We start from the raw sequence: 288,358 nt of genomic DNA, 5'->3' as shown, positions 1-288,358 counted from the left end.
ATTGCTTTTACTAATAGTCTCCACCCCTTAGGTCTCAAAACTCTTAGAGTGAAGTCCTGGTCAGTGCCTGTCTCCTTCCACTAGTGATTTATTATCTGCTCCAGAATCTTCATCATTGTGCACTGGCTCCATTTCAAGATGTCAGATTACTCCATTTTGTATCTTTGTTGCCAGGTCTTGTTTGAAGCAGATTCTATTCTCTGTGTTCTGGTTGCTATGCCATTCTGTCAGCCACAGCTGGAGCTGACACCAGTGCCTGATGTGTCTTATTGTTGGGGCCTGGTTCACCCTCAGCCTCAGTCTGCCACTCTCACAGTTTTATCTAGGCCACACCAGAAACAGAAGACCTGGCAAGGCTGGTCTAGGTACACAATAGGTACCTGGTGAGTATTTGATTGATTGATTGATTTGAATAAAATGTCAATTAAGTTGGGTCTAATCTATAGTGTGTCTTGGGAGAAGATTCTTTGATCTTACTGATGGTGACCTCCCTTAAACTTAGGTTATGCTCTTTTCTGCTTAGAGACATTCCAGCACAAGTCTAAAGTCATTTTTGGTTTCTACTATCAGCTTTATCAATGCTGTAGGTAATTTGGGGGCAATATCAATCAATGGTGAAATACTTTGGGATTTTTAGGGCTTTGAGTCCCTGTGACATGGATGCTGAGGCTGTCACTGTTGAGGGGAATAGAGGAAGGATCAGACTTCTACTGAACTACTTGGAGCCTCTGCTGCCAACTTTGAATAGGTTGTTGTTGCCTACAACCTCCCTCCTTCTTGCACTTCTGCCATTGTTGCTAGAGATCTTGCCAATATTTGACATCCCTGTAATTTGCTTCTTTGTCAGGTGGTTGCTCCAACCCATCCCATCCACTCCGTGAATTCTTTTCTTCTCTATCATCTGATCCACACTGACCTCTAAGTTCCTAATATGAATCAGCAAGTTACAGTGGTCAATATTTTCACCTTCTCCACTAAAAACAGAACACTCTAAGTTTTTTAGTTCATGCTACTAATATTTATTAATCCTTTCTTTGTGTAAGACCACAGTGTTTGGTGTTTGGGGTACAGTGTTTAGGAAGAGAATACTGGTACTCTCATGTCATTTGTAATCTAGAGAAATACACAAAGAACAAGAAAACTCATTAACAAACCTAAAAAGATATGGAATGATAAATACATTATAGAGAGTTATAATCAGCTATCATAACAGTGAGTGACTTGGGATATATGATCAGAAATAGCCTCTGAAGAATTACATGCTAAGATCTAAACAATTTAGTGAACAATGTACATTAACAGATGTGGGATTTTCTCAACTTCCCATTATTGAAATTTTGGAGCAGATAATTCTTTGTTTTAGGGGGACTGTCCTGTGAATGATAGATTTTAGTAACATCCCTAGTCTATGCTAGAAACCAGTAGAGCCTTCCTAGTCATGATAAAAATGTCTGGGGAGATATTAACAAATATCCCCTTGAGGGGCAACATTCCTACAGTTGAGAAACATTAGATTAAGGGGAAGAACATTCTCAGCAAAGGAAATGGTTAACATAAAGGTATAACATTAAGGATGAGTGATATTTTCAAGTAACAGAAGGGAGAGCAGCATATCTGTAGTGCAGTGTTCTGTAGAGAGGAAGGCAAGTTCCATGTAAGGAAGAGACTAAGTTAGAGTAAGGATTTGAGCTTTATTCTAAATCTATTGGGAAATCATTGAAAATTTCAAACCATGGTGTGATAAATCAGATTTTTCATTTTTAAAGATAATTCTTAATGTTGTACAGAATGATTATAGGAAGTGCAGAAATGATTGTTAGATATGACGGAGACTTGAGGTAAAGTAGTGATAGTGGAGATAGGAAGGATGGATTCAAGGTGTACTTTGGAGGTAGATAGACCAAAATTACTCAGAGTATGGATGTGGAGATGAGAGGAAAAATAAGAAATCTCAGTAACTTAATTTTTGGTCTCATCAACTAGGTATCAGTGATATCATTGACAGAGATGTGGAAGATGATGAGGAGCAAATAGAGGGAACTGCAAGTCTGTTCTGTCCTTCTTCAGGTGCTGATTAGGCCTTGCAGTGGAGCTGAGAAAGGTTATACAAGTCTGACAAAAGGTCAGAATTGCCAATAGGGTATAGAAATCATTGACTTTATATAATCTTTAAAATGATGAGACTGAGGAAAATCACCTATAACCCTGTGTAAACAGAAAAGAGAGAAAAGCCCAGGACTAATGGGCTTTGAGTTCTGTGCCATTTAGGAATTAACCTGAGGAGGAGCCTCAGGTGCAAAGGCGTTATGAAAAATAACTGCCTTGAGATGGGAGGAATGCCAAGAAAGTGTGGTGCGGCAGGAAGCCCAAGGGAAAGTTGTAAATGCTCTCACACCAGGGCCTCTGCCACTCCCTCTGCTGGGCCAGACTCTTTCTCCTGAGGTGTTAAAAGATCAGTCCTGAGTCAGACTGCTTGAGATCAAATCCTGATTTTACCTCTACTCTTTGTTGAGATGATTATATGTTTCTCTGAAGTGTTAGTTTTTCATCTGTAAAATGGGAATAATCAAAGTTCCTACATGATATAATTATTTTAAACTTAAATGAGATCATACATGTATGATGCTAATAAATAGATGCTGGCACATGGCAAGCATTTCAGAATAGTTTTTTTTATCATTTTTATTGTTATTGTGTGTACTCGAGATTTCAGGCATTTGTCTCAGGGGTAAAGAATGTGCTGCCATCATAGTGGGAGTAGATATTGGTATAATCTATCTAGAAGATTCCTTGTTAATATTCACGGAAAGCCTTAATCTTCAACTCAACACTTTTGCTTCTACAAAGGAAGGTAATGGGCAAGAGATTGATCAAACCATGCTATATGCTTGTACAAAAATGGTATAATGAATTCTACTATTAAGTATAATCCTGATGCACCAATAAAAATAAATTAAAAATAAATAAATAATCATGAAATTTTAAAAATGCAATTTAAAAATATGCCCATCAAAAAGTATGCCCATCATACAAAAGTATGCCCATCAAACAAAATGCTGTCACCAAAACTAGTGAAATAGATTTACATTCAAGTAAAGAGGTAAATGTTACTGCTGTTAGTGTGTTTAGGTTTATACAGCAAAATGTTTATAACTATGTCAGGGTGGTGAGATCAAAGGAGACTTAAAAAAATTTCTCTCTTTATACTTTCATGTGTTTTCTGAAATTTTTATAGTGTGTAAGATTTTTACTGATAGCAAGAAAAGAAAAACAATAGAAATATTTAATAAAATACAGAAAAATGCATATACACAATTGCCTCTGCACATTTCCCCTCTGCAGACAGAGGTTGATAACTTCTCACTATTATATGGAACAGGAGCTGCTTTTTTCTTTTTCTGTTTTTACTAACCCTTTCCTTTTATTGCAATAAGATTAAGTACTATCCAAGACTAGATTTATTAGTGGTCCATCTGAACAACACGAAGCCACGTGCAGCTTGTAGTTCCAGAGAAATGGAACTTCAGACAAGTTAATGAGTAAAGAGAAAAAACAGACCGTTGAAGACGTCTCCTTGTCACTGAGCTATAATTTCTTTCCCCAATTACTTCTCTTCTGCCAGCTGTGCTATGTGACCCAGTGCTTTGCCCAGGAGACCTTCCATGTTCAATAGATTGTGCAGGAGCAACAATTCACCCATGCAGAAGCATCCGTGTTTCCAAAGAGGAGTATAGTGCAAATTCAAGAGCAATGTGAGTTCTATATTGTGGTGATCTCTTTATTGTGTGTGTACATACACATATTCTAAACATACTCTGTTGATTAAAAGAAAGCCATTTACTATGAAGATAGAATATTCCATGCTTATTCTGAATATAATCAGATGAGTTATTATATGGCTACATTTATTCAATTTTTCCATTTACTATATTCCAGTACAATTAATATTCTTTCTAGAACTGCAGTTATTATGTACTGAAGTACAGTACACATTGTGCTAAAATGAAAATTTATAACTCTTTTGTAAATATGCAAATTCATTTTTATGTGTGTTACAGTCTACCTCCTGCTTAAAATTGGATCCAAATCCCTTTGAATATGAATGTTCCTTAGAAATCCCCTAGTCTGGTTCTGGTTCCATTAGTGGAAGAGTAGCTTGTCTCAGGACTTTGCATGCAACAAAAAGCAGGGTAGAAACTGCAAAAGATATGACTTCTAAAGAAAGAAAACCTCACTGGATGAGGTACACTGGAATATGGCTTTTTCTTTATGAGAACTAACTGCATAGCTGGAAAGGTGCAAAACAGTTTGAAATAAGCTGAAAGTCACTGTGCTATTGGCTTCAGGTATCAGAAGATAGAGTCAGAGGCTGCCCAAAGGGTTGGAAATGAAATGGGGAATTTCTGACAAGGAGGAAGTCACAGAAGGAAGAGCCCTCAAAGTCTCTGTGTAAACTCCCTTCAAATCCTTGCTAAGCCCTGATATCATGCTATAGGGGTAAAGACTATATACCCTAGAATCCAAATCTAAATGATTCAAGTCTAAACATAAACCACAAAACCCACTCCAAACAGTGTCAAACCAAACCTCTGTAAGTTCAATGTGATGGTCCAATAATTTAACTGCTTGTAACAAAAATCAACACCATCTAGAAATGATAACAGAATTGGAGTCTCTGCAATTTATTACCCACAACATTTGTCCTTTGCTAGTGGGCACAGTGTTATGGTTTGTTAGTAGAAGATCCTGAAGGGACACTGAAGGAGGATGGTGCTTCTCTTCCTGGGTCTGATGTGCTTTTCATTTTATTTTATTTTATTTTTTAAAATCTGATTCTAAAGTATGAGGTGGCTACTTAGTAGTCTTACCAGCAGGTGACTTCCTATTTGCTGTTCCTATTTGAAACATATTGTGAACTTTCCTGCTATTCAATTGGCCATACTCACAGCCTCAATGTCCAAAGCTCAGCCTTGGGGGTGGATGTAATTTATTTCATGTTTGTTCATTCTTTGTTATTCTTCTATAGTCTCCAAGACAGTGGCTACTCTCTACATCTACTATTTATATATTCCTTATAGTTCTCTCTCTTAGTTAATATTTCTTTATATGATATTTACCACAAATTGATGAGTTTTTTTGTTTTCTGACTGGTCCTTGAATTACAGTCATAAAATATGTTCAAAATGAATAAGAAATTTCAGTAGAGATTCTGAAGCCAAAATAAACTGAAATGTAAAATAAATATAATATGATAAAAATAATGTGCAAAATGTCTAAAATAAAAATTCATGTTATGGGGCTAACAGCAAACATAACACAAGAACAAAAAGAACTTAAAGATTGGATAATATCTATGTAGTTCTCGGAAAAATAGAAAGAACAAATAATGAAAGAAAAAGTGAACAGAGCTTTAGAGACCTGTGGAATACTGTAGCAAAAATATAGTAGATAAATAATAGTAGTCTCAAAGAGAGGGGAGAAAGAAGAAGAAAATGGAACAGATAAAACAAGGACTGAAAACATAAATTGATAGATTCAAGAAGTTTAGTATTATTTACTGGAAAAAAAAAGAAGTTCAGTAAACTTCCAAAAAAAAAAAAAAAAAAAAAAAAAATATAGAGAATAACATTCTTAGGAATACAAATCATAGTCAAACTGCTGGAAGCTAATGATAGGAAATCTTGAAAGCAGACAAACAAAAATGATTTGTTATATAGAGAATAATATGAATGAATGCTGACTTCTTACCAGACCTAATGGAGACCAGAATATAGGGAACAAAAGCTTTAAAGTACTGAAAGAAAAACAGGTCAACTCAGAATTCTGTAGCCAGTGAAAATATCCTTCAAAAATAAAGGTAAAATGAAAACATTTTCAGGTAAGCAAAAACTGAAAAAAAGTTTTCACCAGCAGACCTGCAATATAAGAAATACTGAAGGGAAGGGAGAGGGGATGGGAAAAGGAAAGGCAGTGGAATGAATCTGACGTAACTTTTCTTTGTACATATATGAATATATCATAGAATCTCACTGTGGTATACATCCACAAGACAGAAAGAACAATAGAGGGAAGGGAGAAGGGAGAAGGGAGAGGGAGAGGGAGAGGGAGAGGGAGAGGGAGGGGAGGGAAGGGAAGGAGAGGTGCTGGGAACTGAATTAGAACAAGATATATTCCATACTTTTATAATTATGTTCAAATGGATTCTACTGTTATGTACAACTAAAAAGTACTAATAAAAACAAATAAGCAAAAATTGGACTACTTATTGAACGAACATGAAAATTCCCTGAATAAACAACTGTTTTTCACATAGGATCTGGGGTAATCCTATGACTCCTATGTATAAAACCTCCAGAGTATTGCTAAGCCCTGATATCATGCTATAGGGGTAAAGACTATACCTTAGAATCCAAATCTAAATGATTCAAGTCCAAACATATAAGCCAAATTAAAAATATAATCTAAACTCCTCAACTTGAGGCTTAACATCTGCCCAATACAGCTCTTGTTCTTTTTTAATCTTGTCTCATTCTACATGCTCTGTCACTCACCAGACTTCATCTATACAGGTCTTTTGTTCCTCAAATGTGCCAAGTCTTTTGTGACTTAAGGAATCTAGGAACAGGTACTAATTGAAAGTTAGACCAAACTTTTATCTATTCTCAGTGAAGATGGGAATGACTGCTACAAAAACCTTGGAAAGATATTGATTCTATGTAACATACCAGTGTGTGGCTTCACTTTATGTGATTTGACTTACTTCAAGATTCACTTATTTTTCATATTGAAGCCTAAGATTCTTACATGAATGAGACCTTGTTTTCAGAAAGAGCAAGGAAGTGAAGAATAGAATCCTATTACAGAGTTATCAGAAAAAGAGAAATCCATGAGGGTAGAGTGGATGTAGAGGCTGAATCCTTCAAGAGAGGAAGGAAAGAAAGAAAGTGGAATGGGTCAATGGGAAGTTTGTATAAAGGGACCTAGACTGGAAGAGAGAAGTTTGAATTTAATCACAGGTGAATTCCTCTAAATTCTTTACTTTCTTGAGAACATGGCCAGTTTGTTGAATAGGGAATTGATAGAATGCAATCAGTCAGTGATTGAAGAGAGCTTACTTGATACGGTTAGATAACAGGCAACACGATGGAGTTGGCTGTTTTGGGGATACAGATGAGGTTGAAGTGATGAGAGGAAGTCCATTCAGGCCAGCTAACATGATTTTCATGGTGACACATAACCAACTGTAGTCAACCTAGTTCATGATGTCTAGGTTAACACTATGGTTTAACTCATGGAATGTTTAGATAGAGCCAAATACATATCAGTTCAGGCTACTGGAAGGAGATATCAAATTCAAATGAAAAAAAATTTAGCATATTCCAGTGCGTTTGGAGCCAAGATCCAAATCCAGTGGAACTAATGAACAGCAAGTATGGCAGAACCTGAGGTATCAGGCAGTTGGTGACACAAATACTTGGGCTAAGAATAATATTTAGTGGATTTTTTAAAGTAAATACCTGAACAGGGGTATTTCTCCAGGTTGAAGGCCAGGATAGAACCTTTAAAAAGCTCTTCAGGAGGCATTAACCAGTTAACTGATAATATAGAGTTCATGTCTATGAAAATAAAGTGAGTGCAGGCATGCTGGATGATAAAACTAAAACTCAGGTTCTAGTGGTTCACAGAGGCCTAGTGCATCATGATCTATTCTGAATCAGTCATGTAAAGTCAACAAGATAAGCACCAAGATGAGACCAGAAACTAACTGCCAGACCTGAGATCTTCTGCATAGAAGAGGTGATGTGATTTCAGGTAGTAAATACTAACATTTTAAGCATGTGTATCAGAGATATTTTGTTGAAGTCATTAGATGTTTAAAACAGTTATTTGTCAATAGACAGTTTGTGTCACCTTCCCAGTCTTAGAGGAATGCTCCAAAGCAAATATGGTGCAATTGCAGGTGTTCTGGGAGGAGACTTGTGTCCAAGCAATGCTGACTAATGTTAAATACTACCTTCAGAGACTTTTACTTAGGGTAACTTTTTGTATCTTCATAAATTGTTAAGAAATTATTTTAAAAGACTTCAGATAGGAATCCAATAGTACTTTATTGTTAATGTGTTTACTCACTTTATGAGGTATCTGTAGTTGTGCACCAAATGCCTCCAAACTTAAGAGGCTTAAAATAATGAACATTTATTATCTCATAGTTTCTGTTGGTCAGGAATATGAGTGTAAATTAACTGGGTATCTCTGGCTCAAGTTGTTTCATGAATTTCTAGTTAAGCTGTTGGTCAAGGTTATTGGCATCTCAAGGTTTGACTGAAGCTGAAGAATTCACTTCCAGATTCCTTATGTGGTTGTGGAAGACTTCAGTTTTTCCCTGGCTGTTGGCCAATTCTTTGCCACCTGAATCTCTCCTTAAGCTGCTTAAGTGTTCCCACAGATGGCAAGTAACTTCTCCCAGAGTGAGTCATCTAGCAGAGAACAGGGAGAGGATGTGAAAGTGCTCCCAAGATGGAAGTTATAGACCTCTGTAACCAAACCACGGAACTGACATACTGTCACTTATGTCATAGTCTACTCATTAGAAGACAGTCACTAAATTCTACCTAAACTCGAGGGGAAGGAATTTCGCAAGGTGAGAATATCAGAATTGGGGATCATCAGAGTCATTTTAAAGGTTTCCCACCACATTTCAGGCATTATTGTGTAGCTAGAAGGGACCCTGAGTACTGGGTGGTGTGGTAAATAATGAACACACATTTGTGTTACAGTTAGAGGTGTCAGGAATGCTGATTAAGTGCCGCCTTGGAAATGAATTCTATCAAATAAGCCACTATAGAGTCATTACAATTCCAAAGTTTTAAAAATCTGGAAACACATTGAAATCATGGGTGTAATCAAATTAGAGCCCAAGGTTAGCTTGTACAACCTTAATTCTCATACCAAAATAGATCTTCAAAGGTTTCAGAATGTATACAAAGATTATTTTAAAAAATTGCCATGACAATATGTTTTATAAACAGGAGCTATAAAAATATTTCTCAGAATATAAACAAATGAAAGAAGAATATTTTGAATACATACATAGCATACCTACCTTATCTTGATATTAAATGTTAGTAAAGAGAATCCTAATTCTAATTTTTAAAAATTCAACCTTTTAAGGTGGTAACAGGCTTAGCAGGTATTATCTCAGCACCAGCAGTTGAGGCCCCAAATAAAACAAATAAAGTAAATATTTGTGCCCTGATAATTTCTTATTCAGTGTCTGGGAATACTTTTAGCAAGGGGTTGGGATATACAAGTCATGAGAGAAACTGATAGTTTACTGTAAGCTGATAAGATTTGGACTAAATAAGGGGAAGTAGTAAGGAACACTGTGAGAGAAACAGTCAGAAATCCAACCCAAACAAATCATCACAAATCAGTTTCATTCTGTGTTTGTCCTGGAAATCCAAGGATGGGTGATGAAAGAAGCAAGACATAGCTTTGGAAATATGTATGGAGTGTTGGACATGTCAGTGTCAGATATCAAGCTGGGTGTTTTAATGGGAGAAGCCAGTCAATGAGAAAAAACAAGTTTGAGCCCTTCTTTTCCTGCAATCTCAGTGATGAATCTTTCTCAAAATAATATTCTGGCCCCTTCTCTTTGATTTGAATACTACATAATTTGAGGATTCTGTCTGGATCCTGAGCCTTCTATGTAAGGTATAAAGCCGCCCACCTCTCCCGTCATAGGAATTTCCCGCCTCCCAAGCACTTGTCAATCTGCCTTCTGCCCTCCTCTTAGATTAGAGGAATTTCCGGCTGCCGCCGCCATTTTCCTGCTTCCCACATTACATCCTAACATGCTATTGGTTCATCAGTCAGCTTGCAAGAATTCTCCTCCGCTATTGGTTCCTTCCAGCCCGTCAGATTCCAATATCTGGGAGAAGCCACGCCCTTTTTCTCTTTTGCCTCTTCTTTTCTCCCTGAGCGGATGCGCTAATCATCTGCATAAATAAAGTCTCTTGCGTGAGATCTCGTGTCTGCAGAGCGTTTCTTCTGGGAGGATCGGGGAGCCACAACTGAGCCAAGCAAGCAAGCTGGCGGCTGTCTTACTCTTGAGAGCGCCCAGTGGTGGCTACCACCGTGGCTGCCCAAGTTGAGCTGCATTTTTTCCCCTAACATTCTGGTTCTCTTCACCTATAGTTTTTCCAGAATCTTCTCACTTTCTTAATATTTGTCTTTTGATGAACTGAAGTTATTAAATCTAACATTGACTTTTTCATGCAAATTTTAGAATTGACTTGTAAATTTCTTCAAAATAACAGGGCTGAATTTTTAAAAAAAATTTTTTTGAAATTACATCCAATATATATATCAGGTTGGGGAGAATTAGCATCTTAACAGTATTAGACCTTGGAAATCATGACTCTTCTATCTGTTGGGTCATTGAAATATTTGTTTTTCTAAAAAATGTCTTTTAGTTCTTGGTGTAGCAGTCTTGCAAGTCTTTTGTTACTTTTTTCATAGATAATTCATGTTTTAATGTTCTCTTCAACAGCCTTATTTTATCTTTTAACCATGCATTGATATAATACAAAGTATAGTATATTGTCTTTGATGATATTGCATCTAGCAACCTTTCTAGCAACGTTGCTTGCTAGATATAATAGGATTGTATTTTGGATTTTTTAGTGATAAAATCTTATTATCTGAAAATAATCGGTTTATTTCTTCCTTTCCAATTCTCTAGTTTATATCATGTGCACATACATATGTATTATTATATTAATACAATATTATTATTATAATTATTATTGGGCTGGGGATATAGCTCAGTTGGTTGAGTGCTTGCCTCTCAAGCACAAGGCCCTGGGTTCAAATCCCCAGTACTGCAAAAAAAAAAAAAACTATAGTTATTATTAATGCAATATATTATATTATTATATAATATATTACTATATTAATATAATATATTTTATATATACTATGTTATATTATATATTATATTACATATATATGTTATATCATATATATGTATGTGGGTGTGTATATATATATATATTTATATATATACACATATCATGTTGCACTGGTCAGGACTTCTAATACAATGAGAACTACAAGTGAAATAACAAGCAGTAATGTCTCATTCTTGCTCTCAATAAGAAGATCTCAGTATAGCATATTAAAGATGATTTTGCTATTGGTTTGTTTGGATTTAGTACATTCCCTTATGTTCCTAGTTTCCTAAGAGTTTTAAATTAGGAGATTCAAAATCAGCTTAAAATCAGTTTTGAATTTCATCAAATGCTTTTCCTCATCATTTGGTTTATTATATGAATTTTGTCCTTTTTCAAAAATGTGATCAAATGCATAGATTGTCTTCTGAGTGTTAAGTCATCCTTTCATAATCATAATACATCTAATTTGTGTATGATAAATTTGATTTGTTTTGACAGAAGTTTTGCAACTATTATTTTTGATTATTGAAAATTATTCTTTAATTTTCTTTACCTTTTCTGTTATGTTGGTGATATTTATTCTTTTAATGTTTTGGAGATTAGCTGTTAAGTCATTAGGTCCAGAATTTTCTATGTAGTAAAATTTTTACTTACTTCAACATTTATAATAGTAACAAAAATTTTCCAATTTTTCTATTTATTACTAAGTCAAGTATAGTTAATTTTATTTTTCAGAAACTTTTAATGTTGTGTCTAACTTTTTATTTTTATGTTTAAAAGTATTCCCTGCTATCTTTTTAAAGTCTTCAGGATCTGTTGAGATGACAATGACACTTTTTTCTTTTTCTTTCTTTTTTTTTTTTTTGCAGTGCCTAGGTTGGTAATTTGTGTTTTTATCATTTTTCCCAGGGGCCTATCCATTTTGTTCTTTTAAAAACAACAACTTTTGGCTTCATTAATGTTTATTTATTTTTTATGTCATTAAGTTCTTATTTTATCATTTCTTCTTTCAAATGTTTTTGGAGTTTATTTTATGGTTTTTCTTCTATCTTTATTAAATGAATAATCAGACCACAGGTGTTCAACTTTCTTTCTTGTTTAATATATTACATTTAAGACTATAAAATTTCCTCCAAGCACAGCTTTAGCTGAAGCTCATGAACTTTTCTATTGTCAGTTTTTTCCTTCATCACAGTCCAGTCTTAACTTTTTTAGTTCCTGAAACTTTTAAAATGGAATAACAGCTTTTGTGTTCAAAATAAAGCAATACAGTTTTAGGCTCTGGGCAACCACACATAAAGGACTTAATTTTTCTTTTAATAGGCTATTAGACCTTTGTGGAAGACCACTTTCATTCAAGTAGCAATTAAGCTGATTTGAAACTGGAATTTAGTTTTAGAATTCAGATTATTTTCATTTTTACTTTTATTCCTGGGGTAGGTCGCTCTTTCTGTGTCCCTATGTAAGCCAAAGATATTTGCCACCAGGCTTCTTCCTTGACAAGACCTGAATACCCATGCCAGTTTCTCCAGTATGATGATTCTGTTGAAAGTGCTGTGGGGCTTCTTGGTCTGTAGAATGCTGTTCTGTGAACTGGCAAAATGTCTAGAGGTTACCATCCTCACAGAATGTTTCCTTACTCTCCTTGCTACCTTAGTCTTGGCATCTTGGCCACTCATCGTTCTTTGCTTTGTTAGTGTCATTATGCCTTCACACATATTTCTTTTTTTTATTGTAAACAAATGGGATACATGTTGTTTCTCTATTTGTACATCACACATATTTCTTAAAGAATTGTATCCACTTCCTAATTAGATCTCCTTAAAGTTTTTCGGAGTACTTAGAGTAAAACCTGAAATTCTTATGAAAACCAGTAAGGCCTCCCATATCTGGCTTCTGTTTATCAGCCAATCTTATTTAATACTGTATTTTTAAACCATGTTCCATCTGGCAAAGCCTTCTTTCTGATCTCAAACCCATCAAATTCCTACCTGCCTTGGAGGTTTTTGTTCATTTTCCCTTGAAAACACTCCTACCCCAGAAAGTCATATAGATGATAACCTTTCTGTTTTCCAGGACAGTACTTAAATGCCATCTCTTCAGAAAGGCTCTTCTTTGACCTTTCAGGGGCTGCTATGTAGCACAATTTGAGGAGAAATCATTAATTTATGGTCTATACACATGGCACTGGATTGGGCAGAGCACAGCCAGGCACAGCTTTAAGTATCCATCCTGGAGCACCCTAAGATTGCTTCCTTATTACTCTAAAACTCAGAACCTTATCATCATCTGAAATTAACACTGTTCATTCATTTACTTTACATAATGTGTACTTTCATCCCAAGAGATTTCTACTATTTGGTGCTATAGTCATTGAGTTTAGAGAACTGGAACATAGTTGGGCCCTTCATTCATATCTGTAGGATAAATTGGGGTGGAAGGTGTCATAGGTCATGTCCCTAGTTTTGATTACTCTGCACCTGTAGGCCCTAGTGGCTCATATAGGCTTCTAGGCTCAGATACTGGGTACTTAATAAGTATATGTTGAATAATAATAATAAAAAGATACAGTAATTAAGATGGCATAATAGCCATATAAGGATAGATAAATAGATCAGTGGAACAGAGGAGACACCAGAAAGAGAACACACAAATGCAACTGTATGCTTTTTGAAAAGTCATGTAATCGAAAACAATATGGATGTTTTATCAATTAGTGAAATTGGAGAAACTAGACATTCATATGGGAAAAAGTGACCCTCTATCCCTAACTTACACCTTATATAAAAGTTAATTTGAGATGGATAAGAACCCTACATGTGAAAGCTAAAACTGCCAAGCTTCTGGAAGAAAACAGCAGAATGGCTTTAATTGGGGATATGAAAAAGACTTCTCAAATAGGAAGCCAAAAGTAGTAGCCATGGGAGAAGAAATGACAAATTAGACATTATCAAAATGGAAATCTTTTATTCATCAAAGAACCATTAAGAAAGTGTACAGGCGAGCCACAGCTGAAAGAAAATATGGACAGTATCTGATTAGGATGTCATATCTAGAATACATAAAGAAAAATAAAAACAATTTCAATTTAAAAATATAAATAAAAGTGCTTTAAAGTTAGCTCACAAAATAAAGTATCTAAAAAACCTGACAAACAAAAGTGTGCTCAACGACACTAGTCATCAGGGAAATGAAAATTAAAAACATAATAATATCAAGCCCACATTCACTGGAATGACTAAAACTTAAATGGTTGACAACACCAAGTGACTTTCCAAGAATTTGGAACAAATAGAACAATTTGAAAAAGACATTCCCAAAATGAAAATAACCCTACACATTTGTTAACAGGATAATGGATTATGGTGTGAATGTGTTACAAACAACTGATACCTGCAACAACAAAGAAGAAATCTCAAAACATTGTGTTGAATGAAAGAAGCCAGAAGAGTAGTAATATGTGATTCCCTCTATGTGAAGGTCTAGAACAGACAAAACTGCTCTTTAGATTTGTTAGTTGGGAAAATGCATAAGTGCAGGGGGAAAATGTTCTCTTTTTTTCTTTGTTATTAAGGTGGTGGTTCCATGGATGTATATTTAAGAACAACTCATTGAGTTATGCAGTTAAAATTTGTGTATTTTAATGCATGTAAGTTATAATTCATTAACCATTAGACTAAAGAAAAAGAAAATATGTATTAAATGAAAGAATACAGAAATTATTTAATAAACAAAAACTATTTAACAATGGCTATAATACTATACATTTTGCCTTTAGAATCACATTTATCTTAGTTAATTTCAAACATGTTTTAATGCTACATATTTTTAAAAATCATAATTATATATGTTAATTAACCAACATCAGTATCTATTTAGAATTTCAAGCCCAAAGTCTAAACTCTTTTTAACTGAATAAAGAAGAAAGGCATGATTTCTACTCTACAGACAACAGAAATTGCCCCAGTGTCAGATGCAAACAGACTATATCATACTGTGGACAGCAATTTTGAACCCAAAATAACAGCAAAATGACCTTCCCTTCTGGTTTCATGAGATAAACAGCTTCACATCCTGAATAAGTTATACAAATGCTTATCTTGGATAGCCACAAAATGGAACATATTTATAAACCATGCTTTGTATGTTTCATATTCTTCTTTATGGATTTCAAATTCTGTCATTTCCTTCTTACTGTATCTCTCAAGTTTACCTCCTACTTCTCAATTCCCAGCGTCAAGTCATAATTCAAGACCCTGAACCTCATTTCTCATGGAGAATGAAGGATGTTATAACAAAGTGTATTCATGGCCCTTTCCCCCAGTTTTTGCCTGATTCTGCTTTCAATAACAGCATCCAGACTGAGGGACCTTTGGACTGCCCCAACTAAAGCTTCTTTTATGATCCATGGCATTAAACCCTGGCCCATTTTGTCCCCCATCTTATTCACGATATTGTTTCCCAGCCCTTTTCTCTGTCGTTTTTCTCATGATCCCTTCTACTGTGCTCTACAGTTGAAGGCAGAGACTGGTGCCTCTCACTCAACCTTCCTGGATTTATGTAGTATTCCATCCTTAGGAGGAACCTACTCTCCTGACAGATGCTACAAGTAAAGGATCACCTGCTGTCATGTGTGCCTCTCCAAGTCCACGCTCAGCCTTTGCAGCTGGGCTCCGCGGGCTTTGGAGGCTGACCTCTTTAATTGTGTTATTCACAGTTTCTCATTCTCTAGCTTTTGGTCTTACTTTGCAAGTGAATTGTATTGACCAGATATTGGTGAAGGGATGTAGGGAGAGGTGGGGGCATTTATTTATGGGGTCTGATGGCTGCATTCCTCTAAGGGCATCGTTGTTGTGAGGTATCTCTTTTCCCACAACTATGTTTCTTTTTTTGCTGAATTCTGTTAATAGCTACCTCTCCTGCCCCTTTGGGCCAAAGGATAGTAGAAATTTCCAGTCATTTCTAGTTCCAGGATTCCTCATCTTTCCTTGTGGGTTCCTACAACTTGTCCACAGCCTTTCAAGTGATCTCTTCACACAATTTTCTTTGTTCTCCTCTTTGGTATGACATCTCCCACGACCATGACTAATACCCTGTTTAGTGTCAAGAAAGTGAAGTGAATATGTACCCATGTCAGAGTACGTGCTTTCCTTGGTTTTAAAGTAACCTGTCTCTTCTGTAGTTTTGGAGGGCATGTGTAGAGTGTAGAATTCAGGCAGTGTGGAATCTGTCTTGCATTTTGTTAGACAGCTTCACAAAACCCAAGAGTTTAGGTTCCAGATTCAATGGTGATTTGGGTCACAAAACCAGAAGGGAATTTAGTGACAAAGAGAACACTGATTCTCAGTGATATCCACTGGAACTGGGTAGAGGCCTGCACTGGGACTGATGGAGAAGCTGAGCAGACCTGGTTCTAGCACCCCATTGACCCTCCTTGCATGAGCAGCTCCACTTTGATTTGTTTTATAAATTGAGATTTTACAAATATTTGGGTTTGAAGGAAAAATTATGGGGAGGGAGGGGGAAGTGTTGGGGAGTGATAGTCACCAAATCATATTGTTATATTGTGTGCCTATATGACAATGAATCCCAGAATCCCATCATAATGTGCAACTATAATGTACCAATAAAAAACGTGGAAGAAAAAAATAGTTGAAAACTAGTGATATAAAGTACTTTCATTCTATAGGTGAGGAAACCAAAGATAAAATTTAGGGATGGCCATTCTGGGAAACAAAACACAGATGAGTTTTAAAAGCTTCACTTTTAAGCTTCAATTTTAATAGTCTGCATGATCTCATTAGTGCTTGACAATCTCTGTGAAGTTGGGATTACTTGTTTTATAGGCTCAATTATGTTCCCTCTAAATTTTATATGTTGAAATCCTTAGCTCCAGTACCTCAGAATGAGGATTTTTTTTTTTTTTTCTCATAAGAATGAAGGGGAGCTGAGGAGGGAAGCCAGTAGGCCCATCTGACTCTGATTCCGACTCAGGTCTGGGGAGTAAGATTGGCTAATTCCTTGGTAACCCAGCTAAGTAGGATTTTCAAGAAGAAAATTAATCAGTAAGATAAATGGGAGAAGGAGGGTGATTCCAAGTGGAAGAAACAGACTGATCATAAGTGCAACATGCACAAGATCAGATGAGATACTCTCCAATGTCTAACAGAACTGGAGTGTAGAAACTGGACCCTTGACTCTTTGGGGGCTTTACGCAAATCACCAAATTGTTCTAGGCCACAGTCTTTCTCCACCTTGGTTAAATGAAGGCACTAACTGAAAACAATAAGCCTTTTCTTTACTCACAGTGACCTAGATTGTACCCTAAAAAACTTTACAAGTTGGGTGTGGTGGTACATGCCTGTAATCCCAACAACTTGGGAGGCGGAGGTAGGAGGATTGCAAGTTCGAGGCCAGCCTCAAGATTTAACAAGACTCTTAATATGAAAAATAAAAATGACCAGGGATGTAGCTCAGAGGTGAATTGCACCTGCATTCAATTACTAGTACCAAACAAACAAAAGCTTTTCAACTAGGCATTTTAAAAGAGGTATTACCTTGTTTATTGTTCTTTTAAAAAATTTTTTTTACATGTTGATAGAAGTTTATTTTATTCATTTATTTATATGTGGTGCTGAGAATTGAACCCAGTGCCTCACACATGCTAGGCAAGCACTCCACCAGTAAGACACAACTCCAGCCTCTCATTTATTGTTTTTTATCTTCTTCTTTTTATTAATTTTTAAAAAAAATTTTACAGACAGCATTTTGATTCATTGTACACAAATGGGGTACAACTTTTCATTTCTATGGTTGTACACAATGTAGATTCACACCATTCATGTAATCATACATATACATAGGGTAATACTGTTTCATTCTACTATCTTTCTATCCCCCACCCCCTCCAACCACATTTTACTCTACACCATCCAAAGTTCCTTTATTCTTCTCTTACCCCCACTTCCATCACTCCCCTTCGTTATATATCTTCATCCACTTTTCAGAGAAAACATTCGGCCTTTGGTTTTTTGGGCTTGGCCTATTTCACTTAGCATGATATTTTCCAACTTCACCATTTACCAGCAAATGCCATAATTTTATTCTTCTTCATGGTTGAGTAATATTCCATTGTGTATATATACCACTGTTTCTTTATCCATTCATCAACTGAAGGGAATCTTGGTTAGTTCCACAATCTAGCTATTGTGAATTGAGCTGCAGGAATCTGAGGAATCTCCATACTGCTTTCCAGAGTGGCTGCACCAATTTGCAACTCCACCAGCAAGGTGTGAGTGTGCCTTTTCCCCCACATCCACGCCAATGCTTATTATTGCTTTTGTTCTTGATAATAGCCATTCTAATTGGAGTTAGATGAAATCTTAGGGTGGTTTTAAATTGCATTTCTCTAGTTACCAGGGAAAATGAGCACTTTTTCATATATTTGTTGATCACCTGTGTATCTTCTTCTGTGAAGTGTCTGTCCAGTTCCTTAGCCCATTTATTGATTGGGTTCCTTGTATTTTTGGTGTAAAGTTTTTGAAGTTCTTTATAAACTTTGGAGATTAGTGCTCTGTCTGAGGGGTGTGTGGAAAAGATTTTCCCCCATTCTGTAGGCTCTTTTCACATTATTGATTGTTTCCTTTGCTGAGAGAAAGCTTTTTAGTTTGAATCTATCCCATTTGTTGATTCTTGCTTTTATTTTCTTGCACTGTGGGGGGTCTTGTTAAGGAAGTCTGGTCCTAAGCCAAAGTGATGGAGATTCAGGCCTACTTTTTCTTCTATTTGGTGAAGGGTCTTGGGTCTAATTCCTAGATCTTTGATCCATTTTGAGTTGAGTTTTGTACAGGGTGAGAGATAGGGGTTTAATTTCATTTTATTGCATACAAATTTCCAGTTTTGCCAGCACTATTTGTTGAAGAGGCTATCTTTTCTCCAATGTAAATTTTTAGTACCTTTGTCTACTATGAGATAACTGTACTTAAGTGGGTATGTCTCTGTGTCTTCTATCCTGTACCATTGTACCATGCTATTTTTGTTACTAATGCTTTATAGTAAAGTTTAAACTTTATAGTAAAGTTCTTTATAGGAGAGTTTAAGGTCTGGTATTGTGATACCTCCTGCATCACTCTTCCTGCCCAGGATTGCTTTGGCTATTCTGGGTCTTTTGTTCTTCCAGATGAATTTCATGATTGCTTTCTCTATTTCTATGAGAAATGTCATTGGGCTTTTAATTGAAATTGCATTAGGCCATTTTGATAATATTATTTCTGCCTATCCAAAAACATGGGAGATCTTTCCATCTTCTAAGGTCTTCAGTTTCTTTCTTTAATGTTCTGTAGTTTTAATTATAGAGATCTTTCACCTCTTTGGTTAGATTGATTCCCAAGTATTTTATTTTTTTGAGGTTATTGTGAATGAAGTTGTTTTCCTCATTTCCCTTTCAGATGTTTCATCACTTATGAATAAAAATGTTTTAGATTTACACATGTTGATTTTGTATTCTGCTATTTTGCTGAATTCATTTATGAGGTCTAGAAGTTTTCTGGTGGAGTTTTTTGGATCCTCTAAATATAGAATCATGTCATCAGCAAATAGTGACAGCTTGTGTTCTTCTTTTCCTATTCATATCCCTTTAATTTCTTTGGTCTGTCTAATTGCTCTGGCTAGTATTTCAAGGGCAATGTTTAATAGAAGTGGTGAAAGAGGGCATCCTTGTCTTATTATAGTTTTTAAAAGAATTCTTTCAGTTTTTCTCCATTAAGAGCAATATTGGCCGTGGGCTTAGCATAGATAGTCTTTACAATGTTGAGGAATGTTCCCTATTTTTTCTAGTGTTTTGAGCATGAAGGGGTGTTGTATTTTGTCAAATTCTTTCTCTGCATCAATTGATTCTTAACCTTAAGTCTATTAATGTGATGAATTACATTTATTGATTTCTAGATGTTGAACCAAACTTGCATTCCTGGGATGAACCCCACTTGATCGTGGTGTACTATCTTCTTAATATGTTTTTGTATACGATTTGCCAGGATTTTGTTAAGGATTTTTGCATCTATATTCATCAGTGATATCGGTCTAAAAGTTTCTTTCCTTTATATGTCTTTGTCTGGTTTGAGTATGAGGGTGATACTAACTTTATTGAATGAGTTTGGAAGGATCCCCTCCTTTTCTATTTCCTGGAATACTTTGAAAAGTATTGGAATGAATTCTTCTTTGAAGGTCTTGTAGAACTCTTCTGAGAATCCATCTGGTCCCAGGCTTTTCTTGGTTGATAGGCTTTTGATGGTTTCTTCTATTACATTGCTTGAAATTGATCTATTTAAATTGTGTATGTCCTCCTAGTTCAGTTTGGGAGGATAATATGTCTCTAGAAATTTGTTGATGTCTTCGACATTTTCTATTTTGTTGGAGTATAGATTTTCAAAGTAGCTTTTCATTATGTTATGTATTTCAGTGCTGTCTGTCATGATATTTCCTTTTTCTTCATGAATTTTAGTAATCTGAGTTTTCTCTCTCCTCTTTGTTAGTGTGGGTAAGGGTTTGTCTATTTTGTTTACGTTTTCAAATAACCAACTTTTTTGTTCTGTCAATTTTTTGAATTGTTTCTTTTGTTTCAATTTCATTGATTTCAGCTCTGATTTTAGTTATTTCCTGCCTTCTACTACTTTTGGTGTTGTTCTGTTCTTCTTTTTCTACAGCTTTGAAATGTAATGTTAGGACATTTGGTTGTTGACTTTTTATTCTTTTCTTGAATACACTACATACAATGAATTTTCCTCGTAGTACTGCTTCCATATTGTCCCTGAGATTCTGATATATTGTATCATCATTCTTATTTACCTCTAACAATTTTGTTACCACCTACCTAATGTTTTCTGTTATCCATGCTTCATTCAATAGCATATTATTTAGTCTCCAGGTCTTGGAGTACTTTCTGTTTTTTATTTTGTCATTGATTTCTAATTTCATTCCATTATGATCTGATAGACCACAAGGTAGTATCTCTATTTTTTTGCATTTACTAAGGGCTGCTATATGGCATTACATATGGTCTATTTTAAAGACAGATCCATGTACTGCTGAGAAGAAAGTGCATTCTCTCGTTGATGGATGGAATATTCTATATATGTCTTTTAAGTCTAAGTTATTGATTGTGTTATTGAGTTCTATGTTCTTTTTTGTTTAGTTTTTGTTTGGAAGATCTATCCGGTGGTGACAGCAGTGTGTTAAAGTCACCTAGAATTATTGTGTTGTGGTGTATTTGATTCCTGGAATTTAGAAGGATTTGTTTGATGTACATGGATGCACCATCGTTTGGGGCATAAATATGTATGATTGTTATATCTTCCTGATTTATGGTTCCCTTAAGCAGTATGAAATGTGTTTCTTTATTCCTTATGACTAACTTTGGCTTGAAGTCCACTTTATCTGATATAAGGATGGAAACCCCCACATTTTTACTAAGTCCGTGTACATGGTAGGTTTTTTCCCATCCTTTCACCTTTAGTCTGTGAATGTCCTTTTCTATGAGATGAGTCTCTTGAAGGCAGCATATTTTTGGGTCTTTCTTTTTAATCCAATCTGTCAGCCTATGTTTTTTGATTGATGAATTTAGGCCATTAATGGTCAGGGTTATTATTGAGATATGATTTGTATTCCCAGTCATTTGGGCTTATTTTTGTTTTTTAACTTTACTTGGTTTCTCCTTTGATTGGTTTTTCCTTTAAGGTAGTTCCTCCTTTTGCTGACCTAAATTGTTTTTCATTTCCTCCTCATGGGATATTTTGCTAAGAATGCAGGCGCTCTATTTGTAAGTTCTTTTAACTTTTGTTTATCATGGAAGGATTTTATTTTGTCCTCAGATCTGAAGGTTAGTTTTACTGGGTATAGGATTTTTGGTTGGCAACCATGTTCTTTCAGAGCTTGAAGTATGTTGTTCTAGGCCCTTCTTGCTTTTAGGGTTGGGTCTGAGAAATGTGCTGATATCTGTATTGGTTTTCCCCTAAATGTAATCTGATGATTTTCTCTTTTTTAAAATTTATTTTTATTGTAAACAAATGGGATACATGTTGTTTCTGTTTGTGCATGGAGTAATAGCATACCATTTGCGTAATCACACATTTACATAGGGTAATGATGTTTGATTCATTCTGTTATTTTTTCCTTCCCCCCACCCCTCCCACCCCTCTTTTCCCTCTATACAGTCTCTCCTTCCTCCATTCTTTCCCTCTTCCCACCCTTCATTATGTGTCATCATCCGCTTATCAGCGAGATCATTCGTCCTTTGGTTTTTTGAGATTGGCTTAACTCAGTTAGCATGATATTTTCCAATTTCATCCATTTGCCTCCAAATGCCATAATTTTATTATTCTTTATAGCTGAGTAATATTCCATTGTATATACATACCACAGTTCCTTTATCCATTCATCAATTGAGGGACATCTAGGTTGATTCCACAATCTAGTGATTGTGAATTAAGCAGCTATGATTGATGTGGCTGTTATCTCTGTAGTGTGCTGATTTTAAGTCCTTTGGGTATAGGCCAAGGAGTGGGATAGCTGGGTCAAATGGTGGTTCCATTCCAAGCTTTCTGAGGAATCTGCATACTGCTTTCCAGAGTGGCTACACTAATTTGCATCCCCATCAGCAATGTATGAGTGTACCTTTTTCCCCATATCCTCTCCAACACCTATTGTTGCCTGTATTCTTGATAATCGCCATTCTAATTGGGGTGAGATGGAATCTTAGGGTAGTTTTGATTTGCATTTCTCTTATTACTAAAGATAGTGAACATTTTTTCATATGTTTGTTGATTGCTTGTAGATCTTCTTCTGTGAAGTGTCTTCGTATCCTTAGCCCATTTGTTGATTGGGTTATTTGTATCCTTCGTGTAGAGTTTTTTTGAGTTCTTTATACATTCTGGAAATGAGTGCTCTATCTGAAATATGAGTGGCAAAGATTTTCTCCCACTCTGTAGGTTCTCTCTTTGCATTGCTGATGGTTTCCTTTGCTGTGAGAAAGCTATTTAGTTTGAATCTATCCCAGTTATTGATTCTTGCTTTTATTTGGGCTATGGGAGTCCTGTTAAGGAAGTCTGATCCTAAGTCAACAAGTTGAAGATTTGGGCCTACTTTTTCTTCTATAAGATGCAGGGTCTCTGGTCTGATTTCAAGGTCCTTGATCCATTGTGCGTTGATTTTTGTGCAGGATGAGAGATAGGGGTTTAGTTTCATTCTGTTGCATATGGATTTCCAGTTTTCCCAGCACCATTTGTTGAAGAGGCTATCTTTTCTCCATTGCATATTTTTGGCACCTTTGTCTAGTATGAGAAAATTGTATTTATTTGGGTTTGTGACTATGTCCTCTGTTCTGTACCATTGATCTACCTGTCTATTTTGGTGCCAATATCATGCCATTTTTGTTACTATTGCTTTATAGTATAGTTGAAGTTCTGGTATTATGATACCCCTTGTTTCATTGATGCTTTTCTCTTGCAGTCTTCAAAATCCTCTCTTTATTTTGTATGTTAGGCATTTTCACTATAATGTGCCTTGGTGTCAATCTGTTATGATGTTGTGCATTTGGTGTTCTTTAAGCCTCTTGTATTTGATTTTCCATTTTATTCTTCAGGTTTGGGAAATTTTCTGATATTATTTCACTGAATAGGTTGTTTATTCCTTTGGTTTGTATTTCTGTGCCTTCCTCAATCCCAGTAATTCTTATATTTGGTCTTTTCATGATTTCCCATAGTTCTTGGAGTTTTTGTTCATGATCTCTTACCATCTTCTCTGTTTGGTCAACTTTATTTTCAAGACTAAATATTTTGTCTTCATTGTATGAGGTTCTATCTTCTAAGTGATCTAGTCTGTTGGTGATGCTTTCCATTGAGTTTTTTTATTTGGTTTACTGTTTCCTTCATTTCAAGGATTTCTGGTTTTTTTTTTTTTTTTTTTTTTGAATCTCTATCTCTTTGTTAAAACGATCTTTTGCTTCCTGCAGTTGTTCCTTCAACTGCTTATTTGGGTGATCATTCATTGCCTGCATTTGCTCTCTTATCTCAACCTTTGCTTCACAAATCATTTTAATTATATATGTTCTGAACTCCTTTTCTGACATCTCTTCTACCATGCTGTCACTGGATTCTATTAATATAGAATCTAGGTTTGTTTGTGTCATTTTTTTCCCTCATTTTTTTCATGTTGTTCACGTATTTTCCCCATTGGCAGTGCAGATCTGGGGTATTGCAGTTTCCCCCCTATAGGCTTATGGTGACCCTATAGGTTTCTAATACCTCTTCTTTAAGGGGGAGATCAATATTAGCAGTGCCTAGTACAGACAATATGCAGCCCTAAACCAAATAGCCCCTATGAAGACATTAACAATATTGTCATAACAAACAGAGAGAATGAGTTCAATTATCTTCAGTATAACAAAAAGATTTGCAATAAGGTCTGCAGTTTCTAATGGAGGACAAAGAGGATGGGGAGGGGTGTAGAAAGTAATTGTTAATGGGATAAAAGGAGAGTATATAGAAGTTCTAGATCATAGAAAGTGTGTAAGTGTAATCAAAAGAATTTGACTTAGCATGAGAAAAGGGAGAAAGAGACTCTGAGGAAACAGGTAAACAAAAGGAAAACAGAGGAAGATAAGTAAAGAAAACTTAAGAATTTTCAAAAAAGGAGGAAAAAAAGAAAAAAAATCTACACATTAATAGTCATATACTATTCAAACCTCCTACTCTTCAGTAGCCTGATGCATGAGAGGTACCTGATAATGAGCTTCTAATCTCCAGCAGACATCTCAGGATGGGATTTGCCCCACCTAAAGATGGGAGCTACCACTTACAGGATAATCCAAGATGGCCGCTCTGGCTTCCAAATGTGTTGGCAAATGGGGAACTGCAGCTCGGGGTGTGGCCATGGTCTGCCAGGGGTCCTAGAGACAGGGTGCCATTGGTTGGGCAGAGGTCCTGGGGTCAGGGTGTGGTCAGTCTGGTTGAGGGGTTCCTGGAGGCAGGGTGTAGTCAGTCGGCCAGGGTTCCTACAGGTTCTGGCTGTTGTCTCAAAATGGCAACAGCCACGTGTAACCAAACCTGCAGGTATTGTGACAGTGGACTTCCAGGCAACGGCAGGGAGCTGGCAGTTCACTGGCAGTCTGTGGTCAGTCTGAAGGCTACCAGCAGATGATCAGCAGGTGGATCTTGGGTGGTGGGTAGGTGAAAAGCAGGCAATGGACAGGCAAGAGGCAGGCAAATGGCAGATGATAGGTGCCAGTCAGTGAGCAATCTGCACTCAAAAGGTAGCCGATATGCTGTCAGACTGCAGGTGATCACAGTGGACAAATGGGATAAACAGCAAGGGATCGATAAGCTGCAAAGACTGCCAGAGCAGGAAATAGATATCTTCTGCTTGAATCTGGAGTTATGGAGCCACAGGGAATGCAGTCTCCCTCTAGTTTGCCATCTTGGGTGAGGTACCAGAATGAGGTATTTTGAGACAGGGCCTTTCAATAGGTAATTAAGGTTAACTGAAGTTACTAGGGGGTCCTAATCAATGTGACTGGTATCTTTATAAGAGGATGAAATGAGGACATAAATGGAGGGAAGCCCATGTGAGGACATGGCAAGAAGGAAGCTCTTAACAAACAAAGAAAGCTCCAAAGAAACTGACCTGCCAAACTGACCTTGATCTTAGGTTTCCAATTTCCAGAATTGTGAAGAAATAAATTTCTGTTGCTTAAGCCATCTAGTCTGTGGTGCTTTGCTATGGCAGCCCAAGGTGACCAATTGAGGCCTAGTCCAGTCACTTAAGTGTGCCACTTCTCTGAGCAACAGTTTTTTTTTTTTTTTGAACAAGGAAAAGAAAAAGATAAAACAAATATTTGTACAGTTTTACCATGTGCCAGACTTCTGCACTTTGCCTATATGATTTCATGTAATCCTTGCAAATAGCTTCTCTGTTTTACAGATGAGCAAACCACTTAGCCAGTCTGCCTCAGCTTCCTGAGGCTACACAGCTAGTAAATGTTAGAGCCTAGATTGAAACCCAGGAAATTTGCCTCTAGAGTTCACATTACAGACTTGCATGTGCCTTGTAACAGTATTGTGTGGTGATGTTTGATCTCACTTTCAGGCAGTGACAGAAAGGACCTGAACTACCTCCATTCTCTTGGAGACAACAAATCAATAAGTCTCAGCACTTCCACACTCTGAGGTTTGACTCTCTCAAATCACCCAAGACCAGAGATATTTCAACCCATTCCAATTGTAGTGAATAAACTTTTTTTTTCTTTTTTGTAGGAAGTCACATTATATATTTTAAAAAATTAATATAAAATTATATATTATGATATTTCAATGCCTGTATACAATGTGTGATGATAAACTCTGAGTAATTAGTATATCCATTACCTTTAACATTCATTATTTCTTGGTGATGGGAACATTCAAAGTTCTTTCTTCTAGCTATTTTGAAATATACAGTAAGTTGTTAACTATAGTCTCCATATTGTACTATAGAATGCTAGAACTTATTCCTATCTAACTGCAATTTTGTATCCATCAACCAACCTTTCTACATCTCTTTCCAATCCTTAGTAACCACGATTCTACTCTTCATTTATGTGAGATCAAATTTTCTAGCTTTTACATATGAGTGAGCTCATGTGGTACTTGTCTTTCTGTGTCTGATTTATTTCACATACGTTAATGACCGCCAGTTCCTACCAGGTTGCTACAGATGACAAGATTTCATTCTTTTTTGAGGGGGAGGTGGGTATCAGGGATTGAACCCAGGGACACAACCTCTGAGACACATCCTCCAGCCATTTTTATATTGAGACAGGGTCTCACTAAGTTGCTTAGGGCCTTGCTAAAGCTGACTTTAAACTTGCTATTATCCTGCCTCAGCCTCCTGAGCAGCTGGGATTACAAGCTGTGCCTGAAACAATTTCATTGTTTTTTTGTGTGTCTGGGTAATATTCCACTGTGTATATGTACTACATTTTCTTTAATTCAGTCACTGAGAAAAACTTAGGTTGATTCTGTATCTTGGGTATTGTGGATAGTTCTGCAATGAACATGGGAATGCAAATATCTCTTTTACTTAATGATTTCTTTTCCTTTGAGTGTATACACAATGATGAATAAACTCTGAGGCAGAATGAAAGAAAAGAGACAGTGACAATTCCATTGATCAAAAAATGAATGGTTGAAGACTGGGAATGTAGCTCTGTGGTAGAGCACTTGCCCAGCATATGTGAAGCCCTGGGTTCAATTCCTGTAACCACAACACAAATACACATACACACACACACCAGAGTGAATGGTTGAATAGATAAGAGGAAGGAGTTGAGAAGTTGAGAGGGAGGAAGAAGGGGAGAGCATAGTGAAGTATAGAGAATGAAATCTACCAAATTATGGTATGTCTGTGTATGAATATATCACAATGAAACAAATCCTATTACTATATGCATATGTAATATATAATATGTATAATTAAAATACACTAATTAAAATAATAACAGTAACAGAAGGAAGATCAGTGGGGTAGAGCAAGCAGATCAGGGGAGGGAAAAGAAAGGTACCGGGGAATGAGATTGATCAAATTATATTATGTGCATATATGAATATAGCATAATGAATTCCACTATTATGTATAATTATAATGCACCAATAAAAATTAAATTAAATAAAAAATAATGAATAGATTTTTAGAGTATTGGTTTAAATTAGGCACAAAAATATGGAACACAGGCAAAAAATGTTTACACTGTTATCACCCCCACAAGTGACCCACATACTTGCCTGAAATTTGGCCTACACGTACTGAGAAAGCAAACATTTTTACCTGAAGGAAACACAAAGCACTTATCAGAAGGCTCTTATAGATGCTTGGGGTGGTCAAGTAGAAGACTACAATTTTCAGTTCTGAGTTCCTCTCACACTTGTACTTTCTTGAACAAATAGCCATATACTCCAAAATAACTACCAATATATAAAGAATATGTAGCCATGGAAGAACATGTGCATATCTCCAGCTAGCCTTCAAGATTAAATTCATGAGGTTTTCTTGTTTCAAGTGACAAAATTCTTTTGGGGTGAGTCATTAATTCTGCTATTACCTAGAGATCCCTGGGTTTACTGTTAGTATGGAGATTCACTAAGCCTCTTCTTAAAAGAAATGATCCATGCAATAAGCTCTGTTATTTCAGGTGAAACCTCTGGATACAGATATTATAGAAATAGTAAACAATAGCTGACTGCTGTCAAATGCTTAGAGTATTTGGAAATAACTACTTTACATTCATTATATCATTTAATTATACCTGTTTCCACCTACCCTCCCTGAGGTGGTGGGGAGTGGGGAAGAGGGAAGAGAGAGAGAGAGAGAGGGGGCCGGGGCGGGGGGGGGGAGAGAGAGAGAGAGAGAGAGAGAGAGAGACAGAGACAGAGAGAGACAGAGACAGAGACAGAGACAGAGATATCACTCTAGGCTCTGGGAATTTTATTGCATTTGAGATTTGAGAATATAATTCTACACTGTAATGTTTGGCCCCTTTAGTTGGCAGCTGTCAAGAGTTTGAGAGAATGAAAAAGGCACATGCCAAGATGTATTTAAAGCTTATTCAATAGAAATATTTCATTTCTTTAATCAAATCTGTTCATGGAAGTGTATACATGGAGGAAGTTTCTTCATGGTGGACTGATCTGTGAGGAGAGATTCTTTCCAACACATACTGAACATTCACTGAATATCTGTTATGTGTAAGACACTGTCAGCCATAGAAAAATGAGCAAGACAGCCTGTGCCCTCAAAGAATTCACAGACATGAGCATCAAGAAAGTGATCACGCAGATACAAAGTGTCACCTACAACCCCAGTTTGTGGTCCATCAAGGACTCTTTGGAGTCGTCTAATCCATCCTGCTCACTTTATACATGAAACTCACCTTTCAATGGCTTTGTAGTCCCTAGGTCTTCTGATGTGTCACTTTTTAATTTTTAAAACTTACATGTATAGATGTCCTGGCCCCATGTATTGGGGAAATAGATGTCCAGGCAGAGATTTAAATTTTTATGATCCTGTTTCCAGTCCAATTTTATGTTTCTAAGACTACTTGGTCTTAGTCAGTCAACCCTCCTGCAGTGAGTCTGCCCTCTTGTCTGAGATGCTCATGACGTGGAGCCCAGTGTCACTGTGTGATTTGTCACTCATACATGACAGGTTGAAGGGCCCCTGCAGGTTGAAGAGAGAGGGGGAGAGGAGAGACATTGCAGCACAACGAACACATACTTTAATATTAATATTTAATATTAAGCATCCTGGTTTATAAACATCAGTTAGACATACCCTGCATGAGGTATAACATGGAATCAATAGCACAACGGACCTTGAAGAAAAATAGAATTTCCACAATTAGAAGTTAGGGGCAGAGCATTTGGAAAGGAAGCATGTAGAAGTGAAGGTACAAATAACGGATAGGGTGTGAACAGAGGTTTTTTTTGTGAAAGTACCTTTCTGATCTATCCACCACTTCTCTTGCATACCTGTTCTTCTTTGGGCTGAAACAGGGCTCCGCACTGGCTTAGGGAATAGTGGTTTGTCTAAATTGAGGATGCATAGGTGAGTACTATGAATAGGACTTAGACAAGTGGTTTTTGGGGGGGAAATGGAGAGCTAGTCAAATTTAATTTGTATAGAATTTGGTAGTGGGCAGGAAGCATGGAAGGTTTTTGAGCACTGGAGACTTGTGACCAACTCAGATTGTCAGAAGGTTAATGTGGTGTATTGTGTGTGCTGCAGTTCAGTGGGGGAGGTAAAAGGAGGGAGGCCAGCTGTGTTTAGTAAATGGGACACACTCCCCCAGTGGGGCAGTGTTCTGGGTGTGTTGTTCACAGATAGTCTTCAATTGTAAGACTGGTCTTGGTTAGCCTAGCCTGCAGGGAGTTATGTTGGTCAAGTCAAATACCTGGCAGAAGCAGCTCACCTTCAATGACTAATATATGTGTGGGCATAAAGGCCTGAAAATATTGACCCAACTCAGTTAACTATGAAGGGTCATTCTAACTTCTGAGCTTCCCCCAAGATGGGTGGTGAGCTTAGTCTGTCCATGTACCTGATCATAGCCTGACCTCTCTCTGTCCACTATAGTTCCATTTTTCTCCCTTCCACTGGGCTTGATCCCCAGAACACTCCTTAATGAACATGTTGCACCCTAAAATCCATGTCAGAGTCAGGTTTTCCAGTGAACCCAATCTGTGACATCAGTCAGGACACGATTACCCCAGTCTAGGCAAGGAACAATAAGGTTCTAAATTAGAGAAGTGTCATCTGCAATAGAAGGATCAGAAATAAAGAAGGAATCATTTCTCTGTGGAACATATTTTCTGTCATTTAGATGTTGTTGGGAATTCTGTAATTAGGATTCACTAGGATCGGCTCCGTGAGATTGCAAAAATGACTCAGCCTCTTCCATTCAAAACATATGTGAAAACATGAATGAGTGAATAAACCCAGGAGTGCATCAGTGAGTGAATCAATAAGTGAAACAGATGTGGCATGTCCATTTATAGTCCCATGAATAGAGAGTGTCCAGAAATACGATTTTACTCTCCGCAGGGCTATAGTCACAAGCCCCAGAAGACCCGGCTGGCTGTCCTTGTTCTCACATCTGATTCTGCCGCACTTGTGTACACAAAGACCATGATGAGAAAAGCAGAGCATTTCCAATGAGATATTTATTGTGCTACAAATGCAAGTCCTATGAATGCTAATCAGGATATGAGCTACACTGAATAGGCACATTTTACCACAGTCCACTGCCAGCTGGGAAGCATTAAATGACCTGTCATTTCCCATTTAAAACATCAGGTTTATAAAAGATTACATGGAAGTCTCACCTGATGAGAGTCAAATATTCATAACAAGTGAATCAGGAAATTTTTTTCAACAAAAATTTGGTGAAGGATTTGGGAGTGGGCTTCTGACTGGAAGTCACCTTGACTTAGTTGGGCAATTTTCTTCAGCAATGCTTGGCTCCTAGGAGCAGAAGAGATGAATACCTGGCTTTGAAACCACTCACAGTCTTTCTCTGGACCTCCAAGATTATCCAGCATCCTAAAGGACATCAGTGTTTACATAATGTCCTATAGAATATTCCATCATCAAAGTTCTTTGTAGCTTTCACCATTTTATGAACCAAATTGTGACCCTTATTCACATAATATATATTCTGGGACTTCATTAAATCCTCCACCTTTCTGTGATCTATGAGATTCTTCCTATCTAGTCCAAGTTTAATCATTTTAATTGTTTATGAATATTGTCTAAACTACTGCCTCCTTATGTTCTTTTCTTACACAAATTTCTCTGTCTAGTATATATATTTCTGCTAATTTTTGCCTAGCAAAAGATTTCAAATGAAACTCCGTGTCACCTCCTGTAGGAAATCCTCCCTGACTATCCTTGTTTCTAAGAATTTTTAAATTGTGCATTTCCATATGCTCCCTTCCCTAGTACTCTGTATGATTTCTCATGTCTTGCAAAGTGATTTTTAGTTTATCTTCTGGTCTCTCACACAATTAAATCACAAGGCTCTTGAAGCCTGTGATTGTGATTTTGCTTAATATTTGTATAAATATAACAGCATAGTGACTTGAATAGAGCAATTGCTTAATAAACTCTTAAAAGGTCTGATCAATTTCTTTTTTTGAATTAAACTTCGTTTTTAATTTTCAGAAGTAAAAAAAGTTAGAATTCTTTCTTTTTAACATTCACCCAAGACTGCACAAATGTTCCTCTACTCAATATTCCTTAAGAACTTGAAAATAAAATTCTGGGGCTGGGGCTATAGCTCAGTTGGTAGAGTGTTTGCCTCGCAAGCACAAGGCCCTGGGTTCAATCCCCTGTATCGCAAAAGAGAAAGAAAAGAAAATTCTGGATAAAGATGTGCATTAATTGTGCAAGGACTTAATGAAACTAGACCAACTGTGTTAATTGTTAATTTTCAATAATCTACACAAGCATCCAGCAGTCTTGGTCTGGTACTTATCCTCTTATCCTCTTTGGTAGTGCTGTATCACATGCCATTATGAGAGAGTATCTCCATATTAACATGAGTGATGTTAGCACTGGACTGACAGTGCAACTCTACTTCAAGGAGAATGTTTTTTTAAGAGCATCATTTTTAGAATCCAAAGCTTTGTGTTAAGCTTTACAACCCAGAGAAATTAAATGAGATCTGACAGGAACCTGCTTTATTCTCTGTATTATTTATATCTTGGTGTTGCTCAAATCTATTCTCTGTGGAGCTAGAACATTGTTTTTGTTATTTTGATGTTTAAAAACAGTGATAAGCAGCTGTCTTTAAAAGTAAAACTTTCACTGATTTGAGTAGTTTTACAGCATTTCTAAGACAAAAGTGATCAAATGGGAGTAAAAATTCAATGCAAAACAGAGTTGAGAAGATTACGGAGGGTTATGATGGAGCTGCCCACCATTCCTGTCTCTCCCTCCACAACAGCTGACAAAATGGAGCACCATTTGCAGTTTCAGGCCAATGACCTTAGCTAACACTGTTCTCCAACATCTATCTCACAGCTTTCCCACTTCAGAAAGTCTTATTTGACTCTTTGGTTGATTTAAATTCCTCTTTTCTGAGGTCTCGATGCACCCTATGCATTATCCTACCCATCAAAGCACTTAAAACTCTGTATTTAGCCTTTTTTTTTTTTTTTGTTTTTTGTACTGGTGTTTGCATCTAGGGGTTCTATACCACTGAGCTACATCTCTAAACCTTTTGATTTCTTTAAACCTTTTGGAATTGCTAAGTTGCCCAGACTGGCCTTAAACTTGCAATCCTCCTGCATCAGCTTCCCAAGTTACTGGGATTACAGATGTGCACCATGGAACATGGTTTGGACCTCTGTATTTGGTTTCTGGGGGAGTTATTGGTCTTCCTCTGAGACTGTCAGCTTCTTTAGGTCATGGGTCATGTCTTATTTGAATTTTCATTTTCTGTTCTTAACAGAAAGCTTAGTACATAGTACATGCAGAATGAATATGAATGGGTTGATACATGGATGTGGGGATGGATACATGGATGTGGGGAAGGCAAGAAGATATATCCATCAACTTATGTTCAGAACTCATAGAGAGATGGCCCCGAAAGGCCATCGAAAACACAAGAAAATTCCAGTTCTAATGTCACTGAGCTGCCTGCAGATGTCACTCAGAGATAAGGTCACTGACTCTGCACCTGTTTTTCTTCTCTCTTGGTCATTCTTTCCACAAATAAATATAAAGCAAAAGAATAAGCATTCTGTTGTCTATTATTCTGTTGTCTTATTCTATGTTCTGTATTTTGTGTTACCTTATCTCACCCTCATGTAGTACTGAGATGAAGCTATTCTGTAACATATACAGACAAGGAAACTGAGGGCTAGCTACATTATTTAGAAGCAGTGGAATTCACTGAAAGGTGCACCAGTTTTAGCTTCAAGCATTGGCCCAATCATTTGGCAAGTAATTACCTTAGGCAAGTCATTTACCCTCTCTAATACTCAGTTGTTGTTTTTTTTTATCTGAACCTGATAATGATAAATTCCTCCATTATAAAGGGGTTGCGAGGGCTAAAGTTAATATAAAACACGACTAAACCACTGCTAGGACAAAGCTAATATTGAACAGATCTGAATTAATATGCAAACTTATTGATAGTTTAACATATTTAATCAAAAGCCAACCTAACTGAAGTTCCTGTAGTCCATGTCCTCAGCCCTCTATGATTTCCGTTGACCTCACTAAACACACCAGGATGTGGGGATTTAGTGCAGAATAAATTCTCATTAATGACTGTGACTTGTGGGGCTGCTTCTTGTAGTGCAAGGCAGATGGAACTTAAAACGTGAATAAATGCAAGTCTCCTCTCAGATACTTATCAAGCTTGTCTTGATCTGGTGATTTAAGTTCTATAAGTTTCTGTTTCCTCATATATAAAACAGTGATAATACAATGAGACAAAGATATGTGATAAGATTACTTATGTAAGAATATTTTTAATAATATTTTAGTGTCTTTCACATTACTGCTATCACTTCTATATTCAGTGCTTATAAAAAATCATGCCAAGAGTTTTCTATATATTGTGTTATTTAAATCTCATAAAACCCTTGATATAATGACCTTTATTATTCAATATTTACAGGTAAAGAAATTAAAGCTTAGGAAGTTTAAATAACTTTCTCAAGGTAAAACAGCTATAAGTGGTAGAGTTTGTATGTGAATAAAATCTTCATATTCCATAATCTGAACATGCTACTCTGTTGCCTATAAATTGGAAAGAAAGGCACTCACCATATAAAGAAGTTTGCTAGAAGAAAAACATTACATAATGGCAGCAGTCAATTGCATCATGTAACTGAATGTGCAATACGTGTTTGAAGGCCTTTGGAAATTTTTTCAAGATTTCATACTGAAGCATTTCCTCCTGCATTATTAGGAACTGTGGGTAGTTATGAACATCCTGCCCTCACTCACCTCAGAAGGTCCAATTCTAAGACACACGTGCCAAGATCTGTGAGAGTGTGGGCATTGATGGAGACAGTATTAAGCTCTGGGGAGGGCCTCTACTCTGATTCACACACAAGTGAACCAGAAACCAGCTTTGCCATCTTTGGCTATGACAAATGCTCTATGCCTCATTTCTTTTGTCTATAAATTGGGAATGACTAAACACCAATTGTTGCAGTAACCTGACTGTACAATCAGTGACTTGCAAGCCAAAAAGTTTCTAAGAAGGTATCTGTAAGACCAGATCTGCATTAATATGCAAACTTAATATCTTTCACTAATCAGTGAGGCCCACCTTATGACTGAAATATCCACATTGATCTTGGACTTGTTTAATGAAAGGCAGAATAGATAACAATTCCATACATGATATAACCTGTGGAATATACAGGTTCCTTAATAGCCCCATAAGATGAGAAATATCCATAAATCAGACCACTGTCAGGATGTGATCTTATATGACAATTTTCCTCCTTTGTGTGTGCTTGCCTATATGCACATCATTTTTTGCTTCAACAGGACATCAGTACTTATTAACCTGAATCAGTACATTGAGTGACCTTGCTCCCATCTCACCAGGTGCAGGAGGGAAAGAACCTCTGCCAGAGTCTTCAGACAGACATAGAGTTGGGCTCACTCCCTTTGTTCAGAGTCAAGGCTCACAAAGGAACATCTGGAATTCACTCACAGGTCTGCGTGCAGAGAAAATGTGTTAACAATAAGGTGTTCCTATACTACTGGTCTCAGAAGTGGAGAGTTGTCAGGGCTTTTCAACAGCTTCCTTGCCACAGGAAGAGAATGTGCTTGTCCTACATCTTTTATTATTGTGACAGTTGTTTTCGACTGGCTAATGCCAGTCTTCTGTGTATTTTAGCAAGCATGAGTCAGTTTCCCAGGGTCTGATCACCTCGAGGCTCTGACCCTGTCATGTCTCTGAGTCTTCAAAGCAGAGGGTCTGTCCAGTGGCATTTCCTCAGAATGCACTTCTTCCCCACACACTTAGGCATGGTCTCCCCACTGCCCCACAGTATGTGCATTTTGGATAAGAGAAATAAGGGTAGTTGGGGAACTGCTTGAGTTTAAAATCTATCATCAACTTGCAAGTACCCAGAAAATTAAAAGAGAATGTGCTCTTAAAAACAGAAAAGTATTTTTTTTTTCTTCTTATCCTAGTCAGGTCATGGAAAAAGTGATTTATACTAATACTTCTCAGCATCTCTTTCTTCAGTCTGGCTCCGGCTTCCTGGTTCCTCAGATCTGTGTGAACCAGATTGAATCCTAGTGTTGCAAGAAAACTTCATTCCATAAAATTCATCTGAATATTTTAGTCTGACTCAATCATTTTCCAATTTTGGAAGTCAGTGAACAGTGAATATGTTCAGTGCACACATGTCCACACCACATCCCAGGACAGATGGCCACGTGGATGAATGAGTTTTTAGGCAACGGTTCATATCTTCAAATTCAGAAGAGTACAGGAGGCAGTATACTCATGGAAGTTCAGCTAGATACATTTTTTCCTCTTAAAATTTGTCCCCTCATTTGCCAGCTTTCTTCTATCAGTCTCTTTTAATTTACTTACATAAAAACACAAGTACATATAAATTTCCAAAGATTTCATATGGGAGACAGAGAAAATTTACTTCACACATCTCGCAGTCAATGATTTGGAAGAAAAGACATGAGAGTGGACTTTCAAAAAATTTTTTTATTCAATTTCTTAGCCAGGGACCCTGGGGCCATAGGGCAAGGAGTGTTACTCTCTGCCCTTCAGGTAGCATCATTGTTGCCTTATCCATGCTCCTTCCCTTCCTCCCAGAATTTTCTAAATAATTTAAAATCCTCCAGTCCTTTTGGGAGGACTTATATCCCATCTTAAAAAACTTAGAATAACTAATTTGCCAACAGGGCTGAGTTTGCTGTGTGAGGAATTCTTAACAGCTTCTACGAGACAAAGGGCACTGATAATGGTCATGTAAAAATACAGGGATACAATCCTCCCTTAGTATCCAAGGGGATTGGTTCTAGGACTCCTACAGATACTAAAGTCCTCAAACGCTCACGTCCTTTACACAAAAGGCATGATATTTGCATATAACCTGTAGATAATCTCCCATATACTTTAAATCATCTCTAGATTGCTTGTAGTAGCTAACACAATGCAAATGCTATATAAACAGCTGCTATATTGTTATATGACAAGAAAAAATAGTCTGTATATGTTCACTACAGGTGCATGTCCCCAATTATTGTAAATCTATGGTTGATTGGATTCATTGTGTCAGTCAGCTTTTCATCACTGTGATGAAACTTTGAGAAAAAAAATTTATTTTGGTTCATGGTTTTAGAGATTTAGTCCATAATTGACTGATTCCATTGTTCTGGACCCATGGTGAGGCAGAACATTATGGTGGAAGACATAACAGCAAAAACCTGCTCACTTCACGGTAGCCAGGAAGCAGAGAAAGCAAGGAGGAACTGGCTATGGGGAAGGTGACCCACCTCCTCCAGCCCTGCCCTACCTGACTACTGTTTCCACCCAGTTAGCCCATGCAAGCTAGGATGGACTGACCGGGTTATAACTCTCGTAATGTAATCATTTCACTTCTGAATATTCATTCCTTCATTAACACAGGAGCTTTTGGGGAATGCCTCATATCTAAACCATAACATTCATAAATGCAGAACTTGTGGGTACAGAAGGCTAAGTGTACTCTTATTCTTGTGTTTATGAAATAATATAAAGCTATGGAATGAGAAAGTTTCTTTTTGAAACATTTAGAAAATCCTCAACAAAAATAAAATTCAGATTTTCATTTTTTTACAGATAGAGGTCTAGTTATACTCTTCTGTTCTATACTCTTCTGTGGAATGACTGATTAATTATATTCAAAAATGGAAAAGTAATTTAAAAAGCTAGTGTGCTGTGTCATAACCATTTATCACCAATAATCATTCTGAAAAAAGAAAAATCATCATAGTTGGTGGTCTACATTTTAGAAAACTCTGGCTGTAGTTGAGTATGTTTCTCAGGAGGAAGATGTTATTATGGTTAATTTGCTCAGACACTGGAATCACACCTTCCATTTGGTCATATAAATGATTTAGAGAGATGGATGCTTTATCAGTCAGGGTCCAGCTGGGAAGGGAAATCACTGTAGCTCTTTCAAGTAGAGTTAATTTAATAGTAAAAATAGGTTATATAGGGTTATATAGTGTCAGAAAAGTGTAAAGGAGGTTGTGAAACAACCTAGAGGTTAGCAGCAGCAGGAAGACAACAGAAGGGGTCATGCCAGACCCTGCATGCTAGGGCAGTCAGGAAGGTGCTAGAAGGGTGCGGATTGCTAGATGAGAGACAGGAGCACAATTTGGTAACTGATGCCAGACACCAAAAGAAGCAGAGAAAAGAAGAAGGCAAAGAAATGCCCTGGTTTCTCCCTTCCCTTCTCTGCAATCTTTCACTCTTACCCACAAATGCCCAAACTTACCAAGAGACCAGAAGGAAGAGGTTCTAGGGAATGTGGCTCCTTACAACATGAGGAACAGGAAGGGAAAGATAAGAGACAGACCTGAGAGAAAACAGATTGCTGATCTGCATAAAGATCATCTTAATTATCTGTATTTGAACCAACAAGAGGCTAAGAAGATACATTCAGTGAAGGGCGTTTAGGAGGAACCTAGTCACAAACCTTCCTAACGTCCTTCACCACTCTACTGCACTCTTCACCACACCCATTCTTACTCCTTTTTTCTTGTTTCTCAAAGAAAGAATTGTCCCTTCTTAATATGAGTCTCACAAGTCTACCTGTGCTTGAATGTCATCCTGCTATAGCTTGTTCCATCAGTTAACCCAAGTGTTCTCCTCTAGCATGCCACCTCCTTCTTTATTTTTTCAGCTAAGATTCATTAAAGAGGAGCATACAATTTTTTCCCCATTTTCATCTAATTTTTGCCATGAAAGATTTTAAATCTGACAAAGGTTAATAATAACACATCTTACCAAATTCAATGGCACTCCTCCTTACAAAACTTGACTGTTGAATTTGATTCTATTTGATCTTCTTACGATTTTTTTTTTTTTTTCGTATTGGGGATTGAATCCAATGGTGCTTTACCACTGAGCTGCATTCCAAGCCCTCCAAAAATTTTGTTTGAGGCAAGTTACCACTTGCTTAGGGTCTTTGTAAATTGCTGAGGTTGGCCTTGAGCTTATGATCCTCCTGTCTTAGCCTTCCTAGTCTTTGGGATCACAGGTGTGCACCATGCCAGACTCAAATTCTCTCCTTACATGTCTTTATGAGACTATTTCTTCCAAGTTTTCTCCTTTCTTAAATTGAAAGGACTAAAGTTCTTGATGGGAATGGGACAATAAGAGGAAAGCAATCCTAGGAAGAGAATAGACAACTCTTTCTTAGGAAGGAGTGGGAAGGTAGGTTCCAATGTCCCCAACAATTTCCTGGGTCAAAAATTGTCCTGAACAATTCCATGGTTCTTTAGTTCCAGCTAAAAGAACATGAATGACTGTGCGATTTCTGCTAACACTGCCACATTTCTTTTGAAAAGGAGAGGAAATCAAGACATTCATATAGTTCCAAGATGAGTGGATGCTACTACAAGCCACCTCCTATATGTAGGTCATCTTCATAATGTGATAGAGCTGGGCTGGGTATGATAACACCTCCACCAGTGACTAAAAAGGGTCTTCTATAGCTTTATAACAAAGAGCTGAAATTGGAAGGAATAGAGGTCTTCAGTGGGAGTTTTAGTGATACTAACGAATGATCACTCCTATCACTGGTACAGAGGCTAGTCTACCCAGTCTTTTGGGTTCCACAATTTCTCTCTACAAGGTCCTTGGCCTCCATCAGTCATCTCATACTATATCCAAGCCAGCTGGCTGGGACTTGCATTCCTCTCTCATTCCTGCTCAGATCTGTTCCTTTGGACTCAGCCCTATTTTGAGTATTTCATGGTTCATCTCATAAAGAGATTATCCAGAGCATGTCTCTGACATCCAGTCACCATTCTGTCTCTGCCCTGCCTTCTGAATCAAACTGCTGTCTTTGAACCTTGAGGCTTTGCTACCAGCCTCAGTAGCCATACTTTCTTAGGATCAAACATTCCAACCCCTGGCAGTACTTCCTGTGCTGAATCTGCTCCTTTGACATCTTCCTGTGTACATGGGGTGAGAGAACATGGATGGGAGCAGAATGAGCAAGGCTTGCTCTTAAAAGCACAGATTTCCTGTGGCTGAATACTTCTTATAGAGTTAATCAGTTAATTAATCAATATTATGGAGCCTCTATCCATACTGCACCTAACCATGCCAAATGCCACGGAAAAGTCAAGAGAATAATCACAGACTCAAACTCTAAAAAGTCAATGATCTAATTGGTAGGTAATAAACAAGGGACGATGAGTGAAAAGTATCTGGACCTTATTTAAGTTTGGACTTTGTCACTGTGTGACTTCCAGGCTTACACAGGTGAAGGACCTGACTTTTCTACAGAATATGAAAGCAAAACCTATCCGTTTGGATTACTGTGAAGATTTTATAAGAAGACGAATATGAAAAGCATGGTGCACATGGTGAAAAACTTTCATTTTTTAGCATTGCCTCCACATGGTCCGTTCACATACCAGAAACCCCTGTGAATATTTGAAACAGGAAATTCTATCCTCCTAATTAGTTACACAGTTGATAGAAAATCTACAAGATCACAAGAGGAGGGAGAGAGTTCAGAGATTAGCAGCAACAGGAAGTCACCACCATCCCTTTGCTGTGGGGAATAGTCACTGAGTTAAAGATGGAACCAGGGTGGGCATATGGTGCAGGAGACAGAGCCGCAGAGAAGCGGCCCCTATTACTGGAGAAGGAGCCCTTGGCACAGAGGGAGGGAGAGAAATACTCTGCTTTTCCCTCTCTTCCTCCTCCCCACTCATAATCTCCTGGGAAATTTTCCCATTAGCTGAATCCACCTTCCTTGGAAAGGGGAATGTAGCTAGTGTGGTTCATCCTCTGGTCTGTAGCTCCTGCCTGCATTGCCGGTGCACAAAGGCAAGGGCTTGGAGAAGACTTAAGGGCAAGCATACCCAGAATGGGTGCAGACACTTGTCTTAGAGGTGTGCAGTGCTAAGGATGTGTAGTGTGTGTTCTGGAGAGAGGCACAACACTGCTGGGGGACAGAAGGCCATACTAGGGCCTCAGGGATAGTAAGTCTAGGCCAGTAGCAAGTGATCATTTTGATAGGTAATAGGACATCATTGTAGATTACTCAATAAGAACGACAGGATAGCATAACATCTAAACCAAGGCCTTGCAAACATTGATTGCATTTAGACCCAAATAGATTAAATACTTTTTAAACATTAATCTGACAAAAGTGTACATGTTTATCTTGTAAAACAGGTTAAATATTTTGAAATATACATTGTGGAATGACTAAATAATGAGCTAATCAACATGTGGATTATCTCACATAATTTTTCTGTGGTGAGAACACCCAAAATTTGCTCTCCTAGCAATTGTCAAGACTGCATTACATTGATATCAACTATACTCATCATCTTATACAATAGATGTTTTGAAATTATTCCTCTTAACTGAAACTTCATATCCTTTGACAAACTTCTCTCCTTTTAAATACTTTTAGATGAAGTATTTGAAATTTAAGTGTTAACTATTCCCAGTAATCTACCTGTTGGTCCACTTGGGTAGTAAAAAACTAAAATGCAGACTTTTTCATGGGAATAATAGATGAATATGAAGGAAACTCAGGCATTTCTAAAATTTAGTAATAATTAAAGGATATCTAACAGCATACATAGAACAGGATTATCATTCATTCTTAATTAAAAGATTATTCACAATTTTTATACAGTTGCTTTGAAAATTTATAGTTTCATGAAGCTCAATTCTCTTTCTTAATGAGTTTTCTTTGAAGACTCTGTGCAATATAATATAAATCTGGTGATCTCACATTGCAGAGTATGAAGCAGAAAATCTGTTTCTTCCCACACAGCAGTTTGGCAGTTGTGAAGTCTTACTCAAGTATTTTGCTACTACCCTAAATATTGCTGTCTGCCTTGCCTGCTACTGGGCCTTGAGTTCCTTCAGGGCAGGATTTGTCTTGTTCATCTGACAGTGGGGCTTTAGTTACACTGTCCAGCACACAGTAGGGGCCAAGTGCATGTTGCCAATTTGCTGTCATTAAGCTAACTGCAGAGAATTTAAAAAAAAAATTTTATTTAATTGACTCATAACTACATGTATTTATGTGGTACAGATTAGGATAATTGGGGTATCTGTTACCTCAAACATTTATTATTTCTTCACTTTGGAACTTTAAAAATCCTAGATAAAATATCTACTAGATACTTTGAAATACATAATTAATCATCATTAACCATAATTATCCTACTATACTATAGAACATTACAGTTTACTCCTCCTATCCAACTAACTACGGAATATTCTTGTGGATGAGGCCACCAGAGAATCCAGTTTCTGCCTGTTCTGTTACTCTGATGAATTATGCAAATTGGGCTTGAAGTAGTGCTTCTGACAACCAGGAGGCTTTTTGTGCGCCGCCCCCCCCCCCCCCCCCCCCCCCCCCCCCCGCGATGTTCTCTCATACCTCTGTAGCAGTCAGGTAAAATTATCTCCTATGAATATCAGTTTTTGCAGTAACAGAGTGAGCTATAAGGCCTACATTCAAACTTTATGGAGGTGAAAGTCTACCTTACAACTATAAGCAGTAATAGTTATTAAGCACATACTTTTACACAGCCATTGACCTACTTAGTCCTATCATCCCAGATGAGGAATGCCTATAAAAATTGAGCAACAAATATGCCAGTTGTGGTAATTTTGAAATAATTATTATGTTTTCAGAATTGGAAACTTGGCATTTAATGGGATAACGTGTTAGAAAACTACTTATTCTCTACATGCCTTCATTTACACTGCTTTTCTTATGGTGATGTGAAAGTATCACTGAACATGAAGCTACAGAGTTCATTTTAGGCAGTTATATGTGTGTATACAGAGGTTAGCTAATCATATCACCACTGAATGCCTTTTACAATTTTTTTCTTCCATCTGTTTCCTGTGACACAAAGCCATCCTGATTCTCTCTCTGAAATACACTTTACATCCTAGCTTTTCTTTCTATTCCTATAGCCACCATGTAACTATAGGCTCTTGAGCCCAATCTGAATTACCATAATAATTTATTAACCGTGTCTTCAACTCCCATTTTTCTTCCATTTCTATACATGCCTTCTAAAATTATCTTCCTGAATCATCTGCTCTCAAACTTGCTTTGTTTGGAATTTCGATGATCAAATTTTAGAATTTCCAAGAATATTTCTGTCTGGCCTCTAGAAATTAAAAATGATTTTCTTTAACATGGTTTTAATGCTGTCGTTTTAAAAATAGCAGAACGGACATCTTTCAGAATATAGGCTATTACATCAATTTAATACTTTAGGTTTTATGTAAAAGTTATTGGATCATATTATTTCCCCCTTTTCACTAGGATTATTAAAAACTTCACCACAGATAAGTATTCAGAAACACTGAACTATACATCTCCTATAGGTATTTGGGCAACCTATAGACCAATTCCCAATGGGTAGTCATGGACATGGGGGAGGGGCAGAATAAGGAATGGAAGCAATTCCTTCATCAACTCTACTGACCTGGCATTGTCTTTGCAATCTATTACCCATACCTCCCAGGTTAACGGAGCACCTCATTGCACCATTCATCCATTGCTGCAGGTTGGCAGTCTCTTCCCTGGCAATCCTGGATCATGCCACCCTTCCTATCTCTTCACTGGGATGAGAGTTAAAAATATGGAGCACCATGCATCCCAGATTACCGGCTTTGGACTCAAGCAGTTCTGCTTTAGAAATCTTAGGTGCATTGCTTAACTGTCTGACAAACTCAGGCAAGTTTTTTTGTGGTAAAAATGTCTAGAACATGTAGCTCCTGATAAATCGCAATTGCTCAAAAATTGGTAGTTATCATATTATAACTTTATGTGGGGACATGAGAAGAGGAATGGAAAAGGTGAAAGTGTTGTTCCAGAGCTGTTTGTATGTGCTTAGTCACAGAATTGAACCCCAGATTCTGAGTCACCTTCTTTACTTTCTCTAAAACCATCTCAACACTACTCATTTTGTCTCCTACAATACAGAACATGAACTATGTTCACTTGTTGATACATACAGTGAGTTCCTGATTTTTAACATCCTGGTGAGTTGTCATTGGAGTGCTACTTGTTAGGGAATAATTCACATCATTTCAGAGAAACAAAAATTAATCCAATTCTTCCCTTAAGTATGAATTCTATGTATATGAAAACAGAGTCTGGAGTCGGGGGTAAGTCCAGGAATCAGGGATCCTAGGACTAGTGGTAGAGAGTCTAATAAATCCTCAGTTGAAGGCAGAGAGGCAACAGTCAGGTTCTTCTTAAGAGGAATAGTAAAGGTCAGTCTTGCTTATTTTTGCTGCTTCAGGGAGAGAAGAGGCAGACCTAAATATATTTAAGGGCTTAAAACAGAATGAAGTTGAGACTGTCTGGGTTTTCTGACTGCTGGACTTTTTCAGTATCACTGGATTCTAAACATATTCCATCTGTGTGAAATGTTCAAAACCAACACTGAGAAAACAGTCAGAAGACAGAGAACTGCAAAGCCTCATGGGAAAACAAACCTAATCTAAGAAAGCTGATGTGCAGGGTGTATGACCTTGCATATGTAAATATCACCTGCAAATAATCATTAAACATGGCACTTCCTGAGCCCATCTCCTTGTGAAAGTTCATTTGCCTGTCTTCCTGAAAATCTGTAAATGTGTGAACTTTGAAGCAAAATCTATGAAAGTGAATTTTGATACACTGAAACATAGCAATGTATTTATATTTTTGAATCCATTTGTGAGGAAACTTTAATATAAAGTACTGATGCATCCAACATCTACTTCAAGATACTTATTTGCATAATAATATCTTTCTTTGTGCATGTACCCCATGCATTATCAAAGTGCCTGGTGGTGAAGAATGTGAAGGGCAAGAGAGATGGGGGTGATTAATTCCCTTACCAGCAAGATACAGCCAAGTGTAATAAAGAAGTCTTAGGAGGAGGTGGAGGGAGGGCCAAGTCTGACAATCTCTTAGAAAAGATCATGAGCTGAGGTAGCTCACACCCCTGCCTTTCACTCTTCTGGAACTGTAGGTCCTTGGGAAAAGTAAGATTCTAGGTCAAACCCAGGAAAAAATGAAAATGAGGAATCACAGCAAGAAGAGGAACTTGGGGACGTAAGCAGTTTTAACACTGCACTGGAGGTAGGTGATTTTTGAATTCCCAAAGAAATTGCAAGTGGTGCAGAAAGATAGAGTGGGGTTAGAAAACATCCATGGCATGCTTTCAGTTGTCCCCAGTAGTTCTCCATAGTGACTTGAAAGCTACATTTCTGCTGTTTCTCCATTAGGTTTGGTCTGTCACTGATAGAGGAGTGAGCCTCACCAGACATTCATGAGAGGAAGCCAGTCAAGGACAGTCTTAAATATTTCCCATCTTGCACCAGCTTATATCATCATGCCAAAATACAGTTATAAAGTGAATAAAGAAGAAAAACCTAAAATAGGGTATTACAAAATGGTAATTTAATAGAAAGTTTCTGAGAGCATTCTGTATTAGCAAAACAGGAAGTTGGGACAGTTATCAGGTTCTCCTCTTGCAGTAGTCACATCATGGAAAAAAATTTGTAAAACATTTTTATTTGACAGTTTGTTAATTTTCAATGTTTTTCTTTTTGTTGTTTAAGAGGGCTTAGTGTAAGGAGAGGAATGAGCTTTGGAAAGCACTCTTGGCTTAGATAATATAATTTTCAAGTTACAGGGGTCTTAGGAATCAAATAATCCAATATTTTCATTTTGCAGTAGTGAGAAAGAAGACTCAGAAAATTGAGAGAGACTTAGGCAAGGTCAGAAAACACATTAATTTATTCTTATGTATTTTAATGGTCTATAATGTGCCAAGCATTTATTGCTGAACCATAGGTGCTGGATAGATCATGGAGGGCCAGATTCTTCTTGTTATGCCACCTCCTCCACAGGAAAATGGTGCCAAGTAGTTATTTTATGCATAATCAAGTAATCGAAATCTTCCTCCTTGGTTGTTGGACAAGTCAAAGGAAATATAAACCAGGTTGCTGCAATCTGATATGCAGTTCCCCTGATATTATCAAATTTGCTATTTATGAAGAATGAATACTGGGGGAAAGGAGGTGGTTTGCTTAAGTTTCCTTATCCAGTCTGGAGAGACAGGGCCCAACCTGACTATCTGACAGATGAGCCAGTTCCCCAAGTGACCTGCATTCCTATTATCCTCGCAATAAATTCAGGGAGAAACAAACTTGATGAGACAATATATTACATCAGAGACTAAGGACTATGAAGAACGTGTACAAATATGTTCAGTGGGAAAGGCCAGAAATTGAGGAAAGAGTAGAACATGAAGTTGAAAAAAATAAAAAGAAGCCAGAAGAGAAGACATGAGGTTTTTGAGCCACAGTGAGGATGTGGATTTTGTTTTGCCAAAGAATAACAAGATCATTTTGTGGTTTTCAAAATCTCTCAGCATAACCTAATACAATACACAACTTAAAACTTAGCACTGAATTTTATAATTTATTAAGTAGTTATTATTGACTGCATATGGAAAAGATGGGATCCCATTAAATGTAAGATCAAGGTGAAAAAGCAAAAATGTATTTATAATGACTAAATGTTAAAATGTGAAGAAAAAGATTTGTTTAGGTCTCATGACCTTCTCCAACCCAAAATGATTCTTTGGGATCCAGTTCTGAATTTTCATAATAATGTAAGCAAAATTTTATCAGTAGAACTATGGAAATGAAATCAAGGAGAAAACAAAGCTCTTGCTTAAGTTTATCAAGTAAGCTTAATTTATGGCAAGTGATTTATCTTCTGCTTACAGTAAATAATGCAGTTTCACTTAGGCAGTGGGGAGGTGAAATACAGAGGGCAATAAAGAAGTTCACACCACCTTTTGTACAAAAAGCTTCTTGATTATCCTCTGAGCATTCACTAAAATTTCCCTCTGATTGAAAATTTACAAAGGGAATAGCATTTTTTTCTGCCTTATTAGGATAGTGAGGAAACAGGTAGGCATTCAGAGACCTCTCTTCTGAGAGTTAGGTACCACTCAAGTTCTACTTGAGACCTTAGGCAGACCTCCATGGAGAGTTTCCTGGTAATAGTAAGTAACACGGGAGGGGAAATCAAGAGAAAGGCAATTTAAGCTTCCTTAATAGATTTTGTTTAATTTTCTTTTCGGTAGATTTACCTGCAGATCAGGAATCCTTTTAGATTTCAGTAGGTATTCATGAAAGCTCTGTGAATTAAGGGTGAAATGTAAGAAGAAATTTAATGCAATTGATGATTTCAAAACCAAATAAACAATCAGATCCAAAGAGTGCCCATGATGAACTGGTGCCAGCTTGGAAGGTGGTATTTGGTGACATATCAAATATCAACATTAATTTCAACCAACTTAAATGAGAACATTGGAGTCAGCATTTCTATTCCCATTCAGTATGTTTTAAAATTGTATCCCATTCAAATCTATCCCCATCCCACATTCTTACCATAGAAATCGTTTTTTCATTAGTAAACAAATAATACAAAGTTAACGGAACTATAAAACATCATTTTTAATGAAGTATGATGTAGCCATACAATGGAATACTATGTAGTCATAAAAATTTTATCAGAAAATAATATTTAAATTACTTATTGATATATTTATGATCTGTGATTAGTTTAAAAAGGAGGACACAAAATAGTATTTTTAGAATATGCCATTTTTATAAACAAGAAGATAAGTATAAATAGAAATGTAAAATAATACCAGATGTTAACAATGGTTATTTGAAGTGGTAGGATTATGTTTTTTTTTATTATTTTACACGTTTATATTTTCTAACTTAAATATGTGGTCTGTAATATAAACAGAAAAATAATGTGGTACTCATTCTAGATTAGAAAAATAATACATGAAACTATTAGCCAAATAGTTCAGGACTCCAGAATGGTTTTTATCAAACCCGATGGCCTTAGTGATCTCCTACACATTGGAATGTACTCATACACATTGGAATGTTCCCTCCTTTTCTTCCAGGCCAGGGAAATCTTGAGAATACATTTGCACGATGTCATCTTCTGTATACCAGAAGGGAAGGCAATATGAGGATCTATTCTTGGGTCCTGCTGAGCATTAGGAGATGAGAGAGTGGGACTTCTCTATATTTTGTAGAAAAATGATTTTCCTAGTTTCTGAAAGACTATGATTTTGGGATAAAAAGACTGAATAAAATCAAACTTCATTTAGGAGAAAGAACATGAGGAAGGAAGTTAGCAAGAGAGGTTTTGAGTCTAGACAATATTCAAAATGAAACAAGAATTTTCAGGAAAGAAGGGAGAGACTTCAAAAAGGGAAGTTAGAATTCCTTTGGGAATGAGTCAGCCTCTTCCATCTCCACTTCTTTCTTGAAATCTGTATTCCAATTGTATTGGTCTCTCTGGGGGTCACTGACCCTCCCATGCTGTCTTCCTATTCCCTCTTACATGCCCACCTCCTCCCCTAACTCCTAGCAACTGTCAGTCTCCTGGTGTATTGCCTTTGATGCTAAAAATGCAGTAGGTCCCCAACCCAGACATTTCCACACCATCTTGTGTTTATCCTGATCATAGGTGCCCCACAGTGTATCCATCCCCTCACAAGACAAAAAGTGGACAGAGGTTCTTAGAATAGTTGCCTTATGAATGTTTATTTTATTTTATTTTTTTAAGACAGGTTCTCACTAAGTTGCTTAGGATCTCACTAAAATGCTGAAGCTGGCTTTGAACTCATGATCCTCCTGCCTCAGTCTCCTGAGTCACTGGGATTACAGGTGTGTGCTACCGTGCCTGTCCACTATTGGATTCTTGGTTCCTCCAATGGTGTCAAACATCAAGTGGAATGCAATACAGTTTTTAAATGAAGGTATTGAACAAGTAATATTGGACTGGGAACAATGTAGACTGGGATTTGATAAGGGGATCAAAGGTATCCAGACAAATGAAATTTAAAAACATTTTTCTCCAAATGCAGATGTACTTAATTTACTCTGAGTTGATACCCCTCTCTATTTCTACTGCTTGTAGGAAGGTACAGTAGTTACCCTAGAGAGAGTCACTGGAGGAAATGTGTCATAAAAAAAAACAAAAAAAAAAAAAAAAACAAAAAAAAAAACTTTCCACCTTTCTATTTTCTCTGTGATTGACAGAAACTGAGTTATCTTTGGACCATAAGACCATTTTCAATGTATTTCAGGACTCTCTCAGTACTATTAAGCTGGGAAAAAAGCAAATTTTTTTCTATCCATATTTCCCTCCAATTCCCAAGGGCCTACTAGGAAAGAATCACAGACTAAAAATAGCTTAGACTAATTTAGGCTCTGTTAGGCAAGCAATTTCTCCTGTTGTACATAGTTTTTTTTTTTCCTTTTAAAAAATCTTTTTATTGCATTAATGCCATGAAAGAGTCTATGTGGTACAAGAAAGACTGATGAGATGCTGTGTATACTAAGCCATTTCTGTGAAAGTAATTCTCAGAATTCAGGTTTTGTCAAGTATTGATTTTTTCTTTCTCTAATAACACTATTACACATTGAATCACCACATTATAGCCATAAAGCCTGTATCGTCTGCCTGATTACTGACAATACCTCAAACAACCAGATTCTCAATACCTAAATATTCTGGTTATAAATGACAAAAATTAGATAGTATTAAATATTTTGCTTTCTTTAGTTTTAGGATTTTGCAGTTTGCTTTATATTGAGTATTTCATAGGTTACTTTACATTGAACATTTGAGTTCCTGTGGTTTTATTTCACCTGCATTATATTTTATTCAAGTCAAGACACCTTCATTTTCATGCTTGCACACTTTAATCATCCTTCATTAATTCCTTATTCATAGGTTTCTTACTCATTATATCTTTCAAGTTCTTCCTTCAAAGTGCCTTCAAGTTCTCCAAAATAAACTTATCTTTTCTATTCTTTTTATGAAGTTACAGTTTGTGAATCATCCAGAATATGGGGCAACTGGAAAGAACAGCAATGCATTTCTATCTCCTTAAGTACTATCTTAACAAACTGTTAAGTAACTATTCTATCTTTCAGCAATTTCTAATTCCCATCTCACTTCATCAGCCCCACCCCAAAATATGTGTCAGGTTTGGTGCATTACATTTCACTAAATTAATTAAGAGTGAAGTGGTGGAAACAGCAAGACCCAAGGCATAGTTCTGATATGACAGACAATCTCCAGATGCTGACTATATTCTTATATAGGTACTAAGAATTCAGTAGTGAGTTCAATAAAGAAAAGTTCCTACACTCATGAATCTCATAATGAAATCAGGAGAAACAGTTACTGAATGTATTATCTGTCAAGTGGTGATAATGCTATAAAGAAAACTGGGAAAACAGATAGAGGGATGTCCTGAACTTTTTTCAAGGATACACTTTTTTATCTTGGATGTTCCGGGAAGGTTCCTCTGGTGAGGTCACCATAACAGAGGCATCAATGAAGTCAGAGTTAGCTGTGCTAATGTCCCACTGGGAGGATCATTCCAGATGGAGGGAGCAGAAAGTACATAGCTCCTAAGGCAGGGACACTTGTGGTGTGTTAGAAATAGAAGACAGGAAGTGGAAATGCAGAACCACATTTGTTTGCAAGTTTCTGCAGGGACCACATCTGCTAGTACCTCCCTGCCAAGCTAATCACACAGCCAACCTGAGAAAATAGGGTGAGGAAATGGACTCCTCTCTTTAATGGTTGGAACTACAAAGTCACATGGCAAGGGACATAGAAAATGGGTGAAAAATTTGGGTCTTTTGGAAAGTCTTTAAAATATTAAATCCCTCTTCTATTCCTAGGATAAAGTCAGTATGTTCATGAGACACATGATTTTTAGGTATTTATATACCTGGTTCTCGAAGGCTTCTGTATATCAAGAGCAGATGCTCATGAATGAACTTGGCCTATGATTTTCTTACCTTACATTGTTCAGTTTGATTTGATATGAAGGCAGTGTTGGTCTTATGAAAGTAACTATAACATATAACCTCTTTCTATTCTGTGGATTAATTGCTTCTTGAAATATTTAGTGAGGTTTGAAAATAAAGTCATTTGATACTACTTTCTTTATGGGGCAGTTTTAAATGTGGATTCAATCTTTTAATCAGAACCTAGCACAAGTTCCTATTTCTTCTTGTGTTAGTTTTGATAAGATGTGTATTTCTAAGAATTTTTCAGTTTTAATTTGCATTTAGTTTGTTTATATATTTTTCATATTAATGTCTAAAAGATGTGCAGTGATATTCCATGTTGCAATTCTGTAATTGCTTTCTTCTGTATTTTTTGATAAGTTGGCATTGCATTTCTCAATTTCTTCATTACAAAAATTATATAAAATATACATAATCTATACCATGCTACTAATTTACATTACACTGGTCATTAAGACAAGTGGACAACAGGAAACCACTAGAGTCATAGAGTTTGGGGGAAAAAAGCAGAAAAACTGTCACTAGTTGCAAATTATATGATACTACTCCAAGAAAACCCTGGTAAATCAATGATAAAATTAATTAAAACAAAAGAGTTCAGTCATTAACAGGAATTAAGATTAGCATAAAGAAATTAATGGCTTTAATATAAACAAAATGATTTCTGTTTTAGTCAGCTTTTTCATCTTTGTGACCAAAGGACCTGACAAAAACAACATAGAGGAGAGGGCGTTTATTTGAGGCTCATAGTTTCAGAGGTCTCAGTTCATAGAGGTTGACTTCATAGCCATTGCTTGAAGTGAAGCAGTACATCAAGGCAGAAGGGAAAGGTAGAGGAAAGCAGCTTAGGACTGGCAACAAGGAAGCTGAGAAAGAGGGTTCTACTTACCAACGTCAGAATATAAACCCCAAAGGCATGCCCCAAGGGACTTAATCCTCCAACCACACCCTACCTGCCTACAGTTACAGCCCAGCTAATTCATATCAGTGGATTAATCACCAATTAGGTTAATGCTCTCACAACCCACTCCTCTGAAAATTCTTGCATTGTCTTGCACATGAACTTTTGGAGGACACAACATATTCCAACCATAACAACTAGTTAGGCAACATAATAAAAGATAAAACTATATTTAAATAGTGTGATGAAATTTAAAATCTTAGGAATGTTCCTAACAAGAAATGTGAAAAACCTGTATGAAGAAAATGTGAAAACAATTCTGAAAGATGCAAAAGCAAATCTGAGCAAATACAAAAGGCATTCCTTGTATTTGGATATGATGACTCAACATTATAAAGATGTCAGTTTTTCTTAAATTTATTTTTAAATTTAATGCAATCTAAATAAAAACACCAACAAACACTTTTATTTTTGGTGAGGTTAGAACAATTGAAGCACAACTTCATATGGAAAAGTTAAGCACCAAAAAAATAACTAGGATAACACAGAAAAGAAATGCTAGGTGATTAGTCTTATACATAAAATGTATTGTAATTCCACAATAATTAAATGAGAGTGGGACTCACAAATGAATAAATGAACATATCATCTGAGTAGACTATGTCTAGAAATAGACCCTAGTACACATGGAAATTTAATATATGATAAAGATGGTGTCTAAAAACAGAGGGATGGAAGTGAAGTTTTAAATAAATGGTATTGGAATCAGTGAAGATATTTGGAAAAAAGATAAAATTGTTTCCATGCACACCACACACAAGAAAAACTTTCTAAACAAACTAGATATATAATATAAAAATGAAGCCATGCAAGTACTAAGAAGTATAACTTCCCCTGCACCCTAGCTGTAGTGGGAAGACAATTTGTGACTTAAATCCTGTGTTTGATGAGATTTAAAGAACTTGTACAACTGTTTTCTGACTCTCTAAGTGAAATCATTGGTTAATTGAACAGTTGTTCCCGTACATAATGTGTCATTTTCCATGTCTTTTTTCAAAATTATCTCCTGTCTTGTTTTCAGCAATTAATTATGATGTGCTTACTTCTATATGGCAAGTTAGGGTTCTATGAGACTCCAACCTGCCATATGCATCCAGTACTAACTCTGGAAAACATTAAAAAAATACACAAAGTCACTTGATGGTGAATAGAAGTGGGACAATAGTTGAGAGGAGCCAAAACTTGGAAGAAGTCTACATGGCGTAAATTTACCCCTTTTCTGACTTACTGGAGGTGAGATCAAAACAGCCACCCAGTGGAGTGGGTAAATTCACAGTAGAAAATCCATAATATTTATGGCCTCTTGACAAGTGGACAGAATTCAGGGCAGCCCCAGATTCTGGGAAGTCAGGGAAGCTTCCTGATCCTGTAGTTACACTAGGGTCATATGACTAGTTCTGTGAAATGGATTGTGAATGAAAGTGATTTATGTCATTTTCTATCTGAAAACTAATTATTGATTGGAGACCTCCTGTTATATTTTCCCCTTGGTCCCATGATGGCAGTGTTGCAAATAGAGGCTGCTCCATTAGCCTCTGTGCCAGAGTAAGCCAAGAACATGTAGCATAAGAAATCAACACTTATTAAGCCAGTGAAATTTGGGGGCTTTGTATTATCACAGCATAATCCTCATTTTGAAATAAGTGGGGTTCCAAATGGGTGATCTATCTTTGTTTTGTCTGCTCTTAGGAATTTATTTATTCCTGTCTTCCTTCCTTTCATTTCTTTTGTTCTTTCAGGTCTTGCTATGTTGTTCAGGTTGGCCTTAAACTCCTGGGCTCCGGCCAACCTCCTCCTTAGCCTCCTGCATAAGTGAAACTAAAGGCTTGCACTACCATGGCCGGCTGTGAGGATTTTTAAAAATTATTTGATTTTATGCTTTTTGTTATGATGGTTCTAGGAGTGGATTTATTTGCATTTTTCTTTCTTTTTTTCTTTTGGTTCACTGGGCTGTCTTAACTCAAGCATTGTTATCATAGGTCTGTTCTGTGATGGCCTCAGCCAATTACCTCTCTAAATATTGACTCTTCATTCTGCATTCTCACTTTTGGATTTCATCTGAATACTTGTTAAATTATTTTATTTTATCTTTGCAAATCTTATCTTCTCATGTATTTTTCGCACCTTTTTGTCTTCCAGGGCTTCACTCTGGATGAAATTATTTTTATCTGTTTACTAATTCTTTTTTCAACTATATCTAATATACTTTAAAGCCCATTCATTCTTAATTTTAATTACTACATTACTGAATGTTATTTTAGTTCTTTTTCACCTCTCCAAGTCTACTGTTGATAACTTTTCTATGCTTTAAAATTTTTATGTATGATGTTATCCCCCTGAATATAGAGAGGACATTTATTGTCAGGTTGCATCAGTTAATTCTAGTACTGTAAATCCAATCCTTACATTTTCATTCCTCTCACCTGTTTTTCTCTCTTAGTTCTTATTTATATTATCTTTTTTAAAATGGATTTTTTTTGTCTTTCATTACAGAATATTTTATTTTAAAAGTAATTTGTAGAGGTAATCTGCAGCCTCCGATGATATTTTCTCCTTCAGAAAGGATTTGCTTCTCCTATGTGACTGTGGGTCCATACAAAATAGGATTTTTTTTTTTTTGTGCTACCTTTTTGGTTGTAGACATTAATGCCATTATATTTGTAGGGACAAAGGTCAAGGAGTGAAGAGATTATCAGTCCCACCCTGGAAGGATGTGGTACTCTGGCTCTTTGCCAAGTTGGAATAAAGCTCTTTCAGTTATCTACTTTTTGAATCCTCCAGGGATAGAATATCTTGTGTGGGTAGCATCTGTTCATCTCTCTTAGCTACATATATTGACAAATAAAAGTTTTAATTTTTGTTAATCAATTCTTTAAATCTTTTTCTTTATTTTTTCATCTTTTAGTGAATGCTTAGACTAGCTTTACTCATATGAAGATTAAATATTTTATTTATATAAAAATTTTAAATTTATTAAGTAAAAAATTAAAATTGAATCTATAAAGTGTACAATATGATGTTCTGATAAATGCATACATTGTGGGATGTTAAATCAAGCTAATTAACATATGTATTACTTCATATGGTAACATTTTTTGTTGTGAGAACATTTGAAATCAACACTTTCAACAATTCTGAAGTAAGTAATATGTTTTTATTAACTATATCCACCATGTTGTACAACAGATCTCTTGAACTTGTTCTGCCTATATAAGTGAAATTTTTGTCCTTTGACCAACAACACACTAAGTTTCCCTGCAGGGTCCCCCTAGTGCCCTTGTTCTTTACTTGCCTTGACCAAAACAGAATGATTTGGTTGTTCTGGGCCTAACCAGTTGTATATTTTACCCTGCAGGCTTGAACTCAAGCTGAAACCTTAAATATTCTCAAGTATTGGTGAAGGCGTTTAGGTTGTTCATGTTTCTGTTATTTCAGTTGTAAAATCTCTTCTTTCATTTCTGCTTTTATTTAAGTCTTCTTTTAGTTTTTCTCAGTCTAGCTAAGATTTTTCAATTTTATTTATCTTTTTAAAAATGAGAACTCATATTTCTGTTGAATTTTCAATTGTCTTTTCTAGTCTCTACTTAATTTAGTATTTTCTCTGATCTTCATTATTTCCTTCTTTCTGTAATTTTGAGCATACTTTTTCTATTTCTTTTTTACCAGACAGTCTGCATACTTTATTGAAAGTCACATGAAGGAATCTCATTCTTTTTTTTTTTCTGATTTCACATATACATAGGCAATCTTTTGAGTCCTCTATTAATGTCCTTGGTGTCAAGTGCTTCATTTCCTCATGAAAATGAAAGCTTTTCTTCACTGAAAATGTCTCTTCAAGTTATCTTGCATCTCTGCATTTTTAAAATTGTTTCTGAAGTTTTTTCTGGCCTCTAATGTGTCAAGGCCACTTGTCTGCTGCTACATTAATAGTAGCATCATTGGTCTACATTCTCTCACAAGCAATTTTGTTCTTTTTCTAGCCCCTAAGGTTTAGCATTAGGTTGTTTTGATACTTTTCTTCTCTTTTAATGTGTTTATTGCTAAAATCTTCTCTCTTACCTCTGCTTTTGCTGCATCCAATAAGTTGCAGTATGTCATATTTCCATTTCATTTTTGCTGCGGATTGAACCCAGGGCCTTGTGCTTGTGAGGCAGGCACTCTACCAACTGAGCTATATCCCCAGCCCTTGATTTCTTCTTGATTCATAGGTTATTCAGGAATAATGTTGCTTAATTTTCACACATTTGTAAATTTCTCAAGTTTCTTTCTGTTATATATTTTTAGTTTCATGCCATTGTGATCATAAATGAATCTGATATGATTTTGATCTTAGATTGATTTTTATATATAATTTAATATATAACATATATATTAAAGTCTACTTGTATTTTACTCTACTATTAAATTTTTTTTTCTTTAATTACACTTAACTTCTTAATGCATTCCACTTGTGACAAAGATATGAGCTAGAAACATCCAATGAATTCATTTAATATTCCTTATTTTTCTCCTTTTAATTAATGTATGTTCTTTATCATACCAAATAAAAAATAGTTTGTATCTCAAGTTTTTAAGACTACATTCTATTATATTCTATTAATACTTCTGTGTGTTGAGTATAAATTTATTTTATTCAGTGGTTTTACTAAATTATTTGATTTACTAAATTATTTTATAGGTCAAGTTTCTTTCATTGCTTCCCTTTTGTGGATTTTTCTTGATTTTGACAAATTTAATTTTAGAAATGTGAAAAAGTAAATAGTAGAGAAAAACTGACCTTAGATGGGAAGACAATATTAAAAATATTATATTCTATTTAAAGTTATTTATAAATGTAATGCAAGTATAATAACGTTATCAGTAAATTATATTATATAATTTGAGGTCTTTGATTCATTTTCCAATTAGATCTTAGTGAAGTTTTATATTGTCTTACAATTCTTCATTAAATTTATTTTTATGTATTTTATATTTTATAGCTTTTGGTATAATTTGATTAAATATGGCTAGTCATGGTAAATTACATTTTCAAAATTTTCTTTTAATATTATTCAATATTGTACTAAGCACACTTCTCCTTTTTCAATCCTAATACATTTCAGTAATAAATTTTGCATTTAAAAAATGTTTTTAGTTGTAAATAGACACAATACCTTTTTTCTATTTATTTACTTACTTTTTATGTGGTGCCAAGGATTGAACCCAATGTCTCACAAGTGCTAGGCAACTGCTCTACCACTGAGTCACAACCTCAGGCCTAAATCTTGCATTTTTGCAGAAGAAAATTATATAACCTATAAGCAAATAAACTCATATTCTCATCTGAACTTTTCTTCATTTTATTTATCATGTTTTCTTTTCTTATAGAACTTTTTAGATAATGACTAATAGTACCTATAGTAACATATTTCTCTTATTTCTTACATTAATGGAAAATATCTGATATTTCTCCATATTAGTTTCATCTAAAGTTAGTCTTATGCTTATAATTTATTGTTGGTTTTCTATTATTTAAAAATAATCATAAATAGATATTGAATATTATCAACTATGCTCCTGGATCTTTGGAGATGATGATTAATTTCTAAATTGAGACTTTTCTTAAGGATCTTAGGGTTTATTTAATTTGCAACAGATATATTAATTATTTTAGAGGCCCAGGCTGCATTTAATGTGTCCAGATAAAGAACCTAACGGAGTAGCTCAATTCATTCTATTTATTTATTTATATTTATTTGGTGGGGTGTCCTGGGGATTGAATTGAATTGAAATTCAAGAGAGGTTCCAAATGTAATATTATAATCACTTTACTATGGAAATTAAGAAATTGAGATTCAAAGATTCACCCACTTCCATTTCACTGACCAGGACTTACACAGGACTTTCATTCATAAAGGAAACCTTTAGGATACTTTCATTTTTTCCCCCCTGTGAATTCTATATGCATTAGGAGCCAGGGCTTGAGGTTCTCATGCTTTAAAATATCCAGATACATTTACAACTAAATTTTATCTGTAGCTCTGGCCAACTAACCCCAAGCTTCATTTCCCAGAAAGTCTCCTGTGCCTTGGTTTCTCTTCAGTCAACAGCATTTCACAAACTATAGCTGCTCTGAGTCCTCTGTGTAACTGCAACTCAGTTTCTTGAGTCATTAAACATCTGATAACATTTTCTCAACTTCTTGCCCCTAGTGGCATTTTTTTTTTTTTTTTTTTTTCTTTTCCCTTGAGCTCCTAGCCTGCTTTTCGGGGAACCATGCCGTTTTATTTTTGTCCCTATTGACTTTTTGAAATACTGTGCTATAATAGAAATATCAAGGTTCAGGAGGGAGGCAAGAATGGAGGAAGGAGGGACTGCATAGAGGGAAAAGAGGGGTAGGAGGGGTGGGGGGAAGAAAAAATAACAGAATGAATCAAACGCCATTACCCTATATAAATGTATTATTACACAAATGGTATGCCTCTCCTTCATGTACAGAGAAACAAGATGTACTCCGTTTGCTTACAATAAAAAAATATAAAGAATAGTAATATCAAGTTTTAAAAAATTAATCTATCAATTAAGCAGCACAGATATGTACAATGAGGTAAATGTTCTTCTCAAAGACATCCCGCCTCAGGAAAAGGAAGAAACTGCAGAATGAACTTGAGCAAATTATGCTTTGTACATACATGAATAGCCACAGTGAATTACACCTTTATGTGTATCTATAAAGCATCAATTAAAAAACAATAAACAAATAGGAGGAAGACAGAAGAGTAGAGGAATAAAAAGGAGGGAGATGGGGAGGGAAAGAAGAAGTACTGGGGACTGAGTGGAGCAAATTATGTTCCATGCATGTATAAAAATGTAATAATATAATAATAAAATCATTAAAAAAGGATATCCCTCTATCCACCCACAGAGACATGTAGCCCACATTATCCTCAAGTTTCAGCTAACAACTCAACTGTTCTTTTTATTCCAAAGCTATAAACATATTATATAAGCATACATAACCCACAATTGTATCAAGCATCCAACTTTGTGAAAACTAAAAGTTGTTCACTCATCTCACAATATTTAACCTTGAGATCTATTGTTCATTTTTTTTCTCCCAACTTTCATGATTCTAGATCTACTCAACACGTTTGCACTTAATTTAGAAATATATAAAGTCATTTTTTTTACTGGTTTCACTCTGTTTTTAATGTAATTAAAGAGTTAAAATTACATAGATGACTACAAAATGTGCAAAGTTAGAGGGAGGTGTCTTCAGTAATTATAGATCTGTTTACAAATGAATCAACTGAGGCAGCGAGACACTAAATGTCCTCTCTGAAATCACACAGCTTTGGTGGGGAAAGGTTGGAATGAAAACGTAGGCTTCCAGAATTTCAGTCATCTGGTCTTTCCACTTCATCAGATCATAATTCTCTCAGAATCCTCTAATTCTTTGTATACCACCATCCTTCTCGGGGGAGCTCCATAGATGCCCTGGTTTTATTGGTCTAGAACCCACTGTACTTCAAATAACAGCAAAAAGGATGTCTTATTTTGCCAAATAATAAATTGATGTCACATTATAAGTTTACTGTAATAATTTTTTCAGCGTGAAGGTTGTTATGTGTAAATGAAAAACAGTGTTATGAGAAAAAGCACAAACAGCTCAACCAACTATAACAACAAAATAAATTGTCTCATTTTTTTAAAGACTAACACTTAACTAACACCATACATGTTTTCTAACTTTGCTTTAACTTACAGAATTTGAGCCAAGTAGAAAATATTTGAATGCTACATTCCCTACTAAATTGTTTCCTAATCTCAGATTACCTTGGCACTATTTAAATGAAACATTCATTAACCAATTCATTCAAACCTCAGAGCTGTTGAGCACTTACAGATAAGTTTCCATAAACAAACAAATTTCAAGTGGAGTATTTTATTGCTGGGTAAAGTATCTGAATACTTTTAAATCATGGCTCCACATGTTGCGAGATCAAAAGAGAAAGTTCTTAAATCAAGAATGAACAACTTCAGAAAGATCCAGGTTAGTTTTTCAGGGAAAAATCTCTTTTCAGTGGCCAAGAATGTTTTCTTTTTCTTTTTTATACTTCATCCCTCTGTCCATCCAGCCACCCATTCCACATATCTGTCAATTACAGAGCTAGGACCTCAGGTTTTTCCTCTCTGAGCTTTGGTTCTTGGTGTAAAACTTTCTAAATTTATGCCCCCCCCCCCACCTTTGCTCACACTTACATCCATTTCATTGTGCACCTGTTCACTGGAAGCAAAGGTACCTTAGGTTTTCAGACATTCACTTTCTTCAGTCCAGTTATAATGTGTTTCTGACCTTTTTGTGGCTGGCCACATGTGTGTCTCAAATAGCACCTTCTCTGGGAGGCCTTTTACAATCACATAATTTGAAGTAGTCAGCCACCAATTAACAACACATCAACCTGTCTTATTTTCATTGTAGACTTTGTTCTGATACTTTCTTATGTGATTGTTTAATACTGCTGTCTGTGTTTCTGTCTCTCCCATGAAATGTCTTATGAGCACAGACAGGTACCTTCTTTGCTTCTGAATCCTAGAACAGTGCTGGGCACACAGTTGGCTTTCATTAAATATGGGTGAATAAATGAATGGATTCCTAATTGGCCCTGTTTGCACTACTACAGACACTAATTCATTCTTATTGAGACCTTCTCACATATACGCAGATTATGGGAATTTTAAATGATGGCTTAAAAATGTTTCTGAAACGTGAGAAACAGCTGTCCGAGAAATAATTCTGTTATTCACAGCGATAGAAGGATTTTTCTCCTAAGGACACAGGTTGCTGGTTTCTTTACGGGTATCATTGGAAAATGCTTTGCCTATTTCTGTTGGTTTACTCAGGAAGTGGGAATATCTGGTGTTGGGAATATAGAGCATTGTTCATTTTAAAGTCTTAATAACTTTGGGGGTTGGAAGTAGGAGCAAAAATGCCCTAAGAAAATTAAGGCAGTCTGGAGGAAGGAGAGACTTCATGCCATTTTTGTAAAACTGTCCTTGTGTCTAAATCGAGTATTACTTAAGGGAAGCTTCCTAGAAAGTCCTCAGTTGGTGTTGTTACTAAATAAGCAGACTCTGGCAGCAGGGCCCCTTCCCCCAAAGTGCGTGTATGGCTCCGCCTAGTTTAGGTTTATTCAGACTCTGGAAGTTGTGGTTGCAAGACCGGCTTTGACTGCTTTCTAGAACGTCCTTCCGATCCCTTTAAAGGTGGGGATCATGACGGAGGATGCGGGGGAAGAAGGCGGGAGCTGAGGACTGGAGACTCTCGGTTGACATAGTAACTTCAGCTTGGTCTCTCGTGCTCTCGGTTCTCAGGCTGCGCTGCCACCCTCAGCCCCTCCTGTGCACTCTGTCCCGGAGCCCTGGCCACCTCCCAGTGAGGTCCACTTGGCCAGACGCGCTCAGTTCAAGGTCCCCTTTGCGCCCCCCCTCAACAGTGACTTCTCCACAGGGGAAGCCACGCGCAGAGCCCAGACTGCTAGGCGTTTGCTTCATCCTTGTCCCCTGGGCATCGCTTTGCCCCGGACCAGTTCGACAGGTAACGGGGCCTCTAGGCATCGGGTTCCTGTTGGAACTGTCGACCCCTCCCCCAGGAACAGGGCCCAGGCCAGTCGAGCGTTCTTGCCATGAACCAGAACCCTGCGTTCGTGCCCCGGCGGGGCGGCTCTCCTTCGGCGGCTGCCGGAGCCGGCGCGCGGCGCAACGAAAGCCAGGACTATCTGCTCATGGACTCGGAACTGGGAGACGATGACTGCCCGCAGCTCCCGCTGCCTCCCTACGGCTACTACCCCGGCTTGTAAGTGCGGGTAGCCAGGCGGGGCGGGCGCGGGGTGCACCGCCGGAGACTGTAAGCTCTCAGGGGTGTAAGAGCAAGGTCCGCGCGCGCATTTGAACTCGCGTTGTGCCTCTAAGGATTGGTGACGGTAACTCCGTGCGAGCCACCACTGGGACCTCAGCAAGCGGAGGGAAAAAGGTGGCTCTGGGTTTGGTCTTGGTGAGCACGCAGAGGGTCTCTTTGCCCAGAAGAGTGAAACAGCAGAGTATCATCCTCATTACGGGTGATCAGACAGCTGGTCAGTTTCTTCATCGTGGGTAACTCTGTGCCCCCCACAGACTCAGTATCACTGCGCAACAGGCATGATTGAAGAGGGGACTGATTCAGCGATGCTGGGGGCCCCGGTGACAGTCTATGTGGGAGAAATGACTAGACTTTAGGGGTCCTTGGAGCTGCCTTGGTGCGTGCAGAGAAACTCCAGAACCCCAGCGCGGGCACTCTCCAAGTTCTGCCTCTCAGCCCTTCTGGAGGTGCACACAGACCTTTGGGGCAGCCAACCAGGCAGAAAGTTCGGAGATGTGAGTGTAAAGGGATAGACCTGCCTTGTAGCCCTCTGCCTTTTAGCTTCTGCACTGGCTGCGCGAAGCTTTTAGAGAGGACGTCGGAGATGAGCCTGTTCAGAGTGCAGACCCGGAGACTCAAGAACAGTAGATGTGAGGACATTCGGGGTCGTTTATAGTGGCCTCTGAGTAACTACAAGCTTTTAAGTATCTAGATTGTCCAGGGGGAGGGTTTGTGGGCGGGCAGAGGGTGGAATCCAGGATAAAAAAAAGTCCCCACGTTCCCACAGGCTGTGCGACAACACGTGCAGCTGGCAGACATAGTATTTCTGCCTCTTTGCCTCTGACCTGTCACATCCATCCGCACTCTGTTTCCCGAGAAAAGTGGTTCTCAGCTCTGTAAACAGGTCTAGGTTGGTGGGACCTTTCAGCCTGATGGTCTTCTGGCAGATCCTCGCGGTGGGAGAACTCTGGTCAGTGCTGCCCAGAGTCAAAGCCAGTTTTGATTTTCTTGTGCAGTAAGTACAGAACCCGAGGAAACGGAGCCTCTATTTTTTTCTCCAAGATGAAAGAAAATAGTTGGAACTGGTTCCATTCATCTATGTGCTGTATACAGTTATAAGCGTTTTCTATATTTATCCTTTTTTTTTCCTTTATAAAAAGTTGACATAATTAACACAGTGAAAAAAATACACCCATTTTAAATTGTACAGTGCAGTTTTGTTTAATTCATCCCATTAAGTTTGGGAACCATCACCAATATCTAATTCCAAGACATTTTCATCACCCCCAAAAGAAAATTAAATGTTAAATTAGAAAATATTTCTATATCTCATAGTACAGACTTCTTGAACCTTAATGGACATATTAAGTACCCGGAGAGTTTGTTTAAATGCAAGTTCTGAATCTCTGCATCAGAGATTGTGCCTTTCTAACAATTGCTCAGGTGATATCAGGTTGATAGTCCATGGACTACATTCTGAATGTCAAGAAGATATACGCCAAGAAAAAATAATAATAGAAAAACAAAAAAAAAACATATTAGGAATGCAGCTGTTTTCAAATTTGCCTTAAAATACATATATCTAAAACATATCTAAAACAGACGGACTTTTAAAATGGGGATTAAATTGAGTTCTACTAAGCCTGAGTGTTGTATGTTTGGTAACCTTACTTACTGGGTTAAGTCAGAGACTTAATTCCTTCCTTCCTTCCTTCCTTCCTTCCTTCCTTCCTTCCTTCCTTCCTTCCTTCCTTCCTTCCTTCCTTCCTTCCTTCCTTCCTTTCTTTCTTTCTCTCTCTTTCTTTCTTTCAGAAAAAAGTAGATTATCCTATAAGCAGAATCTTTTCTTTTTTCTTTCATAATCTCTATAGTCACTTGTTCCTGTGTCTGTGGAGAAAATTATTTGGTTTTAAAAACCTGTGGTTATAGGTCAGTGGTGAGACTAAATAAAGTAATAATTCCAAGTTGTCCTGAAAACTTTCCTCAGTTTTCTTCAAATGTGGCTTACTGCTTAACTGATTTATATGTATATATTTTTACATTATCTACTATTTCTCTCTTTTGGTTCAGGAATCCCGGACTATCCTTAAAGGTATAGAACTGATAGAGGGATGAACAACAATATTTTAAAGTGCTTCAACTCATAATATGCATTCTCTGTGTTGTGTTGAACATACTATAAGGCATTTAAGTGTGACCCATATTCCAGAATTAGAACTTGGTGTTATCTGAATCTATTATTGCCCAATGGTTCTATAGATACCTTTCACCAACTGTTTTCTTTGACTAGTAGTTTATTTTATTTTTTCAGGTGAAAAATCAAGTAATTGAAAATTTTAACCAATAAACTACTTCAACATCTATGATGTATGAGAAAAAGTTAGAGAAAATTACTTCCCTCTGGTAAAAAGTACAAATAAACACTCCTATATGTTTTTAGCTCATGATCTAAGCAATTTTGCATATTATTTGTAATAGTGGCAATCACTAGTGTACTTTAGAAACAGTATGACCATCTTCCTAAATCATTGAGATTTTCTCTTATAAGACAAATCTTTGTAATTGCTATTTCTGTGGTATAAGTACTATGACTCTTGGTAAAATATTGTTTCACAGTTCACTTCTGTAGGAAGATTTTAACATATTTTTGGAGTTTTTCTACTGAAAATGTTAGTAAATTGTCTTGTTTGAAGCAATTACATATTCTCAGGTCTGAATAGGATAAAATAACTTTAAAATGGTGCTTAGAAGAAAAATTTCTAATGTTATTTTATTCCACCTTTCGGTTGGAATGTACTCTAATCAATTTTTAAATAATGATTAGCAGGAAAGGTCCAAGTCCTGCTGAAGTCCCAGGAGGTATATCAAAGCTCCTTTATTTAAAATTAAAAAATTATATCTCTAGACTATTACTTTTGAACATAATGAAGAATCTCAGAAATATATACTAAGGACTTCTAAAGTCTGAAGAAATGAAACAGTCTGACTGAACTTTTGCTTGGGAAGAGCTAATTGATTAATTATGAAAAACTAACCAGTAAATTAAAGCTCTGGCAATACAGTAAACAAAGATAATATTTAAAAAAATATGGTTATAAACACAAAGAAATACTGGATAAAATATTTTAAATGATTTAAAAACTTTGCTTAATTTTCAGAAATTAAAAGGGAGTACCAATTGCAGGAACAAAACAGTTACAATCCATAGTGTAGATTGTGAAGTGATGCTGTGGCCACTCTGGGAAGTAATAGGTCTCAGTGACCAAGGCACTTGGAGTCTTATGTCTATATGAGACAGAAAGAAGGTAAGGCTTTGTTTTCAAGTGGAGCAGAGAGCTGGAACTAAGACATTGCTTGCATAAAATTAGGACCTTATTTTACTAAAGGGTTAGGCTAGAAAACTTTGCCCACCAGCACAAAGTGAGATCAAGAAACTACTAGTAAGAAGAAAAGAAATCTCCCCCCAGAATTTCATTTTAGGGCTTACATGCCATGTGAGTTTTTGTTTTATTAATTAATTAATCTAACAAGACTTAGAAAACCTCAAACTAAAAACTACCCTTGGGACTCCTAGAAAAGTAAAACACAAAAGCATGATGAAAGAATAGCCCCAACCATGTAGACTGCTTAGAGTTTTAATGAACAAAACAAGTCCTGCTAGAGATATACTCACTGTAATCAATGACAAAACACAAGGAAATAATCAACAGATAGTCAGTGGACAATACAATCCTATGTGTGTCAACGTAAGGCGTAACATCACGGTTGGATCCATAGAGACTTGAGATGATGTAACAACATGAAAGGAAATATAAAATAAATATGTATAAAAATGTTGACAATATAAAAAATATAAAACCCTAAGACAAGAACAAGACTTGTCTTAAAAAATAGATAACAGACATTTATAAATGAAAAAATATAATTCTTAAAGTAGGAAAAAAAAACTCAAAGGAAGGATTAAAATACAGATTAGACTTAGCATAACTGATGATAATATCCAAAATGCAAAGACATAAAGATTTGGAAGATATAAATATTATTAAGAGTCATGAAACTATAAGATAAGGGTCCCAAAAGAAGAAAATAAAAGAATGGGAGAAAGGTGTCATTTGAATATATAATGAGTGATTTTCTAGAAATGATAAATTCTTCTGTTTGTGAAATACGGTAATATTAGTGTGATACAAAAAAGAAACCATTTAAACATATCATTTAAATTTCAGAACATCCAACAAAGATGAAAGGAGATATTAAAAATTAACTAATCCCATTTGTTTACAATAAAAAAAAAATTAACTAAAATACAAGGACTTGGAGGAGTGAGTTTTAAAATTTAAAATATTTAAAATGGAAATGCACTCACAATGTATTTTGATACATAGTTTGTATCATGCATAGATTTTAAGAACTATGGGTTTTCTTTTACATAGAAGGCATTGTTTATTAATGTAGAGTTTTATGGGGAATCAGTGTTCTAGGCTGATAGGGTTGCTTTAAACGTGGATATGGACAAACATCTTTTACAGGGTCACATCACTGAATCACAGTTTTAGGAGAAATCCAGACAGAGTGTTAATTCCATCCCCTATTTCACTTGATGAAAACAAAGAATGTTTTTTAAGAAAATGTGTCATAGATCTTTTAAAATTTTTATTGACTTCAGGGGGGTTTTGGATAAGCTGAAACCCATTTATAAACCTTTGGACCCAGATTTCAAAGTTCTGATTTAAGAGAGATACAGTAACCTAATATCAGAGACCACCAATAAATAAAATTCACAAAAGATAGCCTTCTTTTTTCCAGGCAAAATAAACTCACTTTTGAATACATTTATGTATTAAATAAGGGAATGAAAAATTCAAACTGCAAACTAGAAAATTTTTTCTGACATTAATTGCTGATAGAGTACACTGCTTTCTTAAGAAAGTTTAAGATTGAAGTTTGAGTATGGCCTCAGACCTATTAAATTATTTTATACTTGTTTTCTTTCCCTTATTTTTGGTACTTAGAATTTTTTAAACATCTGTTTCACATTTTTCACAATTGGTTTTTTGCATATCTCTCCCCCATTCCCCTAGACTATAAGCCTCTAGAGTTGGAGGAGTCCTTCATCCCCTATACTTACCAAACATAGTAATGAGAAGGTTTCAATTGATTTATTCCTCAGCAAAGACATGCTACTCCTTCTCAATATTTATTCTAATAAGGAATAAAGTGGTGCTAGCTCCTTTAAAAAAGAAACACTTGGTTCCTCTTAGGTAAAAGAGATGTTGTGTACACAGAAAGATGTACTCTTATATTCCAGCTGCCGGTCACTACAATTCACTTCTGGGGAATCTTTCACTGCTTACCACTGCCACCAACATGCCACCTTTTAGCTCTGTAGTCCTGGGCCCATCCCTTGAAGCCTCCCCTACACTCACTCCTGAGGCAAACCTGTATCTTCACCAGGATCTGCTACATGCTCAGGGATACCCAAAAGGAGTGAATGGGGAAAACTCATGGCTGACTATATCTGCTCTTCTAGCTCATTCTGAAGTCTTGGAGCCTCTTAAGAACTAATCCTGGCCTATTCCCAAACTTCTTTTAACTGACAGTGAGTGTTCTTGCCTCACCTCCTCAGACCGTCCTCAGTGGATTTGTTCCTTAATAGCACTAGTGCAGATAGAAGTACCTTTTCCCATTTTGTCTAAATGTAAGATCTGTCTTTCAAAATCTATTTATTTCTTTAGGGTCTCCTTATTTTCTGTGTGTTCATTAATTGAAACAAAGACCTCACTTAATGGCAGAGGTGTGACTTTGCTCACTGACCCTGCAGGTGCAGTTACATCAGAGCAATGACAGCCCAGCAACAGTATAGAGGATTTCCAAGTAAAAGCAAAGTGCTCATTTTCTTACAAGACATAGTCATCAAATGATAAATGAAATCAATCAAAATCATGATGCCATGATTTTTAATACACATGTAGTTGATTAGAATTCAGTGAATGTCTCAATATTTATTATGTCCTTTGAAATAATATATATATATATAACCCTAGAGCCAGGACCTAGACTTTGGTTAAAGCAGATAAATGTAGCATATCAATGAAAAAATACAATTCTTAAAATTAAACAAAAACTCAATGGAAGAATTAAAATTCAGATTACATATAGAAAAATTGATAATACCTAAAATTAAGAGACTTAAAATTTGAAAATAAAAACATTTTTTAAAGGTTAAAGATTTGTATTTTGACAGCTTCTTCCCAGGAGAGAAAGAAATGTAAAAATTGCCTTTGGCTCTGATTTCCATTCTTCATTTAGGAATCAACATCTCCCCCAACCACTTGGATGGGTGAGTCTCTTACAATTGACTATTTTGGAGGTCCATGTTCTACGTGTTAGAAAACCACCCATTTTGTTTCTAAAACTCCCCTGACCTAAAGCAATTGTGCCCCCTGGGAATAAATTATTGCATGACACATATTTTTAGGGTGCCATCATTGTAGGTTGTTGAGTGATTACCAGATGTACTTAAATGATCGCATTTATTCTGTAGCAGAATGTTTGTTTACCTCTAAGAGACATCACATAATTTTTTTTCTGTAGACAACTATGTTCCTTGAGTTATAAGAAGTAGCTTCATAAGGCAATTCATCTTTTAGAGAGCAAAAATCATAAAAGGAAAACATTTTCTTGAGTCCATTCTTTTTTTCCTCCCTTTCATAAAAAATGTTAATGTAATTGGATCCAGTTGGTTAAAATTACCACTTCTGATTGCTCTTTGTTTTAGAATCTTCTGCTAGCTTTCAATATATGAAGAAGTGCTCATCTATATGCCAAATTTCAATTAAACTTTGGTATCTAAAATTTGGTGTGCTGCTTAAGATTCTTTAAACCACTGGGATTGACTGAATCACAGTTCTTATAGAATGCCCTGTGGAGCAGCATATCAAAACCAGTGTTACAGATACCCAAACAACTTTCATGGTTATAGCATCACTGTTCTGTACCAATCCAGCTAACTCAGCTCCAACAAGGCAGAGAAATAATGTTAGCTAGAATTGTATACAGTTCAATGGAAGTTGCTGTTTCTGCAGATAAATAGTCTAAAATATTTACATATATTTGGAGCAACTAACATTTTTTGAATATCTACTCTGTAGCAGGTCTTTTTCTAGTTGTCATACAAACATAATTTGCTCTTGAGAACAGCCGCTTTTCTATTTTTTAATGTCCACTTTATAAATAACAGTGTTAAAATTTACAGACGTTAGGCAATATGAGGTTACATAGCTGGCACATTGTCAAATTGGAAAAACCTAATATATCTCAATGCAGACAGGAAGGCATACACAGAAGGGCTGGAAGTTTGCACAGGGTCCCCTGCCCTCTCGGCATCCCATGTAATCATGCTTTTACCAGGCACTGCTAGATACAGGTGGGTTGTGCTCTTGGAAAGTGCACTATTATTCCTTCCTCTCTCTTCCCACAGATATTTGGGGAGCCATCAGTTGACTCTGATATACTGTTCTGAGGTCCCTGTGCTATGTTCATTATGTCTGCATAATAATCTGGGTGAAGGGAGAAGACAGAAAGAAAAGGTACTAAGAATGTTTAACCCTCATTTCGTCTTTTATTGAAAACCTAAGTATCTTTGAAGGTCATTCTACTTCTTTCATTAGTTCACTAATCTATTTATTCATATAACTCTGTTGGCCTAATACCATTATGTCCAGTAATAATAAAAATAGATTTCTTGGGGGTCTATGTGCTAGGCCTTCTCTAAGTACTTTATAGGTATTTATTTAATCCTTACAAAAACCTATGAGATATGTACTTTTATACCCTAATTTTACTGACAAGAAACAAAATAGCCACAGAAAAAGGAGGGTAAGTTATCTCCTCAATGTTACATAGCTAGTGGTTGGTAAGAATAGAAAGGAACAAAAAATTCTGTTTCATCATTTATCTCAATAAACAATGAAACAAGATTTTGAAAAATTGCCAGGCTTTGTTACCAAAAAACAATAATGAGTATCTTAAAAATTTTTGCCAAAGATCCACAAACTGATTATGATTCTTTAAAGATTATCAAAGTCAAAGCTTTCTTTTACCCTTCCTTTCTGTCATGTGGATGGATGAAATTGCTTCTATGCTATAATGCAGGTTGTATTAGAGAAACTGGTATTTGAATAGTTTTAAAAAGAACTGTGGTATTTTTTTGGAGGTGTATATTGCTAGACATCAACTACAGCATGAATAGCCTTGTTGTGATTGATGCCTGTTCATGGCAGGCTTCATGTTTCAGTGTAGCAGCTCTGGTTTGCAGCACAGGGAGAGTTTTCCAGACATGTGGGTCAGCTCAAATCCCTCACACAAAACCAAGGATCATCTTCTTCATGGGAATAGCTAACAAAATTATCTTGAGAGAATTATAATAAAAATTGAAAATGGCATGATTTCTAAAGGAGGTTTAAAAATTCTTTTAGGGAGTTGAACTTATTGATAAAACTCATTTTTGTTATTACTATGTTAATCTTCTTGGAGCAGAATTTTGCACTGAGTAAACTGAAGGGTAGCAGGGATCGCTTAAGAAAAACTGATACCTGGGCAGTGTGACAATTCCCACATTTACCTGGGGGGATGATTTGTGTAGTATCCCTTTCCTTGGAGAGGCATTCAGGGCCAGACACTATTTCACTATTCCATCCTGAAGGATTCATTAATTTATTTCAACAAACATTTGCTTAATTTCCTTTAAAGTGCTAAGCACTATGTTTGAAAACAATGAATACCTTATTTCATTAATTCTAAGCTTCGATAAATTGTAACCAGCCATGATATTTTACTGACCTTCAAGAAACAAGCACACACAAACACAAGGAGAAAATGGAAAATGTGGGGGGTTATTATCCATTAAACTATATTTAAAGTTATTATTTTCTGTCTACTGAAATGGCTTTTTTATACTAAATTAGATATAAATTTGGGTTATATATGTGTATATACACATATATACATACATATAATATTCATGAACATATAAAAAGAAAATATAAACAAAATAAATTTGCTACAGTATTACTCAACTCCTTCACATTCAGAGATGTGCTCTCTTGAGTCATTTTTCATCTTGAAATCTTCACTGCCTATATTTTCCCACACACCATTTTTCTCTGTGGCAAACAGATCACTGGTGATGTATTTCTTTCTTTCTTTCTTTTTTTTTTTTTGTACCAGGGATTGAACGCAGAGCATTTAACCATTGAGCCAATTCCCAGCCCTTTTTTGTATTTATTTAGAAACAGGGTCTCACTGAGTTTCTTAGGGACTCACTAAGTTGCTGAGGTTGGCTTTGAACTTTAGATCCTCCTGCCTCAGCCTCCTGAGTTGCTGAGATTACAGGTGTGCACCACCACACCCAGCTGGTGATGATGTATTTCTTTAAAGAATTCAAAGAACCCAAAACAGACCAAAAATTTTTTTTGGTGCTAGGCAATTAAACTGACTTTACAAGTATATGGAGCTAGGCTATTCTGACTAACAGTTCCAGAATGCTGCCAAACAAATCCAATTCCCCACTGTTTCTTATGTACTCCCTGCAGTCCCCAATACACACATACACCTTCATACACATACTTGTTTCTTATGCTTGAAAGGAATGCTTCACTACTGTATCCAGTTTTTATTTTCAAGTCACTGTCATCTATTCTGAAACGTTGTATGCCATTGCCTTTAATCTTTGTATATGCATCTATGATAAAAACTACATTATGGCAATGATTGACAGCTGACTAACAATGATTGCAAGAAGGCTTAGACGATAAAACATGTTCTCTTCTAAAGAAGTTAAAATAGAAAAATATGTGGCTTAGAATCAATGAAATATGATAATCAGTGAGCTAGAGCTAGGAGAAGTGACAGAGAAGAGGAGACATGAAAGATGGTAAGGCAAATCCTTTATGGTCTATCCAGAAGTTAAGAGGCTTGGGCTTTATTCTCTAGCTGACATGAAAGCATAAATAACACCATGTCAGTCCTTAGTTTTATTTACTCTAGTTTGTTTGATTTTTTAAAAAATATTTTTAGTTGTAGATGGACAAAATACCTTTATTTTACTTATTTATGTGGTGCTGAGGATAAATCCCAATACCTCACATGGAGGAAGCAAGTGCTATACCACTGAACTGCAACCCCAGTACCAACTTGTTTGATTCTTACAGGAAACCTGAGTGGTAGGTATGTTGCTTCTGCTTGTAAATGTGGAAACAGAAATTCAGAAAGTTAAAATAACTTGCCCAAGAATTCATGGCTCTCAAGTTTTTGGAGTCAGTAATCGACTGTTTTGATGATTGTTCTTGACCTTCAAGGTTCTGTACTTCTTTCCTGCTGTTCTTGTATCTCTTGCAAAGACTTCGTATACCTCACAGGTATGGGTACTCTAGATTAAGGACTGTCAAGCTAGACCAGGGATTCTCAAAGTCTGATCCAATATCACCTGGGAATTCATTAGAAATTCAAATTATTGAGTCCTACCCCAGATCTACTGAATCAGAAACTCTAAGGAGTTCATGTAGCATATGGTTCAGAGTAAACCCTTTCTCAGTACTTTAATAGTTGCCTGACTCAAGGATTCCATTCCTCAGGTCTTTGTTGTTTGTTCTTATTGCTGAAATGGCGGAAGTATTCTCTACCTCCTTGGGCCAATGTGATGGCCATATTTAGTGTGGAGCCCTTAAAATGTGGCTAGTGCAACATAGAAACTGAAGCCACAGTGCTATTTAATTTTATAAATTAAAGTTCTTACGTGTGGTTAGCGGTTATCAAATGGAACTGCACAGTTCTAACCCCTTTACATAGATGAGTTTTTCAGATCTCTGGCAGAGAAAACACTAAAAGGACATATTATGTACCAGGTACTATCCTAAGTATTTTACACATATGAGATTCATTTACACTTCATGGAAACCCTATGAGATAGATCTAGTATTATCTACATTTTACAGATTAGATCCTGAAAGCTCAGATTTATCTAGTAACTTTTTCAAAATCACACAGTTAATTGGCAGAACTGAGATTCAAAACCAAATTCAAGACCAAATTTGTAATAGCAACTCTGTACTTTCTTAGGTCATTAAAATTCCCTACTTTATTAGGTCATTTTAATACTTCCAATATCGTATTTCAAAGGCCAGAAACAAGAACAAAGGCCTTTGGTCTTTTAGGCTTCAACTCACAACAGAAGTAGCTACCTGGATCAAAGTATGATTTTTGGTATGAAGATTTATGGGGCAAAATTTATGTCATGGGTTCTAAAATTTGCACAGAAGTAGGTATTTTCATATAATGTAATAAGTAAAAATGAGAACAGAGGAAGGATTTTAAAACATGTGATTTGCAAAGGGATTTACCCTGGAAATATTCTGGGATGAAGGATGAAGTCATATGCTTTTTGAAATTAGGGACTGCCCCAAATTCATGTAGTAAATATATAACTACTCATTCAAATTCTTACAAGACTTCTTGAAATTGATTTCCCTTATCATCCTTTTTGTATTTTTCTTTCCTCAGTTGTAATCTTTATTTTAAATCCTTTATGTCTTTTTTAAAAAAAATTCAATGCCGGGATTTGAATCCAGCTAGATAAGCACTCTGCTACCAAACTACATTCCTAGTGCTTTCCATTTTATTTTTGAGACAGTGTCTTGCTAAATTGTCCAGACTGGCCTCAAACTAGTGATTTTCCTGCCTCAGCCTCCTGAGTAGCTGGAATTATAAATGTGTGTCCCCATGCCTGAATCCTTACATCTCTTTCTCTTTCCTTCTATAACCTGTTTTATCTATTTTAAGGAAGATTAAAGGAAAAAGAGAAGTCAGAATTAAGAACAACCATAAATCAAAGCAGGTCTGAAATTTTAGAATCTTAGGATATTATTTACCAAAGGTTCTTCATTCATCCAGGCTGCTGACCCCATCTTTTTGTAATAGGCATTTGTGAGGTGTGCCCCAGACAATTGATAGGAATTAAAGATCCAAACTGTTTGAAATTTACTTTTAAAAAACATTTTATGTATATTCTTTAATATTTTTATATTTATATACAAATATGAATTAATGTGTATATAAATACATGTATAAGTAAAGTAATGTGTATATATTTTCTGTATACTCTTTCATATATTTCTATTAATACATCATATATACATATGTGTGTTTTAAAATGGGAGCATATAGTACCTACTCATGTCGCGATTGTTTTTCTTTCTTATTTAACATTATAAAGTTTAGGGAATTTATGTTTGTCCTTAGAACCCTTTTGAGTTAGTCATCTTTCTGTCTCTGTGACAAAATACCTGAAAAAATCAACTTAGAGGAGGAAAGATTTATTTTGCCTCAGGTTTCAGGCATGGTTACTCAGTTCCATAGATTATGGGCAAAGCATCAACGCAGGGAGCACATTGTGGAACAAAACTGCTCACCTCATGGTCACCAGGAAGCAGAGGAAAAGAGAGGAAGACTGGGGACAAGAGATCCCCCTCTCCTGGAGCAGCCTCCACTGACCTATTTCCTCCAACTGGGTCCCACGTCATCTAGTTTGCACTACTTTCCACAGTGCCACCAGCTAGGGACCCAAGTCTCCAACACATAAGACTTTGGGATACATTTCAGATCCGAACTATAAAACCTCTGATATTGACATGACTTCTCATATGTTTTGTTAGTAGAAGAGAGAAGAGTGGGACTTGTTTATAACCCAAATGATACCATCTATATTCATGCCAAGGGAGATGCTCTCCCTTTAGATATCTGCCAGATCACATGTAGAGTAGGAGGATTAAACAAACAAACAAACAAAAAACACATGAATACTACTCTCAAAAGCATTCAAGAGCCTGCATAAAATTTTTAAATAAAAAAGATTTGATATGGAGCTCATGTATGCAAAATAAGTGCATAAAATACTATTTATTTCTTATGAACTTTATCCTTTACTTTTACCCTGTAGTATATCAGGAAAAAAATGAGGAGATCAGTACTTAAGACTTAATTTTTGTTGCTGTCAATTTATCTATTAACTTTGTATAAAAAAGATGATTAGTCAACTAGTATATTATTAGTTTAGATGGAAAAATCCCATGACACTTAAACACACTTATAGCATTGATATTTTATTGGCAGCATGGTATAATTGTTAATTATAACAGTACCCTTGAGTCATCAAAAGAAAATTTGACATTGCAAAAATAATTTAAGACAGGAGAGATGTGTGTAATTCATTTAGTAGGATTTTCTATCCAGTACAGCTAATAAAAATGTTCATACTAAAAACATGATACTAAACTAGAATGTTCCTTTCTGTATATTAACTTACTGGCAACAACAAAGTATAATCTGAGCCCCTGCTGTGGGATAGTTCAGTGTACTGGCTTTTAAAATTTGACTTCTGCTTTCCTTCTCCAATATCATTGTCCTAACCTTCTTTCTGATATTTGTGCTCTGCCAATAAATGGTCAGTTCTTCTGACTGCTTTGACTTTTGCCCACTATTCCTCTTCCTAGATTACCCTTGACTTGTTTTTTATCAGGTTACTCCTTTAGGGAATCCTTCCCTGAACTGTCTTCTACACTCTGGGTTATTTCTCCTCCCAGTTCTCATAATGTGTGGGGCAGATCTACCTCGTAATGTTTACCACACTGTAGTGCAGTGATTCATGTCTGCTCTATGGGGCTTTTGGGTATTTGAGGGCACGGACCAGGGTTTAGTACTATGCTTGTTAGTTGTGGAACAGCATGCCACATATACTATCTAAAAACGTCTTGTGCATGGAAGGATGGATGAGTGGATCAGTCTTGCCAGCTCAAATGCGTGGGCAAGTGCTAAAAAAAGTAAAGAAAGTCTGGTGTAAAGACAGGAGGGCTGGGGACATAGACCACTTGAGAAGATACCCTTCATAAAATTGACAGCCTTGTAAAACAAGTTTTGGCACCGATGTGGAGAAATTATAAGCCTCATACAATGCTGGTGGAATATAAGATGTTGCAGTCACTTTGGAAAATAGATTGACATGAGCAGCTCCTCCAAAATTTAAACACTAAGTTATCATATGACCCAGCAATTCCACTCATGAACATACAACCTAGAGAAATGAGAACATATGGAAGCATAAAAGTTTCATAGCAGCATGTTCATAGCAGCATTGTTAGAAAAATAAACAACTCAAAAGTCCACCAACTGATAAATGGATAAATAAAATGTATGGTATATCTATACAATAGGATATTATTCAACAATAAGAAAAAATTAAGTTCTGATACCTGCTACGACATGGATCAAACTTGAAAATGTTATGCTGAGTAAAAGAAAACAATTACAGAAAAGCCAGACTACCTATTGATATGAAATATCTAGAATAGGGAAATCTATAGAAAAATATGTAGATTGGTGGTTTCCTAGAAGTGGGCAGGGAAGGCAATGATTGATGGCAGTGAGAATGGGTTTTCTTTTTAGAGTGATAACAAAGTTCTAATACTGTGGTGACAATGAATAACTATATAAATATGCTAAAAACCACTGAGTTGTGTACTTTAAGTGACTGAATTTCATGCTCTATTAATTATGTCAGTAAAACTTACCCCCCAATTTTTTTTTTTTAAATGACAGTCTCTATTTAGCTCTGGTCAATTGTTTTCATGAGGTACTCTAGATGCTTGTGTTCCTAAATGCACTGATTCTTTTTAAAGAGAAGAAGTATGATTTTATATGGGATGTGTTCTTATTTTTCAAATAATAAAGGATCTAAGATGGCAATAGACCAAATGTAACTCCCAGACTGATAACTTATACAGAGTTAGAATGAATAACAGGTCAGTTTCCATGAAACTCTAATTAGAGGTTAAACACATTTTGCTCACTGAAATGTTAACAAAATGAAGCCAACCACTCCATTGATCAAACCCAAAGCAAAAGTAAAGTTATCATCTTAGTGTGATGTAGATTTTATTTTTGTTTCTGAAGTTGAGCTGACAGATGTTATGTTTTCACAAGATGACCAGCTGTTGCTTTAAAAATGAACTGTAAAAAAGATTGACTTGATAGTAGATGCTTTCAAGCTTATGGAGAAATAAATCTTAAAACATCACTGTGATAAATCCTTTCAATTTACCAAGAAACTGTTCTAATTCCCTGTAAAAGAAAGTTAGAGGACCATTGATATTAGGTCATGATTGTTAAGGCTTAAATTATCTATTTTGTTAAAATCTACAGTGATCTTAATAGAAAACCTTTCCTTGGGAAATAGGTGGTAAAATGCTTCTCAAGGTTTTGTAAGTAAAAATTTATTTGCATAAAATTCTTAACATTTTATATCCTTGACTGCAGGAAAAAATGACTTGTCCTCATAGAAATCTGGTATAGCTCACTGTAAATTCAAATATTCTTCAACACTTTTTTACATTAAAAGTTTACATCCTAGTCCATAAGATTCCCATGTTCATCTGAAAATAAAATTATTTTTCTACCACCCCTTCTTTCAAAAAGATGTAATGTGTTTGTCCATAACTTTGAGTGTCTTTAGGTCATGCCAGAAGGTCAGGGGTATTCTTCCTAGGACAAGGATAAGCCGATGACTCACTGATGGCCATCAGCAGAAAATTTCAACCCAACTACTTGCCAAGCTTAAGCCATGAGCAAATACATTGAGTACACAGGACCCTTCCTAGACAGGAAAGGGAAGTTAGGGGAGCCAAGAGGAAACCTTTTAAAAAAGCAGGATAGAAGGAGGTCCATTTCAGAATAGTGAAAGAGTAGGATGCCTCATGATAAAGTTGAAAAGAAAGTTACTTGGAACGGAAGAAATAATATGGAGCCTCCATATGTTCCATGACCAGTTGACCCCATGGCTAAAGCATCCTGCCTTTGAAGAATAGGTAAAAAAGGCTGATTTCACCAAAAAGAGAGTTAGCTGTATAATCATCTACTGAGTGTACATTTCAAAAAATTAGAGAATGAGCTCCAAAATCTGTAGCTCCCCTGTTTGGTGGCAGTGTCCCTAGTGTCTAGCACAGAGTATAGACTCAGAGACTGTCTTTGTACTGAAAATTATCTAAGTAACAGGAAAAACACTAATACAACCTGGAACAACCTGAACCTATGTTTGGAGTAGAATTATTGTGACTTATTTTAAGACTCTGAGGCATAGAGAATAAGATGAGCTCAGGAAAGACAGGAACAGAGGGAGTCAAGAGGCCACATGCCCACCTCTATGGGAAGGACAGGGTAGGGTGGGGAAAGAGCTGTGGTTGATTGAGAAAGTCTCCACCTCTGAGAGATCAGCTGCTATCTGTCTCTGCCTGGAGTTTAGAGTATAACTCTCACTAACTTTTAAATTTTGGTTAAATAATTTTGTTAATTGGTTGTTTTCATTTTTTTTTTTTTTTCCATTATTTTTCCTTAGTCTCTGGGTGAAGCAAGGAAAGCTACCACCTGCAACTACCAGGGCACTGAGCAGAACTGTAGAGTTTAGTGTTTCTCATTATAGCAGGAAAACCCACCATACTCCCAGTCTACATAGAGTTTACACATAGATTCATGCAGGCATGGGAAACATTATAGATTCCAGCATAATCAGACTATTGTTATTTTCTTAATGGGTTAGTTTAAAATTGTTGCTGAACTTCGGAAAAACCATAGATGCTCAGTTAATATACCAAGTATAACATAAATGCAAACAAAAATTTAAAAAAAAATGAATATATGCAAATCTAAAACCTTTCAACCTTTTGGTCTAATTTCTCTGCAATTGGTCCCTTAAGAAAAAGGGCAGAAATAAAAAGGAACAATTTCCATTTCTTCCTGTTGAAATGACACACTATACAATATATTGTCTTCTATATCATTCCCATTGCATATACTATTCTGTCTGGAATGTGATTTCTCCCTCCTCTTTATTTATAAAACTCCTTGGCTTCTAATCACGTGTAGTTTAAAAGTAACCTCTGTGAATTCAGCTAAGAATCAGGCAGAGTTGGTGTGTCTGCATTTCCACGTGGATTATCCATACATACACTTTGAACATTTTCCCCACCAAAAGCATCTAGTACAGAGCATAAAAAATGATTCTTTACAGCAATTCTCTCATATTTCTTTGTAGGTACCTATTGCTGGCTTGATATCTGGAGCATGATAAATCTTAAGTAACTTTTTGCCGAGAGAATGATGCATGAGTGCACTTACTCTTCTAAACTAATGATAGAACCAAAAGAAATGTGAGTAAAACAGAGGAGCTTTGTCATACATATGTGGTAGAATATTGTATAATTCTTAGTTATGTGGTGCAGTATACAATGAAATCTCAGCAGATGAAATGATTGTGTGGGATGGAAACTGGAAACTATTAAGAAGAGGATCTAGGCAAATTCTAAAGTGTCTGTTAGTAGTCTAACATTCAGAGGCACAGGATTAATATTACTTGGTTTAGGCTAAATCAGTACCAAGGAGGGTCTGATTTGATGGAAGGACAAGGCAATAGGAATTTACAGGCAGTGAGAAGTTTGGAATCAGCCTATGATGTCACCTTTATTTCTTTTTTCATCTAGTTTGAAATATGATACCAGCTATGATAAAGGTTCAGAGAAAGGATCATGAAACCTACTTAGGAAGAAACAAAAGCAAAAAATTTATCTTTTTAAAAGGTTGTTATTAGGGTAGGCAGATAAGGGATAGGTTACAAGAAAGAGTATAGCCCAGAAAGGCATTAGGTTTCTACAGTAGGCCTGTTCCAACGGTAACCTTCACTGGCCAGAGCAACGGCTCTGCTCAGAACTAGGTCGTGATCTTGAGTCACATAGGAAAGAAGGAACTGACGCTGTCTCTTTTTGCTTCACCCTGAAGCCCTTATCTCACTTCCCATTAGTATCCTACTTCCTGAATTTCCGCAAACTCAGACTTAAAAGAAACTTCTTCTTTTCACATGAGCTGAATATAACATATTTCTTTCCCATTATCTGAGAAAAAAATGATTTCACGGTTCATTTTAGTTCTGCTAGTTGAAACAGAAAACCCACTCTGGATGCAGTCTGACAGTTTGTCACTATCATTCATTTTCATGCCGTATCATTTATACAACTGTTGTAGACCTACCCAGTACCCAGAATTAGACCCCTACTCATTCATGGAAGTAAGGTGTATACTCAATACCAATGGAAAAGTAATAATAATAATGTAGGAATTTCAGAGAAAATATGTAGAGTTTGAAACATTTATTGTCTTAATTAGACACAAATTAGGCAATCTTGTATCTGGGAACTAAATTTCTTTTAGAATTTGTTGTTGGAGCATACACCAATGTTCTCTATTTGATTTGGGCAACAAATGAACAAACCAAAATGATGAGAAAAAAAGGAATCTCAAAGTTCTACTTGGTTTCTGACTTACCACCTTGGTTTCTCTTTTGTGCCAGCATGGATTGACTAAAGCTTTATTGTTTGGTACAAGTTTTTCCTGGACCATTTTGTTTCTTGACATGTAAACTACTGAGACAGAAGGTGACAAAAATATTTGAAGCCAAGTAATTTTGGATAATTAGAAAAAACTACCTCATGTGGCTCAGTTAGTATTTTTTAAAATATAGGTCATTGTGTGTTGCAAATATGGGTTATGTTGATTTCTTTATCCTTATTTCTTACAGCTAAAGATGACCTGATGCACAATAGAAAATGTGTATTGAATGACTTTGATGTCATTTAGTTAAAGAAGCTCATGACCTTCTGTATTCTGAAAAAATTTATGAGTTCTAAGTAAAATATATGATCTTATTGGTGTCAAGAGCAATAAAGGTCTGAGATTTTCACTTGTAAATGTACAAGATAACCTGTCACACCTGAATGCTGTTAGAAGATGCACACTTCCTGGGTCAAAGACAGACAATATTTTATGATAGTAGTAACAGTAGCCAGCATATTCTCATTTTTGGATTGGTTTCTCATGCCCCAATTTCCACAAGGAGATACAAAAGGATGAAATGGCAGCTGCGCTCACAATGTGTTATAGGAAAAAATTATGAGCATAGTGAACCTAAATCTTTTGTAATGGCCACAACCATTGCTGGTCCTGTGCTCTGAAGAGGAACATTCTAGCTTCCAAGTCTGTTACAAGCACCCTTGAAAATATTGTTTGACTCAAAGAGTGAACTTTGCTTTGTACACAAGATATGTAGAAACTCTAGACCCATCTGGAAATTTTAGGAGTATTTTTGAGTCATTAATTGGTAGAGGTGATTTATTGGGGGCAGGGGAGAGGGATTTTAAAATGATTTAGAACTACAGGTAAAATTGCAGACTTAGGCCTGAATGAAGAAGTAATGAAAACAAATTTGTCTTAGTTTTGGAATGGTAAGTTAAAGATTTTTTTTTCTAAATGCTAGTTCCTCAGAGACTATGTAAAATTACTTATTGTTACTCTAGATTGACCATAAATACAGTTTATTCTTTAATGCTTTACAGTAAGTTGTGCTTCAGGAAAATGCAAATCAAAACTCCATTGAGATTCCTCTCACCCCAGTCAGAATGTCTATATGAAAAAAAAAATACTGGTAAGAATGTGGAGAAAAAGGAACTTTATACACTGTTGAAAGGAATGTAAATTAGTACAGCTACTATGGAAAACAGTATGGAAGTGCCTCAAAAAAACTAAAAATAGAACTATCAAATGATCCAGCTATACCACTCCTAGATGTTTATCTGAAGGAAATGACATCAGAGTTCAAGAGATGCTTGCATACCTATTTGTTGTAGCACTATTCACAGTAGCCAAGATATGCAGTCAGGCTAGGTGCCTGTCAACAGATGAATGGATGAAAAATATCTGGTCTTTTTTTTAGTTATAAAGAACAATGAAATTATGTTATTTGCCCCAAAATGACTAGAAACAGAGGTTATCATGTCAAGTGAAATTAGCCAGTCACAGAAAAATAAATACATTTTCTTTCACTTGTAAAAACAAGCAAGCACACAAACAAACAAACAAACAAACAAAGAAAAAGACCTGAAAATAGAAGACAGACCATTAGGGGTGCGGACTGTCGCCAGGAGAGAGGAAAGAGAAGGGAGGACAAGAGAGGTTTGTAGAGGAGTGAATACCATTCATCAGAGCAGGAAATGTCACAGCAAGGCCCATTAGTTTATACAATGATATGATTGAATAATTATTATAATAAAGAAATATTAAGGGAATAAATGACCAAAATTGAAAATTTATTTAAGGTTAAAAAAATTAGAACTTAGTTAAGATAAAGCAACAGACTCTTAAAACTTATTTAATTCAGGGCCTTACAAGACCTCATTAAAATATCTATATATAAAAAAATAAAACCCAGTTTATATATTTCTTAGTCATATCCATACTCTGTTTTGAAAACTAAGTAAATGATATTTTATTAAAAGTAAATAAATGTGCTTATTGAATGCCAATTTATAATTTCATTTAGTCCTTTTAATTCACTTAGTAGTTTCACTGGCTGCATTTACTGATTAAATATTAGATACTCATTTCCAGGAAGTTTGCAATTGAACTATTTATTTATAGAAGTATGTTGACTTTAGAGTATACTCTTATGTGGAGAAACTATTTTATGATTACTAACATACAGAAGCATTTTCTCCAAGCAAACTAGACTATAGATATGGACTACTTTGTCCTGATATATAGATATATAGATATATGATATATAGATAGATAGATGTCCTGATTTATAAATATGGACTACTTTGTGGTTTTAAGTTCTTAATGGTAATAATTACTTTAACTTTTGCTACTGCAATACTAATTTTTTTCATTTTTAAATCAAATGATTCAATTTTTGTAATACTATAATAATATATAGGACTCATATCTCACAACAATATTAAAGGAATCCAATGAGTGCATAATAAAGGACACTTATTATTTTAAAATAAAAATGAAATACATCCATGTGGAATATTCAAAAGCATTGCATTTGATAAGAACACATTTTTTCCCCATGTTAAGACCTGTATACCTCCTCTTCCGTATGTTCCACATACTTTTGAACCTCTACTTGAATTATATGATGTATCACCTTCTAAGAAACATTCACATATAAATAAGAATATTGTTTTTAGCTGCCTTTTTGTCCTTATTACTGCTAATGAGAAATATAGATTTTGCTGTTGAAATCAATTTTTATTTATTCTTTTTATTGATTGAGAACACTACACTGTTTTGAGGTTATGAAAATTATTAGTTGTCAAAAATTTTGTAACAGCATAAAGAGAAATCAAAAATTAAGAAAAAAGTATCAGTAACATCTGAACTCTAAGAAATTAAATTTTTTTCTCAATTACCTTCTTGTAATAGTCCATACATGTTCTTTGTTTATATTATAGCACATATCTATCTTTTAAAATTTGACATCATACCTCCTTTTTCATATGTACAAAGTATATTCCTTATAATAATAATGTTAGGCACATAAAATTCTATTAAGAAACTTGAGGACTTGATTATTATATGATCAATGATTTTCTTATTGTTGCATATATGTAAGGTGACTTTAAATTTTTGTTCTTACACATGGTCTAGCAAAACATTCTTACATTAAAAAAATTTATTTCTTTAGATTAAAATTGATCAAGAAGAGTTTCTTTCTTTTTTTCTTTGTGGTACTGTTGATTGACCCAGGGTCTTCTAAACGGAGTTATATCTCCAGCCCTTTCTATTTTGAGACAAGGTCTTGCTAAGTTGCTCAGACTGGCCTTGAACTTGTGATCCTCCTGCCTCAGCCTTCCAAGTAACTGGGATTACAGGTGTGTGCCACATCCAGTAATCAAGAATTCTGAAGGACAAAAACAATATATTCATAGGTCTTAGATTGTATTATGAAATTTATTTTGAAAAATGTTCCACTTTCTTTGTAATCAGCAAAAAAAGAGAGAATTTTTTTTTTTTTTTTGCTTTAGATTTATGGACTTTCTTTATGGTGCTAATTTAGTATGAAAAATAAAGCTCATTCTGATTTTTCTGATTTTTACTTGCTGTTATAAAAAAACGTTTTGGCAATGCTAGGGATTGGACCCAGGGCCTATGCACTCTACCACTGGGCTATACTTCCAACCCAGACTTGCATTTATTTGAATATTAGTTGACTGAATATTTTTTCCACAAGTTGCTTTTACTATTTATATTTCATATTGTATAAATTATATTTTCATGAAATTTGCCTATTTATCCATTAGGGCTATAATATTTTTATCTTTGCTATTTTTACTGAAATTATTTTATCATAAACATTTAAATCTTTTCTTTCATTATGGCCTCTTCTAGCTTGTCAAATCTTGTAAGTACCAATACAAGAAAAGATAAATAGTTAATTGGTTTTTTTTTTTTGCTATTTTTCTGCATTTGTTTTTTTTTTTTTATTCACACACAAATCTGTTTTGTTTTATGGTATAGCATGTAGTGTGGATATAAATAGTTGTTGTTCCATATAACTGACTAATTATCCTCACATATTTTCAATAAACAGTTCATTTTATGATATAGCCTTTTAAAAAATCAAACTGTTCAATAAGTGAAGTGTATTTCCAAGTTTTGCAGTCTGTTCATCTAATATAGGTTTTAATGCTGAATCTTATTGCTCTTTAATCACTCAAGTGATTGAAGCAAGTATGTTCTGTTCAGTTCTATCTGGTAGTAGGCCTTTGCTCTGATGTGAATATCAAACCATCTTTTTTTTTTTTTTTCCACAGACATGGAAACATTTTATTTATATTAGGAATTTTCTTTCAACTCTGGTTTACTAAGATGAACAGCCATACCTGGTTATTGCTATAATATAGATCATTTTAATTTTTTTTTATTTATCTCCCTAGCAGATAAGGGCCTCATTGACCAAAACATCTGCCTTTTGTAGATAATAACATTTTCACATGCATACCCTGATAATGCCTCAAATACATGCTTAACACCAAGTGATTCTGAACATTAAACAAAAGTAATTCCTCTCTATATTTACTTTTTATTTTTCTAGTTAGTAACAGTTAAGTTTTCACATGCACAACCCTTAGGTCATTTTGGACTTCTCCCTTTTCCTATGTCTCTCTCAAGTACATTCAGTCATCCACAAATCTTCTATGATTAAGTCACAGTATCTCAATAACCTGCTTCCTTTTCTGTCTCATCTTTACAAAGTTAGACTGTATTTTATTAAAAAGAGTAATAATAGAGCAAGAAAGAAATCAGAATATACAGAAAGATATAAGGGGAAATCTTAATCTCTCTGCGTGAGTCCTACCTTCAGTAATGTTCTCCAGAGACACACACTGATATTTCCTTGCAAATCTTTTTATAAAGTGTCTATGCATATGTAACTATATATATATATATTATTTTTACAAAACAAAATCAGACTATATCTTTATATCCTCTATACCATATTTTCAAAAACAATATAGTATATGTATTTTTTAGATTCTTGCATGTAGCAACTGTAGACATATTCCATTCTTTCTAATAGCTGCATTATGTTTCATTGTGCAGAAATACTTTTTAAAAAGTTTTTAATAGTCATTTCATCTTGGTATTCTTTTTGTAAATATGCACAATTGTTTATGGATGCAACATTTCTTGCATTGGAATGCATGTGAACTTTGCAATCATACAGAATTGGATTCTCAGTTTGGTTAAAGGGCTTGTCTAATCCTTGGACAAACTCCTCCTTTAAACCTATTTTCCTGGGAGGTAAATATAATACCTATTTTCTTAGGCTGTTGGCAAGACTAAATGAGATGGTAAATTTCAAATATTTGGCCTATTGTACAAGTAAAAGAAGGAGAGAATATTTCAGAAATCCTAGTTTGTTGATATTCTCTTGAATTCCTGTTGGTTTAATAGAAACCCTATCATAGCTCCACTACTGAAGCTTTATTGTATATTGCAAGACATTCGTACTCTGAACATCCTTATGGAATCTTAAAGTCATAATTGGTATCTTCTAAAGACAGTCTATATGTGAGAGGAAATCAATGTGGATATATTTGAATGTAGCATTTTTATTGACATGACAGTTACATTTTGGCATCAGAATTATCTAGTAGTCTTATTTTAATGTTCCTTAGTTTGCTAATATTGAAAATTAATTAGTAGAAGAGGCAGCAGTCTAGGAGCATATAGTTCCTCTTGGGACCAAAGGAGATATGTCTGAAAACATCTGTTCTGTTATCTGTGTCCTTTTGTTAGTGTATCTCTGGCATTTGCCTTAGAACATGAGTCAGAAACACTTCACACACACACACACACACACACACACACACACACACACACACCTTGATGCTTGTTAACATAATCTGTCTTTTACATAAAGTTCCTAATAACTTCTAATAACTGCTTTCTAAATTAAGGACTGAAAAAACATTCAGAAGACTGAGATATAACAGAAATTGATGGTGCCAGTTGATATGCTTGAGGTATGCTTGACAAAATTGGTAGGGTTTGTACTAACTAAACCCAGGGAGAGTTCAAGATCTCCTTACTTGATACCAAGAAGATTTGGGGGATTTTTAAATCAGCTACTATAATCCTGAAAAATGTTCTTGACTGCACAGTCTTTGCTCCATGCTGTTATGTTACGCAGGCTTTGGAGTACTTGAGTTTTTGTTATTTCTTATATCAAAAAGGAAAAGCAATTTACTATGTTAAGATTTGGGGATCTTAGGGTTCATCTTACTCATAGACGTGAAGACACTGTGGAAATTTCAAGAATATTGGATGTAAAGGGTCTTTTGTGTGCCTCCTTCTTGGTGTCTTTGCAGCTGGAACCATAGCCTTGGGAATCTGTCTTATCTGTTTAGAAGCAGACTTCTCCCATTCATTCATTCATTCATTCATTCATTCATTCTGTTTTCATTACATGTTTAGATACAAGTTCTTTGCCTGAGAACCTAGGTTTTAATGAGGCAAGCCTGACAAATAAATAAACAAAACAAATAAGATAATTTTAGACAGTGGTATTTGTTTCAGGAAAATGAAATTGTGCAGTTGGGTGATAGGCAGGGTGGGAGGCTGGAGACAGGAAAATCCCATTCCAGGAGTGAAGAACTGCAAGATGGGACTGACACAACTGTGTGAAGAAGGAAGCGCTTTCCAGGCAGGATAGGAATACCCTGAAACAGAGATGGGGCTGGCATATTCCAGGAACGATAATGACATCTAACAAAGCCAGGGCCTCTGGAGTGTACCAGAAGAGAAGTGTGAGCCATGTAATCAAGCTGCTAATATCTATTTGATTTTTCTCCTGATTAACCTCAGCAGAGAATTTTGTATTATTTTATTGCAGTGAAAAATTATTAGAGATTGTCTTTTAACAAGGAAAGATACAATCTGATTTTATATTTTGAGAAAACATTTAGACTTTGGTCTAAGAGGCAAGAATGGAGGCCAAAGAGACCAATAAGGGGCTGTTACTGGAAAAAGAGATCAGGGGATGTTAACATGGACTGGGATTTTACTAGCAGACATATTGATAAGTAATTGTAAAAATAGGAACTCTGTAAAACTTGTTATATAGATATTAATTGTATGGAAAAGAGAGAGATTAAGGGCTACTCCAAGGATTTTGGCCTAAAGTAGATGAAGTGACAACTTGCTGAGTTAAAGATAACTGGAGAACAGGAAAAAGTGGAATGTGAGAGTATTGCTTCAATTTCATTAAATTTTAGATGCTTATTAGGCATCAGGAGCAGGATGTATAAGTCTGGAGCTGAGGAATCAGGCCAGAACTGGTGATATGGATTAGATATTTAAAGCCAGATATCAGAAGAGCTCTTGTAAGGAGTGAGTGAAAGTAACAAGACAAGGGAACCAGGCCAAGAGTGAGGGGGCATTGTAGCAGGAGAGACCAGACAGAGGAGGAGGATGTATTAGAAGAAACAGAAAAAGGGCAGCTATTCAGGAGAACAGGGGAATTTGGTATCTCAAAAACTATGAAAAATGTCTTTAAAGATGGAGGAAATATTCATTTGTGTCATTAGTGCTGGAACAACAAGCAAGACGGGAACAGAAAATTGAACACTGAATTTTCAAGATAGAAGTCAATAATAACCTTGATAAAAAGTGTTTAGTGGCGTAAGTACAAAACTCTGACAGAATAAATTGAAGAGAGTAGGGCAGAGAAAATGGAGACGGAAGTCTATACAAAAAATTTGAAAACTTTTGCTCTCTGGAGAAACCTCACCTCTTTTCTCATACATTAACCTGTTGAAAATACACTGTATAACCTCGTATCTTTTGGGACCAGTAGCTAACAGTTTAATTGCAAGCGTCGATTGAAGCAGAGAATCACGAGAAATGATTAATTCAAAGCTTGATACAGTAAGTTAGAACACAATAAGTTGAAATATAAATTAATATCCATTCACTGATGTTTTAATTCAGTGCTGCTTTTCCTGGAGCATCTGAAGGCTCAGGGTCAGCAGATTGGTGCCTCCTGTCATTCTCCCATTAACCACACTAAAATGCATCATCTTTGATTTAAAGTGTCAATTTTTTTTTTTTTTTTTTGGTGCCAGGTATTGAACCCAGAGGTGCTCTTCCACTGACTCACATCCCCTGCTCTTTTTTATTTTTAATTTTTGTAATCCCAGCAGCTTGGAAGACTGAGGTAGGAGGATTCTAAGTTCAAAGCCAGCCTCAGCAACTTAGCAAGGCTCGAAGCAACTTAGGGAAATCCTGTTTTAAAATTTAAAAAAAAAGAAAAACAGGCTACAGATGTGGCCCAGTGATAAAGTGCCCCTGGATTCAATCCCTGGTATAAAAAGAAAAAATTTTTCCAAAGCAGGCTGAGTACATGATTCCTCTAGATTTGTATAATTTTCCATTTTTTATAGTTGCACTACTCGACCTAATTATACAAAATTGTTTTCTTAATGGAATTTTCCTTAGTAAGTCTTCAAAAAGTATCCAAATTCATCCTCATAGAATTGGCAGCTCTCATTTTCATTTCTTTTTTTTTTTCCCCCCACCCCTCCCACCCCTCTTTACCCTCTATACAGTACTTGCTTCCTCCATACTTGCCCCCCTCCCTAACCCTAACTCTAACCCTAACACTAACCCTTCCCTCCCCCTCATTATGTGTCATCCTCCACTTATTAGCGATATCATTCGTCCTTTGGCTTTTTGAGACTGGCTTATCTCACTTAGCATGATATTCTCCAATTTCATCCATTTGCCTGCAAATGCCATAATTTTATCATTCTTTATGGCTGAGTAATATTCCATTGTATATATATACCACAGTTTCTTTATCCACTCATCAATTGAAGGGCATCTAGGTTGGTTCCACAGTCTGGCTATTGTGAATTGAGCAGCTATGAACATTGATGTGGCTGTATCTCTGTAGTATGCTGATTTTAAGTCCTTTGGGTATAGGCCAAGGAGTGGGATAGCTGGGTCAAATGGAGGGTCCATTCCAAGTTTTCTAAGGAATCTCCACACTGCTTTTCAGAGTGGCTGCACTAATTTGCAGCCCCACCAGCAATGTATGAGTGTACCTTTCTCCCCACATCCTCGCCAACACCTGTTGTTGCTCATATTCTTGATAATCGCCATTCATTTTCATTTCTATTCCATTAATAAATATACATAACTGATTTTTGTTGGAACTGTTGAAGCAGAAGTAAATATAGCAGCCACAAGTATTCAGCATGTGAAGGGCATCTGTGAGCTTGTCTTACAAGTGGAGAACATTGGTTAACCTGGGAATTAGGTAAGAAGTCATTAAAGAGAGTATCTTGTAAGGATCATCATGTTATGCCTTAAAATCGAATTCAGATATATTAAAGTAGATATGGATTTGAATTTCTATTAAAAATCTCTGTGATTTCATGTGCTTAGATGCCATGTATTTTTGAAAGACAAACTTCAATTATTTAAAAGACTGCCTATGAGTCATGATAATAATTACATTTTTGTTGTCATTCTTTATCGCGACATGCAACAGACATACAGAAGAATAAATAAAATATACTTATACAGTTTAAGTAATAATATAAAATGAATTTCATGTAATCAGCATCAAGACTCAGAAGATTCTCAGGGGCCTTTTTCCAATGTGACTCTTGTTATTAAGATCATTTCTTTGTTTTTCCTTATCATTTGCCCTGTAAATATTTACCCTTAAAAAGAATACTATGAATGAGCTTCCTGTAAATGGATCATTCTTATTTGTATTCTTTTATTTCTTCCTTAATTCGCTCATGCAGTTTTGAGACTCACCAATTTTGTATCTCTAGTTCATTCATTTTCATCACTATATATATAGTATTCTATTATTTAAATGTATCATAATTTATTTATCCATTCTGTTATTGATAGATACTTAAATTATTTCCAGATTTAGACTATTATATTTAATGTTGCTATAAGCATGCCTTTATGTTTATTTTTGGTGCATTTTTTTAAGTATTGTAGAACTGCATGTTAACTCTGTGAGTAATAGGTAGTGATTATCTAAATTTAAATTAGCCAAAGCTAAATAAAATTAGAAATTTAGTTCCTTACTTTTGGTATTAGTTATAGTATTGGACAGTACCAATTATAAAACTTCACTTCAGAAAGTTATATTGGAAAGCTCTACTCTAGGGTATGTACCCTGGATCATTTTTAGGACCTGGAATATACATATCTTCAATTTTACTAGATAATGCTAAAGTGGTTTTCAGTGAATGCACAGTTTATATTTCACTTGACAGTATCTTAGGCTCTCCACTCTTAATTCTTGTATCACTTCAATCCTTGGCTCAGCCTTTATGTTAGTTTTCTGGGGCTGCTGTAACAAGGTTCCCCAACTTTTGCCTCACAGTTCTAGAAAATAGATGCCTGATATCAGGTTTTAGTGGCTTGATTCCTTCTCAGGGTTGAGAGGGAAGGGTTTCCTCCAGGCTTCTCTTGGCTTGCATATGACCTGTCTTTACATTGTCTCCCATGTGTATGTGTCTGTGGTTCCAAATTTCTTTCTCTCCTCCTTTAAGAAGACCCGTCTTATTGGATTAAAGCCCACCCAAATGGTCTTTTTAACTTATTACTTCTTTTGTAAAGACTATTTCCAAACAAGGTCATACTCCATGGTTTTGGGAGTTAGGACTTCACTATGTGAATTTTGGGGTGGGGAGAGCAACTCAACCCATGAGAGATATTTTAGATGTCTTAATATTTGCAAATCTGGTGGAATGTAATGATATTTTATATAATTTCAATTGTATTTTCCCTGATTACTAAAGAAACAACACATTTTTCCTATATGTATTGTCCATTTGCTATGGTAATCTATTTTTTTAGGTGCCTGGAGAAAGTTTTGCACCCCCCCTTTTTGTTAGGTTGCCTGTTCTTTCCATATTGCTTTATAGAAGTTCTTTCCTACATTCTGAGTACTATATGTGTCACATTATGTTCTCCTACTCTGTGGTTTGTCCACTGCTTGTTTTTTAAGTAAAAATACATTCTTAAAGTTAACATAACACACTTAATAAATGTCGCATTTGTAATTGGTGTTCTTGTGTTTTGTTAAGAACTCTGTCCTTTACCCTGAGGTTATGAACTTTATTTTTCTATACAGCTTTCCAAAAGCCTTGTTGCTTTATTTTTCTTATTTAGGTCAATTTAGTACCTGGAATTGTTTTTTGTTTATTTTAGGTAGGTGCAAAATTTTATATTTTTCAATAAAGAAAACCAATTTTCTCAGCCACATTTATTGGAAATTCTGTTCTTTCTCTGGAAGCATGTAATATTATCCCTGCTGTACATAAAATGTCCAAGAGTTGGTTTATTATAGGTTGTTTGCTTCTGTTGTTATGTTTTCCTACCCTACATCAGTGTTAATATCAAGGTTCTACAATAAGTCTTATCTGATAGGGTAAGTCATCCTAACTTGTTTTTCTTCTTTTCGAGTTTTAAAGTTCCACAGCTACTATTGTCCTCTGCATTTCCTAGTTTTTTTTCTTTTTCTTCTCCTCCTCCTCCTCTTCCTCCTCCTCCTCCTCCTTCTTCTTCTTCTTTTCTTTTTTTCTTTTTAGCTTGCTTTGTAGTCTAAATTACCTTCTATTTCTGGTTGGGAAAAGACTTCATTTAAAAAAATAACTGAATAGAAGTTGAATTTTTCAAGTATTTTCCTCTAGCTGCATTTTACTTTTTTGAAAATCCACTGGTTCCCTAATAATGTGATAGATGCTTTACCTACATCCTCAGATCTGTTTTACAAATAAACATGATTATTCCCATCTTGCAAATGAAGTTAAGGCTCAAAAAGACTAATTATTTTGCCCAAATTTCTGGGTACTAAGTTAAAGAGCTGGAATTCAAACTCAGGTTTCTCTGGCCACTTCATTCATTCATTAATTCATGCAGTATTTATTCCATAAATTGACAACTGAGGAACTTCCACGTTCCCATGAAATTTTTGCATTTTCTTCCATTACCTCCTTATCACTTGAGTCTAAGTATAAAGAATTCCAAACTGTGATGTTAGATCCATCACTTTCTATTTCCTGAATTCAAATGATTTATCTTTGCTTTCTCCTCTTTGTTATTGCCCTATTCTCAGAATGGAACAAATTTATCATCATAGGCAAACAAATAAATGGAGGGCACATCCTGTGAAAACTTGGTGGCACCAGGAATGCTACAAGGGCAAGTGGGTTAGGTAAAATTGATTTCTATGTTTAGTAGCTGATAGAAAAAATAGAATTCATCTCAGTAGGTGAAGCAAATGGACAGAGGCTACATCTAAAGGAAGAAAAAATAATAAAGGCCTCTATCATCTGTTTAAAAATTACTTTCAGTAGTGGAAAAAGACATCTAATGTGTTATCTAAACTACAAGAAATGCATTAAGGCTAAAGCTAAATGAGTACTTCATCTAACTATTTGGTTTTCATCAGGACACTCTGATACAGTTAACAGAGTATGGGAATGGAATTCAAAAGACCCAGGCAATTAATAACTTAAAGAAAATGATTTTTTATGGATTATAAAACAGAGGCCAATGTGCCTTGTAATCATATCAGTTTCATTTATGTCAAATGCAGTGATAATATTTTGGATACATGTATGTGATATGCATATATGTAAAAACTAATACAGAACTATTTCTCATCCAGGAACAAAACCCTTATAGGAATATCCTACTTAGAGGGCCAGGTGACTTCATGAATCAAATTTTCAAGATGCCATTTCACAGGGCAGGGTTTCTGTGCTTTCCTGGAAATATTCAAAAAGTATCGTCAAATTTGAAGACCAGTAAGCAAACATATGTTTTTATTTACTTTGAAATTGGATTACTGGGTCATAGAGTAGATTTAATTTTGTAAGACACTGTCAAAGTGCTATTCAAAGTGGCTAAATACTATTTTGCATTCCTATCAGCAATGTGTGAGTTCCAGGTTCTCCAGACCATTGTCAGACAAGTTATAGTGAGTATTCTGAAGTAGCCATTTGATGGTTAATTATGTTGAGCAACTTTTCACATGCTTATGGGACATTTGCATTTTTATTTTTAAATCTTTTGTCCATATTTCAGGTTATTTGTATTATTGAGTTGTGAGAGTTCTTTATGTGTTCTGGATAAAAGTTCTTATTACATAGGGGTTTTGTAAATATTTTCTCCCTGTCTATAGTTTGTTTTCGCATTTTCTAAACTGTCTATAAAAAAGCAGAAATTTCTAATTTTAATGAAGTATGGCTTATCAATGTTTTTTAATGGTTCATGCTTATTGTATCCCAAGAAATCTTTGTGTTAATCTAAGGTTACAAAATTTTTCTCATGTTTTCGTCTGAAGTTTTATCTCTGAGGTTAAAGTCGCAAGTCTTCATAGAATTTTAAACTTTTAAAGTTCAACTTTCATTTTCATTTTTATCATTTATAATTATATGCATTTCACATCTATTACGTATATAAATAGTTTATATAAATCTAGTTATAAAGACATTCAAAGTTTCTTTTTAGTGGGCTTCATCATGGCAAAATATGCTTATTTTTTAGTAGGCACTATTCTTTCTTCAGTTTTCTTTTATGTGTTTTTGAAATACTGTAAATTTTTAGGATTCATAATAAAGGCCTTAAATTTTAGATAATGAATCATTTATTCTTGGAAGAAGCACGATACAATCCTCATTTGGTTTCTAATATTAACTGCTGATTTATTATTTCTACTAGCTAATAGAAATCAGCATTTTCACAAGACAAACTTGCAAAACTACCCAAGAGAGCTAGATCTATATGAGCAAGATGTTTTTAGATTTTAATTTAAGGGCACTATCTTTATCAATAGGTTTGAATAGAGTGACCAATTTACATTTGTTTTAGTCACAAGGGGCTAGCAGCCTATTTATGATTTATTCTAGTATTAATTTGTTATCTATTTAGCTAGATACCCCAAACTCATGGCCAACAGATCCTGCACTTGTACTTGACTCTCTGTCATAGCTGAATGTATCCTTGAAATTACAGCAGTCAAGAGACAATCAGTAAACTAAATGCAGTTGTAGATCAAGGCACTATCAGTAAACTAAACACCATTTTGGTTCTAACTTCAAATCTTTTAAGAGTTTATCTGGGGAATCCTTCTTCTCTTCCAATATAGAATGAACCATCCAGACTAATAACATTTTAGACCTGATGTTTGCTGATATCAATCTGAATTGTCCAAGAGTTGCCTGTTGTTGCTAGATATCTCCCTCTTTCAGACACGTTATATTTATCAAGATAATAGAAACTACATGGGAGGTTTCTGGTTGGCAGAGCTCTGCTTGAGAATAGTCCAGTAAGTCACATAACATGATAACACAAGTTAAATCTGGATGTACATAAGCACCTTTAAGTTATAGTTCTTGAATTATTAAGATTAATAACAGGGTAGTACTTTTTCATTCCTGCACAGCATGATAATCAGAAAAGGCATCCTCCAGTACATCCTTCAAGATGTTCTTCATTCCTTGGTAAAAGTAGGTACAAAAGGAGCCTTTAAAAAGAAATTGCCCATGGAGAATTCCTTTAGCACATCCCATCCACTCAACTGTCCTCGTCCTAAGACGTCTGTCTCATATAGACTATGAGAAATAGTCATTTTTAAGAAGAAATTTATGTAAAGCTTCTGTCCAGTTCTGCCAAAATCTCACATAGTTAGATGATAGATTATCCACAAGCCAAATAGTTTCCATCCTAGAAAAACTGACAGGCTTTTGTCTATTAAAAGTACTTATTTCTGAAATTAGAACAACTAAAAACCACTTTGGTGTCAAAAAGAATTCCAAACAAATTTCATTACTTATGAACAAAAATATATATTTTCCTATTATCTTGTCAAATACATGTTTATATTATTTTTGATGTCCCAGATCCGTTAGACTATGGTGATTTGTGAAGGTGTATTTATTTCATCTGTCCAGTAAGTAAATTTTAAAATATTGTTCAAAGGGTGAAATTTTTTCATATGTAAACAGTTTTATAGTTTCTTATGGGTTTTGTGTACATCATTTGATCTGAGTCTCACAATTCCTGTGTGCCTTTATCTCTGCTCCACAGAGGTGAAAATACTCAGAAAATTGAGTCAACAAGATTACAGGTATTGATGAGATTAGGAATATAACTAAATAGTTTCACTTTTAGCTGAGTTTTCTTTAGACTGCATATTCAAAGTAATTGGGTATTTCTGAACAGAATATTATTATATATAGATTATTTGTACTCCTCACATCAAAATTATTTAATATTGTTAGGTACATACATTTCTTCTACTATTTCATAATGATAAGATGGCTGTGACATCTGAATTATATATTCATTCGCTTCAGATGTCTGCTTTATATTGCATTTAACAAAAGAGTTAAACAAGAATGAATTTCATTATATTGTCTGGTGTGGTCATTTGACATTATATAAAGCCGGGAAAATGCTTATGATAAAAACTTTTAAAAATACACAGTGAAGAATACTTCATTTTTCTTTTCCAACATGTCTTTGAGAATAACAAAAATAAAAAAAAGATAGTTTAGTGTAGTTTAATATACTGCTCTGAGTACCTAAGTCTAACTTAATTTCTAAACATGATCCTCAGCCTGCATTACTTTCTGTTTCTCACCTGTTTTTGCTCTATTTGTGTTCTGCTCATCATAGCTAGAGAGCAAAGGCCTTGGGCAGTCTTCTGTGTGTTCACCCCATGGGCGTGGCCTCAGTTTCACCACTGATAATTGTTTCAGTGTCTCTTAGAGAATAAAAAGTTTTATCCATTTATATTGCCCAGGGCTTAGAGAAGCAAGTTTGAAATTACTTTTTCATCTTATAGAACTTATTTAATTTTAGCCTTATTTTGATGTAATGGGAAACTTAAGAATGATTTAGTATTTCAAATCTAAAAGTAATTACAGAGCAAAAACAGATGATTCCTTTGAAGCTCCATGATCAACCCTTCTATCATCACTTGACAATTCTTCAGCATTGATGTACCTAGACAGGTGGGCTTTACTTCATAAACACCCCAAATCTGAAAAACAGATGGTCTAGGGCATTATTGAATATATTTTAAAGTAATTCTTTATTTATACAAGAACTTACAACTATATTTCTTCACAAGATAAGCTGCCATTGGGAGATTGAAATATGGCCTATTTTAAGAATATTTACAAGCAATTTTTCAAAACTATGTCAAAATTAGGCCCAAGATTCTGGGAAGATGGTGATAGCAGGAAAAGCATAGTTTTAAAAACATCTTTAAATTCTCACACATGACTAACCAAGGCAAGTGTTCAACAAAACTGAAAATGGATGGACATTTATGACAAAATTGTTGACCCGGTATCTTCACAGACCCCAAAAGACTGACAAGACAAGCCAGCAACAGTCACAATAATTACTTGGTACTAGTGTCAGTGCTGCAGAAAGCAGAGAGAAGCTCAATGTGCCATCTGAGAAACCAAGAACAGGTTAGCTGCACACAGTCAGTAGGTATTTACTGGAAAGTCCAGGCAATTTGAGAACAGAAGTAGAAACTGGGACGGTTTTGCTCACTCTAATAGCAAAACACAAGGATTTTTGGTATATTTTAAATTTAAATCTATTCCCTGGGTTGGAAAAATATGGAATTTCAAAACTGAGGTGTTAGGGCTCTTTTCTAGAACAAGACCCCACAATGAGGAGTAGAGTTGAACTTGAGCCTGATAATGATGATGAAGAGAAAAGAAAAAAGAAGTTTCAAATAAAAGTGGGTGTATTTGTTTTCAATTCTGGTGACTTGAAACAATAAAAATGTATTTTCTCACAATTCTGCAGATCAGAAGTCTAGGTGAGTTCAGCTGATTTTTCTGTTCTGAGTCTCATAAAACAGAAACCAAGATGTTAGCTGTCTGGGCTCTTGTTGGGAGACTCTGGGAAAGTCCACATCAACCATTCAGGCTGATGGCAGAACTGCATTTTCCTGCTTTCTTGATTCTCTCTGACCTCCCATTCTGGCTCATCTCTCCGGCCTCCAGTTGAATAAAATTCACTGCTTTTAAGGGATAATATGTTTAGGTTGGATTTACATGAATAATCTAGTTTAATCTCCCTTGATTTTATTTTATGGTTCATAACCTTTGTTATATCTGCAGAGTCCTTTTTGCTATGTAAAGTAATATATGCACAGGTTCCGGGGATTAGGACACAGAATCTTTGGAATCCATTTGACTTTCCACACTGAAGGCGGAGCACAAACCAGGAAGTTTTAGGAAGCAAAGCTGCTGTATAAAAATGAATGAAGAGGGAGCTCTGTGACATTAGAATGTTACCCTGAACTGCATGTCTCAAAAAAAATTGAAAAAGAATTGCACATAGTTCTGAGCAATCTAGCAAGACCCTGTCTCTAAATAAAATATAAAAAGGACTGGGGATGTTGCTCAGTGGTTACACGCCCTGGGTTCTTTTGGTTGGTACCAGAAGAAACCGAGCACCAGACTACTGAGGTGGGTCTGAGTCCCCCTCTACTCTTACCACCTGTGGGTGCCAGTCTATCATCTGTAAAATGTCAATAAAAATAGAATTTATCTCCAGAGGTGGCTGAAAGGCTTACCATGAGTCAATCAGTACAAAACAGCTTAATGCTTAGCACTTAAAAAATACACTGCAATGGCAAATACGTTAAAGGTTATAATTACTCAATGGTGTGATTATATATATTTAATTTTTTATTTCAGTATTCAAATTAAAATTTTTCAAATTGTTCACAAAAAAAAAAAAAGAAAAAGAATTGCACAAAAACAGGCAACAGGAAAGTATAGACTTAGCCTTTTATTTCAAAAACAATTTGAAAGACTTAAAAAAGATGATACATAGGAAAGTTTTACATATATACATAGGAAAGTTTAACATATATACCACAGTGAATCTCACCATCATGTATATACATAAGACATTGATTTAAAAAAAAGCAACTATAAGTAAATAGATCAGTAGAGCAGCAGGAAAGGACCCAGGAGTGAGAGGGAGGTGGGGAGGGAAAGAGGAAGTAATGGGTACTGAGTTAGAGCAAATTATATTCCATGCTTTTGTGTCAAAATGAATCCTAATGTTATATATAACTAAAAAGAACAAATAAAAATGAAAAAGAAGTAGGACATTGTGTTGCATGCAGGCTACCTACTGTCTTGCTGCTTGAATGTATTCTGTGAAAGCATTTCACTTAAATATCTCCCTTCCCCTATCTTTCAATAATTTTCTGGTACTCATCAACTAATAGAGTGTTCTCCTGTGTTAATACTACCAGGTGACATGTTAACAGCTTTGAATCAATTATAATTTTGAATTAATGCTGAATATATTTAATTATAACAATGTTTTAAGTCAAAAGAAAAATGTCAATACAAGATGATACAAAAAAATACTCATCAGACCAAGAGAAATTTAGAAAGGAGGTCATGGAACCGAGGAATTAGAAATAAAAGAAAAAAAAATCAACACAAGAGAAAATAGACATGACAGAGAGTGCTTTAAAAGAAAAAATGAAAAGGGACAACATATTACTTTTTTAAAATGAAGAAAGATGTTTCAAAATTAGAGAAGTTAAAAATATTGAAAATAGGCAAAAAAGATTCAGCATACAAGCAGTTAAGTTCTCTGGGAAAAAATTAAAACAAGGGAATGGAACTGAAAAAAATACTTTAGTGGAAGAAAACTGTGCTAAGAGTGTACTTATATTTGAAATTTCATGTTGAGTGCATACTGAGTATCTAAGAATATCAACCCAGAAAGTCCAACATCAAAACATTCTAATAAAAAATTATTGAATTTTTAAAAATGTAGTTACTTGCAGAACTTACACTAAATGATGTTGAAAGAGAGTGTATGATGCCTCTATCTTCTAACAAAATATAGTATTGTGGTGTGTAACTATACAAAAGAACTAAATGGAGAAAAAAATTAACCCGTTATCAGTAATTATGTAGGTAATCATAGTGTCAGTAATGCTATTCTAAGAATGTTATGTGCCTAATGTGAGAGAGTCAATGAATACATATGGGATATTCTACCATCCATTGTGTCCTTGGGAATCAGGATTCTTGGTATAGATGAAAAGAGATATAAGAATAATGTAAAAGCAGTTAAGTGAAAAACTCTGCAGTCCTAAATTTGTATTGAATTGCAGCATCAGTGTGAATTTTATCGTGTAAAACATTTTCTAGAGAAAGTCTGACAATCCTAACACTTTAGTATAGAGGCACATTTTCTTTCTTTCTTTTTATTAGAGCATTATAGTTGTACGTAGTAGCTGGTTTGTTTTTTTGACAAAATTGTACGTGCATGGAAGTTGATTTACTCCATTTCAATCCCATCCCCCTTTTCATTACCCCTCTTCCTCCATTCTTCCTCCTCTACTTTATCTTCCTTTTGCTCACTTATTTATTAATTTTCGATTGGTGCTTTCTATATATACACAAAGATAGAATTTCCTGTGGTATATTTATATATGCACATAGAGTGAATTTGTTAAATTCATTCTTCATTTCCCCCTTTTTCCTGTCCCTCCTCTCTCTCTCTCAATCATCTTTTTCTACTCCACTGATCTTCCCTATATCTTTATGATATCCTATCCCTTCCCTTTTCCCTTCTATTTTTCTCTAGATTTAGTGTGAGAGAAAACATTTGACCCTTGATTTCCTGAGTCTGACTTATTTTATTTAGCATGATATTCTTCATTTCCATCCATTTACTAGCAAATGCCATAAGAATGAGATACTCTTTTTTTTCTAATGGCTGAGTAAAATTCCTTTGTATATATATATATATATGCCACATTTTCTAAATCCATTCATCTATTGATGGGCATCTGGGCTGGTTCCATAATTTGTCTATTGTGACTTTGCTGTTATAAATAATGATGTGGTTATATCACTATAGTATGCTGATCTTAGTTCTTTTGGATAAATACCAAAGAATGGGTTAGCTGGGTCATATGGGTCATTCCATTTCTAGTTTTTTGAGGAATCTCCACACTGCTTTCCAAAATGTTTGTACAAGTTTTCAGTCCCACCAACAATGTGTCAGTGTACCTTTTCTCCCACATTCTCATCAGCATTTATTATTATTGCAATTACATTTTCAATGTCAATTTTTCACATAAACATGGGGGTTCCATGAAGAGAGAAATCCATTGGCTTATTTCCCACTCTTTCCTCATTTCCTAATATGTAGCAGATGTTGATGAAGTAAATATTTATTGAAATAATTAAGGAGTGGTTGTCTAAATAAGCAGGATTGGAGCATAAAAAAGTCTACTACCTTGTTCTAATTTTTACATTAATTAAACCAAGTGTGATGTCATCTATTTTACTTAAAGGAATATTACTTATAGGATATTCTTACATTCCATGACCATTTATTTGCCTACCAAATTTTTGTTATTAAATTTTTCCAGGCAGATCATTTCATTTATCTGTACAACATTCTAATATTTCCATTATAACTTCCAAATGTAATAAAAACTGACTAGTAATACCCCAATCAATAATACTTTTGTACTCTGCTTTTATTAGGCTAGACAAACCACAGAGGAAAGTACTCTGTTATCAGGGATTTTTCTGACATGTAAACAAAACAACTGACATTTCCTAGAGTCAGTCCAATTTTCTGTATTTTCTATATTTGAAGTGAACACAAATGTTCACCTGTAGTCCAAGTCATAAAATAAATAGATACCTTATCTTGGCACAAACACTGACAAGTATTTGTTATGAAGAATTTTAGTAACAAAGGTTAAAGCAAAAAATAAAATTGAAGAAATATGTGATTTAAATTGCTAATATTAACCAAAGAGTATCTAGAACATCTGTGAATTCTAAAAAGACTCAATTCTTCTTTTGTTACTATACATTTCTCAATTGCTTTGGTTCTCCACATATTTATGTGTTTGTTCATTTTCTCATAAATCTTACAGTTATATGTAAACTGCACGTTTCTGGTACAGAAGTAAGAATCTCCTAATAAATTATTTAAAAAAAAATTTATAAAGGCTCATATTGGATTAAAACCTCAGTTGTGAAGTGTGTGAAAAAATGTGAGTCATCTCTTGCTAAATGAACCATTAATTCCAACCATACTAGTTGTTATTTAATCCTCCCTTCAACTAGGTTAGGAGTGAATGGAATTATTGATCTTTTTCTATGGTATTATTTAACTACTTACTTTAAAGACACTTCCTTGACATCAAAATGTAATTCTAGATAAATTCACTTGTTTTAGGAGAATGTAGTTTAAATAACTTTACACCAAATCCTTACTGTTATTACTTGGAATGATACTCAAGTGTGGGTAGTAGCATAGATTACATAAGCCATGAAGTTGAGTTGAGGCCTACTTCAGAATCTAAACATTAGGAAAAAATGAGAACACTAGGGACTTCTGGACTCCAGAGCATGATTCTGGAAGAGAGAGTCCTTGAAATGGAATGAATGCTTCCAGATAATCATGTACAGCATAAGAACTTGCAAAGAGTGGATGATCATCAGTCATAAATCAATATGTTGCAGCCCCTCAGCTGCCTGGGAGGCATTGTGACAACACCAAAGTAGCTGCCTTTTTGTATTGGGCTGAAGTTTAAGGTAGGATTAAGACCTGAACAAAGTAGAATTCTAAGCAGAAAGTTAGCTAGAATAAAGAAACAAGAATAAAGATGGAAGTCCATGATTATGGAGTGAGATACTATTAGAAATAAGGGACCAAAACTTAAATTTAGTGGGTAACATCAATATTCCAACATGGTGAGATTCTTTCTGTTGAGACTCCTTGGACTTGACACTTAAGTTTCATTTGAGACTTGAGACCTCCTGTTCTTTTTTTTTTTTTGGTACCTGGGATTGAGCTATAAGACACTTGGCTGCTGAGCCACATCTTCAGCCCTATTTTATATTTTGTTAAGAGACAGGGTCTCACCAAGTTGCTTAGTGCCTCAGTTTTGCTGAGGCTGGCTTTGAACTTGAGATCCTCCCATCTCAGCCTCCTATGCCTCTGGGATTACAGGCATGCACCACCGTGCCTCACAAGACCTCCTACTCTTATTGCCATCCTTCTCATCCCTGATCACCTCCCAGAGACCGAGTCCCATCCATTGTTCATTTCTGAGTTTTTAGGTCCATTTTTCTAAATACTTCCTATACCCTGTACTTCACTGCCCACCCTTTTATTGCCATCCTTAAGTGACAGGGAGTGGGACAGCTCCTCCCTTTCTCCCACATACCTGTACCATCTGCTGTCTACTCTCAGATAATTCTTTCTCCTGAAAGCATCCTTCTTGTGTCAGCCTAATTTCACCTGATCAACTATGTTGACTGAGAGGAGGAGTCACACTTTTGATGTGGTCTCTGTCTCTCAAGATCTTCTGACTAGCCCATCTTCACTATGACCAAAACAGGCAGGAGTATAAAGAGAAGACACTTTGGATACTTCTGCAGTAAAGCAGTGATAGGAGTTTGAACTGCAGTAGAGCAGAAAAAATGGGGAAAAGAAAGAATGAAACTGATTGGTGATAGGAGATTAAAAAAGAAAAATGTGATATATAATGTCACTACTGAATGGGAATAGGAAAAATGGATGTGGAAAAGTTTCTGACATAGGGGTTGCATATTTAGACCGATGGAAAATATGACAGATATTAAAACTGGATATTACATACAAAATTTCTCAAATTATGTTTAATCCATTTATTGTATTATGGAATCTGGGAAGAGTGATTGGTTAATCTTCCTTCTGTATAACCAAATAGAAATTCTTAGAATCAAGATTGTGAATCAAAATCACTTTTAGAATCTGTTATGGTTTGGATAGGAGGTAACCACCAGAAACTGATCTGTGAGACAATTTAAGAGTGTTCAGAAGTGAAATGATTAGATTATGAGCCATAAACTAATTGATGGATTAACCCACTGATATGGATTAACTGGGTGATAACTATAGGCAAGTAGGGTGTGACCAGAGACTTTACACTGGGGGTATGACTTTGGGGTTTATATTTTGCCCCTGGTGAGCAGAATTCTTTCTAGTTCCTGGCTAGCTATCATGTTCTGAGCTGCTTTCCTCTGTCATGTCCTTCTGCCATGACGTTCTGCCTCACCTCCGGCTCAGAGCTATAGAGTCGGCTGACCATGGACTGAACCTCTGAAACCATGATCCAAGATAAACTTTTCTTCCTCTAAGTTGTTCTTGTCATGTCTTTTGGCCAATATTAAAACTTACTAAAGCAGAATAGATGGCATGCATGTTGCTCATATACACTGACACAGCCTTTCATATCTAGAAAAAGTAACACTGATAAAAGGCAAGTCATTAGAAAGGTTGAAGGTACGGACTTTGGGGCCCAGCTTCCTGGGGTCAAATCCATGGTTTGCCATTTAGGATCTGTGCGATCAAAAGCAAGTTATTGTATGAAAGATGGTAGAATGAGACAGACATCATTACCTTATGTACATGTATGATTACACAAAGGTTGTGACTCTATATCATGTACAACCATAGAAACCGAAATTGTACTCCATTTGTGTACAATGAATCAAAATGCAGTCTGTAAAAAGAAAAAAAGAAAAAAACCCCAAGTTATTTATATTCTACTTCCTCAGTTTTTCCATCTATAAAAGAGAGAATCTAATAGTATGTACTTCATAAGGTTTTTATGAGAATTGAGTTATCCTCTGCCCCCAATTTTATTGAGGTATAATTGAAGGAGTAAGCACTTCTTTTGGTTTTTACAGACTGGTTTGGCAGGTAAGGATGTTCTTCTGTTGGGTCCCCAGGCTGATGGGATTGCCTCTGGTATTGCAGTTGAGCAGGGCTTGAGCTGGTCAGATGACTGCTGCTGGGTCTGCAGTGGGCTATGTAGTTGACCTGTCACCAAGGACTTGAGTGAGCACGTATCCTGTCTAGTACCTGGGAAGACTGGAATGCCTTCAGGACCTTGGTCAGTAGGGCCAGTGCTGGGATAAGGGTCTGCCTTAGCATTTAAAACAACATGTCTCTTACCAGGTATGCAGGCAGCTGTGGCTCCCTCTGGGTCCCTAGATAGTATACTGCTGTGATACTAGGTAGGTCTAGCTGGGGCTAGATGTGAAAGGCTGAAACCAAGGCACAGGGCTACTGGAGGTTCAATAGCCAAGACTGAGATCTGCAGGTTCCCTCTGGGAACACAGATGGGTGTCCCCTGCTGGTTTCATGGTTGAGCAGGATTGCTCCTAACTTCTAGCTAAGTGTTAATAGAGATGAATTCCAGGGCCATTTCTGAGTCTTCCGTGAGACCCATATTGACAAACCGGCCTCCCAAGGTGTAACTCCAAGTGGGTCCCTGGAAGGGCAAAAGACCTCTCAGACCACAGTTGATTGGTCAAGTCACAGGGATGCTGTGAACCTGAGGTCTGTAAGCTCGCTTCCCAGGCCATGGATGACCTGGGTGGGGAGAACTGCTCTCAGACCGTAGCTGAGAGGGACTGAAGCTGAGTTATAGTACGACTGCACGGTTCACTTCTAGGGTTGAGATTGGTAGACCTGTTAACCAAGGCATGGGTTGTCTTGATGGCTCCTGGGTCCCATGGTGGATGGTTTAGAGGCAAGAACAGGTTCAAAGAAGGTTGCAGTCAAGGATGAGGCCATTTCTGGTCTGTATCCTGCATCAAGGTAGCAAATCTGACCGGGTGTGAATCTGCCCTTTCAATACAGCTCTCCTTTGTCTTGGGTTCCACCAGGGTTTTACAACCTTCTCTTTGGATTCCAAAGTTCCCATAGTAGCACTTCAATCTGTGGACAGTTGCCAAATTCTTGTTTTTGAGGGGAGATATGCACAAGGACCTCTTGTTTGGTCATTTTGTTGAGTAGCACCTAATTACTTAGAAAACAAGGTTTAGAATTGTACCTGGCATGTACATGGTAAGCAATATCTAAGTATTTTATAAACAAATACATGTTTTCTAACGTTCCTCCTAAATCTTAGAATATCTAATTCTATAAAGCAACCTATTCTGCCCAAGATTTAGCATTAGTTTACCTTGACATCAGATGATTTTTCATTAAGAAAAACTATTTAAAATGTCAAGTATGTCAGAAGATCTCATTAGAGGAAAAAAGACCACTCAGTGCAAACTAGTGCTTTTATCAAGTGTATGCACTTTCTTTAATGAAATAGCAGCATCTACAATTTCCTTGTGAGGAGTGCTCTGAATGCAGGGCTTTCCTCATCAGGATGCTGCCCGGGAATGCAGCCTGGATGTCCATTTCCTCTATCCCTCCATCCTTCCTAGTTAATAGACTATATTTGCATTATTCTACTCCTGTCCTCAATAGCATGTATCAGGTGGCGAACTCCCTTAATCCTTTCTGATCTTTCTAAGTTTTTAGTGAAGTTTGAAGCTTTTCTAGCCTTTTGATCAAGTCTAGTGCTTAAAGTACATGAGAATTCCTTAGAAACTGTACTTCTTATTCCTTACTTTCAATTGAAATTCAGCCCATTAGCTGTTAAAAGAAGGAAAATGGTGCCTGTCCATTATAGTTCTGCTGCTTGCTAAAATGACTATGCATTCATTAGTGGGAATTTTCCAGAATATATTGCTTGGGGAGAATCATTAATGTTTTCATGAATGCAGATGCCAAGTGACCTGTATTATTTTTTAAAATAAATTATCCCTTTGTATGTAGTGTTCAGTCAATTTAGCCTTCCAGAAAACATTTAAGAACTTTCAGTCCCCATATTCTGTTTGGCTCAAAGACTTTTTATTGACACACTACTTAGCATCTTACATTCCTAAGTGTTTTTTATATATATATATTTTTTTAACTATGCACAGGCTAAGAAAGTACCACATGGCAAAGGCAATGGTGTTCCATTCACATAGCTTTCTATGATAAGACAAAGAAGACTACATGTAAGTTAGCAATAATAACAGCAATAAAATGACAATAATAGAATTTATTGAGTGTTTAATGTGTGCCAAGTACCAGGAAAAGCAGAAATGTGTTACCTAATGTAAGATTATGAGGCCAACAATGCTCTCTAATAAAGTCTGCATTTTAAAGATAACTTTAAAGATAACTTTAAGCCAAACTATATCATAATAAGTTCATATTGCATTTATTACCTGTGACCTACTTTGTTTTTGCAGATCACATAAAACAGACATTTTTCCACATCAGTATCCAAAGACCTCTACTAATCTTTTACCTTTTCAATCACACATGCTTTAAGATAATGAAGAATATATAAGCATAACAGATTTATTTGTTTATGTTGATAGATATAAATCTGCCCATATATATGGATATATATTTCCATATATATTTAAAATATATAAAGACAGGCAGGTGAAATATTTTGTTCTCTCTCACATTCCAGAAAAGATTTTTGGTATCAAGAATTTGAATGAAATTAAAAAACAAGTCAAAAGTTTTAAAGGAGCAATTATTTAGTTATTTCATCATAAAACACCTTCTTGCAAATAAATAATTTCATAAAGTTGATTAATTGGCAAATATCAAATTGTGTACCATTATCTTATAAAGGCTACAAAATGTCTGTGAGAAGAATATACACTCCCATATAAATACCGCTTGACAAGTGTGTATACTCTCCCACTAGCCTAATCCAGACATTTGGGTTAAGGATGGATTGCATATATGGGTTGCCATGTGGTGCTGGGAGATTAGAATCGAACACCTACTGCTGTGGTAGCCATGGTAACATCACAGCCCACTGTTTGTGGTGATGCTGGGTGAACAAGCCTGCTGTACTGCCAGTCCTGTAGAAGTATGACACACAGGATTCTCTATAGTACTTAACACTTGATAATGATAATAAACAACTGTTACTGATTTGTGTAATTACCTTACTATAACTTTCATTGTTCTTTTAGGGTGTACTTCTTCTACATATATAAAAAAAAGTTTACAATGTTGTAATTAGGAGGAATAAGTACATTCTATGGCAAAAGTAAGTTGAATATAGTTAATTGTAATGCATAATGCACTGTATATCTTAAAATAGTAGAGAGGAATTTGAATGTATGTACTGAAAAGAAATGACAAAAATTTAATGATGGGCTGGGCACAGTGGTGCATGCCAGTAATCACAGTGGCTTGGGAGGCTGAGGCTGGAGGATCATGAATTACAAGCCAGCCTCAGCAAAATCGAGGTGCTAAGCAACTCAGTGAGACCCTATCTCTAAATAAAATACAAAATAGGGCTGGGGATGTAACTCAGTGGTCGAGTGCCCTTGGGTTCAATTCCTGGTACCTTCCCTCCCAAATTTGGTGATGGATATACTAATTGCCCTGAGTTAATCATTAACGAATATATACATGAATCAAAATGTCAGCTGGACACAGTGGTGAACACCTGTAACTCCACTGACTCCGGAGGCTGAGGCAAATGGATCAGAAGTTCAAAGCCAGCCTCAACAACTTAGCAAGGCCCTAAGCAACTTAGGGAGAACCTGTCTCAAGATTTAAAAAAATTTAGAAAGGACTGGGAATGTGACTTAATGGTTAAACCCACCTGAGTTCAAACTCCAGTACCAAAAAAAAAAAAAAAAAAAAAAAAAAAAAAAAATATATATATATATATATACACACACACACACACACACACAACACATTGTATATCTATCTTTATCTATATCTATATAATCTATATCTATATAGCACATTGTACATGAAAATATATGCAGATGTTATGTGTCAAACAAAAAATAAAATAAGTTAAAAGAAGTTTGCAATAAAACAAGATGCCATGTTATACAGGCAGTCACCTCATATATCTCATGTTTACTGTGTCTTCTAATTGTATCAAGAAACCAAGTTGAGTACTTGATTATATCATCTAGGTTTCTTTAAGTATACTGTATGATGTTCACACAATGACAAATTCATCTAATAACACATTATCCCCATTGGTAAGTGATATATAACTAACTGTATGTAATATTGGGACTGGCATCAAAAATGTAAAACTTGAAATCCTGTTTTCCCTCAGTATTACATAAGAAAACTTGCTTGCCCAGACAAATCATTATGGACTTGAAATGATCAAGCAAAAAACTTTGCTTCATACATTTTAAAAATTGTCCTAGAGGCTTCTATTATAATTGAATGTATCATCTTCAAGTGTGGTCTTTTAAAGTTGAGAGTAATTGCTGAAAACATTTAAACAAGACTTAGAGGCAGTAATTCAACAGAGCTTTGCACAACTGAGAAAACCCATTTAGCATTTTCAGGAGAAGTATAAATTCCAGGGGGTAAACAAATATGTTGTAATAAAACAAAAAACAAAAAGAAGAAGTTATTTTTACTTCTGAAAACTTGTAATTAAAATTAATCTTATATTGCCAACAATTTAGTATGTCAGTATTATACTTCATAAAATATCGCACAACCTGTTACCTATACAATTTCTTTTTAATTGATAGACTTTATCATCCATTCAAAATGTATGTATCAAGTGAATAGAAGAATTCTTTAGAAATATGACCTAATCAGTGATTACTGGCACTGTGATTAAAAAAATGCATTCTTCATAATTTGGAAGCTTAGTTTATTTAATGAAATAATTTTGGATATTCAAAAAATGCAGGAAATCATATATAAATTATATCTATATTTATACCTATTGAGAGAGAGAGGAGAGAAAGAGAATGAATTTGAGGATAACACACCTGAAAACTCCACTCAGTAAAAAACCATACCTATTGATTTTGACTTAAAATGGAGGAGGGAAACTAAAATACCCAGAAATTGTTTTATGGCATTAGCAGGTAAATGGATGGAACTGGAGACTACCATTCTGAGTGAAATAATTCAGTCCCCCAAAGTCAAAGTTGGAATATTTCTTCTGATCTGCAGAAGTTAATCCAAAATAAGGTGTGTCAAGGGAGAATGGAAGAAAGATCAGTGGGGAAGGGATAGGAAAAGCCAGTGAAACGAATCTGACCTAACTCTCCTATGTACATATACGAGTATACCACAGGGAATCTCATTATCATGTATATCCACAAGACACTAATTCAAAAAGAAAAACTATGAGTAACTAGCAGAAAGCTCACTAGAGTAGAGGGAAGGGAATAGGGGAAGGAGTATCAGAGGGGAAAGGGAAGTACTGGGGACTGAATCAGAGCAAATTATATTCCATGCTTTTACAATTATGTCAAAATGAATTCTATTGTCACATACAGCTAAAAAGAACCATTAAAAAATTGCAAAAGAAAAATTCACAAAATGTATCATATGTGAACAGCTTAGGGCAAAAAATGTGCCATTTTTAAGTTAATGTTTAATACAATTTCACATGGAAATTAACACTGCAAGTTTTTTCCCTCCTCCTCCTCCTCCTCCTCCTCCTCCTCTTCCTCCTCCTCCTCCTCCTCCTCTTCTTTTAGGATAATGGTGGTCTTCTCTCCATTGGGGTAAATAATTCCATTACTTAGAGTGTCTGCATTATCCCTATGAATGGACATTGTTAAAAGGAGAGGCACAGAGGGGGACAGAGAGATTCCTTTGTGTGCTCTTTCATCAATGCACATTTATAGAACACTGTCCATGTGTCAGAAACCAGACTGGGCTCTTGTCCTGCTGGGATTCACTCCACTGTGTCCTGATGCAAAATGCAGTGAGGGTAGGGAGTGCAAAGAGCTGTGGAGCCCAAAAAGAAGCAGCTGCCCCGACCCTGGGGATGAGGGGAGCCTGTCCTGCTGTGTCCTCTCAGTCACACTGCTTCTTTAGTCCTCTGTGTACTTTAGGCCACAATGTGTCACACTGGCTTTTAGTCACACTCTCCTTACTTCTTGCTCCTTTTAAATCCAGAATCAACTTAGAAACTTCCAGTGTCTATAGTTCACCTCCAGAACAAAGTCCAAACATTGCACTATAACCAAAGTCTCTTCATGATGGGCCCATTTTCCTTCCACCTTCTTCTCCAGCTACCCTGTTGCACTGAACTCTCAAGGCATCCTAAACTACCTTAAGTTCTAAGAACATGCTGCGTTCTCACTTACCTTTGCTTTTTGTGCATGCATTACCTCTCTCTAGAATATTTCCCCATTCCTGAGCCTTTACCTGGAGAATTCGTACTTATCCTTTAGGTTTCAACCTAGTTTTTCCCCTTCATCTTTTACTTTCCATTCATTCCATTACTAAATCTTGAAAAGAATCAAGACTAACCCTCTCTTCTGTGGGCTAAATTACTTGCTCAAGATCATACACTTAATATGTCACACAGTTAAGATTCAAGCCAAATTTCATCTAACTTCTAGGCCAAAACGTACTACAGCACTGCTTTCCCAAGACAAGGAACATGCTAATGACTGTTACATTCATGTCCCAAACTATATTACTTTGAGACATTTAATTTCATTTTGTTTAATTGTTTCTCCCATGGTTACGCTAAAATCAGTGACTAACGTAATAAGCACTAGACTTTTAAACATTTTCATCTCTTTAACAACTCCTCTAAGATTTCTGCTTAAAGTAGTGGCTATTTTAAGTGAGCCAATGAAACTTAATAGTTGCATATGCATTTCTAAGTTATGGAAATTGAACAATAATTAGAAAGGGAATGAAACAGTGTATCATTTTCTATCAAGGAAAATACATTATTTAAAATGTATTATGGGCATGCTATAGGAAATTAATGAAATAATGACAAAAGATAAGTGACAAATAAAACCACCTATGATTATACCACCCACAGGTATCTATTGCTTCAAATTTTGCTGTTTTGTAGTGAAGTTGATATGTATAACTGCATATACACACATTATAACACCTGCCACTCTTTTTTTTTTTTTTTTTTAGAAATCAGAAATATTAAAATGAAAGATCCAATCTTGGAATCAAAAGTTTTCGCAGAATGATAGAAATATATTTAATGATAGGTGTATTGCAATAACATATAATTCTACTTAAATACACTTAAATTCAAGAAATAAAAAGGTCTGAAGGAAGTTCATGCTTTGTCTCTCTATATGTGGGTAAATCTACCTGAGGGGTCATGATGGGTTACAATCCGAAATTTGTAAAAGGAAAACTATTGTGGAAATAGAAAGTACTGTGAATGAGAGGCTACCTTTAGATTGTAGCAATGATTACTAACCACTTGGACACAGGCAGGGGCCTGTCTGAATTATCCTGTATTGACTTTGTCAAGGATAAAGCCATTTCCTTTTAGAGAGATGCTTCCCAGGTTAACAGCCATGATAATTTTAAGTCACAGAAGGATACAGGGGAGAGAGGAGTAATAGGAAAATATGTTTTACTCAAACATTATCAGGGAGAGAAGCAGAGAATTTCACATGGAATCATATCCATTCTTAATAATTTTATGCAGTAATAGAAAAACTTTAAACAACTTTATTTTCCGTGTGTACGGGCCTTTAATGACCACTGTGAGTAGAGCAGACTATTTGAGTAGAGAGTACATTTTCTCCAATGTAGAGCCACTGAAATGACTTAGTGTTTTTCAATTTGTTCTATTCAGTTTCAGCCAATAATACCTATCTGTAAAAATGAACTCCTATCTAACCTGCTGGAAAATATAGAATTTTTATTTTCATCCTCTCTATTGAAGATTGAAATTGTTTTCATCACAGTTAGTGTCCAAAGTTTAGTGGAATCCATGTTTGTTTTGTTTCATTTTGTTTTGCTACTATTGATTTAAGATGTTTCACAAGAAAGACAAAAGAACAGAAAATTCTAGGTAGCTGAAAACAAGGGCAACTGGATAACTCCATCTTCCAGCATCTCTTAGAAACACCATGGAACAAACAAGAAAAACACACTTGCACTGGAGCCATTCTCTTGGCATCACTTGAGATAGAGAAAGGCCAAGCTTTACAATAATCATAATGTGGAAAAACAAACCATCAAACAAACTTCTGTAGGATCAACCATTCTCCTGCCTTCTCTCTTCCACCCTGGTATTCTGTGGGATAAGCAAAGACAGAGAAAAACTAACGAAAGCTAGTGAATAGCTGCAGATTCATCTAAAACCACTTCCAGAAAGACTGTTGATCCTCGGTCTGAAAAATATTTAAAAAGGTACCTTGGTAGATTCAAGCATTAACTTTTAAACCATGGTTTAAAGGAGCAGTCTTCAAAATGCCACTTCTGTGGCAGAAAGCACAGAAATGAAAGTGCCTTTTGGATGTCATATAGTGAGAAAGAAAAGCCCACAGGAGAAAGTCTGGGTCTTGGGCAGTGATAGGTGTGGTGGTCACTCTTATGTGCCAGCTTAATTGGACCCTAAGAGCTCCAAGTACCTGCATCAGTGCATAAGTGTCTGTGAGGGTGTTTCTGGAGTTTAGCATTTGAAATGGTAGACTAAGAGAAGCAAACTGCCTTAATGTGAGTGGGCCTCACTCCACCCACTGAAGGACTGAGTAGAGTAGAACAAGTTACAAGGATCCCTGCTCTGTGGCTGGTTGCTTGAACTGAGCCACCATCTACCCTTGCTCTGGAACTTGCACCATCCCATCAGCTCTCCTGGTTCTCAGGACTTCAGACTCATTTTTCTGGGCTTTTGCTTGCAGATGGCAGAACTGGGAACTTCTTAGCCTCCATAACTGCATAAGCCACTTTCTTTTAGTGAATCTATTCCTTTGGAGAACTCTGGCTAATACAACAGAGAATCAAAATATTGGAGCACACACAACCTCATTTCCTGCCACAGGAACAATCCACTGAAATTCCTGAACTTTGCAATACTGACAGAAGAGGGTGCTATTGAACTAGAAATCTTGTTTGAGGCAAAAAGAAGACTGGCAAAAAGTGCCAGTTGTCCCAGTCCTCACCAAAACATGGTATGATCATTCTTTTTAGTTTTAGATATGTTGCTGGTATCTCAGAGGTTACAGTTTGCATTTCTTTAATGACCAGTGATGTCAAGCACCTTTTCCTATGCTTTTCTTCATCCATATATTTTATAATGAAATGTCTGCTAAATTTGTTCACGAATTAATTGAATTTCTTGTTTTACTGCATTCTGTTTTGCCCTTTTTATAATGCTTTTTATTTTTGTGTTTCAAGAGTTCTTTATATATTCTAGTTATAAGTCTTTTTACCAGGCAAGTTATTTGCAAACATTTTCTTCCAATGTGTAGTTTATCTCTTAATTTTCTTAACAATGTCTTTCAGAGTGAGAGTTCTTCAGTTTAGTGATTTTTTCTATGGTTATGGATCATGTTTTTGGTTTCATGGCTAAGGTAAACTGTCAAGTACAAATTAGTCTATAATATTCTGTTACTCTTTTAACATCTGTAGACTCTGTAATGATGTTACCACCTTCATTTTTGGTATTGGTAATTTGTGTTTCCTATCTTTTTTTCCCTAATCAGTCTGATAGAGATTTTATAAATTTTATATACATCTTTCAGAGAGCTTTATATAATGCCAACACTGAATTTACACCTAACATGTACTTACAGGCAGTGCATCCAGATTATATCTGTGAGTGCTCTCCTTTGTTCAGCAGAGGTTTACTGAGAACCTACTAGGTATAGGCTCTGTCCTAAGGACTGAGAATGCATTGTTGGGTTGGGGTATGCACTCAAATTCAGGGGAAGATCATCCAGGCAGAGAGTAGAGGAAATGCAAAAATTCATCTATGCTTGTTATAAAAAGGACAAGTCAGAAGCTTAGCATGGCTGGAGCCAAGGGCCTGAGTGGTAGGGTGGAGGTTAAGAGAATCAGTGCAGAGTCAGACTGTGCCAGGCTTGGTAGGTCGCAGTACCCAGATGATATAACCTGAACAAGGATGGTAGCAGGAACTGTTCAGGTTCAGGATAAATTGTGAAATACAGTTCAGATTTCAAGTACAAGCAGGGCCTGGGGATGCAGCTCAGTGGCAGAGCATTGACTAGCAGGCACAAGGCCCTGGGCTCAATCCCTAGCACCACAAACAACACCATAAGTGAAGCTCAGGCAGCAGTTTCTGATTACATAGTTTTGGACTATGAAGAAAAGAAACAAGTCAGTAATGCCACCAGGATTTTTTATTTTTCCCTGAGTAACTAAAAAATTGGAATGCCATTAACTCACATGAGGAACAAGTTTAGAGAAGCAGATTTTGGAGAGAACGTAATTTTCTAATATGTTTTCCCCAAGTTCTCATCTGACTTCAGATTTTTCAGTTTAGTCTCTATCCTCAAAATTGTTGAAAATGAAGGAAAGTATTCCACTTATTTATAATAAAGAAGCAGAATCAAATATTGTATTGACTACAGGGACCTTAGGGACTGCTTAAAAGAAAAGAAACAGAAGACCAAAGAGCATAAATGGTGTTTTCTGGTGGTAAATGTCTGGCTGATCCAATTGGCTAGGTGCCACCACAGCTCCCCATGAGCAGAAACACTCATGGTTTATGTCACTACTCTGGGTTTCAGCTAGGGCTGATGAATATAGACTCAAACAACCTTTTGGCCTAGGACAATTATGCTTTTATCTGTCTATAATCTAAATGAGAATAAATTTAACAACAGCTTTGAGACTATCTGGGGAACATATGTTGTTGCTTAAATTTGATCTTCAACATAAGAAAATCCCTCTTATGAAGACCAGAAACTAATATCCTTGGGGTAATTACATCTTGTAATGAAAATGAGTCAATAGTTTAGGATTATAAACAGCTATTTGACATTGGGCAAGTTACTTTGGGCCCTGGTTTCCTCATGTAATAATTTTTACACATTGTCTCTGTAGGAAAACTTAAGGTAGGCACTTGAGAAGCATCAAGGTTTAAAGAGATAATTTTAAATGTCATTCTGCACTTCCAGTTTGTGGTTCTACCTTTATTACTTTGGTAGGTGAAATGGAAGTGCTGCAGAAATGTATCCCATGTATGGAAAAATATAAGCATCATTCCCTGAGTGATTAATGGCCTTAATAAAGAATCTCAGAGTAGAAGCATAGAGGAAATGTGAACCTGGGCAGAGTTCTCAAATTAAAAATTTCCAGCATAGCAACATATTGCAGTTAATATAAAAGGGGTTTTAGTTAATATTTGTAGGGGCTGGAGAAATTCATTTTTACTATGAAAGAGAGAACAGTAAGAATAACTTCTCTATGGAATATTTGAACAAAGGTTTTTGTGTATGTGTTACCAAAGCAGCCAGGTGTTAGTCACCTAGGTTTGCTTTGTTTGTACCAGAAGAGTTGTTTGACTGATTTGACTGGGTTTGTGTTTTCTTTTCTACCTTATTTTAAGGAAATTATATAACTTCTATAGCTAGAGTCAAATTGAAAATCCCATTTTAAATAGAAGCACATTGGCCATATCCCTGAAAGTTGAATCTAGTTGTAAATGGAAGAAATCATATTCCGTGCTTGGCTCAACAGAATTTGTTGCTTCCCTACAACTGGCTTATCACTGTGTGGTCTTCAATGTACTTCAGAGTTTTGTTTTCGTGAAATTGGTATAAAAACACAAATAGAAGAGGAGATCAAACAACAACAAACATGACTGACACTCTTACTACTAAAGGCAATGTAGAATTGTCCAAAATAGGTTTACCCACTCTGAGGGGATGTGCTTCAACTCTCCCTTTTGGGGAAGAGTAGAGAGCAGCAGATGCAGGACCAGATGCCTAGGCAGATGCTGTGTTTCTGTTGAGCCCTATGTTTCCCAGGACTGGTCATTAGGTCCCAACTAATGCACAGGGTTGTAGGTAAGTTCTCAGGAACAACAAACTACTGACTCTGCTCTGCTTATTAGCTTCCGGGGGCTTTCCTCTAAGAGGGTAGCAGTGGCAATATTTTCTCCTTATTCTACTATGTTTGTGCCAAGTACTTATTTTTCCAAACTAATCTATATTATTTAGGGCATAAAAAGGTAGAAAAGATGTCTCTACATGTCTGTATATATCTATATACAAAATAGAATATTTAACACAAATGCCAGGCAGTGGTATCTTGTTGGGGTTCAAGGAAGAGAGTGATTCAAACAGACACACAGAGGTTCTTAAAGTTATTAGTGATCTAATTCTTAGGTGTGGAAATATAGATAAATGGAGATGATTTTGTTATTAGTTTTAAAGTTGTAGTTCTCTACAGCATGTATGTTTCATACTAATGAAAATAAGATTTAAAAAAAATAAAATAAGATGTCTGCAAACCTAAATTTACATTCTTGTTTTACCATTTATTACACGTATGAACTTGTTGTATCTATCAACTTAGTATTGTGATAGAGTTATAAGTGAAATTTTCCAAATTGACAAAACAACATGCATGATATTGAAACTCTTCCACGAATCCTGTAATAAGGAACATTATAATTCTCATTTTTCAGAAAGCCAGATGTTAACAAATGGCCAAGCCAGAACTAATCTGTGTCTGGTTACTGTAGCACCTGTGCTTTTAATCACTATAAATCTAGGGTGTTTGATGAAAATTTGGGTATAAAATAAGAAAATAAAAGTGCCACATAAAAATGTCTGACATTATGATGCTAGGAATAGTGTGAGGATAAAATTGTAGAAAATACATTGCTTTTAAAAGTCCTTGGTCAGTACTTACTAGGATGCTTTCTAAAACTTTGCCTGGTGACTCAAAGTCACCAACTCATTTAAAAGAGGATTGTGGATTCTAAGCTATATAAAGTGAGTAGATAAAAATTGATATATTTAGTCTGTGACCATTAATATTTTTTTATTTGTTCTAATTTGTTGTACATGAAAGTAGAATGCATTTATACATTTTGATAGATCATACATAAATTAGTGTAATTTCTCATCTTTCTGATTATACGTATTGTAGGAACACATCAATCATGTAGTCATATATGTACATGAGGTAATAGTGTCTGTTTCACTCTACTGTGGTTCCTTCTCCCATACCCCCTTCCCCTACCTTCACTCCCCTCTACCTAATATAAAGTAACACTTTTCTTCCCTATCCCCACCCCCCTTATTATGAATTAGCACCCACATATTAGAGAAAATATTTGACCTTTGGTTTTGGGGATTGGCTTATTTCACTTAGCATGATATTCTCCAGCTCCATCCATTTAGCAGCAAATGCCATAATTTCATTCTTCTTTAAAGCTGAGTAATATTTCATATATATATATATATATATATATACACATTTTCTTTATCCATTCATCTGTTGAAGGGTACCTAGGTTGGTCCCATAGTTTAACTATTGTGAGTTGAGCTACTGTAAATAATAATGTGACTGCATCACTGTAGTATGTTGGTTTTGAGTCCTTTGGGTATAAATGGAGGAGTGGGATAACTGGGTCTAATGGTGGTTCCATTCCAAGTTTTATGAGGAATCTCCATACTGCTTTCCATAATGGTTGCACCATTTTGCATTCCCACCAACAATATATACCTTTCTCCCCACATCCTCACCAACATTTATTGTTGCTTGTATTCTTGATAATTGCCATCTGATTGGAATGAGATGAAATTTTAGAGTAGTTTTGATTTGCATTTTTCTAATTGCTAGAGATGTTGAACATTTTTTCATACATTTATTGATGGATTATGTATCTTCTGTGAAGTGTCTGTTCAGTTCCTTAGCCCACTTATTGGTTGGGTTATTTGGTTTTCTTGGTGTTGTTTTTGAGTTCTGTATTTATCCTAGAAATTAATGCTTTATCTGAGTTGCATGTGGTAAATGTTTTCTCCCAATCTGTAGACTCTCTCTTTACATTATTGATTTTTTCTTTTGCTAAGAAGAAGCTTTTAATTTGAATCCATCCCATTTTTTAATTCTTGATTTAACTTCTTGCACTTTAGGGGTCTTGTTAAGGAAATCAGATCCTAGGTCGACATGATGAAGATTTGGGCCTACTTTTTCTTCTAGTAGTTGCAGGGTCTCTGTTCTAGTGCCTAAGTCCACTGTGAGTTAAGTTTCATGCAGGGTGAGAGATAAAGGTTTAATTTCATTTTGTTGCATGTTGAATAGGCTCTCTTTTCTCCAGTGTATGTTTTTGACACCTTTGTCTAGTATGAGATATTTATATGGGTTTGTCTCTGTGTCTTCTATTCTGTACAATTGGTCTATGTGTCTGTTTTGATGCCAATATCATGCTGTTTTTATTACTATCCTTCTGTGGTATAGTTTGATGTCTTGTATTGTGATGCCTCTTGTTTCACTTTTTTTGCTAAGGATTGCTTTGGTGATTCTGGGTCTCTTATTTTTCCAAATGAATTTCATGATTGCTTTTTGTAGTTTTATGAAGAATGTCATTGGGGTTTTAAATGGGAATTACATTAAATTTGTATGTTTTTGATAGTATGACCATTTTGACAGTATTAATTCTGCCTGTCCAAGAGCATGGGAGATATTTCCATCTTCTAAGGTCTTCTTCAATTTCTTTCTTTGGTGTTTAGTTTAGTTTAGTCTTTTCTACATCTCTTTAGTGTTCTGTAGTTTCCATTGTAGAGGTCTTTCACCTCTTTTGTTAGATTGAGTCCCAAGTACTTTACTTATTTTTTGAGGCTAATGCGAATGGGGATAATTTTCTTCATTTCTCTTTTAGTGAATTCATTACCGATGTGTAGGAATGCATTTGATTTATGGGTATTGATTTTATATCCTGCTACTTTGCTGAATTCATTTATTAGTTCTAAAAGTTTGGTGGAATTTTTTGGATCTTCTAAATATAGAATCATGTCATTGGCAAATATTGATAATTTGAGTTCTTCTTTACCTATTTGTATAACTTTAATTTCTTTCTTTTGTCTAATTGCTCTGGCTAGAGTTTTAAGGACAATGTTGAATAAAAGTGGTGAAAGAGGGCATCCTTGTCTTGTTCCAGTTTTTAGAGGGAATGCTTTCAATTTTTCTCTGTTTAGAATTATGTTGGGCGTGGGTTAAGCATACATGGCTTATATGATCTTGTGTGTTCCCACTATTCCTAGTTTTTCTAGTGTTTTGAACATGAAGGAGTGCTGTATTTTGTCAAATCTTTTTCTACATCTCTTCAGATGATCATATGATTCTTGTTTTTAAGTCTATTGATATGATGAATTATGTTTATTGTTTTCCATATGTTGAACCAACCTTGTATCCCTGTGATGAACCCCACTGATCATGGTGTACTATCTTTTAAATATGATTTTGTATGCGATTTGCCAGAATTTTACTGACAATTTTTGCATCTATGTTCATCAGGGATATTGGTCTGAAGTTTTCTTTCCTTGATGTGTCTTTGTCTAGTTTTGGTATCCAGGGTGATATTAGCCTCATAGAATGAGTTTGGAAGGGTTCCCTCCTTTTCTATTTTATGGAATAATTTGAGGAATATTGGTGTTAAGTGTTCTTTGAAGGTCTTGTACAACTCAGCTGAGAATCTATCTGGTCCTGGGTTTTTCTTAATTGGTAGATTTTGATGGCATTTCCTATTTTATTACTTGAAATTGCTCTGTTTAAATCATGTGTGTGACCTCCTGATTCAGTTTATGTAGGTCATATGTCTCTAGAAATTTGTTGATGTCTTCAAGATTTTCTATTTTATTGGAGTATAAATTTTCAAAATAGTTCCTAATTATCTTCTGTATTTCGACTGTGTCTGTTGTGATATTTTCTTTTTTATCATGTGTTTTAGTAATTTAGGTTTTCTCTCTTTTTCTCTTCTTTAGTATGGCTAGGAGTTTATCAATTTTATTTGTTTTTTCAAAGAACCAACTTTCTGTTTTGTCAACTTTTTCAATTGTTTCTTTTGCTTCAACTTCATTGATTTCAGCTCTGATTTTAATTATTTCCTGTCTTCTACTGTTTTTGGTGTTGATTTGTTATTCTTTTTCTAGGGCTTTGAAATGTAATTTTAGGCCACTTATTTGTTGACTTTTCATTCTTTTAATAAATGAGGTCAATGCAATGAACTTTCCTCTTAGTACTTATTGCCTTCATAGTGTCCCAGAGATTTTGGTATGTTGTATTTGATATTATCATTTACCTCTAAGTATTTTTCCATTTCACCCTTGATTTCTTCTACAATTCCCTCATCATTCAAAAGTGTATTATTTAGTATCCATGTGTTAGAGTAGCTTCTATTTTTTATTTTATCATTGATTTCTAATTCAGTCCATTATGATCAGATAGAATCCTGGGTATTATCTCCATTTTTTATATATACTAAGAGTTGCTCTTTGACATAAGATGTGGTCTATTTTAGAGAAGGATCCATGTGCTGCAAGGAAAAAGTATATTCACTCATTGATGGATGAAATAGTCCACATGTCTGTTAAGTCTAAATTATTGATTGTATTATTTAGTTCTATAGTTTCTTTATTTAGTTTTTGTTTAGAAGATCTGTTCAGTAGTGAGAGAGGTATGTTAAAGTCACCCAGTATTATTGTATTGTGGTCGATTTGATTTTTGAAATTGAGAAAGGTTTGTTTGATGTACATAGATGCTCGATTGTTTGGGGCACAGATATTTACAATTGTCATGTCTAGTTGATGTAAAATTCCCTTCAATAGAATGAAGTGACCTTCTTTGTCCCTTCTGATTAACTTTGGCTTGAAGTCCACATTATTTGATATGAGGATGGAAACCCCCTCTTGTTTATGCAATCCATATGAGTGATGTTTTTCCCATTCTTTCACCTTCAGTCTGTGGATGTCTTTGCCTACAAGGTAAGTCTCTTGGAGACAGAGTATTGTTGTGTCTTTTGTTTTTAAATCCAATCTGCAAGTCTATGTTTTTTGATTGATGAGTTTAGGCCATTAACTTTCAAGATTATTATTGAGATATGATTTGTAATCCTGGTCATTTTGGTTTATTTTTGACTTTTAATTTAATTTAGTTTCTTCTTTGATTATTCCTTTAGTGTAGTTCCTCCCCTTGCTGGTTTTTTCCTCCCTTTGCTGGTTTTCACTTTTTTTTTTTCACTTCATCCTCATGGAATATTTAGTTAAGAATGTTCGGTAATGCAGGCTTTCTAATTGTGAATTCTTTTAACTTTTGTTTATCATGGAAGGTTTTTATTTCATCTCCAAATCTGAAACTTAATTTTGCTGGATATAAAATTCTTGGTTGGCATCCATTTTCTTTCAGAGCTTGAAATATGATGTTCCATGACCTCCTAGCTTTGAGGTCTGGGTTGAGATATCAGTTGAGATCTGAATTGGTTTTCCCCTATACATAATTTGCTTTTTTCTCTCAAGTCCTTTAAGATTTTATCCTTATTATGCATTTTAGTCATTTTCATTATAATGTGTCATGGTGTGGGTCTGCTGTGATTTTGTATATTTGGGGTCCTGTAAGCTGCTTGTATTTGATTTCCACTTCATTCTTTAGGTTTGGGGAATTTTCTGATGTTATGTCATTGAAAAGATTGTGCATTCCTTTGGTTTGTATCTCTTCTCCTTCTTCTATCCCAATAACTCTTAAATTTGATCTTTTCATGTTATCTTATAATTATTGGAAGTTCTGTTTAGGAATTCTTATCATATTCTCTGCATGGTCAACTTTATTTTCAAAATTGAATATTTTGGCTTCATTGCCTGAGGTTCTGTCTTCCAAATGGCCTAGTTTGTTGGTGATGCTTTCCATTGAATTTATAATTTGGTTTATTGATTCCTTCATTTTGATGATTTCTACTTGTTTTTTTTTTTCACAATCTCCAACTCTTTATTGAAGTGATCTTTCTTTTCCTGTATTTTCTCTTTGATTTCACTCTTTTTACTATCCTTTACTTCGCAGATCAGTTTAACTATGTACATTCTAAACTCCATTTTGGACATTTCTTCTACTGTGTTGTCAGTGGATTCTCTCATTGGGGCATCTTGGTTTGTTTGGGGCATTTTGTTCCCTGGTTTTTCCACGTTGTTTGTGTGTTTTCCTATCTAGTTGTATGAATCTGAGGCAGCACAGATTCTACCCTGTAGACCTATATTGTCCCTGCAGATTTTCAGTATCCCACCTTTAAGAGGGAGACCAATATCAACAGTACCCAGTGCAAACAATATACAGCCTCAAATCTAATAGCTCCCATCAAGGCATCAACTGTCCTCTCACTATAAACAGCAATGATGATTTCAATCACTGTCCACAATAAAAACAGATATCCTTTGTCCAAAGGATTTACAATCTCAAATAGTGGGCAAAGAACAGAAGTAGTGCAGGACATGATATTCACAAGGGAGAAAGGGAGAAGCCAGAAGCAAACATCCACAGGAAGAGTAGAAGAGGAACCAACAGAGATTGATTGTTAGGTGGAGAAAGGGTAGAAAGGGAATCCAGGAAAACAGACAAGTGGAGAGGAGGAATACATATAAAGAAAAAATTAAAAATATAAGAATATATAGCAGAACTGCAAAACATCATGCATATATCACAGTCCTCAACAAACTGATGCACAAAAACACCCTGCTCCAAATATGGTGGAGAGAGATGCCAGGAGAAAAAAATTAAAATAAAATAAACCTCAGTGGAAAATCAAACAATGTCTCTCCCAGTGTCAGAGTTTCTCAGCCCTGTCTCTGACTTCCCACAAGACTGCCTGGCCCAGACCCACCCTGGCAGACCCAGTCACTATCTCACCAATCTGGACCTCGGATGTCCTGGGTTCGGCCACATTGCAGCCCCATGATCTCAGTGCCACTAGAATTGGAGAGAGACCACCAGGGATGAGCAATCCTGAGAGACAGTGACTAGATGGTGGCAACAAGCACTCCCAGGGGGAGGACCCCAGGTGCAGTCAAAACCACAAGCACCCTGACACTGAACCTTCAGGTCCTGGCTGGTGTCCCCAGATAGGGGCATCTGCACCCCAAGATGTCAGTGGCATCAAAACCAACGGGCACCCCACAGCCCAGGCTCTGGCCAGCATCTCAAAATTGATGCGGCCACGTGCAACCAAACCTGGAGTCTCCCTGGTGGTGGAGCTCTGGGCAGTGGTGGAAACGGTAGTGGTGGGGTTGGTGGCAGCAGACGGGGTCAGCAGCAGCTGTAGTTGTCAGTGGTGTTGGAGCAGTGGTGGCGGTGACAGCTGTGGCTGCTGCATCACCCAGAGAGAAGACCTTTGGGGAGCAGCAGCTGCTTTGGTGGCAGTGGTGGAAGAGGTAGCAGCAGTGGCTACAGCAGCAGTGTAGATGGCAGCAATGACCAGAGAAAAGACCTCCGGGAACCTGCAGCAGCAGGGTCAAGGGTAGCTGTGCCCTGGAGAGAGAACCTCTGGGTGATGACAGAGGTACCCACAATGCAGTGCAGGAGAAAAGACCTCTGGGCATCCGTGGTGGCACGGGCAGCAGTGGCAACTGGAGGAAGCACCTGCAGGCCTGGGCACAATGGCCAAAGGGTCTGCTGCACTCCACCCCAAGAGAAGACCAATGGGCGATGGCAGTGGCATCTGCCTAGTCTGAGACCATTTTTATATTCATTGATACAGTAATTCTATTACACAGTTCTGTGACATATTATTAATTAGATTACCTTCTTATGGTGAGGCAAATCCTAAATGAGTAGTCATTTTGTGGGAAATGAGGTAAACATGATAACATCTATGGAGGAGTCCTCTTCCCTTCCCCTTAGCCTCTTGGAATGAGTCACACTTCCTTGATTGTCAGACTTCATTTCAAAATTTAATTCTCTGATGTTAGAGGTTATTTGTATGGTATAGTTGTTATGCTTTTGTTTATTGATATAATAAATGAAATTCTAACTATATCATGAATTTTTAAAAGTTCCTTGAAACAGAATAAAAGTTAAGAAACTTCTAAAACTGTGACAAACAAGAGCGGTATCAATTCAATTTTTTTATTCTCTCTTCTTTCTATTACTCATTTATTTATTTGTAGATTTAGAAAACATTTTGTGCTTGATCTTGTGCTTGGTCTTGAAGTCCAAAAACAAGTTCAGGTTTTAAGGGCACATGTATAGAAGAGAAAGGGAAGTATGTAATCAAGAATGAAGACAAAGATTAGAACACATTTTAAGAACATATCAGCAATGCTGAAACAGAACATTCTGAAGATTAAAAAAATAAATACTAGGCAATGAAAATGTCATTTGGGCCATGTTGACATCACAGCCTTTTTTCCTTAGGGTACTTATTTTAGTTTTAATTGGTATACAATAACTTTATGTATGTGTAGGGTAGAGTGTGAGTTTGCAATACAAATATACAATGTATAGTAATCAGATCAGGGCAATTAACATACTCACTACTTCAAACTTCTATCATTTCTTTGTAGTGAGAACATTCAAAATCGTCTCTTCTAGCTATTTTGAAATATACAATGAATTAATGTTAACTATGGTCATCTTACTATACTGTACCATTGTACCCTTAACTAAACTCTCCCTACCTGCCCTTCTTGCTACTTTCCCACACTCTGCCAACCACTGTTCTCCTCTCCATTTGTAAGGGATCAACTTTTTAGCTTCCACATATGAGTGAGAACATAAGGTATTTGTTTTTCACACCTGGCTAACGTCTTTTTTTCCAGCCTCTTTCATGTTGCTGCAAATGACAAGGGTTAATTTTTTCATGGCTCTGTAGTATCTCTTTGCCTATGTGTACTAATATTTTCATCCATTTATCAGTTGATGGATACTTAGATTAATTCTTTTCTTGGCTATTGTTACTATGCTACAATCAATATGGATGTACAGATGTCTCACATACTGACTTCATTTCCTTTGGATATATACCCAGGAGTGGGATTTCTGGATCATATGGTAGCTATCTTTTTAATCTTTTGGGGAATCTCCATGCCATTTTCTATAATAGCTGTACTAACGTAACATTTCTACCACAGTGTGTAAGTATTCCTCTTTCTCTGCATCCTTACCAGTACTTTTATCTTTTGTCTTTTTGATAATAACCATTCTAACTGGGGTGAGGTGACATTGTGATTTTGATTTGAATTTTCCTGATGTTAGTGGTTTGAGTATATTTTCTATACTTTCTGGCCATTTGGTATATCTTCCTTGAGAAATGTCTGTTCAGATCATTTGCCTGATGTCAGGATCTTGAACAATCATGTCTAAGAAGGATTTGAAATTGATGATAGATGAGTCATAGAATTGCTTTAAGTCGAATTCCACAAATCACCAATTTCATAGGTACCCTAAAAAGTTGGTTTGACATCCTCCTCCCAGTTTTATAATTAAGGAATCTGAGGCTCAGAGGGTAACATAGGTAGTAAACTCCAGGGTCAGGATTCCTAATATGGCCTTTCTTCCAAGTTGTGTTCTTCCAAATATTTTGCAAGGTTCCCCAAAGTTGCCTCAAGTTCAGATCTTTAAGGACTCAGTTCTCAGGTTTCTTAGAAATTTCCTTAAGTATGCTGAACTCAGGCCTTTGAATTCTAGAAGCCCCAAATGTTTCAGAACAGAACCTCTTAGACTGGCAACCCAGTAACTGAGTTCTGAAGCTCAGAGCTCCTAAATTGGAATCTTGATCTCTTAGGGAATTACCTTAATTTTCATTTATCTACCCTAAAGTAAAAGCCCTAAATATTCCACTATTAACATCAATGGATGGTCAGCTTCAGTTAAACTGAGTCAGGAACCAGAAATTCTGCTGGGGAAGGGGCAATTCTTGCACATTCCAGTATAAGGGATTCAGACTTATGCAGGCACGGTTTTCTCTGTCTGGAGGTGGGCTTCTCACCTCTGCACTTATCCTCCCTCATCCTTAGACAAAGTGACATTTCCCTAGAAGGCTTTCCTTATCTCCAGACTGGATTGAAATCTGCTTGCTATTCATTTTATAACATTCATCACCATGTAGTCTTTGTTTAATTCTTTCTCTTCTACCATTCCCTGTGTTTCTCTGCTGTGTTCCACATGTGCCTAGCACAGAACCTGGAACATGTTGATGGAGATTTCAGTGAATACTTGAACTGCTGAATGAATAGATGGACAAATGGATGAGTTTGATAAGTATGATAAAATCAAACCCCATTGCAATGAAAGACATTCTGCAATTTTGTAACAATAAATGAAAATTATTGCCAGGTCTAACCCTCTTTTTCTCTCTGCCTGTGCTCTCTTATGAATGGCAGGCTCATAGAGACTGTTTGGATCTAGCCCTTGTAGAAATTGAAAGCATATTCCAGACCTATTACTGATATCTATTCTTATGCACTGTTAAATGTGGGAATCAAAGCTTTAGATTAAATTAGCTTTAGATTAGGCTCTTCACAACCTTTCCAAATGTATCTTTGACATCAGATTACCCTTTTTCTCACCTGCAAAATCTGAGTGGTTCATCTTAAGCCTCAGGTGAACATCAACTTAAAATTCTGTTGGATGAATCTTACAGGCTCATTTTTTTAAGATAATGGATTGACTGAACTTGAATGTGGGTGTCTCTCCTGACAGATAGCTTATAGGAGGAGGAAAAATAAGCTCAGAAAGGTGAGAACTGATGATACATCAGTGACTCATAATACAAATGCACTTACCATTTTCTTTGTGCAAATGTTTCCACCAGTGATTTCTGAAAGTTTTCATGGCAAAGTCAAATTCACTTGCACAGCTGTGCTGGGTGTTGTTAGCTTGACCTTCCTGTTCCTCTCTTCACCCTTTCTACACACTGTCCTCTGTCTGGTGGGGACAGCATCACCAGCCTCAATGTACTCATTTGTCCCCAGGATTTGAGCTGGATTTAACACTTATGAGGCACATTAGAGATATCGAGAAGCAGGAGAGTGAGATCAATGGCCCTAGTTTTCTCCCTGAGGTGGTCAGTTATCCTCTGCCAAAGGACAAAGACTCTGTCAAGTGGTTCTTGGTTCTTACTTACAGTGACCTTGTTTAACTTTTGATAACTGCTGCCTCCTTAGGTCCCTTCAGACCTAAACCTACACTGTCCTAGACATGGGCACTGTATGGCACCATGCTGGATTTCCCTAGCTCCTGCTCTGAGTCCCTTCATTAAATGCCACATAATCTAATTTATGTGTGTTCTCTTTTTCCTGCCCAGAGTCTGTCTCATACAGAAGTTATTTGCGGAATAGGAAAATATTCTTGCGAAATACACAGGACTGTGACAGTTGTTGATAATAGAAGCAAAGGTTTAAACTTCTTCCTTTGATGAGATAATTGCAATACATTTTGCTTGTATTACACATAAACTTTTTAATATTCCCAAGAGTAGTCTATCAAAATAGATCAAAATAAATGCCTGTGCCCAGAGCTCTACCGAGGAGCATTTCAAAGAATAAAGACATGACACATGAAATAAATTAAACTGCAAACTGGAGGCTAAAAAGGAAGGATGACATTTCAGACATAGTTGTTTTATAAAAAGCCAAGTTTCTGTAACTGTGCCATTATTTACTCACGTTCTCATTCTCTCACTGTTTGGCTTTTATTTTATACAAACAAGATGTCAATTGATGATAAAAACAACCAAAATTTGTAACATGCACAAGATATTTTTCAGTCACACTTTTGCTGGCTTCTACTGAAAGCAGCAAACAGCTCAGGCTCCTATTATTTAGCCCATGGAGTAGTGAGGTAGGCTGTGATGTAGTGTGACTGATCAAACAGAAAGTTGGGATCTGATGACATGAGAGGAACTCATGGGGAAAAGTGAAGCTAATCGAATCAGAATGAAGCCTTGCTATCTAGAAAACTATCTGGAAGTTAAAGGGATTTGGTAGTGTCTTGTGAAGATGGGTGATCACGCTGTGTGTGCAATGACAAGGACAAGCAGAGAACAGGGCAGCAGGGAGAATATTAGTTCTGCTTTTGAGGATAAGAAAATCTCCATGGATGCCATTAAAAAAATATGCTTTTCAACTTCTTTTGTTCCCTACTGAGCTTTCTGTTTCTGAATATGAAATATTACATATCCACCAGGACACACTGTCGTTCAACCTTCATGTTTTGTTCCTTTGTTGTTGTTGTTGTTGTTGTAGTGTTGTACGATGTAATGATTTGCAGTCAGATTAATAGGGAACAAAAAGGCTGTGAACTTTATTCCTTCTACAGAAGTGATTCATGCTGATGGCAGTTAGGTACTGAGTGCTTGCAATGTGCCACTCTGATAAGAGTGGTGAATTCAGGGTGAATGCAGCAAAATAGTTTTTGCTCTCATGGAACTAAAGAAAACCACTCTAATAATCTGCTCTTCCTAATCTCAGAGAAAGGCCTGGAAATTAAGTCAACAGAGTGAAAACAGACTCAGTGTTATAAAATTAGAATAAAGCTACTTTTTACATTCATCCTGCTAAAGTAGTCTGCCAACCTGCTAGTTGTACGATTATTGATCTCTAAATATTCAAAACAAATTCTTCCCATGGATAATTGTGCATGTAATAAAATAAAGATTTGGGAATTTCCTTAATTTCTGCTTTCCTAGGATGAATCTATAAAAATCTATTCTTGTGTCTCCTATGCTTCCTGAAATAGTTACATGCCATTTACATTTTTAACACTACTGCCTTAGTAGAAACGTGCTTTAATTAAAATATCTGCAAGGATTTTTAAAATAAGAAGTCAAAGTTAAGCTGGGTCTTAATATGCAGCTCAGTTTGTATAACAGCAGTTCTATTTGATAAAAGTACATCGTGTCTGAACAGGAAGTAGAGAAAATTACTCCACATGCTCTGGACTCAAGCACACAGTCTAATCTACTCAGAAGCTAATTTGTGTAGCTGGCCTTTCGATAGATTATTCTATTCCTCACTATCTGGGGCAACAGCCGCAATTTTTTCCTGCAAAAAGAATCAGGGAAATGAGGTAGGTAAAGATTTGATTTTCATCACCTAATCAATATTTGAGAGTCATAGGGCAGTGCCTAATTACACGTTTTCCTAGAACTTGTAATTACATATTGCGATGGAACAAATATAAAAAATACAAACATGAAAATGTAGGCTTTTAAACTTTTAACCATGCTTAGTTCTTCTTTTAAGGATAAGAAAATCTGCAAATAGCAAATACATAAAGAAATTTCTTATTTTTTTTTTAAAGAGAAGAATTAACATGGAAAAATTGTTCTTTAGTTGAAATGGTATATCTGTTTTGTTGCTATGGTGCTGTGGACTGATTTGTTCTTTTTCTTAATAGATGGTTTCTCTATTAATGTACAATTCTAAAATAAAGCTATATAAAATCAATTTTCAGAGAGGTGATTATAATCCACTAATATTTATTATCTTTCTCAAAAGGTTTCAATTGTTTGTTATTTAGAAAGTTGTTTTACACATTTTGCTTTTGCATTTAAAACCTGGAGCTGATACTGATGTTTTTTTCTCACAACACTTGTAACAAACAAAACAAAACAAAACAAAACAAAAAGTCTTGTTGCTTCTCTACACTGCAGTTAAGAAAAAGCAGGACAGCAGCCTTAAAGGCATATCATTCTCTCAACATGCAAGGGATTCCACTTTATCTCACTACCCCAGGCAATAGGTACTGACTTCATTGTGCATGCATTTTTTTATTTTTCCAAAGCAGTAGAAATGTTTATGTAAACATTCTGTATCTGGTTTTTCTCGAGATAATATTAAAGAAATAATGATAATCCAGACTTTTAATAAAAATATATCTGAAATTTACGTCATTCCATTTGGTAAATATTTGTGGCACAATGACTCAAATAGGAGATGCTTTAAGACTGAAGATAATTTTCCCTCCCTATGAAAATGTCTTTGCTCTTCCTTTAAGAGGATGGAAGTTATGGCATTGGCGTGATAAGTATGGAAACCATAATCAAGTAGAAGGAAAGTGGACATGTTCTCAGGAATAGTAGCTTGCCAAGACAGAATTTGCCTTTTTTTTCTTCAAATAAATGAGCATTAAAATAATAAAGCATTATTTCAAAATTTTGGAATTAAACATGTCATAACTCCAGCTTATTCTAGTTCACTGTAGACTTAGGTGTATCACATGAACAAATAAAACTTTGGAAACCAGAGTTAAAAAAAAAAGAATTGAGATACAAGTAAAGTTACTACTAATAATTTTTCTTTCTTTAAAGAGACAAAGACCACTTACACCAATTGCCATCACAGTTCTTGACATTTTCATGTGTCTTCTGATCAAAAAAGAGTTGAAAAGTAATAAGTTCAGGCATCCCTCTTGTTCTCAAAAGTGCATTTTCCTGTGACCATAGAAAAAAAATCTGAGTTTAAGTGCTTTACACATTCATAACTCCAGCTGGCTCTGAAAATCATCTTTGAGATAAGTTGGTATAATTTTTCTCCCATTTTAACAGATGAAAAAGAACAAAAGAGGGCTTGGTCTTGATCTCTTGGTCCTTGAACTATTTTCTGTCACTTCTTTGGTTCTATCTTCTAGCTCCTCGAGAACTTTTCTTGAAAATTCACAATCTCAGTACTTTCACTGTGTTTTTATAAATCCCCTGATCCTAGCTCGTTTCTTCCTTAGTTTTACATTTTTTTTTCTTTTTTAAAGCACTGTCCATGTTCACCTGAATCTCTTCTCCCCGTAATCTTTGAACTTTCTCTCGTCTGCAGCAGAAACTGTGTAAAATAATAAATACAGAAAAGAGGAAGTAGAAGGCTAAGGATGCTAGTAGAAGTCAGAAAAGTGACAGAGAAGGAAAGAGGGGCTAAGAATTTCAGCAGGAAGGTGATGGGTGGCTGCTCATGCAACCAACCTCGTGCCTTTTCTGCCTCATCTGTTCTGTTGACTCAGAAATAATGCTTCTTTTCCAGAAACGTCCCTGTGACTCAGGATCACCTCTTGCCAAAACCAACATTAGGTTCAGCCTAGCTCTCCTAAGGGAAAATTACACTGTTAGAAATTGTGCTAGAAGGAGTAGTTCTTCAAAAAGTGGAAATGAGTGTCTATTAAGAATCAGTAGAAATAAGTGGGAAAACTCTGAAGTAAAATACAAAGACCAAAGTAAACAAATATAAAAAAGCTACTTAGGAGTAAGTTCTCCGAAATGTGGCCTGTGCAGATGGTATTGATAATGTCTCCAGAAAGATAAGAAAAAGTATTGTACTTTTGAAAACAGAAAGTGTTACAAAAAGAAAAATTTGAAGAAAAAGAAAATGTTCTTGAAAATGAAAAGTAAAACAGCAGAAAAAAATTTCTTTAGGTTTATTAGAGGATAAAGTTGAAGAAATCTCATAGAATAGAATGCAAAAAGCTAAATCATTAGAACAGGAGAGAAAAGATGAGAAAAATTAAAGGACAGTTTTGGAATGCTCAACATCAAAATAAAAAGAGTTTCAGAAACAACTCTGAAAGCAGAAAATAAAATCATCTGAGAAATAGAAAAGATTATTTCTCAGATGATTTGAATGAATTTGCTATTACCTTTACTTTTTAAAGGTAGTTTCTAACTCTATCACATTGGTGACTGATTATGGGTAAGAAAGTTATTTCCTAAGTCTTTACCACCTGTGATTGAGAAATACATATTACTGTCTATGTGAATGATCTGGAAAAAGTATGGCAGTTGCCAGTCTCCACCCCAAAGTGAAATGTTAAAAATCTTTAAAGCACTTGGTGTTCTTAAAGAAGTTCTTAGAATCCATTAATAAATAAATGCATCTTCATTTTATAATATAGTAGGCCTAGAGATGATGAGATAAAGTCTGATATATTGAGGATTGCATTAGATGACTAGCAAGTCATTTGGCACACTAAAATGCTCTTAATATGATTTGTTCACAATCTTTCTTGTTTATTGCAGCCGGGGCACTGACAATAGACTGACACACCGGCGGCAGACAGTTCTTCGTGAAAAGGGGAGGAGGTTAGCTAATCGAGGACCAGCGTACATGTTTAATGACCGCTCAACAAGCCTATCTATTGAGGAAGAACGCTTTTTAGATGCAGCTGAATATGGCAACATCCCGGTGGTGCGGAAGATGTTAGAAGAATGTGTCTCTCTCAATGTGAACTGTGTAGATTACATGGGCCAGAATGCCCTGCAACTGGCAGTGGCCAATGAGCACCTGGAAATTACAGAGCTGCTTCTCAAGAAAGAAAACCTCTCACGGGTTGGAGATGCTTTGCTTCTAGCTATTAGTAAAGGTTATGTTCGGATTGTGGAGGCAATTCTCAGTCATCCGGCTTTTGCTGAAGGCAAGAGGTTAGCCACAAGCCCTAGCCAGTCAGAACTGCAGCAAGATGATTTTTATGCCTATGATGAAGACGGGACACGGTTCTCCCATGACGTGACTCCAATCATTCTGGCTGCTCACTGCCAGGAATATGAAATTGTGCACACTCTCCTACGGAAGGGTGCTCGGATTGAACGGCCTCATGATTATTTCTGCAAGTGCAGTGAATGCAACCAGAAACAAAAGCATGATTCCTTTAGCCACTCCAGATCTAGGATTAATGCCTATAAAGGTCTGGCAAGTCCAGCTTACCTGTCATTGTCTAGTGAAGATCCTGTCATGACAGCTTTAGAACTTAGCAATGAGCTGGCAGTGCTGGCCAACATTGAGAAAGAGTTCAAGGTAGGTCTTTAGCAGTAGGGACTTCATCCTCTTTAAGATGAAGTCAAGATGTATTTATAAGCTTCCATGATGTACTGGTTACTGTAAATACTAGGTAATTTTGTATTTTTATTCAACAAATTCCTTAAAATTATTATAGTAAAAGTTAGGATTGCTATCGTCATAGCCAGTCATTATTAACATTATTTATCATGTCTAAACATTATCATGTCTAAGCATTATCACAGCCTGGAGAAGATATTATTAGTTCTTGTCCAGATGGAGAAAAAGAAACATAAAAAACTAAGGCCTAGGTTTAATAACTGGTCAATGACAGAGCTGATCAAAATCCAAGTGTGCTGCACTATAAGACTCAGGTTCTTTCTTCTTCGAAGCACTGGTTTTATGTCCAGAGCACAGTGAAAGATGCTGTTCAGGTCAGAAAAAAATGAATCTGCTTAAGAAAATCACACTTGGACTTCAGAGACAGATGTATATATACATAAATCTAAAGAATAGTGCAGCTACTAGATAGAGCCATAAAGCAGTGTGCATAGAGGTTCTAAGAAAGCAATAATTAATTCCTACCAGGTTTCAGCAAATTTACATGTAAGATGGAATTTCACCTGTGTATGGCAGAATGAATAGATTTTGGAGGACAGAGAATGAGAGAAAAGAATTTTTTAGGTTAAGGTTATGGCAAAAACAAAACAAAACAAAAAACCTTGTTGATATGAATAAAGCAGGCACTTGGGGAGTATTTTACACAGTCTCTTAATAGAAGGTATCTGGAGAGAGAAATGGTATCAGATACTGCCATTGTCCATGTGTTCTGTGCTGCATTCGGAGAGGATTAAAGTTCAGACTCCTAGCCCCAAAGAATCCCTGGCACACTTCTAAACTCCCTCCAAGGGTTATCTGACCTATCTTACAGTGTTCCTGTTGTGTCATGCATTGTCATTGATTATCATATGTACTCTGCCTTGCTAAACTGTATGCAGCTTGAAATCAGGTCTGATTTATCAGGTACAGTATTTTACACAAGTAAATTATGATTTGTTTTCTTTCTATTCTATATGCTGTGAGAAAACTTGTTTCTATACTCTCTACCTTGGGAGACTGAAGCCCAGGATCCCAAGAAGCTTTTTGATGCCACAGAAGAAATGGTTTTACCTGTGTGTCCATCTATCTGTGTCCTCAGGGAGGAGAGGAAAGGGTTAATGGCTATAGAAAAACTCACAATGTGCTTGACTTCCAAGATGAAGGAAGGTGATTTTCCTCTAGCTATCTGGCACCTGGGAGTATAGGACAAGCAAATGATCCTTTCCCATTCTGTCTCCAATTCTTTTGTACTTTTCATTATAACTCCTAGGGCTTGGTGATTTGAAGAACTGCAGATTCAAATTAATGCAAATTCTTTGAAATCTGATGAATGTTAATTATTTTTCAAATTTATATTTAGTTTGTATGTGATTTCACTGCTTAGGTTCCAACATTTCTGTTTCTTTTACTGTATCTTTGTTTATACACTTCTCAGCCACTGAAGCTATCACATTCTTTCCTCATTCACTCATTCACTTGCCTACATCTTTTCAGCCTCTGTTCTACATGAGGATGGAGATGCAGTACAAAACACACAGAGAATTCAGCCGGCAATCCTGCCCTCAATTAGTTTATAATCTAATGGAAGAGAAAAGAGCTGTGTGGAGTCACTATAATATTGCATGACTCCAAGGAGTAAGGAGCAGGCTAAGCTGGAAACTGGGAAGAATCACAACTAACAAGAACCTGAACTCCTTGGGGTTCCTAAATGCATCGCACAATGTAGAGGCCTCCACAGCATTATGAGTATTAGGAGATCTGGGCACCCCATCAATGGTTCGTCACATGTTTGTTTTGTTTTTTTTTTTTTTTTCCTGCTCTTTTAAGTGTGGTGTATATATGACTGAGGCACTTTTTCTCCACTCAACCTGGCTGTATTATTTTCACTGTCTTTTAGCAGTTGTTTAGATGGTCTTAGGCTCTACTTCTGTGAGGGTTAAGGCAGAAGAAAAGATAATTCTCTCTGAAAAGATAAATCTTTTTAGTAGTTATTCCTAATGTCTTTAAAAGTCATTTTCCAGAATTAAGTTAGTTTACCATTTAAAGAGGCCAGTAGTTTTAAATGTTTGTAAGAGTATTCCTAGTACTTGGCAAGCACCAGTTCTTTAACTTAGAAACCTGACTTAAATGTCCTTATATTAAACAAAGAAGAAAGGGAGATTCTTTCCTTCTTTCTTTCTTTTTTAAAATAAAGGCTTTTACAAATGCAAATCATAAAACAGTACGTTTCTTTCTTGCCAGGCATCAAGCATTAAAATAAATATTTTATTCTCCAACACATGTGGGCAGCAGAGGTAAAAACAGTCTCAAATGAGTGTGAGCTGCCATTGCTTTGTGTCAACTCTTAGGGAAGCCACATTCTCCCACTACCCATGGCTTTGACAGGACTAGAGAAGTCAATGTCTCTGAGGTGAGCTTTCCTGTGAGGTCTGCAACTTCTATTCTTCAAAAACAATGTTTTTCTTATTTTGAAACAATATATAACCATGTTATAAAATAATATTATAAAAATGAAGTAAGTTTTAAAGATCTTTCCTAATTTTGTTACCAAGAAACATTGATACACTACCAACATGTTTGCTCATATTCTTCTAGTGTCTCCCCCCCCCCCCCCCCTCAACAGTCAAACTCCATGGAGTTTCAGGAAATAAGGGAGTTTGCAGTGGACCAACTCAGGTCTGGTCTGTTTCACAAGGACCTGAGAGATTATTTACCAGGGAATCCTCCCACCTGTGCCTTCAGATTCTTTGGTTCCCTTTCTAGCTGAAAGGCATTTGAAAAGTTCTGTGCTTATTTGCACATTTAAAAAATTGATATCTCATTTTTTTCTTTTGTAAGCTTAAATATTTTTGAAGAATGATTTCTGCCTGGTGTATACATTATCATTGAAATATAGAACTCAAATTGCTTTTTCATAGGTATGCAGGGGACTCTAAATGCTATGATTTGGAGCCCAACATTGGCTGTTTTAAAAATACATGATAATCTTTAATGTTCGGAATACCCACATCTTCCTTTTTCTCCTTGAACTTGCATTTCTAATTCAATTTTTTCCCCAATGTGATTTCCAATGTAATATCTTCTTATTGTAAAATCTCTTCCAATCACACACACACATATGTGTACACATGTATATGTAAAACATATATATATATAAATATATGTAACATGTGTATGTATTTTAGAATTTGTTTTCTGTGATGATAAGGCCATAGGTATTAAAAATTCTGAAGAGAGTTACCACTGCATCTTTTTGTTAATACATTTGATCAAAACTACATAAATGGAACCCAGTTGTTCAAAATAACAAATATATGTAAATTTTGATAAATTTTACCTCTGTGGGATACAATTCTTACTGGGAATATATTTTTTAGTGTCCTAACCATGTGTGAACACTTTTTGCTATATGTTTAGTGAAAGAAGAATGTATATATGTATATAACTTCAAACTACTATGCATCACAGCCTGCATGTTAGTCTCTGTTAATAGGATGTAGAAATTATTAAAGATTTTATGAGATAAAACTAGAAGGGGATTTATTATTGGAATGAATATTTTATGATTTGAGAACTATCTTACTGTTTTACACATACTAGGTCCAAAAGAAATCACATTAAAGTCTTACACATGGATTTTAACAATTAACCTTTCAAAATTTTGTGTCCTAGGGTCTATTTTAAGTCAGATTTAATCATCCTCACTAACCTTCTCTGCCTTGTCCATTTTGAGATAGCTGATGATATGTTCAAAAGATGAGTATTAAGAACAGTTTAAAAGAATCACTTCCATTTTAATACATGAAAAGGAAATGTTTTAGTACAATAGTCTCCCCTTATCTCCAGGGAGAAGACCTTCAGTGGGTGCCTGAAACCATGGATGGTACCAAACCCTAATATATTATGTTTTTTCCTATACATACCTACTCAAATAAAATGCCTTTTCATCTCAATAAGCATTCATTGCACTTTCTGCTGTTTGAGATGGGAAAACAAAACTAGCGTAAATTCCACCTTTCCTTCTTCACATTTTAGAGAGACAATTCACTCATACTGTGGATCTTAATAACCTTAGCATATAATCTTTTTTCTTTCCTCAAATGAAGAATTTTCACTTTTTACTTAAAGGAAGCACTTAAGGGCTTTTCTTTTGGCAAATCTGAATTGCCACACTTTAAGTTTTGGGATCATTATTAAGTAAAATATCTCAAACCTAAGTACTGTGATACCACAGTAGTCAATCTGATAACAAGATGGATGCTAAGTGATTAATGGGAAGGTAGTATATACAACACAGAAGCGTTGGTCAAAGGGATAGTTGATGTCCCAGGAGGGAAAAAGTGGATGGGTGCAAGATTTCATCACATTACTTAGAAAGGCATGCAATTTAAAATGTATCTCTAGAATTTTTCACCAACATTTTACAACTCCTATTGAACAGGGGTAACAAACTATAGAAAGTGCAGGTATGGATAAAGGGGAGTATTGTATCCAATAGTCCCTCTTGATGCTCTGCTCTTACTGGTCTGTCACTCAAGAGGGGTGCATTCTTTGGCAATTATTATAGTATGAGGAAGTGAAGTACATTGAAAATGATCCTTATTTCTGCCACCATGCTTCACTATATGTATGAACTGAAGACATTATAACATGAACCAATATGTTGTATTTCTATCACTAAGCTTCATCTTCAACAAAAATGTGTTTCAATGCAGAAAAAGTACAAGAAGTCCCTCAGGGTTTATAGTGCCTAGATTAATCAGTAGAGGGAGATTGTATATTGCTTGGTACATAGGTGGATGAGATTGGGGAACTATTTTGTAAAGGAATAAAAGATCTATTTTCAAGGAAATCAGTTTTAGGAAAGTCTAGGCTCCAAAAATTGATTCCTTTAAAATTTTCAATATTCCACAGCTCCTTGGAAAGTGTGTTTCTGCTCGAAGACAACTAATCTATTTTATGATGGTCAGAGAATAAGAACTTTCACAGCTACTTTCTAAGCTCCAATGTATAGCTTCTCTAAGTCCTTCCATATTCTTTCCTTCCATAATAACCCATAGTTCATTAACAAAAGAGACCAGGGGAGTTGCTTCAGAATATCTCAGGCAATTTTAGACTTGTACCTAGAATATTTTAAGCCAAACAAGTTTCTTTATTACTTGTACTACCAAATCAGTAACTGGCTCCAAGAAGATGTGTTTTAGTCAGATTTTTCACTGCTGGGACTAAAAGATCTCACTAGAACAATCTTAAAGGAGGAAAAGTTTATTTGTGGGCTCACCAGTTCAGAGGTCTTAGTCCATAGAAAGCCAGCTCCATTTCTCAGGGCTTGAGGTGAACCGAACATCATGGCAGAAAGAAGCAGCTCACATAATGATCAGAAAGCAGAGGGGTCTTCACTTGCCAGACACAGATATATACACTTCCCAAAGCCCCACCCCCAATGCCCACCTCCTCCAGCCACACCCTACCACTTTAGTTATCACTCAGTTAATCCCCATCAGGGGATTAATTCACTGATTGGGTTAAGACTCGCACAATCCAATCATTTCTCCTCTGAACCTTCTTGCATTGTCTCACAGGTGAGCTTTTGGGACCTCACATGCAAACCATAACAAGAGGGGACACCAGACCACAGAATGAAATCTAACAGTCAGATGAAGCAAGAACAAGAAGAAAACCAATGGGCTTTGGGGAGTTGTAGACCTTTAAGAAGAGAATGAGTATTCAAAAGAGTTTTTACCTTATGTTGTTGTATTGATCATTTCAAATGACCTAGAAGAGAAGGTTTTGAATGTTCTTACTGAATAAAAATAATGTATGTTTGAGATCATGGATATGCTAATTATCCTGATTTGATCATCATACAATATATAAATGTATTGGAACATCATATTTTCTCCATACATACATATGATTATTATCTATCAATTATAAATAAACTAAAATTTTTTTAAAGAATTAAAAAGTTTTTATTCACTTAAATTCAATTTTTTATTGAATAGCCTTATGATTTAGTAGCATGAAAACTTGGCCAAATTAAGCTTAATTTTGAGATAGACCTAATTTTAGAAGCACACACAAAATTTATAAAAAAATAGAAACCCAGAACTGACTGTTTTCCATATTAAAGGAGAGCTTCTATTCTTGACTTAAGTCTAAGATCTTATCAGGAATGAAAAGCTTAAAGGGAGAGAGGTCAAGACCAGGGGCAGTCTTGTCAATAAATCCATTTGCCTAGATTTCCGATTTCTTTTTAGTATCTCACTCTGTACCTCTGACTTATCTCTAAGCCCTTTTTGAAATTTGCATACATTTTAGATTGTTTGTAGTAATATGCAATGTTTCCTTTCATCTTTCCTAAAACAATTTATTTTATATAGCAGGATGGTCCTTATCACTGTCATTCTGGATAGACGTATTTTCTGGAGCTTTTCCAGCTCCTTTATGTCTCTCTGTTGACATGCACATGGCCCTCCAGATGCCTCTGCTGCTGATTTTGAGAAAGAGGGACGGCGAAGAGACTCGTACCATGTCTGTTGCTAAGTTCTTGCTATGTTCTGGTGTATAATGTTTCAAAGTATCTGGTATTGTTTGAAAGAGAAATATCCTGAAAGATACTGGCTAAGATGAAAAGTAGTTTTTGTTAGCAGGAAGGCAATATGATTGTTTTCAGACCTTACAGGATAGCACAGGGTGTCACTGATATATGAAAGTAGTCTGCAAGGCAGAATCAGACACAGGACTGAGACTCTGACCAAAGAGAAGGAGGGAATGTACCATTATTGAACTTTATGAATTATTCTAAGTGATTTACCTCTAAATTTTTGATACAGCAGCACTTAAGTTCTCCATAATTGGGGGAAATTAAGAAGACCAGAAATGAAGTAACTTTTCCAACCTCCAGGTATGTTTTTAGCTACATTCTTCTCTTTGTGTCAGTCAACAAAAGTTATTGATCATCTACTATTTGTCTCCCAGTATGCTAGACTGTGCAGTTTCAATGACAAGTAAAATAGAATCCTGTCTTTAAGGACAGTTGAGACCATTGAGAGAAGGCAGATGTGTAAGTAAGAAAATGCAGTTAAATGGTAGTGTGTGTGAGACAACACATGCGTTCCAGAGGTTTGCAAATTGAATATACTTCATAGCTTGAAATAGATGGATAGAGAAACTCATTCTGGCAGACATTTAGGTTATGAGAAGTCAACTGTCAGAGAGGGAAGTTAAGTATGAAAATCTGTTTTATGAGGGTCCACAGATCCTCCAACTTCACAGCTTCAATAGGACCTGAAAATTTCTATGCTTAGGTTAGGATTGAGTTAAATTAGCAGCTACTACTAATGTTAACAATCTACAGAAAAGTTAATAACATCCAACATAGCTGGGAAAATGTCCTCCTTTACTTCTTGTTTTAAAATTGCACCCCATTTATCTTTACCTTTCCTGTGGAATAGTGCCTAATTAACTTTTATGTCCCTCACAATTCCACATAGGTCCTCTGTAATGCTTGGTAATCATACCACATCGATTGAGACAAAGCTCAATGGTCATTGTGCCATTTAGTGACAATTATCCTGAGGAGTAGGAAAGTTCCAGAGTGATGCTTGTTCCCACAAGCATGGCTGGTCATTCATCACTAAATCAATAGTAATATTCTCTACTTACCTCACACTTCATGCATAGATTTCCATTTTAGAAAACTTCCATCTTTGCAAGACTGTAGTATCTATCACAGTATTGATGTATAGAGCATGCATGGATCACTGTTTACTTTCAGTGAATTCTCAGATCATATCCAGGAATCCCAACATACCTTTACATTTGTTAGAAAAGCTTTATAATAGCTTATTGAGGAGAGCTGGATATTGTTTATGCAATAATGAAAATAATAATAATTATCACTGATCAGCACTGTCCTGTGCCAGGAATCTGGTGTTTTGTTATTTTGTATAATTTTCACAGCAACCCTAAAAGCAGGTAATAGTATTATTCCTGTTTTACCATAAGAATTATGAGGTTTTAAGTCACATTGCTAATATGTAGGCTGAGTCTACTTTCAAAACCAGGTCTGCTCTTCTTCGAAGACTGAACAGTTGATTATCGAGAACCAAGCAATCTATTTTTTTCTGACCTTATTAATTTTCTAGGAAGTAAACTTTATTTTTTTTTTGTATAAAGAAGGTACAGAGATTACAATTACAGATAATAATATTTCTTCTACTGTGTAAAATCCAAGGGTTTTAGGATGATATTTTGAAAGAAGTATTTTTATAAGGATTTTTTTTTTTAACGAATAATCTCTAAATTCTTTTAACTATTGTAAGTTATCTCTTTTCAATTGGAAGGTCAAGAGGCAAGGACCCATTTCTAATTTATTAATGGAAGGTATAGGTGTCTGACCCACCTACAGGGAACCCACCTAAAAGGAAACCAAGTGTTAATCAACCTATTAAGTCAACCTTTTAGCTTCACTTTTTCCTCTCAAGGAACCACAATCATGGTGCCACATGCTGGCTAATGAATTACCGCCAACATTTCATTTTAAATGAATTGACATGTCATGTTGAGAGAACTTAAATATGGAAACATTTGTAAATGGATTTCTGTATTGAAAAAAAGTTTGTGTTTCTGAAAGCAGGGTCTCATTCTTTTTCTTCTTTTAAGAAATAGGTGGTTTTGCTTGAGAATATCTTGAGAATTTGCAGTTAATTTGAAAAAAATCTAGGTTCAGTTGTTAAATATCACAAAGCTCTTGAATAGGAATTTTCATTCACATAGTTTCTACTAAAAAATATTTCTCCACACTTGAAAGATCACAGGTGCTCTCAAAATATCTAGTTTTACTTGAGCCTTCTTAAAATCTGAGTTTTGATATTGGATACTACTTCGTTATCTTCAAAGGAAAGAGATACTTCTATAGTTGAACAGTATATACAATAAAGCCAGGAGCTTCACACTCTGTTATGCCTCTGTGAATCTTATGAATATCCAGAGATGACCTGTTTCTAGATCTTGCCTTTGTTGACATAAAATAGTTATTCTATACTACTTACAGAATGATTATTTTCAGCACCATGTGAAGCATGCTTGATCACTTTAACACTTATTTAATCTCACTAACTTTCAGTTTTCTCACCTATGAAATGACAGGAAAAAAATAGCATTCTCATAGAGTGGTTTTAACTGGAAGATCTGAGATCTGAGATTTGATTACAGGTCTTTGTAGTTGTAAAAGTCCAAGATCCTAACCCATGTACTATAATACAGTAGATGGGCAGCTTCCATATCCACATTTATCCCCTGACCCTAATTGATTATATTGTGAAAGGGGCAAAGCTATTTCCTCATAACCCTGTTTTCATAAATATCCAAACAGACACCTGTTTAGAAGTACTATGGGCCATTTTTAGTTAAGATATAGTTTGTATTCTCAGTTTGCTTTTACAGAATCTGTTTGGATTGCAGTTCGCTAAGTGTAGTCTATTTAGCAGTTACCAGCTGTTCTGAAGTTCATACAGCACATTTCATAGAGAGGAGCCTATGTAGGTGCTTGACACAGACCTAGTGTGAAACTGTGCCCCAGATAGACTCTCTAAAATACTGACTAATTGACAGACATCCAGAGTCACACATATTTCTCCAGCATATTCCTCTTGATTCTTCCAAGGGATTTTTTTCAACCGATAATACATGATACTTTTGGGATGAGGAGACAATTAACTTTGAATCTGCAAAGCTGAGTTTAAAGGCAAACTTTGCCAGTGAAACTGTGTGACTTCAGGGACCCTTAGATTTCTCATCTTTGAGATGGGAGCATCATTTGCCGTGGTTGCTCCCCACCCTCAATTTATTTCAAAAATCAAAGTACAAAAGCATTCTATGAAGAAAAGATGAAGTTGCACTATTTTCAAAGGCAGAGCACTTGGTTCCAAACATATTTAGCTTTTAAACCATATTTTAACATTTACTGGCTGCATGATTTTGGACACACTATTAACCCTTAGCAAGATTATTGTGAAATTAAATGAGATAATAATGATTCCCTTGCAACACAACAAGCTCTAGCTAATAGGTTTTCTTGATTCACATTTACATATATATGATCTTATTAAGAAAATAAAGAGAAAGGAAATATTAGAAATATTGGGATGAAGATGTGAATAGATATTGTATAGAAAGATGACTTGAGTTTATGATAATTTGTGTTCGACTTGCACTCTAGATGACTGCAGAACATTAGGCCAAGCGGAACAAACTACCAAACAATAACAAAACAGTGAAAGCATTTTCAATAAGCTTTCTTTTCTCTAAAGAGAATATCTCAACTTGCAGAATTGACATCTATCTCTTGATCCCATATTTGACATGTAATGTTGCTTGATAAAAACAGTTGGTTAAAAAAATAATTGATATGTGCTTGCTTTTCCTGAAACCTTTCCACTGTGCAGTCTCTCAAGTTTACCAGCAGTTCACAAAGTCTATCAAAGATCCATCAAATGTGTATTATGTACCTAGATGATGAAATTATTATTTTGCTTTTTTAAAAATTGATTTACTTTGATTCATTGTACACAAATGGGGTACAACTGTTGTTCCTCTGGTTGTACATGAAGTAGAGTTGCACCATATGTGTAATCATACATGTACATAGGGTAATGATGTTTGTCTCATTCTGTTATTTTTCCTTTCCCCTACACGCTCCCCACCCCTCTTTTCCTCTATTCAATCCATCTTTCCTCCATTCTTGCCTCCTCCCACCCCTCATTATGTATATGTCTATGAAGGGTATGATGCATGCAAAGCATGATGATGATGCTATGGTAAAGTACGTTAAAAAAAACCTAAGATGAATTTTTCTTGAGATGTACCATCCCTCAAAACCGGTAACTTCTGCTGTGTAACATAGTCAAACCTGCTACTCTTTGACATTATTGTTCTTAATTTTACTTTGTTTTTCCCAGAATGACTACAAAAAATTGTCAATGCAATGCAAAGATTTTGTGGTTGGACTCCTCGATCTGTGCAGAAACACTGAAGAAGTCGAAGCCATTCTGAATGGGGATGTTGAAACACGGCACCCGGGTGATCACAGTCGTCCCAATCTCAGCCGTTTAAAACTTGCCATTAAATATGAAGTAAAAAAAGTAAGGTCAGGCCATGAAGCCTGTTTTCATTATTTCAGTTCCTACCACTGCTAAACGAGATGAAGGCTTGGCATTGTTAGACTGAACTGGGTTTTTCTAATTTATAGTTTGACTGGGCAGATTCTCTAATGAATCATACACATGTGAAGCACTCAAACATCACATGTCAGTCTTTTAATTTAGACTTATTTATGCAGAACATTACAGTGATTGCCAGTTTTTTTTTTAATTTAAGTGATGACATAAAAATAACCTTGTATATACAAATTATAAGGTGATTGTAACATGATAGGAACCTTATTAGAGTATTTCAAACTCAATTCCATTTTTCCATTTGTTGATCTTTTTCAAGTCAGAGCCAATATCTTCAATTCCTTCTGTAAAGTATTTGAATTCCCTCCAGCTGTTTCTTTATCTGTAGGATGTTTTCAGTTTTTTGTCTTCATGCTGTAGTTGGTGTCTATCCCTTTCCTAGGATAAGATTTTTTTTTTTTTTTTCAGTACCAGGGATTGAACCCAGGGGTGCTTAACCACTGAGCAACACCTCCAGCTCTCCCTTTTTTAAATGTATTTTTAAATTTAGAGACAGGGCCTTGCTAAGTTGCTGAGGCTGTCTTTGAACATGTGATCCTACTACCTTAGCCTCCGAAGCCATTGAGATTACAGGCATGTACCACTGTGCCTGGCTAGGCTATATAAGATCTTTAAAAAGTTTTAAAAAATAGGTTTATAATAAGAGTAATCTCTTTATATGGAAAGTATTCAAATAGTACAGACATGCCATCCCTAAATCTGTCCAATGCTTAATGGAGAGTAATTAACCACTGTTATATTCTCCACAAATTTATATCTTGGACATCTTCATGCATCAGTCAATAAACATCCATTTTTCTTTAAAAGCTCCATTGTTGTATCAGTTTAATCAGTTTATTGTTTAAGGATGTTTATTACATTTTTTAGATTGTGGTTTATTACAACCTTATCTTTTTTGTACAGTACATGCATTTATGTGGCTTGTTTACTTGCATCAATTTTATCTGTAGACAAAATTCCTAGGTGTGGAATTGATATGTCAAATTTTCATTTTTAAATTTCAAAACATTTGTTAAGTTTCCCTCCAAAACAGATGCACTAAAAAAAAAAAAAAAAAAAAAAAAACAAAAAACCAGATGCACTAGTTTGCATACACCAACAGTGTGTAAGAGGGCTTACCTCTTCCACCCACAACGGATGTTACCAAATTTTACCATTAGGAGGAGATAAACATTTTATCTAGTTTATTAATTATCTTCAAAGTTAGCTATCTTTAAGAATCATTTGTAGTTCTTTTATATAGCATTTTAATATTCTTTACCAAGCTCTATTTTGGGTTATTGTTTTAATTTATTGAATGTTTATTCTCTGTGAAAACTCAAATAATTGAGAAAAATATTTGTAAGAAATAAACACTTGAGAGTAAAACATTCTGGCCAGGTGCAATGATGCACACCTGTAACCCCAGAAGCTTGGGAGACTGAGGCAGGTGGATAGTGAGTTCAAAGCCAGTCTCAGCAGAGGCAAGGTGGTAAGCAACTCAGTGAGACCCTGTCTCTAAATAAAATACAAAATGGGACTGAGAATGTGGCTCCACTGGTCAAGTTCCCCTGAATTCAATCCTTGGTACCCCAAATAAATAAATAAATAAGTAAATAATTCTAAAAAAAGTGAAATTAAAATTTTCTTAATTGAATTTGTTGTAACAATAAAAGGAGCTATCAGTGGAACAGAATAGGCAGTACAGAAACAGACTGACATACAAAGGGAACAGTATAAACTATGTGTGGTGTTTTAGGTTAGTGCAGGAAATGTGGTATAGTTAAAAAAATTTTAGACATCTAAGCTAGTATAATCTTAACTTCATTTTAAGTAGAAGAAACACACACACACACAAATCACAGAAGTCCTTGTGTAAAATATTGATGAAACTTCTCATAATATTAAATTTCAAAACAAATTTTATATGCTTTGAAAGAAAGCCCATTAGTCATAAAGGAAAAGCTTGATAAATTGGAATCTCCAAATTTATACCATATGTATTAGAGCCTCTTGCCATCTTGCTTGATGACTGTTAATTAGATGTTTCTTGTTTGTTCTTTAATTCCAACAATATTTTTCATGGAAAAGAACAGAGCTAAATATTAGAACATGTGAATATAATTTATGCTGAGTCTTTCTTTAATCAAGCTGTTAAATGTTTTGTCACTGCCCTGCTAGTTTGTAGCTCATCCAAACTGCCAACAGCAACTTCTCTCCATATGGTATGAGAATCTTTCCGGTCTCAGGCAACAGACGATGGCAGTCAAGTTCCTCGTGGTCCTTGCTGTGGCCATTGGACTCCCTTTCCTGGCTCTCATTTACTGGTGTGCTCCTTGCAGTAAGGTAGGTCGGTGAATCTTGTAGCTCTGTTATCTGTTGAAGTATGTGATAGAAGGGAAAAATTCTATTTCCAAAGTGAAAATTTCATGAAGGTATAATAGTGTTTAAATAATCTATTGTTCTTCATATCACAAAATAATACACTTTTTGCTAGGGAAACAAAAGTAAAAATGAAAAGAAGAAAAACTTCACCTCTAATATTACTACTATTAACGGGTGAGAAAACTTTAGTTACTACATTAGTTTATTGCCATTTGGTCTTTTCCCTAGGTACATTTATGCATATAGTTTTATATATTTTGATGAAATCACCATAAAAATGATTGCTTTCTTCTCTTTGTTTTTCCTCTGGCAATGTTTGAGATGGGAGTTCTGTTTTGTATTTATTTTAACTAATATGACCAATCTTAAATGAAAATCATGTAAATCCTCATGTGAACTTATTTCACTTAAGAATATTTATATTAGGGACAAAGTACACTGGAAACCAACAGCAAAGACAGTCCATTTTCTTAGCAAAATCTATTTGACCAGACTTTGGTGAAAACAAGTTCCAGTGAACCTTGTGTGAAAAAGAAATCTTCAGACACATGTAACACATGGGTGCAAACACATACACCACCACATGACCATCATATTGCCTTCTTATAACTTAGTCACATGGTTGGTGTTTTAGCCATTTAGGGAGCTCTCAAAATAATACATTCTCCAAAGCCAATGCAAAGCCTTTCAGACAATGGGAAATTCATACTTACTTCTAGTGAACATGGTAGGAACTGCCAGGAACTAGGCATTTTCTCATGACAGTAAAATCCATCATCATAGTTTTTCCCCCTTAAAATATATAGGATCAAAAATTGATCTCTATAAATATAATATAAGTGAACATAAATGAAAATGTGAGACTTATTAGAAATAGCATTTATTGTGTCAGATTTTCTCCTAGAAATTTAGATTTCCCCCCTTTTTCATAGGAATGACAAATTTCACTTTGCAAAAAAAGTCTAAATGGTACTTACTTGAACATAAGTTGTGTCTATGTATATGGTTTGTTCTGCTTCGACTCATTTTCTGTCTTTAGAGTTTTAAGCTGAATTATTTGTCATCACTCTGTGATCAGTTAAAACATTTCTTTTCTAAACTTAATAATTTTCCTTTCCTAAACCAAGAAAATTCAAAAACACAAGCCTTTTAGAGCATCTGGTGCTTTGAAATAGGCTATTTATAACAGTCCTTAGGTTTACACATTTTTTGAATTTTGATTGAATCCTAATTAACCTGATTTCCTTCACTATTTCTTCTGTGGCTGTTTTTTTTCCTGGCATTTGTTTTCCATCCTCATTTATGAGCAATAAGGCAAATAATCACATTAAATGGATGCTTCAAATGATTTTTTTTTCTGTTTTACTTTTTTTGTCTTTTGAAGCATGATGATAAAATCTATTTTGTAATTTTTTCCTGTAAGCAATGAGAATAAACATTATTTGCAAGTCTTAGGATTTATATGTTATTGGAGGGGAAAATAGCTTCCATTAAATTTATGCTTTTTCTTAATGTGTATTTAAAATATTTTAGAATTTCCAATATATCCATGAGAATTTATCCAAATCAAGTTGTTCTAAGGGTATGCCTCTTTATAGAGGCCCTGTTTCTGTTTAAAGTTGGTTTTCTGTCCTCAAGGATTTTCTCTTTCCCTTTCAGAAATGATTTTTCCTTTCTTGTTCACATTCTTCAATCTCCTAAATATTAGTTGCTGCCCCATGCTCATTACAATAAAAATAGATCATACTGCAATTTCAAATAATCTTAGTTTAAGCTAGCCTTAACCCTTTTCATTCCTATGTGTTGTTGGGTAGCCAGGCATTTGGTCATAGATGGATACCTAAAAAGGGTATTATGTATAACATTTTTAAAAATTATTATTTTATTTTTAAAGACTGCATTTTGATTCATTGTACACAAATGGAGTGCATCTTTTCATTTCTGTGGTTGTGTACTATGTAGATTCATACCATTCATGCAATCATACTTGTACATAGGGTAATGATGTCTGTCTCATTCCACCATTTCTCAGACCCCCCCCACTTCCTTCTACATAATCTAAAGTTCCTCCATTCTTCTCTCATCCCCCACTCCCATTATATATCATCATCTACTTATCAGGGAAAACATTCGGCCTTTGGGTTTTTTGGGATTGGCTTATTTCACTTAGCATGATATTCTCCAATTCCATCCATTTATCTGCAAATGCCATAATATTATTCATCTTTATGGCTGAATAATATTCCATTTTGTATACATACCACCGTTTTTTTTATCCTTCATCTGTTGGAGGGCATCTAGGTTGGTTCCACAATCTAGCTATTGTGAATTGAGCTACTATAAATATTGATGCGGCTGTGTCCCTGTAGTACACTAATTTTAAGTCCTTTGCGTATAAACTGAGGAGTGTGATAACTGGGTCAAAAGGTGGGTCTATTACAAGTTTTCTGAGGATTTTCCACACTGCTTTTCAGAGTGGCTGCACCAATGTTGCTACTCCACCAGCAAGGTAAGTGTGCCTTTTGCCCCATATCCACGCCAACATCTAACATTTAAAGGCAAAATTTTTTCAGTATTTACCCTCAATAATTTGCTAGGTACACCTGTTGTTCAACTTATTCCACAAACTCTTCATATTCATAGATTTTTTTTCCTTTTGGGAAATCTGTGTATATACCAGAATATATAGATGAAAATTTTACTAAAATGGATGACTTACTTTAGTTCCTAAGGGCTACCTGAGAAGTGACAAAGTCTCCCTTACTTCAAAGAGAAATACAACTCAAAACTGTCCATAACAAAAAATAAAGGATATGAAGGATATGAGGAAACTCACCACTTACATTTCCTGACAACCTACATTTTGTTTGCTTTTGTTTGTCTATCTGTTTGTTTTAAAACTTTAAATAAGAAGCAACAATGTCTGGTTTGATTGTTCATTCTCCCTTCAGAGTTAAAAAAAAAAAAAGGAATTATATTATATAAGGGCCAATAGCCCAGTGGAGCCCTGACCACCCAGTGGTCAGGGTATAGACAGGTCAGAAGCTCCACCTGATTAACTGTACCCTGATTTCAGAGATATCCCGGAAAGCCAATCTAAGCTTCCAGAGCTATCAGACTTATAGCCCATTCTAATGTGGGTAGCTTTATTTCCAGCCTCATTTTATGTCCCCAACCTCATTTTGTCATTTTTCATTTCTTTCCTATTTATTTGGTTCTATTTTGATTTATACTGTCTTGTATTTTTGGTGTCCTTGAAGACTGTGTCTTATTCTTGCTGAAATAAGGCACATAATACATAATCTTCCATGAATTTCACTGCTAACAATCATTGCCCCCAGTGCATTTGTCCAAAACCACCAAATGCATTGTCAATTTGAAAAATCCAGTTTAAAATTTATAATTGCCTTTTCCTTGAGGAAATACTAGATCTAGCAATACTCTTTTTGTTTGCTTTAATACATGATTAAAATAAATCACATATACAACATTATAGAATTAAAATTGTACATATGGCATGCCATGGAGAAAAAGATGCATTGATGTTTATTATTATGGGCTCTTCCCTAGGGAAATCAAGCAGACAGACTACACACACATACTGAATTTTGTTCCCCATTTCAGAGGATGCCCAGAACCCCTGAAACACAGTCTAGACTCTCTGTCTCCCTAGGCTAAGATCTATGTATTTCAGACAAATAAGTCCTGTACTATACGAACACTATAGTTTTTACTATCCCTCTATTTCATATAAAGAATTTGATTTTCATATCATTTAGGAAATGTACTCATTGGTTCTTGGTTGAGGAGGGAATGAAGCTGGAACATGAACCTGAAATGTTGGGCTTTAAATCCAGTGTCCTTCCAGGACGTTGTTCCAACATTATGGTAACTGCCGTCTCGCCCTGCCCTCAGTTAGGTGTTCTCTTCTTGGTGCTCATGAGCTTTCATCCACTTATAACTTCACCAGGATAGCAACATCAGCTGAGGCCTCAACTGCACGAACGTCAATGAGGTAGACACGAGGGCAACAACCAGCGATTTGTACCCTGTGAAGAAGACTCAGTTCAATGTTTTCATTGTTTCCTCAATACTTAAGGCCCACTATATTAACTTGCTTTCTATGAATAGCCCTGATATTATACTCTGTGCTTTTTCATTAATATCGTGTAGTATCCTAAGAACTTAAATATTCTTGATAGAAAATTTGGTTTATTCAACTATTAATTAAGAACATCAGCACAGATAGGTGAAGAATGTGACCAAAATTTTATAACAGCATGGAAATATTCTTATAACACTGATTACATAAATATGCATAATTATTTTAGAAGGGGTTTGAATTATGCAGTTTATTCTTGTGTATGTATGTATGTGTATGTATTTTGCAGAATGTTCAGAACAAAATTAAAATTTTCTTCTGGTGTGTGTTGTGACAGATAGGGAAGATAATGCGTGGACCATTCATGAAGTTTGTAGCACATGCAGCCTCCTTCACCATATTTCTGGGACTTTTAGTCATGAATGCAGCTGACAGATTTGAAGGCACCAAACTCCTTCCTAATGAAACCAGCACAGATAATGCAAAACAGCTGTTCAGGATGAAAACATCCTGCTTCTCATGGATGGAGATGCTCATTATATCCTGGGTAATAGGTAAAGACTGATTTTCTGTCATCATTTCTTTTTGCAGGCTTAGCAGTTGGACTGAATAACAATGATTCTTTCACACATAAGTTTTACAAATGTATGCGGCATGACACAATACATCACGCATCATGATTTCCTTTGTGTTCTTAAAGCACAGTTGTCTTGGGTTTATTATCAATGTCCTAGTCTCCTCACATGCCATGAACTTTTTGCATTTTATAAACGAAACAAAACAAGAATAAAAAAATGAAAGCAAAAATCCAGGAAGAAAACAGGATGGTATTAATCAAACCCCACTAGTGATGAAAAACTACCATTCATATTTTTGAAGAGCTGGGATTTCAAACTTGAAAACAACCACATGATTTTATGTTGAAATTAAGTAGAAGCTAAAGCTAATAGCCACTCACATTTATTAAACATTTATCATATATGTCAGGAATTGTTTGAAGGACTTTACATACATCAAATCACATAATCTCTCTGTGCCTCAGTCTTTTGGCTTATAACGTATAATAACATCCATCTTTTGGACTTATGTGAGGATTAAAGAGCTTGCTTTAAATCTCTCAAATGGCATACAGTTTCTCTTTAGAATCCAATTATACCCTTGTCTTGTCATTAAATATACAAAATGAGACAAACATTTAAACTGGAAATTTATGAATCAATAAATTCAACAGTTATTAAGTGCCTTTGTGAGGTAATAAGGATACTAAAGTGAATGAGAAGCAGTTTTTGCACTTGAGGAAGTTTAGTCTGGGAGACAAGTCAATAAGTCAATCAGTAATTGAAGATCAATGTGACAAATATTATACTTGGGGAACTGTTAAAGGTGTTATGAACATATACAAGTTGTGCATCTAAATCTGAGGGAGATGGAATGTAGAAGGGACAGGGAAGCTCTCTCTGGACAGTAACTTCAATCTGAGATGTTGGTGAACAGGATATGTTAGCTGGACCAAGTGTTTGGAAGATAAGGACACTGCAAGGCCTAGGAACATTGGATGCAGAGCTGTGAAACTAGGACAGCACCTGGCACGCTTGAGATATTATGAGTTTGGCAGAGCTGGGGCCCAGGTGTGTTTGTAGTTGTGGGTAAGAGGAGATAAGGGTGATGAAATGACTTGAGGAGAGTTTCAGTGGTTCCTGGATGTGATCAGATCACATTTCAGAAAGGTCACAGTGGTTTTGGAGTAGAAGGTGGCTTCAAGGAAGGGTAGGTCCAGAGATTGAGGCCCAGTGTGTGATCTCTGTGAGAAGGAAGGTCCCAAAACTTGGGGGTGGTGGAAAGGATTTCAGAGCTCCTTAAAAGATAAAATGCAAGGAACTTGGTGATTATTACACATCAAAAGGGTGAGCTGTGGATTCATAGATCAGTAGGTGGTGATTGAAATTCTCTAAGGGGAAGAATATAGAAGGAAGTCCATCTTGTGGCTAGGAGAACGAAAAGTTGATAAATATGTTTAGGTTTGACTTTGAAATGTTCATGGAATTTTCAGGTGAAAATGTCCACTAGGTAATAGAAAGTATGACCTTGACCCTGGAAGAAGTTGATGGATAAAGTTCAAGCCCTCCTTAATTTCCAGGTGGCGTGTAAGGTTATGAGTATGCATAAAGTTACCTAGTGTGGAATGATATAGGCGTGAATAGAAAACAGTGCAAGGGATCTTCCTACTAGGCTTTTAAGTCCATAAGCTTCTTTCCCACCCAGATCTCTCCCTCCTCATCTCACCTCCCTTCTGTTACCTGGAGAAAAATCTATGATCACTTTTCTTTCACTTCTGGGCCAGGACTTGTCTTACTGGCTTCTTCACATTGGAGCCAATCGATTGAAATATCAGGAAGCAGTGTACAAATTATCATATGTTCATTTCAAATGCATGTGAGTTAATTCAATATACACTGGAGAGTTGGTTATTGAATCCTTTTGAATCTCTTCATTTCCTGGATATGTTTTAAGGAAAAACATGACTAGTAGCTTAACATGTGAATTGTATCACCAAAGCAATAATAAGTTTCAGATAAAGAAGAGGTCTTTGATTTTCACTATTGCTTTTCTAATCTAATCAATGAAACTAAAACAAATTACATTTTACCTCTAATGCCTGACTTAAGAATAAATACCCTTTGGATATTGCCTTTATCTTATTAGATTAAGAAACTGTGTACTACAGTTTATTTTTAAATGTATCAGAATATGTACAATATATAATACAGTGATTGGTGCATTGGAAATAGTCAATAAATTTCAGATAATTATATTATTAGACTTTTCACTAAGAGTCTAGGTTACTTCTGTATAGGCTAGCATTTTGTACTGAAGACATATTAGGCAAGATTCTTTTAGTGCAAGATGAACATTGAAAAAATTAAGTTTTATACAAGAGGATTAGAGACGATGAATGTTCATTTCATTATCATGATCCACCCTCCTCATAGTAATATATTTTTATTATAAACTTCAGATTTTTTCTTTTTCATTTAGAAATGTAAACCAAGAGTATTAAACTAATTTTTATGAATAAAAGCATTTTTCTTGGAATTCTTGTCCTGGTTACATTTGTATTTTACTTCACAGTTTATCTCACTGTATTTATTTAGAGGGAAAATAATGAACAACTCAAAACAGACAGCTATGCATTTCTAGCACATGTTGGACTCCTGTTTCAGTTACTGACTCTGGTGTTTATTTTCCTTTAAATTGTTGTAGAAACTTCTGGAAGTATTAATAAGAAGTGGCCCACTTAGTTTAGAGCCTGGGTGTGTAACATTGACTTGAGGGAAAAGACTAACTTTAGTGGTCACAGAATTCAAACTTATCTAATTTTTAGATGAGGAAGAGTTGAAAAACTCAGGTCAGAGCTAATGTTTCCGGAGATCTTGACAAGTCAGAATGGCATGCTCAAATCAATGAGGCTAGGGGTGGTGGTGAGGGGTTGAGTGGGATCCAGGGAACCTGAGGCTTATTTATTTAGAGGGCCCTATTTAGAGAAAAAGAAGACAAAACAGCCCTGGACGGAGCGTGGGCAAGTAGGGCATCTCAAAGCTGAAGCTTCATTAGCTTCACAGCAGACCTGCCTCTGCTGGAGAAGAACAGATTTAATGAGCACACAAGTGGGTTGTTTGTTAAAGAACTTTAAAGGCAGAGGGAGCTGATTCATTCTCTACTGCTCTAGAGGGCAGAAATAGAACCAACGCATCCCCTTCGAACGGCTATTCCTGAAAATTTGACAGTGGGATGAGTGGCCTTTAGAAGGAGTGAGCACCTGTCTCCAGATGCATTTGAGCAGAGGCTGTGGGAGAGAGGCTGGACTAACAGCTGCCAGAGGTGCTCGGTGCTCAGGGGAAATAAGACACTCCTCAAGTGTAATAGTTCAGGGTGTTTTAGTGTGTAAGCTTCAGGAAGGCATCATTTGTACCAAAATTTCTATTCTTTTTTTTTTTTTTTTTTTTTTTTTTTTAAGATTTCTGTTCTTAAAGAGAGAAAAGAGAGATAAATGGGAAGGAGAAAGGGAAACTTTAAAAACTGCTGGACTCTGTGAATTCAGATGTCTCTTCAGTCCCTATGTTGCTCTGAGCAATCCTCATCTCATGTTGAGGCTGGCAGGAACCAGGGACTACTGACTGTAAGATTTTTCATTCCTGTTCAGAGAGAGAGAGAGAGAGAGAGAGAGAGAGAGAGAGAGAACACATGCAAATGCCCTCATTCAATATTTCCTATTATCAGTTTCACCCACTAGAGTATATGTGAATTTAATCCTAGTCCCTTTTTAACTTGAAAGAGCTCAAATACAGTAATGAAGTTGTTTTAAGATCACATTCTCTACGCTGCCCTGAATGCTGGTTTTGAGAAAAGCATATGATGGGCTTTTGGAGAGCAGAGGCCGTGGCATTTCTTCATCTTGACAGGGCTCCACAGCCATTCTTTTGGCAAGTTCTGTGACAGACATTTAGGACAAATGTGAGAATTTGGGGCAGGTGGTTGCTGAGGGTAAGCAGAGAAGACTAATTTCCCCAACCATAGATTTTGAAAGTCTTCCTGGCAGAAGGAGGTTTTGATTAGTTGTTGGGGTTTGGATTATATTTCCCCAGATGGCTCTAGGGTCAGACAGATGTCAGAAAGCAGGGTATCTTAAAGTAACTTCTTTTAAGTCAAGCAACAATCTCCAAATTAAGAAATAAAATGTGTGCTGATCATGACTCCATAACTGTTCGCCATGATTTTTTCCAATTGCCTAGCTTTGTGCTTGGCATTTTATATGCATTATTTTATTTAAACCCTTAATAATCATATGAAGTAGTTAGAAACTACTCTCATTCTCATTTTACAAATGGAATTTTAGAAACTTTAAGTATCTTGCCAAATACTTCATAATTAATAAGTAGAGAAGCAAGGTTTTAAATATTTGGTGGTCTCATCTTAAAACCAATGATAAATATTACATTAAATATTTGAAAGAATATGCAATATTCTTAATAATTGCACCAGAAAAAGTTAACTACTATTAGTACTACCATATTAATTAGCTAAGTAACTTCTGGTCTTTTACTATGGTTAGTTTAAATGTGAATTCACAGAATACATAACATTTTAAACTTGTAAAATTTAACTTTATGGCATAAAGATTTTTTTGGATGTGTGTTTAGGTCCTCCAAGAAATAGGCACAATGATTAAGTGTACAACAGTTGGATTGGGGAAAAACGGAAATTTTATTGAGGAACATTGTTTTTTCTGAGAGAAAAATGGAAAGATTGCTGAGGAAGATTACAAGGACTGTCAAATTAGGATGCAAGTCAAACTCTGAGGGTTGGAGAGAGGGAAGGAAGTCATCTTAGGTTACAGGCATCCTAGATCTCAATGCAGACTAAAGCAATTTTGGCAAGAAATTCTTGAGCCAAAGTCAAGGAGGAGACCCATGTATCCTTAGAAGGGGTAACCTCGGTCGTTGGCCAGGAGCAGCCATGAGAGGCAGGGCCTTGGAGAAAATAGGAATGGTTTTCAGAAGGCAGTACCTGAGGCCCATGGTCAATAAAATTCCTATTGTTGGAGGTCAGCAAGGCACATTCTCATGAAAATTAATAGGATATCATATCAAATGCCTGTTTAATAGCCATGGAAGTCCCATGAGTTCTTCTATTTTGAGTATATGAGAGTGTTTGTGTGTTTTGGGTATTATAATGAACATCTTCAGAGCATTTTTCTGTGTAGAAATAATAGATCAATAGAAGGCTTTTTTGTTTTAGGCATCTTGGTGATGTCAGATCGCATTCAGGTGATGTACTGATATTTCTGGACTGTGGAATTTGTGGGGATGTAGGAATAGTGTCTGTACAGGAAGATTGGGGCCAAATTTGGAAAGCTTTTGAATGTCAGACTGAGACCTTTTAATTTTATTTTGTTTCATGAAAGAGTTAAGACTGGGATGAAATTGAATTGATATTTTAACCTCTTTCTGATACAGGCATGATATGGGCTGAATGTAAAGAAATCTGGACTCAAGGCCCCAAGGAATACTTATTTGAGTTGTGGAATATGCTTGATTTTGGAATGTTAGCAATCTTTGCAGCATCATTCATTGCAAGATTCATGGCATTTTGGCATGCTTCCAAAGCTCAGAGCATCATTGATGCAAATGATACTTTGAAGGACTTGACAAAAGTTACATTGGGAGACAATGTGAAATACTACAATTTGGGTGAGTTTACATTGTATGGTCTGCATAAATTTATGAAAATGCAGAATTTTCTTATACAAAAGATGTCAGTAGTAGTTGGTTACTGCCCAATTCTCCTAAAATTGTTATTGAGTTTTAAACATCTGTATTTGAAGAATGAGCATCTCTAAATGAAGGATCATACTCTGTGCTTCTTCCTTTGATTTGTCTACTGGCTGGAAACCTCTCTTAATCATGAGAATCATCTTCTTGTATCACTTGGATCAAATGGCTAACTATCAATTTCCATTGATAATGTCTATCTTATCTCTTAGATTATTTTTCTCTTGTCTGTAAACATAGTTTGCATTTGAATTATCCATAAACAATGGAATATTATCCAGCTTTAAAAAAGAAGGAAAGCTTGTCATTTGTGACAACATGGATGAACCTGGAAGACATTATGCTGAGTGAAATAAGACAGGCATAGAAAGACTACATGATCTCACTTATGTGTGGAATCTAAAAAAAAGTGTGACTCATAGAAGTAGAGTCATGGAGGTACCAGGAATGGGAGAAGTTGATCAAGGGTATAAAGTTGCTCTTAGGAGGAATAAGTTATGATGTTCTGTTGTACAGCATGGTGACTATAGTTAATAATAATGTACCATATACTGGAAAACTGCTAAGAGAGTAGATTTCAAGTGTTCTCACCACACATAAAAAAAAAAAAAAAAAAAGTATGTGAAGTGACCAGAATGTTAATTAGCTTGATTTAATCATTATGAAATGTACACATTTGTCAACACATCACATTGTACCCCATATATATGTATATGTATATGTATGTATGTAATTTTTAAAAGTCCACATTTGAGTACTATTTCCATTTAAGACATGTAACCTATTTGAAAGCAAAGGAAAATTTGAGTTCTCTCAGAGTACTCCCAGTAAGTAAGTAACACCACCTATTTTCCAACCAGGCATTGAACTACTTTAGAAATAAAATAAAACAAAAACAATATGGAGGCCCATAATCAGTTCAAATACTAATAAAATTTAAGGTGGATGACATAGATCTACTAGCCAATGAAATCAGCAATATTGAATCCTAGAGTCAGGAAAACATCCTCCCGGTTTCGAAATAGCAATGAATTAGGGCAGTCCTTCCTATGCGGAGGGGACGGCAGCAAGCACCTGACTTGGGAGATAACCTCTGTGGAGGACAGAGAAGAATTCCCAAGAGAAGAGGGTAATACTGAGCCACATACACCCAATTAGTCATTCTGGCATTCCGGTTTAGCAATTAGGTAAGTCCTCTACCTTCCCAAGAGGCTAGTGACTAACGGGTAGAAATTGTTTCAGTTATTTGCTTAAGAAAAAAAAAAAAAAGAGAGAGAGAGAGAGAGAGAAACTGGACTTGGGAAAAACACAATCCCTTTGAATACTTATTTCAAACCCTCTGATAACAAACTAACACTTAATTGGTACCTCTGTGGGTTTCATGGCTATATCACATAAGGTCTCCTGTTTGCATTATAAATTTTTTATTTTAATCTTGAAAGATTTTTTTAATATGAATAATTTTTAAGATTCAAAGATTCCTATCTGTAGATAATGCTAATATTCAAAGCACTACAAAAAGGAAACTGTTTATTAATTTCTTATTTTCCTTTCCTAATTGTACTTTTCAAGAAATAAATGAATGCAGATTTATAATTATATCTTCTCTCTTTCTGACAGTGTTTTGATCTTTCCTTTATAATGATTTTCTTGACTGGGTTTTTGATGACCTGAAAAATTCATAAACAATTATTGCAACATTTTTGTGGTAAAATAGACTTCTTTGAATAAGTGACAAAAATTATTTCTAGGAAGTTTAAATAACTGCAAGTATTCTACAAGACCCAAATTACATTATAGTGTAATTAATATAGTGCAATTAGTTGAAGACTAAATAATAAGTGCTACAATTTCTTAAGTGCCCAGATACTTTCTAAATACTGAATATATGTAACTTACTGAATTCTCACAACAGATAAGAGAGATGAGAATAACATTAGCTCATTTTTAGAGAGGGGGAATAAAACTAAGATAAAAATAATTTGCACAAGTTTTTTCAGTTGTGATTATCAATATATATTGGTAATTGATCAATTAATCTATAGGAATACTCAAGTTACTGAGACTATAGGCTGGGCACTTAAATATTATGCTATACCCTTATGGGAAATTGCTAGCAAAAGAAGATGTCATCTTCTCAATGAATTTAGAAGCTCAAATACAGCTGACACTAAAGAAGCCCTTTAAGATCAGAGACTTCCATTTGTGAGCTATATCTTTAATATAATTATATATGACGTTTTTCTCAGAAAAAAAGTTATTTACATAAGGAACTTAAATAAACTTACCATCACTCTTGTCTTTGATTTTTCCTAGCCAGGATAAAGTGGGACCCTTCTGATCCTCAAATTATATCCGAAGGTCTTTATGCAATTGCTGTAGTTTTAAGTTTCTCCAGAATAGCATATATTTTACCTGCAAATGAAAGCTTTGGACCTCTGCAGATATCACTTGGAAGAACAGTAAAAGATATCTTCAAGTTCATGGTCATATTCATCATGGTGTTTGTGGCCTTTATGATTGGAATGTTCAACCTCTACTCCTACTACATTGGGGCAAAACAAAATGAAGCCTTCACAACGTATGTTATCTCAGCTGTCTCGATGATGGTGATCACAGATTAAATAAGCATTCATTTAACATTGTTCATATAATTCCATGTTTGGGTAAAGACTTCCTCTCTTGTTCTTCAGCAAAATGTGAGGATCTTAAAATGAGTTGGAAGAACTCTAAATGTAGGAACCTTCCTAATATTAAATAATAATAACTAACTTTTTAGAGCTAGTCACTGAGGTAAATACCTTTCAAGCATAACTATCTACATTCCACAAAAAAAGAAAACTGAAATTCACAAAAGTTAAATAATTTGCTGAATGTTCCACAGCTGCTAGTATGTAGATAGCCTCTTGTTCAATGACTAGCATCTATTGCCCCAAAACCCTCTCCTGCTTACTGGGGATCCTGGAATACTGAATATGATTAACAGCTGCTTTCCTAATTCAATTTCTCAGAATTTGTCATTGGAAAAATTCAAGTTATCAGTGATATCAGGAGTTTTGACTTCAGTTAACCACGGGCACATGTGTTTTTCATAAAATCTGTTAGGAATAGATTACTCAAATGCTAGATCTTCAGTGTTACAATGAGAGGAATCAACTGAAGCATAACTTACCGTTTTCCATATTTCTCTAAAGTTCATTTGTTCAGGGAAATGAAACCACCTGGGTTAAGCAGATGGATTTAGCTCTGAACAGTCTATATGACTAAGCATTGGAATTTTTACCTAAGGCAAATAGATGATTTGGGTAACATTGTGTGTATATTTTTATTTTTTCCCTTAAGATGCATACTATTGTTTTTAATTTATTGGATATGAGTAGAAGTACAGCTTAGCCAGAAACCTAAGAAGACTCTTTTATTAAGAAATACATTTAACAGTTTCTTTGCCAAGGTTATCAGTTATTTAAAATTTAGTATCTGTGGTTATGAAGTTATGTTATTGCATTTATTGATCGCCTATTCTGTGCTATAGATATTTAGTTATATGCTTCTTATGCACACTATCACTAATGCTTGCAACAATCTTAAAAATAAATGTCATTCTACTCATTTGACAGAAAAGAAAATAGAGGTTCAGATTAATAAGAATTTTCTCATGAATACCTACTAATTTGCAAAGTTACTGAATCAACTCAATTTTACTTTTGAGTTTACTATACTATTACATGTATTTATACCCTCTCTTATTCTTTTCTTTGTTTTCTTTGTCCTCAGAGTTGAGGAGAGTTTTAAGACACTGTTCTGGGCTATATTTGGACTTTCTGAAGTGAAATCAGTGGTCATCAACTATAATCACAAATTCATTGAAAACATCGGTTATGTTCTTTATGGCGTCTATAATGTTACAATGGTCATTGTTTTGCTAAATATGCTAATTGCAATGATTAACAGTTCATTCCAGGAAATTGAGGTATAATCTCTACACATTTTTACTGTCTGTGGTTACATATTTTGATTATTCCAGGGACTAGCTAAGCAATGGGATGGAGAACGGATTGCTAGTTCTTCTTTATTGTTTCCCTATTTAATATACTTATTGAACCCAGTTATCCAGAAAATTTTAAGTCTGTGCTTTTAATCACAACACAGATGGGGTGAGGTGGAACTGTAAGGTATAAGGAGCAGAAATATCTTTACTTTATTAAGAAATTATTGCTTATGAATAACACTATTCCCCATCTTTTTTGAGTGATGTTCAAAACTGATCCTTTCCCAAGTTGGGAGTGATAGTTCAAGTTTTTACTTGAGAAATCTTGGTCTATGTACTGAATGAATGAGTGATCCATTACAGAATAAGAGAGATTAGTTTTCAGTGTTTTTCAGAATGTAATAAAGCATATTTATATTTCAGTTTATTTATAAATACACGTGTTTTGAGAACTGTAGTGTGGTAAAACTGATAAAATTTTAAATATATTTGGGGAAGAGTGTGTGAGTAGAGCATTAACATTTTGAAAAAATGCTGGAGTACTTTTCAGAGGCTTAGAAGAATTTTGTTTGTGCATTTTCCCTGCTGAATGGTCATGTATGTTTGTGTAGGATGATGCTGATGTGGAGTGGAAATTTGCAAGGGCCAAACTTTGGTTTTCCTACTTTGAGGAGGGGAGAACACTTCCTGTTCCCTTCAACCTGGTACCAAGTCCAAAGTCCCTGTTTTATCTCTTACTGAAGTTTAAAAAATGGATTTCTGAGCTGTTCCAAGGTCATAAAAAAGGATTCCAAGAGGATACAGAGATGAACAAGGTAATTTAGTTGATAATTAAAGGTAATTTATCATCATTTTCTTAAATGCCATGACCATTGTAATCACTAAGTCACACTCTAAAAAGTGGCAGTCTATGATGACATGTCTGTCCTTCCCCCAATACAAGTCATTTAATGCAACACTGTCCTTTGCCTATGTCTGTTTGACATAAGCACATTGAACATTTTCTATTTAAAAGTTCATAAGAAAAATTCACACAATGCTGCTTAAATAATATATTACATTATCTGGAGTGGGCACCAAAAGGGAGAGCTATTTTGGACCCCATGTTTGCCATTGTGGCTACAAGTTCCTCACTTCACCATCCGTTTACAGAATGAGGTAAAGTATCAGCCTTTGTTTACAGCTGGTGGGAACCTGGCATACTCTAAATAACTTCTATATTGGAAAGTTCAGAAATCAATTGCTCACATGCTATGTGGGAGACCAATGCTGGCATAGCTCTAGAAAGGCCTAGGCATACTGATTTGAAACAACAATTTCATGAAATGATGCAATTGCAAGAAGACATAAAAGAGGTATCATGCTTAGATGAGAGGGCAGGATACTTGCAAAATGTTCAAACATGTTTAGATTTGAAGTTTGTTCAATATGAAATTTGTTGTGTATAATTGGGAGCTGGGAGCAGGGTTTTTCCCTGTGCAAGGGTCTCTTCTGGGTGTAGAACACCCAGAGGAGGAGGGTTAGAATGGGGACAGGTTTAGATGTTGTGTCATATGAGGGAGAATTTGAGGGACTGGGAAGTTTCTTCTGAAAAAGGAAGATTGAAGGGAAATGAGAATATTTTTAGAATACCCACTTGTGCTTAGAAAATACACTTATTTTTGTCTCTTCAAAACTAGGAAAAGAGGCAGTAAGCAAAAGGTGCAAACACTTCAATTTTAATTTTATATGAGAACAAACTTATAACAATAAGATTTGTCCAACAGAGCAGTGGGCTGTCTCAGAAAGTAAGCAGCTCTCTAAAACTGCAGATAATAAATTCTGGATGATGGATATTAGGAATTTATACAAGATTCTTCTTCTTAAGTTGGATGGGTAATTGGGCCAAATGATTATGAAGGTCCCTTGCAATGATCAGTTTCTATTGTTGAATAGAAGGGAAACATGTTCTGATTGCTGTTCCTTTTGGCACTTATTGCCTGGGGTTCTTAAGTAACAAGTTCTTTAAGTTCTAGTTGCCACAACTGTAACATAGGAATAAAAATTATATTTACATCATGAAAATATGTAAAAGTGCTTTGCAGTTTCTAAAGACCTATTGATATTTAGTAACTAGTTTGTAAGAATTTTGAAAGAATGTCCCATCCGTGGTCTTCTTCCAGATGTATGACTTACAGGACTCAGTGAGTTGTATGGAAAATTTTCCTTATTTTACTTAATACAAGTAAGTGTGCAATTTTGCATGTCTGATTGGAAGTGCAACCTGAGAGAATTTGGTGTCCAAAGGAAAGGTCCAAGCACTTGTCCAAAGTGTTTTGCCCAAGTACTTGGACCTATGAGAATGTGTTTTTCTCATTAAAACTTGGAAAGTTATATCAGTTAGCTTTCAAAATATGAAATGAAGAGCGAAATTAGCTGTTATTATATTCATTTTACCATCTATCTTTAAAAGAGAAATGAAGAAAAGAAATTTGGAATTTTGGGAAGTAATGAAGACCTTTCAAAATTATCACTTGACAAAAAACAGGTAGGATAATATTTGAATATATGAAACAATGCATATCATTAGTATTATCTTTTCAGAGAAAGAGACCAATATTCAGAAGCAATTTCAAAAAATAAAAAATGGGTAACAGACACATTATGGAATTTGACACCACAGTGAATTTCACCTTTATGTGTATCTATAAGGCACCAATTTAAAAAACTATAAATAAATAGAAAGAAGACTAGTAGAGGAAAGGGAACAGGGGGAGGGAGGAATGGAGGGCAAGTGGAAATATTGGGGACTACATTGGAGCAAATTATAGTCCATGCTTGTATAATTATGTCAAAATGAACCCCAGTATTATGTTGAACTGTATTTCACTAATCAAAATTGTAAAAAAAGAATTTGATAACTTTCAAAGAATCTGTTATTGAGAGGTAGAAATAAGCCTATGTCTAATTAGCAAGAAGAACTATGTGTATATATGTTAAGCAAATATTTGTGGGTACTTATAGGTGATGGAATAAAGGACTACGGATGTAGTGATGTAGAGAAGGCAAAATTAAGAGATGAATCTGTCAGGGGCCTGAGGGCTGGTATGATTAACTTAATTCTGCAGTTCAGGTAGAACACACACATGGCCAGCAAGTCCTCCTTATTTGTCAGTAATCAAGAAGCTGTCAACAAAGGCCCCATGGAAATTTTGTGTCTATTGTGGTCAACACCATTCATAATGAACAATGTGTCCTAAAGGTGCATCAACTGCAGAAGAAGCACAATCCTCCGCAATCAGAATATTTGCTTTCTTTCTTGCTGTGTGCACCTAGCAGAGGATGATAAATGCTAAAATGACATTAGAAACAAGTGAATTAGGAGAAAGCAGAGTATTAAGTTGGAATTCTGTTCAGTTGCACATAATAACTGAAATCATGATGTTTTTAAAAAGACAGTTGGTCTCCATCCCCTTATTTAACTCTCCAGAAAAAGGCAGCGTAGGCCTGTTGTTAGGGGCAAGTGTCTATGATTTTACTGGATGTTTTGGTTAGACTCAGATGCAAGATGGTGGCTTTACCTCCTGTCATTAGCACTGTTGAGGCACGAAGGAGTAAGGGCAAAGGAAAAGTGAGGCAGGCTAGCTGAATCTGCTGCCACCTCAGAAGCACTTTCCAAGAATGTCCATTATTAGGTCTCACTGGCCAGAGCTGTGTTTTGTGGAACACAGATGCCAAGGAAGGAGGTCATTTTGTTAAATTTTTTAAGTGGATATTTTACCTCCTCCAACAATAGGGCCTATCTCCAACCTCCTGACTTCCTTTATTAACCATCTCAGACACATGTATGTCATCCATTCTCCAATTCCTGTCAGAACCTGAAGGAGAACTTTAGGGTGAGGGCAATCTGGGTCATAAGCGCTGGTAAGATTAGGGAGTTCACTATGAAGAATTTCCAAAGAATAGCATCCCAGGCTGCAGTGGGATGTGTGAGTGTGGAGTAAGAGACTCATGCATGTATTCCATGAGGCCTGCTGCATATGAGACTCTGCCACACCATGTGGCAGCTTCAGCTGAGGGTAGAACAGCTAGAAGGCAAAATGAAAATAATCTCTGGTCGTTCAAGGCAGTCGGCATTCTGGGATTCTGAAAATCGGCAGAACCTCGTTATTCAGAGAAGTTTTATTTGCGTGGCCTTTGGGTTATAAGGCGAATCTGGACCGTATTTTAAAATGGTAGAGATAAGGAAGAGAAAAGTAATGTGTAAATAGAACTTCACAGTCAATTTCACTCGAGAGAGAACAGAATAGAGGTTAGGAGGGTAGCTAGGGAGTCCACAAACCTTGGCCTCAGGCCTCACTTGGTCTTCTGACTGTTTTGTTTGGAGACAGAAAAACAGGCTTTGTTGTGTGTGTGTGTGTGTGTGTGTGTGTGTGTGTGTGTGTGTGTGTGTGTGTGTGTGTGTTTTCACATTTTAGAATTTTGTGGAGTTGGGGAAGAAAGAAGGATATGTGACAGACTGAATGTGAATCACAGAGTGCAAAATATTATCTGGCTCTTTGTAGAAAATGTTTGCTACCCCTTGTTTTATGCTGATGATTATCATGAATAGAACACTTAAGAAACACAAATAATTCAGTTCAAATATTTTATAAGCAATTTCTATCATAATGCATGTGTATCTCTTGTGCATAGAAAGTTGTTTCACTAAGACTCTTAACTCATTTGTAGAATGTAGGAAGTAATTGTGCTAGCATCCAAGGGTGATTTAGAATATTAAATTAGTAAATATATGTAAAGTTCTTGCAACAATATCTGGCATGCGGTAGATACACAATGGTTATTAATTTTCTTATTACTAGAGAGCAGAAGGAACAAATACAACCACACAGTTTGATAGCTATGCAAGTACGGAGGAATAAAATTGGTCTAAAAGTCATAGAGAAAGAACACAAACAGAATATGAATGGAGTCCAGTTTAAAAGGTAAATGGATGTATCTGGAAAAAATAATTTGAAATAAGTGAATTAGTGAGTGGAAGAAAGTATAATGATAATGGGGATTCATAATGTCAGAATAAATTTGGAAGCTAGCATACATTAATTGAAAAATGGCAACAAAATAAGCATTTGTTGTGTATGTACACACACACACACACACACATACACACTCGTCGTCATCATCATCATCATCATCATCATCATCATCTTGATTTCCCCACCACTTTCTGGTTAGGGAATTAAACATATTGAATGGCCTTCTCAGGTCTGAGTTTATTTACTTGTAGTTACTACAGTCTCAAAAAATAACTCAAGTAAATGAACTAAAATACCCATCAAGGCACATGGTTGAAAGTATATTTTGCTACTTACATATCTGTTTCTTCCTCCCATTCCCTCCCATTCCTATTCCCTGGTGAAATCATATTGTTCAGGGCATGCTAACCAGTCCCTAGATGAAAAGGCAGACTAACAGGTGAAGGTGTGGACTCTTAGACAACACAGTCCATGTCTCAGTTCAGCCCTTATCCTTCATGTCCTCATCTTATTGGTACCCACAAGTGTCTGTGGGAATAAGGAATACATGAGTGGATAGAACAGATGAATGGACAGAAGGATGAAGAGGAAAATGTTATCAAAATAATGTGAATAGCTTGTCCCTCAAAAAAGTCTTCAACTAAAAATATTTTATAATTTGATAGAATACTTTAATAACTTCTGTTATTTATTTGTGCATATTATATAAGAAAATGGATTGAGATGAAATGACATAATAATTTTTCAAAGACTTCCGTAGTAAGTGAATATATTTAGAATTGAATCCAATATTCCTGGTGACATATTGCTGGTCCCAATTGCTTGTGACAGATGTATTGTTGCTAACATACCAGTAATAATAGTTTTAGAAAGTTTAAAATTTTGTTGATTATATATTTCAATTCACAAATTCAAATTCTCTCAGATACTTTAAATTTGCTTTGTGTGTGTGTATGTGTGTGTGTGTGTGTGTGTGTGTGTGTGTGTGTGTGTGAGAGAGAGAGAGAGACTAGGGATTGAACTCAGAGCCTCATGCTGCATCCCCTGCCATGAAATTTTTCAATATTTAAGGAAAAACAATAGGGTAAAGTTTAGTTAGCCACATTTAGTCCTACTTACACTTATAATTTTTTTCCATTGTCAATATGGCCCACTATGTTTTCTTATAGATAAGAGACTTTGAGGTATTTAGTCTCAAGAATAACAGTGACCCTCTATAAAGCCAAAACATTTATAATAGCTTAGATAATTAGGGGTTGGTGTATATAGGCAGCTGACTTTAAAAAATTTACTTTAAATGTGGAAAAAATATACTTTGCATAAAAATCTACCATTTTATTCATCTTAACAATATAATTCAGTGGCATTAAGTGCATTTACAGTGCAGAAACTGATTCCTGGATAATCCCAGGAAATCTCTCTTTCCCTTTCTACTGCCTTCCTTTTATACTCCATAAAGGGTTTGGTAGAACAAAAACATTTCATAATTTTTCAAAGGGCATTTCAGTGTTGACTCCATATTAAACACTACAATGAATTCATGTGAGCATATGAAATTTAATGAGTTTGATCAATATTTCTATTCATTACTTTTCTTTCTTATCAAAATTTCATCTTGGAAATTGATAAAGAACATCCAGCTAAGTGCTTAGAAGATTGGGGTCTGATCTCATCTGTGCACCTTCAGCAATCCATTTAACTTCTGTGAACCTCAGCATTCCCATCTATAAAACAGGGGTCATCAAGTTCTAGAGTCTACCACAAAAGATTATTAGGAGAATTAAATTGGTATTTTATTAATTATAGACACTGTAATTGTAATATATTCCTATTATAGAGAAGTGGCTCTTTTTGTTATTTAGTTATGAATAACTTAATCCAAATTTTTGCAAAATTGGGTTAGTGTAAATTGTATATTGTAGTTTTCAAGTAAGAAATACACATGCCAAAGGTATAAAGGATGTATGATAACAAAGCCCTGGACAAATATGAGAAAATTCCAAAGAGAATCAAAGTGCCCTCTTTATGATAGAAACTATAGTATCTGTCAATCAAATGATTTGTTTTCCTTCATAATTTCTATGAAAATGTAGAAAATTAAAATTTGTTTTATTCATCTGCCAGTGTGTATTATATCTTTTAAATGAAACATGGATGACCCTAAGTTTTCCAGAGCACGTAAATTCATCCCAAATTAAAACAAACTCTAGGAACTAGAGCCTATGTGGTATCTGGTCCAGTTGTGGAATTCGGAGTAAAATATTGATTTCAAATGTCTATTTAGCATGACATTGTGTAGTCTTATATTGTGGCAGCCATGGAGATGTACCGTTCATATCTTCTTTTGAAAGAGTCTGGGCAGAGAAGCGTGAGTGGCTGACAGGCTCCACTGCAGGACCTGTGGACTAAGCGTTTTGGGGTCCTGGATGCTTCTTTTCTCTTTGCATGGGCGCTCCCTTGGGGCTGACAGATTTCTCAGACAATCTTCTTACCTCTCCCTCTTTCAAGGGTGAAGCAGATCCTCTTGGCCTACAGGCATTCTCCTTCTTCTCCTGCTCTCTCTTCCATTTATCTTTCAGGGTGTGATTCTGAACACATCTCACACTTCTCCTATTTTGGCATTTGATTCCTGGAGGCTCAAAGCAACAGAAGCATTTTTATCCCCTTGCAATTTGAGCTTGTGATCAACAAAATTTGAGGCCCATAGCTTGGTTATACTTGGTACCTTAACTGTATTCTGAAGAAAAATATTTTTAAAGTAACCATTTATATTTCAAAACATTTTTCTGTCCAGTGTTACTGAGATAGGTTCCCATTGGAACATATTTGACCCTAATGAACACTAAGAAAAACTCCCAAGGTTCATTCCTTGTTACCCAGTTCACGTGGCTTTTACTTATTCTTTTTCATAAAGTCGACATCTGGAATGGCACAGAAGACTTAGGTCTTCTCTCTGACCACTTGAAGGTTAAAGTGTTTAGTTAACTGCACAAATGCTGCCTTCACATCTGCTCCAGGTACACCACAAAAATCAGTAAGAAGAGCCATATAAAAATACTTTTGGAAACAAGGTAGGTAGGTCTTTTATTGTCTTCCATGACATCCTCAACTCTAATGGCCACTGACTTTGGTGGTTGCTAGCATTAGCTTTTCAGATGCAAGGTCTGAAAGTAGAATGTAAATAAAAATCTGAAAGGAGAGTGTAAATAAAAGTTGATCTCTGCCATATCCTCTATCACATGTAAACCTGAAAAGGCTGAATATCTTTGAATAACTGCTCTGTTTCAGCTTCAGAACAGATTGCTCTCAAATTGTTGGTTTCAGAGCAGGTTTTCATGTCCTCTTGAGTAGATCTGTTCTGCACTGTATTGAGTGAGAAATTTTCTAATGGTATTTATCCAGGAATTTTGTTTTTTTTTCTTTTTATTATTTTATTAAGCTTTTAATTTTTTACAGACTGCATTTTGATTCATTGTACACAAATGGGGTACATAATTTCATTCTATGGTTGTGCACAATGCAGATTCATACCATTCGTGTAATCATACATGTACATAGGGTAATGATGTCTGTCTCATCCCACCATTTTTATACCACCCTCCCTCTCATTTTCTTTTTTTTTAAATTTATTTTTATTGTAAACAAATGGGATGCATGTTGTTTCTGTTTGTACATGAAGTAAAGGCATACCATTTGTGTAATCATACATTTACATAGGGTGATGGTATTTGATTCATTCTGTTATTTTTTCCTCCCCCCCACCCTCCCACCCCTCTTTTCCCTCTATACAGTCCCTCCTTCCTCCATTCTTGCCCCCCTCCCTAACCCTAACCCTAACCCTAACACTACTCCTCCCACCCCCCCCCCATTATGTCCGCTTATCAGCGAGATCATTTGTCCTTTGGTTTTTTGAGATTGGTTTATCTCACTTAACACGATATTCTCCAATTTCATCCATTTGCCTGCAAATGCCATAATTTTACTATTCTTTATAGCTGAGCAATATTCCATTGTATATATATATATATATATACCACAGTTTCTTTATCCATTCATCAATTGAAGGACATCTAGGTTGGTTCCACAATCTGGCTATTGTGAATTGAGCAGCTATGAACATTGATGTGGCTGTATCTCTGTAGTATGCTGATTTTTAAGTCTTTTGGGTATAGGCCAAGGAGTGGGATAGCTGGCTCAAATGCTGGTTCCATTCCAAGCTTTCTAAGGAATCTCCTTACTGCTTTCCAGAGTGGCTGCACTAATTTGCAATCCCACCAGCAATGTATGAGTGTACCTTTTTTCCCACATCCTCGCCAACACCTATTGTTGCTTGTGTTCTTGATAATTGGCTTTCTAATTGGGGTGAGATGGAATCTTAGGGTAGTTTTGATTTGCAATTCTCTTATTACTAGAGATGTCAAACATTTTTTCATATCTGTTCATTGCTCGTAGATCTTCTTCTGTGAAGTGTCTGTTCATTTCCTTAGCCCATTTGTTGATTAGATTATTTGTATTCTTGGTGTAGAGTTTTTTGAGTTCTTTGTATATTCTGGAAATTAGTGCTTTATCTGAAGTATAAGTGGCAAAGATTTTTCCCACTCTGTAGGTTCTCTCCTCATATTGCTGATAGTTTCCTTTGCTGAGAGAAAGCTTTTTAGTTTGAATCTATCCCACTTATTGATTCTTGCTTTTATTTCTTGTGCTATGGGAGTCCTGTTAAGGAAGTCTGATCCTAAGCCGACATGTTGAAGATTTGGACCTACTTTTTCTTCTATAAGATGCAGGGTCTCTGGTCTGATTTCAAGGTCCTTGTTTCATTGTGAGTTGAGTTTTGTGCAGGGTGAGAGATAGGGGTTTAATTTCATTCTGTTGCATATGGATTTCCAGTTTTCCCAGCACCATTTGTTGAAGAGGCTATCTTTTCTCCATTGCATATTTTTGGCACCTTTGTCTAGTATGAGAAAATTGTATTTATTTGGGTTTCTGTCCATGTCCTCTATTCTGTACTAATTGATCTACCTGTCTATTTTGGTACCAATACCATGCCGTTTTTGTTACTATTGCTTTGTAGTATTGTTGAAGTTCTGGTATTGCGATACCCACTGTTTCATTCTTCCTGCTAAGGATTGCTTTAGCTATTCTGGGTTTCTTATTCTTCCAGATGAATTTCATGATTGTTTGCTCCATTTCTGTAAGGTATATCATTGGGATTTTAATTGGAATTGCACTGAATCTGTATAGCACTTTTGGTAGTATGGCCATTTTGACAATATTAATTCTGCCTCTCCAACAACATCGGAGATCTTTCCATCTTCTAAGGTCTTCCTCAATTTCTTTCTTCAATATTTTATAGTTTTCATTGTAGAGATCTTTTACCTCTTTGGTTAGATTGATTCCCAAGTATTTTATTTTTTTTTTTGAGGCTATTGCAAATGGAGTTGTTTTCTTCATCTCCTTTTCAGATATTTCATCGCTTGTGTATAAAAATGCTTTAGATTTATGCGTGTTGATTTTATAGCCTGCTATTTTGCTGAATTCACTGATGAGGTCTAGAAGTTTTCTGGAGGAGTTTTCTGACTAATCTAAATAGAGAATCATTTCATCAGCAAATAGTGAGAGCTTAAGTTCCTCTTTTCCTATTCATATCCCCTTAATTTCTTTAGTCTACCTAATTGCTCTGGCTAGGGTTTCAAGAAGTTTGAATAGAAGTGGTGAAAGAAGACATCCCTGTCTTCTTCCTGTTTTTAAAGGGAATGGTTTCAGTTTTTCTCCATTAAGAATGATGTTGGCCATGGGCTTAGCATAAATAGCCTTTACAATGTTCAGGTATGTTTCTACTATCCCTATTTTTTCTAGTGTTTTGAGCATGAAGGGATGTTGTATTTTGTCGAATGCTTTTTCTGCCTCAATTGAAATAACCATATGATTCTTATCCTTAAGTCTATTGACATGATGGATTATGTTTATTGATTTATGGATGTTAAACCATCCTTGCATTCTAGGGATGAACCCCACTTGATCGTGGTGCATGATTTTCTTAATATGTTTTTGGATATGGTTTGCCAATATTTTGTTAAGGATCTTTGCATCTACATTCATCAAGGATATTGGTCTAAAATTTTCTTTTCTTGATGTGTCTTTTCCTGGTTTGGGTATGAGGGTGATATTAGCTTCATAGAAGGAGTTTGGTAGGGTACCCTCCTTTTCTATTTTCTGGAATACTTTGAGAAGTATTGGAATGAGTTCTTCTTTGAAGGTCTTGTAGAACTCCGCTGAGAATCCATCTGGTCCTGGGCCTTTCTTGGATGGTAGGTTTTTAATGGCTTCTTCTATTTCATTGCTTGATATTGATCTGTTTAAATTGTGTATGTCCTCCTGGTTCAGTTTGGGAGGAGCATATGTCTCTAGAAATTTGTCAGTGTCTTCGGTAGTTTCTATTTTGTTGGAATACAGATTTTCAAAGTAGCTTCTCATTATGTTCTGTATCTCAGTGGTGTCTGTTGTGATATTTCCTTTTGCATCATGTATTTTAGTAATTTGAGTCTTCTCTCTCCTTCTCTTTGTTAGTGTGGCTAAGGGTTTGTCTATTTTGTTTACTTTTTCAAAGAACCGACTTTTTGTTTTGTCAATTTTTTGAATTGCTTCTTTTGTTTCAATTTCATTAATTTCAGCTCTGATTTTAATTATTTCCTGTTTTCTACTACTTTTTCTGTTATTCTGTTCTTTTTCTAGGACTTTGAGCTGTAATGTTCGGTCATTGAGTTGTTGATTTTTCATTCTTTTCGGGAATGTGCTCCATGCAATGAATTTTCCTCTTAGTACTGCTTTCATAGTGTCCCAGAGATTTTGATATGTTGTATCATTGTTCTCATTAACCTCTAAGAATTTTTTTTTATCTCCTCCCTGATGTTTTCTGTTATCCATATTTCGTTAAATAGCATATTATTTAGTCTTCAGGTGTTGCAGTAATTTCTGTTTTTTATTTTGTCATTGATTTCTACTTTCAGTCCATTATGATCTGATAGAACACAAGGCAGTATCTCTATTTTTTTTTAATTTCCTAAGGGCTACTTTGTGGCATAACATATGGTCTATTTTTGAGAAGGTTCCATGTGCTGCTGAGAAGAAAGTGAATTTGCTCGTTGATGGATGGAATATTCTATATGTCTATTAAGTCTAGGTTATTGATTGTGTTATTCAGTTCTATGATTTATTTTTAGGTTTTTGTTTGGAAGATCTATCTAGTGGTGACAGTGGTGTTTAAAGTCAACCAGAATTATTGTATTGTGGTCTATTTGATTCCTGAAATTGAGAAGGATTTGTTTCATGTACAGGAGTGCACCATTGTTTGGGGCATAAATATTTACTACCGTTATGTCTTCCTGATTTATGGTTCCCTTAAGCAGTATGAAATGTCCTTCTTCATCCCTTCTGACTAACTTTGGCCTGAAGTCCACTTTATCTGATATAAGGATGGAAACCCCTGCTTTTTTACTGAGTCCATGTGCGTGGTAGGTTTTTTCCCATCCTTTCACCTTTAGTCTGTGGATATCTTTTTCTATGAGATGAGTCTCCTGCAGGCAGCATATTGTTGGGCCTTACTTTTTAATGCATTCTGCCAGTCTATGTCTTTTGATTGATGAGTTTAGGCCATTAACGTTCAGGGTTATTATTGAGATATGATTTGTATTCCCAGTCATTTGGCGTATTTTTTGTTTTTTAACTTGGCTTGGTTTCTCCTTTGAGTGATTTTTCTCTAAGGTAGTTTCTCCCTTTGCTGACCTACATTGTTGTTTTTCATTTCCTCCTCATGGAATGTTTTGTTGAGAACATTCTGTAGCACAGGCTTTCTATTTGTAAATTCTTTTAACTTTTGTTTATCATAGAAGGATTTTATTTTGTCCTCAAATCTAAAGGTTAGTTTTTCTGGGTATAGAATTCTTGGTTGGCAACCATGTTCTTTCAGAGCTTGAAATATGTTGTTCTGGGCTCTTCTAGCTTTTAGAGTCTGGGTTGAGAAGTCTGCTGCTATCTGTATTGGTTTCCCCCTATATGTAATCTGATGCTTTTCTCTTGTGGCCTTCAAAATCCTATCTTTATTTTGAATGTTAGGCATTTTCATTATATCGTGCCTTGGTGTGGATCTGTTGTGATTTTGTGAATTTGGTGTTCTGTAAGCTTCTTGTATTTGATTTTCCATTTCATTCTTCAGGTTTGGGAAATTTTCTGATATTATTTCATTGAATAGGTCATTCATTTCTTTGGTTTGTACCTCTGTGCCTTCCTCAATCCCAATAATTCTTAAATTTGGTCTTTTCATGATGTCCCATAATTCTTGGAGATTCTGTTCATGATTTCTTATCATCTTCTCTGTTTGGTCAACTTTATTTTCAAGATTAAATATTTTGTCTTCATTGTCTGAGGTTCTGTCTTCCAAGTGGTCTAGTCTGTTGGTGATGCTTTCCATTGAATTTTTTATTTGGTTTATTGTTTCCCTCATTTCAAGGATTTTCATTTTTTTTTTTTTTTTCTTTTTGAGAATCTTTGTCTCTTTGTTGAAATGATCTTTTGCTTCCTGCAGGTGCTCTTTCAGCTTATTGGTATTATCATCCATTGCCTGCATTTGCTTTCTTATCTCATCCTTTGCTTCACGAATCATCTTAATCATGTATAATCTGAAGTCCTTTTCTGACATTTCTTCTAACATACTGTGATTGGATTCTATTAATATAGAATCTAGATTTGTTTGGATCATTTCCTTCCTTGTTTTTTCATGTTGTTCATATATCTTCCCCTCTAGCAGTGCAGATCTGGGGTATTGCAGATTTCCCCCTATAGACTTATAGTGGCCCTATAGGTTTCCAAAACCCTTTCTTTAAGGGGAGATCAATATTAGCAGTGCCCAATTCAGACACTATGCAATCCTAGACCAAATAGCCCCTATGAGGACAATAACAAAATTGTCATAATAAACAGAATGAGTTCAAATATTATCTTCAGTAAAATGAACAGATTTGCAATAAGGTCTGCAGTTTCTGATGGAGGACAAAGAGGATGCAGAGGGATGTAGAATGTAGCTGTTCATGGGATAAGTAAAGAATATACAGAAGTTCTAGATAATAGAAAGGGTGAGAGTGTAATCAAAAGAAATTGGATGTTAGCATGCAAAAAAGGGACAAAGAGACTCTGAGGGAACAGGTAAACAAAAGGAAAAGAGAGCAAGAATAGTAAAGAAATAAAAACTTAAAATTTTTCAATAAGGAGAAAAAAGAAAATCTACAGTATAACAGTCATATAGCAATTAAACCTCCCAGTCTTCAGTAGTCTGCTGCATGACAGGTACCTGACAATGAGCTTCCAGTCTCCAGCAGGGGGCTCAGGATGGGATTTGCCCCACCTAAAAATCAGAGCTACTGCTTCCAGGATTGTCCAAGATGGTCTCTCTGGCTTCCAAATGTGTTGGGAAACGGGGAGCTGCAGCTCAGGGTGTGGATGTGGTCAGCTGGAGGTCCTGGAGGCAGGGTGCTGTTGGTGAGGCAGGGGTCCTGGAAGTTGGGTGTGTTTGGTGTGGTTGTGGGATCCTGGAAGCCAGGTGCAATCAGTCAGTCTGGGGTCTGAGTGATAGGGCGCAGTCAGTTGGTCTCGAGGTCCTGGTGGCAGGAAGCAGTCAGTCGATGTGAAGGCCCCAGAGGCAGGGAGTGATCGGTTGGGCTGAGGGATCCTGGAGACAGGGCTCAGTCAGTCCTGCCAGGGGTCCTATGGGGCCTGGCTGTTGTCTCAAAATGGTGGCAGCCACATGTAATCAAACCTGCAGGTACTGTAACAGTGAACTTCCAGGCAACAGCAGGCAGTTGGCAGTCCACTGGCGGTTGGCTATCATTTTGCTGACAGTTGTCGGATGATCGTGATGTATAGGTGGGTGATGTATAGGTGTAAGGCAGGGGATGAACAGGCAAGAGGGAGGCAAATGGCGGATTATATGCGCCTGCCAGTGAGCAATCTGTGCTCAAAAAAGGCGTGGATATGCTGGCAGACTGCAGGTGATCACAGCAGACAAATGGGGTAAACAGCAGGGATTGATAAGCAGCAAAAACTGCCTAACTAAGAAACAGATATCCTCTGATTGAAACCAGAGTTACGGAGCAACAAGGAACGCAGCCTCCCTCTAGTCCACCATCTTGGATCTCTCTCATTTTCTTCTATATATTCTAAAGTTCCCCCATTATTCTCTCATTCCCCACCCGACCCCCACTATATATCATCCTCCACTTATCAGGGAAAACATTTGGCCTTTGTTTATTTGGGCTTGGCTTATTTCACTTAGCATGATATGCTCCAATTCCATCAATTTATTTGCAAATGCCATAATATTATTCCTCTTTATGGCTGAATAGTGTTCCACTGTGTATATATACCCGAGTTTCTTTATCTAAGATTTCATCTTACTCCAATTAGAATGGCTTTTATCAAGAACACAAACAATAATAGATGTTGGCATGGATGTGGGGGAAAAGGAACACTTTTACATTGCTGGCGGAGTTGCAATTTTGTGCAGCCACTCTGGAAAGCAGTATGGAGAATCCTAAGAAAATTTGGAATGGACCCACCTTTTGACCCAGTTATCCCACTCCTCGGTTTATACCCAAAGGACCTAAAATCAGCAAATTACAGTAACACAGCCACATCAATGTTTATAGCAGCTCACTTCACAATAGCTAGACTGTGGAACCAAGCTAGATGCCCTTCAACAGATGAATGGATAAAGGAACTGTGTTTTTTAGCTACTGCTTAAGGCAGAGATATTTTTTAAAATCATCTGATGAAACAATCACAGAAAAGAGTGGTTCCAACAGTGTCCACTTGACCAGTGCCACTTCTTTGTGTGATTTTCTGCATATTCCCAGTAACTTTCTCTAGATCTATTCAATTGTATTTGGCAGTAGGTCATGGAAATGTGTATTTTAATAAGAATTTAGGGAATTATAATGCTAACCTAGCAGTTATTGACAGCGGTAGAATGTGTTATCCTCACATTAGCTAGGAGGTAGGTGAGATTATTTTCCCTATTCTTTATTTGAGGAAACTGGGGGGCGGGGAATGATTTGTCTAAAGTCCCATGCCAGACAAGAGTCAGAATTCAAATCCACATCTACTAGGTTGCAAAGCAAGAGGTCTGTAAGCACTGTGCAGCACTGCTCCATTCCACACCTGCACCCCCTGCGCCTGAGTATCATGCCCACACCTTTTCTGTTTGCTGCTTTGTTTCAGGCTTCAGCCATTTAATATTTGTGAGAAACAGGAGATTTCCAGAACTGTATCTACGTCTAGCAATGTAAGGAATTCCAAAGATGGAAGCATACTCATTCGTCCTAATGAATAATAAAAAAGTTATTTAGTGTTCCTCACTGATCCTACAGTGGACCTACAAGATGAAAAATGCTGACATTGAACTCATTATTAGGAAAGGAAAAAGAAAAAGAATAAAGAATGCAGACAATGTGGTAGAAGATGTAAAAATATGGAATAGTCAATATTTCATTCATAATTGCAGAGACCATAGGCATACATATTAGGACAAGGCTCAGAAATACTCTTTATTGCTTCCAATCTATAGACTCTTTGCTCCCCACCCTGTGCTGGCACAATCTATAAATAACAGAATCTCTGAAGTTTAAGCACTACTCATATTGCAAGTTGAATTTCCTTGTATGTCCAGAAGTGCCAAAGTGTTACAGATCTCACTTTTCAGATTTTAAACTATTTTAGTAGCTGCACACGGAAACATACATTGGGATTTTCTGCCACCAAGTGGTAACAATGCTTCTTTGCACATTGTTTTATATACTATTCTCTGTATTATTCAATTTTCAAGTAAGGATTTGTTGAATTTCTTTATTAGAAGCTGACTAGAAATTTTTTGCTGAAAAGACATGTTGCATTTCCATGTCTAACAATATTTCAGATTTAAAGCAGAACTAGTCACAAAAAATGATCAAAATGGAGTCGTAGCTGTTTAGTCATAAACCATTAACTATATTAGTGGTTCTCAGTTGGGTGCTTTTGATTTGATTTGGAGACATTTTGGGCTGTCACAGAATGGAAAGGGATATGCTATTGGCATCTAGTGGTAGAAGCAGGGATACTGCTAAGCGTTGTGCTGTGCACTGAATATCCCTCACACCAAAGAACTTCCCAGCCCAGAATGAACATAGTATCAGGATTGAGAAACTAAGACTATACCCACTGAAGGTGTACAGGGGAGAGCAGAGTGTGCTGCTGAAATTATGTGGACACCCTGGAGCTTTAGTCACTGATATTTTAACATCCATACTCTAGAAAATTGTATACATTCTCCAATAAACAAACTACCTTTTTCTGCCTTTCCTGGCATTGTTACGTCTTCTGTGCTATCCAATCTGTTCAAGTCTTTCTGGACATTGTTCCCTTAATTATAGAACTGTTCTCACCCTTCATGCTGTATCCTAACTGGGGAGTGAATATAAGTTTGAAATTGGTCCTCATATTTAATGAAGTTCTTAAATTATAAATCATAGTTTGAAAGTCAGATTTCTTATTATAAAATGTTAGCTAAAGTTTCCAGGCATTTCATGAATTTGCGAATTAGTAGGGGACCACTCCCATTGACATCAGAAGGAATTATAGCAAGTTTAAGCATATTGCCTGATGCTCTACAACTAGCTTTTGTAATTGAAGATATTCAGGGTTCCATCAAGTGCTCTTTTTGAGAACCCCCACTTTTTGGTTAACTTGGTAAATTAATTAATATTAACCTAATAATTTTTAAAGTTACTATGAGTAAAACTATATGGATAGTTTGCTGACCATTTTAGAGGAGATTAAAGAAAAAGTTACCTTAAAAAGAATGCTCTGTAAATATTGTTTTAAAATTTACGTGCTGTTTCCATGATTTCAATCAGTCTTTCCATATATTGCCTATGATTATAATTTAGCTGGACCATAATTATGTTCTGCATTGAGTACCCAGAGCCCAGCACAACACTGTACGTGTAAAGGACCCTCAATACCTACTTGTTTAATGGGTGAATGTGTGTGCCCAGTTCTTTTAATCCAACACGTGGCCACGTAAAGCAACAAAGCATGAAGTTAAAGTGAGAATTTTACTTGAGTCTTGCTGAAATTTGCTTATAGCTACTGAGATATTGGGAAATATAAATCACATGTATTTTTGAACATAGTCTTGGAGTTTCTCTTTCTAGAAGACAGTTTGTACCCAAATAATACAGATTTAGAGCTATTGTTTTGCTCAGATTCTCTTCTTCAGAAGAACCTATAGAAAATACATTAGTTTTTAATCTTCCTCTTAACATGATAATATCGTATGTTATCAAATTTATTTCATATTGCTTTCATTTTTTTTGTGAACCAAAGGATAAATGTTCTGTCTGATATGGATGCTAACACACAACAGGGATTGGGCAGTGGGTGGAGAATAGAAGTTCAGTGGATTAGACAAAAGGAAGTGAAGGGAAGAGATGGGAGAAGGAATAGGAAACACATTTGAATGAATCCAACATTACTTTCCTATGTTCATGTATGAATACAACACAGTGAACCTCCATATCGTGACATCCACAAGACTGGGATCCTAGTTAGAATAAGACATACTCCATGTTTACATAAATATGTCAAAATAAACTGTACTGTCATGTACAACCAAAAAGAACAAATAAGGTAAAGAAAATCATAAAGAATCAGAAGAGAGAAGTTTGAAGGAACCAAAGATAAAGAAGTTATAAGGAGATGGAAATACTAATTATCCTAAAAAAATTACAATAGAATGTTATTTGAAAAGTGCTACCAAAACTTTACATATTGCCAGGTTCAAATGAATTAGTTAGTGCTTTCTTGGCCCCTGAATCCTGTCCCAAGACATAGTCTTACTCTGGTGTTTCTTCAGGATTCTCATCAGACCCTATACCAGGTGTGACTGTTGTAGTTAGTCGGCATATTGGACCCTTGTCAGTGGACTTCTGAGATCAACACCGTTATCTCTCCAATGTGTTTGCCTCTTCCTCTACCATAGTTGTATCCAAGGGAAAGTCATAGCATGACTCTTGTGATAACATGATTCACAGCCACTAAGTCTAAGAGGCTCCTCAGGCAAACTCTAATAGCCATTAAGGGTCTGGACATGCTCAAAATGCCACTGATTTGTCTTGGAAGACCAAATGTTAAGCAAGTTAACTACATGGAACTACACATATGGATAAGATTATTAATATACATGAGACTATGTATTAGTTTATGTATGCAACGAACAGACAATCTCACACATTATTTAATATAAAAATTAAATAAGAATCAAGTTTTAATTCTTTTCAAATTACAGCTTGGACACAACAAACAATCAAGTATAAGGAGTTCCGAGGATTTCCATTTAAATAGTTTCAATAATCCTCCAAGACAATATCAGGTAAGGATGAATTTTTGAAAAAATAAGTCTAGTTATTTATAATATTTAGATTCTCAAATTATGTGATTTGTTAGATAAAAATATTTTTATCATTAGATAAAAATGATATTTTATCATTAGAATATTTTTCTTAATATCACAATGATAAATTAATTCAACAAATGTTTATTGAGTAACTACCATGTTCAAGGCACTTTCTAAGTACTAAATACAAAAGAAAACAAAATAGAAAAAAAAACTTAGAATCATATAGCTTAGATTCTACATGTTCATTGCAAAAGGCTAATCTTACCAAAAGAACATAAAGAAGAGAGGAAAATTCACATCAAATCTCACCTCTAAGAAATTAAGACTGCTTACTTGTGGCAAATATTCTTCCACATGATATTATGTGTGTGTGCACATGTACAATTTTATATATAATTAATATTCAATATTATGAATAATATTTTATAAACAAGTTAACAGTACTTATAAAATGAGTAACAATTTTATAGCCTTTGTTTTGCACTCTATGAAACATTTATTCCTATTACTTTTAATGTATGTGTAATATTCCCTTCTATAAATATATATTGATTTATTAAAATAAAATAATTCTCTGTTGTTTTTTTTTTTGTCATGTAGAAGTTTTTTCCTACTATTATAAATAGTACTAATACATAGCACATGGCACCCTTAGAATAAGTGGGTTTTTTTTTTTTTTTTGGTACTGGAGATGGAACCCATAGGTGCTTTAGCATGGACCCACCTCCCCAGCCCTTTGTTTTTGATTTTGAGACAAGGTCTCGCTCATTTGCTTAGTTGCTGAGGGCCTTACTAAGTTGCTATCTCAAACTGATTATCCTTCTTGCCTCAGCCTTCCAAGTAGCTAGAATTATAGGCATGTGCCACTGTGCCTGGCTTAGAATAGTTCTTGATTATAGAGTTCATTGTCCATTATTTAATTTGGGGCTTAGGTGATAAGATTTCATTTAGTCATATATCCATACAGAACTTTCTGCAAACAGGGTGAGTGTCCTGATTTTCATAAAAAAGTAAATAGTAAAAGCAACATCTGTATGATACAGGTCTAGATTGGAGAAACTTCATTACATTGAAACTTGATATGCCTGAGTTAAAAACAAATATAAAATCAACTCTGGCTACATGTCTTTGTGGAATAGGGTGGAGTGGCTAAACTGAACATTTACTTAATTCCCCCTTTGCACATGCAATACTGCCGATCTTTAACCTACCCAATAGAAAGCCTGTGTCTGGCTCTAATAATTTTCAAATAAAAATATAAACAATGGAAATATAGAGCTAGATACTTGCTCCAAACTCATTTGCTCAAGAATTAACTTTTTAGTCATTAGTCCAGGTGATATGAAAATTGTTTCCAAAAAAAAAAAAAAAAAATTTGGAGATATTATGTGTTCCCTGACAGCTAACTCACCTTAATCTTTGATATTCACTTCCAAAATGCTTACTGAAGGAAGTAAGCTTTGGAAACACATTCCAAATGAAAGATTCGTCATGAACTTAATAATGAGGTGGATTTCTCCTTTCTCTGTATAGAAAATAATGAAGAGGCTCATTAAAAGATATGTGCTGCAAGCCCAGATCGATAAAGAAAGCGATGAAGTCAACGAAGGTGAGTTGAACGCAGGGACAGACAGCTCCTGACATAGAGCTGTTGGAAAGCTGGAAAGGAGGGTGTGGGAAGAGTGAACCCCAGGGGGAAAAGTAGAACAGAGCTCACCATCATCCATTTCTCCAGAGATGTCACCTGCTAGACAAAAAGCTATTGTTGTGGTGACTTGGAGGAAAGAAAATGGTTGGGATGGATAAGGGACTGCTTCTACCTTGCAATATTCACCATTTCCTTTGAACTTGCCTTGGGAGTACTTTGTGATATTGCTATTATCTCTTCAATGATCAAAATATTTACCTGACATAGTAGAAACACGCTCCATTAGGAAATGACTTCTTTTGAGAAGAGTCAAAATGAAGGCAGATGTGAAATTAGGACTGGCTTTATCCTGTCCCAGCATTGAATCACCGGTTTCCCCATGTTACCTATTTACAGTTAACTTCTTACCACTCACATTTCAGGGGAACTGAAGGAAATTAAGCAGGACATCTCAAGTCTCCGTTATGAACTTCTTGAAGAAAAATCTCAGAATATGGAAGACCTAGCCGAACTTATTAGAAAACTTGGGGAGAAATTATCTTTGGAGTCAAATCAAGAGGAAAGCAATAGATAATGCAAAGACTTCCTTAAGAATTTGTATTTATTTGTCCACTTGAAGCCATATTATTTTCTGATTTATTTTTTTAAGTGCTAATGGTAAAAAAAAAAAAAAAATTGCTTAAAAAAATGCTATCTTGGATCATCCTGTTGTCTGGAACCCACCAAATAGTTCGATATTCAAAAAATTCAAAATATCTAATATTTTTTGTTATTAAATTGTATTACCGAGGCCACAGATTGTAGATATGATGGAAATGTTGCCCTGTTGCTTGGTGTTTGCTTTATAAACTGCTTTCTTGGGTGTAACTATTGTGATGATACAATTGCCATGTAGTGCTTGCCTGGGAATGGATCTCAGATGGCAGGGGACTGAGCCACATAATTTTCTGTGTGGTTTTTCCTTCAAAGGTAAGTTCAGGCATTTTTCTACCTATTTGGTGGATTCCCTACTAGTGACTTCCAGCCCTAAAATATAGGGGGAAGAAATCTATGGCCGTTTAAAGAATGCTGTTCAGTTATCATTTACCTTAAATAGGCCCCAACAAATATGATTGAAGCTATGTACAAAACACCTATGTCAGATTTTGATTCATCTCTGAAAACATTACCCTTAATAACAAAAAAGTATTTCCATCTCTGAGCCCTGGAAACATGATTCAGCTGTGTGTGTGTGTGCATGTGTGTATGTGACTGTATGTGTGTATATGAAAGTGTGCATACATATACATAAAATGCTTGCCCTATTTCTTTCATAGTTGATGTGAACACTCAAAATCTCTTCATATTTTGATTTTTTTTATTGTGACTGAAAAATTACTGTCCAGCTACACACCTTTTACTGGAGAAATATCGAAGTCACAAATGATGTTCAATTATAGCAAAATTTTGTGCCATTTCTGAGGGTATTAACAGATGAATTACATTTGGCCATTGAATGTAAAGGGGAAAAAAGTGATGTAGGAATTTGCAATATTTTTCTGTTATTCCCAATATGTTCTATTCTTTTCCCCAAATATATAAAACAGCAATTATCTTTTGTGTGCATTCACCAAGAGGTAGTTGTTATTATTTACTAATACTGTGAGGTGATATTGTGGACTGAAAAAGAGAAATCAAAGTTCATTTGTTTATACAGTGAGGGTCAACATTCAGATGATGCTGGTCATTAACTGAAAATGCATTTTAAATATAATAAAGGGAATCTTCTAAAGTAAATCTTCAGTTTCATTTAAAAATAAAATGGTCACAAAAAAAGTTATTTATCTCCAATTTGAACTTAATTTAAGCAAAAGTCTTTTATGTAACCAGACCATAAAATAGAGTGGAATATTTATATCAAGTGTGTTTCTTACTAAGGGTGTTTCTTACTAAGAAATTGCTTAGTGATACAACAAAGGTCCATCTTCAAATGTTATATGACAGTATTTGAATCAGCAGTTGTGAAAAATTGATCTCACAGAGTGCAGTATCAACAAACTAAAATAATCTAATTTCCATAAAGTGTGTTGAGCCCTGTGAGAAACTGGCCTCCAAGGATTCTAGATGTTCAGATTCCTCAATATCTTTTAAGCTGGATTGACTTGATAGGATAAAAGTTTTAGGGAATTCAATAGGCATGACTGTGGGTTTCTTGGAAAAATGTGCTACTCTCTAAGTGGCTCCTATTATTATTCAGAATTAATGTCCTGAAGTCAGAGAATTTTCCTCAAAGGGTAGCTGAATTAGAGACTCTTCTAAATTCCCTTTAATTGGAAGATGAAAGAGATGTCAGAGTATATTAAGGAAGATCTTAAAAATTCCAACAAGAGCTTAATTAAAGGCATATTGGATGGTCAAAGCATGATAAAAGCCTCAAACCATGGACTCTAAATCCTTTATCCATGTCACAGTTAGCCTCAGTTTTGGCAATAAGGTGACAGATAAATTGAATTATACTTATCCCAATTGCCCTCTCCCCTCTGAGTTGGTGCTTTTTGGAGGTTTGGACCTCAGAGGAGGACACAGCTGTGATACTTGCCATCCTGACCACATAGCTGATTTCCTGACTCTGAGCCCAGCCCACTCCTCACCTCCACAGCAGACCCACCGCCAATGCACAAAAGTTCTGTTTTTGTACATCAGTGTTTGGTTTTACTCTTTGCTGCTTTCAGTACTCTGAAATAGCACAAATTCAATATGATTTTTCTGGGTTTATAAAATAAATTACCATAATCTACCATCTCCTTAAAACTACCAAGGATTGAAAGGAACAAAGTGAGTATCTGAACTCAAATGGAGAAATGGAACTTAATACAACTAAGAAATGTTTACTGAGCATCTATCATGTGCCCGTTACTGTGGATAAATGTTTCCCATGCATTATGAAATTTACTTTAGCTTCATGTTTAACAGTGTGAGGTAAATGCTGTTTTCCTTATTTTGGAAATGAGATGACTATGGTCTTAACTGGCAATGCGGGAGGTGATGGTCTCATTGTGCAGCATTTATTTAACTCCTAGGTAAGGAAAATGGGCTTTACTGGATGCCCCAACTTCCCTTATACATCCAGTTCAGAGGCAGACAACAGTACAAAGTGAGGAAGGCCATAGGTAAAGAGAGGATTTGACTTCAAATGCATTGTAGATATAGGGAAGGAAAAAATATTTTTTTCTCACCTATCCTAGGTTCATGACTGAGTGTCCTATAACAAAATACAGGTTAACATGAGAAAAGGAAGCAAGTTTATTTAATATTAGTTATGTGATATGGGAATCTTTAGAACTGAAGGCTCAAAGAAATTGTCACGGTCACATGTTTTTAAGCTACATTTATGGAAGAGTAGACAGTCATGGAGAAATGAAACAGGACAAGAAGGTAGGGTACAATGGTAGTGGACTATTGGCAACTTAGCAAGACCTATCTGTGGGGATTCTTCTCCTCCATGCTTTCAGGGATAAGGATATTCCTTTTCTCTGAGTATAGGGAGAGTGGTTCTCTTGAATGAGGGCCTCCTGTCCTGTGTCAAGGGAAGGTCTGAACGTCCTTCCTAGTTTACTAACTACTTCAGAAGGGAAGGGTAAGAGGAAGGTAAGAGTGGCCTTCCTGGTTCTATCATTCCTCAAATTACTTCAGCATAAAATAGTCAACATATCAAGGTGCCATATTTGGGGGTAGCATGTCCCGAACGCCATCATTGTTATTTAAAAAAAAAAAAAGATGAATGAAGGATGGAGATAGTTTCACACTTGTGGATGGTATGAGCAAAGCCAAGAGTTGGACATAAGTATGGGACAGCAAATACAATGTTCTTGAGTCAATAAGGAGAAGGCATCCACTCAGGGGCAAATATTTTGACTTTGGGCAGTCTATCCTACCCTTCCACGGCCATTTTCATATGAAAGAATCTTATTACCATGTGAATAGTGAAAACAACCAAACTTTCAATTAAAGTGGAAAGACTGTTAGTGCAGTCAAATAGGCTCACCGATCAGTACCCATAGAATCACTGCCAGGCCCAATGAGCAGCTGCAGAGCCCAGATGTATATGGGTTTCTCCTGGTGGCACATTCCAAGTGTAACCTGTGTCAGTGCTGATGCTAATATGCAAATGAAGTCTCTTTCATCTGAAACCTTCCTTCACAACCTTGTGCCAAGTGGGGTTTACAAGGGCCATGCCAGTCATCCTTGGCAGCTCTGTTGGACAGTGTAAGACATGAGTTCCTATATTTTAGAGTCTCTGCCTTTTAATGGAAAGAACACAGCTTTCCAAGTGCACAAGTTAAAAGTTTGTGCAGGAGGATAACTCAGCATCCTAAAATGGAAGGAAGTTTAAAATTCAGCTAAACATCTTTTATGGAATGAGACTTTGACTCATAATCTGAGTCATTTTTATTCATGGCAAGCTGAGGTGAAAGATACACCATGAACTAACTCTCTGAAAGACTTGGATATTAAAGGAAGATACTTTTTTTTTTTCTATTTGTAAATCTTTAGACTGAATGAATGTTCTCCATGTATGTTCATAGCTATAGCTCTACATGTTTTCAGAGACATTTTTAAGAACACCCCAGGTCAATTACCATAGCACACACCTCTAATCCCAGCAACTCAGGGTGCTGAGGCAGGCAGATCACAAGTTTGAAGCTAGCTATAACCCCTTAGTAATGTCTTTTCTCAAAATAAAAAATAAAAAGGACTTCGTGGTAAAACACCCCTTGGTTCAATCCCCAGTACTGGAAAACAAAACAAAGCAAAAACACAAACAAAACAGTTCCCCAGGATGAATTTGGTGATAAAATCTATCAAAAAATTTTCATTTTGCAATTAATTTTTGCAGAGATTTGTGTATAAGTGACTTTATACTGACTGAATGGTAAGTTTTTTTTTATACTGAGTCATTTTTTTGGATAAACCATTTATCAAGTTTAAGTGGATCATAGGGATAGTGACTCATACTTTTCAAATTCTCAGGTAAAGGACATATTGAAGGCAATCTTGCTTAATAGTAAAAGTGGTATTATCTACTAAAGCAAGCTTGGATTTATAATGACCTTAATATTTCTAATTATAATGTTATCTGAGACTGACAGAAAAATCAGGAGAAAGATGGATTCCTTAGTTTGTTTGGGCTGCTATTTTAAAAATACCATTGAATGGGTTGCTTGTAAACAGCAGAAATTTACTTCTCACTGTTCTGGAAGTCGAAAAGTGTCAGACCAAAGTACCAGTAGATTCGGTGCTCATGAGGGTCTGCTTCCTGTTCATAGGTGGTACTTTCTTGCTGACCCTCAGATGATAGAAAGGGCAAGACTCTGGGGTCACTTTTATAAGGATGCAATCCATTCATGACTTAATAGCTCCAAAAAGCCCTACCTCCAACTAGGACCACCTTAGCAAGTAGGATTTCAACATATGAATTTAGAGGTGGGGGGCACAAACATCCAGACCACAACAACCTGTATGTGGAGAATCTAAGATTTTTTTTTTCTTTTTAAAGCCTACTCAGTGAACCATATGACTTTATCATTGTCCACTGATAAATTACAGGGAAAGTAGATGACTATGGGTGACAGGCTTGTCCTCTAGGAAGTGCACAGCACATCATGAATGTTTTTTCTAAACCTGAGGGAAAACCTTGATGCTGACATTCAGGAAGAGAATCTTGAACTTTATTGCTCTGCTTTTTTGCCCTAATTATTGTCCATGAAGGTAGACTCTCATATCACCATGAAAACATTTTTTTTCAGAATACATTGCTTACTTATTATCATGTCTTAGGCTAAAAGAACTACAGCAATGTTCTTCTTTTGCCTTAACCTTTTCAATAGTCTGTGATTCACCATATGACATTTACCCTTCGCTCTTCTTCAGAAAATGGACTTTCATTGGAATAATTGGTAAAGGTCAAATTTTAGAGTGTTTTCTTGTATTTTAAAACTGTTCATCCATTGTCACATTGTTGCTACAATTTGTTAATGTATCAAACATATACATGCATACACATGCATAGTCACCATTATATAACAAATAACAATATATGTATATATAAACATGTATAAGATCACTGACATTTTTGAAAGAATAGCTATGATTCTAAAAAAAAATTATAAATATGGATTTTTTTGTTCTCATTTGTTCTTTCATTTTATTTTTTTCTTCATCTTAATTATTTTGCCCCTTTTCTAATCTCTGTATGTTATCTACATCTTTTTATGAATTCTTTTCAGCTTAGTGGTTCAGAGTTCAGGATTTGTAGCCAGAAAGTGTGGGCTTGAATGCCAGCTCTGACAATTACCAGCTGTGTATTCATCAACTTTCTTAACCTTTTTGGATGTTGCCATCCCAATTTTATAGAAAAAAAAATTTCAAGGATGAGACAAGTTAATACATTTTAGGTTCAGACCGAATTACTTGGCTCATAGTGAGCACTCAGCTAATGTCAGCAGTTGCAGAGAAAGGGTGTGGCTCTGAAATTTCTTTTTCTACCCTGCCTTCAAACACCTCATTTTAAACCTTCTACAACGCAGTGGCATTTAGGTTTATAACTCAAGTTTCTTTGATCAATTACTACATAGTGTCTGGAGCATAAGGCTAAGAAGGATCTGAGGCCACAGATCAAACCAGTAGAGAAGGAATGACATAGAGACCATTACAGTACTAGTCTGGACATGGGAAGCTGGCACTCAGGCTGCATATTTGACATTCTTGGAAAAAATGAACCACATTTGAACAATATTTGGAAAAATTTCAAGGCACTGTTACTACTTTTGATCAGAGTAATATATCATTTTTATTATAACATTGAGTGGTTGTTTAGGGCAAGAACCATACTAGAGTCTACTCATAAAACTTTTATTGGTAACTTGTGGTATTTATTGCAGTGATCTGGGGCTATTTCCAGTAGCAGTACTAAAAGAAACATGAGTAGTCTAGTTATAAGCTACTGACCCATTAATACAAGCAAGTTCTATGAAGCTTATTTTTATCCTACATAGTTATACAACATTTAGGAAGTTCTTCCATATCCCCACAGTAGAAGGGGAAGCCTGAATTAATCTGTGTTAGGATTAGTTTGTTTGCCACAATTTATGATTTACCTTTTGCTTTTCTTAGAGCACAAAGCAAATTCATGTGAGAAAACCTAGATAGTGTCGTGCTGTCGATTGGGTGGTCCTTTATTAATTATCATGTCCCTCTTGGAATAACTTGACTCATTCACTTTATTTAATAAGAACATTATCCTTTAGCTCAATAAATAATTATCAATAAATTAACCACATGCCAAATATTTCTTGTTAGTTCATTGATAGATTCTAACCTATCTGATTGCTTCAGAGTCATAATCTACTTGTATTTTTTGACCCACTAATAGAATACAATTAAACCTTGGCTTGTGTCATTTCATTTGACAGTCAGCCTTACTAATGAGCCAGGCACAGACAGCATGTCTCAGATGATCATTTCTGCCTGATAATGTCCATTCTGGGACCTAATTACCTTTTCTTACATTGGTCTAACCTTGGGATATATTTAGGCTTTTTTTTTTTTTTTTTTTTTTTTTTCTTAACCATTGACTTCTCACTGATGGTTTAGGAACTCAGTGAGGCTTTATAAATAAAACCTGTGTGAGGAGCAGTGATGGTCCTTCCTCTGTAGTCTTTTGAATGAGCTTCTTTCAGGGCAAATCAGAAGTCTCCCAATATTGTTTATGGTTAGTAAAAAAAACTTAATTTAGCATATGATAAGCAGAACTTTTTTTCTTTTTAGAAAATTTTTCCACTGTAAAGGCTGGCCTGAAGTTATGACATTATAAGGATACAATGATTTCTCCTTGGCAATCCATTTGTGCCTAGAGTTAGAATCTAGACATTAAAGGGCTAGGGATATAGCTCAGTTGGTAGAGTGCTGTCAAGCATGAGGCCCTGGGTTCAATCCCCAACACCACAAAAAAAAAAAAAAAAAAAAAAAAATCTAGACATTAACGGTAACCTATCTTCAGCTTACTAACCACAAACTGGATCATTCCTAATTCCTCCTTCTCCAAGGAGGCACCAGGACTGTATCCTTCAAGTGCTTTATAGAATTTTTTGAGAATTGCAAAAAGACCTTTAAGAAATAGCTAGAAAATAAAATTAATGCAGTACTCAATGTTCTTTGCAACAGGAATATCTAATGTCACTTTTAGTCCAGTGACTTTTTTGCATCTCAACGCTTAGTAGAGCTTCTGAGACTTTGTGGGCACTCAGCAATACGTGGTTTATTTAATCATTTCATTGTAAATTCAAACAATAGCTAAGACACAGTTTCTGCACTCCAAGAATTCTGAGTCAGACATGTAGTCAGATAAATGCTGATTGCCCTCAAGAAGAGCATCTGGGAGTGCATATGGGAGGGAGGGAGCAGGGGTTGCAGGTAAAAGAGGCTTCTGGTTGGAAATAATATACATTTTGGAAAGCCCTAAAGTTAAACTGCAGTGTGGTCACTTCCATTCCTCAGGTCAGAAAGCTGCCTGTTGTTCAGCATGCTGCTTGTCTTCATGCACCATGTTTGAAACAGTGTTCCAGAAGTAGACCCTGTAATGAGAATTTTTGTGCAAGTGATTTGTGAAGAAATGCTCCCAGAAAAAAAAAAATGATAAAGAGGTGGGGAAAGCAGAACAGGGAAGGAGAAACCCAAGCAGCTTTGTGACTCAGGCAAAATCCTGCTAAGTGTAACTTCCTCAATCTGATCCTGCAGGAGGATTCTGAAGGTAGGGATTTGAGCAGGATTTTGTGCCCCTTTCCATCAGTCATTGGCTAATGACTGTCTTAAGGGAACACAAACTCCTAGACAGTTTGAGCAAAGGCTAGTATCCCAAGGGCAGGTCTCTAGAGAGAACAGCTGGTTCAGGGATTTAGAATCAAATGCAGACATCAAGGAGACATGCTGAATAAGGATCTGGGATGGGCACCAAGGCATCTACTCCACACCCAAGGTACAGTGCCAAGAACAGTGTTCCTTGTAATCACAAATTGCATCGGAAATTCTGAAATGTATTTGGTTTTCTGTAGAACTTTGGAAATTTAAGAAATAGTATGTGTTTTTTTTTTAAATTTATTTATTTTAATTAAAAATCATAAATTTACATAGGGCAAAGTTGTTTAATTCATTCTGTTATTTTTTCCCTTTCCCCCCACCCCTCCCACCCCTCCCACCCCTCTTTTCCCTCTATACAGTCCTTCCTTCCTCCATTCTTACCACCTTCCTTATCCCTAACCCTTAAACTAACCCTAACCCTAATGCTAAACCCTCCTATCCCCCCTTATATGTCCTCATCCGCTTATCAGCGAGATCATTCGTCCTTTAGTTTTTTTGAGATTGGCTTATCTCACTTAGCATGATATTCTCCAATTTCATCCATTTGCCTGCAAATGCCATAATTTTATCATTCTTCATGGTGGAGTAATATTCCATTGTATATATATATCACAGTTTCTTTATCCATTCATCAATTGAAGGGCATCTAGGTTGGTTCCACAATCTGGCTATGGTGAATTGAGCAGCTATGAACATTGATGTGGCTGTATCTCTGTAGTATGCTGATTTTAAGTCCTTTGGGTATAGTCCAAGGAGTGGGATAGCTGGGTCAAATGGTGGTTCCATTCCAAGCTTTCTGAGGAATCTCCGTATCTGTTTTTGAGTCTCCAGATAAGATAGTTTGGGTCCTCTTGAAATTAAGGAATATCTGGATTATCTGGGTTTAAACTAGGTAATGTCTGCAGCCTCCCAGGTTATGTCCATGGCTGGCTGCTCACTCCATAAAGGGAAATTATATGATTTGGCAGTTACAAGGATATCCAGGACAGGTATTCCTCCTCATGAGCCAGGCAGGCTTTTCAAATCGTCCCTGCCAGTTGCCATCCCCTTAAGTGGAAGTATAATATGTTCCTTTGAAATGCAGTTTGAATTAGGGTTATAAATTATCAAACTTAGCCTGAATGAATTTATCTGGATCTCTGAAGAATGAGACCCAGATGTGGTAAATTAGATGAGCAGAGGGCAAAGGAAAGATCCAGAATATGGGGTCGTTTTGTTAGACCACCTTAACAGGATAGCAGTGTCGTTGGCCTGAGGAGCAATAGTAATGTACTAGCTTCAGGGAATGCAAGAACCAAGAGTAATTTAATAAAATGCAACAAGTTCACCAATGACTAATACTCCCTTAGGTGGCCTAGATCACAGTATTCATGTCTCCATTGCCACTAAAAAAAGTGCACAAACCTCAAAGACCCATAACCCAATGAGTTACTTCACAGGCATTTTCAGAGATTTTAGCATATAATATGGGCTCAGAATGTTTAATGAATGAATACAGTGTTGAGTGAATCCTTTATTTGGTTCCAATTGCAATTCCAGCAGGACTGGCAGCTACCACCTGGGATGGGAAAAGTGGTACACACCCTAGGCAGAGATAAATTCAGAGGGAGATAATTTCAGGACTTTCTGGCCAAACACTTTGATGTGTGTATCTCAGTACCTTCTCCAGGCTCAGTCAGTATGAAACCTAGTGAAGAGCATAAATCTCCAATGCTGGGGGAGCTACCTCTGTCTGTCTGCCATAGAAGTTGACATACTGATTATCAGAAAGAGCTCACAGTCCTGGCTTGACTTGGGCTCTATTGCTTTTGTGCCTGGCTGCTGGCCAGACTGCTCTGTATTCTATCCAGTCTGGGAGGTCACACTGACACGGTTTAGGCAGACAGATGACAAGGCTGAGAGGAACCAGGAGGGAAGTGGCTGGGCCTGCTGGTGCTGATATCACGTGATAATGTGGCTCAGAGAAATGCACACGGCGTCAGAGATGGATCTGGAAGAACGCCCCCACATTGCCACTTCCTTCATTCTGGGAGAGTGGGGACAAATGCTGAAACTTCCTGAAGCCTATTGTTTTTAGTAGTTTAAAAAATGCCTGAGGTTAAAGTGAGGATTTAATAAGATATTCATGCAGTACAGAGTTTCTGAGGTTTTTGCAGGTGAGCAACTCTATTAGAAAATAGGCTGATATAATAGTAATCCATCTTCTACATCCTGCCTGCTGCAGGTACCCAACCCAAATTTGGGGTGCTATTTTTGCCAGGATAAGAATTAGTGTGTGCATCTTGGTTAATAAGGACCAGACTGAGACATAAGAAGCACTTTGGGGGAGATGGAGGGCAGATAGCAGGGTAGGGAGATGACTGGCTCTGGGCCAGCACTGGGACAAGGCAACACACCTGTTCTTGTCTGTATTGGTTGATAGAGGGCATAAGTTTTATCTTTAAACTTCACACTGGTGTGCCTTCCATCACTGATTTCTGTCTTTGGTGGGGACATAGCTACATCCTAGGCTTTATTTTTTGACATTCCTAGGGTATTGATGACAGGGGCTTAGTCATGGTTCCCCAATCTTATGCCTGCCTATTCCTCAAAGTCAGCTAAGTTATCACCTCACAAAATGGCAGACCCCTATTGCCCTTAAACACACAGGCCCTCCTAGGTCCCACAAGTTAGAGAGTTGCTATCTTGATACCTCTGTGTGATCTCCTTGTGCTCAGGACCTGAGACTCCCTAGAGCTACTTGCTCCAACCAAAGACCTTATCTGAGAATAACAAGCGCAATACTCATTTGCTATACCACAAATACACTTTCAGTGTCTCATGTGTGCTTGGCACTGTTTTGGGTGATGAAGTTCCTTGAGGAACTGGCAATCAGGAAGGGCAAAACACCATAAGCAAAATAAACAAGTAAAATATATAAGGTATTAAGAGGTTCAAAATACTATGAAGAAAAATAAATAAGGGAGATGCAGTTTTAAATAAGGTGATCAGAAAAGTCTCATGAGAAAAGACCTGAATGAGACAGAGGAAGGTACTAAGCAGAGGAAGAACATTCCAGGCAGGGAAAACCTGGGTACAAAGAACCCAAGGCAGGAGCATGAAATAGCTGGAAGTGTGGGATAGAAGCAGATGGACAGAAGCGACCAGGAGGAAATGAGATTAGAAAGGAAACAAGAATTGGCCAGGTCATGGAGGGCTAGGAAGGCCACAGGAAGGCTATTTTTACTCAGTGGAATAGGAAACCAAAGTAGAGTTTTTGAAAACATCAAAAGTAACATTGTTCTGCTATCTGTCCAGGCAATTTGTTTCTTATCCTCATTTCTGGCTCTGCCTATCCTCATCCTATGTTGCCATTATGACCTGAATGGCAGTTTGGTGTAGTGTTGGGAGCATCAGAACTCACAGGTCAAAATAACACAGGTAATGATTTTGGCAGGCCTTTGCCCTGCCACGCCTGTCAGAGCTCTGCTGGACCAGCATGCCCCTCTCTGCTAGCTTCCAGCCAAATCTCTTAACCTACTTTCAACCACCCTTTCCCTATAATTTCCTTGACATGGGTTCTTTTGTTCCTAGCATGCTACGAAGATGGAGCTAACCATTGGGTTTTCTAAATATCTATTAGAAGCTGGTGCTAGGAAAGTTACCAGGTTGCATGGTGTTTAATTAGGAGTTTTTACAACTCATCCTCCTATTTTTGTCCAAAAAAATTCAACATAGTGCTCGCCTTAGGAATTATAAGTTAAAAGTAAAATTGATTTTAGAAAAGAAATTTAAAAGCCTCTTCTTTTTAGTTCTAGAGATTGACAGACTTGAGCCAGCATTTCAAGGTATGCCAAACGCAGTTTGACTCTGAAGTAAGCAAAGAGCATATTGATGAGCTATATTCTGGGTCATTCTCTAGTGCCACCCTGTGGCAATGAAGGAGTGAATGAGTACAGTTCTGCAGTTGGTTGGAGTGGCTCAGAGGCTGGGGTCACTCAGCCCTGAGCCACCACCCCAGAGCAGCCATCAGGCAGCCCTGAACACTGTGACACAGACTGGATCTGTATCTTTATGAGGTCACTGGCAAGCTCTCGCTGCTCATAATAATGGCATTTAAAATGAGGCCCCAAAGACCATCTGAAGAGCAAATGCCTGTCTTGTACAATAGCCATATACGCATCCTTCCTTCACATTATCCTCATCCCTCCCCAGGGCAATGAATTGGATGGTACTGAAATATTTGAGTTTTTCAAGTCAGTGTGCTCAGATAGAATATAAAGCACAACTAAAAATAATAAACATTTTTAAATGATTTATTTTGTATTTTTTAATTTTACCAGAAGTCCTTATTAGTTGTAAAACAGTGATATTAATCAACAATAGCTATCATCTATTAAAAACGTGAATGTAAGATTCTGTGGTGTTTTCTATCAGCATTACTTCATTGAAACTTCAGGACAACCCTGTGAGGTAGATATTATTGTGCTATCAGAGATGACAACATTCAAGCTCAATCAGATCAAATAACTTGCTCAAAGACATATACAGCTAATATGTGGTAGGATAGGGATTTAAACACAGGTCTCTTTAAGAATAATAAGGAATTAGTAGAAATGTAGGTGTTGGAGTTAAAATGCCTTAATCACATGCCTATAGTTGCTTTTTTGTGGATGGAGAAAGATTTGTGCATGTTTAATGGTGTTGAATCAAGTCCATTACAGCATAGCAAAAATGATAGAATATATTTTCAGCTACCAATTCAGTTCCCACCCTGAGGAACTACACAAAACAAGATAAAACAAACAAAATACTCTACCTACACACTATCACAGCTCAAGGAGAAAAATGGTCACTCAGAGGAGCAGTAACAGCCAGCAGTCTGCAAAATTTCAGGTCATGGAGCCATCTCCCATTTTGTGCTGCTAGGTTCAGGGTAGAGACAAAATACCTATTTTGCTTCTATCTAAATAGTAAGACATGAAGTTAACATACAAAGAATGATCTGATGAGATTGCATCTGATCTATTCTGAATTCTCTTCTATTCCTTCATCAGTTTAAAGCAAACACCACTCTTGTAAGAACTTGGAGGCTGAGCTCTAAAATTGACCAAAGATGTATACAGATGGTTAAATACATAGTATAAGTGCTGACTTAATTCTCTTTGCAAAACTTTTAACTCCACACTTTATAAAGGAGACAAAGAGATTTGTCAAGAATCACTCTGTTCCTGTCATTCTCTTCATACAATTGGCTATTAAAGTTGCACTTCTGATACATAGAGGAAGAAAAAATAGATGAGTAATCCTCACACAGAATGCTTACTTAATGTGTCCTGTTTTCTCCGGGTGTGCTTTGTGTTATGTCTTAATGCATTTGCTTATTTAATCCTCCCAGCAGTCCCCATATTGAGGCTTAAAGAAAAGAAGGGGCAACCATTGTTCTTGCTTAAGGTCAGAATTGAAATCCCAGATCTTTTAAAGCAAAGGCCAGTACTTTATTCATGCAAGCATGTAATGGCAAAAGAAGAGGCTCTCTCCAAAGGAAGAGCGTTGAAGTAATCCTCAAACTCAGGTCAAGTTGCTCCTATCAGCAGTGAAGTTGGGAAAAGAACAAATTGTCTTTCAATTTGCCAAGCAAGGACTGAAGGAAACAGCATCTTGACAAAAGTAAGCCACTAGAGGGTGCCATTGTCCTCCTCGTAGATGTAATACATGCCCAAGATGTGCACTCGGGAACACAGGTCTAGGAAAAAGGTCCTGGACTTCTAAAGTCACGAGTCTGTTGAAGGACAGAATAGCTCAGTGGTAGAGCACATGCCTAGCAAAGACCCTGGGATCAATCCCCAGTACTGCAAAAACAAAACAAAACAAACAAATGAACAAAAAATACCCCAAACTTTTGCCTCTTCTTTTCATGAAATTTAATAATTTAACAAGAAAATTTTCTTATGAGTATACAGGAAACGGGGCTTTATGGTTACAGGTAATTTAGTTTTTTTGAAACTTAGATTTTTTTTAACTCACTAGAAACTGTTTTTTAAAAGATTAAATGAGACCCAATCAATAGCTCAAGTCATCTTTCTTGGGATAGATTTAATTTCCCCTTTTAGGAAGTTAGGTTTGGTCTGTAAGTAATCAGTTTTTCCCAGTTCTGCCCGAAGAATCAGAAAGATTTAACTGATAGAGAACGGATAGAGATCTCTAATCCGATTCCCTAACCATCACTGCCAACTATCTTGCTGGGCATGGGAGTTACATGGTGGACAATACACAGGGACTCCTATATATAGGGAACATTTAGTAAATAGGCTGAATGAATGAATGAATGAATGAATGAATGAATAAATGAATGAATGAATGAAATTATTGCTTAAATAGCTGCAACATCAGCAAGATAATCCCCTTGTTCCCCAAGTACCATACTACCAGGTCTTGAACTGCTCTGTTCATATGTATCAGAAATGAGCACAATGAAGATCAAACATTGAAGACATTTAGATTTGTCCTTTCTCTGTTAGTGCTTACAGACACATCCTTACTCTCATGGTAGATGCTTCATAAATACCTGATAAATTGAGTCAGTGGGAGCTGGCTGTAATTAGGAGTAATAGATAAAACTGAGCTATGGAAAACAGAATATGTTATAGTTTAAGGGAGAGACGTTAATGATAAAGTTTGCTCATGCGTGTAATCATTTCCCATGAGCTGCAGTGTCTGTCCCCTACTGTAATTAACTTAGAAAAAGAAATAGTTAGGCCTAGAGACTTTTCTTCAGGGATACAATGAGAGGATGAAGGAGGCAGACGAATGCCCTAATGGGTTTTCCATATCTAGGTTGATAGTTGAGAAAAGAAAGAACGGCTTGTACTATTCTGGGTAGCATGAACACTGTAATTTGTGACAGGTATAGGTCATGTATCTATTTTTCTATCTGACAAGGACAAGGAGCAGCTAGTAGCTGGTACAAATCTAGATTGGCTTGTTCAAACTCTGAACTGTGGAGAAAGAACCTTGGTCTTCCAGTCTGAGCTACAGAAGAGGTAGGGTGTGTGGTTAATGCTCACATGTCTGTGCAAACTTAACTGGAGTTAGATGACTTAAGTGGAGTTGTGATGGCAGGTAGAAAAATGAAGCTCCATGCGTCTATGAACTCTGTCCAAATTTTCTTCAGAGTATGAAGAGAAAGGAGGTTTTGTATTGTCTAATCTGTCTCCACTCCCACTGTGGCCACATTCAATTATATTCAATTCTAGCAAACTTTGTTTGAGTTCTTATTGAATACCTGGTACTGTGTGGCAAGAAAGTGAGATGAATGTGATATGCTACCTTTTCCTCCATGATTAGCTTATACAAAAGTTTAAAAAGTAATCAAATAGGGTGGTAATAACAGATTGGTGCACAAAAGCTGTAAAGCTACTGTACAGATGAGGAGAAATTTACACCATTGGTATAGAATAAGGAGAATTTTAGAGAACTTCTCAACTGATGAAAATTACAACACTATATTAAAGACTGAAAATGGCTTTCCAGCACATGATTCTAATTTTTTTCCTCCTGTAAATTGGTTTAAAAAGTGTTGATGGTGAAAGGACTGTCTCCTCGCCAAAGGAATAGATAACTCCCACAATGCCCTAGACCTCTCATGCCAAGAGGTATTGCTAGTCAGTTTTCGTTGCTGTGACAAAATGCCTAAGAAAATCAACCCAAGGGAAGAAAGGTTTATTTTGCCTCTGGGTTTCAGAGGTTTCAGTACATGATCCCTTGGCCCCATTGCTTTTTGCCTTTGGCAAGGCAGAGCATCATGGTAGAGAAGTACTGTTCACCTCCTGGCAGCCAGAAAGCAAATAGGGAAATATACTCTTCAAGAGCATACCCTCAGTGATCTACTTCCTTTAACGAGAGGCCCCACTTCCTTCAGTTTTTACCACTTTCCACTGGTGCCACTGGCTGGAGGCCAAGCCTTTAACACATGGCCTCTGGGGGACATTTTTCATTCAAACCATAATCATAACTCTTGCTGTTTTGACCATTCTTCTGTTTGCAGCTGCCCTACTCTTGCACCCAGGGGGCACCTTTCTGCCTCATACTGAGTTTAGAGTCTACACATCAAATTTCATTTCATTATTATTATTTTTTATCTTACAGAATTTTTATTGTATTTCTTCTGAGCAGAAAAAGAAGATCCTGAAAAATCTTGTCAGCTAGAATATTGTCTCTGCAATCCACAAGAACCATTTCTCTTTGGAAAAGAGTAAAAGTTCCACATAGTTAAGTCACAGATGAATGCACATAGTTGAATCAGATACTTTAGAAAATCAAATATTCAGAGTTTTCTGACATATTCTAGTTCTTGATATGTTTATTAATTTGGTTCTCATTTCCCCCTAATCCCCTCCTAAGTCTGCCTTGCACCTAACGGCATTGTTCAGACCCTCTCCTTGCCTGCTTCTTATACCATGAAAAATAGTCCTCTTCACATACACTGGCAGCCCTCTGCAGGAAAAAGTGGCAAGAGGGATAAGGAAAGCCCGATGTCTTGTTGCTATAGGGAGTGACTATGTGGTTTAGTTTTTGGTGGCTGATGCAGAATGAGCAATGAGCAACAGATGGAAAGAAAACAAGACTTGCATGTTTAGAGACTCCTCATATTCTTGGAATAAACTCAGGTTCTCAGAGCCTTAGAAGGAATTCAGTGATAAATACATAAATATAAATAAAAATTGGAATAAATCCTTAATGGTACATGAAAAAGATTCATGAAAACTTGTTTAAAAAATGTATGTAAAAACTAAACATTCTTCATTGTGACAGCAATTCCCTTTGCATTCCTAGACACAATCCCTTGCAGTTAGTCTCATTGAGATAGACTTGGAGTATTTAAAATTTGAATTATGTCTAGCTGTCAGACTGAACCTCAAGACACAAGAAAACCAACAAGGGTAATTCTCCCAAATCCTCAGTCCCTAGGATTTGCAGTATCAGCCAAGCACTTAATCTTTTCAATTTGATTGAGGTTGTTTTCCCTATTCGGGTCTGTCAAGCTGATAACATGGAAATGAGCCCCTAACTCCAGAGAATAATTGGCAGAGATGTTCCCTCAAATGCAATCCAAGTTATACGTAGATCTTAGGACCTACTAGACAGCCTCTGAATTTACATGTATCCTGGAGAGATGTGCTGAACATTGGATGGCAATATGCAATAGATTTGAAGATAAACTATAACCTAGGAGGCCATCAAACAGAAGGGCCATCTGGGCTCATGGCTTATGGTATGTCACATAAACAGGAACAGTTTACTTAGCAAGAGCTTGGAAGTGCTAGTGTTGCCCAAGGAGACATTCAGTGACATAATCCAGTACCCTCCCTTTCCAAATCAATTCAGACTGTGGCTTGTTTTTCTCAGCCTCCCAGCACCCCCATGAGCTTTGTTGTTTGATGGGTTGCAAGTGCAATTCAATCTGGGAGAAAAAGGGAACTAAAATAATTAACCTCATAGTCCAGATCTGTAAACTGAAGACAGAGACTAGAGCTAAACACCCTTATGTTGCCATAGAAGCTTCCAGCACTTTAAAATCACACTATTCCCAACCTTGAGGGCTCTGGCTGCAGGAAGCTCCATACAAGTGTGGAAGGGATCAGTCTTATGGAAACAAAGGATAGGTTTCTCTGTTCTTCTTCCCGTTAGCCTCATGTGTGCCAGTCCCTGGGGTATTGCTTGTGGGAAGCTACCCTGCTGAAAACAGGAGCGACTCCATGAACAATACTGGAAATACATGTTACATACTTCATTTCCCTTGTGGAGATTTACGATACTCTTAGGCATCATAAAGATCCTGAGACGTCCTGAAGTCCAGATGTTTTTATTTTTTTGTATCCCTGTATGCACACACATGCATACACACAAATGCATACATAAATTATAATGTATAACATGTGTATATAAATTTAGAAAATGCTGGATTAAATACATATATATGCATTTAAAGTATATAAATATATATTACAATATATTTAATATATATGTACATATGTGCATTTATGTATACACATAAATATTTAATCACATCTGAAATACATGCAACTACTCATCAGGAAATACTGTGATAAAGGCAGTCAACATCAACCTGGTGATATTTGTCTTTGTGAATATGTGCTTCAAGGCATCACATTGTACATGAAACATGCATACAATTTTTTTTGTAAATTTTATATTTTATCTAAGGGTGAATATTTATTATTGTTTAAATTGCTTATATACAAAATATTTTTATGAAAATAGATATCAAAATAAATAGAACATGAATTAGGTTCTTCCATTCTTTTGCTATTTATAATAACACAAGTGATTTCTAATAACATCTCTCTTGCACTAGATCATGACCTCTTTAAGGTCACCATTCCCCATTCTAGTTTCTGCCCATATCCATTCCTCACCAAGTGATGGGGCACCAATCAGAACCCATATCCTGCATTCCAATCAGTAATCTGGGCCTCCCTTAGAGCCAGGTGGGCATAATATGGAGACAGTCCTGGCCCATTGAACCCAATATGGCCTGCTTGATGGAAGAGATCTGGTGTCCAGCTGAAAATGAAAGATTTTCAGCACCCCAGACTGTAATCTCTGGAGCAAGTGATTGGGTCACAAGTGAGCTCCACTTGAAAATTATATTTTTATCACATGCACTTTGAGTTTGGATAAAAGGCATCAAGATGCCCACCCTAGGTATGCTGGGGCTACTAGTGGCATAGTCTAAGGCAACCATTCAGAACAGGGTTAGTGTAGGGGTGGAAAGGCAGGGGCCAGCATAGTCAAGTCCATGGGGCTTCCTTAGAAGCCCAGAATATAGTTTGAACTTGCTGAGGTCCTGCTTCTCTCCTTGGCAGCACTAAAGACATTCTGAATTTTGTCTACGATCTCACTGCTCCACAACTAAGGCAGAGGCCTTCGTGTGCCTCTGAACCCTTGGTGTCCCACACAAGCTTGACCAAGGGTATATGAACAGAAATTGGAAGGCACTACAAACTCCCTCAAGTCCTTCAGGTATGACTCAGGCTCTTCTCCGTGAAGTCTTTTCTAACATGTTTTGATTGTTTCCATGCCCTCACCATGGGTGCAAAGACCTGGTGCTCCCTATCATTGAAGACTGCAAGTTGACTCTTTCAAGCACTTGCCAGTGTTCTCTCTTTCTGGAATATTCTTCCTTATTTATTCACCTATTCAGTTTATTTCAACACATGAGGGATAACTAAATGTTATACTCTTACTGGGTTCAAAGTCTACCTCCTCCAGAAAGACTTTCTGATCTTCCTCTGTAGGGGTTTTTCTTCCTTACAGTCACTATACCTTGTTGGACTCTCTTTCTAGATCATGATGGTCTCTTGATCTGATTAGTCTTTCTGGCCATCTCTTGGCAGTGCTTGGAACCAGACTGGACAAAGGCCAACACCTACTGGACAAAGGAAACATCTTAGGGAAGAGACCCACCTCTCAGTCAGACAGAGCCAGTTTGGGATCCTAGCTCTACCCCTTGGTACCTTGGTCAAGTTCCTTTATTACCATTAGTATACTGTTCAGTAAGAAGGCCTTCTGAGTCCAGAAATGAAGTTCAAAACTACCTGGCTTAGATGCCAGGAGGGTCATTTCCCTCAAGCCCAGGGAGAGCAGGGTAGGGTAGGTTTCTTAATATCTGTATTGATTGTTCAGTTACCTTATATAGGTTGGGGGTGGGGAGTTACTGTGTGTGAGATTTGTCTTTTGTCTACCCCAGGATCATGTCCTTCTCTCCTTCCACCAAATTCACTTAGAAAACACCCTGAAATAAGAAAGAAATACTGACAGTGGGGGAAGCACAAATCCAAGGCATAAGAAGTGAGGCAAGAAAAAACAGAAGGTAGTGGAAGCAGATGCATTTCTAAGAGGCATGAGAGCCTGGAAGAGGCACAGTGTGTGCGTGCACTGGCCACATGGGAATCTCCCCATGGGATGAACTGTGGTTAGTCCAATTTTACCCCATGAGTATTAATTCCTTCACACTTCCAGGTTGCTGTGGTGACATGAGATTCTAGACCCCATACCCGTGGAGGAGCAAGAAACTCTGAGCATATGGATGGTGAGTCCCAGAGAAAATCTGATGCAGTACATATGACATGTCCAATACAATCCAGTGCTGTCTCTCTCATTTTCCAGAAGAGGAAATACAAGGTGGAGTGATCGAAGATCCTTCCCAAGGTCACAGGGCTCCTCAGTGGAAAGTTGAAGATTGGAACATAGTCTGGCTCTGGAAACTATGGAAGACCAAGATAAAGACCTTGGATTTTATGTAGCAGGCAAAAGAGAGTCACTAAAATGTTTCAAGCTGGAGAGTGACATGAGTCAAAGAGCTTTTAAGGAAAAATCTCAATCTCCACTGTGTTCCATCTTCTCATCTAGCTAAATAGCAAAAATAGGAGTCCCCAAAGCAGTGAGGGCATCCAAGATATTTCTGAAGATTTTTCAGAAACTCTTGTGTAGTTCAGAGCTTCATTTGGGTTCCAACATTGTGTTGGTCTTATTCTTCATCTACACCTACACCTACCAAAGAGAGGAGCTGGTCGGAGGCAGGCAGTATTTGGGTAGAGAAGTCACAATAAGAGGAAGAAGAGATGGATATAAAGATCAGAAACAAGAGGACCATCTGTCTGTCCACTGCTTCTGTGGGAATGGAGATCCTGGCATCCAGTGATGAATCTTTTTGTGTTGTCTGAGATGGTCAGATTTGATGAATTGTTGACCACACAGATCACATCTATGTGATCAATATCTGGTATGTATCTAGGTAGGTTGTCCATGCTCCTCAGAATGGAAAAAAGACCACACACAGCCTTCCCAATAGTGTCTATAAGGTCTCTTACTTGTGTGCTTGTGCTGGTGACTTGCAAGATGACAGTGACTGGTAATAAACTTTACCATGATTCTTACACTGGCAGAAGTAAGGCCTTGAAAATGGGGATTTTCTCCTGGGTGCCCCTTTCCAGGTGCTGGATTTCTTTGGTCCCTGAGAAGCAGGTGTGAGCTTCTCAGATAGAAAGCAGTCTTCCTGACAGACCAACTGGCTCACAAGAGAGTCATAGGTTTTTAAAGTCAGAAATAACTGGAACACATGTGAAGGCATTGCAGGGTCATAGGACTCTCTGGGTGCCAATATCTGAATCATAGAGAGGAGGATGGAGAGCATGTTGGGGGTGCCAAACTTTTAGGAGTTAAAGAGACTCTGCTAGAAGGCACTACTGGTGAATCAGGCATTATTGGTGGAACATCATTGAGATTTCAATGAGGCTGAGACTGGCAGCCATTGAGGGAGCACTTTTACATTCTCACTGAAGGTCATGACCGCACCTGGAATACTTGGCTCTCCTAAGGGCATCAATTGGGGCTTGCACATCATCACCCCTGGATGGGAAGGAGACACTCCCTAATAGTAAATCCTCCCGGAAGGAATGAGATTTGCTGAGAGACAATAGCTCACACTCTGCTCAAGTAGTAACACACTGCACCATGACCCCACATCACCTGCATTGTCTGGGTGCCTCAGTAAACACCAAAAGAGTCCTCAACATCTTAGTGCCCCATGTAAAGTGTTGAATGTCTGGTGGATCATGCTTCTAGGAGGTGTGCACTCCACTGCTTCTGGAAGACAGAGACATATCCAAGATGGATTTTGACTTCTCATTATCCAGGATGGTCTGATGCACATCCTGCCACTACTCAGCTCCTCAGTCTCCTACTCCATCTTAGCTTGGGACCAGCTGCACGCTGGGACTCTGGGTGTTTCAGGCCCATTGCAGATCAAGGGAGAGGTTAGATTGTCCTGGTAACAATACCTCAATTTTAAACAAATAAATATATTTGTAAAAACTTGACCAGATGATCTCTTGCTTAAACCTGAAGGTATTTGGTGAAAGTGATTACTAATTTCAGCTTAAGTAGAAAGTGATCAGCACAGTGGAGCTCTCATTTCAGATATTTTCATCAAACCCCAAGGCAGCTCTTCATGTCATATCACAAAAGGCCAAGGGCAGAGTGGATCCTGAAATCTTATCAGAACCACACAAAGATTCATCTAGGGTGGGCTGTGTCTGGCAAAAGGCCTTATAGCTCCCTAATGGGTCATTTATAACACAGTTAGGAAGGAAATTAAAGGGAGGGAGGGAGTCTTGTTTTGCGTACAGAGAGACCACACAGAACTATGATCAGCAATGATCAGCAATGTTTGCAAGCTTCCTTTTGTTTTCATAGTCACCAGTTGATTATGAAATGGATTTGGAATGGGAACCCTGAGGATCTGGAGGAGCCCTCTGGCCTTGGGAGCCTAAACTAGAGTTCATTTCTTCAATCCCTGCTGTAGTCAGTGAAATAATTTATATTCTGTTGTGGAAGGAAAGAATTTTGGTAAATAAAGTTCTAAGTCTGAGAGTATGGGGATTGTGTGGGGACAATTCATACTTGAAGATTTTTTACAAGAGGATGGGTAGAAAATTCCAGGGGAAAAATAGTACTCAGACAAAGTAAGTCCTTAATGGAGTTTTTTACTTTCTGGCTTTTCCCTCATAAACCAATACCAGAAAGTTCCTCCGTGTTGGTTAAGATTCTTCAGAAACAGACACCACGACAAACTTTTATATAAAAGAGATTTATTGGAGGAATTGCCTGTAAGGATAAAAGGTAGGGAATTTAAGAGGTGGGAAGAGACAGACAGGGACGGGACGGGACAGAAGGACAATTAGGTGGGAGAAAACATAACCTACAGCAACCCTGCAGTACAGTTCTAAGGAATTTTGGGCCAGGTCAATGGTGTACTCCAGGCCAATCTGCTGTTTCATAAAGAAATGAGTTTGTGGTTTTCCTGCATTGGGCTTAGTCTTTGACTGGGAAAGCCTCAATAGGCATGGCCTGTTAACTTTATTATCTGTGTGGTCTTCTAGTTCATTGTTCATAATGGCCAATTCAGATGCAAGGCTACCTGGTGCCCTGCAGTCAAGTGTTTCATATCAGGAGCTGCATCTCAAAAGCTGTCTAATTCTCTGCTTCAGAAACCATAGCCTTGCTTCAGAATGCGAAGGGCCTGAATTGTGATTCTCCTACCGGTGTTTACCGTAAGTTCCATTTTGAATTTATTCCCACCACTGGTTGAAATGCATGGCCCTTGGAGCTGGGCTACTTGCACAGTAGCCTGGACCTTTGGGTGTTCTTTTCTATTCTAGGTCCCTGACCTTCTGGGTCACTTGGCATATGAGCTAAATTGGCATTCCTAAGGATAGAATATGTTGCTTCTCAATCCTAAAAGCCTTGCTGGGTTCTGTACTTCCTGTTTTATGGTAGGAGATCCAAGATGCAGCAATCTGTCTTACACTTTGAAAGATATATCCCAGCATGCCCCTGACCACCAGACTTCTAAACACATCACTGAAATGGTGGGTTCCTGAATTTCCACAGGGTTTCTCACCAGTGTATTAGCTACCTCTTTCTTGTCCTGCCTGATTGACTTGCCATCAATGTCATGGATCAGTGCAATGTTCTGTGGAATGTCTAGGTGTGGCCAGATTTTTTGTACTTGTTGTAATGGAGGCTAGAGAATTAATACAGTTCTGGGGTGAAATTGTATTGTCCCTCTCATGTGAATGCAAACAGTTTCCAGCCTATTTTCTATCTGGAATAGCAAAAATTTATTGACTAAATAAATAACTATATATTACTTATCTGAGACCTTGTAAATATATCGCGTCTGTTACAGCAGCTACTCTAAGCTGAGCAAGAGGTACTGGGCAGTATATCTCCATGATTCACATAGAGGCCAGACTGGAGACATAGAAGGGGCTATCATCATTGTATTATTTAGGAATTTAATGGTGGTACCACCTCTTCCAGGATAAGATATGTCAATTAGTTGCACATGTAAACTTTGGCTTAGGTCTGGGAATTGAGCAGAGTAACCTTGGAGCAACTGTCTTCAGTTTCCTATTCCTCCTCCATCTTCCTTTTTCTGTCTGTAGATTTTTATAACATCTTTTTGGCTCCTATTTTGCTTCTAGAAACCACATGCTCAATTAGTTAATAATGTCCATTACTCCTTGGAAGCTTAAGTACCCATGGTTGCCCTCCATCCTTGCCAGTTATTGTGGTCATTAAGGTCTTCTGGTCTACCAGTTAGGTGCCACCACATAACCTCTAATACTACAAGATTCCTCCACCAGCTTAGAATATTTTTAAGCTTAGTTTTGTTGGCTCCATAACACTTTTTCCTACTGTCAGCCTTGTCCTAGCAAGGAGACCCACTTTTAAACTTTTTAATGTCATAAGACCATTGTTGATGCCTTGCTGAATGATGTGTCTTCTGAGCTTTCTTATGAGATACAGGTCTTTGCTGGTTCTTCTGACCTCACATAATATATCCCTGTTGGCGTGACTATATCCTGCAACTTTCTTCCAGAATCACTCAGGAATTTATTCAAACAGGGCCTTTGCTTTCTCCAGACCTGGCAGCATAGTTGTTCCATCTCCTATAGTTCTCACCAGGGTATATATTTGGTATCTTGAGAAAGTTCCTACAAGTCAAGGAATTCTTTCTTATTCATCCTTATAGTCTAGCACCTTTGATCAAAAATCCTTTAAACTCAATTCTGTTATAAGCTAGCTAGTGTTTGTAGCTTCTCTGGTATATCATGTCTTCCTCTTCTTATCAGGCCCTACATATCTTCAGTTGGTTATCAGCTGAAAATTGAGACAGAAATTTGCTTCAGCTGGAGTCCAGGAGGAGAGCTGATGGCAGCTAGTGAGCAAGAGTGGGGAGGTAGTGTCAAGTTTGTATTAGGGAATGGTAACCACTTCAAACCCAGGATTGCTGGGGTGGGGATGTGATTGCAGAGTCAACATTGTTGGGACATCCATCAGATGCTTCCATCCCATCTTTCAGGGTCCCAAGTTCTCTCAAACTTTTGTAACTTATCTCAACATTTAAACTTCTTTGGAGCTTCCAAAGGAAGAAGTGAAGAGGATTGAGTAGCAAGGGTCCCAGACAGCAGCTGAGAAGTTCTCAAGCAAAGTCACTTATTAAGGGAGTTCTGGGTTTTTCAGGAATAGGCCTGCATTACACCCTTACCATGTTCCTATGTTAGTTGGAAGGAACCTATGGGAAGCATAGCCCTAGCACAAACAGATGTGGCGGTGGATCCAGGGGGCCAGTGCTGAGGCCACCAATGTGTTTTGTTCCCTGATACAAGAGAGCTGAGAGGCACATGGTCATGGCCATCAAATCCTCCCTTATACTGTGTGGCTCTCCTCAAGATCTGCCTGACACTGAAGTGATGTCTGTCTACAGCTTGAAGAGGCCTGTTTTCTAAAGACAACAAACTATCCCTATGGCTGAATTCCATAGCCTGCTCTCCAGACAAAAGATGGGAAAAAGCCAAGATGCAGAAAGAGAATGTAGGTAAGTGAGAGAGAGAGAGAGAGAGAGAGAGAGAGAGAGAGAACATGACCAATGGATACAACGGTGTGCCTCTTCTCTGTCAAAAAGAAAATTCAAAAATAAAGTAGCAGCCAGAAAATGAAGAACAACAACCATCGCACAATTTAAGAAGTACGAGTGGGAGGCAGGTTACTTCTCGGCAGGACTGAGTTTTGGACCCAAGGGGAAAGAGGAACCCTAAGAGAATGCCCCTGCCCTTCCTTCTTCCCTAGGAACAGCTGTTGATTCGTTGATTCAGTCATGTGACCTTCGCTACAACTTAGCTGCCCTTTGCCAATACTGGAGTTTCTTTCCAATCACATATACTATATGATTTATTGAAAAGGTGATATGGAAGGAATTCTCATTAATATATCAATTATACCTGGTTTCTCAGCTAGAGTCAATCAATAAAAAAGGAGGAAAAAGTGGGGATACTTTGTTTTTCTTCTTTGATTCCCAAAAGGGTACTTAGAACTTTATATTCTAGAAATCTTGGTTTTCATCATACTCACAAAAATAATTTGACATCTTTTATTTTCAAAAGTGTGGGCTGGAGAAAATGATAAAGTTGAAATGTTATGAAAGGGGCATATTTATGGCATATGGCTTCAGGTAGAAAGTGGAGAAGGGCCCAAACCAGAGAGGAAAGCTACCTACCCTGACTCAGGAAGTTGCATGTAGGAAGGATGGGTCTATCTCTGTGGCCCATTCTACTATTAGTGATGAAAATATCTCTGAAGATTGTTTTCATACCTCATCTGTTTAGTGGGCCACATTGGAGATGTATAGAATTTCGGAAAGATAGTATGGAGGAAATAGCATGGGAAATGAGACCTACAAGTTAAATAGACTCACTCAGGTGATGTCAGAGAATAAGGCAATGTACATGGCAATGTTTTGTACGTTTTCTAGGCTTCTTTTAGGTACCTCATCTGTGAGTATTGACTATGTAATAAGAAAATCCAGTAGGAAAAAGTTGCTGAGTGGGAATAATTAGTAGGGGGAGCCAAAGCAGGTATAAGAGGTCAATGGGTTATTGAATCTCTTGTATAAGGGAATGTCAAGAATGCATATTCTGCCCCACCTCAGGGGATCCCCCAAAGAGTGCATACGACCCTCCTCAAAACATGAGAGCCAGCATTTGAATATCTACAGTAACAAGTGCTTACAGGGTCAGTCATCATTAGCTAGAGGAGCAGCAAAAGACGACAGAGAAAGGACCACAAGAACCACGAGTTTAGGGAGAGACAACTGCTGCCCACGCCCCTGTCCTGGCACCACCTAGGAGCTAGAACTTAGAAGACAGAAGGGGGAAGTGTCCCCAAATCACATCACTCTCCTTCTGGCCCCACCCAAGCTTAGAGTTCAAGAAGGCCTCCTTCAAATCCACACACCTGACCAAGAAGAGAAACAGCAGAAGTTAGATTAATCCTAAATAGGAGATTATCATATTAAATTCAATAGACTGTGAATAGACAAAAATGAACTGAGTGTTAAGGAAACTGCCCATAATCTTATAAAGGTTCCTGCTCCTAAGCAGGGAAAGAAGAGCCAGTCTTAACCACCAGCAGTAAGTGGAGAAAATCAAGATCATTTCAAGGTTATAACTCACCAAATTAAGACACTCCAAGAATCTAGTTATAAGAATTCAAAATTCTCTTTAGGGCAATAAGAAGAAGTTGAATTCTTTTTATAAAAGGAGAATGACCTGGTCATATTCACATGTAGAGAGAAGGAGTTGTAGGCGAGGGCGTCTGTGTGCACGCATGTTAGGAAGAGAGAAGTTGGAAGTTAAGACAGAAGGTGGAGACCAGTTTGAAGGTAAAGTAGGGTCAGTGGAAATAGAGATAAGTAGATGCATTCTGAAATTTTAAAAAGAATTTAAAATTATTTGACGTTAGTAAGATAATAGAGATAAAGCAAGGGAGATTGGTCAGAATAATTCCCACATCTCCAGTTTGAGCAACTGAGTGGATAAAAATGCCATCACCCAGGTGAGGAACATGGTGAATAGCAGAATTGAGGACAAGACAATGATTTCGATTGTAAATGCACTGATTTGGGGTGTTTCTGGGAGACTTATTTAGAGATGGTCAGGAATCAACTGTATGTATTTCAGGAGAAAATGAGCAGGATTTGTGTGGGAGATAGAGACTGTGGAGTCATCAGCTAACAGAGATTAGTTAAATCAACAGGTGTGGGTAAGAGTTACTTGGACAGGACCATAATGAATACAACATTGAAAGGAAGAATAGTAATAAGAGGCTGTAAAGGAAACTCTAATAAAGGATGTGAGAGAATTAGGAAGAACATTGAGGAAAGTATTGTTGCCAAGAGAAAAGATGTTTGCAAGATGGGGCAAAGAATGGTGAGCAGATATAAGGTGTATGAAAAATTTGGATATGAAAGTGAATTTGGGGTTAGCATTAAGGAAATCATTTATGACACCAAAAATTATATTTTCAATGAAAGTCGAGATCTGAGTGCAGATGACAGAGGATTGAAGAGCAAATGAAAGCAAAAGAAGTGATAATAGGTGAGACAACCATAATACAGTAACTTGAAGATTATTCTTTTGGAAAGAAGTTATTATTCAGCTAGGAGATACTTAAGCATGTTTAAATACTGATGAATCAAAAGTTTAATAGACAAGGAACTAGTAAGGCAAGAAAGCCAGTTACCTGTGGAAATAAATTGACCAAATGAGAAATTATCTAGCCAAAATGCAATATAATTAGAAAATAATTCCAAAGAAAATTACAAAGAAAAACAATTAAAAAATTATCACTTTAATTCTTAAAATGTCTCCCAAGTAAATCCTTCAAAGAAAAAAACAGAATTTTAGAACATTGAAAAGACACAAATATTGAATATACTAGATGTAAAAATCTACCAAATTTGAACAAATCTATGACCAGAAAAAAATTCACAGCTTGAATTTAAATGTTTACATAACTTTCAATAAACAAAAGTTTATATAGTGTTAGCTTGTTATTGCTGGGACAAAATACCTGAGAAAATCGATTTAAAGAATGAAAGATTTATTTTGGCTCATGGTTTCAGAGGTCTCAATTTTTGTTCATTTGACCTCATCAGTTTGGGCTTTTGGTAAGGCAAAACATTATGGCAATAAGCAGGTTGTAGACCAGAGCTGCTTACCTCCTGGTAGCCATGCAGCAAAAAGAGAGAGAATGAGGCCTGGGACAAGCCCTATCCTTCCATGGAAGTCCCTTAGTGACCCTATGTCCTCTTCTAGGCCTCACCTCTTACAGTTTCTACCACCTGCCAATAATTCCTCAATATGAATCTGTCAATGGATTAATCCACCAGTGAGGTCAGAGCTCTAGAGATCCAATCACTTCCCAAAGGCTTTACCTCTGAACACTGTTGTATTAGGGGCCAAGACTCCAACACACGAGCCTTTGGGGGGCATTCCAGAACCAAAACTATGTCACATAATTTTTAGCAATGTTAAATATTCAATTCAAGAAACCGGAAAAGAGCAACCAATGGAATCTAAGCAATAAGAAGAAAGGAAATAACAATAGCATATGAACAATGGATGAATTAGAAAAAAATCGTAGGAGTACTAAATCATCTATGATGTATTAGTGTAAGGTATCCACAATAAAATAGATAATAGCTAACCTAATCAAGAAAATAAGGAAGAAGGCACAAAGACAAAAACTTAAGCACTAAAAGTCAAATTGGGTTCTATTAAAAATCAAAATATGCAAAAGAATTTGAGGAATTAAATGAGATGGACTCCTAAGGAAATGCAAATTGTCTCAGGTTATTGTTGTAACTTTTTAAATTTCCATATGACCATTGATCTATTTCCTTTAGCTCACCCTCATAAAAGAACCAAGTATTCGTTAGAGAATTTTAAGCAGGGAAGTGCAGTGATCAAATTGAATTTTATTACCCCTACACTCCCTTATTCTGTAGCCAGAAAGAATGTTGGAAGACCAATTTGAGTGCTCTTGCAAGACAGGGAAGAAGGATATTAGTGGTTTTGATTAGGGTAGTGACGGTGATGTTAGATATATGCACATATCTAAGGGTATTGAGCAGAATCAATGATTGGTGATTGAGTGGAGAGATAGAAAGGATGCAAACTGACCATACGCATACTGTGACTTGTTTCTCAACTACTTGTCTTCAAAGTTCCTCATACTTATTTCCAAATGACACTGAAGGGATGTTGATTTGCATTCTGAGTGTTTTCTTATTTATATAAGAAAGGTTATGAAACTTATCTAGATGGAAAAATTGCTAAGAAAATGAAGAGATTTAAATAAACAGATCATGGCCCTTGATTTTTCAGTGCGAAGGACTGTGGTGGATGCATTCCCAGAGCTCTAACTAAGAGTTGTGTAGGTGCCACAAGAGTGGCCATTTTCCTCAGAAAAGGAATATTAACTCAGATTTGACCCTATTCAAAAGGACTGTACAGAACATCTTTGAGTTTGTCCAAGCTTGATAAAGCATACACCAGTATAAATGAATTTGAAAGAATTTGGGGATTTTAAGAGCTGTTAGGAAGTAGAAAATGACTAAGAACATTAAAAATACAGTAGACTGAAATTCTATGAGCATATCATAAATCTCAAATTGTTGTCAAATTTCCATAATACTCAAATTTATTTTTTTAAATTTTCATAACTGAAAGCCTTCTTTGACTGACTCAGAGTTCCGTGACCTTTCCACATGTGTCTATCATAACTGCACATTACATAAGTATGATTGGAATTTTGATCAGCCTCCCCTAATTCAAGTTTGAACTTCCTAAGTGTAGCAACCATGTTTTATTTTTTATGTCTTCATGGATGAAATTTGGCACATACCAATGTTTAATAAATATTTAGTAAATGGAAATCTATTTTTCACTGCTCCAAAAGGGAAAAATATAAAACCTTATATCATCCAAAAAATGGATAAAATTGACATGCAGTTTAAATATGCTTCTGTTTTTTTGCTTCAGCTGAGTAGCTGCCAATTTCAGACTTATCTTTCATGATTTAGCTACTTTATTTATTTAGTATCTAGTTTGCCCAAGATTTCTCAATTTCAGCACTGTTAACATTTTGGTATACAATTCTTAGTTTTGGGATCTTCTTTGTGCATAACAATGTTTCTGAGCATCCTACCCTTTACCTACTAGATGTAGGTAACAGCCTTCTTACTGACAATAAAAACATCTCCGGACATTGCCAAATGTTCTCTATGGCCTGGAATTGCCTTAGATTGAAAACTACTGCTCATATCTGCCTGGAATTTTATAGTACAGAGGTGTAAGAAAATAAAATGAAACCTTTGTTTAATGACAGCTCAAAGGTACAAAGATATATGACTCACAAGAGAGAGAGTCAGTACTCAATGATGGGTTGGGTTACAATGGAAATAAAGACCACTGTGAATGTTTAGGTGAGGAATTACATGTGATTAAAGATGTATACCTCCTTGAGATATTTCCCACGTACCAGATCCTGAGAACACTTGTTGAGTCTGAATGCTGATGTAGGATGAGTGGAAAAATGCACAATTTGACAAAAACTAACTGGCAACATTTGGGATTTGCTTCAGCATATCCACCTGCTTTAGTGGTAATTTTCATGGTCTAATACCTACTCTCATCCTTAGCTTCATTTCTCAGATGTTCCACTCCAGGTGCTGCAACAACACCCATGCAAAAAATCACAGCTGTCCATCATTGTACCTAGGTAAACCTCCTGTGTGCAGTGAGGGAGAGATTCCATTAGCAATTGAAGTATTTCATTGTCTCTCACAGTATCTGCAAAAGATGCCACTTCATCAACATGTGCATAATGTTTTTCAACTTGAGAAATAAAGTAGAACACCCTCACAGTCTTCATCTTTAGTCCAAGTCCCACAGGGAGAATTATATTATTTATGTCAATCTAGAATCATGTTGATAATGTAGAATGAGAGAGAAGATGTGAGGGCCTAATTTTAGTATTGGGACCCCCTCATTTTACTTCTTTGTTTTACCATTTATAAGACCTAGGATGATAAGCCCTAGTTATTTTAAATTGATTTGCTTATTTTGGTCAAGTTTTTAATCAGGTATTATTATCCTAAAATTCATCTCCATATAAATGGAACCTCACTGCCACCAAAGTCATTATGTGACAAAAACCATGACATAAATCTAAGCACATTACCTCTTTCAGAATGCTGTACCCATCTTTACTTTTGACTTAAAAAATGAAATTAGGGAGAGGAATTAAATATGATTCCATATGCTGGTTTACAAATCACTGAGGAAAATATTTAATTATTCAGAAAAGGAACAGTGTCCTTTATATTTCATCTTTCAGGATCTTTTTTGCCTCACAGATGTTCGCATTAATCGAATCTTAAACAATAAGGTTAAACATATATACAAGTATACAGCATAGTATTTTCTCAAAACCTGATTGCAATATAAGTTCACAAACTATATAAAGCTAAATGGCAGATTCTGCCCCATTTCATGGCTCAGACTGGAATGGGGAGGGTCATGGCATACTGGACTGAAGTAGGTCTCCATGGCCTTGGGTATGCTTTCATCTTACTGTGAAAGAAAGAAAAAATGAAGCACAGTCCTCCCTTTCTTTGGGCAGGGGCAGTGCATCCCTTGGCAAGGCTGCTTGCATTCCTCCTGGTTTGGGAAGCATCCACAGAGGGTCCTGGAAGTCTCACTACCCTTGGACTTCTCTGTTTTGTCTGAGAAGCTGTTGGGATTTCGTATGTGACAGGACCTGTATGTAAGCTAAAAGACAGCCCATCCCTGCATAGGTATCAGTGCAAAATTCAGGCCCTGATGCTGTGTGGAATAGACTGTGTATGTGCATGCCCTCAAAATCCACACTTAATAATATCCTAAGCCCTAAAGTGATGATAGCAGGGGGCATAACAAGGTTTGTACTCTTATAAAAGAGACCCCAGAGAGTTCCCTTGCCACTTCCTCCACATGAGGGTATTCATCTGTTGAGACACTGAATCGACCAGTGTCTTGCTTTAGGACTTCCAGCCTCCAGAACTGTGAGAAATAAATTTCTACTCTTTATAAGTCACTTAGTTTACGGCTTTTTGTTAGAGCATCCCAAATGGACTAATGCACTTCATTATCATCACAGTCTCCACTTCAAGTCCCTTAACCTTGTCATCCCCTCCCTGTCATCTTGGTGCAGGTGCTTTAAAAATGGTTCTCTTGGGGCTAGGGGTATAGCTCAGTGGCAGAGCACTTGCCTAGTATGTATGAGGCACTGGTTTGGATCCTTAGCCCTGCATAAACATAAATAAACAGATACATAAAATAAACTTTAAAAAATCATTCTCTCTTCTTCTTGAGGGTTGCCTGTGGACTTTCAGTAGTCCAGCTCTTCCCAGTTCCCTCACTGCTCCAGAAACAGCCTCAGATTTGTTTCTTGCTATTTGCCGGCCTCATGACTGTGCTCTTTTTAGTTTCAAGGCTGCCTTTATTGAGAGGCCTAAGTTCCTTTTTCTGCACACACAAGGACCACAATTATCTGTGTTTGAAGACTTAGTCCTTTGGAAGGGGATCTCTGTAAGAATTTGAGAAGGAAGCATACTGCATACCTTGCATGCTTAAGGAACATATCTTCCTTAGCGGGCAGTGAGAACGTAATACCTTGTTTTCACAGTGATCAAAACGGGAAGTTGTGTCCACATTGATATAAGATTAAAGGCAGAACCAAGTATCATTCTCACTTTGAAATGCAGTTTCAGGGGAAAACAGTGCTGTTCTTTGTTGATGTGATCTGTAGTAGCAATGAAGGTATCTGCAGGAGGCGCTCTGAGAGAAGACAAGCAGCTGGACTAAAGCTACTTCTTATTGCAGGATCATTCACTTGCAGTTGAAATGAACAAGAAAGAATATACCTGAAGAGATACTACTAACATGATTAATACTTTCCATCTATGCTATGGATGGAGCTGGAATATTCCCCAAAGGCCCATGTGTCAGAGGTTGTTTTGTTTCAGATATGAGGTGTCCCTCTAAAGCTCATGTGAGACAATGCAAGAATTTTCCAAGGTGAAGTGTTTAAATTATGACAGTTGTAATTTAATCAGTGGATTAATCCATTGATATGGACAAAGTGGGTGGTAACTTTAGGCAGACAGAATGTGACTAGAGGAGGTATATCACTGGGGGCATGCCTTTGGTGTTTATATTTTGTCCCTGGTGAGTGCAGCTTACTCTTTGCTTTCTTGTTGCCATGTCCTGAGGTGCTTTTCTCCACCATGTTCTTTAGCCATGATGTTCTTCCTCACCTTTAGCCCAGAACTATGGAGTCAGCTGATCATGGACTGAACCTTTGAAACTGTGTGCAAAAATAAACTTTTCTTCTTTACGTTTTTGTCCTCAGTATGTATGAGGCACTGGTTTGGCACTGGTTTGTTTTGGTCATAGCAATGTAAAACTGACTAAAACAGAAATTGGTCCTGAGAATGGAGTCATTGCTATGACTAACCTATGTGGCTCAGAAGGCTTTGGAACTGGTTTGTGGTGGTATGAATTTTAAAGAGTTTAGAGATGCAAGTTGGAAAAGCTTTAGATTTACGTAAGCCAAGCTTAACAGGTGATTATGATGGGAGTTCAAAGACCCAAATGCCAATAGGGCTGTGGGTAGTAAAAACTGAGCTCATGAGGTTTCAGAGCAGAAGGAAGATTTTTCTGGAAAGCAAACTAAGGGCTATTCATGTCATGTTCTCTACATTTTGCCCATGTCCTGAGACTTTCTGTGAGACTGAATTTAAAGATGATGGACTAATTTCTTATGGAAGAAATTTCAAGGCAGTGCAATTTGTGGTTGCTATAGCCACTGAAGAGATGCAAAGTACTCTACTAAGAAACAACAGGAAAGATGACATGAAGGTCTCTCAAAAATTGTCAAGACCATACCCATCTCAGACTCAAGAATATAAAAGTAAAAATTTCTTTGAGAAAAGAACATGGGGGTGCTTGCTTGACGGGGATGCCTAGGATGTTTTTTTACCATGCCCAGATGCCCAGAGGCTACTGCAGTCATGGTCCTAGGAATCTTGGCTACTGCACAAGATGGTGGCAGACTTTTGCTGCAACCAGGTGGTGCTTGTTCTATTAGAATGCAGGATGCTGGAGTTAGGGGGTCATGGAGGTTTCTACCAAGATTTGAAAGGAGGGTCTGAATGTCAGGCAAAGTGCAGCAGAGTCAGAGTCACCACAGGCTTCCCTTGAGAGGGGAATGTGTGAAGAAGTAAGATGGAAGCCAAAGCTATTGTGGCGGGTGGAACCCGGGGCCCAGGGTTAAGCCACGTGCATCTGAAGATGGCGACTGGCAGAGAGCAAACAGCGTTCTGATTATGCATGGAGAAAGGCAGAATGCCTTTACAACTGGCTGTATTATAATCAGTTCAGCCGCCTAGCACGTGGACAGATATACTGTACATGTATGTTCGAGCGAGTGACTGCTTGACCTTTAACAGGATTGGATGGACATATCTGGTTACAATTGCTTATGCATGAGACTGCTTATATATTGAGGTTGTTATTTGAATAAACGGGAAGCTGCTTCATGAACTTCTAAAGAGTACGTGTCTTCTGTCCCGCTGGTCGGGCCGTAAGCGCGAGGAGCAGCGGTTTTCCGCAAGCGGTTTTTGGTAAGTGAAAAGAAGCCACTCAGCAAGCCGCTTGAAGCAGCCCTGTCGGCAAGCAGCCGCGGTTTTCTGCAGCTATAGTGGAGATCCTCAAGATTACGAAATGCTAATAACATGGAAAGTCTGCCAAGGGGAGTTGCAGGAATTGACCAGAAACCAAAAGACAGGCCACTTGAGCTGCAACCAGCAAGTCCAGAGAAGTGGAACTACACAAGCCCTTAGGAGAGAATATCACAATGCCATGTGCCCCTGATGTAGGACATGGAGCTACAGAACTTGTTTGCCCAGCTGAATTTCATTCTTACTTTGCTCTTATTCTTCTTTCTGTGCTCCAATTTCTTTCTTATGGAATGAAACATTTACTCCATGCCACTATGTATTAGAGATATGCGACTTGCTTTTGATCTTTACAGGGGAAAAGATCCCCTATGATTTTGCTTTGAGTCTCAGATGAGATTTCAGACTTGGAGTTTTGGGCAATGCTGGAACTCTTAAGACTAAGGGAACACTTGGAAATAGATTAAATGTATTTTGCATTATGAGATGGGCAAGACTTTTGGGGGTCAGGAATGGAATGTTTTAAATATGAGATGGTCCTCTAAAACTCACGTGAGACGATCAAAGAATTTTCAGAGGTGGAATAATTAGAGTATGAGAGTTGTAACTTAATCAGTGAGTTAATCCATTGATATGGATTGATATGGATTAACTGGGTAGTAACTATAGGCAGGTAGAGTGTGACTGAAGGAGGTAGGTCATTGGGTCATGTGTCTTTGGTGTTTATATTTTGTCCCTGGTGAGTGAACTCATTCTCTGCTTCCTTGTTGACATGTCCTGGGCTGGTTTTCTCCACCATGCCCTTTTGACAGTGTTCTACCTCATCTTGAGCCCAGAACAATGGAGTCAGCTGACCGTGGACTGAACCTCTATACCCATGAACCAAAATAAACTTCCTCCTCTACATTTTTCTTGTCAGGTCTTTTGGTCACAGTAATAAAAAACTGACTTAAACAAGAGACTTAGTCCCCAGAGTGGTTATAATAGGGATGGTAGAAACTTAAAGAAGCACGGCCTAGTGAGATGTTTTTAGGTCACTGGGGTATACTCTCAAAGGTCACAGTGGAACCTAAGCCCCTTCCTCTTCTGCTCTTTCATTTCCTGGCCATCAGGTGAATTGCTTTGTTATGTCACACAATCCTGCTATGATGTGCATCCCTTCCCCCACCAGAACCCCTAACGCGGCAGGGATTGATCATGAACTGAACCCTCCAAAATTGTGAGTCAAAATAAACATTTTTAAAATAAGTTCATTATCTCAGGTATTTGCTGTAGAGTAACTCAAAGCTGACAAGCACAATAGAAAATGTCATTTTCAATCCTCACATAATCCTTTAAATTAAGTATAACAATGATCTGTATTTCAACCAAACATAGTGTGGTTAAAAAATTTGTTTGTTTGACAGCAAATAAATAATGGATGCATGATTTAACATAATAGTGACTAACAGTATGTCTGTACACAATGTCTATTTCTCTACCAGCATGGTCTCTTGCTCCATACTACCTAGGCTCATGTAAGTCCTAGTTCTATAACTTAGTTGTCACTTCATCGTGCTTTGCCTTAGTTATTTCACTCACCAGCATGATATGAAATGTGCTAAGAGAGTAAATCTCAAGGGTCCTCACCACACAGACACACAGACACACTCATTGGTAACTAAGGGTAGTGATGATTATGCTAATTAGTTTGACCATGGTAATCGTGTCACAGGTTTTATGTATATCAAATCATCACATTGTAAATATAAACAATTTTCATTTGCCAATTATATCCCAATAAACCTGGAAAAATAATTTTTAAAATAAAAGATATGGGAATAACTAAGTCAGAGGATTGTTGTAGACATGAGAGAGATAATGAATGTGGAAGTGAAATATTCCACATTCCAGTGATTTTAGGACAAATCATTATTGGGAGGATGTGGCGTAGTCTTTAGTTTATAGTAATGCTGTGGAGTGACTTTCAAGAGATGCCCTGATCTTTTTAGAAACTCAATTTGGTCATATATTGTTCTATGACAGGTTTGAGTTCCAAACAAAACATCTTGACCTGGATTTCACCAACCTGGATTCCCAGTTGATTTGTCACTCTGATCCTGAAGAGGAACAGCAGAGTTTAGCATAACACTGGGGCAGTCAAGCAGTAAAAACAAACTTGGGGCTTTAGTTAAGGTTTGCATTTACAGAAACAACCAAAAATAATACTTTTTAATACTCTTTCAAGAAATCAAATACTAAGATTTACGAATGATAGCATGATTCTGCAAAAACCACCAGGCACCAGGAATTCAGAATGTCCACCCCATGAGACATAACATGTGGAAATCACAGTAAAGAGATATGACGACATCCTAGTGCTGGCCCATTTTAAGACGAAGTGAATATGCTACCATTTTCATAAGGGCAGAAGGCTTGTTCAGTACAGCTATTACAATGTCTCAGATTCTATTATTTATTAGAGAGTCCTTTGGTCTATGTGTCAGTGTCTTCCTGCCCTTCCCTTTGAAAATGAAAGACCTTATGAATGGGAGTCTCACAGTTCTACTGGCATAAGAGCAATCGACCACTTCTCAGATTATTTTCTGGGAAAATATCTTGTAATGCAAATAGAATTTGTTTCTAAGTCAAACATACCTGACTTCATTGCAAATTTTAGCCTTGCTACTTTCTGGCTTCGTGAGTATGAGCACAGCACTCTGAATCCCAATTTATTCATCAACACAACAGTAAAGATGATAACTACATTGTATGCTATTTTACCTAATTCTCACACTGCAGGGCATGAGTGTAGATATGGGTTTGCTGTACAGGAAACATACCATACATCATCACCCCCTTCCTTCAACTTGTTCTCATGATTGATTTCAATGTCAGGTGCACCAAAGGCAAAAGAAATCTAGAAGCTAGAAGTCGCAATCACTTTAGGAATAGTCATACCCATTTTATGTAAACTTAACCAATATCTTCCTCCTCAGATTTTACTCCAGCTATTGGAAATATTCTTGATAGCCTTTTCATTCTGAGGAGCTTGTTTTAGGAGCAGTCAGTATTTTTTTTTTGAATAGTGAATCACTTTATTTATTTATTTTGTCAGGACATTATACTAAAGAGGTGAATGAGACAGAGATCTCTCATTCAAAGAGATGACAAGTCTGAGATAGCAATTTTTATCTTGTCTGCTCATTTATTTTTTATTTTCTAGACATGATAACCATTTGGTAACACCTGGTAAAAACCAAACATTTTTAATTTTATTTTGCAGACTAAAGTCCCTCACACCAAGCAGTGAAAAATTCTGGAGTTTTCATAAAGTACTTCTTCAAATGTTGGAAGAGATGAAGCTCCTTCCTGAGAAAACTGCTTGTTCCTCCTGCAGGCATGACTGCTCATTTCCTCCCACCTCAGGCTGTGACAGGGTCTTCCCTGTCAAGGGAGGTCTATAAATCTTACCGTCAACCTTTCAGAGTAGTGGCAACCTGGCTCTTCCAGGGCTGAGAGCAACACTACTTAGGTCCCACTAAAACCAGCATAGTATCTGTGCTTTGATAAATTCAATTACATGGTAGTTGTTACAGGAACAGTAGGAAACAAGATACAGTCTGCCCTTTAGGTAGCTCATATTCTAGTAAGAGAGAGAAAGAGTCCAAAGAATAAGAAAGTGTAAGAATCTGGAACTACTTTTGGAGCTGTTATGGTTTGTATATATTCCCCAAAAGGTCTGTGATGGAAAATTAATCTCCAATGCAACAATCCTGGGAGATGGGGACTAATGGAGTTTGTTTAGGTAATGAAGACAACCCCACCCTCATGAGTGGATTGATGCCACTCATAAAAGACCTTAGGCTATAAGATTGATATCTCTTTCCCCTCTACTTCCCCCATGGGATGATGCAGTAAGCAGGCTGTAAGCTGATATGACCTGTCATCTTGGATTTTCCAGCCTCCAGAACTGTAAGAAAATTAATTTCTTTACAAACTACCCAATCCATGTTATTCTGTTATAACAACACAAAATGGACTAAGACAGGGCTGGAAAAGAGAATAACAGAAAAGGCATTTTCTAGATTGTGAGGTCAAGGAAAATATTTTAACAGAAAAAGAGCAAATCATGCGAAGAGCTACAGAGAAATCCAGGTGGAGCAGCCAATGGGAGGAATTTGGTGCATTCAGGGAAACCCTAAAGAATTGTGGGCAGCCCCAAGGGAAGAGCATTTTGTGAAGGAGGCTGAGAGGCAATTTGGAAATGGGAACTGGGAAGAGAAGAGCAGATCTCATAGTCCTCTGGTCCTTCGTTGAATAGGCTAGATGGGGATATTTTAACAAGAGACTCAGGACAGGACATTGGCTCTTGTCTCAAAAATGGGTTGCAGAGGGAAGAGATCTTCAGCTCCATGTGTGCACTGGTTTTCCTAGAAGATGCCAGAGGGTGGGAGGCTGAGGTAGGTGCTTTGACACAAGGGTCCACTTGAGGGAGAGAACGGGCCCTCTATCTCCAAAACCTGGGTGTGACCTTGGAGATTTTTCTCCCTGTTTATCCCACCAGGGCTTTGCTGCAGCAGATACTTGTTCTAAGGAAGTGGTGATATTACCATGTTTTAGTGTTAAACTAAAAAGAAAGCTGGAGTCTAATTTATTAGAATAAGGGTATTGAGGACCATTTCCACAAAGTTGTCAAGGAGATCAAACTGCTCTTCTTGTCTTCCTGAAGTTTTTTTTCTCTCCTTATATTCATTATGCTCCAAATTCCTCCATTTACTGTATGGCTTTCTGTACACTGTTGGTAGCCTGCCTGTCATCTCAGGGCAGTTTTCAGTAACCTATAATCATCCATCCCTACTGGTCACATTACTATCAAATCTTTTTCCCAAAATTGAAAAAAAAAAAAAGTTGTAGCTTATGGTTATTGTTTAGAGTAGGAAAATGCCTCACTAAAACAAATTGCACTAAGGTATAAATAACTGAGAGTCTACATAGTATCTCTTAAAACATTTTGACTTTTGGACAGTAGTCTAATAGCACACTAAATTATAGTTCTCTAAAGGCAGAACTCTAGGAAAGGTAAGTTTGACTTTGTGTATATTAAACTTACCTGAATTTAATCAAAGATTCAGAACTCTAGATGAGATTTTAAGACTCACCTAAATTTTGTTTACTAGTTTCTCAGTTCTTATTCACCTGATTAAAATTTTGATTAAAACATTCTTTTGGGGTAAAAGTTAATAAAATAAAGTAAACTTTTAAATATTCCCAGATTTCCTCTCCAAATAGCCAGATATGTTTGGATGATCACTATCAACTTTACTTTGGAAAGTTCTTTAATTGTTAAAAGACATAGGCCATTGGTTTATTATCTGTAGGATTCAGTGCAAGTAATATTTTATTTTGGGGGTCTTTTCCTCCATTATTTAAATGGTGAAGTTTATGCAACTTTGGGAATTTCCAGAATATCTGATATGTATTACTTATGAGTTCATGAAATATGTAAATTAAATCAAATTCACTAGTTTAGTTAAATAGACATCAATAGACATCTTTTGATACCATGTCACAGAGTGGATACTTATGTTAATCATAAGTGTATTGGTCAGAGTTTTCTAGAGGAACAGAACTAACAGGATATATATATATATATATATATATATATATATATATATATATATGGAGAGAGAGAGAGAGAGAGAAAGAACTAACAGGATATATATATATATGTAGAGAGACAGAGAGAGAGAGAAAGGGATTCATTTTAGATTGGTTTACACAACAGGAAGCTGGATACTCCACAATGGATGTCCGTAGGCTGGAGATATGGTGGACCCACTAGGTGCACAGTTCAAGATGCTGAAGCCTCAGAACAAGAGGGATCAATGATGCTTCCTCTGTCTAGGACTGAAAGCCTGGAAGCTCTCTGGAGAAGCACTGGCAGAGGTTGCTTTGGAAGAGTGAAGGAGCTGAAGTCTGCTGTCCTCAGGCAATTGCAGCAGCTACCAAGAACCTGTTCAAGAAGAATTGAGCTTGCATCTGCTACTGCTTCCTTGTTCTTTCAACTTTTATTCCATCCTAGTCTTCAAGGTATTGAACAGTGCTGCCCACACGTAGGGTGGGTCTCCATTTCAGTCTGCTATCCGACATGCCAGTCATTCCTAGAAACACCCTCACTGACACACCCAAAAGCCTCTTACTCTTAGGCATCTCCTAATCCAATCAAGTTGACAATTCAGATTAACCATTAAGCTTCTTGTACTCAGTTGAAACTGCTATTGAAAGTGTTATTGATGTTGTTAAAAATTTATGATTGTTCTAGGGAATGTCACCAAGGAAAATCATATTTTAAAAAGAATAACAATAGAAAAATCCATAACATAATAAAATTATTTAACAAACCTCTATTTTCTAATTCTTATACTTAATGTTTTCTTTCTATTTGAAAGGTAGAATGCCAGATACCTCTCAACAGTTTTTACAGCATGGATTCTTTATGCTACAGAGCACAGTTAAGATGTACCCAGCAAAGAAGGGCAGAGATAAGGCAGTGCTGTGTGCACAGCCAGGCCATGGCAGGGGTCAGGGGACAAGGCTAACTGAATTTGAGGAGTTTCATAGAGTTGGCTTAGTAGTATGACCTAGTAATTAAATTGAGTCAAGATTTTGAGTGGATTAGATTTCTGATGACAATGAAAAAGAAGGTTGGAAACAATTCTACAAGAAAGTAGCTCATTCCTTAAACCTAGTTTTACCTTTTCCTTTTGACAGCCCAGCAGCAGTCCTCATTTCCAGCTTATTTGTTCAGGAAATTTTGCCTCATTTTGATTTGTAATTCAATTGCATCTGTTTTTGAAGGACTTATCATCTAGCCTCATTCCTAAGTACTAGTATTTGGAAGTAAGCATTTTTGCTTACTCCAAAGAGTATTCTTTATATTTCTCTTGATTCTCTGCCTTAACATCCTTCCAAATCTTGCAGTTTTTCCATTTTATTCTAAAGAAAATCATGCTCCATTTTCCCTGGGAAATCTCATCTATCTCCGAATGATCACAGTCTGGGCATCTCTTCAGCATGTAGGATGTTAATCACAATGAGATAACTAAATTCCTGAAATTCAGGCTGTTGATCTGAGAGGATAAAAATCAAGCTGAGAGGTAATCATTTATGCATTTTAAGTATATAACAAATTTTTCTGGCATGAAGTTATCATGCTGCTTACTACAATTTCTACTTTTTATAGAAACAGTAAAATTTTCAACCTCCTTGTAGAAATTTTACACTGAATAAAAAGAGGCCCCTATGTTATTTATTTTCAGAGAAAGAACACCTTATGCTCTCTACCATCTTTGTGGGGGGTTGAGTCTGTTTAGATAAACTCTGAGCACCAGGTTTAATTTGGAACAACTCTAGTGGGGTCCCCGTTGCCAAACACTTCTCACTGTTTAAGTACTTGAATGATCATTCCTACCAATACATGGTGATTATTATTATTTACCATGCACTGTAGGAAATACTTTATAATATCTCATGAAATACAAAGAACCCTTTGAAGTAGATAATATTTTCTTCATGGTAATGTTAAGGAAGATAGGTTCAAAGAGGTTAAGTAACTTGCCAAATTTCTCACAGTTAGAAAGCAAAAAACTAGCCAGTCTGCATTATGTCATTATGATCTCCCTGGAGGCTGGTATTCCAAGATCCCTGGGGTCACGGTAAAGCCACCCCATGTTGGTTCCAAGGACCTAAGATTGTATGAATTTAAGTGCCCCACCCTATCTTGTCTCCTTAGTACTCTATTGTAGGCCTGGAACTTCTCTCATCTAACTAGATTTGACTTTCTCTTCTTAGTAAGTTTAAACTAGTTCTAAGGCAGATTCTTCAGGTCGACTTTCTTGGTTCAGTCTGTGCAAGTGCAGGACAAAACTGCATATTTCAACGAGGTATTTTTTCCATACACTTTTTTTTTTTTTTTTTTTTTGTCCATAGCTTACACATCCCTTAGGCTCCTTTCTGCTATGTGAAGCTCCAATCCAAACTGGCAAAATGATAAGGAAATGTATTCTCTCACATGTCAAGAAATCCAGACAGTGTGGACTCCAAAGTTGGTTATTTCATCCTCAACACTGTTTTAAGGACACAGTCTCTTTACTTTTTCCGCTCTAAAAAAACACCAACAGCAATTCCAGGAGTCATCTCCAGAAACAAGAGGATCAAAGTGAAGAAGAGAAGTCATCCCTCTGTACAAATCTCTCTCAGAGAATAACACTTGTAGAAAGGCAGTTGATTGACTGGGGTGGAACAGTGCTGAACAACGAACAATGTCTGCTTCAACTTGTAGATTGCTTTTGCACAGGAAATAACTCACACCCAACAAAATGCTCTCACGTATATGATTTATAACAATGCTGTTGAATGGATATTACTGGATTTACCGTTCTACAGATGCCAGGACTGCGACCTAGAAAGGGTAAGTCTCCCTGGCAATGGTGCTAACACAGTGAACGGGACCTGAAGTCTGTGCTTTCTCCACACAAAAGAAGTCAGCCTGGATCAGTAGCTTCTTGTAGGGTTGTTCCCCTTACTTCCAGACATAACTTCTGAATCCTAGTTCTCCCTTCAGCTCTGTGGCCAGAATGAACTGCCAAAGGTTTGCTTGTGATTGTGTATTTTCCTATCCTTTGCCAAACAACCAATTTCTAAGCAGTGGATCTCAAGCCTGGCTAAGCCCAAAGCAAAACCAAACCAAACCAAATAAAATAAAATAAAATACTGAGGATTTAAAAGAAAAATACTACTGTCAAGTTCTATTTCCTAAAACTAAATAGAAATCTTTGGAAACGGGATCTAGACTTTTTCAAAGCTCCTCCAGGAGATTTGCATACAGTCAAGATTTGAATCATAGTCTTAAAATATAAAAGCCAAGTTTTGGTAGGGCTGGGTTGTGGTTCAGTGGTAGAACACTTGCCTAGCGCGTGCGAGAAACTGGATTCAATCCTCAGCACAACATATAAATAAAATAAAGGTATTGTGTTCATCTGTAACTTAAAAAAAATTCCAAGTTTTTTTTTTTTTTTTTTTTTTTTTCTAAAACTGAAGTTCCTGCCATGGTCAGAATTCTCTTTCCTGTCTCACCATGAGCTTCTTGTCTGCCCAGTTTGATCCCCTTAAAGATTTTTACTTTAATAGTACCCAAATATTCTGAACTCCTGCATGAACCAGTGTATCTCCTGAGTCTGAACCTTTGCATATATCTGTCGTGTTGCCTGAAATATTCATTCAACCATAGCCACTCAGTATACTCTGATTAAGTCTTTTGATTGCAGCTAAGATAGAACATCTTTTGTGAAATTTTTCCTCAGTAAATAGAGATCCTCACATTTCCTGCAATGTTTTCTTATTTTTCATTTACATGTCCAAAGGCAATACTGAAATCATGTACCAATAGTGAAACTGTCATGTATCCTTTAACAGACCAGAAGCTTTTTAAGAATGAGGACAGTTTTATTTATCTTGGTATATTTTGGCATTTGGTATGATGCATATCACTTAGACCACACTTAACAAATGTTTCTTGAATTGATTTTTCACTTGTGTCTCAGTTTCAGAAAATAACTTTTTCCTTTCAATTATTATTCTATTTTCATAAGGCTTTGTTTCTTTGAGTCACCTTTAAAACAAAAACAAACAAACAACAACAAAAAAATCCACACAAAACCAGAACCAGGTGCAATGGTCCTACTTGTCATCCCAGTTACTTGGGAAACTCAGGCAGGAGCATCACAAGTTTAAGGCCTGCCTGAGCAACTCAGTAAGACCCTGTCTCAAAATATTTTTTTTTTTAAAAGAATGGGGATGTAGATCTGTTGTGGAGTGCCTCTGGATTCAATCCCAGTATCAAAAACAAAAACAGGAAAAGAGTCAAACAAAAACAAAACAAAACAAAAAAAACCACAACAGGTCATATTTGTAAAAGTTTTATAATCCATTTGGGTACAGTTGGAATGTTTTCATACTATTTATCAGTCAACTTCAGAAGGAGAATGTTGAGCTAACTCACTCTCTGATCATTCCTCTACAGCAAATGGAAAAAGAACTATTTTTCCCTTGGAAGAAAAATCGGGCTGTCACTGGTATAACAATTTGATAAAAATCTACTGAGTTCTTATCTATCAGATTTCAAGTTTCAGCAGGCCAAAAAATCTGACATTGTTGTAGTTCATCAGTGCAAAGGAGAAAACAAGGCCGTTGGAGAACTGTGCTGTATCATTGAAAGTGGTAATCTGATTTGTGCCTAGTCTGAAAAGATAGGTGAGTACTGTCACAGGTGCATTTAGATTCAAAGTGTATATGGAGAGCTACATGGATTTCTCATACTCTGTCAGACTGGGTTTGACAAGACCATATGAAACAAGGAGAAAAGTCAGTACAATAATCCCAAATTGAACAGATTTGTGAAGCTATGAATACAAATGGAAGACAAATCATCCAGAATGGCAGAAGGTTTAGTGACAGGAAATGTATTCTTATGAAGCATAGATTTAATTCTCTATAAAGAAAAACAGAAGAATTATTTATTATAGATTCCATGACTGTGAATGAACTGTGCTTTTTCTCCCCCTTAGAGTGATAGCCCATATGAAAATGGGAAGGAAGCTCTTGGGCAGTGAACAAAGGATCTCTAAGAACCACTTCAGGCAGGTAGCATCCACAGCCCCGGCCCAGGTGTGAGGACCTGCTACCTACTTTTAACAATTTTGGGTCAGTCTTTCAATTTTAACAACATAGTCACACCTGCCTATTGGAATCAGTCTAATCCTTCATTCTAGTCTCTGAGAGAGCTACCTGACCACCTCTTCCTAAATAGCAATTCTCCTCATCTTGCTATCTCTTTAAAAGTGTTTTTCTTCAAAAATTATCTGCTTTTAAATGCTTTATATACTGTGTTCCCACTTTTCACTTGAATAGGGAAAAATTTGTGTTAATTTTCTTTACATTTTTCTGTAACTAGAATATTATCTAATACATTTTAGGTGCTCAATAAATACAGACTAGTCATGTATACATACACATATATTTTTAAGCAAATGAATGACTTTAGTGAGAGTTCTACTCCCATGGCTAATGCTTGTGAGTCTAACTCAGAAAGAAGGTAGTTATCTGGTAAAATATATATATAAATATAGATACCTAGATACTCATGTAGTTTCCACACAACTGATGAGGAGAAAGGCCCCTACTGGCTAAAAATGTTCCTGTTGCAATCAGGAGTTGAGACAAAGTAACCTAGGAGAGCCAAAGGGGTTTTTATGTTCTCAGGCTAAATGATCGGAAGAAAACTTCATAATTAAAGCAGATTTGGAAGGAGGCACTCTTTTAAAGTGATAAAAGACAAAAATGATGTTGACCGAGAGAGCAGTCACCTCATAGACAGGCCCCAAAAGGACTGTCTGTGAAAAGTAATCTTTATGGTATGAACTTTTTCATATTAAAATATGATATAATATAAATACATTTATATAATATAATATAAATATAATATATTTATATAATATAATATAAATATAATATATTTGGGGGTCGACTAATATCAATAAGAAACAATAAAACAATAAACTATCATCTGAATTCAAGACATTCAACTCTATCATTGTTGTTCCTGCTTGGAGATCACAAGTTTCCTCTTGTCCTAGATAAGGTCTGAAGGGTGTAGTTAATTGGTGACTGGCACAATCAAGGGAACTTGATGGTTTCACCCATCAGAAACCTGGACAAATATATTATCCCACTTGGTGGTACTTGCTTTATACATTTGTTATAGATTTATTTTTATACTACTTTCTCTTTTCCTACTTTGTGAATATTTTGGTGGACATATGTGTCCAATATTCCACTTTTATCAAACATTTAGAACTTTCTTTGAGAGAATCATTCAAAAGAAAAATTTGAGTTGTCAGACATTTATATTTTCTAATAATTCTGGAGATAATTTTGATGATGTCTTTCTTTAGAATTCATTTTATTAAGAATGCATTTAATATTTATACCACAGCTCCTGATTGCTTACCTTTTCATGCCTTTCAAATTTCTGCTTTTCCAGACAATCTATCTCTTGTCAATACCCCCTCTAAAACTTTCAGTAGGTAGAGTTAAGGAAATGAGAACATGCCAAGCCTACCTATAGAGAAACTGAAGAAAACATAAGAAGACAACTAGACTTATGGAAATGCTTTCCCAACTCTGTTTCTTAGTATTGAACAAAGTCCGTTTTTATGAAGTAAACCATAATTGATCATGATGAATTATATATTATTACACTGTGAGATTCTGCTTGTAGTAATTTGTATGACTCAAAATTGTTTTATTTACATTTTATTACTGAAACAGCTGCTTAAGACATGTCAGCTAATATGTTTTCTTTTCACCACATTTATGTCTCAAAATTAAAATTGTAGAATCAGAATACACATCTCATTTTTGTGTACAACAAGACTCTGACTTTTGATTTGTAGGGCTTTTGTCTTTTTATCTTTTTGCAAGTGAAAGCTGTAGTAAGGGAAATCAACCTTACCTCTTTTATTTATTTATTTAATTTTTTGGTACCAGGGATTGAACTCAGGTATACTCAACCACTGAGCCATATCCCCAGCCCTATTTTGTATTTTATTTAGAGACAAGATCTCATTGAGTTGCTTAGTACCTCACTGTTGCTGAGGCTGGTTTTGAACTCACCATCCTCTTACCTCAGCCTCTCAAGAGACTGGGATTATAGGCATGCAATAAGGCACCCAGCTCAGCCTTACCTTTGATGTCTTAATCAGTGTATCTAGAGAAACAGAACCAACAAGATAATATATAAACACACACATATATTATTGTATATATAAGGCTAGCTATATACTACTAATATAAATTGCATATGTAAACTAATGCAATTATGAAGGTCAGCATACTCAAAATCTGTAGAGTAGGCTGGTGGTCTAGAAATCCAGGGAAGAGGTGATGTTGCAGTCATTTCAAGTTCAAGAGTAATCTTCAGGCAGAATTCCCTTTCCTTAAGTAATGTCATCCTTTTTCTACTAAGTCCTTCAACTGATTGAATGAAGTCCACCAAGAGGAAGGAGAAAAACCTGCGTTATTCAAAGTCTACTGATTTCAACATTAATCTTGTCTAAAAAGTGACTTCACAGAAATGTAGAAAATTGTTTGGCAATACATCTGGGTATTATGGTCCAGTCAAATTGACACATAATATTAACCATGACAGATTTGAGGAATTCCTTTAAAAAAAAAAAAGTGAAAATAATTATATTTATTGAGAAAATATGTAATCATGGTCCAACACATTTGGGGAGAAGAATGAGCTTGGGGTTTTTTCATAATCCACTTTCTTCTTCACAACAGCATCAAATGATATGGTAAACCAAAAAGACCCACTGGACAAATGTTGGCATTATTGACTTCTCTGTAGTCACATGGTGGACCTTTGGCTAGTCAGCCAAAGGTAAAGGGTAGCAGTCTTAGCTGACAGGTTGCGGCTCTGCATGACTCTAGGGTAGAAGTTGCAATACACAGTCAGTTGGCAGGTCCTATCTTTCAGAGACTTCTAGAAGTCTTTCAGAGACTTCTAGAAGTCAGGCTGAGGGATCTCACTCTTAGTGGCACATCCAACATTTCACCAGTTACATAACCAGCACCCATCAAAGGGAAAACAGAAATCTTAAATTCAGAAAGGAACTCAAATCACTATCAGCAACCATTTGAATGACGCAGAAGACTATAAAAAGGGCGGTTTGACCCAAGCATAGAAAGTCAAGGGATAATGTGGTGTGAGATGACACTGGAGAAATAGGAAAGCAGATCATGCAGGGCTTTGTAAGACAACTTGATGTTGTAACCTCATTCTAAGGAAAACAGAAATACATTAAAGTGTTTTCTAGCTTTGATGTAAAAGGCAAGTAAAAACAAAAACAAAATAGATAATAAGGTTATAAGTAAAAAGTATTATGGAAGGGCTCTCCATTATACTCTCAGTATAAACTCATAACCTCCTAAGCCCTCTTCTGCCAAGAAAAACTGCCTGTTTTAATGATGGCACTGAGTGAAAGGGGAAACTCCCCCTGAAAAGTGTGATAGAAGGTGGCTGTTTTGTAAATTTATACCTCAAATTCACACTGACTGGGTAAAGCTAAATACCTGGTGATTTTAATTAAGTGGTCCACATGGATAGTGCCTGTAGTTGCCAGAGAAATAAAGCAAAGCCACATAGAAGAAATTAATTCTAAGCTCCAAATAATTCTCACAATTAACCCACAAGAAAAATGAACAGCTTGTAATAAAAACATAATAAAAATAAATCATTAAACACCATTTAAAACAAGATAGTGTGAGCGAAAACCAGCAAAAACAATAAACAGGTGAAACACACTTGTAGGAAACACATGATAGTTTTGTTTATTATATATAGGGTAACAAATATAAGCTTAAATATCAATGTAAGAAATACAAAACTAAAAATTAAAGTATCAAATGAAAATTTAAGAAAAAGTTATCAATAATTACTATTTAACTAATGACTTTAACAATAGCTTTGACAAAATTAAAGTCTGTGAACTGAAAAATGTATCAGAAAAAGAAATTTATTTTGGAGCAAAGGAGCCAAAATATGTGAAAAATATGAGAGATTAACATACAGGGAGAATAGAGTAAAAAGAGGGAGTATATGATAAGAAAATACAATCTGTATGAATCCAAAGTCCCAGGAAACGAATAGAATGAATGCAGTATTTATGGAGAATTTTCCAAATTTAATCAAAGACACCAATTCAAAAGTCCAAGGAATTTCAGTAATTCCTAAGTCAGATGAAAACAAATCCATATAAGGCACTCATAATGAAAGTGCTCATCATAAACAAATGAGAAAAGTTTAAAAAGTACTTTTTAAACTTTTTTAAAATAAAAAAAAAGCAGATATTTATTTCCCACAGTTCTGAAGGCTGAGAGGTTTAGGACAAAAGTGCCAGCTTCTGTGCCTGGAGACATACAAAAATATAGGTTTCAAAAAGAATAATTAGTTAAGGATTGACACTAGTAATAACACAAAGGAAGAATGTGTTGAAAGAAACTAACAATCGAAAATATTTTGGTGGATGCTTCTGGTAATTGTACATCAGCTTGCTGCAGATCTATACTTCTTTAAAAAAAAAAACTTGAAAGTCTGAGCAAAATACAAAAAAAAAAAAGAAAAAGAGAAAGAAATAAAAAATATGTCTGTTTGAAGCTATCAAAGCTATCAGGGACCTACTGAGGCAGCAAGGGATAGAAGGGCCACTCACGGAGAAATGAACTTGATATTCATCCCTCATGGAAGCATTTGCTGTCTTGAAGCAGACACCGAGAAACTGAGCAAAGACTTCAGCAGTCTTACAAAATGGGAAAAATAGAGTTCTGGGTCAGAGGTCAGAGGGAGAAGGGGGCCAGAACTCAGGCTGTCAGTGGGAACTGCCAAAGGACTGCCCTTTAGGAATAACAGTGTCTTAGAAATAAATGCTAACCCTGAAGCCTGTCTTTCAAACAGTTCTAATCTCTCATTAAATTGAAATTATCTGTCCCAACCTTAACTAAGAAACCAAGAGAACAAAGTAATTCCTGATAGAAGATTTTCCTTAAAAATCAAAAATGATTAGTCATCAGGAAAATGGATGCAAATGAAAACAAGAAGATATCAGATCCAACCAGAATGCCAAAAATTAGTAAGACTGAAAATTCCTGAAAATTCTAAGCATTATCAAGGACGTGAAACTGGGAGTATATTTTTGGTGGGATTATAAACTGTTACAAACACTGGAAAACTGTTTGACAGAATTGATTAATTTTCAAAGCATGATGCATGTACTTTATGCCCAAGCAATTCTGTTCCTAGGTATATGACCAACAGAAATCAATATATGTACACAAAAGGGCATGTATAAGCATGCCATCCAGTATGAGCTCCAAACAAGAACAATCCAGATATTCTTCAACCATAGAAAGGGTACAATGGAAAACTACAAACAATGAAATGACCGAACTATTGCTACACTCAACATGAGTGAATCTCATGAACACAATAAATAAATTGAGAAATCAAAGAATTCAAAATGTACTTACATAAAGCTTGAAAACACTAATTGGTGTTATTAGATGTCAGGACAGAAGTGACATCAGGAAGGAAGGGGGCAGGAAAGGTCATTGGGTACTTTAAGTCATTCTTTATCTTGATATGAGTAGTGGCTACACAGGGGTGTTCAGGGTGCGATAACTTACCAAATCCAATATTATGAATTATTGATTATCTGCATGCCTGTCATATTTCAATAAAATTATTTCGAAAGCTTATACACAGAACATACCTTTCCAAAAATGAGGGCAAAATCAAGACATTTTCAGACAAACATATACTAATAGTGCTTCTTACAGTAGAACCTCAGTAAAGGAAGTTCTAAAGGATGAACATCAAGTAGAAAGAGGCCCCAAATGGAATGTATGAGGCAGAAGAAGAAATAATTAACACATAAATTGTTAAGCACGAATATAGATGTAAGCAAATATTGACTATATACAATAAAAACAATAACATCTTGTCCATTTTAAAAAGGAGGAAACTAAAACATGTTAAATAAGCAAATAGGACATTGATTAATTTAGCTTTTGAAAAGTTAGGGTGCATGTAGTAATTTTTAGCTCAACTTCTTAGAGAGAGGGAAAAAGAAGAATGAAACTTTCGAACTAATAGAGAAAAAAAAAATAGGGGAAAAGTATGCAATCTGCCCAAGGGAAAACTAGTTAGAAAAGGGCAACAAATTATAGGAGAACCACAACAAATAGAAATTTTAAAAACTAAGATACATGCAAACTATATCAGTAATAAGAAAAGTATCATTGACTTAAATATTCCCATTTTGAAACAAAAGCTACAAATCAAATAACAAAATCAAAACCTAGGCATAACTCCAAATAAAAAAATAATAATTTAAATGACCAAGATATATAAAGATTACAAGTAAAAGAATGAAAATTATTTTTTAGTCAGATACCAACCTAAAGAAAAGTATTGGAATAGTATGTAGATATGAGATATTTGAAGCAAAATTATTAATGGAAGTGAAGAAGGAAATTTCATAAAAATTGCAGGTTTACCAAATTAAGAATCATTTACTGTTTTAAAAATCTAGCCACTTTAAACAGTGAAATATTTTTAACACATGTAATGATTTCTCATTGATTTGTGAATTTTTGCTCTGTATGTGTTGAGAATATGATTGCATATTTGCCTAAACTGATAATATTAGGCATAAAAGATTTGAACAAAGCAAGAAGTACATTAGTAAGAGTATGTACATTTTTTTTTTTTGTGTAGCCTACACTGAACATTTACAAAAATAGACTGTAAACTGGAATATAAAATAAGACATATTTCTAAAAAAAGGAAATCATAGATATTTTTCTCTTAGATCAATAAAATTAAAATGGAAACAATGACAAAAAGATAAACTCTGTATGTTTGAAAATTAAGAAACCATGAAAATATCTAGAATTCAATAATTAGTACATGTTAAAATTTGAATGAGGAATACAATTAAAACAACAGTGATAATTTTTCAGCCTTAAAGGTTATATTAGAAGAGAAAAAAATGATTACTATTATTAAGTTAAGACATCCAACTTTGGGAGTTAGAGAAAAAACAGCAAAATAAGTTCAGAAAATGGATAGGCAGGAGGAAGTATTGAAGTAGATATGGAGAAACTAGCTAAAGACTAGTGAAATATTCAGTTGGCAGGGGCTCTTTAGTGAGATTAGAGAGGGAGAATCATGACTAATGGTAGAATAATATGAGGGGGAAAGAAAATCTCTGCAAATTAATTGATATGGAAGAGTAAGGGAAGGAAGATTGTAAGCATTATACCTCAACTCTAAAATTAGTTCAAATTCTTTTCCACTGAGTGTTGAACAACTCAGCTCCCAGAGAATGCAAGAATGGGAGTGAATGGAAGTGAATGGAACTATCATTTCTTCAATGCAAATACCATTTCCTGAATGGCCAGGGCTGCACCAATCTACATGTTGGGTCTCATTAATTCTCACAACAGCCCACTGAGCTTTATTCTTCAGTGTTTTCATATGAGCTAAGGTATCAGATCTATGAATTAGTCCAAAGATAGCTTACATATGAACAGGAATTTCAACCTAGGTCTTACATTTTAAAGAATATTTTTCTAGCTTTTTTTTCAGTCAGACATGTTAAATTTGAGTTGTCAGAAAAACCTCTAAGGAGTCTGGGTAAAATGCATATGATCTGACTATTAGAAGAAACAGAGCCAAATAAAGGATAAAGATTTATTCTAAACTGAGAAACTTCATTATTATGTTACTGAATTCCATCTGCAATCTTTTTTCTCATGTCTCACTTTATTTTTTATGATGATATAGGTGCATTTCTCTGCCCAACAATAAACCCTTGTTTCAGTGTGCTTTGCTTGTTGGTTTATGAACCACTCATAGGATTGATTATTCATAGAAGCTGAAATAAATTAATCATATTCAAATCTAATGTCTTTAGATTTCCCCCAAACCAAAACAAGCTGATAGCCTTTGGATCAATAAATTTAAGTGCTTTATTGGAAGTAACATGAGACTTCACAGTGAGTAGTCTGTGTATTTAATGAAATAATCTTGAAAGATAAACATTAGAAGAGGAAAACATGAATTGTTTGTATTAAAAAAAAACTACATGAGTAATTGTTTTTCTCACAAACTCTTTCATGCTTGTCTAATAACACAAAATGAGGAAAGGAGTCAATTGAAATACATTATTCTGCCATGTCAATTTTGGACAGCAAAATTATCTACTGCATCCTTAAGAATCTTATTGAGGGGCAGGATAGCTTTCTACATTCAAGTCTGGGAGGAATTTGAGTGGAGTCCTGATTCTCACCCATCAGAATTCACAGGCACATGCTGGGTTCTTTATGGATGGGTTAGGGCATTTTAAAGAAGAGATCATAATACAGGAGAAACAAAGATTATGAGTGTTGTCAACTCCATTTTTGGTGTGATTCTTTCTGTCCCTATTGAACATTGCATTCATTTATGTTGATGTGATGCTGGATTTGCAAAGTGGCAAAAAACAAACAAGTGAAACAAATTTGTCTTCTTCCAAAAGAAAATATGCTATAGACCCATTTGCCCTTTGCCAGGAATAAATGACTTTCAGGAAGAAAAAAAAGAATATTTATTGACACATGGTTGCTTCTACCTGGTGAAAACACAAAGGTTATTAAAGTAAAACTTAAAAAGAAAAAGAGCTCAGGAGGAAGATGAGCTTTTAAAAAGTCATTTTTGGAATTGGAAGCTAATTTTCAGAATATCGTAGGGATAATTAAAAACACAGAAACTTCACTTCTTCTAGTCAACTTTCAGATATTTAGGCACAAAAACAAAGCCATGCTCCAAAACCAGAGAGCAGTAGAAATTAATTATCAGAAAGTATAAGGATGTTAGCCTTATTTTACAAATGAAGGTACGTGAGAAGTCCAGTCCTTCATGTATGTCATATAGCAGGGATTAAAGGAAAACAGCAGAATGGACAAATTTTTATGTTTTAACACATATAGGTACTGAATTCCATCTGCAATCTTTTTTCTCATGCCTCACTTTATTTTTCATGATGATATAGGTGATTTTGAACATATGACCTCCTATTTCTTTTTATTATTTTTCTCTGGGATCTATTTATCCCTTAAGTAAAATTTTATACCAAGAATTTTTACTGTTTTCAGTGCTGTCTTACAGATGATGTAAATATTATCGGTAGCCATATATTAAGACAGGGACAGAAGAGAGAGCAGAGGACCGTGAATTAGAACATTACAATCAAAGTTCAAGCTTTACCAGTGAGACCAGCACAATGCATTGCCTGTCAATCATTCTTCCTCCTAAGTGCACCCCTACTGCTGTAGATTGGATCTTGTTTATTAAAGGCTTGGTCCCCAGAGTTGGGCTATTGGAAGGTGGTAGAACCTTTGAGAGGTAGGGCTTTGTAGGAGGTCCTTTGATCATTAGGAGTGTACCCTTGAAGGTTTGTGGGTCTCTGGCCCCTTCATGGCTCTCTTTTGCATCCTGGCCAATGAGGGAGCAGTTTTGCTCCAACATACTCTCCTGCTATGGGATGCTGCCTTACAACTGGCTCAAAGCAATGGGGCCAATTGATCATGCACTGAAACTTCCAACACTGTGAGCCAAAATAAACTTTTTCTCTTACATTTTTCTCAGGAATTTCCTTATGGTGACAAAAAGCTTACCAATGTGTTTTAAAGTCTTTATCATGTTTATTTAAATACATATTATTCCTTTATACAATGAAATAGAATCATGATGTCTAAATTCCATAGCTGTATTTGATTCATTTGCTAAATGTTTATGAAGTCTTTTCTATGACCTGGTATTAAGCTTTGCAACACAATATGTACAGACCCTAAATTTGCTGTGTGTGGCAATAACATTGCTGTGACCTTGTATTTTTCATATGCCTTTTTGTTTACATGACATAGATTTTCAGTTTTTATTTTTGTCAAAACTGATGATCTATAACTCTAAATTGGGAAATTTAGACCGCTTACATTTGTTAGGATAATTGATATATTTTGACTTCTGCTTTCATTATTTGATTTGCTTACCCCTTATATTCCATATATCAATGCCCAGGAGCATGCTTCATCAGGAACATGTTATAGTAGAAAAATACGGGTTAATTGCAACAAGAAAAGACCTTGTACCATGGGAAATTATGAGCAATCTTGGTATTAGGATATTAAGAAAAGATTTATTATGGAATTTAGGCTCATGTTAGGTGGTTTTAGGGAGGTTTCAAGAACCTGGGTATTTGTCCCAGATTGAATGGTATCATTTTTATGATTATTTTAACAAATCTCATTTGGCAGTAGATATGATTAGAATGAAACTGAAGCTGTCATTGGTAAAGGTAGTACTCATTTATTTTAGCCAAGGTAGAGAGGCCTGCTTTTTTATATGGGTTGGATCATATTCATGTTTTTTTCTATGTTCAGATATGATCACAAAGTAAACAAGTTTCATTTTTGATTAACCTTGGTTAGAGAGTGTCCTTATCTGTACCATGATTGGCAGACAAGGCAACTCCTGAGCTATTTCAAGAGCCAGCCCATTTCCAGCTGCCAAACCCTGACTTTCTTTTTCTCACATTTGTGGTGGTTTTTCTTCCATGTCTGTCAGTCAGTCTCTGCCTTTTTCCCTAATATACTGTTTGTGATTATAATGCACATTTTTCTTATTCTATTTTCATTATCTCTCATGTACTAGAAGTTATACATATTCTATTCTTTCAGTGTTTACATATGAAAAATTTTAGTTTGTTTTAGTTATTCATATTATTGGGGTTCATTTTTTTTTTCATTTTGACATTATTATACAAGCATGGAATATAAATGGTTCCTATTCATTCCCTAGTACTTTTCCTTTCCTTCCCCTCCTCCATTCTCCTGTTCCCTTTCCTCTATTCTACTGATTTTTCTGTTATTTTACCACAAATTCTTTTACCACAAATTCTTTTAAAAAATTATACTCGATCATTGTAAATCTCCTAAACAATACATTAAATTTATTCCATATGTTTCTGCTTACAATTCTCAAATTTTATTCTATTTTGCTTAGATTTATAAATTTGGTCTTTTTTAGAATTTCATGAATTAGACTTTGCAACTCCATTATGATTACATTGTACTTCTATTTCCTCATTTATCTTGTTTATGTCTAAAATTTTCTTTCTATGGTCAATCTTTCTCTTTTTTAAAAAGAATTTTTAAAAGTCAGAGGTTCTTCACATAACATTCAAAAATTTCAAGTGTACAGTGTGGTGGTTTTAGTACCTTCACTCTGTTAGACAACCATTATCACTACTTAATTCCAGAATATTTTTTTTTATTCCCCCCAACCCAAAAAAATACATATCTATGAGCAATTATTATCTAATCCCTCTACTCCTCAGTCCCAGGCAATCTGTAATATACTTTTTCCCTATCTCTATAGATTTGTCTCTTTTGGACATTTCATATGAATGACATCAGACAAATGTGGCCTTTTGTGTCTGGCCCCTTTAATTTAGCATAATGTGTCAAGGTTGTAGCAGTGTAACAGCTTCTTTCTTCTCTTTGTGTCCAAATAAAACTCTATTTAGTGGAAATATCATATTTACTTTATCCATTCTTCAGCTGATGGATGCTCAGATTGTTTCTCCTTTTTGACAATTATAAATAATGCTTCCATAAATATTCATGTACAAGTTCTTACATTACATATGCCTCAATTCTCCAGGTATATACTTAGGAATAAAAATGCAGGGACATACAGTAAAAATGTTTAACCTTTTTGAGGAACTATAAAACTCTTTCAGAGTACATGCACCATTTGACATTTCTATCAGCAATGTGTAAGAGTTTCAATTTTGCTGCATTCTCTCCAATACTTGACTTGTCCATAATGTTTATTATAACCATCCTCATGGATATAAAGTAGTATCATATTATGGTTTTGAATTTCATTTTGCTAATGGCTTAGCGATATTGAACATCTTTTCATGTGCTAAATGGCTATTTTATATCTTTGCAGAAATATCTACTCAAATGATTTGCTTATTGTCTAAATTAGTTTTTTTTAAAGTTGAATTGAAAAGCTATTTAAATATTCTAGACACAAGACCTTTATCAGATTTATGATTTGCAGTTATTTTCTTCTACTCTGTATTTTTTCACTTTGTTGATAGCATAGTAGCCTTTGATAACTAAAGTTTTAAATTTTGATAAAATTAAAATTTCTTTGATGACATGAGTTTTTGATGTTCTATCTAATAAAACATGGCCTAATTCTAGGTGAGGCAGATATTCACCTTCATTTACCCAATTTTTATCATTTTAGCTCTTCAATTTAGATCTTTGATCCATTTTTAGTTAATTTTTGTATATGTTGGGAGGTAGGAGTCCAGTTGCATATGAATAAGTTATACAAATATTATTTGTTTAAAAGAACATTTTCACCACTAAAAATCCTTTACATCTTTTTTGATAATTGGTGACCATAAATATGTGAGTTTATTTTTGAAATCTCAATTCTGTTTCATTGGGCTATGTGTCTATCCTTATGTACTACACAGTCTTGATTACCCAGACTTTACAACAAGTTTTTAAATCAGCAATGATAAGGCTTCTGACTTTGTCCTACTTTTTAAAGATTAATTTTGGATATTCTGTGCCCTTTGTAATATCAGATAAATATTTTTATGGCGGGAAAAAAAGCAGTTGGAATTTTTTTCAGGATTTCACAGAATCTATAGATCAATGTGAGGATTACTCCCATCTTAAAAACAGTAAGTCTTCCAATCCATAAACATGGAATATCTTCCCATTTACTTAAATATTTAATTTCTTTAATCTGTTCTGTAATTTTCAGTATTGAAGGCCTGAACTTCTGTGGTTAAATTTATTTCCAAGTATTTTTTGATATTATTATAAGTGGATTTGTTTTCTGAATTTCATTTTCAGATCTTACTATGAGTTTGTATTAGTGCATATGACTTTTAAATATTGGTTTTGAATATTCCAAGTTTATGAATTCATTATCTTAGATGACCAGCACAATTGTAGAGGAGGAAAGGTTTATTTGAGGGTTCGTAGTTTTAGAGATCTTAGTCCAGAGAAGGCTGCCGGCTCCATTCCTTGGGGCTCCAGGTGAGGAAGAACATCATGGTGGAAGAGTGTGGCAGAGGCAAGCAGCTCACATTATCAGGAAGTAGAAAGAGAGAAAGACTCCACTCTCTAGATACAAAATATATACCCCGAAGTCACGTCTCAATTCCAATATCCTCCAGTCACACCCTACCACTTCAATTAATCCCTGATGGGATTAATTCACTAATTGGGTTAAGATTCTTACAACCCAATGATTTCTTCTCTGAACCTTCCTGCATTGTCTCATATGTGAACTTTTGGGGGATGCCTCATATACAAACCATAACAGTATGTTAGTATTTTTGATGAACATTTTGCATCTTTATTCACAAATGATATTGTTCTTAGTTTTCTGCTCTTGTGATGTTTTTGTTTCAAGTATCAGAGAAATACAGATTGAACTCCCTTAGTCAAAATGCTTGGGACTAGCAGTGTTTTGGATTTTGGATTTTTTAAAAAATTTTTGAATATCTGCATATACATAATGAGATATCTGGAGGATGGGACCCAAGTGTAAACATGAAATTTATATTTTATATGTACCTTATGCACATAGTCTGAAGGTAATTTCAAATATATTTTTTTAATGCAGCAGTGTTTTGACTTAACCTGTCACATGAGGTCATTTGTGGAATTTTCTACTTTTGTTTTCAGGTTAGTACTAAAAAGTTCCTTTCTTTTTTCTTTTTTCTTTTTTTTTTTTATATTAGGGATTGATAGAGGTGCTTTACCACTGACCTTCATCCTTGTTTTTTTTATTTTTATTTTTTGAGACAGGGTTTCACTAAGTTGTTTAAGATATCACTAACTTGCTAAGTCTGGATTCAAACTTGAAATCCACCTCTATAAACCTCCTGAGTTGCTGAGATTACAAGTACATGCCACCATGCCTAACTAGTGTTAAAATTTTTCTGATTTTCAGTTCAAATGTTTGGATTTTGAATACTCAACCTTCCTGCTAGAATGCATTAACAAATCTTTTCTTTTCTTCCATTTCTTGAAAGAAGCTAGAAATCACTTACTTTAATACTTTATTTAATTCTTTAGTTAATTCTTTAAACATGTAATAAAATTTATTGGTGAAGTTATCTTGTCCTAAGATTTTCTTCTTTGAAAATTCTTGATTTTTAATGTCTTTATTTGTTAAGGGTCTATTTTAGTTTTCTATATATCATCCCAGTACCTTTTGGACCCCATGATATCTGGTGAGAGAGTAACTGTTAACTTCATTAAGGATCCCTCCTGTATGATGAATTGCTTCCCTTTTTCTGCTTTTGATTCTGTCTTTAATTTCTGATAGTTGAATTATGAAGAATCTAGACGTGCATCTCTTAAAACTTTTTGTACTATAAATCTTTTATAACTACTAAATATTTAAATTCATGTTTGTCTTACATTTGAGAGGTTTTTTAGGCACTATTTCTTCATATTTTCTTTCTGCCCATTTTTGTCTCTTCTACTGAAACTTCCATGATGTGTGTGTTAGTATAGTAGATGGTTCCCCACAGGACATCTTTTTTTGTCCTGTTCCTCAGACTAGATAATTTCAGTTGTCTTACCTTCTTGTTCACCGATTCTTTCTTCCACTTAATTAAATCTACTGTCGAGTCCCTCTAATGATTTTTAAATTTCAGTTACTACATTTTTTTAGTTTTAAAATTTTGCTGTGGTTCCTTTTAAGTATTTCCAGCTATTGATATTCTCAACTTGGTAAGACATTATTTTCATACTTAATTATTTTTAGACTTTGTTTCCTTTTTAAAATTAAACTTATTTAAAATAGCTGATTTAAATTCTTTGTCTAGAAAGTTCAATGTCTCCCCTGCTTCTGGTGTCATTTCTATTGATTTCCTGTGTATGGGTTGTTCTTTTTGTTTCTTTGCATGTCTTACATTTTATTTGTATTGGAAACTGAACATTTTGAGTATAATACATTAACTTTGGAAATCAGATTCTTATTTTTTTCCAGGATTTGTTGTTGTTGCTGTTATTTGTAGTAGTTGCTTTCAGTGTTTTTCTGAACTAATTCTGTAGAACTTGTGTTATTTATTGCATGTGCTCTTTGCTGCCTCTGTTCTATTAGCATAGTGGTCATATAATAATTGAGCAAATTTCCTTAAATATCTAAAAATTTCCCAGTCTTTGCTGAGTAGCTCCTAATATAAATTGGGATATGACTTCAACACTTATTCAAGTAACTTACAGTTATACCTTCACCTTTACTTCCTGCTTTCACAAACCCGTAGGATCAGTAGGTGATGGACCTTAGGAACTTCTCAAATCTTTCCTGAGCATGGACAAAAGTCTGAGCAGGTAGATGGCCTTCTAGATTCCCAGGAATATGTTGGAGCTCTTCAAAGTTCAAACATACATATTCTCCAGACTTTTTCCAAAAACATTTTAGTCAGTGAATTTCTTGTGACAACTATTACCTATCACCTTGAGAAGCAGCAGTCAGCTTTTTCGCTGCTGTGACTAAAGGACCAGATCAGAAAAACTGTAAAGGAGGAAAAGTTTATTTGAGGGTTCATGGTTTCAGAGATCTTATCCCATAGAAGACCAGCTCCATTCCTCAGGGTTCAAGGTGAGGCCAAATATCATGGCAGGAGAGTGTGAGTGTGATGGAAGGAAGAAGCTCCCATCATGATCAGTAAGCAGACAGAGATTTCAGATACAAAATATATACCCCATAGCAATGCCCACAGTGAACCATTTCCTCCAGCACCACCCACCTGCCTCCAGTTACCACTCAGTTAATCCCACTAGGGATCAATCCTCTGATTAGGTTAAGGCTATAACCTAATCATTTCTCCTCCAAACCTTCTTGTATTGTCTCACATGTGAGCTTTTGGGGGACAACACATCTAAATCATAACATTCCACCCCTGGCCCTCAAAAGCTCACACTCATCTGACAATGCAAAATACATTTAGTCCATTCCCAAGAGTTCCATGGTCTCAGCAGTTCTGAGACTGCTCAAAGTTCAAGTACAAACCTGTAAAATTAAAAGCGATTTACAAGTATCCAATATATAATGGTACAGAGTGAACATTTCCATTCACAAAATTAGGGGCATAGAAAGAAAGGATAGGACCAAAATAAGACCAAAATCCATCTGGGCAAAAACATCCTGTAGATCCATGTCCAGCACTTGGGGCACATGGCCTCTTCATCTTCTTTCCAAATGACTTGTGGAGCTCCACCCCTGTCACCATGTTGGTTGCAGCCCAAGTGGCCTTTCTGTTGGCTGGTCTCTGCTCATTTCCTGCAGCTCTCCTAGGATGGCGTCCCATGTTACTAGCATTTCTTAATCTCAGGGATCTCCATTGCAGCTTCAACTTTCTCCTCAAATTTCCACTCATCACCATCTCAGGGCATCCCTGCAGGGACTCTGAACCTGCTGCACTTTGGCCTCCTAGGCCTTCCTTTGAAATCTTGGTGGAAGCATCCATGACCTCCTTATTCCAGCATCCTGCATTCCTGCACAACCAGGACCATGTGGCTGATGCCAAGGTCTGCCACCACCTAAAGCAGTAGTAAAGCCTCCAGGGACCGTGGCTGCAGCAGCCTCTGAGTGTCTGCATGGCTGAGTACATTGAAAAAACTTCCTAGGCTTCCCTGTGTAAGAAGGGTGCTCCACTAGTCTCTTCTCAAGAGAATTTTTACTTTTACTTCCTGAGTTTGAGATGGATGTGGTCTTGCCAGCTCCTGAGATGCCCTCAAGTCATATTTCTCATTGTCACTGGGCAAAGTCTTAGCATTTCTTTTTTTATTTTTTGAATCATTATACACAAATGGGGTACAACTTCCATTTCTCTAGTTGTGCATGAAGTGGAGTCATACTATTTAACCATACATGTACATAGGTTAATAATGTTTGTCTCATTCTATTATTTTTCCTTCTTCCTGCCCCCTCATTTTCTGCTGCACAATCCATCCTTCCTCTATTCTTTCCTTACACACTCCCCTCCATTATGTATCATCATCCACTTATCAGAGAAATTATTTGGCCTTTGGATTTTAGGGATTGGCTTATTTCACTTAGCATATTTTCCAACTCCATCCATTTACCTGCAAATGCCATAATTTTATTCTTCTGTATGGCTGAGTAATATTTCATTGTGTTTCTTTATCCATTCATCTATTGAAGGCCATCTAGGTTGGTTCCACAATCTAGCTATTGTGAATGAAGTTGCCATGAACATTGATGTGGTTGCATCACTGTAGTATGCTGATTTTAAGTCCTTTGGGTATAGGCCAAGGAGTGAGATAGCTGGATCAAATGGTGGTTCCATTCCAAGTTTTCTAAGGAATCTCCACACTGCTTTCCAGAGTGGCTGCACCAATGTGCAAATCCACCAACAATGTATGAGTGTACCTTCTTCCCCACATCCTTGCCAACACCTAACATTGCTTGTATTCTTGATAATAGCCATTCTAACTGAGGTGAGAAGAAATCTTAGGGTGGTTTTGATTTGCATTTATCTTTTTACTAGAGATGGTGAACATTTTTTCATATATCTGTTGATTGCTTGAGATCTCCTTCTGTGAAGTGTCTGCTCAATTCTTTAGCCTGTTTATTGATTGGGTTATTTGTATTCTTGGGTGTAAAGTATTTTGAGTTCTTTCTAAATTCTAGAGATTAGTGATCTATCTGAAGTGTGTGTGGCAAAGATTTTCTCCCACTCTGTAGGTTATCTCTTCACATTATTGATTATTTCCTTTGCTGAGACAAAGCATTTTAGTTTGAATCTATCCCATTTATTAATTTTTGCTTTTATTTCTTGTGCTTTGGGAGTCATGTTAAGGAAGTTTGCTCCTAAGAACTCATTCCAATACTCCTCAAAGTATTCCATGAAATAGAAAAGGAGGAAACTCTTCCAAACTCATTCTATGAAGCTAGTATCACCCTCATACCAAAACCAGACAAAGACACACCAAGGAAAGAAAACTTCAGACCAATATTCTTGATGAACATAGATGCAAAAATTCTTAACAAAATCCTAGATCGCATACAAAAATATATCATAGTGTACCATGATCAAGTGGGTTTCATCCCAGGGATGCAAGGTTGGTTTGACATTCAGAAATCAATAAATGTAATGCATCATATCAATAGACATAGTTAAGAATCATATGATTATTTCAATAGTTGCAGAAAAAGCATTTGATAAAATACAGCACCCTTTCATGCTCAAAACACTAGAAAAAATAGGGATAGTAGGAACATACCTCAACATTGTGAAGGCTATTTATGCTAAGCCCATGGCCAACATCTTTCTAAATGGAGAAAAACTGAAAGCATTCCCTCTAAAAACTGGAAAAAGACAGGGATACTCTCTTTCACCACTTCCCTTCAACATTATCCTTGAAACTGTAGTCAGAGGAATTAGACAGACCAAAGAAATTAAAGTGATACAAATAGGAAAAAAACCTCAAACTGTCACTATTTGCTGATGACATGATTCGAAACTTCTAGGACTAATATATGTATTCAGTAAAGTATCAGAATATAAAATCAACACTTATAAATCTAATGCATTTTTGTTCATAAATGATGAATCCTCTGAAAGCGAAATTAGAAAAACTACCCCATTCACAATAGCCTCAAAAAAAAAAAAAAACAAAAAACTTGGGAATCGATTTATTGAAAGAGATGAAAGACCTCTACAATGAGAACTACAGAACCCTCAAGAAAGAAATTAAAGAAAACCTTAGAAGATGGAAAGATCTCCCATGTTCTTGGATAGGCAGAATTAATATTGTCAAAATGGCCATACTATTAAAAGCACTATACAAATTCAATGCAATTGCAATTAAAATCCCAGTGACGTACCTCATAGAAATAAAGAAAGCAACCACAAAATTCATCTGGAAGAATAAAAGACCCAGGATATCCAAAGCAATGCTGGGAAGGAATAGTGGTACAGAAGGTATCACGATACCAGACCTTAAACTCTACTATAGAGCAATAGTAGAACCACACGGCACCAAAACAGACATCAAAGGCCAATGATACAGAAGAGCAGGTACAGAAGAGAAGACACAGAGACAAACCCACATAAGTACAGTTATCTCATACTAGACAAAGGAGCCAAGAACATACATTGGAAAAAAGATAACCTCTTCAACAAACGGTGCTGGGAAAACTGGAAATACATATGCAGTAAAATGAAATTAAACCCCTATCTCTCACCCTGCACAAACTCAACTCAAAATGGATCAAGGCCCTAGGAACTAGACCAGACGCCCTGCATCTAGTAGAAGAAAAAGTAGGTCCAAATCTTCATCATGTTGGTTTAGCTTTTCTTTAATGGCGGTAAAGTCTTTAACCACTGGAACTTCCTTAGCCTCAGTTTCACTCCTGCCTTTCAAGTCCAAGTTTTTCAAATCTTTCTGCTCTGCTTTTTGCTCCTGATTATCATAATAAATTTGGCTAAAAACTGCCAGCAATCTCCATGCCACCACCTGAATGCTATGCTACCTAGAAATTTCTTCTGCCTGATTAAGGAGTTCATTGCTTTTAAAATCACCTCACAGAAGGTTTCAGGACATATGCAAATTGCAGAAAACTTCTTAGCCAGAACATAACACAAATGGTCTCTAGTCCAATTACCTATAGTGTCCCCCTCTTCCTCTAAACCCTTTTGAGACCTGTCTTCACTGTCCATGATCCCATTGACATTCTGGTCTTTTGAGCTCCCACCAGAATCGGCCATTTAGCTCCATTTACAACAACCTAAAGCATTTCCAGCTTACACTGCTATGCATCTCAAAATTCCTCCCACCAATTCTGAAAATTTCAAAAAACTTCTGAACATGTTCAGGTCAGTCACAGCAATAACCCTACTTCTCGGTACCATTTCTGTTTTGGTCAGCCTTTTCACTGCTGTGAAAGATCTGCCCAGAACAATTTTAGGGGAGAAAAAGTTTCAGAGGTCTCAATACTAGACAACAGGCTTCATTCCTTGAGGTTTGAGGTGAGGCAGGACATCTTGGCAGATAAGTGGCAGAGGGAAGCAACTTACATCAGGAAGTAGAGAGATGGGGAGAGGTTTCCAATTGACAGATACAAATATATACATTCCACAAAGACATGCCACCAATGCCCACCTCCTTTAATCACACACTACCACCTCGGTTACCACTTATTTAATCCCCATCAGGGGATTAATTCACTGATTGGGTCAAAACTCTCACAACCCAATTATTTCTTCTCTGAACCTTCTTGCATTCTCACATGTGAGCTTTTGGGGGATACCTCATATCTAAACCATAACAGCAACCTAAGTCATTTTAATACTTTTGGGAAGTAATTTTAGAACTAGGCCAGATCCATGTTAGGAAAAATAAAGGCAGTGATTGTTTTGTACTTACCACAAATAATTAATTACAATTCTTTATAAATGAGGCTTATTTCTCTCTTTCTGGTACTGGGACTACATATTCTTATTTTCATGACTTCTACTTAGCTGGAGTGTTGGAGATGGGACTGAAGTCAGTTAAAATGCCACAAAGTGTGTTATTATTTCTGAGAAACTATGAGAATTTTTGTTTTGTTTTGTTTTAGCTTTTGTTTTTTGAATGAACATTCCCTGAAGGTCTTTATTTCACTCTTATTCTTAAATAATAATTTTGCTGTTGATATAACTCTAGATTAATGATATTTCCTTCTGTCTTCTGGAGTCCACTCTCATTTATGAATAAGTCACATCAGGCCTTTTAAAAAGAAATGAAAATTACTGTGGTTTTCTCTGGTTGCTTTGAAAATCTCTTTGTCATGGGTTCTACTGTTTCACCACTGGACCAGATTATTCCTTTAATTGATATATAATGTGCTTCCTGTACCTGAGAATTCATGCCTTCCATCAGTTTATGAAAATGATTGATCACTATCTCTTTAGTATTTCTTTTTTGTATTTTCTGAATTCTCATGTCTTAGGATTTTGATTGTTCATAATATGAATATTATATGATATAGAGAGAGCAATATATGCAACAAATATTTAAATTATTTATTATGTAGATCATAAAATATGTATGCATATATATGTATGAATAGTCATGCATCACTTAATGACAAGGATACAGTCTGAAAATGTGTCATTAGGTGATTTTGTTCTTGTACAATTATCATACAGTGTACATACAGGAATTAATGTGACTGTGATATCATTAGATCATATAATCATGTGGGAACACCATCATATATGAGGTCCATTGTTGACTAAAATGTAATGTGGCATATACATAGCGATACACAGTCATATACACATATGAGTATATATTTATATGTGCAGAATATATGAATAGATTTGTATATACATATATTTTATGTCTACCCTCCATATTTCTTATCCTCTACTTCATATTTTCTGTGTTCTTGTAGTTTAATTAGAACCTATTCAGGCATATATTTTAGTATAATTACTCTTCTGCCACAACTATTTAAGCAGGTGTTAAATTTCTAGTTTAAAAACTCATGCAAAACTACACATAGGAAATTCACTGATGCAGAATCCACTTCTTTTATCAAAAGATAATTTAACTACAATTTAAGAATAAATTATTAAATTTATAAATATATAAATGAATTTATAAAAATGAATTTATAAATATAGTATCATTTGCATTATTTTAAATAAAAGTTAAAAATTAAAAAATAACTTTTAATTTAACTTTTTCTATATTAAATTCCTATTAATTTCTTCACAATTTCTCTAATAATTTTGATGACCTCTTACTCCTTGATCATTTTTTACTTCTATTTTAGTTTTAAAAGTTTTCATATATGTTTGTTTATATATGTGTGTGTATGTGTGTGTGTGTGTGTACACAAAGTCCAAATATATTGATTATTGGCTTTGCTGACTTCCTGGAGTAATGTATTATATTGTGGATTTGCTAATGTTTCAATTACGAGTTTATATTTTGTTGAACTTAATCTGTTGGAATCATAGCATTAAACATAAATCACCCACTTTTTACTAGGCCTGGCTCATCATTCATTTATTAATCTATGGTAGATGCTGAAAACAGAAGTCTCCCAGTTAGCACTTCGTAATATGTTTCCCTCTTTCTAAAGGCTACAGAGCTTATTTTTACCTTTTCCCAGTCTGAATCAATGCAAGTCAAATAGGTAAAATTATAAGACAAATGGCCATAGTCTTTTGGCATTATTCCAACCTCATTTGTGGGTGTGATTGAGTGTAGGGAAGATTTGGTTGATATTCATTGTTTGAACAGATGTAATTTTTATTAAGAGCCCTTACCAACATGATATTTTTGGCAGTGGCAAGAGACAGATATGAATAGATCAGCATGAGAAATGTTATGTATTATCACTATATATTAATAACTCAAAGCATCGCATCAAAAAATGACACTCTTTTCAACCAGTTTTTTTAGAGGTATTTTAAGAGTAATATAACCAGTAGTATTCTGAGTTCAATTCTGTAACTTAAAAGTGTCTTGATTGCTTTGTGAGTCACACTAGAGAGTTGTGTTTATAAGTCACTTTCCTCTCAAAGTTGTGTCAAAGGGAGGCAGTTATTTGCTCAAAGATACAAAAACAATGACAGCACCAAACTCTATGACTCTCCATCCAATCTAGAGACACACGTGGCCATTTGTGACATTCTGGTGAACAACGCATCAGTGGAAAGACGGGGGAACTAGAGGCCCAAAAACTTTCTTTGCTCAAATTTCCTCGGTTGGAAGTAGCATGAAAATTGCTCCCCAGTTTTCACATTGAAAAATGCTGCACTTGAAGAAGTTTTGGAAAGGCTATCTTATGGGACGCTGTTTGTTGAAACAGACATTTCCCAGGTCATCTCCTTTCTTAACAACTACTGTATTCAAGATGGTAGTTTTCTGTCCTTTCCTTCCTTCCTTCCTTCTTTCCTTTCCCTTTTACTTAAGGGATTTGGTTCAGAAATTGAAAAATAGATAAAAAGCCTTCAACTGAAAGTCCCTTTTATGTTTTGAAGTGTAAGATGGAAAAAAAGTCAACAAAAATATTTCAATAACATGGAGATGGTGCTTGGGAAGATAATTCAAATGCAGGGCACAGGTTTATCAGTTGCTTTATTGAGATGCTCACTAGAAAAAAAAAGCCTGAGGAGTAAACTTCAGTCATTGTTAACCCATTCTCTTATGGTTCTTTAAGGACACAGTAGAAGAACAAAAAGAGCTAGGAACTATGATTCCAAAGAACCTGAACTTCATGACCAAATCTGTCACCCATGAGCTTTGTGACTTGTAAGTTGTTTAACTTCTCTGAGCTTCAGTTTATACTTGTGATAAAGGAAAGCATTTAGTAAATGACCATGTAAGGTTCTTTCCAGTTTTAAAATTTGAAAACTCTACTCTTCTTTAACAAAATGTTGACTCTAAACACCATCCCCCCTCACCCACAACTAATCCACACATCTCAGTGTTCTCACTGAAAGACCACACTGTTGGATAAACCACAGTTTGATAAGCCACTTCCCCTAATGAAGTCAAAGCAATCATTTCACAAGTGTAATCATGTCATTTCCTAAATTAAAACACATCATAATCCAATAGCTAACCTTTATGGAATGCTTACTATGTTCCAGGTATTGTTCTAAGTGCTCTACGTGGTATAAGCTGTCCAGTCCTTTTTACAACCCTGAGTGAGGTTTTTTCTTTTTTTTTATCATCCTCATTTTACAAATAAGGAAACTGAGGCACAGAGCGCACAATTTTAAATACTCGATTTTTTTGCTTCTTTTCATAGGACTTTTGAAATGCACTGTCTCCATGTTCTTAGGATAAACTTCAATTCCTAACAAAACTGCAGGACCTATGCTGGCCATCCTCATTTCTGGTTTCATCCCCTCCCTATACTCTGTTGCAACTGTGTGGACTCATTGCAGTTGTTCCAAAAGGCATCCTTGCAGATGACAGGGAGAGCAGGCTGTTTCCTCTGACTCTGCTACTCCTTTCTTGGTCTGGATGATAAAAATGTCACAGTTTAGACTTCATTTCTTCTCAAAGAAGGCGTTGGGTGGTTAGATGCCTCCTGTTGTGCTCCTGTATCTTCCTGTATTACTCCCATTGGAGTACACCTTATAGGACATCAAAATGAATTATTTGCCTTTATATCTCTTGCTCATAATACATTTTGAGCAAGTAGTACATAGTACTACTGGAGTCACATGATGTTTGTGCCCCTTAAAATAAGTTGAATTAGTGAAGAGAAAAAAAAGCATAGTATGCTTTTTTCCTGTTTCCATTTCACATTCCCAATATAATCATGTCACTTTCCAGGAAAACTATTGTATACCATTGAGCTCCAAATTCATTTTTTTTTTTCTTTCCCACTAGAAGATTGTGCTGTGACTTTTTCTATGAGTCTTGTGCTACTTGTATATTTGACTAATATGACTTACATTTCCCCATCAGTTTTCCAAAGAAGTGACACCAGGCAATCTAGGCATGAAGGTCAATAAGCCGCTTCTGACCCAGCCATTTCACCTGCCTGTGTTACCAACACATAAGACCCCTGGTGTGGCACCGTGGCATCTCTGCCTTTTAGGAATGTTGATTTTGATGTTCTGCCAATTAGGGTGATGACTACTATTTCTGGGGAAAATGTAGGAAAATATCTGTAATTCAGAGAAAGGTTATTCTACTAATTACAAATATTTTGTCTGACATGTCCACATTTTCAAAACACTTCTGGGATGAGTATTTTCAAACTCTCAAGCTTTACATGGATGTTTTAATTAAGATATAACTTGACAATTCCACCTAGAGAACATGTCACTGAAGATATTTGGTATCAGAAAGCTAACTTGTTTCTTCCCATGGGAGAAAGTATACAAAAATGCTAGAAAAACATTTTACTACGTGATTCATTTCACACTGGTTTGAAAGTCAGGGCTCCTTGACACGGCTACCTCTACTGTTAGCTGCATTGTATAGTTTCTTGGTCTCAAGTCTCGAGGCTTCAGGACTGTAAACATGGGAACAGGCAGAATGAGACAGCAGCAGCCAGTAACACTTGTGGTCAGTTTGAACCATCCCTCAGGCCCCCCAGGCCTTCAAATATTTTTACATGAAACTGAAGAAAACAGGTTTCAAATAGGGAACAGGAAGCAGCAGAACATACTGCCAATTGGAGAAGTCTCCTGCATTCCAGGCAAGCACAAATTGATCAGAGGTATATGTTCAGTGTGGACCAATCACATCAGTAAATCCAGCTGAACTGGTGGCATTATATAAGCTTCTAAAATGTCTAGATTTGGGCCAGGCATTCAAGGTTTAGTCCTGCATGGAATGGTAAGTTATTTGACGACATTAGGAGTATACGAATTATCGTGAAGACAATTGCTTACATCAGACTTCTTTGTCCATGTCATGTTAACACAGGCATGCTCAGCACTTAAATTCCAAGAGAATATCTCCTTTGGAGTTTAGGTGATTGTGACTTTCAGGATTTTGCAAATAAATCAGAAAGCAAGGAGGGGTAGTCAAGGTGAGTATATGTGTGTGTATAATTTAAATAAATTTTAACTTATACATAAAAACAGACTTTATAAATATTTATGGAGCACCAAGTAATGTTTTGATAGGTGTATGCATTGTGTAATGTTTGAATCAGGTTACACATATCTATCTACTCAAATATTTATCATTTCTTTATATTGAAAACAATCAAAATACTTTCTTCAAGCTTTTTGAAATATATAGTACATTATTGTTATTGTAGTCATCGTACTGTGCAACAGCACACTAGAACTTTGTGTTCCTATCTAGCTGTAACTTAGAACCCATTGATCAGCCTCCTCACTGTCCCCAGTCTCTGGCAACCACCAATATACACTCAATAGTTGTCATTCTTATTATTTATTTATTTATTTGCTTATTTATATTTATCAGTTCTTTTTAGTTATACATGACATTAGGATTCATTTTGACATAATTATGAAAGTGAGGAATATAGTTTGCTCTCATTCAGACCTCGTGACTTCCCCTTCCCCTCCCTCCTCCTTCCCCCTGTTCTCTTTCCTCTACTGGTCTTTCTGCTATTTACTTATCATTTTTTTTAAATTAGTGTCTTGTGGACGTACGTGATGATGAGATTCACTGTGGTATAGTCATATAGGCACATAGGAAAGTCAGGTTAGATTCATTCCACGGTTCTTTCCTTATCCCATTCCTCCCCCTCCCCTTTAATCTCCTTTGTCAACTTCCCTGATCTTTCTTCTGCCCACCCCTCCACCACACATCTTAAATTGGATTAGCTTCTACATATCAGAGAAAACATTCAACCTTTGGCTTACTTGGCATGTAGTCTCCAGTTCTATCCACTTACAGGCAAATGCCAAAGTCATTTTTCTTTATGACTGTGTAATATATATATATATATAATATATATATATATATGATGTATGTGTGTGTGTATGTGTGTGTGTACATATATATATTCTTCTGTTGAAGTATGGTCATTCTTAAACGTGAATTCTTCCTGCAGTGAGGAATTTCCTTGCCTCTGTCCCTACAACCCGGGAAATAGTAGCAAACTGTTAAAAATAGTAACACTTGGCATTTTTCAAAGAACATTTACATGTTTTACCTTGAGTCCTATAAATACTCCTGAAGTCAGGCAAGGTGGTTGTTACTATCTTAGTTTAGGAGATAAGAAAACTTACTATTCAAAAATTGAATGATGTTAAAGTGATAAGGCTAAAGATAATTCTGGTCTTCTGTCTCTAGGACCAAAACTTTCCCCAGCTTTTGCTGTCTCTCCTATTCTACTTAGAAGATCCTGACACATGTAATTATATAGTAACAAGCACTTATTAGGATCTCAATGATTAAATGATTACTATAAATAATGAATGAATACATGGAATGAATAAATGAAACTGTGAGAGGAGGAAACTACTAATTGGGGAATTCAAAGGTGTCTACCACACAAGACCTCAGGTGATTGTCACAGATGCTTCCTGAGTCTTCATCTCCATCTCACAGGAATGAAAACTGCATTTTGAGATACTTAAGTAAGTAATTAAGGAGGTATTATTATGAGCCAGACACAGGGTAGTTGCTTTGCATAATTGTTCCATTATTTATCCCATTTAATCTTCACAACAATCATCAGAGAGGTATCAAATTTTTCCCATTTTACAGAAAACTGAAGCTTAAAGAAGTTAAGAAATTTTCCTTGGGTCAGACACAGAGTCAAGTTAGATCCAGACTCCATGATTCTGATGCATGAACACTTTCAAGGCCTGGACCTCCTCTCATGATTAAGTCCTGGTTCACAAGGTCTCTGAGAGCTGCAGCCAGGGTTTCAACTCTTACTTCAAGGGCCATTCTGTTCTTCTAGAGCCCACTGCCTCTGGGGTCACTTAAGGACACATTTAAAATATGAAGTATATGAACAACTGAATGCTGTTGAAAATCTTTGTATATCAAGTGCTCTACAGTAATCATTTTATTGCACAGTAGATGCCTAATTTTCTGAAGGTGTGTTTACTTGTTTTTCTATGGTTAAAACTATGATTTTACTATGGGGTCTCTGTAGGACTCCAAACACCCCACTAATATCAAAGTAACTGCCGTACAGTAAATTTATCTTGAGGTATAGTAAGAATTGCCCATATTCTATAATTATTTTGTAGAGAAGATGGAGGGTAAACCAAAATCCCTTCAAATGAGTTTAAATCTCCAGATGCATATGTGGATTACAAACTTGTCTTTTCCCATAGAAGATAAAAACATGTAAAACTTTGATCCACAAAGGCTTTGGAGTTGTGGCATTATATAGTGCAGTTTTTTAGATTTTGAAACTTCCATGCATCCCTCTTCTCAAAAGCGAAATGGAAATATGTACAAGTTTTCTAAAACTAGAGTGAATTTTATGTTAAGATCTTTTTGAAAATTTTATGATACTACCTGAGGTAGTTTTTCCACGTAGAAGAGTAAGAATTTGGAATTAGTGGTTGAGTGCTACCAAAAACCCCACTTATATAATTTCAATAAGAAATGAATAATGGGAACATTGATCTGTGGTCACAAAGTGCCAAAAATATCACTCCACAAACAAAGACTATTCCATCACCACCCAGACAAGAAGGGGAGACAGGATGTATTCACCAAAAATAATTTAATTCAATCCTGAAAATATTTATTAAAAAAATCTATTTTATCCCCAGAACTATGTGGGTCCTGTTTTTGATACAATGAATAATACATGGTTTCTGCCATCTTGTAACTCACAATGTAGTGGAGGAAATGATATATATATATATATATGCCAGGAAAGGTAGGGTAGAATATACAGCTTTAAATAACATGCTGCAAGACTGTTGAGGTTGAAAAGATCAATTCCTGGGAGGAAAATCTGGAACAGATCCTGGTAGGAGATGATATTAGAGAAGTGCTTTCTACTTACATGTAAAGCAGCAGAGAACACACAGGTGCACCACAGCCAGGATTCCAGTCCAGTGCATTTCCCTGCACTATCCTATTGGACCGTCCTGAAGCATTTCACCCTTTTAGCTACTCTGTTCCTTCCCTTCATTTCTCTTTTAGTTTTACTTCCCTCTGTAAACCCACTCCTTTCTCTACCCTCACCTGCCTCCTTCCAATTTTCTTCTTTTCTTACCTGTTTTCTGCTAATGGTTCTAAAATGTTTACAATCTTCTCTTATCACACTCCTGGTGATATTTTCCATACTTTCCACCATCTTCTTATGTCTTTAAATCTATATATATCCCCTGTTCTACCCGCTGTCTAAGTTCCATACCCATATATCAAACCCCACTTAGTTATATTATTGACACTTAAATTCAATATATGTATTATGTTTGGATGTGAGGTATCCACCAAAAGCTCACATGTGAGATAATGCAGGAAGGTTCAGAGGAGAAATGATTGGGTTGTAAGAATCTTAACCCAATCGGTGAATTAATCCCTGGTGGGATTAATTGCAGTGGTAGGGTGTGGCTGAAGGAGGTAGGAATTGGGGTGTGGCTATGGGGTATATATTTGTATCTGGTAAGTAGAGTCTCTCTGTTCTTCCCTCTGCCATGCTCTTCTACCACGATGTTCTGCCTCACCTCGAACCCTGAGGAATGGAGCCAGCCTGCTATGAACTAAGACCTCTGAAATCGTGAGCCCTCAAATCTTTTTTGCCTTTAGGATTGTGCTGCTCAGGTCATTTAGTCACAGCAGCGAAAAAGCTGACTATAACAATATCCCAAACCATATTTGGTTTATCTAAAACATGCCTGGTCTTCTGAAATCCTTGTTCTGTGAGTGCCACCACTGTCCACTGGGGTATTGGAGATAAAACATTGAGGGCCATCCGAAGCTCATTTCACCCATTCCTGATTCAGAGGGTCAGCAAGGCCCGTGGACTCTACTTCATCAGTATCTCCCAAGATTCCACCTTCTTTACCATCTCAGTAATAGTTTTAATTAGGGCCTCATTGCCATTTTCAAAGCCCTTCTGCATCCTCATTTACCTTCCTGCTGCAGAATAAGACTTCTAAATTTCAAATAAAACTATCAGGACCCAATTTTTATCCTGAATATTATGTGAAGTAACAGAAGGATTTTACATTCTGGGCAGCTTTGCTTATAAGAATTCTAGGCTTCATACTCAGGCCTCCTCATAACTGACCCCCTGCTCCTTTATCATATTGTCTTTTCTCAATTATGCCAAATTACCTTCAGGTATCCAAAAGAATTGTGCAGTATAATGACTTTATGTCTGTCACAAAATTTTGGCTGTCCTCTCCTGTAATTATTCAGTCTCTAAAAGTTGGTGCAATTCTAATCTACTCCTTCACTGTCCACAGTTTCTTTTATCTGAACTTTTTCTGCCAAAGAATGAATGCATATTTTAAATCAAATGTATCTTAACGTACATGTATTTGCCTTTCACTAGATTAGTGATTTTTATCCTTTTGGGAGGGCCAATTGCACTTAAATTGTTGCGATTCAAATAAATATTTTACACTCTTTAGGAAAATGTAGGCTTAAACAAATTTTATCTATAATTTTAGGTTACAAAATCCATGAAAATCTCCTAAGGATGCACATAGACCACAGACCAAGTGTCCCTGCTTAGACAGGAAGTCCCTTCAAGATAGAAGCCATAGTTTTTTCTTTGACTTTCTTTCCCCAATACCCAAACCAATAACTATCATACAGTTTTCTCTCAATAAATTTATATTAAATGAGGGCAGGATAGATGTTCCACATTTGATTATGGTCAGAGGAAGGAAAGAGATTTTTTAAAGATGGATGGAGAAACTTGATGGAAGGTACTAGTTTTAATTATGTAGACACTCCCTGAGTGGTTAACTTTGTAAGAGGTTAAAACAGTAGAAGTAAAATTATGGGCTCAATTAATGTTTCCTCCACTGATGAAAATATAAACTGGAGGACTTTAAGTATAACCATATATTTGAATATTATTGAAGAATGAAATCAAAGGATATCTAATTTTATGTTGTTCATTCCCAACCTACCAGCTTTCAGTGCCTCCACTGGAAAGATAGGTAGACTATTCTATGTAATTAAGTAATAGTGGAAATAGGAATTTGTCACATTTTCAGCATCACATATGGTGTATTGCATCATCCTAGATTTAATCAAGGAGTGTGTAAGATTTTAGGTAGTTCCCTAGTCATGGATAATTGTATGGTTCCTCCTAAAATTCATTCCTATTTCTCTAAGAGAGGAGTGAAAGATAAGATTATGTAACTATTACAACAGCATGTGTCAAAAGAGTTGGATTTTGTGGCATAAGAATTCATCCCAAGCATGTACCCTAAATAGTTTTTCTCCTACTTTTTAGTCCTTACAAGGTTGTGCTAAAATTGTCCCTGCTCAGGAGTAGTAAACAATCAAAATGATTCACTTCCACAGTGGAATGCACATTAACATCTCCTTCAATAGACTAAATTGTACTTAATAAAATTAAAATATCAAATTGAATATATAATATACGCTAAATCTATACACACACACACACACACACAAACACACACTTGAAGCACATCATACTGATAGTAATTAAAAGCCTAGATTTGGGGGTCAGGAAAAAATGGGATTAAACATTCTACTCCACTAATTTTAGTTGTGTTGTTTTAGATAAACTATTTATACTTGAGGAAATTGGGATATTGAGAGGTTAAATTTTAAAAATTAAATTTCCAAAATGGTACCCTTTGAGTTATTATTATTTCAGCAAGTACATTTTTCACATTAAATAAAAAAGTAATGATGTGGACAGTTGGGTTTATCTTTGCAGGAAAATCAACATCTAATCAGAAAGCTAGGAATGTACTATCATGGTAGCCGGGATTTTAGAATTCCCAATAATCATGTAAAACCATATAAGTTGCAAATATACATTCTAGACTCAATATACATTTAAAGATTCAATAGGTATTTATTGGATAAATGACTTTCTGTTGCCACATAAGCTACTAGAATTAGATATGTGAAAAAAGTACCTAGAAATCTGGTTGGAGAAATCACCTTCAAAGGAAATCAAATCTGATGTGTAATAACCAACACTTGTTAAATATGATGTTAATTATTCAATATTTAAGAACCATTTAAAAATCATTTCTCATGTATTACACAAGCAAAAGGAAAGTTGTTTCCTTCCATCTCAACACCTGTTTCCCTTTAGCCAAGAGTTGCAGGTTAGAGAAGCCAAAAGGTTTCTTGGCTTTGGGTCAGTTAACAAATATGGCATTCAGTCTTACACAGTGTAAACACAGCACTAAGGAGAGGAGGTAAACATCAGGTTGGTAATGAATCCTCTTCTTGCCAATGAAAGGCATCAACCCAAGATTGAATAGTACCTCTGGGCAACAGACATGCAGACAAGATACAAAAAATGATCAGAGAGCTTCCATGAGAGAAAGACAAATTTGACAAAATATGTATCATTAATGAGAAAGCAATGATGAAAGTTATCCTCACAGATGGCCTTGTTCAGCCTCCTTATTGTACAAATGAGAAAACTGTAGTTGAAGAACTAAATGACCTCTCTCAAATCCCTCCCAGTTGGTAGCAAAGCCTAGGTAGCATCCAGTGTCCCCCTGGGTCTCAATATTATGCTTCTTAAATTACCTCACAATGCAGAATCCTGACCAGTAACAGCAACATCCTGTCCACTCAGCAGTTTTGTCATAGATTCAAGGACTGAGTCATCAGACTCTCAGGACTGGATGAAGGCCTGCCACTCAGGGCTCCATCTTGTCATTTAGTGTTCTTCTACTTATTTTTGGTTATTGATTACTTTTCACTGCTGCTTTGATTCATGTTTCTTGTACATAAATCTTCAATCTCTCTAATGGCTACGTACCCAACTGTAAGTTATTTTGAATGTTTCCCAGAGCCTGAGATGTCTAAGTCAATTAACAGATAAAACTTTTTTTAGAGCTGGAGAGCCAGAGGACAAGATTTTTGAAGCATGTAACTTCAGTGACGTTTTAGCGCCTTCCCCATGGAAGTCATACACAAATCCAAATGTCTTTCTCCTCTTTTTTGGTTCCAATCCATGAAAAACAAGTTCGCTCCAAAATTCATATCAGTGAAACTCAACAAACATCTGTTGAGAATTTACCACGTGTAAGGAACTGAGCCAATGGAAGCCCAGAGAATCTGTTTTGAGAATCTGTTCAAGTTCTTTGTAGTCCACAAACATTTCTTCCAGATACCGTAGTTCCCTCTCTCTGAATACCCAAAGTGCCTAACTAAATCATACATAGTCATGGGGAAAACTATGTGGCACAATCAGTTTTATGCTTTCATCCTTTCACGGGAAGACTTTAAACACTGTGAGGGCAGGAATAGTGTATGTGCATGCTTTGTTCACTGCTATGATCCTTAGTGTCCAGCACACTGCACACAGCAGGTATTTGGAATTTAATAAATATTTGTGGAATTAATTTGTCTTGCTCTGTTCCTGTCAGAAAACTAACTTGTTTCATTTTTCCAGGGTACTTGGTTTTGCTTAAATGTCCTGCAAGCCAGGAAACCCCCAACCCAATTCCCAACCAAATGGAGAGGGTTGGTTTTTTTTTTTTTTTTTTAAGAGATCACAAGCTGGTCAACTAGTGAAAACTATGTCTTCTAGAAGTATATATGTAAGACTCTGCAGGATATGTAAGAAATAGTAAACATGTATTTATCTTGATTTTTCTTCCCAGATATTAACTAGAACTCTTTCCAAAGAGATTGTTTTCCCGGACTATTCCCAAAAATCTACTAATGCTACCCTCATATGACCAGAATTATCTTGAAGAATCTTTTTTCTGGCAAAGAATAAATTCCTTGTCATTAAAAATCTGACTCACATAGATGCTCAAGTGACCAGTGATCAGGGCAGTTTAGAAAGAAGAAGAGAGCATAGTGACCCAGCAAGTCCCTGTGAAGGGTCATGAAAGTCTCACAAAACATCAAAGTGGAGAGAGGTCATTTCCCTTAGTTATGACCAAGTGACTGCATCTTGTCACCCTTCTTTGATGCAGCAGAACTGGCAGTTCCATTATGTTGTGTATTTGTTTCACATCCTGGAGGTGTGGTAGTAAAAACTCTAGAAGGCAGTCATCATTAGTTCAAAACTTTATATTAACTCGTTTGATCTCATTTCCTCTTTATCTCATGTCTCAGATAAGTAATGCAATGCATACATTCAAATTGTGCTACAATAGGAAAGGGTATAAAGTGAACAATTTCAAAAACAATCTTTACTCCACCCAACTGTCCAAAAACTCTTCCCTACCCTTAGGGAACTATTATAAATGGTTAAGTGTGTCTCTTTGTGTTTTCTTGTGAAATTCATGCACATATTATATATAAACATATATTTTTTTCAGAAACAATTCTGCATTTTTCATATTTTTATATTGTTTATCTTTGAGAACATTTTATTACTAGTAATATGGACTCATCACATTATTTAAATAGTTTCATGATGTACTATCATAGAGAGGTAAGAATGTTAACTACTTCTCTGTTGGTGCACATTTAGGTGTTTCTTAGTTTTTTCTGTCACTAAGTGCTACATAGAATTGTGTGCCTACTTTAGGGCTGTATTGAAAGGTACATAGATTTTATTAGTGTCATTTTGAAAGGCAATAGGGTAGAATCTGGGAGTACCTAGTTCTCCACATTCCTGCCAACCCTAAATATTATTAATCTTAAAAAATGATAATGTGTCAGGGGAATATGCCTCTCACTGTTAGTTTCATGCTACTTTGATTAGTAGTTAGATAATTTTTATTCAATAAATAAGCAACTCACTCTGAGTATATGCAATCCCTCTTCTAGGTGCTGCTGACATAGTGCTAAGTACAACAGACAGGCTCCTGGTTCCATTGAGTTTATATTTTACTCCAGGGAAACAGGCAACGTGTTCATAAGTGAACACACATTTAAGATGATTATACCTTCTGTGAGTCAAAATAAAGTAGTCAGCAAAGTCAGAAAGGAACCTGGGGGCATGCTATTTTATATGGGTATGTAAAGTATCACAGACAAGAAGACATTGAATCAGAGACCTGAAGAAAGTAAGAAGATGAAGTTGTAGATATTTGCAGGCAATAGAGTTTTAAGCCAAGGGAACAGCACGTGGGAAATAGGTAGAAATACAGTTGGCATGTTAGGTATCTTGGTCACTAGTTATGGCTTCTGTGAATTACTTGTTTGTGCACTTATGGGAACTAAGCATATCATGGATAGTTAGGATAGTCATTCTTCATCCTTTTGTGTGTGTTGTGAATGCATTCTTCCTAAGAATTCCATTTATTGTGACTCTTTTGTTGTTGTTATGAAGAGGAGTTTTTTGGGGTCTTGTGTAAGAAGGTTTTTCTGGATAAGTAACTGTTTTATTCCTGTGGAAATAGTAGTCACAATTATTCCAGATCAAATACTCTCAACTGCTGTAGTTCTGACCAATTCCCTAAACATTTTGGTATTCCTAAAAGAGCTTTGACAGCCATATCCTTGGGACTCTGCGGACTCAGGAATCATTACCAGCAGTTGTCAGCCCATGTAAGATATGGGTCTTACTCCATAAACCCTATAGTTACATACTGGATGTAAGGAATTTTTTTTCCCTGCAGCTACTAAGAAAATGAGATTTGAATGGATTCACTAGGGTTCAGATATAGTTTCCTAGGAGTCATATTTATGTGTTATCCTCTGGGTAGTTTTGAAATGATTCAGTAAATGGATTACTCAATACATTGTTCCCCACCCACAGATCCCCAAGATTCCATGGAAGTATATAATAGGGGGATGTAGCGTAAACTGAAGAAGTAATCTCTCCAAACTTTATATGGCAGAGAGTAAAAAACTTGGTTTGGAATGCAACCTCCCTTGGTATATTCTGGATCTGGCATACATCAATTTTGAAATAAAACCCTAGGGCATGGTTCTTAGATCTAGCTAAGCATCAGAACCATCTATACAGCTTTCCGAAATGTAATCCTTGAACCAAAATATTCTTGATTCACATGCTCTATCTAGGGTAATCCCTGATAGACCTTTCAAAATCTATGGGCAATCCTGGCACCTATCCATTCTTGGGAAGTCTGAATACAAATATTAAGTTCACAACACACAGATTGTTTCGCTACTTTTCTATACATGTCTACTACATCTGTTCTCCTTTCAAAACAGCTTCAGAATACTTGAATATTATGAGTCATTTACTGATTTTTTTTAAAGAACTTTGAGTGGCAAATGTATGAAATCAAATGCATGTAGTCATTCATATTTTTTAATTTTAATTTTTTTAATTTTAGTTGTACATGACAGTAGAATGTATTTGGGCAAAATATACATATGTAAAGTATAACTTATTCTTTCAAGTTCCCACTTTTGTGATTATACATAATGTGGAGTTACCCTGGTCATGTGTACAAATAAAAGGCTAGGAAAGTTATAACCAACTAACTCTTCTGTTCTTCCTATTCCCCCTCCTCCTTCCCTTCCCTCCATTACCTCCTGCCCAGTTTGATCTATTTCTATTATTCCCCTCCCAACCTCGCCTGTTTGGGGTTAGCATCCACAAATCAGAAAGAACGTTCGACATTTGGTTTTGTGGAATTGGCTTATTTCACTTACATGATATTTTCCAGTTCCATTCATTTACCAGCAAGTGCCATAATTTCACTCTTCTTTATAGCCAAATAATATTCCACTGTGTCTACATACCACATTTTCTTTATCCATTCATCCATTGAAGGACACCTAAGTTGTTTCCATAGCTTGGCTATTGTGAGTTGCGCTGCTATAAACATGGATGTGTCTGTGTCAATGTAGTGTGCTATTTTTAGGTCCTTTGGGTATAGACCAAGGAGTGGGATAACTGGGTCAACTGGTGGTTCCATTCCAAGTTTTCTGAGAACTCTCCATACTGCTTTTCATAGTGCTTGCACCAATTTGCAGTCCCACAAACAATGTATGAGAGTACCCTTCTCCCCACATCCTCACCAACATTTATTGTTACTTGTCTTCTTTATAACTGCCATACAGACATGAAGACCAATGGAACATAATAGAAAACAGAGGCACACCTATATAAATACAGTTATCTCATCCTAGACAAAGGTACCGTAAGTGTACATTGGAGAAAAGATAGCCTCTTCAACCAATGGTGCTGGGAAAACTGAAAATCCACATATAATAGAATCAAATTGAACCCCTATCTCTCACTTTGAACAAAAATAAACTCTGAGTGGATCAAAGACCTAGGTATTAGGCAGAAACCCTGTACTTCTACAGGAAAAAGTAGGCCCAACTCTCCAACATGTTGGCTTGGGAACTGAATTCCTCAACAAGGCTCCTAAAGTGCAAGAAGTAAAATCAAGAGTCAATAAATGGGATGGTATCAATCAGAAAAGCTTCTTCACAGCAAAGGTAACAATCAAGAACATGTACACAGATCCCATAGATTAGGAGAAGATTAGAAGAAAATCTTCACCACCAGTTCCTCAGATAAGGCATTAATTTCCAGGATGTACAAAGAACTCAAAAACTTAACACCAGAAAAATAAATAATCAATAAATGGGTGAAGAAACTGAACAGACACTTCCCAGAAGGAGAAATATGAATGGTCAAAACATATATAAAAAGTGTTCAACATCTCTAGCAATTAGAGAAATGCAAATTCACTTTTATGATAAGGAAACATTATGTTTGTCCCTCAAAGAATGAAGTGCTTCTTGTGGCAACCCACCTGCACACTGCCTCATGTCTGTGAGTTTTATGGTTTTCTTCTTGAATATAGAGTATTGTAACTTGTTGTTATTCTATACCTTTCCACTGGTTCTTTTCTCAAAAGCAGGAATCATTTCTACTTTTTTTTTTATCATAACATCTAACAGGATAAAAAACAATATTAGAAGCAGAATAGTGGTTTTTAAATGTATATTTTATGAACACATGATTCTAAAAATTAGAAAGCTTAATAAATCACTATTAAAGAGTTGTTTATCTAACCAGCTAGATTAGGTTCTCTATGTACTCTCCATAAAAGAAAATATTGTTAATTAACAGTGATCATAAAAGGAATACCTACTCTAAGGAAAAATTAAAGAACATCCTTATATTATGCAAAGCCCTAAACTATGAAGAGGATATCAAACTAGTGTGTATAGGAAATAAAACATAGGAATTTAAATATCAGAATATGTAAATGAAGTAATTTCCTTCTGAAAGATCAAATTTGAGAGGGTGGGGTAAACTTGGGAGACATGCAGAGAACTTAGTTCCAGGCAGCTTTCTCTATTTTTATGACCCTACAAAATCACTGTAGGAGTATGTCATTCTAACCCCAATCACAAGACAGAAAAATACTCTCCCTCGACCTAACTTCCAGACAACTGCAAAACTGAGTTTATGAGTCTTTCAGTAAGTAATCCATGATTCACTGGACAGATGAGCAGCCAACACAAACTGTCAAGTCTTCTGAGCCACCCCGAGACAGAGCAGTCCACATTTTCAGACCTCCAACTGAGAAACTGAATTACTAAATTCAACCTGGATACAACCGGATGCTTTTCCACATTGCCTATCACTCGTTTTCCTTCTCGCCCCTCCAGGCTTATTTTTTCCCAGCCTCACACATGCACTGCTCGCCAGCAATGTGAACAAGAGCATCTCAGCTTAAGCATCCAGGCTTTCCCTCCCTCCTACTTTCTAAGGAGTCCAGGTGTGTGTTGACTCAGCCCTGGACAACACTGCAGTGAAAACAATGGAGGCAAAGGAAGAAGGAAACACTGAAATTATGCTCCTAACATTGTGCTTTCTGCCAATGCCTGGCTGTCATGAGTACAAAAGAACAGACCCCTTTCCTGAAGGAGGGACAACTCTCTGAGATGCATGCTACAGAGCTCCTTGACAAGTGTCAAGCCCAGGCTCCATTTTTACCTGAAACCATATTCTTGCTCAGAAACCTCTCTTTTGTTACTGTTTTCCTTTATAGGTTCTTTCTAAATGACATTCCCTGGATGAACTCCCTGTTCCCCAATCCCTGCCTCAGGCTTTATTTCTAAGGATCCTGATAGATATCGTGTCTGTTTATCATCGGGATTTTTCTGCATGTCATGTGACTGACAATTCCAAGCTTTTCAGTATTATTATTTTATTTCTTTTGAATATGTCATTCCATGGAAATGGCCTTGAGGGCAAATGCAAAAAGGCCCAGATTATTCATATTACAATGAATTTTGCATTTCATCCTATGTATTGTACCCTTTTCTCTCCTCTTTGGATCTTCTCACATGCTGTTGGCTAGGACAATTTTCACTATAGTTTTTGTCTGGAAAATTTTAGCTCACTCTCAGCTCAGATTCCTCAAAAAAGTCCTTTCAGATCTCTTTCCTCCCTGATCTACTAAATCTATATTACAGATCTCTTCCTTCTATAGCCCTTCCACAGCATACACATTCTAGGCCATGATAAATGATAAACTCAGGAAGGATATGGAATGAGTCTATTTTGGTTATTTCTGAATCCCCAGAATATAGAATAATAACTGACACACAATAGGGATATAATTTTAAATTCTATATTAAAAATGAGCAACTGTGTGAATGTTAACAAAATGAAAGATATATTGGGTGATTTTATTTGTTATGTGATATTCAAAAAGAACTTGGGCATTATATCCAACTAGAGATGCTTAGGAACTATGGGACAGTAAAATGAGATTCGTGTTCTGAAGCACAGTCTGATGCCATAGAAATTAATAAAAAAAATTTCTGAATGACTTTCTTACCTACTTTTTCCATTTTTAATTCTCAGTACAGTACTTACCTTCCACTAGAATCAACTTATTCTCATCCTCACCGTCATCTCTCCCTGCCTCTATGTATACTGTTCCCTTTACCTAAAACACCTTCCCTATCTCTTCTGCGCCCACATCCCATGGAGTCCACCTAAGTCCTCAGATGATTCATGAACCTTTCCCAGACTCTTCCAGCTCTTGTTGACATTCTTCTTCATTGGATTTCATAAAACAAAAAAACCACAGAAATGTTGTTATCTCCTCTGGAGCAGAAGTTCTGTCTCAGACACTGGGAATGGAGAAACAAATGACAGTGCCCAGAGCACAATTGGCATTGGATAAATGTTTCTGGAGTTTTTAATAAGTCAATATGCTGGAGTAGGTGTGAGCCAATTTTTTTTTCATCATTTCCTGCCATCCAGAGCTCAATGTAAGGTTAAAGCAAAGCAGTTTGGGCCTGGGGCCATTCACAAATATAATTAATGCTGTTCACTCTTAACACTAAAAGACCAGTGGTATTATATCTCAAGAAGGTCTGTCAACATTAGATTAACTTGAAAAATACAAGTTTCTCATTCAGAATGGATGTGAATTTCAGAAGGGAAATAATTCATATCGCAGTGAAATGTGTTTGATTTTTGTAAAATGGAGGAAAAGGAGAGTTGTAGCTCAGGGTTGAAGCCTTCTCACTCTTTCATGCCCCTACCACTAGCCATAGAATTCCTCATTTCTTCTCAAAACCCCAATCACTGAGACCAAAACCCACACCCTTCCTCAAAAGTAGTCACACATGGCACGGGTCTGAAGCCACAGTATTTTCAGAATCCAGTAGGGAAAGAAGTAGCTTGAGTGTGAAGAGGACTGGGGCTTTCTGAGAAAAGTTTGTAAGGGAAAGAAAACTGACAGGGCAAAGGTTGAAACTGAGAAAGGGTGGAAGTGCAGGGGAGTCTGCAGATGAGGGCACATCCATGTGTAGCGCCTTTGGGGTGCTGCACCAGGGAATTGTAACTCAAATGACTTCAAGGGGAAGAAAGATTTGGTCTCTTTCAAATCAAAGAAACTTGTATAATCTACACACATTTAAACTTAAAAAAAAAAGTGATCACAAGTTTGCAACTCATTCTGCCCCTCAATGTAAACTTTTGTGTGACTTCAATAAAATTGCCTGCATCCCTCAGGGAATACCACTGGAGCCCAGGCAGGGCCTACACTAAAAACGGCAGGGTCCCTCTGCACCACCATGGCCAGCCAGGATTACAACACTGTGGCTTGCACTACTAAGTAGTGAGGAAATAGCTACTTTGGGATAGTTCCTAGAGGAAGGAACAATATGGTCTATAAATGACTTTCCTTTAACCAGAAAGTAGCTTCAGATCCATATGATATCCAAAATATGTGAGATAAGTCTCGGCTATTATACACCAGCTGTGTGTCTTTGAGCAATTTATTGGACTTCTTAGCCTCAAATTTTCAGCTATATTATGACCGTTTGGACTGGGAATTCCTTCATATCATTGTAAACTCTAAAATTTAATTTTGGAGATTTCATTATGATAAAATTGTTTATAAAATAAGAAAAGATCTTGACTGGAACATCTTCCAGTATAACTTTCAGGAGTGGAGGTTATGCTAGATCATTTGCCATCTTAATAGTGTCATGTTCTCCTACTTACACTTCTCTCACACAAAGATGTCATCATTATCCTCATGAAGAGAGCCTTAAAGGGCTTCACCATCATTCAAACATACCTATGATATACCCTTGAATAAGCAACCCCAAACCAAGTACATGTGTTTGTAAGGCATGATTTATTCTTAGTGGAGATTTCCCCTGGTGATAATCATTTTTCCTTTTTAAGTGTTAGTAAAAACAGTAATAACAATAATACTTACTCTTATAGAGCAGTGACTATCAGGCTAAAAGAGGATTTAATGCCTTAGAAGATGTAATCATAGTGTCCTTATAGGACAGATTCTACCAGTATTCCAATTTTACAGCTAAAGGAACTGAATGGAGGCAGGTTATATAACTTACTGAAAGCTGTACAGCTGGTTTGTAGGGGAGCCAGCATTCAGCTAAGTCAGTCTGGCTTTGCCTAATCATCCATTCTAGAATTTTGCTGAATATTGTCATGCTTGGCATCTAGTCCATGATGCTTAGAATTCACTTCTTCCAAGCTACTGTTTTCACATTTTATCATTCTCTAAAAGTCTGCCATTCCTCTTTTCTGTGATTCTTCCAAGACTTCAACATTTGTATCTTTTCCCCAGACATTTAAATAGGTGCTCTCTTGTTTGGTTTCCACTTGCATGTGACTGTTTTACTCTTTCCAATTAGATCCTTGTTGGAGATTAATGAAGCACAAGGGAGAGGTCACTATCATTCTGTCCTACTGCCATTTGCAAACTCAGGCGTGGGTCTACCCTGTGTTATCCTCCCCTAATTCCCAAGCACTTTTACAGATCTTTGTGCACTCTCATTTGGAATTCCACCAAAGTCCAGTTCCTTCTCTTCTTTGTGACTGAATCTGTTTTAATGTCACTTACTTGCCTTTGATCATTCAACAAATATTTATTGAGAACCTATTGTGTACCAGCCACTCATCCTTGGGGGATCAAAGTTGGAAATGGCACAACTTCAGCCCTTGAGAATCTTACAATTTAGCAATGGTTTAAAATGTCACTCAGAAAATGACAGTGAGACAACAGATGACTTGCTTCCTATTTTCCAGGGTGAACAGGAGTCCTTCTTGGCTTACCTTGAACTCACTTCCAAATCCATCCTAACTTTCTTCCTTCCTCTTCTCAGAATTGTTAGTCCTCCTCTAAGGTTTACCCTTCCAACACTGGAGAGTAATATGCCAAATGTTAAAGGAATTGACTGTCTGATGTGGCATTTTAACAGATTTTTACTCTCTTTATAATATTATGTACTTAAATCTTTTTTTAATAATGAGTACATGTGCTTTAAAACATCTAGAGTCTGACCTGTCTCCTATAGCATGTTCTGACTAGAGCCAGTCTTGTCTAGAGCCTGTCCTGTCTAGACCCTATACAGGATGAACTAACATTCCCATCTTCATGCCGAATTTGATGTCAAGAAGCTGCCTTAGAACAAATTTCTGCCCAAGGACAAAATACTGCTATTCAGTGTATTTTTTTCCATTTTCACAGAGCTCATTTTGACCATTTCCTGACATCTTTCTGTTAGGTCATTTTCTTTCACTGGTTCAATTTGTCTGCATGTTTTGTGAGAATAAGTTCACATCTTTTATATGGAATAAATTATATTCTTTTTTCTTTCTTTCACTTTTTAATTTATTTCAGTATTAGGGATCAAACCCAGGTTTGGCCATGCTAGGCATGTCTTCTATCACTGAACTACACCCCTAATTCAGATTGTGTTCTTATTATCACTCCCGTTTAGGCCACAACAGACATTTACCTTTGAATTGATCTTTTCTTTCTTATTACAATTCTTTGAAAATTCTAAATACTGTCTGGAGACAGTAACAAAATATTTTTTAGAACCAATGATACAGAAATAGCAAAAGAAAATTAATGAAACTCTGTAAACTGTACTTTGAAGTTGAGTAGTATGACATCCATTAGAATTCCTGTTCATATGTTCCATCTCAAGATAAATTTATTCTTTGATTTCTGTGAATCCTAGAACTTGAAGTATGGTTCCTGGTTCTACTTTTTACCTTTAGGCAACTTATTTTAAGTTACCTAAAATGCCTAGGGGAGGAAATGCATTCCTATCCATCTTGGCCTCAATTATTATTTTTGAATGTGAGAAAGTAATATAACATATAAACATGTTAATGTTATATGTTTATATAACATATAAACATGTTAATAGCCTCTGTGAACTTTTGTTATAAAAAATCTGACAATTTTTTCCAATAATCTATTTTATCTCACAAGCTCATATTGGCAGCCCTTTCTGGGAAAATCTTCAAAGAAGTTACTCTTCATAAAAGCAGATTTTCTTTTTGTAAAATGTGTTCTAAATAGTTATACATGACAGCAGAATACATTTCAACTCATTGTACACAAATGGAGCACAACTTCTCATTCTCTGGCTGTATATGATGCAGAGTTACACTCTTCATGCAATCATACATGTGAATAGGACATTAAGCTGATTTTCTTATTTTAATTTTATGATAAACTATGTTTTTGCTCAGGAAAAAAAATCAGACTATTAGAATTAGAAGGAACTTTGCAGACCCTCTTGCTGAAACTCTTGAGGAAACTGATGCCCAAGAAGGTATCTGAATGGAGTACCTGGTAGCCTTCTGCCTACCAAGTACATAGCACAGAGAACATATTCAAAACCCTGAGAACCTGCTCTCACACTCCATGCTGATTAAAAGAATGAAGTTCATTAAATGAAAGCAAAGTTATTCTATTACCATTTTTTAAAATTATTTATTTTAATTGACAAAATTATGTATATTTATCATGTATAATACATTTTAAAGTACATATACTTTGAAAAATGGCTAAATTGAGTTATCATCATTTTATAAATGAATTTGTGATAGACTCATATATATATATGCACACATACACATATCCATGCATATACCCATATATACACTTATTTTCTTAACAGATTTCTTTAGTTCCAATGCCAAGAAAATATTATATACCCATTAATGAACCAAGAAGAGAAAATAAAAAGAAAACTTGAGGTAGATTTAGGAAAAATCAAAATTATTGGATGATACAGAAAAGCAGGAAGCAATTACCTGGAGAGAATGTTATAAATCAAGGGAACTATGAGCCTTCAAAATTTCTTTTTTTTTTTTTTTTCCTGAAAATTCTATTAGATGCCATAAATTGCAAGGGAACAACTTATCACACAGCAAATTTAGGTGGAATTACTTTTTCTAGGCATCCATTCACTTGATGCTTCACTCTAGCTTGACATGATAAAAAAAAATGAACTACATTGCTCTTCAGTTTGAATCTGACCCAGCAAACCATGCCTCACAATTAGAAATGCATAAAACGTATAAAGTGGAATAGCTCATCACTCCTCTAAATCTTGATATTTATGAAGAGGCCCTTAGTATGGGGTTTAGAAAAATATGTTAGAGATTGAGGTTCTCAAAGATTCAATATGAGGATAAAGGAGATATTCCTTAAAATTTTGTTACAGTATTTGGAAACTCCAAATATAAGCCGTTAACGTAAGTGTGGTTATTAAAAGACCACAAATTAAGCCAGGCATGGCTACTTGGGTGACCGAGGCAGCAGGATTTTGAGTTTGAGGACATCCTTGGCAACTTAGCAAGACCCCATTACAAACAACAACAATAAAACCCACAAATAGGAATCTTTTGGTTGTCACCTAGCTTCTCTCCTGCCTCATTCCATCCTAAAGATTTTCCCCAAACCAACTATATAGAGATGGCATAAATATCTCTAGTGCTGTCATCTGTATAAAGTCTCTCCATGGTCTCAAAACTCTATTTTTGTGGAGCATATTATTATATTAGTAATTTAAAAAATATTAACTCCATTATATCATTGTATCTTCATTAGAGTCTAAAGAGAAAAGAAGCATGTTAAAATTTTGATAAATAAATGTCAAGCAGTTTCTGAAATCTCTGTACTTTTCTAAGAACTTGCTTCTGAGTTTCATTCTCCCAAACCCAAATATTTACTGGACATCTCTATACTAATACATCATGGGAACATCAAATGCATTGTGGCTGAAATATTATTTGTGGTTCTTCTCTGCCCACTACTACCCAAACATGCTTCTTTGTCTGTGTTCCCAAATCCAGTAAATGGCCCCTTATCTATTTATTTATAAAAGAGAACATAAAAATCATCCCTGACCTTGTCTTCCCTTCCCCAGATCACATCTATGCCATTTCCAGGTCCTATTGTTCAATTCCTGAAATGTTTCTTGAATACTTCCATCTCTTTGCATTGCCTAGTGACATCATTGCTCCCCTCGAAGTACCACAAGCCTCTGACCTGATTTTCTCATCTATTTCTGCTAAACTTCCTACCTACCAGTCTCCTTCTTCAGACATTAGTCAGAGATATCTAGCTAAATTATAAGTCTGACAGAGGTGTTGACTGTTTAAAACCATTTTTATAAATTTCTATGGCTTTTCAGACAAACTTAAAAATTTCACCTGGCTTTTAAGTCCCTTAATATGTTCCCTACTCTCACTATAAAAACTCTTTGTCCTGTAGTTCCTAAAGCTCTAAGATGAGGATAACAACAGTACATAGCCTGTAGGATTGTTATGAGTATTCAATGAATTAATATTTGCAAAGTCTTTACAGTTGTTCCTACCACAGAGTAAACGCTATGTACATGTTTATTAAAAAATCAAATAAATGAAGTTCATTCTTGATTTCCTATACCACATTGATTCCTTTCTAAATCCTGGACCACTTCACTACCCAAGTTAGTACTATACAAGATAGTACCCCTACTCAAGTTCATTTCTCTATAAGGAATTCTCATCTCCTGTCTCATCCTTATAATTTCTGCTCAATATTTGTTTCCCAATTAAAAATAAAATTTTTCCTTGACACCTTATTACCCAGATTTAGTTATGCTTCCTGCCCATATTCATGTAGCATTTCTACCTATTCTTTGTAGGAATTATAACAATTCTAATTAGTTGTGTGATTTGCTGCTTAAAGTTCATGTACCAGACAGGCTAAAAGCCCCAGGATACTTGTGAGCATTAGGACTGTATTTGTGTTTTTCTGTTATAACTCCAGCGTCTAGTACAATATCTGGTTTGTGTTGGGTTCCCAATAAATACTGAGTGAATGAACAAATGAATTAATACTGTTATGACCATTTTTAACCTCATATACAATAGTATTCCCCTTGAGTTTTGTAGGTCCCAGGGGGTGGGGAATAAGACAGTGTAGTCTTATCAGTTTATGAAAGACAGATGTGCCAAAGCTGAGTTTTAGGTACTCAGGTGAGTGATTTTCTTCATTGTGATGAACTGCTTAAAGATGCCTAAACATAAAATATTTACATCGAGGAAGTTATCTCCCTAAAGTTCTTTCTCCAAATCATAGCAAAAATAATGTACGTCCAGCCCAGTGATAATTTTTCTTGTCTTAAAGAAGTTCAAATAAAGCCATTCTGTTTATAATGATCTACCATTACAGTTAATTTCTAATGAGTTGAAAACTTCTTAAAGAGCCAGACTCTCTATGGGATCTCCAACTAACCAAACACCGTTTTCCAGATATGAGACCTTGAAACAAGAAGAGGAAGTCACTCCCTCAGCATCCAGATCCTAGGCATAAGTGAAACAGAATTATAGTACTATAGTCTGTAAGAAGTTTCCTTTTCAGCATTTTAGAATTTAAAAAACCCAACTCTGTTTCTAAGGAAACAGCACAGTTACATCACAACCAATGGAGGAGCTAAAAAATATACTCCCAGCCACCCCCTTAAAAAAAAAAAAAAAATAACAGCACCTATTCGTTTGTACACTTGCTGGTATGTTCTGAAATATCTCAGCCTTGGATTGGATGATTTACAAAGGGATCAGCTTGACTGTGAGCCAAGTACTCTCCTTGTAGCAAGCCAGGGATATAACCACTTTCCTAGCAGCAGGGTGTCTTGACATTATGAGGTAAATTGCCTCCTCTTGGATACCAAGTGGTACCAGGAAAAAGTAATTTACCTTCTTCAGGTTACACACGCCCAGAGGATAAAGCACTCACCTAGACGAGCAAATTGCTTTTTCCTTATCATTATGAAATGCCATCCTGACATGTGTTCTCTTTGCCCTGGTCCATCAGAGGGCTGGCTTTTATCATTCATTTTTATGCTTTTCTCCCTTTTCAGAGCACAGATAGAGAAAGAACTCGGTGACAAAAAGAAGAATCTTGTTTCCACTGAAAATCGAAGAACACAATTCAATGGAGAAATACTGGCTCTGTTATTCCTCAGAATTGTATCCCTAAAACACTGCAGCTACATCAGAGAAAAACGTGCATTCCTAACATGAGGCAGAACATGTACAAACATGCTCAACTGGGCTCTTTTGAAGATACCTAGGAAGAGCCAGAGAATGAACATTCTGGATGGCATTGCTTAGAGCTTGTTGAAACTACTTTCCTAAACTTCACAGTACTGACCCGAGAGATAATTTTGGCAATGGGTCTGCATCCCCTTAGTGAGAATGAGATGACCTCTTTCAGGAAGTTCATGAGTTCTTTTTAGTCATGAGGGCATCATGTTATATCCTCAAAAACTCAATTTCATAAATTATCCTCCATGTCTTCCAAGGGTTAATGTGACTGCCCTCTTCCCAAATGACTCACTCGCTTTTCATCCACAAAAACAGGTGTGCCACAGATTTGATTGGATCAAAAATAAGCACTCACTCGGGTTAGAATGTTTACAGAATTAAAGGCAAGGGAAAATATTAGACACATATCAAGATGGGCAGGTATAAAAATACACAAGGGTGTCCTGACCCATTGTGGTTTTCAGAGAAGAATTAACTTCAAAAAGGCAGTGATTTTTGTGGTTTGTTTTATTTTGTTTTCTGGGAAGACTACTATATTAATTGAGAGAAATGACCACAAGCCTTCATATGTACAATTATTATTTTTGTAATATGATTTTGCCCCTAAGATTTATTTATTTTCAATAAGGCCTGAGTTTGTGGTCATGGAAAATCAACATTTGAAAAGTAACAAATAGAGCCTTTAAAATGTGAATTGTTTCTAAGCTAGAAACATCTTTAATTCAAGTAATGTTTTGGAGGAATACCATATTAAGAGAAATAGAAATCATGCTGCTATAAGTGGTAAATAGTAAATGAAACAGAACACCCTCTTGTGATTCAGAGGATTGGTCATGTCCCCTGGGATCTCCCTGGTAAAGAGAGGTAAAGAACTAGAAGGGACCTTAGAAATTATCTGGCCCAATTTTGTGATTATAGACAGCATCTCTGCTCTTGTTAGATTCATACTAAATCAGTGCAGTCCCCACCAAACTCCATCAACACAATTATTTGGCTAATGAATTTATTTTTCCATAAATACAGAACATGTAATAACAGACATGAAGGGAGAGAGTGAAGGAAATGGAGGGAAAGATGACATGAACTAAGACAGAAATGGAACAAGGATGGACTTGAAGATATGTACAGCACACCTCCACCCCTTAGCATGTGGAACATCTAGGAGATGATCCTCAGAACTTTGGCCTACAATATACTCTTTCTTTGTGGCAGGCTCAGTTACCCTCCTCCCTTCTAAGCAAGCACTAGCACTTTGTGCAAGACTTGTATTTCCTTTGTGAATTCCTCTATTCACATTTATTTAAACTGTACTGCATAAAACAAATGATGTGTATGTGTTACATAAACACCTTTTATGCTTCTCCTTCTCTCATTATGCCTGGCATTTTACATATTTATTAATTTATTCATTTACCCAATCAAACATTTATGGAGTGAATATTATCTGTTGGAAATTGCATTACCCGCAGGGTTGCAAATTACAAAAGGTAAGAGTTGTTCTTGTTCCAAGACAAGAGAAGCCTATGGACAGAAAGTTGTTTGAATATAGAAATTAGCAAAGGGCAAAACAAAGGAGGGTACTTTTCTAATTTAGTAAAGATCTTCTGAGTTGAAAGAGATGAAAACAAATGAATAAAGACTTCTACTTTCGGTTAAGATTAAGTAACAGGAACTAATAAGTAACTATTAAGTAATAGGAACTAAACGTAGTCCTTATTACTTAGTAACTTGACAAAATATATGGAACAATGATATTAAATACTGAATGTCAGGCAGTGAAGTACAGAGCCTGGGAACAAATGAGGTGAACCTCACAGCTGACCTCGTTGAGATAATTTCTAGGATGCAACAGAGAAAGGGGGAACCTGGGAAGAGCTTGGTGGACTCTGAGAGTTGAGATTAATCTGAGAAGCTGGAGACACCATGGCAGAAGAAATTGGAAAGACAGGGAAGTAGGAGAAAGCTGCATAGAGAACTTGAGAAGTCCTCTCAGTTTCCCCCTGAGCATCAGGCAAAGTCTTAATAGACTCATGCATGTCTACCACCCAAGGCAGCAGAGGGGGAAAAAACAGGACCCAAAAGGATTATAAGTGATCGTACTGAGCATGAGCATGAGGACAGAAATTATGCCTGTCCCACTAGCAAGACTGGAAAACCTCTTATCTCATGCAGCATTGGGTAGAGTAACAGAAGTGTGTTTCCCCAGTAGTATACATAATTAGTGCTAGACACTCACTGCTCTGAGCCTACCTAAAATATTTTAAAGCAAGAGCAAAAAGATCAATTATTTCCAAGTGACTTAACTGCATCTGGAGCAAAGCTCAGGAATATTTATAGCAATACAAAAATATGCAGTAATCAACAAGATAAAATTCAAAGTGCTGGGGACCAATTAAAATTTGTAGATGTACAAAGACAAAAGGAAAATAAAAATCATGAAGAAAAGCTAAATCCATCAATCCAGATAGCCCAGAACCAGTACAGATGTTAAAAGTAGTAAGCAAGGACATTAAACAGCTCCAAATAAATGTATTACAAATGTTCAAGAGTTAAGTAGCATGGAAAATAAAAAAAATTACAAACTATGCTTCTAGGGATGAAAACTATATGTCTAAAATGAAAAATACACTGGGTGAGAAAAATACACTGGAGGAGAATAATGACAAATGCTTTCAGAGCAAAGGATTAATGAACTTGAAGTAGCAGAAGTAGATATTTTTGAAAACTTAAACAGAAAAAAATTAACAAAGAGAAGGAGCACAGCAAGCCATCAGAAACTTTTGTAAGCATAACATTACATAATCGTAAACCACTGAAGGGAGAGGAAGGAAAAATATTCAAAGATGCAATGGCCAATTTTTCTCATGTTTGATGCAAACAGACTATAAGTTCAATAACCCCCAAGCACACAGGACACAAACTCTGCCCAAGGGCCATCATAACCAGACTTCTCAAAAATAGTCATAAAGATAAAATCTGAAAATCAGTCAAAGATTGAAAAAAAATAAGACTTGTTATACAAAGGAATAAAATCCAGATCATCACAGATTTCCTGTTTGAAAAAAAAAAATATGAGAAGACACTGGAGCAACATGCCAGAATCCTGTGTACACTAAATTAGGACTCTACCACTGAGGCACATCACCGGCCCTCTCTGGTTTCTCTTCTTACTTCACATGTCCAGAGTAGATGCCAAAGAAGCAAACAATCTGTAAACACCAATAGTCAGACAATGAAAGCCCTAAGAAAACCCTATTCTCCTCAGGCAAAGGACTAGGAAAAGGTCACAACAGCAATACCCAAAGAACTTAATGGTGAAAAACTAAGTGTTATCTCCTCTAGGATCAGGAACAAAGATATCTGGCCTCTTCAATTCTGTTCAACATTACACTGAAGTCTACATCCAATGCAGTTATTGCATTTTTGCTTCAATATCGTTCAGATGTGAGTTCTCCTCAAGCTGATCTATAGGTTTGATACAATCCCAATCAAAATACCAAAAAGACCTTTGGTATTTGAATTTAAAATTTGAAAAAAGGAAAATAAAAGAAATTTGACTCCAAAATTAATATGAAATGCAAAAGAAGGGCTAGTCAAATTAAGTTTGAAAAAGAACATTCCATATTCTCAACATTTATAATAAAGTTCCAGTAATCAAGACAGAGTGGTATTGACATAAAGATTAAAAAACTAGGGGGACACTGGCCCAGACACCCAGGCCCAGCCCAGCACCACCATGTGAGACTTCCATACTGGGGAGGCAGACCCAGAGACCCAGAGACTTCCATGCCAGGGAGGCTGGCCCAGAGGCCCAGCACAGCACTGCTGCACAAGGGAATCCCAGCCCAGAGAACCAGGCCCAGCTCAACCCGGCCCCAGCCTGCATCTAGCACCCGAGCTACAGTTAACCATCTGTCAACACCTGGAGGCTCCTCTGCCCACCAGCAGGAATTATACCCCACCTGGAGGCCACCATCCCTAGAGGGGCAGCACCCTTCTTGGTCACTGCATTATCAAGTTCCTCCCAGACATCAGGCTACTGAAGACTAGGAGGTTTGAACAGTACCGAATAGTTTTATTGTAGATTTTTTTATTAGTGGTAATATTATGATTACTCCTGTTATACCTACTATTATTCCTACTTTTCTTATATTAACATTTTTCTCATCCTCTCTATTTTCATCTTATCTGTCTTCTTGGAGACTTTCTCCCTTTTCACATGGTAACAACCAATTTCTTTTAATTCCGCTTTCACTACTTCTATGACATAGTACCTCTATAGACACACTTCTTATCTCATTAATGTTGTATCCTACACCCCCCTCATCCTCTTTGTCCACCATTAGAAATTGTGGTCCTTATTACAAACTTATTGGCTAAGTTGTAGATAATAATTGAACTCATAATCTCTATTTATTAAGACAATATGGTTAATATCTTAAAAGAGGCTATTTTGAGTTAAGGATGCTTATGGTTTATTTGGTGTGCTGCTAATATTGATCTCTCACTTCAAGGTCAGGTATTGGAAACCTGCAGGACACTATAAGTCTACAGGGAGGAAACTGCAATACCATAGTTTTGCACTACTAGAGGGGAATATACATGAACAATATGAGAAAACAAGGGAAGAAAGTGTCCCAATAAAACCTAAGTGCTACATCAATAAAATCTGATTGCAGCATGGCAGAAGAAATGTCAGAGAGGGAGTTTAGAATGTACATAATTAAATGATCAGAGAAATAAATGATGAGATAAGAGAGCAAATGCAGGCATTGAATGATCACACCAATCAACAGTTAAAAGAGCAAATGCAGGAAGCAAAAGATCATTTTAATAAAGAGATTGAGATTCTGAAAAAAAACAAACAAACAGAAATCCTGGAAATGAAGGAAACAATGAACCAAATTAAAACCTCAATAGAAAGCATAACCAATAGGCTAGATCACCTGGAAGACAGAACCTCAGACATTAAAGACAAAATATTTAATCTTGAAAACAAAGTTGAACAAAGAGAGAAAATGGTAAGAAATCATGAACAGAATCTCCAAGAATTATGGGATATCATGAAAAGACAAAATTTAAGAATTATTGGGATTGAGGAAGGCACAGAGATACAAAGCAAAGGAATGGACAATCTATTCAATGAAATAATATCAGAAAATTTTCCAAATCTGAAGAATGAAATGGAAAATCAAATACAAGAGGCTCACAGGGACACCAAACATACAAAATTACAACAGATTTACACCAAGGCACATTATAATGAAAATACCTAACATACAAAATAAAGATAAAATTTTAAAGGTTGCAAGAGAAAAAAATCAGATTACATTCGGGGGAAACCAATACAGATATCAGCAGATTTCTCAGCCCAGACTCTAAAAGCTAGAAGGGCCTGGAACAACATTTTTCAAGTTCTGAAAGAAAATGGATGTCAAACAAGAATCTTATACCCAGCAAAACTTACCTTCAGAATTGACGTTGAAATTAAATCCTTCCATGATAAACAAAAGCTAAAAGGATTTACAAATAGAAAACCAGCACTACAGAACATTCTCACCAAAATATTCCATGAGGAAGAAATAAAAAACAATGATGTAAGTCAGCAAAGAGAGGAACTACCCTAAAGGAACAGCTAAATAAAGGAGAAACCAAGTCAAGTTAAAAACCAAAATTAAGACAAAATGACCAGGAATGCAAATCATATATCAATAATAACCCTGAATGTTAATGGCCTGAACTCATCAATCAAAAGACATAGACTGGCAGATTGGATTAAAAAGAAAGAGCCAATAATATGCTGCCTTCAGGAGACTCATCTCATAGAAAGAGATACCCATAGACAAAAGGTGAAAGGATGGGAAAAAACATACTGCACACATGGACTCTGTAAAAAAGCAGGGGTATCCATCCTCATATCAGATAAAGCAGACGTCAGGCTAAAATTAGTTAGAAGGGATAAGGAAGGACATTTCATACTGCTTAAGGGAACCATAAATCAGCAAGACATAACAATCATAAATATTTATGCCCAAACAATGGCTAATACATGTATGTCAAACAAATTCTTCTCAATTCCAGGAACCAAATAGACCACAACACAATAATACTAGGTAACTTTAACATAACTCTCTCACCACTGGACAGATCTTTCAAACAAAAATTGAACAAAGAAACCATAGATCTCAATAACACAATCAATAATTTAGACTTAACAGACATGTATAGAATATTTCATCCATCAATGAGCGAATACACTTTCTTCTCAGCAGCACATGGATCCTTCTCTAAAACAGATCACAAGTTATGCCACAAAGCTACTCTTAGATAATGCAAAAAGATAGAGATATTACCTTGTATTCTATCAGATCATAATGGAATTAAATTAGAAATAAATGGCAAAATAAAAAACAGAAACTACTCCAATACTTGGAGATTAAATAATATGCTATTAAATGATGCATGGATAACAGAAGACAACGGGGGGCGGGGCAGGGGAAACAAAAAAATTCTTAGAGGTAAACCTGAACAAAGATACAACATATCAAAATCTCTGGGACACTATGCAGCAGTACTAAGAGGAAAATTCATTGCATGGAACACATTCAATTAAAGAAGGAAAAGTCAACAAATAAATGACCTAACACTACAGCTCAAAGCCCTAGAAAAAGAAAAACAGATCAACACCAAAATTAGTAGAAGACAGGAAATAGTTAAAATCAGAGCTGAAGTCAATGAAATTGAACAAAAGAAACAATTGAAAAAATTGACAAAAAGTAAACAAAATTGATAAACACACACTAACGAAGAAAAGGAGAGAGAAACCTCAAATTACTAAAATTTTGGGATGAAAAAGGAAATATCATGACAGACACAATTGAAAAACAAAAAATAATTAGAAACTATTTTGAAAATCCATACTCCAACAAAACAGAAAATCTTGAAGACGTCAACAGGTTTCTAGAGACATATGATCCACCCAAACTGAATCAGGAGGACATACACAATTTATATCAATCAATTTCAAGCATGAAATAGAAGAAGTCATCAAAAGTCTACCAACAAAGAAAAGTCTGGGACCAGATGGATTCTCAGTTGAGTTCTACAAGATCTTCAAAGAAGAGCTCATTCCAATACTCCTCAAAGTATTCCATGAAATAGAAGCAGAGGGGACCCTTCCAAACTTATTCTATGAATCTAATATTACCCTGATACCAAAACCAGACAAAGACACAGCAAGGAAAGAAAATTTCAGACCAATATCCCTAATTAACACACATGCAAAAATTGTTAACAAAATTTTACAAATCACATACAAAAAAACATATTAAAAAGATAGCGCACCATGATCAAGTGGGCTTCATTTCAGGAATACAAGGTTTGTTCAACATCCGGAAATCCATAAATGTAATTCACCACATCAACAGACTTAAAGTTAAGAATCACATGATTATTTTAATAGATGCAGAAAAAGCATTTGATAAAATACAGCACCTCTTCATGCTCAAAACACTAGAAAAAATAGGAATAGTGGGAAATTCCTTAACATTGTAAAGGCCATCTATGCTAAGCCCATGGCCAATATCATTCTAAATGGTGAAAAACTGAAAGCATTCCCCCTAAAAACTGGAACAAGGCAGGGATGCCCTCTTTCACCACTTCTATTCAACATTGCCTTGAAACTCTAGCCAGAGCAATTAGACAGAACAAAGAAATTAAAGGGATACGAATAGGAAAAGAAGAACTCGAACTATCCCTATTTGCTGATGACATGATTATATATTTAGAGAAACCAGGACATTCTACCGGAAAACTTTTAGAACTCATAAATGAATTCAGCAAAGTAGCAGGATATAAAATCAACACTCATAAATCTAATGCATTTTTATTCATAAGTAATGAATCCTCTGAAAGAAAAATTAAGAAAACTACCCCATTCACAATGGCCTCAAAAAATATTTGGGGATCAATCTAACAAAAAAGGAGAAAGATGTCTATAGTGAAAACTACAGAACACTAAAGAAGGAAATTAAAGAAAATCTTAGAAGATGGAAAGATCTCCCATGTTCTTGGATGGGCAGAATTAATATTGTCAAAATGACCATACTACCAAAAGTGCTATACAAATTCAATGCAATTCCAATTAAAATTCCAATGATGTACCTCATAGATATAGAGCAAGCAATCATGAAATTCATTTGGAAGACTAAGAGACTCAGAATAACTAAAGGAATCCTTAGCAGGAAGAGTGAAGCAAGGGGTATCACAATACCAGAACTTCAACTATACTGTACAGCAATAGTAACAAAAATGGCAAGGTATTGGCACCAAAATAGACAGGTAGATCAATGGTACAGAATAGAGGACACAGACACAAACCCACATAAACAGAGTTTTCTCATACTAGACAAAGGGGCCAAAAACATAAAATGGAGAAAAGATAGCCTCTTCAACAAATGATGCTGGGAAAACTGGAAATCCATATGCAGCAGAATGAAACTAAACCTCTATCTCTCACCCTGCACAAAACTCAATTCAAAATGGATCAGGGACCTTGGAATTAGACCAGAGACCCTGGACCTAATAGAAGAAAAATTAGGTCCAAATCTTCATCAGGTCAGTTTAGGACCAGACTTCCTTAACTTGCAGCACAAGAAATAAAAGCAGGAATCAATAAATGGGATAGATTCAAACTAAAAAGTTTTCTTAGCAAAGGAAACAATTAACAATGTGAAGAGAGAGCCTACAGAGTGGAAGAAAATCTTTGTCACATACACTTCAGATGTAGCACTAATCTCCAGAACTCAAAAAACTCTACACCAAGAATACAAATAACCCAATCAATAAATGGGCTAAAGAAATGAGCAGATAATTCACAGAAGGAGATCTCAAGCAATCAACAGATAGATGAAAAAATGCTCAACATCTCTAGTATTAAGGGAAATGCAAATCAAAACTACCCTAAGATTCCATCTCACCCCAATTAGAATGGCTATTATCAAGAACACAAGCAACAATAGGTGTTGCTGAGGATGTGGGGAAAAAGGTACACTCACATTGCTGCTGGGGTTGAAAATTAGTGCAGCCACTCTGGAAAGCAGTGTGGAGATTCCTTAGAAAACTTGGAATGGAACCACCATTTGACCCAGCTATCCCACTCCTTGGTCTATACCCAAAGGACTTAAAATCAACATACTACAGTGATGCAACCACATCAATGTTCATAGCTGCTCAATTCACAATAGCTAGATTGTGGAACCAACCTAGATGCCCTTCAATTGATGAATGGATAAAGAAACTGTGGTATATATACACAATGGAATATTATTCATCCATAAAGAAGAATAAAATTATGGATTTTGCAGGTAAATGGATGCATTTGGAGAATACCATGCTAAATGAGATAAGCCAATCCCAAGAAACCAAAGGCTGAATGATCTCACTGATAAGCCGATGATGATACATAATGGGTGGGTGAGAGGGAGGCAAGAATGGAGGAGGGATGGATTGTATAGAGCAAAAAGTGGGGTGCAGAGGGTGTGGGGGTAGGAAAAATAACAGAATGAGACAAACGTCATTACCTTATGTACATGTATGATTACACAAATGGTGCAACTCTACTTTGTGTACAACCAGAGAAACAACAGCTGTACCCCATTTGTGTATAATGAATCAAAATTTAAAAAAAGAAATTTAAAAAAATAGATAAAATATTTAAAAATGAATATTTTTTATTTTATGGAAGAGAATAAAAATTCAGATATACACTCATACATATATCGACAGCTGATTTTCACCAAAGACACAAAACAAATCCATGAGGAAAGTATTGCCTTTTCAACTGGGGTGCTGGAACATTAGAATATACATAGAAAAAATAAACTTTGGTACAAAACTTGTACCAAATACAAAAATTTGCTCAAAATAGATGATAATTGTAAATGTAAAACATAAAACTGTAACACCTTTAGAATAAAACAAAAAACAAAATCTTTGTGACTTTGATTTAAGTAAATATGCCTCAGATATGTACCAACAATAAAATCAGTAAAATAAATGATAAATAAAACGTTGTCAAAATTAAAAGCTTCTGTTCCTCAGAAGAAAGTAGAACCTATACTGGTAGAAAATATTTGCTAGCAAAAATATTTGCTAGTCCTTTACCTGATAAAGGACTTAGATTTACATACTTTAAAGTCAATCAATTGTTAGAAAATAAATACCCTAAGAAAGAAATGGGCAAAGATTTGAACACTTTACAGAAAAAGAAAAGATACAGTAATTGCAAATAGGCACACAGAAAGATGTTTAACTTCATTATTCATCAGAAAAATCCAAACCACAATGAGATACTACCTATCAGAATGGCTACAAAGGATTGATTACACACCTGCTGCATGATCCAGTCTTTCTGGTCCTAGGTATTTACACAGGAGGAATTAAAGCATATTTGAATTCAATGACTCGTACATAAATATTCATAGCAGCTTTATTTTTAATATCCAAACACTAAAAGTAACCCAATGTCCATCAACAGTTGAATGTGTAAACCATGTCTGGTATTTACATAAAGTAAAATACTACATTAATAAAAAGGAATGAAATTTTTAGTACAATCAATGGTAATAAATTTCAAAATAATTACACTGAGTTTTAAAAAGAAGGCACAAAAGAAAAATATAAATTGTATGATTTCATTTACATAAAACTTTAAAAAATAGAAACTAATCTTTAGTCACAGAACGCAGATCGGTGGTTGCTTGAGGAAGAGGAGGTGAGAAAGAACAAGAGGAAGAGAGGGAGGGATTATTAAGGGGGCATGAAGAACTTTTTGGGGTGATGCCTGTGTTTTCTTTGATTGTAGTGGTTTCACAAGATACATAAATGGCAAAACTTGTCATATTGAACACCTGAAACTTGCTGGGTTATTTGGTACATTATTCCTCAATAAAAGTATACAAAGAATAGTTTAAGAAATAGAAAGATGAATCATGTTAATGTTGAAAATGGTTGGGGTTGGACGTTAATAGACATGGGTTTTCATCCTAGCTACTTAACAACATGGTACATTATGCATGGGCCCATGTCCGTTACCTTATTTATTAAAAAACAGTAATCACACTATATAACTCATAGGGTTGGCATTGCAAAAAATGAAAAAATACAAGAAAAAAGTACTGTGAACTAGAACATCACAAAACAAAATACAGCAGATACAAATAGGTAATTGTTAGATAATGATAGTTGCAGATTTTTTAGATAGAGATTTTTTCGTACTCTACTGACATTAAAGATCTTAATTCAGCAGGCAAGGACCCTGAAAATACACACCTGCTACTGTGCATGCCACCTTCTCCAGAACTGTGACCAAGTCTCCGTTGGGCCAGCTCACATGCAGACGATCTAACTGCAGCTGTGAGCAGCAATGAGTGTTTCAAGTGTGCAAGATCTGGCCACGGGACCAGGAATGCCCTAGTGGTGGAGGCTGTGGTAGAATGAGGAGCCTTGGCAGAGGTGGTTTTTTCTTCGATAGAGGTTTCCAGAGTGTTTCCTCATCTCTTCTAGACATCTGTTATCACTGTGGTGAGTCTGGTCATCTTGCCAAGGATTGTGATCTTCTGGGGAATGCCTGCTGTAACTGCAGCAGAGGTGGCCACAGGGGCACAAGAGAGAGCAAGAGCAATGCTTCTACAACTGTAGCAAACCAGGCCATCTGCCTTGTGACTGTGACCATGCAGATGAGCAGAAGTGCTATGCTTGTGGAGGATTTGGACACATTCAAAAATACTGCACCAAAGTTAAGTGTTATAAATGTGGTGAAATTGGTCACATAGCCATCAAATTGCAGCAAAACAAGTGAAGTCAACTGTAACCACTGTAGCAAGTCAGGGCATCTTGCACAGGAATGCACAATTCAGGCTACAGTCTAATTATTTTCCTTTGTCACCCCTTCTCTTTCTCATTGATGGTTGTGTTATTTTCTCTGAATTCACTTCATTGGCCAAACTCCCAGGCCAGGGAGCTATACTTGCTGTGTAAAAGGAGGAAAGAGGTGGGAAAAATACCTAACTTTCTGCATTTAACTACAAAAAAAGTTCATGTTTGGTTTGGTAGAGGTGTTACATATAATGCTTTGTTAAAGATCCTCCTTTCTGCACCACTGGTGAGTAGGGATTGATGAATGGAAAGAGTTGAGTCAGACCGGTAAGCCTGTTCTGGTTTCTTGAATAAATGTTCCCATGTAGGAGGTAAAACCAATTCTGGAAGTATCTATGAACTTCCAGAAGTAACTTAATTTTAGCATAATGATGGCCTTGGATTGCCTGACCTGAGTAGCTATTAAATAACATCAAGTAACTTCTGTATCAGACCCTCATGAAACATACAGTTGAGTGGGAGTAAACAAAATAAAAAGACAATGTGTGTTAATGGCTATGTGAGAGAAATCAGGAAAAAAGTCTAAACAGGGACAGCTTCATCACA

At 36.2% G+C, this 288,358-nt stretch overlaps 1 protein-coding gene, 1 long non-coding RNA gene and 1 pseudogene across 5 annotated transcripts; all 3 read left to right on the top strand.

Annotated features, from left to right (window-relative positions):
• Positions 1-60,865: 60,865 nt before the first annotated feature.
• Positions 60,866-187,705, top strand: TRPC6 (transient receptor potential cation channel subfamily C member 6). Of its 3 annotated transcripts, XM_079101940.1 has the most exons (13): positions 60,866-61,475; positions 131,635-132,409; positions 143,455-143,637; positions 145,891-146,055; positions 150,534-150,750; positions 156,211-156,444; positions 158,842-159,106; positions 160,300-160,495; positions 161,125-161,328; positions 162,966-163,040; positions 179,900-179,983; positions 181,544-181,619; positions 182,081-187,705. In XM_079101940.1, the coding sequence occupies exons 1-13, from the start codon at positions 61,306-61,308 to the stop codon at positions 182,230-182,232; spliced, it is 2,796 nt and encodes a 931-aa protein (XP_078958066.1). In that variant the 5' UTR covers positions 60,866-61,305; the 3' UTR covers positions 182,233-187,705. The 3 variants fall into 3 exon arrangements, with proteins under 3 accessions (XP_078958066.1, XP_078958067.1, XP_078958068.1); XM_079101941.1 differs by lacking the exon at positions 162,966-163,040 and having other exon boundaries at positions 60,867-61,475; XM_079101942.1 differs by lacking the exons at positions 160,300-160,495; positions 161,125-161,328; positions 162,966-163,040; ... (1 more) ...; positions 181,544-181,619; positions 182,081-187,705 and having other exon boundaries at positions 60,867-61,475; positions 158,846-158,980.
• LOC306640851 lies at positions 63,310-66,166 on the top strand. The gene is made up of 2 exons (XR_013757930.1): positions 63,310-65,793; positions 65,829-66,166. It is a non-coding gene; the product is annotated as an uncharacterized lncRNA (long non-coding RNA).
• Positions 187,706-244,737: 57,032 nt separating the features above from the next.
• LOC306639898 lies at positions 244,738-287,805 on the top strand (annotated as a pseudogene). Its single transcript has 3 exons — positions 244,738-245,037; positions 251,693-251,784; positions 287,263-287,805. The product of its transcript is annotated as an uncharacterized misc_RNA (transcript).
• Positions 287,806-288,358: the final 553 nt, after the last annotated feature.

This window comes from Sciurus vulgaris (genome assembly GCF_902686455.1).
Source record: "Sciurus vulgaris genome assembly, chromosome: 11".
NCBI classification, from domain to species: domain Eukaryota; kingdom Metazoa; phylum Chordata; class Mammalia; order Rodentia; family Sciuridae; genus Sciurus; species Sciurus vulgaris.
This window is presented reverse-complemented; position numbering and strand designations above follow the sequence as displayed.

What these genes read in the sequence shown, in the direction of transcription:
- TRPC6 (XM_079101940.1), top strand. Translation starts at nt 61,306, where the DNA reads ATGAACCAGAACCCTGCGTTCGTGCCCCGGCGGGGCGGCTCTCCTTCG. An exon ending in GGTGTGCTCCTTGCAGTAAG is followed by an intron (nt 146,056 to 150,533) that starts GTAGGTCGGTGA and finishes GTGTTGTGACAG; the next exon opens with ATAGGGAAGATAATGCGTGG. An exon ending in TGTGAAATACTACAATTTGG is followed by an intron (nt 156,445 to 158,841) that starts GTGAGTTTACAT and finishes GATTTTTCCTAG; the next exon opens with CCAGGATAAAGTGGGACCCT.